Source organism: Anser anser (assembly GCF_964211835.1).
Source record: "Anser anser genome assembly, chromosome: 21".
Classification (NCBI taxonomy): Eukaryota; Metazoa; Chordata; class Aves; order Anseriformes; family Anatidae; genus Anser; species Anser anser.
The window spans coordinates 2,532,903-2,759,217 of NC_139742.1; the positions used below are offsets into that span (position 1 = coordinate 2,532,903).

The 226,315-nt window shown below is 45.7% G+C and overlaps 5 protein-coding genes and 1 long non-coding RNA gene across 11 annotated transcripts; 4 read left to right on the forward strand and 2 right to left on the reverse strand.

The window, feature by feature from the left end:
- The first annotated feature begins 1,049 nt into the window (after positions 1 to 1,049).
- Positions 1,050 to 10,052, forward strand: ZMYND19 (zinc finger MYND-type containing 19). Its single transcript, XM_083807299.1, has 6 exons — positions 1,050 to 1,219; positions 1,470 to 1,529; positions 2,473 to 2,579; positions 7,319 to 7,459; positions 8,425 to 8,605; positions 9,363 to 10,052. Exons 1-6 carry the CDS (start codon positions 1,169 to 1,171, stop codon positions 9,504 to 9,506), a joined length of 684 nt encoding a protein of 227 aa, XP_083663425.1. The 5' UTR covers positions 1,050 to 1,168; the 3' UTR covers positions 9,507 to 10,052.
- Positions 10,053 to 14,132: 4,080 nt separating this feature from the next.
- Positions 14,133 to 23,735, forward strand: DPH7 (diphthamide biosynthesis 7). The gene is made up of 9 exons (XM_083807292.1): positions 14,133 to 14,355; positions 14,613 to 14,749; positions 15,205 to 15,292; positions 16,062 to 16,156; positions 17,829 to 17,995; positions 18,523 to 18,595; positions 19,991 to 20,056; positions 20,257 to 20,429; positions 21,681 to 23,735. Exons 1-9 carry the CDS (start codon positions 14,218 to 14,220, stop codon positions 22,289 to 22,291), a joined length of 1,548 nt encoding a protein of 515 aa, XP_083663418.1. The 5' UTR covers positions 14,133 to 14,217; the 3' UTR covers positions 22,292 to 23,735.
- Positions 23,736 to 25,219: 1,484 nt separating this feature from the next.
- Positions 25,220 to 25,726, reverse strand: MRPL41 (mitochondrial ribosomal protein L41; the record flags this gene model as incomplete). The annotated part of the gene is made up of 1 exon (XM_083807302.1): positions 25,220 to 25,726. The coding sequence occupies one exon, from the start codon at positions 25,724 to 25,726 to the stop codon at positions 25,319 to 25,321; it is 408 nt and encodes a 135-aa protein (XP_083663428.1). The 3' UTR covers positions 25,220 to 25,318.
- Positions 25,727 to 26,023: 297 nt separating this feature from the next.
- PNPLA7 (patatin like domain 7, lysophospholipase) lies at positions 26,024 to 156,137 on the forward strand. Its single transcript, XM_083807288.1, has 35 exons — positions 26,024 to 26,417; positions 28,775 to 28,840; positions 29,271 to 29,358; positions 30,006 to 30,088; positions 33,245 to 33,333; positions 33,762 to 33,902; positions 35,299 to 35,458; positions 37,608 to 37,688; positions 45,847 to 45,975; positions 47,411 to 47,491; positions 48,551 to 48,695; positions 49,240 to 49,332; positions 53,409 to 53,509; positions 54,384 to 54,542; positions 59,211 to 59,288; positions 60,083 to 60,288; positions 65,165 to 65,296; positions 66,525 to 66,648; positions 79,384 to 79,497; positions 90,978 to 91,038; positions 93,126 to 93,275; positions 101,268 to 101,331; positions 101,901 to 102,069; positions 103,166 to 103,348; positions 103,770 to 103,888; positions 120,529 to 120,685; positions 128,543 to 128,659; positions 134,097 to 134,166; positions 136,448 to 136,564; positions 138,851 to 138,999; positions 140,467 to 140,619; positions 142,526 to 142,636; positions 148,149 to 148,233; positions 154,130 to 154,233; positions 155,298 to 156,137. The coding sequence occupies exons 1-35, from the start codon at positions 26,382 to 26,384 to the stop codon at positions 155,376 to 155,378; spliced, it is 3,996 nt and encodes a 1,331-aa protein (XP_083663414.1). The 5' UTR covers positions 26,024 to 26,381; the 3' UTR covers positions 155,379 to 156,137.
- A 153-nt stretch (positions 156,138 to 156,290) lies between these two features.
- On the reverse strand, positions 156,291 to 175,687 carry LOC310884859. Its single transcript, XR_014574434.1, has 4 exons — positions 175,535 to 175,687; positions 174,942 to 175,176; positions 171,096 to 171,206; positions 156,291 to 161,119 (listed from the first exon to the last, which is right to left on the reverse strand). It is a non-coding gene; the product is annotated as an uncharacterized lncRNA (long non-coding RNA).
- Positions 175,688 to 175,716: 29 nt separating this feature from the next.
- NSMF (NMDA receptor synaptonuclear signaling and neuronal migration factor) lies at positions 175,717 to 226,089 on the forward strand. Of its 6 annotated transcripts, none has more exons than XM_083807294.1 (15): positions 175,717 to 175,975; positions 183,751 to 183,812; positions 194,628 to 195,107; positions 199,574 to 199,649; positions 202,316 to 202,384; positions 206,449 to 206,501; positions 208,551 to 208,640; positions 210,315 to 210,436; positions 211,350 to 211,433; positions 212,449 to 212,482; positions 213,075 to 213,145; positions 214,285 to 214,364; positions 215,949 to 216,051; positions 216,460 to 216,535; positions 218,395 to 226,089. In XM_083807294.1, the coding sequence occupies exons 1-15, from the start codon at positions 175,881 to 175,883 to the stop codon at positions 218,490 to 218,492; spliced, it is 1,593 nt and encodes a 530-aa protein (XP_083663420.1). In that variant the 5' UTR covers positions 175,717 to 175,880; the 3' UTR covers positions 218,493 to 226,089. The 6 variants fall into 6 exon arrangements, with proteins under 6 accessions (XP_083663420.1, XP_083663422.1, XP_083663419.1 ...); XM_083807293.1 differs by having other exon boundaries at positions 175,745 to 175,975; positions 194,640 to 195,107; XM_083807296.1 differs by lacking the exon at positions 208,551 to 208,640.
- Positions 226,090 to 226,315: the final 226 nt, after the last annotated feature.

Consider the following 226,315-nt stretch of genomic DNA (forward strand, 5'->3'; position numbering starts at 1 on the left):
GTTCTCCCAGCATCTCGTGGGCCAAGCAGCTAGTGGCGGACTGCTCCACGCACCTTTGTCTGTCTGATTTCTTGGGTCCATCCTCACCGTCTCGAGGCATCTGTGGCAGCGCTCCACCACAGGAACGAAGGACTCATTTTTTTTTCCCCAAGACTTGCCTTTAGATGTAACGTTTGTCTCCCGGGGACGGTCGGGTCACCGGCCGCAGCCCAGCTCCCTTGCTCGTGTGCTCAGGGCACGGCCGTCCCGTCCTGCCCGAAGGCGACCGCATGGCAGACGGCCCGTCCCCGCCTGCTTCACGCGTTTCTTTGCGTTTTGACCCAGCATTTTGGGGGGCAGGCACCCTGCAGCGGCTTCCCTCAGCTTGTGAAACCGGGACCGGGCTTTCGGCCCTGGCCAGCGTCCCTGCGGCCGGGTGCGGGTGGCGGCGGGGGCAGCGCGGCCACGGCGGGCTGGGGCCGCGGCGGCGCCGAGGCCTGGGCGCTGCCGGGAGCCGGGCGGCCGAGGAGCCCCGAGGCGAGGGGAGGTGGCCCCGGGAGCCCCCGCGGTGAGGAGAAGTTCCCCCGGGAGCCCCCCGAAACGAGGGGAAATGGCCCTGGGAGATGCCCTGCGGGCGGTGAGCGCGCTCCAGCACGGGGCTGTGGTGGTTTGGGTTTATTTTGGGGGTGTTTCGGGGTTATTTATTTATTTTTAACATCAGGCAACGGCCCCGGGTGGCCGCCTGTCAGAGGCGGGCAGCAGCCGCCGCCCCCTCGGCGCGCGGCCCCTTTAAGGCCCCCCCCCCGCCCCGCGCTCTCGCCCCTGTTGGCGGCACAAAGCTTCCCGCGAACGTGACGTCAGCGCCCGCGTCCCCTTTCCCCCGCCCCCTCCCTCTCCCTCCTCTCCCGCGCGCTCCCCGCACCTCCCTCCCTCCCTTCCCCCTCCCTCCCCACGCGATCCCGCGCCGCGCCGCCCGCCCATTGGACGAGGCGGCGGCGTCGCGAGAGCGACGCGGAGGCGTCGCGGCCTCCTATTGGCCGGGCGGCCGCGGGGGGGCGGGGTCGCGGCGCCCCGCCCCCCGGGTGTGCGCGAGGCGGCGGCGCGTGGCAGCGGCGCGGCGGGGCCCGCTCCGGGCGGAGAGCGCGGGGGGGGGGGGCGCGGAGGCGGCGGCGGCGGCCCCGGCCCGGCCATGACCGACTTCAAGCTGGGCATCGTGCGGCTCGGCCGGGTGGCCGGCAAGGTGCGAGCCCGGCCGCGGCCTGCGGGCACCGGGAGGGGGCGGGGGGCGGGAGCGGGAGCGGGGACCGGGACCGGGACCGGGAGCGGGACCGGGAGCGGGGACCGGGACCGGGATCGGCCGCGGGGGGAGGGCACCGGGAGCGGGGCCGGGGAGGGACCGGGCGGGACCGGGCACGGCGGTGGCGGTGGCCGCGGGAGGGGCGGGGAGGCCGGGCCCGGCGGCCTGGCTGAGGGCGCGCTGTGTGTTGCAGACCAAGTACACGCTGATCGACGAGCAGGACATCCCGCTGGTGGAGAGCTACTCCTTCGAGGTGAGCACCGGGCGCGGGTGGCTCCCGGGGCCCCTCCGCTGTCCCCCCGACCCCCCGTATTCCCCCCCCCGGTGTCCCCCCGAGGCCCCCCGGCCGGTCCCTGCAGCAGCCCCGGTTGCAGCCTTTTGTCGCCCCCAGCCCGCTCCCCGCGCACCTTTCGCGAAGCCCTCGCTGCCCTGCCGGAGCCGGGAGGTTTCCCTCTCCCGTAGCTCTGGGCGGGGAGCGTCTCCTGGGGTAACGCGTGGTGGGGCCGGGGAACTTTTTCTGATGTCTGTAGACAGGGGGAAGCGTCCTCTGCGGAGACTTAGCAAGGGAAAGGGCTCACGACTGCGAAGCCCCCCGAAACCACGGCCCTGTCGGAGCAGGGCGCGCCCCATGCTCAGCGCCCGGTGCTCAGCAGCCCGAGTGCTGCGGCAGCGCTGCTGCCAGAAACCACCGAGCTCACCCGTTCCTCTATGGGGGTGATTCACTGCCAGCACGTATCACCGCAACGAGTGCGCTAACGGGGTCTGGTCCTTAGCACGGGTCAGTCCGTGAGCGTTAGCGCTAGCACGAGGAAGGAGGGCAGGACTGCTGCTTGCACCAGCAACCCCTAATGAGGTTGGTGTAGGGCAGCACCAGGCACGAAGCCGTGGCAGTTTGCTGGTGCGGAGGACTGATGATGGCCCCACGGGCTCACCACTAAGTTCCCGCTGGTCTTAGCCCAAGCGGGACTCCTGCTGTGCAGAGCCTCCGTCCTCCCCTTCCCTTTACGTCTTCCCAAACCGCAGTAGTAGAGGTTTGTTTCTGCTGGAGGTCCAAAACAGCTGGGATTCCATGGCGGTCAAGTGATCTGTAGGAGACGAGTGTGAAATGTTGGGTCCTTCCCTTATCCCTGTCCCAAAAGAGCCCGTGCTCCTCTGCTTAGCATTGGATGTTCTCACAGCCTTTCCCTTTTCTCTAGGCTCGCATGGAGGTAGATGCTGATGGAAATGGTGCTAAAATATTTGCTTATGCATTTGATAAAAACCGTGGAAGGGGATCCGGCCGCCTGCTGCATGAGCTGCTTTGGTGGGTATCGTGAGGAGAGCCAACCACGGGGTGCAGCTTGCTGCCCCCGTCGTGTATGTGGGGTCTTTCTCTGCTTTTGGTATTTCAAGTCTTCTCAGGAGGCTTGCAGCTGTTCTCTGTTAGAACCAAGCGCAGTGGGTGCTGTTAGATCTTGATACAGTCTTATTGAGGCTCTGTAAAAACAGTATTGCCAGGGAAAACGGTTACAGGTGAGTATTATTCAGAGGGACCCTTGCTCAGACCTGAGAAATGCTTCAGTTGGAGGTGGACAGGAGACTGGCTCCATTTAAATTAACAGGCAGAGACCTATCTTCTGGGCTTCTTTTGTCCTGTGAGAAGCAGGTAAGTCTGAGAAGTGACAGGCCACTGGAGAGAGGGAACCTCTGATAAGCTAAAACTTTAGGGATTTTTGTTAGTTTTTCTGTTTCCTGTCAGCTGCTGTGTCTTATTTCCCATGTTCCAAGAGTCATTGCTTGTAATCCTTTGTAGCTGCCGTTGAGATTGAGAGGCCGACTGTCATCCAGTGAGCTGTTACGGTGCACTAAGCGTGTTCTTCGTGGCTTTGTAGAAAAGACGGGATATGCTAAAGAGATCTGTTATTTGTCTTAAAAAGTCTTTTCTGAGAAAATAAGCATGCTTTCTATTAAGTTCTGTAAACTACAACTAGAAGTCACAGTGCCCAAGATTTAGCTGTGCTTTCCTCGTTGTTCCAGGTTTCTTCTTCCCCAACTTAGTCCCTGTACAAGAGGGAGGGAGTCGGGAAGACTGTCGGGGACTATTATTATTATTTTTAATCTGCTCATTAAATAAGGATTTTAACCTGCATCTGTTAATGTTTAATCTTGTTGTACACATAACTTTGGTGAAAATTACTAGGAGGTTGGCTACAGTATGCGGGATAAATCAGACTGTCAGCTTCTGCTAACTGTGAACCTCATACAGTAATAATTGCAGTCTGCAAGTAGCACTAACAGTACCTGAAAATTATTCCAGCTGACTGTTGCAGGCTGTGTAGGTGATGACAGTCCAGCAGTTTGCTTATTACACAGCCCAGTCATTGCCTCTTCTGGTTAGTTTTACTTACATTAGGAAATAAACCTAACGTGTTCAGTTAGGTAATTAAAATTATGTGCGTGCTTCAGCATATGCTGGTGTGTTAAAAAACAGAGATTTTGTGCAGTAGGGATTTCTTGTAAGTCAGAGAGGCAGGGTGTAACTGTCGTGCAAGCAGATCTGCAGGTCTGAAGCTGCAAAGTCAGACTAGTTCACTAGGAAATACTGAGTATTTCAACTGTTTCTGTAAGTCAGTTTGATCCCTTTGAGGATCTACGTTTTGCTGTGATCTTTAATTACAAGGTAACGCAAGGCAGCTTAGTATTCCTTGTATCTTTAGAAAGCCTTTTGGCTACGGGTGCTGTGTAGTTACCGGCCCTCCTAAACAGAACACACACGCTGTTCAGTTTTACTTACCTGTGCTGGGGGCTGTTCTGAAAACAAACCTGAAGTGTTTTAGTGGAAGGTCCTTCCCTTTGTGAGCTGGAGCAGTGATCAAGGTTTTGGAGGCCTCCAAAAGGCAGGAGAGATGGGCAGTAGTGGTGTGCTCTGCTGGTGCCAGCCTGGCTTTCTGGGTAAAGTAAAAGCAAAGAAATTGAGTTACTGCAGGTAGAAGAGTTTAACTGTGTAACTTAAGTGTTTCCCCCACCAATCCCATGTGTGTCCCATGTTCACTGCCTCCCTGCCCCCCCCCAAAAAAATGTGCTTGCTCTGAAAGCCTGATTCTGTCCTTTGGCTTGAGATACAATGAGTGTGCATGTGTTGGATACTTTTGCAAGTAAAGCTGTTTTCTTTATTTCAGTTTAGTTAAGCAGCTGTTATTGTTCATGTAGTAAGGCCTCCACATTTGGAAGCTTGTTGCTACCAAAGCTGCAGCGGTGATGGGGACTTTCACCCACTCTTCCCCCAGAGCTCTCCTGCCAACCCGTGCAGAGTGACCTGCAGTATGAGATGGGAGCCACTCTCTGAAATGCACCCATATTTGCTACAAATATTCTTTCAGGAAGAACTTTCTGCAGCCTCTCTTGTGCTTGTTTTGTTTTCAGGGTGCGCGTTCAGCCCCTCTGAAGCACGATGTGAATGTCTCTGGCTGGGTACCTGCAGAGTTGGCCTGTCGCCTTCCAGCCCTGCTCCCTGGTTAGCGATCCTAGCTTGCCATCTTTTGTCTGGGTGTAGTAATGTTCCCTGGGGAATGGAAGTGTTAGGAGATTAGTCAGACGTATCACTAGCTGTGTCCAAAAAAATCCAAGCCTTTTTATATATATATATATATGTGTGCTTACAGTTATAGCGCCTGAAACCTCCGCAGTTAGGGCTCCCGTTGACTCGAGTTGCTGTTGCCTGTGCTTGGCACTTCTGTTACAGGCCTCAGCTCTCCAGTTAGCAAGGGGAAAGAAGAACTGCAGTGTACGGTTAATTCTCTGAAAAGTTTTGCTTTAAGTGGCTTTGCTGATATGCTGTAGGCACTTGAGTGTGCCGGGGAGGCAGAAGCTGTGGCCCTGGCAGAGGTGGCTGCCTGATGAACCCATCTTCTGTGTTCCCATCCACAAGGGAGAAGGCAGGGTTCTTCCATCGGCCTGTCCTGCACTGCACATTTCTGCTTAACTTCGGAGGTAGTCCATGCTGCACGCTTGTGAAGCACAGTTTGAGGGAGAGGAGTGACACATACTTGTGCATCCAGAGGTTGCTCAATTGTGCACAGAGAAAAGGGACTGTCCTGAATTTGCTAGTGCTAATTGTGGCATCTCAGTCAAGTGCTATTGGGCTAACGCTTTTCCTGGTCATCGGCAAGGCCAATTTCTGCTTTCCCTTTGAGACTTTTGCCACTTGAGGTAGTAGAAGAACTGACAGCGATGTAGATGTGGATTTATACAAAGAGGAAGACAGGCTCTGCTTGTGGATCTTACTGGTATTTACTTTGGGGGTGGGGGGAGTCATGGGTGCAGATGCAGGCGTTGGAGGAGCAGGGGTAGGCACACGGTGTACTGGTGTCCCTGACAATCTCTTGTAACCCTCTCCTTCCCCAGCTTGGACCTTTCTTAAACTCTTATTATCCAATCCATTTCAAAAAAGTTTCTGAACTTGGTCTTGGTCTCCCCCCTTCCTTCTTCCAGTTTGCTCTTTCTCTGTGCTAGTCTCTTCCTCCGAGATTTCTCATTTGTATCTATCCCTCCTGTCTCTTGTTGGCACTCTGTCCTAGTCTTGGTCTAACGAACATTAACTCCTTCCCCGTCTCTGTATCCGATCAGTGGTTACCTTCATCTGTCTGAGCTGGTGTGCTTTCGTGCTTCTCACTTCGAGCTTTCGGGGCTTCTGATTTCCTTTGCCAGATCCTCCTGTAGCATTTGACAACTCAAAATCTCTCCCTCCTCTAGGGCCTTTCAGCGGACTCCTTTCCACAGTGTGCACTTTTCCCAAATGAAGGATTTTATTCCTTCTAACTTCAAGCAGGAGAGCTCCTCCTGGTTTATGGAGTCCTGAAAGGCTCCCTGTCAGGTAGCTGCATACTCTGCCCTCATGCAGGACTGCCAATACAAGAAAAATAGTTCTGCCTACAAGCTAGAGTGCTTTTTCCCTCTTCTGCTGCCTAATGCTAGAACTTTGTAAAGGAAATTATACAATTCACCCAGGTTGAATTCCTTATCTCTTAAAAATTGAACGAGCCCTTTGAACTGAAATGTTCAGTAAGCACTGAGCTGGAAGCAGCATCCGAATGAGGCTTGGGTAAAGTTGTCGGTGGCTGTTGGAGCGGTCTCCTCGAAGGAAATGCTTGGTAACCTTCAGAGAGTGCTGTCAGTTTGACGTTACCCTTCTTGATAGCCGCTGGTTATGTTCTCGTTGTGCTGTAAAGTTAGTTGTGGCGTAGCAGATGTACCAGGGCGCAATTTCTGTGCAGACCTTGTATTTGGATGGGGATCCCCAAAAGAAGCAGTATGGGGGCTGGCCTAAGCACGAGAGCATTTGACAGTGGGCTTGAAACTTAAATAGGGAGAGGAGAGCTGAGAAGTAGGTGGATTGGGAAATGAAATCTGTTACAAGGCAATAGGGAAAAATTGGTATGACTTAATGTGCAGCTGTCCTGCTTTGGTTTGGGTAAGTTTCAGTAGATGTCTCCTGGTCAATTGTGGATTCATTGCAGGCTTTCTGTGTGTTGTGCATAATTAGTCTGAAGAATGAACGTTTGCCTACCCACTGGTGAAACCTCTGTCCTGTTGCTTAAGAGACATCCATAGTAAATGAAAAACTGACTCACACCTGTGCCAAACTTGCATGTAAACGTCTGATAGAAAATCCTATTAAAATAATAAAACTATTAGCTCCTTTCAAGTCTGCGCTGTTGAAATAAGTACGTAGGTGCTGTTGCATAAACTTGAACGGTAGTTTCTGGAACTTCTGTTGCAATATTCTTACAATTAAAATTGATTGTCTTGACATGATTGTCTTGACAGAATCAACTCATTTATAATGGAAATAATCTCCTGGAACAAATCTCGTTCTTGTGGGAGCTGATACATGTGAAATAGCCACTGCAGTCTGTTGACAACCTGAGTTTTACTGTTCCTATTTCAGTGACAGCAGGCAGCAGCCTAGAAGGCAGCATGTCTTCTGGAATTGGTATCATTCTTTACTTTTGGTTGTGGAGTCTTCTTCGTCACTGAGCTTCAAGCTGGTTTTGTTTCCTCCAGGGAGAGACACCGGGGAGGCATTGCTCCAGGATTTCAGGTGGTACATCTGAACTCAGTGACCGTGGACAACCGCCTAGACAATCTGCGCCTAGTTCCTTGGGGGTGGAAACCCAAAGCTGAAGATATCTCTAGTAAACAAAGGTATGTCAATATTTGGCAGGGGGACACCATCGAAAAAATAATAATAAAAAATAAATTATTTTGTCTCTTTCATGTAGCGGTGTTCATCTTGGCAGAGCCTCTTTGTTTGACCTTGGGCTGCCTATGCATCACTGTCTCAGCGTTCTTACTGGGGACCAGAGTTAATGCTGACCATGCTAGCTATGAAGAGATAATCTAACCCCATGGTGTTATGTGGAGGTCCTGCTCTGCCAGATGTCACCGCAGTAAAATAGTAAACCTGCATTCCCTTCTGCTTGAGTGGTGGCATTTGGGCATGCTGAATTCAGTCTGCAGTTTTTACTGGCTCGTATGTCTCATCCTCAGGCACTGACATACTAACGCAGCCTGTAAAAACCAGCAGCTGCAAAATGCTTATACTTGGAATAGTTTAGTTAGGTTAAAACTAAAATGAGTTCCTTGGAACAGCTTCTGTCATCGTTCGCTGTAGATCGTGGGAACTTCCTACGTGTTGCACTGCACTGATGTTACAGTGCATCAAACTAATGGTAGGGTGGGTTTGTTTCACCTGTGGTGATATAACCCAGCTATGCTCTTTTTTGGTGAGAGGCCCAGACCATACTAGAAACTTCTGTGTTGTACTAGAAGCTTCTCTTGAAACACCTGCAGTGCCCGTAAGAGCTTGTTACAATGCTTTTAAGAATATGTAGTGAATGGTACTGAATAGCAGTGATGCTATGCTCACGTGGTTCTGGGGGTTCAAGAGCACAGAACAGACCTAGAGCCATTTACCCAGAAACAATGTTGCTTGATACAAATTTCTTGGTGTAAGTTTCATGAGATACTTTTAAATATTTTTTTTAGGTTAGAGTAACCCTCAAAGGATTTGTGTTAACCTTACCTACTCTGTTAACGAAATCGGAATTATTTTCCCCGTATGCTTATTATGAATGTATGGACTGAATGTGGACTTGTTTTTTTTAAAGGGAACAAAGTCTGTATTGGCTGGCAATCCAACAGCTTCCTACAGATCCTATAGAAGAGCAATTTCCTGTATTGAATGTAACACGATATTACAACGCTAATGGGGATGTTGTGGAGGAGGAAGAGAACTCATGCACATATTATGAATGTCACTACCCCCCATGCACAATGATTGAAAAACAGGTGTGTTCAAAAATGTTGGAAGTAAGCATGTAGTGGCTCAGGCTACCTTGTGCATCCAGGGGCTTATTCCTTAAAATATAACGCTTTGCGTAGTCCATTGAGTTGCTAAAGACAATAGTTCTCTTTAGGTCAGGTTTTCTTTGGCATGAATCTTTTCTGGTATGATTAAGGTTCTTACAAGTTCTTCATGAATATACAATAAAGAAGTACTTTATCAAGGCTTTGTGGAGGAAAGATGAGACTTTAATTGTCAGTTTGAGAGAACGTTGTTTGGAACTGGAACAAGAAATGACCTAGCGGTTTACTGGGAGGAGTATAATTGCTGCAATGTGTATGAAGAGACAGGTGGAAGCATTCCAGGTGTCTAGTGACCTGGAACTTGAAGGAGCTATATGAGGCTCCTTTCTCCTATGAGGAGAAAGCATTGTAAGGCTTTGGGCAGTAGTAGAATCAAAAAAAAAAAAACAAACCCACCACCCATGCTTGGCCCTTCATAAGAAGAGGATGAAGTTGCATGGCATTTATTCAGTGGGAGGAAAGCTGGTTCTGCTACTTTTCTGTAGCTAGATGAGATGAAGCATCATAAGGTCTTGTTCAAGGCTTGTACAGAATGAGATGTCTGAGGGCTGTACCTCTGTCAGACACGCATCCTTATCTATGTATAAGAAGGGCTTTGCTTTTGTGATAATGATTTTGGCCTGCTCAGCATTTGTTGAGTGCTCAGTTAGGCTCACTAACACTGTGTTGTTTTTCCTAGTTACGTGAATTCAACATTTGTGGCCGATGCCAGGTAGCAAGGTACTGCGGGTCACAATGCCAGCAGAAGGACTGGCCTGCTCACAAGAAACACTGTCGGGAGAAGAAGCGGACCTTCCAGCAAGAGCTCGGACCGGAGCGATGACCGGGTGGCACAGGCCTCTTAGCAGCAGGATTCCTTCTCAAAGGCATTGGACTCTTGCTTTTGCACAGTAATGACAGACTGCTTATTGAAGCCAGAGGCACTGAAGAAGAAAATCCCTGTGATGCTTGAGCAGAACAGCTGACTGGACTAAGCCGGCTCTGACTGGTGCTGTGGAAAGGGATTGGGTCTACCCTTCCAGTATTATATTCTCAAGCAAAAAGACTACTGTGGAGGCTCCAGGCAGGAAGCTTCTCATTATTTATATGTTAATACGTTTGTAAACTCATGTACAGTTTTTGTTAGAAATTCTTGATAGGACTCATTAACTGTAATGTGCAGATGAGAACACATTGTTGGCCTAAAAGTTTTAAAAAAAAAAAAAAAAGTCATGTAGCAAAAGCTTTTCCTCCCATGTGGCTAGAAGTATCTGTGGCTGTGCCAAGGCCAGGAGGCAGGCTCCAACATCAGCACTTGCTCTGGAGAACTCTGCATGGAAGCTATATTTAAAAAAAAAAAAAAGGCAAACAAAGTAAAGGTTGGAATGAATCACTGTCTACTCTCTAGTTTTCTCCTGTTCCCTTCCAGTTGCTTTCAGAGCGCAGTCACACTTGGATGTTGCAGATACCTACTCAGTAGGAACCAGCGCACCAGAAACTGGAACACGGTGTAGGGACCATCTGGGATCCCGGCGTGCAGGCAAGCTGTAGTGCCGCTCCCGTCGGAGAAGGGTGCTTCAGATCGTGCTGTAAGCGGCCGGTATTTTTAGAAAGCTGAATTGGCTTTCTTATTACAAAACCTTTGTATATAGAGTAGCTGTAGGGGAGCTCAGGTTGTCAGCCGTGTGTGGATGTGGTTGCCTTCGTGGCTTCCCTGTAAGCATAGCAAATAGTGATGTGCAGATACGCTTAAATGATCTAATATTTGGTGATTTGAGTTATTTATTTGTTTTTAAAGAGATACCATCAAACCAAGAATCACTTTGATTTTTTTATGAAGTAATAAGTAAAATAATACGGGAGGAGGATTTGAGTTGCAGAGTACATGCCTGTTTTTCTTTCCAGATGTTTTGTCGTGTATAATCTGATTTCTTTTCTCATTTTTCCTTAAGGAGTGTCAAGTGATTTTCCTGCAGAACTAAGTGGATAAGTTAGTACCAGGTGTTAGTCTTGCTTTGCAGTTGGAAGAATGTGAGCTGCTGAGTTCTTAATGCAGAGCATTTCTCCAAATGCTTATTGAAATAGGTGTTCAAAAGTTTGTTTGTTTTTTTTTTTGTGAAAGCTGATAAATTTGTTTTCCAATCAAGATTCACTTTGCCACTTTGTGTCGCAATGCTGGTCTTGCTTGTATGCCATCTGTTAGACAACCAGGCTGCTGTGGACTTGCATTATTCTGTTTCTAATATCTGCACAGGAAGCTCTTAATTATGAGTATTTGGGTGGGTTTTTGTACTTTGCCTTTAAGCATCTTAGTAAATAACCTCTGAAGTTCCTTGCTGGCAGTGCACTTGGTAGATACCTTGTAAGGTTGCAACTGTTGATTCCTGGTTATACCGTAACTTTTCTGTTTAGGCAGCCTAAAATGCCCCAAAGGATGAAGAAGTTGAGCAGGACCTAATCAAACTTTTCTATAGCAGAAGATTTTTTTAAGGAAACGTTCAATTAGTTAAATGAACTGTACAGTTTTTAAATATAAAAAGGGACAAAAGGAATAGGTTGTTTTTATTCAGGGTAATCCTCTGAAAAGGGCATTGACTCTTGCCTTTCTAACAAGCTGGTATTTAACACGCCAGTTTTTCGTTGTACTGGCAGTAATTATGATTAGCAAAATGAAGTGCGGTCTTGGAGCATTTAAACACTTCTGCAGCATGTAGCAGGGAAAATGGCCATGGTTAGTTGTAAGTGGAGAAACAAAAGGCAAACACTGGATGAAGTCTTGATGAGGCGAAGTGTAAATTTCTCTTGAGCAGCAGATGAAGGAAGGGTGGGACTCATGCTAAGGAGCGCAAAAATAGGGTGGTGGGTGGGTGCTTGGGGCAATCCTGATCCTGGTGAATGGGGGAGGGAGTGTGGTCACTGGGTTAGGTCTGTCAGACCATCAACCAGGTAACGAGTTGCCTGGATGAGACAGTACTGCCTGAGCACCTTGGAAGGCTGGATGAGATAACAGAGGTACTAAACTGAGTGCAGCCGTTGACTCCAAACCCGCCTTGTGTCAAAGGATGGAAGTGGCTACAGGGATTTTGACAGTCTTTAAACTGTGGTGCCTGGCAAGTTGTTTGAGGATCTGATGACTGGTGTGGTCTTCAGGAGGCAGAAGGCTGTGGTCCAGGTGCACACAGTCCTTCGCCACCAGCCGTGTTGCCTGCTACTCGCAGGCCCTTGCGAATGCATGTGGCATCTTGTGCAGCTCATCCATGGCTGGCAGGTCTCCTGCTGGTGGGTCGCCCTGGTCTGCCTCAAGTCCCAGGAAAGGGTGAGTGTCTCTGGTGGCCAGCTCCAGAAGCCATGGGCTCTGGGGCCCTTTAAGAGAGTCCAAAGAAAGATTTTTGTCACAGTTGTAAAGTGGCAAATCCAGCGCATGTCAGGAGCCTGCAGAGTTGCTGATAACAGCAACGCAACGGTGTACACACGTGTAAGCACACCAAATGTTGATACTTCCCACCCCAGGTATTCTTCGTATCTAGGTAGGGTGGTACTGCCTATCTGTCCCAAACACTCAAAAGTCACAATTCAGACTGATAGAAATGACACCTGGCTTAAGGAACACAGAGTCTGAAATAACGTATTGCAGGCAGTGTTCACCTTCTGATATTTGACCCTTTAATACACCCATGGGGTTATACTTTTAAGTTTTCCTCTGTGGTGATGACGTATTTTTAAATGAAACTGGTGAAGGAAAAAGGGCAGTTCAAAGAATTAACTACTCGCAGGTGGCCTGGAAATGGTGTAAGACATTGCCTTGGGGCTGGGAACCAATGTTTACCACCTATCAAAACAGGCTTGAGAGAGGACAAGAGGAGGCTGGTGTGATTAAACAGCAGAGCGTGGGATGCTCTCAGAGCAAGAAGAAATCCTTTATAAACTGAACTTGTGTCCAAGTGCAGAAGATGGGAAGAATAACATTTGGCAGGTTAAATGTGAAGGAAAAAAATAACACAAAGGAAAATGGAACTTGAAGAATGTTCAAATTATAAAACACAAGTAAGATTGAAACACCAAGAGCAGGGAGACTGCCCGAGTCAGACATGATGCACAGTAAAGGGAAGGTCTGGCCTGAAGATCCAGGAGGCAAAAACAAGTGAATTGTTTACAGGTGTGTTCACTGTGTAAGAGCTGAGGGAATTCACACAGGAATGCTTCCATATGGGGAGCTCATCAGAGAATCTGCTTAAAACTGAAGTGCTTTTCAGAGAGATTGAAGTTCGGATGAAATGAGCAGTAGCGAGTTGCCAGGACCAGACAATGCCACCTACGAGCTCTAAGGGAACTCAAGGATGGATAAGCTGAGTTACCATCTGCAATGTGCAACCTTGTCCGTGGTACCAGCCACAAGTGTGATAACAGCTTCTGAGATGACTTTTGGGGCAGGTGAGGCAAAATACAGCTGGAAAGTGCAGCACTTTCCCTTAGCAAATTCACGGATGCTACAACGCAGCATCAATGGCTAAATACTGGGGAGGAATCAGCACAGATTTGTACAGGCAAGTCCTGCTCCAAAAGCCTCTTTGGATTATTTTAAGGGCATCAACAAGCAGGGGATAAAGAGGATTTGGCTGCTGTGCTTGGGCTCCCCAACTGCGCTTGACCATCAACCTTGCTCAAGGCACTTAAAGGAAGAAAAGAAGGAAAGGGGGAGGGTCCTCACATGGGCAAACAGTGGGTTAAAAGACAGGAAAGAAAGAGTTAAAGGGACTTTTTTTCTTTCTGAAGCCAATAGTTGTATGCTCAATATATTAGAAAATAATTGTGAAAAAGTAATGAATCAGGAAGGTGATAACATCTGCTCACAAGGTTCTTCAGGGTAATAGCAATACTAGAGGCTGAGTGAAGAACTGGGAAAGACCGTATGAGGCCGACTGGTAGACAGACAAAACCTGGCATCAATAAAAGTATTACTTTTGGGGAAGCACCGCAGGATGAGCCGAGTGCTTTGGGAGCGAGCCCTTTGGCTGGTGGAATGGGCCCACAGGGACATCTGTTGGGCGAAGAACCCAGCGGGGTGGTGGGCAGGGTGGTGTGCGGCCGTGTGGGCCTCACGCGTGTCTCAGGACCGTAGGGGCAGGGGAGAGGCTCAGAGGACAACGGGATCCAGCCGGGGCCTGCAGCAGCTGAGGAACGTCCGAGCACAGATGGGCAAAGGGGAGAAGAGGGAGGTTTTCAGGGGCGCTGGAGCGGCCGAGAGGACGAAGCGGGGTAGCGCCGGCTTCCCCTCGGCGTTAGGGACGAGAGCCCTTCGCGCACGGCCCTCGGAGCCCTGCCAAGGGCCGCGCCGTGCTGGGAGCCCCGCGGGCGCAGAAGGAGCCCGGGGCCGCTCTCGGCGCCCCTCGGAGGGCTGCGGGGCCCGGGGCTCCCCTCCCGGGGCCGGTCCCGCCCCGCTGACCGGGAAGCAGACGGGCGGCGGATCCTCCCCGTCCCGCCCCGCCCCGCCCCGCCGCGGCGCGGAGGAGCGCGGCTGCCGGGGCCGGCCGGGCGCAGCATGCGGGCGGCCTGAGATGGCGGCGCCGTGCCGGACGAGGACGCTGCAGGTGGTGGACACGGAGTTCAGCGCCGACGCCGTGGAGTGGTGCCCGGTGGAGGGCTGGCACAGCATCCTGGCCTGCGGCACCTACCACCTCCGCCCGCCCGCCGCGGTGAGCCCGCCGGGGGGTCGGGGGGGGGGGGGCACCCGCCTCAGCCGGGCCCCGCTCGGGCTCGGGGGGCCGCGGGGAGCGGGCGCCGTGTGGGGAGCGGGGGCCCGGCGGCGCTGCGCGGTCCTCAGGAGGGGGCTTCAAAACGGGAGCCCTGTGCCGTGCTCTTCCTACCAGCGGTCCCGGTCCTGGTGCGGGGAGGTGTGGAGGAGGTAGAGGTGCCGCTAAGCACGGTTCTTTCTTCCTAACTCTTGGCGTAGAGTGATTCCAGAGGAAGCAACGAGGCCTGCGACCGGACAGGGCGCCTCTACCTGTACCACTACAACGAGGAGCAGCCTTACATCCCGCTGACCGAAATCCAAAGGATAGACACCGCCGCCATCCTAGATATCAAGTGGTAAGGCTGGCCCGGCAAGGCTTTGGAGCTCGCAGCAGCTGGCGACCACAGTGGGGTCTGCTGCTTTGGGGTCCCTTTTTGGCCATTGGCATGGCAGCAAAGTTCACGTTTATTAGTTGAACTGTCCCTGACTTCTCGGAGGGAAGCAGTTCACTTCAGTGAGCAAAGACTCTGCTCGTTTCTTTGTTAAATTATTTGGATTGCTTATGAGCAGCTTGTCAGAGACTTTGGACGTCGTTTGTCTATATAATGATATATCTTAGATTTCCCCCATATGTATAATATTTTCCCCCTGGTACAGGCTTGTGGGAACTTTGAGCCGCAGGTTTTCTTCATGAAATTTTTTGATCAAGTACCACTTTCTGCATCCTGGGATAAATATTATGACTCTGCTATCTTGCTTAAACTCAAGACAGATGTACACTCAAGACTTGTTGAACTGTTGCATCTTTTAGGTGCCATGTTCCAGTTGCAGAACATCCCATGGTTGGCATTGCAAACTCAACAGGGGCCGTGGAGTTCTGCCACCTGACTGGAAGCGAGGTAGGTGGCTGTAACGCCTGCTGATGCAGAACCTGTTTTTAACTCAGATTTAATACGGCTCTAGATTTATTAGCAATGCTCAGGGACTTTGCAGGGAAGGTATATGGTTTTCAGGGCTTTCTCAGTGGCCTTAGTTTTGTTGTTGTTGTTGTTTGTTTATTAATGCTTCTTTTGTCTTCTGCTAATGTTTCTCATAAATGCCACAAACTTGTTCATGGCACCAAGAAAGACTGACCGGGCTCTACCACATGCAGGGTGTGGGAGGTGAAGGCATGGGGAGAGCAACAGCAGGACTTGGAAACTGTTACCAGTTAGTCCATCTTTACTCTCCAGCAGGGAAAGCAGAAGGTGCAACGTTGTTAAAAGCTGGGAAGAGTTTTGGAGAAGGGTTTTTCTGAGTTGCTGGGAAAAGGGACTAATTGAGAGAGCCATTTCCACAGAGTGAAGAAAGGGAAAACCAGTCTGTAAGGGAATTCAGCAGCCGGATAATCAGTTCTGAACTTCATCGCTCACCAAGAGGAAGCAAAATTTAAGGGGGATTTGGTGGGATGTGGAAAGCAAAGGGGTGGGCGTGCTGTGTATGCATAATGTTTGTCTTTTAGCTAGTGATGAACAATTGTACATTGCTTCGGGACATTTCATCTCTTCCGTTGTGTGGGACCCTAATGTGCTTCTCTGTCTCTGGCAGACACCCACCGTATGTGCAGGCAGCACACGTTATGTACTTGCTGTCTTCTCAGTCTTAACCCCTTCCTTTTCTTTCCAGTAGAAGAACAGCTGCATGTTGGAGCCATGCTTCAGGGTCGATCTTGGTGCACAGCGTCTGGCCTTGTCTTTAGACTGGTCCACGGGACGAGAGCAATGGTGAGGATGGGAAATGGAGGCTGCTGTCAAGGTTTTTTTGTGCGTGACAGTTCACAGATATAAGCTGAGGCTTTAGTTGAATGAAACTGGTGTCTTTTTTTGGGGAAGGGGCTTAAGGCATTCTTGCAGCCAACTGCATTCCTTTACCTTCTCTAGAAGTTACTGTTTCCAGAGCAAGGGTAACAAGGAACAAGAAAGTATACTGTGGCAACTGTAACAAGAGCAGAGCCTAATCAAACCACAAATCTGGGGTTGTGCAATGGTGAAAGGCTGCAGGTGAGCCAGAGACATCTCTTACGAAAGACCACAGTGGGATGCAACTCGATCCACTGGATTCAACTTGGTTTCTCCATCTAATAAACAGTTGACATTTCAGTGTGAAGTTCTGCTTAAAAAGGGAGATTAAGGAAATAGTCCATGTAAAAAATTTAGCTGCGGTTTCATGAAAAACAGAAGAGATTTGGTTTGGAAGTGGCTCCTTCCTCTCATAGATTTGATTTCAGAAATGGCATCACTGCATTAAATAACATGAATTAGCTGTCCCCTGGAAGGGGTAGGGTGTGTGTTTTCTGTAAGTTATGTGCAAAGCAAAGGGCAGTGCTTTCAGTGTAAGGCTGGAAAGCAGGGGGGCCCAGGCAGTACTGTGCTTAATGTTGAAGGGCTGGCATTCGGTTGCTTTTGCTAATTAAAGCTGTTTATGTGCATGTGTTTTGTGTGTTGTTTAATGAATAAGTAGAATTTCCAGTTCTACTTTCTTCTTTACATCTCACCTTCCTCTTGCTTCTGCCCTTCAAGATGAATGATGTTTGCCATGATGAAAATCCCCTTTGAAGCCTGTCACTGTTGTCTGTTGAGAGACGAGTAACCCCCTCTGCAAGCTGAATGTGCAGCCTTTGCCTCTCTGTAGAACTAGTGGGAAAGCAGGGCTAGGGGATGACCCCACATCTCTTGTGTGGAAATTTGGGAAATTCAATATGATTCAGTAAGTAGTGTATGATGTAGAACTAGAAAGAAGCCCCGAGTCACCAAAATCAGTACTTGCAATTGCAGGTAACCAGTCAGAAGGTATCGAGTTCACATCAGGGAATGTCCTAAAATCTGTGCGCTGTGATCTGCAAAACTTTTGCTGGTGTTTTAAGTACGTTGTGTCTAGAAAATGCAGCAGTAGTGTCCCATGGGAAAAGAGCAGGAATGGTCAGGATCTGCTAGCGCTTTGGATGCCTCTGATAGCAGTGAAGTAAGCCACTTATTTGTACTCCAGAGGAGGGAAGAGACTCTCAGAGGTCCTTGTCAATCTGGTGTGGAGGGGAAAAATCCCTCTTCACATGGAATTAATTAATTTTAATATCAAGCACATGAGAAGTCAGGTTAAGCACGTAGGGGAAAGAAAGACCCAAGGTGTTTTTCTTGCACTCAAATGAACGTGAGTAGATTGCTCCCTCTGAGAGATCAGGGAATGGGCACCACCACCAACATAGATGATTTAAAGATGGAAAGCTGAAAATAACTGTGTAAATGCATGCATCCCTCCACTGCAGTACCAGTTTCTCCTAATGTTCAGTTGAATCAAATATGCTATCTGTCTGTACTCTGGCTGCTAATTTTTACTCTAGCAACCTCCTGGGACATCAGTTTCAGTAATTTCTAATGTTTGCTCTGTGTTCCACTGCAGTGGGTGTCCTCTGCGAGTGATCAGCAGTGATTCAGAGGGGAAGCTGAATCTGTTCTCCGTAGATGAATCTGCGCCTTCTGTGCATGTCCTGAACCAGTGGGAAGCTCACAAATTTGAGGCCTGGATTGCTGCTTTCAATTACTGGAACACTGATATTGTGTATTCAGGTTTGTAAGTACTGGGAATCTCAATTAAGGTGTGTTTTAAGGGGACGCCTTGTTTAGGGATGTGTGTTCCTTGGGATTTTACTTTCCAGGATTGGGTATGCTGCTTCCACCACACCTCCTTGAAAGAGCTGGGGCCTCTGCTAGGGTCAAAAATCTTCTTGCTTGTGGGAAGCAATTGGGGGTAATTAGGAGAAACCTTGCTTTTTAAAATGTGCTTTGGCTGGCTATTGGCAAAAAAGATGGTGATGTGCTGGAGTGTGCAAGAGAGCCAGAGAGATTCTAGAGTCCAGTCTTTTTTGCTTCTATTTTTTTTTTTTTGCTTAGCAAAGTGAGGGTATTGTTACTGCATGTCTCTTCTCTTCTCTGGTGAGGGTACTGTGAGCCTCAAAGGATAGTTGGTGTGTCTGTTAAATGCTCTGACATCCTAGGGCCGAAAAGCATTAGCTCTGTGTTAACTGTTTTGCTTCTGTGCCTTGCTCTGGTCATTTGGGTGGTGTTTAGGGTACCTGTATTTCGTCTTTGTGCAGGAGGAGATGACAACCTGCTAAAAGGCTGGGACACCAGGTGCAGCCCAGAGGCTCCCGTCTTCGCCAGCAGGAGGTAAACAAGCTATGCCTGCAGCTGGACCCCAAAGCTGTTGTGTCCCTTCCCAAGCCATGCATGCAGAGATGAACAAGGACCGTGGAGTCTTGTTTGTGCCTCCTATGGGACGTGGAGAGAGAAATCAGATTTTTCATCAGGATAGCTTCAGGTTGAAGCTTTCTTTCCATGTCTTTCAAAACAATCGATGAATCGCTTCCAAACAGGAAGATGGTGATGGCTTCTTTGTAAAAGAAGCGTCATGATTTATGCTCCTATTTTGGGGATTTTTGTGTGTGTCAAATTTGGATATATTATTGTGGAAGTTTTTCTTAAAAAAAAATTCTCCACTGTTCAATCATTTAAAGTATTTTTTTTTTCTGGTAATATATGTATTTTGTAGAATATGATTAAAACAGTATGCACAGCTTTCCAGTGAAATTTTATATGTAGCCTTAAAACACTCTGGATTATGGAAATATTAATGTTGAGAGTAAAGTCTTCTGGGAATTGAGTTGTTTTGCTGAATTTCTGAAGAATCTCAGCAAAACTGCTCTGAAGAGCAATTTATGTTACAAATATTACTAGAAAATATTCATGCCAAGGGACTGTATGGGTAGAAGTTTTGCTTTGGAAAAGCTGTTGGACTGTGTAGATGGAACTCTGCCTGGGCGCTTGTTGTGGTTTAACCCGGCTGGCAGCTAAACACCACACAGCCGTTCGCTCACCCTCCCCCCTCCCTCTCTGGGATGGGGGAGAGAAACGGGAAAGTGAAGCCGGTGAGTTGAGATAAAGACAGTTTATTAAGACAGAAATATAATAATAACAATAATAATAATAGTGATAATGATAATAGTATTAATAATAATAATGTGTAAGAAACAAGTGATGCACAATGCAATTGCTCACCACCTGCTGACCGATGCCCAGCCTATCCCCGAGCAGCCGGCCCCCCCACCCCGGCCAGCCACCCCTATATATTGTTTAGCATGACGCCAGATGGTATGGAATACCCCTTTGGCCAGTTTGGGTCAGCTGTCCTGGGTCTGTCCCCTCCCAGCTCCTGCTGCACCCCCAGCCTGCTCGCTGGCAGGACAGAGCGAGAAGCCGAAAAGTCCTTGGCCTGGTGTAAACACTGCTCTGCAACAATTAAAACATCAGCATGTTATCAGCGCTCTTCTCATCCTAATCCAAAACATAGCACCCTACCAGCTACTAGGAGGGAAAATTAACTCTGTCCTAACTGGAACCAGGACAGCGCTTCAGTGGGCTGAAATTTGAGTTCACCTTACTCTCCTTTCTTGAGACACCTTGATGCAGTAAATTGCACTCCAAATCCTTTAAATTCAAGGAAGAACCCCTTCTCAAATCATGTATCATTGTCTGTTCCCTCTGCTGTATGTTGCTCTTTTGCAGACATTCAATGGGTGTGTGCAGCATTCAGTGCAGTCCCCACCGGGAGAATCTTCTGGCTACTGGCAGGTAAATCCCTCCTAGCTGCTCTTCACTAGTGTGATTATCCCCCTCGGTTACCTTGAATGCGCTACTGCTTTCCGAGCTGTGGCTTCTTTAGAAATTCAGTGAGGTGAAGAGCATGTGATATTTCCTAATTTTCTTCTGAACTTGTTGCACTGAATCAGCTATGCTGCTCGTCCACATGTTAATTTGTGATGCATCTGCAGCTACGACGAGCACGTGCTGTTGTGGGACACCAGGAACATGAAGCAGCCGCTGGCAGACACCCATGTAGAAGGTGGAGTTTGGAGGCTAAAGTGGCACCCAACTTGTGATTTTGTGCTGTTAGCAGCCTGCATGCAGAGCGGATTCAAAATCCTGGACTGCCGTGGAAGCATGGGTGAGTGTTCAGTGGAAGAGAGATGCTCTTGCACTGCTCTGCTGCTCTCCTCTCCTGCCTCCAAGTTAATGGGGAAGCTCCAGCTCTGAGCCGGCTAGAAAGATCCAGATGTTGTTAATAGCTTGAAACATTTATTCCAACTTAAAGTAACTCTTCCAGCTTTCCCAGACCTACGCTCACTGTTGGCATGATAGGCTGCGCCAAGGCACTGTCATTATTCATGCGTAAATCTCTCATAACTTCTCATGGGAGCAAGGCCTGTTTGCCTTGGCGTAAAAGCACTACCTGTTGACGTGACCATTCCGGTTTGTGTTCATCTTGGTGGTTCAAAGAGGTTCTTGTGAGTATCAGGTGATGCTTTACTGTCAGCAGAAGTTACTGACCTGCTGGTGAATTGGTTATTGCCTCAGAAAGGAAGTGCTGTGCAGTCTGGTTCATCTAGAATAGCATGAATAAGCTCTCCGCATGAATCAGAAGGTATTTATGTGATTAAAAAGCTGTTTGCATTTACATTACAAATACAATCCGCATAAAATGGTTGCATTGCTGGGCTTCTTCAGGCCTTGGGCAGATCCACAGCTTCTGAAATGAGGATGACATTTCTTCTGTATAGGGAAGGGAGGAACTTGATGTCCACTTAATATCAGAGTCAAATGCTGAAAGCACCTGGGAAGAACACATCTGCAATCTATTAATAACCAGAACCTGGTCTACCAATCTTATCTGTTATATTTGTGGCTAATTGGAGATCGCTGTATGATCTGTCTTGTCTTTCTTGAGCCTGTTTAGGTATTTTGAATAATGAAGCTCTTAAACGTCACGCACATTAAACCCTCTTCTCCTGTCTGCTCACTGAACTGGGGAAAATCAAGGCTAGTGAGAGGTGGCTGAAGAACTGTCAGGAGAGCCAGTACCTTGTTCCTCCTAGGGTACTTAACTCTTGTCAAGAAGGCCTTAACCAGTTCTGTGGGGCAGGACAACAATTCTTGTATGACACTGGGACAGGCTCCCCAGGGCGGTCACAGCACCAAGCCTGTCGGAGCTCAACGCTCTCAGACATAAGGGTCGATTTTTGGGTGGTCCTGTGTGGGCCAGGAGTTGGCCCTGATGATCCTTGCGGGTCCCTTCCAACTCGGGATGTTCTGATTCTGTGCCAAAGTCAGTATTAGAATGGCTTGCAAGCAGTCTGCAACAAACTGTTTCACAACTTGACTTCTGCACATTTCATTATTATTATTATTTTTTTTAAAGCGGAGAACATGGAGGAATGTATCATCCTGTCATCCTACGTCTTGCACAATTCCTTGGCCTATGGGGCTGACTGGTCAAGACTCTGCCCCAGGGATTCCTTGTCTGCAGCCCAGGACTCTGCTGCTACATGCCAGTCTTCGGGGGAGCTTGTGGCAAGACCAGAGGATGGAGACGAGAGACTGAATTTGCAGGTTCGAAACCTGAAGATAATTTACGAGTCTCCTACAGCTACTTTTGATGTAATATTGGATGAGGAGAGCGAGGGCCCTGCCTTGCCGCTCAAAGACGAGGCGCGTCCTAAGCCGTCTGGGGATCCCGACCTGGGTAGGGAGCCTGGTTTAAGGGAGAGTTCGGGCACTGACCGAGGGGGAGACCCTGAGTCAGTCGGCAGCTCTGACCCGGGAGTTAAGAGACCCAACGGGATGAGCCTGGACAGAAGCGATGATTCAGCCAGCTCTTCAGACAGTCCAAAAGAAATGAGCATTGTAGCAACCTGTTCTTTCTATGATAATATCCTACACATCTGGAAGTGGGAAATGAGCCTGGCCACCCCTTCAGAGATGGCCAGTACTAGATCTCCACCTGAAAGAACGGTTGAAAGTTTGCATTGACAGTCCCAAGGGAAAAGGGTAGGAAAATTTCTGCACTGACAGTAACATCTAAGCTTATGCCCTAATTTCTTTTGGGTTTTCCAGTTCTTATGGTTGAGTTTGTGAGTCTTTAGAAGTCAATACTGATGGAGTTATTTCCTGATGGTTTTATTTTCAGCACTGAGGAAAATTTTTGTTTTGAGAAGTGTGGTCGAGCACAGACACGTTTATTCAGTTTTCCCTTAATGTATTAATTCAAAGTAGTACATTCACAGCCTTCCTCTCAGAGGCTACCCGTTTGTACGTTATGTTGGAATCCCTTCAAGGCTGGTTTGCATTTGTACGACTGGAGCCTGTTCTCCTCCTTCCAAAACAAACCGAACTCATCTGTGCTCCTCCATGTACACACATGCAATCAGAGGTTTCCATGCATTTCTCAAAAAAGTCCATGAGTAGAGGCTTAGACGTGCACGTAGCTTGTCGTGTGATCCGTAAACTAGCATGTTCTTTGAGAAGACACTCAAGGCAGTCCAGATACTGACAGCGCATTGTGCTTATGGTGATACTTAGTAAAAAGAAATTCCTTTTATGGAAGGAAATCCAAACTGACTAGTGTGACAGAGAGCAGCTCAGCAACAGGAAGCTTTGTTCCAATTAGGGCCTTTCTTGTAAGGATTCTGGTATATCTGCACACTCAAACTTTACATCACACCCATCACCTGGATGCAATCTCACTCTATCACTCTCCAAGCTAAGCAGGAGCTGGCTTAGCAGAACCTGTGTAGGGAGCACTGGTTGTGTTTTAGTGCCACACTTAACCAACCCCCTCCCCACCCTGTAGGCATCAAACTGTTGTGTTTTTTTTTTTCTCCATACTGAGACGTACCTTTAGGTCCAAAGTCAAGATCTTACAGGTTTTTTTTAAAGGTGAACAGCTTTAAAATCAAAACCTCCAAAAAGTATAGGCAATGTTTCCTGACATTTTTTAAGTTCAAAGTACAGAAACCAAAATCTTAACAGCATTGCCCTAACTACCTCCAGGAATGGCTGCAGAATTTCTCATGGTTACTCCATTAGCTTTCTTTTTTCACTGTGAAATATCAGCAAAACACCGTTTCTGGAACACTTTCTCTGTTTTTAATTTCCTTCTAGAAACAAAAAAAGCTTAGACTAGGTAGGTAATTTCTAGCTTGCATGGTTTCTCTTTGAGAGTCCTAAAGAATTAGTTGCCTGGAGGGAAAGAAACACCAGCAACAACTTTCTGTAACAGTGCTGCATCTAAAACGAGGTACAGTAGATAAGAATTTTACTGCTTTGAAACTCTTTTTTCAAAGGTGAATGTGTATTTTAAAAAACTCTTGAGCGCTGTTACATTAAGATTCATATTAGTATTGTGAACAAGAGCTTTTGTTAAAAAAACGCCCTATTTTTGGATGTTTCTAAAATAAAATCAATACAAGTGATTTATCTTTCTTGGTTGTTCTGACTTTTTAAAAAAGCCTTTCACACTTTGGTTGGATTGTTGCTACATTTATAATCGCTAAACAACATAAAGCCAGTGTTGCTACACTCCATACTGATCTAAGACAAAAGAATTTGTTACTAAGAAGAGTGATTCACTGTCTTCAGTTGTGTGTCTTATTCCAGGACAAACTCCTGCAGAACACTACCGCTGGCATCATTCCACCACAAAAATCAGCTAGTTTCTCTTCCTGTTTCCCATCTTTAGCCAGTTAGCCCACCTGAGGACCTCCATTCCTGTCATGTAACAGCTCGGTTTCTTTAAGGGTGATTGGTGGTGTGCTTGTTCTTCAGGAGACCAAGTAGACAAGTATTTGGGGTTTTCAGCCCTGAATGCAGTCCTGCCAAGTGGAAGCAAACACAGAATCCCTCCCCGTCATCACAGCTCTATCCAGACTTGATGGTTTTCTTTTTACAAAACACTTTCAGGACTTATCTGTCAGTCTTCATTACAGACTGGATGCTCACAGAGAACATAGGTAACATGCATCTTTTCTCCAAACGTGAAAAATTTCATTTTAATTAAATTAGCTGATACTCAAGCTTTGCAGTACTTTGTATTTGGAAAGCCTCATGAAAAAAAAAAAAAAGTACCTTTGGGCAGTGCTACAGCCTCCACACAGATCTGTTGCATAGAACCATTTTATCAAAAACTAAGTACTTAAGTGCCAGGGGAAAAACCATGTTATCTCCAGCAATTTACTTAGAATTTAGCTATTTTTACTTCATAAGCAGTTCCACACAACTCTTAAGTGCTGCTTGTATACGTTGCATTTTATGAGTTGTAGGGCATTGCTCTTTCAGGAATCTATGTCAAAGACAGTTCTTGAGATGTATTTCAAATTTAAGCATCTATCTTCAAAGGTCAAGCACCTGCACTGCTAAGGAACAGTCACTGTAACGATTAACTGTATCTTGATTTACTTCAAAAGTGTAGTTTTAAGGCTTGGGAAAGCCTGGAATAATTGTGCCATTCAATATAAGCTACGGCTCCTGCTCAGAGAGCTTAGGGTAAAGCTTTGTTGGAGGTCTTATCCCTGTTTTAGGGGAACATTTCCCTTTACCTAGGGAGAAATTTATTTGAGCATTCCGCTTTTGGCTGTGCTTGCAACTTGCAGCAGAGCTGTGGCAGTGCTGACCAGGGACACTTCAATTGGAAGTGGCTCATTCCACAGCTCCAGACACTCCCGGAGGCAGAGGAGCCCTCCCTCGTTCCTGGAGGTCAGGCACATTTGTTTCTAAAGCCCGGAGAGAAACTCCCTCCTGCTATTACCAGCGTGTGGTCAATCAGCTCTTGTCTGACAGCAGGACACCCACACGTGCTGCTACACACGTGGTGCAAGCCAGCTAACGCCTTCCCTGCTCGCTGATGGGGAACAAGCTGCCAGTTCCCCCACCGCGATTTAAATCACACATTGCAGAAAGACAAAGCGGAAGGATCGGCTTTTAATACCCACTGAAAGAAACAGTCCCGGATTTGCGGGTGCAGGCCAAGTCTCTCCCACCACTGCTCACGGCAGCAGCTCCCTAGCGCACGTAGTTCTTGGGGAAGAGCTGGAAGAGCTTGCCTTCCTGCGTGGGCTCGAAGCCGTACTTCTGCAGGTCGTTGGGGTCGAAGGCGCCTTCCTTCACGTCCTTTTCGATGCGGGGCGCCACCACCTCGCTGAAGAGCAGCTTGGCCGTCAGCGGCGGCTCGGAGCCCTCGGGGGCGCGGTACGAGACGTAGGGCTTGAGCTTGAAGCCCGCCAGGTCGGGGACGACGAACTGCGGCACCATCTCCTTGACGAGGAGGAACTTCTTGCTGGAGGTCAGCACGCCCAGCTTCTTGGCCCCGCGGCCCTTGTTGTGGCTCCGGGGGCCGCGCTTGCTGGTGAACGGCGACATGCGGTCGGCGCCCCGCACCAGCCCGCGGGCCAGCTGGGCCAGCAGCCCCATGCCGGGCTCCTGCGGCCCCTCAGGAAGCGGCGGGACGGGGGAAGGCGGCTCCGGGCTGAGGGCTCTGTCTCCCGGCGCCACCACCACCGCCTCCCCTCAGGGCTCGGCTCCCCTCACACAACCCGCACCCCGCAGCACCGCCCGCTCCCACTGGTCGGAAGGCACCGGCCAATCCGCGACGCCTATCTTAGCCTGCTCTCGGCGCGGGGCTGGAGGGGGCCAACCAGCAGCGAGGAGGCCGGCTGGGTGGGCGGGGCTTGCCGCTCCCCTCAGCGGCGGGGGCGGTGGCGACGGGCGAGGGGGCGGGGCCGGGCGAGGGGGCGGGGCCGGGCCTGGCTTCGGCCCCGTTCGGCCCCGTTCGGCCCCGTTCGGCGCCGTTCGCAGCGCGGGGGCTCCGGGCGGTGCCGGTACCGGTGCTGAGCCCCCCGGCTGCTGCCGCCTGCCTGCAGCGAGGCTTTCCGTTTGGGAGCGTAGCGGAGAAGCGGAGCTTTCACAAAAAGCAGCCCGGGCCTGGGGGAGGTGGGCGCTGCGCGGCCCCCGCCCGCGGTTTCGGGTTTTTTTTTGCCCCAAAACGAGTGCGGGGCCGGGGGCGGGGCGCGGTCCCTCTCGTCGCTGAGCTCGCCTTCGTCCCTCGGGGGCCCCGGCACCGGCAGGCATGGCCGAAGAGGAGGGCAACAGCAGCAGCCTGGAGGTACGGGGGGCTCCTGTGGGCTTTTGGCGTTTTTCTCTCTCAGCGTCGCCAGGACCCGGAGCGACGCCCCAGCACCGTCGCTCCGTGCGGTGCTGTTTGGGAAGAGCTTTCCCTCACGGGGGCTTTAACCCTCCGGACGTTTCGGGATCGGTCCCGCTCCCGGCGGATTGTACTTTATCGTTTTCCGATTTGTTTTGCCCACGAGCCGCTCGCTCTCGGCTCCCTCTTCCCAGCCGCCGGCAGCATGGCGCGGTTTCTACGTGCCCTGTGCCTGATCCTAAGCCGGCAGCTCGCGGCCCGGCGGGGCACTTGTCGCCCTTCCCGTAATGACACACAGGGCCCGCTGTAGGAAATGTTCATTGCTGGAACTCAAAGCTACGTACGGCGTGCTCGTAGGCAGTTAAAAGGTGTTTTCTTGTAAAAATCCAGTATCTGTAGGCAAACCGTAGGCGTGCGGCCAGGTGTGCCCGTGAGCCACAAGGAAGTCTGGTGTTCGGAGGAATTCGGATTTAAGGTCCTGCTTTCTGCGCCGGCGGAGGCTTTGCACCCCTCCCTGTGCGGGGCACGGCTCCCTCCCTGCTTACCTTTGATTGCAATGCAAAGTTCCTAAGTTCTCGCTGGAGCTGCTTGCTCTGTGCTCGGTACTCTGGATGGGCGTGAGTGTTACTTACGTAGCTCTGTATTTTTATCTACCATGAAGTTTTCATTACGAAAACGAGAATTAAACCTCGGGGAAAAAGCAGACAAATTATTTTCACGTCAACGCACACTCGTAGCCTATCGCCGCTTTATTTTCTAGTGAAGTGCCGGTCTTCTCAGGGATGTTCAAAACAAGTTTTGTGTCCGAGGGTTGTCTGAAGGCTTCTGAGGACTACGTGAGGTCCTTGAACACAGGTGCTGGTAGTGGAGGCTGCGTCCTGCAGCCGTGGGATGTTGTGGCTGTGCAGGGCTGGGGATTTAACAATTTCACAGCTGTCCCAGGGGCTGTCTTCTTATGAAGAACTGCTTACATGGCTCGGGTGCCTGTGAGGTCACATCCTGCTTGTTGGCTTTCCGTGCTGTTCCCAAAGGTTCACTAGTGCTTGAAAGTCTCCCCATGCTGTGGGGGGAATGTTGTTCACGCTGCTGTTGGTAATAAACCATATACGAGCCTCTCAGTTTCTCCTGGAGGTCTGGATTTTTTCTTTCCCGTGCTGACTTTCTGTACTGTGATGGGAGGGCTCTGCGTGTGCGTGTTTTGGTTTGTCGTGACTTTGTTTCTTCTCACGTAGCAGCAATGTGACTGTCAGTTGGCAACTCCTGTTTTCCGTGTTATTTGAGCTCGTACAGGCCTGGATAGTAGCAGAACAGTGCGTAACCCTGACGCTGTCAAGGAGAAACAAGCTAGGTGACCACAATGACTAATATTGCGAACTCACTGGGCTGTGCCACTCTGTATTGGTGGCTAACAGCTTTTCAACATTTTTTTTTTTATTGTGACCTTTCACTGCCATCCCACTGATAACAGCGGTAGTTCGAGGATGTTGGGAACGTTGTTGGTACGCTGCGTTAAAGCAGTCTCAGAAGATAAAATCTCATCTGCAAGCATCGGCTGGTCAGGCACTGCAAACCCGGAATGAACTTTGATGAGGGAGACTCTCGTGGTTTGGTGACTCTCAGCGTGCACTTGCAGTTTACTTTTGGTTGCAAAGCTAAATTAAGACATCATCCAAATCTGGAACTGAGGGCAAAAATTGGCACCAAAAAATAAGGTTCAAGTACTTGAAAGGTTTGAGTCAGACTTAAGACTTGCTGGCTGGTGTGTTCTTATACTCTTTTTAGTTTCCTACTTGTTCCTAATGTTTGGTTTGCTTTTTACCTCCGCTCAGGTAAGTTCTGAGCTGTAAAACTTACAGCTTTTATAACTTCCACATTTTTTCCCCAGAATAACAACAGTCAGGATAGGTTCCAGGACTGTATACCTGAGTTAGAGCTTTTACCCACGTGCATATCTTCCTGGTTTAAGCTGAATTTCATCTGCCACATGATTGCTTATTTTCTTAGTCTCATAAAAACGTAAAGTTCCACTCTTGTCCGTATTGCTCTGAGTAACATAGTCATCAAAAAAAAAAAAAAAAAGCTATCACCTCACTGTTTGACCCTGTTTTAGCATGGTTAGAACTGACACCAATATAGAACTCCAGTACTGGCCCCTCCCCACTGAATGTGTTGTGTTTCAAAGTGGATGATGGTTGAAAGAAAGACATTAGAAAATATAATCAAGTTGTACTGTGTATGGCAGAGCAGACACTGAGATGTTTTTATGGAGGCTTTTTGCCTGTTGTGGGAAACTAATTTCACTTTCCTTTTGGTGCTAGGCTGTGTTACCAGCAGGTGGAACGCGAATTCTTCAATTCGTAGAAGACAGAATACAGACTACTATGGTAATGTACAGCTTTAATCAACTGGATGAAAGATTGTGTGTGCATAAATAGTGTGCACTTGCTTGTAAGCTCCAATAACTCTGCTTTGTCGAAGTTGCAGTCTGAGTAGACTGAGAGGAGTTTTTGTTTCCTTATTGTTGCTGTGCATGAGGCAGGAATTAATTCCTCTTATTTCATCCCATGTATATTTAGCTCATCAGCTCATAGATCTTTGGGGGAAGAATGCTGAATACTTTGCATATAAGCTTATGAAGCACTGATATAACTTAAATTTAAACTTCTTGCACATGTGATGTTTTAGTTAAAACTGAAATATTTATGAATGTGCTTGATATTCAGGCCACTTACTAGCTAAGTGTTCTCCAAAACATAAAATAACTTTCAACTACAAAAGTCATTAATTTGTTTCCCCTGTAACTTCTTCCCACAGCTGACTGGAATTGCAATCGGAGCTGCAGTTGCTTTGCTCCTGATAGGGATTGTTGTGATCGTCATCTACAGAAGAGTGAAACAGTCTAGTAAGTACTCAACAACAATGTTGAAAAACAGTTTTCGCAGTATTTTTTCCTCAGTAACCTTCAGTATTTTTGTAGCATTATGTGGTAAATTCTGGGTCAATTTGCAATAACTGCTTGCTGTGAAGGTAGTGGCTTCTGCAGAAAAAAAGCTTTAACAGGATAAAGAACTTGTGTTGATACACTTACCCAGCTCTGAATGTCAAATTCATAACTGTCTTGTGCAAGACACTGGAGACTTCTGTTTCTCTAGTGTATGGTAGCCTTAATGTCACTTGGCTTACAAATAATTTCAAGCCTGCTGTGATTTCACTGTTAAAATAATGAGACAAGTGAACTAGAGGTTTCCTTTTGTGATATTAAAGTCCCCTGATCTCTCTACCTGTTTAGAGAGCCTTTTTATCTCCCCCAGTGATTAGGTGGAGCCTTAAGCTAGCTCATCCCTAGGCTGGCTTGGCTAACCGGAGCTGAATCGTGAGGTGTCTTGTGCTGGTTTGAATTCGAAGTGCTGGCCACAATAGTTTGCTTCTTAGCAGACAGGAACTGTGGCTATTATGGAAGTAACAAAGCTGACAACTCGTGCTTAGTCTTCTTTCTGCCTGTAACGTAAAGCTGCACATGGTTTCTGATGGGAAACTTCTCTGTTTTAGAACAACTTCAACCACACGTGCCTCAATACAGATTTCGCAAGCGAGACAAAGTGATGTTCTATGGGCGGAAGATCATGAGAAAGGTAAGAACGTTTGGCACGGTTGGAGGGACGTAAAGATTAAAATCCAGTTTAGGAGGTCTGGTAAATTTTGAAATATTTCACTTGCTTAGTCTGGCTCAGGATCTTTGACCTATTAAACTTCCCTGAAATTTTGGGGATGTGTCAGAATTCCTGGAATTTTGCCAGAATTGCGAACGGAACAGCACAGGCTTCTCTTTCTGATTAAACCTTACCTCCTTCAGGAATATTTTCAGACATCAAGGATAGTGGTGAATCAAAGAATACTCCTCTATGGAATTGATGGTTGATTATCTATAATAATCTACCTATCTTTTTCTATATTTAGAATTATATTCAAGATATTCAGTGTCTATATTCAGGATTGTCCTTTTCAGATAACAACTTCTAGTGCGGTCCTTATGTTCAAAGCTGACACTGTCTTTCCCATGTTAGGAGACGGCCAGTCTATTTGGGGAGCATGTACTTAGATTTATCTTTCTGCAGTCTACCTATGAAGAGCGCTAACCACTTCAATGTATGAGCCCTTGTTTTCTTGAATTGCAAATAAGACTTTCAAACTATAATTACAGACTACTCCAGAGGGCTTTATCCAGTGATTGAACTTTGCCTTAGATTGCAGCAAGGAATGTTACGTGTGCCCTAGGTTTCCTGTCCTGATGTTCTTTGTGCCCTATTATTCTAAAATGTCTCCTTGAATTTTCTATCAGTCAGAAGTCAGTTCCCGCGTGGGATCTGGTTTGACTCTGGCTGATCAATTGGTTAAATCCTTAAAGTCTATGGCTGCCTTTCTGATACTTAGTTCTCTCTTTTTTTTTTTTTTTTGTCTTTACAGTTTCACTTTGTCTTTTTCACTTGTAACAAGAAGGTTTGAACAGACATTTCCTGTGACTAACTAGGCTAGCCTTGGTAGGCATCCTAGGTTTTCACCACTGATGGTCTGGTTTTCAGTTAACTGAGGAGGTTAATGTTCCTGCCTTGCTTCCCTTGAAGCTGTTTAGTGTGTGCTGAACATGAGATTCTTTTTTCCCCCGATCGACAGTACCACCATGGCCAAAAGAACTAATCTTTCCAGAGGAGGAATGAATGGCTATGTCAGTGCAGAGATGTGCAAGCTTGTAAGAAAACCAAACGCGATAGGACCTGGGTGTCGAGGTGACTTCCTTGCTCAATGCTATCTGTGCCAAAGTCTATGTAGCAACTTCTTGGAGTTTTAGTACATACAATGTTATTGAGAGAGCCCGACTTTGGAAAGCTGCATCTTACTCAGATGGTGTTGTGGTTTAACCTGGCTGGCAGCTAAACACCACACAGCCGTTCGCTCACCCTCCCCCCTCCCTCTCTGGGATGGGGGAGAGAAACGGGAAAGTGAAGCCTGTGAGTTGAGATAAAGACAGTTTATTAAGACAGGAATATAATAATAACAATAATAATAATAGTGATAATGATAATAGTATTAATAATAATAATGTGTAAGAAACAAGTGATGCACAATGCAATCGCTCACCACCCGCTGACCGATGCCCAGCCTATCCCCGAGCAGCCGGCCCCCCACCCCGGCCAGCCACCCCTATATATTGTTTAGCATGACATCAGATGGTATGGAATACCCCTTTGGCCAGTTTGGGTCAGCTGTCCTGGGTCTGTCCCCTCCCAGCTCCTGCTGCACCCCCAGCCTGCCCGCTGGTAGGACAGAGCGAGAAGCCAAAAAGTCCTTGGCCTGGTGTAAACACTGCTCTGCAACAATTAAAACATCAGCATGTTATCAGCGCTCTTCTCATCCTAATCCAAAACATAGCACCCTACCAGCTACTATGAGGAAAATTAACTCTGTCCTAACTGGAACCAGGACAGATGGGGACTCTGAACTCTTCTCAGAGTAGCAAACGGTTATTGTCTGCTTGTAGTCAGATACAAATGGCTGGTGGAAGAAAAAGGCAACTTACTCCTGCCTGCGATGTGTGCTCCCTGCCCACCGTCCTGCAGAGTCAGATCCAGGGTGCGGGTCTGGGGGGGTCCCCGGCCCGTGGGACCTGCGTGGCAGGAGGGGGCTGGAGCGGCCCCTTCAGGACCACCGGCAGAGTGGGGCTACAGGCGTCCTCGCTGCCTGTGGGACAGCCTGCTCGAGTCCAGCTGTGTGCTCACACAGACACTGCTTAACAATGCGTAGAGAAATAAGGTGCGGATAAATAACCTTGCTTTGTCAGACACCGCTTGTGGGGGAACGCGTCCTCTTGTGGGCTGCCGCAGCCCTCCGCCTCATGCGCTTTGCTCAGATGAATTCAGATGTTTGGGCTTGATGACAGACACTGCTGTTTTTAAAACTGAGCATTGTTCTTGGACTGTGCTTCTGAAATTTGTAACTTCATAATCTTCATATTGTCTGACACGTTTATATAAAGCTGCCTAGAATTTCACATGGTAAAATCATTTTTGTTTTGGTGGGGGTTGGAGGGGTTTAGACCTTGCCTTTTGCTTTTGCTCCCGAATGAGATATATAGAATATTGCAAACTGCTGTTTGGAGTGAAATACTTCATGCATTTTTGGTAAAATGCCACGCTTTTACTCTTAAAAAAAAAAAAAGAAAGAAAAAGGAAAAAAGTCTCCAAACTAATTGAAGATTTTTTTATTACTTTTTTTTTTTTGGTGAGGAAAGTAGTAATACTTTGGTTATTCATGAGGTTATTTTCTTGGTCTTGCAGTTGTTGCAATTCTCCAGAAGGTGGCACTTAGTTACTGTGAAAAGGAACAAAAGACCGGCTGCATGTCTGTGGTGCTGTTTGTCACCAGTTGAAAAATGAGTCAGGCCCTGGTGTGTTAACATCAGACTGCCAGAGGAATACTGGAACTTCAAATGTTACTTCTCAGCCTGACGTTGGGTGTTCCTAAGTGAGAATTGTGTAGCTAAGGGTTTCTTTTTCTTCACTGCCATCCATTACCACTGTAGTGGTTGCTTTTCAAGATCAAAATATACTTTGCTTTATGTCTAGAAAGAAAGTGATCCTGAAGTAAGTGTTATTCCAGTCCTCAAAGCCTTATATTATTGCCTCACTCTACCCATGTTCTAATGACCTGGTAGGTAAGTCGGATCTTTTGCAGGGTTGGAGCTAAGGTTATGTTTTTTAGTAAATGTTTCTGGTTTTGTTACTTCCTCCTAGGTTACAACCCTTCCAAACTCTCTGGTTGGGAACACTGTGCCTCGCCAAAGGATGCGGAAACGGGCAAAAGTTTTAAATTTGGCAAAAAGGTACTTGGGCTCTTGGGAAGGGGAGAATTCATGCGATGGGTGCTGTTGTGTGTTTGTTGTGTTGCGTGTGGTGGCGGTGTTTTGTTTTGTTTGTGTGTGGGGGGTGTGGAACCAATCCCTAGCACAGTGTTTTTCCATTGCTGTTGTTTTTCACAATCCTTTGGTCTCCCAGCTGGGCATTGGCCTTGCATTCTGCTGGGAAGTTTGTTGAAATGGAGTGGGTGTGCCTGCAGCATTGTCTGCAGCTTTGCTGAAGAAGGCAGGAAGGGAGCAGTCGGAGAGTGGAACACTGCTGTTTTATCTGTTTGATAACGTGTCACTTGGTATAGTGTGCTTTTGGTATTGCACTCAGCCTATGGTGCCCGTGTACAGCTGGCTGCTAAGACAGATGAGATGCCACCCTGACCTTCTGGTGTTTTGATTTGTAGGATTCTGCGTATCAAGAAAGAGTGTCCAACTCTGCAGCCCAAGGAACCACCTCCCTCTCTGCTAGAGGCAGATCTGACAGAATTTGATGTAAAGAATTCCCATTTGCCATCGGAAGTCCTATACATGCTTAAAAACGTTAGGTAACGTTAAATGGAAAGATTATTTTGCTTTTAACAGATATTCAAGTGATATAAATATTCTTGCTGCCTCATTTAAAGCCTTAAAATTTATCTCTGTGTGGTCAGAGTATTTAAACAGTTGAAAGAAACTTCACCTGAGCATGATGAAAAAGTTAAGTAGTTTCCAAATTTCTAGAAACTAAGAAAATATTGGAGTGCATTAAAAAGAAAACAGAGTGGGATGGGGGAGACAGTTTAGTGCCTAAATTTGGAGATAGTAAGATTTTTCTAATATGAACAGATTTCTGTTTGCATTTTTAAAATTCCCTTTGGACCGTATCTGACCATTTTTTGTGCAAACTTTGTCATAATTAGTAAATACTAATTGGCTGCCATATTGACAACTTGCTAAACTGCGGGATTTTTTACTTGTCTAGCTAAAAAGGTTACAAATAAAATCAAAGCCAACTTAATCCCCCCAGCCCTCTGAAGGGGTGATAGGAAGGTCATTGTGCCAATTCAGTTAAGTGTTGATATTGCTGCCAAAGCAAAAAGGAAGAGTTTCAGATCTGGAACTTTGGTTTTGTTTGTATATGTTAATTTTTTCCCTATTACAATCTAATTTAGTCCCGAAGGTCATACATAATAGATGTTTTGGTACTCTAATAAAATTACTTTGATACTGTAGTAAAAGTACTATTTAAGTCATCTAAGCTTTCTCCTGTGGAATTCTGACGTCCTATGACTAATTGATGTTGCAGAAGAATTAGATTGATTGATCGTGTTAAGTGTGAGCTAATGGAGCTATATGGAAGGCCCTTCTGGTGCTGTGCACAGAATGCTTAGGTTTAAGGTGGAGATTTCCGTCTGCCTGGTGGTGACTAACTAGTTTCAGTGTCACAGGAGTCCAGTTGCACGTTGCCTGCAGGAGGTAGTACAAATTTACAAGGATACGATGATGGGATTTTTTTTTTCCTTCAGTATTTCTCATGTGTTCTGGTTACATTGGGGTAGCTGTACTACAAGGGAAAGTTACACATTGTATGACAAAAGCTACCCTTTGTAAATCTGTTGTGGGTTTTTATATTTCTTCCCCTTGAAAAGCCATGTTAGCATTTGCTTGACGAAGACTAGGTCTACTTCCTTTTGAGCCTGTTGGCATTGTTTGGTGTGATGTTCAAAAACGAACTCCAGTATTTACACTTTTCAGCATTTTACAGTACTCCTGCATTTCTGTCTTGGTGACTTCTGCACTAGGAAATGCCAGACCATTGTCCTGCTGTGCTACAACTTCCTCTAAGGTCTTTTGTGAGGGCTTTGGTGATTTAGGAAGGATTTTCCAAGGGTGGTGACAGCTTTAGGTTTCCCTTTGCATAGAAGGGGGGAAAAAGCTAATATTTCATTTTCTTTCCTGCAGGGTCCTTGGTCACTTTGAGAAGCCTCTTTTCCTGGAACTGTGCAAGCACATGTTTTTTGTGCAGTTGCACGAAGGTGAATACATCTTCCGTCCTGGGCAGCTTGATAACAGCATCTATGTTGTGCAAGATGGAAAGTTGGAAGTTTGCATTCAAGAAAACGTAAGAATAAACTAAGTCATGGTTCTTGAGATAAATCTCTTGGTATAGCGTGTGTGTTGGCATGAATTATTAAGCATTGATTAAACTTATGTTTGAATCATACTGATTTTAGTAAAGACTGCTTCCAACCCATCAGGGCCATGATATTTCAAGGTGAAGGTTTTGAGCTGTGGTCCACCACGTGTTAGAAGAGCGAGCTAAATGCAGCAGTTATGGGGCATTCTGAAATAACCTCACATACTCTGGTCACATAGTTACTGCGGGAGATTGGGGTGCAAGACTGGCTTTGCATACTGTTGGAAACATCCTCATTTTGGATGATGGTTATATAAATTAGGGGTACAGAATAGGACAGTGTCAGTAGAAGAGACCAAGTGATGCTGTGCTCCAGAATACTTTAGCCTGCTAGTTAAGGGGCTTGCCTGGAAGATGGCAGATCCAGATTCACTTTTGGGTAGACAAGGAAAAGAAATGATAGCTTGTATTGTGGGTGAGTCTTAAAACATTGTGCGATCCATTGCAATCCATTCTGCCAATCTGGATTACTTTTTTGTTTATTATTATTCTTGACTGAACTTTTCAAGTTTAATTCAGTTTTGGTGGCTGAAAATGCATTTGCTAGGGTTTCTAATGATCTAAAATTTTCTGATTTCTATATATACTTTTGTGGTGGTTTTACTCGGGTGGGCAGTCGAGCTCAACCACAGCTGCTCTCTCATTCCCCTCCTCAAAGGGGAGGGGGAGAAAATACGATGCAAAGGGCTCAAGGGTTGAGATAAGGATGGGGAGATCCCTCAACAATTATCGTGACGGGCAAAACAGACTCAGAGTAGGGAGACAGTAAGATTTATTGACTATTACTAACAAGCTAGAGAAGTGAGAAACAAAGGAAAGAAACCAAAAACGCTTTTTCCGTCTCCTGAGTGGCACAGGGGAGGGGGGAAAATGGTGTGTGGTCAGTCTATAGCGCTTCTTCTCTGCTGCTCCTTCTTGGTCACTCTCTGCCCCTGCTCTATGTGGGGTCCCTCCCACGGGATGCCGTCCTTGCTGACCTGATCCTGCGTGGGCTTCCCACAGGCAGCAGCTCTTCAAGAACTGCTCCCATATGGGTCCGTACCACAGGGTCCATCCATCCCCCAGGAGCAAACTGCTCCAACCTGGGTCCCCCACAGGCGGCAGCTCCCCCCAGACCCCTGCTCCTGCGTGGGCTCCTCTCCACGGGCTGCAGCTCCGGCCCGGGGCCTGCTCCTGCGGGGGCTCTCCATGGGCCACAGCCTCCTCCAGGCCACATCCACCTGCTCCACCAGGGGCTCCTCCACGGGCTGCAGCGTGGAGATCTGCTCCGTGTGGGACCCGTGGGCTGCAGGGGGACAGCCTGCTCCACCAGGGGCCTCTCCCCAGGCCGCAGGGGAACTGCTGCTGTGAGCCTGGAGCACCTCCTGCCTCCTGCTGCACTGAACCTGGGGGCTGCAGGGCTGGTGCTCACTCCTCTCTCTCCCAGCTGCTGTTCCCCAGCAGTTTTTTTCCCCCTTTCTAAAATCTGCCTCACAGAGGTGCATACAATGTTGCTTGTTGGCTGGGCTATGACCAGCAGTGGGGCCCTTACCTGACATGGGGCAGCGTCTGGATGCTTCTGGATTCTTCTCGCAGAATCCAGCCCTATGCCCTGCCTCCCGCTACCAAAACCTTGCCACATAAACCCACTACAGCTTTTCCCTTTTTTCTGTTTTACTGCTTATTGATATGTAATCCTTTAATAAAGGGAGCTAATTCGGTTCCAGAGTGAAGAAAGCTTTTTTGTTTTTCTTCGTTACATAGCAAAGACAAGTGGGTGACATCTACCCCTAGACAAAAGAGGCTTGTAGTTTCCTTTAATTTATCACTTCCTGAACTGCACTGGAGTGTCTTTAAATGTCTTGTGGTTTTCCTGCTGTCTGTTAGAATGGTGGTTTACAATCTGGGTGATGTGAATTAGCACACTTCCATCAGAGCAAAGACTAGCATCCAAGTTCTAATGGGGGACCATTTCTGTTAGGGCTGTTCAGACTATCTGGGAGAATGACAGCAAGTTAAGCTTTCTAAAACACTCTGTATATGCCATATATACACATCTGTGAGCCTATAGTAATCTTCTATCCTACACTTGCAGGATGGAACAGAAGTGGTTGTTAAGGAGGTGCTGGCAGGAGACAGTGTCCACAGCCTTCTCAGCATTCTAGATGTTATCACGGTAAGTTCTTGAATGTGCAGGTTTCCTGCAGTGCTGTCTTATGTCACTGAGCCTGGTGTGGGGGGAGAAGTAAACTTTCAACATTACTAGGAAAGAATTGCAGTGGCTAAAGTTTCTTTAACCAGTCCTTTTTCTCCTTTACAGCTGTAAACTGGTTGTGAAAAATGTATGCTTAACAGTGTAACACTGGCTATTTCTCAGCAACTTTTCTGCTAAACATCAGGGTTTGAATCTTTCATTTATGTCTGGAAAAACCGAGGTATAGTTTTTGATTTGCTCAAGGTCACAAAGAAGTCAGGAGAAGGACCAGGTTAGGGCCCAGAATTCCTGGATTTTATATGGTTTGACTTATTACTTAACAAATTTATTTTTATTTAGTCCAATGAAAATAATCTGACGGTTGTTATTATTGTAATTATACTGTGAAACCACTTGATGGATTTAATTTTTTCCTAATATGTTGGTGTTGCTAGTGGCCATCTGAAGGTTGTGCTCTGTAGCAAGCGATAGGATGAGCTAAGTGCTAGCTGGTTGCACAAATTAGCAGTGTGGATTTTGTTTCAGGTGGAATTACAGAGATGGGTTTTCTGAAACTGTCCCGGCATATCTTATTTAGGAATGCCTAAACTGAAGGTGGTGGATTCATCATCTTCAATAACATGCAAGCACTTGAGTGCTTACTTGGAGGGTGTTGATAGCTGAGATTAAGATGAAAATCTAATCAATAAGTTGTTCATAGTTGACATCGATTCTCTTATATTTGTCTGTTTCCTTTCATTAAATAGTATCCTTATCATACATGTGAGTTTTAATGATTCTGTAGTGTTCTTTGCCACTTCTAGATGAAAGCAGATACTCCATATTTATGTGTGTATGTATAAATAAAAATTTCCATTAAACCTATTGAAAGTAATAACAATTTTTAAGCTAGGACATGCTTTCTTCTGTAGGAAGCAATGACAAGTAAATAATTTGGACTGTGCACGTCTGCTTCTTGCTGTCAAATCCATACTAATAGCAGATTCAGAGGTATCTTTGCCATTGATGCTTCCAACAGTAAATTGTCTTAAGGACAGTATCCTAAAGAGCAGGACCACCATGGAGAACCTGAATACTAATCATACTCTTTTCCTGTATTCTTATACAAAAAGAATTTAATGTTCTCTTCAATGTTGATTTTCTGTTGCACTTTTTTATCAGGATGGTTGTCATTCATTTCTCTTTTTATTTTCATTCTATCGTTTTTTCTTCATTCTTATTAGTTACACCAGTAGTGAATCAGAATAGAAGAATTATTGAAAGTCTGATTAAAAGGCGCTGTTAGTGTGCAGAAGAGTATAAAACCAAGAACCTTGCACACTTCCTTTCTAAAGTAACTTGTTCTAATTTATTTTGTGCTACTCCCTCTTTTCTTTCTTGTTTCTCTGCTTTGTGAACTGATTTATTTTTGTTTTTCCTTCTCGTTATGCTTCTTATTCACTTGGGTATAGGAGTAGCATGAAAATGGGCAAGGAGCGGGAAAGTACTATTGATCAAAATAGAGGAGGTTTCTCTGTGGCGTTTGGAGGTATTGGATGAGTCTTAGAACTTCCTGCAGATACCATACCCTTAACGAAGTTTTACTGTACCACCAAACAGGTGGACCTGAATTGAAGAAAAAATGCTTTCAGAGAGACTTTGAATTGTTTGAGCTGGATTGGTGATTTCTTTGTCTGGTTTTGTGACATATGACATCAGGCTTGTCTCGTACTTGGTTGAGAGATGCGCAAAAAAGTTGAGGTGGTTGTTGGAAGTGCTGCCATTTGTTGTAGGACCCAAAGGTAGGGCATGTAAGAGGTAATTTTCCTATTTAATTGTCTAATTTTTAAAGTTTCCTTAGATCTACTAAATAGAAATACCATCTCTGAATTAAAAGACTTGTTCTACGTTTCAGTTATTCTGAGAACAGATACATGTTGCTTTCTCAAAACTCAGAGGTGAAACTGGAGAATTTGAATCCAGGTAGATGCCAGCATGAGATTTTGGAACAGTTCAGTGTTGTAGTTTAATCATCTGACTCTGAGTTGATATGGCCTTAAATATTAAAGAAGTCTCTGAACTGGACATTGACGTCCACGCAAGTGTTTTTGGAAGTTGTTGCTGAGTGCTCACCCTACACCTGTCCTTTTTTTCCCCATTTTCTATTTCCTGAATGATGAGTTTTTTCTGAGCTGAATGGGACAAACAAAGGCTGTGTTTGAGGATGGCTGCTGGCACTACGGGTTTTGCTATTCTTTTGTCTTCCATGTGAAGATGGCATTTGGTAAACTGTGAGCAGGTGGCATAGCTGGAAAAAAAGAAATAGTCTTGATCAATTGCCAGTGAGTGACTGAGGGGCAAAAAATGAAAGGCTGAGGAGTATCACACACAGTATCACAGATTTCTAGGTTGGAAGAGACCTCAAGATCATCTAGTCCAACCTTCGACCTAACACTAAGTACTCCACTAAACCATATCGCTAAGCTCTACATCTAAACATCTTTTAAAGACCTCCAGGGATGGTGACTCCACCACCTCCCTGGGCAGCCCGTTCCAATGCCTAATGACCCTCTCGGTAAAGAAGTACTTCCTAACATCCAACCTAAAACTCCCCTGGCACAACTTTCGCCCATTCCCCCTCGTCCTGTCACCAGGCACGTGGGAGAACAGACCAACCCCCACCTCTCTACAGCCTCCTTTAAGGTAACTGTAGAGAGCGATGAGGTCTCCCCTGAGCCTCCTCTTCTCCAGGCTGAACAAGCCCAGCTCCCTCAGCCGCTCCTCGTAAGACTTGTTCTCCAGACCCCTCACCAGCTTGGTCGCCCTTCTCTGGACTCGCTCGAGCACGTCCATGTCCTTCCTGTAGCGAGGGGCCCAAAACTGAACACAGTACTCAAGGTGCGGCCTCACCAGAGCCGAGTACAGGGGCACAATCACTTCCCTCGACCTGCTGGCCGCACTGCTTCTTATACAGAAGATCGCCTGCTTGCCCTGCAAGTGCCGTGTGATGACCCTCAAGATAATCTGCTCCATGAGCTTTCCTGGCACTGAGGTCAAACTGACAGGCCTATAGTTCCCGGGGTCTGCCCTGCGGCCCTTCTTGTAGATGGGCGTCACATTGGCTAGCCGCCAGTCAACTGGGACCTCCCCCGATAGCCAGGACTGCCGATAAATGATGGAAAGCGGCTCGGCCAGCTCTTCCGCCAGTTCTTTCAGTACCCTCGGGTGCATCCCATCCGGCTCCATCGACTTGCGCACATCCAAGCTCCGTAGCAGGTCGCCAACCATTTCCTCATGGATAGCGAAGGCCACATCCTGCTCCCCATCCCCTTCCACCAGCTCAAGGCACTGGGTATCCAGAGAACAACCGGTATTGCCGCTAAAGACTGAGGCAAAGGCGGCATTAAGCACCTCAGCCTTTTCCTCATCCTTAGTAACTAGGTTCCCCCTCGCATCCAGTAAAGGATGGAGATTCTCCTTAGTCCTCCGTTTCGCGTTGATATATTTGTAAAAGGATTTTTTGTTGTCTTTAACGGCAGTAGCCAGGTTGAGCTCCAGATGAGCTTTGGCCTTTCTAATTTTCTCCCTGCACAGCCTCGCTACATCCTTGTAGTCCTCCTCAGTGGCCCGCCCTTTTTTCCAAAGATTATAAACCCTCTTTTTTCTGGTAAGCACAAGCCGCAACTCTCTGTTGAGCCAGGCCGGTCTTCTTCCACGCCGGCTCGTCTTTGGGCACGTGGGGACGGACCGCTCCTGTGCCATCACGATTTCCTTCTTGAGGAGCGCCCAGCCTTCCTGGACTCCTCTGCCCTTCAGAACCGCCTCCCAAGGGACTCGGCCAACCAGCGTCCTGAGCAGCTCAAAGTCAGCCCTCCGGAAGTCCAATACAGCAGTTTTGCTGGTCCCCTTCCTGGCCTCGCCAAGAATAGAGAACTCTACCATTTCGTGGTCACTCTGCCCAAGACAGTTTCCGACCACCACATCTCCCACCAGTCCTTCTCTGTTTGTGAAGAGAAGGTCTAGCGGGGCACCACCCCTGGTAGGTTCACTGACCAGCTGCATCAGGAAGCTATCTCCCACGCTCTCCAGAAACCTCCTAGACTGCTTTCTCTGTGCCGTGTTGTGTTTCCAGGATATGTCCGGGAAGTTGAAGTCCCCCACGAGGACAAGCGCCGACGATTTTGCAACTTCTGTCAGTTGCCTATAAAACTCCTCATCCGTCTCCTCATCCTGGTTCGGCGGTCTATAACAGACCCCGACCAGGATGCTAGCCTTGCCAGCCTTCCCGCGGATCCTAACCCACAGGGATTCAACCTTATCATTCCCAGCCTGGAGTTCCACAACATCGAAAGATTCTCTAATGTAGAGAGCCACGCCACCACCCCCTCTGTGCTGCCTGTCCCTCCTGAAGAGCCGATAGCCAGGCATTACAGCACTCCAGTCGTGGGAGCGGTCCCACCACGTCTCCGTGATGGCAACCAAGTCGTAGCCTGCCTGCTGCATGATGCAGCTCCTCCAGCTCCTCCTGTTTGTTACCCATGCTGCGTGCATTAGTGTAGATGCACTTCAGCTGGGCCATCGCCTTCTTCCCCGGCCTAGCCATTGTTTCCCCCGGCACAGCTCCAACAAGCCTTGTTTGAGCCCCGTCCCCCTTCTTACCTCGTTTAAAGCGCTCTCTATGAGTCCCGCCAGCTCCTGGCCTAGGATCCGTGTTCCCTTTGGAGATAGGGACCCGTCTGGGGCCATCAGGCCGGGTGCCGAATAAAGCTCCCCATGGTGAAAAAACCCAAAATTTCTATGCTGGCACCAGCCTCTGAGCCACCTATTAACCACATGAGCTTTCCGTGTCCTCTCCGTGCCTCTCTCTTCCCCTGTAGGGATAGACGAAAACACCACCTGCACTCCCGCTCCCTCCACCAATCGTCCCAGCCCCCTATAGTCCTGTTTGATAGCCTTGAGGCTTCTCTTTTCAACATCGTCACTGCCAGCCTGGACTATCAAAAGCGGGTAATAGTCAGAGGGGCGAACCAGGTTTGGAAGCTTCCTGGTAATGTCTCTGACCCTGGCCCCAGGGAGGCAGCAGACTTCCCTACGTGTGGGGTCAGGCCGACAAATAGGGCCCTCCGTTCCCCTGAGGAGGGAGTCGCCCACAACAATCACCCTTCTTTCTTTCTTGGTGGAGGCAGTCCTGAGGCGTGGAGTCGACTTCCTCACCTCAGGCATCCTCCTGGGTAGGCTTCCTACCTCATCCTCACCCACCGGTACCTCATCCTCACCCACCGGAGTAGAAGAAGCTGGGGAAAAAAGTCACCTGGATAAAAAGGGGAGCCTGCAGAGCTCAAGTTCATTTAAGCGGCAGGAGATAAGATGGGCAAAAGTTGCGCCAGGGGAGGTTTAGGTTGGATATTAGGAAGAACTTCTTTACTGAAAGGGTTGTTAGGCATTGGAATGGGCTGCCCAGGGAAGTGGTTGGGTCGCCATCCCTGGAGGTCTTTAAAAGACGTTTAGATGTAGAGCTTAGTGATATGGTTTAGTGGAGGACTGATTAGTGTTAGATCAGAGGTTGGACTGGGTGATCTTGGAGGTCTCTTCCAGCCTAGACGATTCTGTGATTCTATGGGTCATAAGAAGCAATCGATTGTTGCAAGAACGTTGGGTAACATCTTCCTCTGGACTAAACTGGCTCTTCTGAAATCTAAGCAATGGGAATAGGGAGAACGTGCCATAGTTTTGGGTGCAAAAAGGAGCTATTGCTCCAAGTTGGAGAATGTAAGGCACCTGTGTCTCTACTAGGAGATTTATTTTGGCCCTTTGCTGTCATCTGGATTCAACTACTACTTTAGCTGTGACATTTGTCACCTACAATATTTAATTACTCTGCAGGTCTTAGAACAAGACAGACGTAAATAGTTATCTGCTTCAAGAACAAAAAGTTCTCTCAAAAAACCCCTAGTTTACTACTGATTATAACTTGTGTTCCTTGTGGCCTCAGTGTGTCATTGTAAAATTGCGTAACTTAAATGTGATATTCTCCGTGCAGCTGATTACATTACATTTGAAAGAACTGACAATTATAGGAACATTTCCTCTTTCCACTCCTCTGACAGCTTTTAGCATGTTCCAACCCTGTTAGACATGGTGGTTGACTCTTTCAAAGGCAGGCTGCTCTCACGCAGGGATTTCGAAAAGGAAAAATTATATGCTGAAAAACTGGAGGGGTGGGCTGTTCTTTGGAGAAAAAGGCTGCTGCATCATTATCCGTTATTATCCTTAAACTGGTTTTCTCAGAGACTGTCAGCACTGCTCTATCCTCCAACAAGCACTGTTCAGGGGGAAGCCTTTTCTAGGTAGAGTGTAGACTATATAAATGTGATATAACAGTGCTTATTTTGCCCTTTTGAGTAACTGTTACGGAACACTATTAAACTTAATGCTTATCCTTTGTCCAGCAACTAAAGACTTAATAGGCATCTTTAGTTTTTCTTTGTGTATTTCATGTAGAGCTTGGTAGAAAATGCAGTTGATGGAAAGCATAGTGATCTATATTTAAAAACAGAATGTGTATATATATACATATATATATATCTTTTGTCTATAATGAGAATACCGAAGGATGACTTTGTTTAAAGCTGAGCTTTAAACTGACCTGTAAAAGAGGGATGTTACATTTATTTTGGGTACAGTGAAAGCACAGAATTGTCATTTGTTGATTTCTTTACTTAATTAAAAGAAACTCAGGAAAACTTCGAGAAGGCTTTACACCATAGCTCAAAGATGTTTAAAACTTCAAATCCCTTTGGAACTTGAAAATCAAATCTATTAATATCATCCCCAGATTTTATAAAAAGGTCAGCTGAAGTTAGTGTAATTAAGAAATTGGTTCCAATTAATTAAATTTTATTTTAGAATCTGCTTCATCGTGACTTCCAGACCAGCAAGGCAGACAGAGCTGTAGCTTTATTTTCCAGAGTGGTTACAGTCGTACAAAATGCATGTTATTTGGCATTGCTATATGTTTAAGGCAGAAATTCTTTTGCAATGATTGTGTTTAGCTGTTTAATGTCCTTGAAGACTTGCAGATCTTTTCGTTTGTAATCAGCATTTGTATCTGTGTGCCTAGCGTCTGAAAATTTTGCCTCCTGCTGCTTAGGAGGAATGAAAGCTTCAGAAGCTGTAAGGTGACTGTGAAGTAGAAACTGTATTTCTTCCTTAGTTAATGCTCTATCCCACAAAAGGACTCCTTTTATCTTAAAAATATTGGATAGATAAATGTTTCTAGTATTGGTAAATGAATTCATGGGTGACAGATATTCTTTTCTGCCTTTACTGAGGAGATGCAAGGGATGTTGTATGGAGTTTTTTATGCAAGTGTTTGGCAGTAGATTTTTGTGGATATCTGTTCTGATTCAAGGGGAAAGTCCTGAAACATAGGTTTGTCTTATGGTATAAAAATCTGTATTCTACCACTTAGTTTTATCTTTTTTTGGCTTGTTAATTCTTCATCTATTCTTCTAGCAAGCCAGAATGGTATAGACCTGATTTGTATGAAGTAAAGTGAAGCTGTTTGGCTTTGTCATTTGGAATATTGTATGTACATGGTGTTCTGTTTTTTTTTTTTTTTTAAGAAAACAAGGAGTCTGCCTGTTTTTTGTCATACTGCGTTCTCTGCATAAGAACTACTCTTTAGTTTTTTTTTTCTGATTGTGCAAGTCTAGGATTGTTATTGTACTGACGACCAAGTGATTTGCTGCAGATAATAAAATCAGCAAAACCTCTTCTCTGTGCTGTTTTGAATAGCTGGGAGTTAAAATACTTTTAAAGCCTGGCTTTGCCTGTAACAAAACTGTAACGGAGTTGACAGACTAGCCAGTTCCCCTTAACCTGATACACCTTCTCATAGCTCTTATTTCCCCTACCTCTGTCTCTGTTTAACGCTACTGAAATTGCCTGTGTGAATTCACCTGACCATGCTGCCCTCATTACACCAGCCTTAGGTCCCGGAGCATAAGTTCAAGGCTATTTGTGGCCAGATGATGTCTTTCAAGTGTATACAATATCAAAGTAGAAATTTGGGAAGCAATTGGGAAGAACCGTGGCAGGTTAACAGTGGAATAAACTTGTGTCTGATGCTTTCTATTAGGGTCACCCTGCTCCGTATAAAACAGTCTCAGCCCGAGCAGCCGTTCCATCCACTATATTGCGACTTCCAGCGAGTGCCTTTCAAGACGTCTTCCAGAAATATCCTGAAACTCTTGTTAGAGTGGTACAGGTAAGCTTTATTGTTAAGTAGAATTAAAAACCAACAGCGACAACACAAACAAACAAAACACAGACAAAATCAAAACAGAAAATCCACTCATTTCAAAGTTATAAAGAAGGCATTTTAAGGTTTGGCAAGCTCATCCTTTTGCCTATATGGAACTGTTCATTGTAGCTTTTTCTCAAGATTTGAGTTAGTTTTGTTATTCCTCCCACTCTTAGAGCCCTAGACTTACTGGTATCGGCATTAATCATGTATAGTAAGAAATAATTCTTGTATGCTTACATAGAATCACTTTCTGCATGCGATAGCTCCTCACATCAGCCTGACCTGCTCTGTAAGCTCCAGGCGTGGTGAAATGTCCTGGCTTGGTCTCTGCATCATGGTAATGCCCCGATGGATTTCAGAGCATCACAGTAATGCTGCAGCAGGGTTTCAGAACGACTTAGAGCATGGAAAGGACAGCTGAATATTCCTAAAAAGGACTGACATACCCTCAGAAGCTGTTTGTTGAAGGGTGATGCTTTGCCAAACTAACGACATTCAGTCTGATGTGAATTTCTACTTCAGAAGCATATGTCAACACCTGAGGAAGAGCTATGCTTTGTATTACAGTTGAAGTTCAGCTTCCCTTGCTTTGCAGGAACTTGGTCTTCAAGTGAGTACTGCAGATCCTGCAAGTGGAAGCTAGTGCAGGGACAAGATGCTCTGTACTAATGGTTTCAGTTTGGCGTTTGTTGAGTGGCTCACTGTCCTGCGGGTGCAGTAGTCAAATGCATACACGTGACCTGATCCATCATTTTGATCTGTTCTTTTGATTTTCTTTCAATGCTGATTTTTTTTTGTAAACTCTTCTGGTATCCAGATGATTTATGCATGCATTATGATTTATGAATATACACATGAACCTCCTAATACTGGTGGTTGAGGAGAACAGATCGTTATAGCAATTAAACTTGCTCCATGAGAGCTGATACAAACGAGAAGATGGCGTAAGAGTAGGAATAAGCTGCCAGAGCAGAGGAAGGTGAGGCAGCAGTGATGTCGTATGCCAGTTTAGACTGTTTGTAGAGCAGTAGCACAGACTTTATGGGGAATGCTGATTTTTTTTTTTTATGAGAGAAATACAGCAGTGAATGCTTTTATTTCAAGGCATGCTTGTTATTAATGTTTACAGGAAAAACAAAAATTATTTGGTGTTTGGATGTACAATTTTTTTTTCCTCTTTCTGTTAAGTGACTGTAAAGTCTTTGGTAAACCACTTTAATCCATCTTTGCCTCAATTTGTCAACTGCTAAAAAGGAATTTCAGCTTGCATTGTTAAAAGGTGCAGTCTGTGTTCTTTAAAAAGTGCCTTCAAGTACTCTGGTTCATGGCTGTCTTTAAATGCAAGAATGAATGTGAGAGAATGCTGAATCCATTCCTATTGCCCCTTGATTTCTAGATCATCATGGTAAGGCTGCAGAGAGTGACATTCCTTGCTTTGCACAACTACCTTGGTCTGACTACTGAGCTCTTCAACTGTGTAAGTTTGGGGTACATTTTATTTGCTGTTATGCAGCCTGGCAGTGATCAGGCACTGAGAGGTTTTGCTCGTTTCAGAACATTGTAAAGTAAATGTTGCACTTTAGTTTAATCATGACAGTACTTGAGAGGTAAGGTACTTGTAACCAGCCCATAAAATTTCCCCTGTGCTTATGCCTGGGGAATTGAAGGGGTGAGGAGGATAAAATTTAAAGTTTGAAGTGTGTCACTTCTGGTTCTGCACAGGCTTCATTATATTTCAGTAAGTTCTGGCCTGTGTTAATGGCACTGAGACACTTCAATCTGTAGTAGTTCCAAGGATGCTTCTTGGACTGTATCTTGAGAATGAAGTTGCCTTTGAGACTGATGATCTACTATCACCGCATGTCTAGTGCAGAAACTATGTAACTTGCGTTATTTTCAGTGTATCTTGTGACAGCTAATTGTCAAGCAGCAGCTCTAAAGTATGTGAGTGGGTATTTTTGGGAGATTGGAACAAGATTGATCATATATCTGTGAAAGAAAACAAACAAACAAAAACTCCCTCAAATGATGCTTGAGCTTTTGACAATGGAATACCGAAATGATTTGGTGTAGTTTTTATCTTGTTTGCACCTTCAGCATATGGACTCAGCCCATAATGTTCACTTTACCTGAAATGGTCAAGGCCGTATTCCTTGTACTTCTTGCCTCATTAACAGTGTTAATATTGCAATGACTGGGAATCTAATAAATTCCTCTGCTCATCTGGTTTAGAGCTATGTTCTTACTAATCTGCCTTCAGAAGCTCTGTCTAGTTAATGGGAATATTGGTTTTGTTGTAAGGTCATGGGATGGTGATTTAAGTAAGAGGGAGCTATTTTTTTCTGTGTTGTATGACTAATGAAATCGTGAATGCAGCTTTAAGGCTACTATGAAATAGGTATCTGAAGTAGGAAAGGGTAAAGTATATCCTTAGTATACCTGTAGAACCATAGTAAAATGTTTGTTTCTCAGAAGATGTTGAAGCAAATGGCTGGGTGTTTGTTTCATGTTTGCATTTTCACCTTGCTTTTTGCAGCAAAGCCAAGCCATCCCACTGATCTCTGTGGCAAGTGTAACGTCTGGAGGAAGTTCAAGCAAAGCAATAAAAAGACAAGTGTCTAATGCACCAGAGGAAGAGCGTGGAGAAAAGTTTGAAAAAGCTGGGGAAGCAATGGAAATAGGTATTGTTTCTGGAAATGGGTAGAAACTATCCTTTGTGTCGGTCTTCTGTTGTGCTATTCATCAAAGGACTTTTTATTTTATCAAAACAGTTAGGGATTGTCAACTACCAGTTTCAGGTTTGAAGTCTTTGGACAGTCCTCAGTTTTAATAGATTACTGCTGTGTTGTTAAAGATATCGGGAGTGGGAGGGAGAAATAAAAAGTGGGTCCTAATGTTGACCCCATAGGAGAAGCTGCAAAAATTCTGCACTCTAGATAATAGCAGAGGAGTCTCTGGATGTGAGTAGGCTTTTGTGCTGAAGTGTCAGTGTGGAAGCTCAGCCTAGGAAAATAGTGTGAGCTGAATTTTTCCTCTGAATCTGGAGAGGGGAAAAAAATTAAAAGCAGGAGGCAAGTGTAAACATTGTTTAATATTGGTATTTTAGAATGCATTAAAGGCTGTATGCAAGGGTTTGAAAGGGGGTAGTGAGAGGTTCTTGCTCTCAGTGAAACTTTATTAGGGGAGTCCCTTGTGTTTGTGTAACTTTTTGTTTCTAAACTTCAGATACATTGAAGATTTCTGGTACAGAAAGCACTGAGCATGTTTTCAGAAGAAGCTTTTCTTCACCTCCCTATGCGGGGTCTGCAGAGACTCCTGGTAAGTAGTGCTTGGGAAAACTGTGGGACATATGTAACGTATCTAATCTTATAGGGTAAGATATCTAGTTATGTTAAATAATCATCATATAGTAGTACTGCTTCCTAACTCATTTGAAACATAAGTTTTAAAAAAATCTGTTTTCTGAAATAACAAATGAGCTTCTATCCAAGAGAGCATTTTCTTGATGTCTTTATTAGCAACTGGGAACGTGCAGTCATTTGGCTACTGAGAGACCTGCAAATGAAGGACTTTTATTTGTTCTTGTAACTGAAACCAAGTAAGCTACATATGCTGTCATCTTTCATGCAAAAGATTACATACGGTTCTTGCTTGGCTGATTGTCCCAAAGAGCACATAACATGACTCTGTTGCTTTTAGGAGAGTGTTGTTGGAGTGGATAATAAAGGTGATTTATCACTGAATGCTCTGAGACATTTATGAGGCTGAGCTGTTTTGATGCTGCAGTGTTATTACAGTGAACTTCAGTCATCTGCGCTGTAGCCATCTTTCTCTGAGCAAGTGATTTGGATTGTCTTCATATTCAGGGTAGAGAAACTGGAACTTCTGGGATGAGTCCTAGAAGGAAGGCATCTGTCTTTAGTTAGCTGAATAATAGACTAACCATCTTGAGAGAGTTGTAAGGTCAGGCTCAGATACTGTAGTGATTATGGAGGTACTGTTAATGTAGAGGTAATAAAGCTTAATCATCAGAATAAAGGTATTTTGGATACATTACAGGGTATGTGTTGCTTATGTTGGCTATTAAATGGTTTTAGGAGATAAAAAAGTGCATGAGGGGTTAGAGAATAGGGAGGCGGGCTGAGGGGAGCCCTCGGTGTTGAGCCTTTCCCCATTGTAAGGTTTCTTATGCTTCTCGCTAGCTAGTTAATGGTATGTATAGTAGAGAAGAAAGGGTAGTAGGTTTTCTACCATCTTGCTTAATTTTTAACAATAGTGAGTCAATTCACTTCCTCTTCATTTCTGCTATGCACATGTACAATGTCCCAGTTACTATTTTGGATAACTTCTGTGTTACCGTCCAGAGGGATGGAGAAGCAGGATATTGGCTAGTGGCTATTGGCTACTAGACCATCTCTGGACTAGGGAAACAAAGGGAAAATATTGAAGCGGTTTGTGCAAGATTGGCCTTTATTTTCATGTGTTAGGTTGCTTTGCACTATGCATTTGCAAATGTACCAGCAGACATGATTCGTTGGTAAATTAAGTAATGCTTACTTGAGCCTTGGAACGTAGCCATTTTTCCCCTAAGCAAATACAGTAAAGTGAAATCTGCCCATGCAGCCCAGTAACATTTTTAAGGTGGGGTCCTAGAAGCTTTCACGTGGAAGGATTCCTGCATACTTAACAGTAGTGCTGTCCATTTGTCCTTCCTCTCCCCTTTTGTGTGTCATAAGAGTTATGTCAGGGTACACAGAGCTTAGCAGGGAGACAAAATTAATTTTTACTGACTGAAGAGAATATCTAATTGGGTAATTATGATTCGCTTCAGTTAACGGAGCTGATTTCCGTTCCCTGCATTGAGGTTATGGTCACCGCTTAGTTTGCACTGAAAATATCTTGATGGCTGTAATAAAAAGATTGAGATTCTGTTTCAGATTTTATTCCACTGCCATGCTGTGTATTCAGGCTCCATGGGAATATTGATTATGTTGACTACTGATTCAGAAAAGAGAGAACTGTCTTTTATTAGTCATACAGGTGCTATTATCTCAGTATCTCTTTGATTTGCTTGGCTGATTAGAATTAACAAAAATGCTAAAAATGATTTTGGAGAAAAACATTTTTTGCATCATTTTGCTCCTGGGGCTGGGGTGTGATTTTTCTTTCAATCTTTGGATAGCTATCTAACTTGAAACGTAGCAGTTAATGTAGGTGAGGGTGGTAAGTGGTGAAATACAATCCTGCCAGCTTGTGCTAGTCTTTTTTTTTAAGTACACAGATGCTTTATGTGGACAAAGGTGCAATTAGGCCATGTGGAGTATCTAGGCTGGTGGACAGAACAATTAGACGAACTAAAAGCAGTGCGATGTTTTGTAACTGATAGCCTCATCAGTGTTATCACTCCTGGAAATAAGTGTTCCTGACTTAGCTTTTTAAGGCTAAATAGCAGTTATCTTGTTTTTATTACGCTTTATTTTATCAAGAAGAGAAGCCGATTTTTCTTTCTTCAAAACTGAAACCCTGACCTACAGCATGAGTGCAGGAGCACAGGACCACCTGTGTTAGGAGAAGCAGGTAGTTGTGAGCTGTTTCCTCAGAAGGAAAGAGGCAGCTGAATTGCTGCCAAGGAACATGTCAGTTGCGATTGTTTTTGCAGTGACTTCCATACCAGCAGTGTGTGGGATACCAGTGAGCATGTGTTCATCAAACAGGATCGCATTCCACTCTTGAGTTTCCCACTGCCTTCTGCTCTTTTGAGTCAACAGTTCTAGTTAAAGCTTGTTCTGCTGTATCCTTTCTAACTCCCTTTTGAGCAACAAGACGGTTTAATTAATCACTGTGTGGGAAGCTTGTATCTGTGACTGAGATAAAGGCTTCTGCTTTGAATAGAAGTCTAGTAGACATCCTTTCACTCTTAAAATGCCTCCTCTTTCTCCTCTCTGACTTTTAATATACAGAGCTAAGCAGAGGATGCCCTTCATGCCTACGTGACCGTTATCTGCTTATTTAGGTTTAAAGTGGGAAGTGTGTGTTTAGATTTAAAATGCACTTGATGTATCGGGTCTTAGTAATTATGCTGACGCTGTGCTTTGTTGGGCAGTGTAACTGACGGGCAGTCAAATTAGCCCATATAGACTTCCACGCTGCTATTTCTAATATCCCAGCACATTTTGTTTATAACTAAATTAGGGGCTTAAAAGTTGCACTACAGATCTCTGGTGTGTATGAAACTCAGTAGCATGAAGAGCATGTTTTCTCGTTGTATGATTTGTAAGTTTTGCTGTTGGTAATCTTTGGGCCAACTTACTGTTTTTTTTGTGGTTTTTTTTTTTGGAGGTTGACTGTTACTTAATGTTATAACCTCAGTGACCATGTGCATTTCCTACATGCAAAGAGTTGTTCATGTTTGTAGGCAACATGGAAAGGAGTATTCTCAGAGAGGTCTGAATCCCTGGTACTGTTGGAATCTCCTTGTCTGAGCTAGGGCAGAGAGAGGTTGCTTTTCTGAAAACAGTATATCTTTGAGATATTTTTGGACATTGAAATATGACAGAAACAGTTATAGGTTTATTTGTTAGAGGAAACTGCCTTCTCTGCATCTTTCTTAACTATTTCACTGAGCTGAACTTTTGTGTAAATCATGAGGCTGATATGTGGGTAATTAGTTTCCCAGTTACATTTGTTATTGATTATCTGAGATAAGTTCCCAAAAGGTATTTGAGACAGCCAAGGAGCTAATATAATATGTATTAAAAATTAGGAAGTAAGGAATAGAAGTTGTTAGTGACTTCAAATTTATGAATGAAGTAAGTGAAACCCACAAGAGAAGTCCTTATGCATCCCTGAGAATGCAAAGACCACTGAAAGTTTGGACAAGCTGAAGAAAAGATCTGAAGTAGCTTTTAGGCATGATGGGAAACAGGGGAAATGCTTTTCATTGAGAAACTATGGGGATGTTCATAATGTTCTCTCTATGAAAGCTCTTAGAACATTTTTGTACCCATTATCTTTTTTGGTTTAGAGAAGAGTTTGAAAGCATCGCTTCCTGGAAACCATGAGACAAATTTGTCAATTAAGTGGCGTTTCCTGACAGTCTTCAAATCTGAAATGACTCTCTTTTGTTTAGCCCAAATTAATTACCACACTGCACAAGAATGGATGTGGGAATGTTGGGACATATTGTACATGTGAGCTCAGATGGGAAGCTCTAAATTTCCTACCAGACCTTCCAGGTCAAACAGGAGTAGGAAATAAATTAGAGCATGACGATGCCACTTCCTACTTAGTCCTCAACTTCAGAAACAACAACAAAACGGTTGCTAGAGTTCGTATGCTACTTGGCATTTCTAAGAATAATAGATGTACTTAAAAGAATTTTGTGTTGCTTGTAGGTACCTCCAGCAGTGCTAAGTCAGACATGGACATGGCGTACGAAAGAGCCAGAGTGCACTTTGGCTCGGAGGAGGCTGCTAGCAGTCCTGCTGTGGGCAAGGTAGGTTGTTTCTTTTGGAGATTCCAGCGTGTTTCATGCATTGTGCTTCCTTTGAGCAATTTCATTGTATTCATCTCTGTATGAATTGTGATGCTTGGTCATCTTGTATTGGTTTCTTTTAAGCTTGCAGTTGTTTCAGCAGATTTTTGGTGACTGTTCAGTTTTTTTAGTGAAGATTTTTAGTTAATCTCCTTGACCCTGTGGAGATTCCCTTGGCAAGTAATGCGAAAGGCATTGCTGCAACATCTTGATTTTTAGATTATTACCATCCTTTGACTCATGGAAAGGAAGCCATCGGACCATGTTGTATTTGTGAGACCTACTTAATAGGAAGGAATTAAAAACTTGTATCAACCTGTGAACTTCCTGTCAGGCTTTCAATTGTGATTTATAAACCCATTTTCCTTTTTGTGGTGTACTTTTTTTTTTTTATGAAGGCTGACCTGGAAATTAAGAGCACAGAAATGCTCTTGTATTAAAGAACTCAAACCAAAATCAGAAAAGAAAAAGAACCTGTGACTCAGCTTTACCTCAGTGGATATTTTGTCTTCTCCATCTTTGTATGCTGTGTTGATGGAGTTTTAAGTCTATCAATTTGGCAGCTGCCCAGGTTGTGTAAAGTCTTATCCTTCTTTCTCACAAGCTGTGTTGAGTAACTTTATTTCACTCGAGTGTCAAGCTTTGCAGGAAAAAATACAAAGACTATACAAAAAAAAAAAAAAAAGTTATTTGCAAACAGTTGCTTTTTTGGAAACCTTTTTTAGGCCACCAGTTGTGGTGGATGGGGGAGCGTAGGTGATGGTCAAAGTATTTGCCGGTTAGGTGCCAATTATAACATTTAAAATGCTACGACTTGTGTATCTGTTCTTTGCAGTCGATATTGAAGAAGACTGTGACAGTGACAGAAACTCCTTCAGCAGTTTTCCATTATACTGATCGTGAGCTTGCTGCGCAAGAATCCTGTAGTAGCAAGCCTATTGATGCCATCTTCGAAGCAGCAAAGAAAGACCTTTCAACCTTGATGAAACTTGATGTAAGTTATTGCATGAAAAAATGGCCTTGTTCTTGCTTTTCATCTCATTCTGCCAGGCATTGAAGAGTAAATTGCCTCCCAAATATGCTTAGAGACTAGCTGAATGTTTTATTCTCCAGTCTGTTGAAGTTATTAGCAGGACTGAAATAAATCAAAATTATTCTGCCATTTGAAAAGCACATACTGAAATGCACTGCATGAATCTTTTCTCACTGTGTACACATTTATGCATGTGAGAAGTAAGCATGCAATTTCTGCTGCACTGTAATTTCATGCTCTTGTATACTGTGTGAAGAAGTTACGTAAAGGCATTCAGGCGATAGTTAAATCTGTTAATCCTGTTGGCATTGCATCTAAGTGCCTCATTTGATTTCAGAATTGAATCTCTGTATTTGGCTAGTGGCTGAGTGCATTTCGCAACAGAGTGACTGTGCAATGCCCATTGCACGTTTTAGGTGTCTGATGCCCTCGCAGTTGTCATTACGGAGTTCAGCCCTTGCTTCTTACCTCTGTGCTGTAAGAATGAACAAAACTGTCTGTTTTCATTGTTCCTGTGATTCCAGCTGCATTTCATTGCATCACTTCAGAGTTGTATCTGTTCATGCAGCTAATCATGCAGTTTGGGAAAATTGTACAGCTGTCTACATCACTCATAGATACCCTAGTTTTATTGCAGTGTATGTTTCAATAACTCAAGTCTATTGATGCTGCCAGAGGCTTTGGCACAGCTGCTGCAACCTCTGCTTCTGGCTTAAGAACTCTCACCAAACAACACCTGCTTTGGTGTTAGCTAGAACTTAAAAGACTTTACTTCTGGATCCTCACATTCCCTGCAGATTTCTAAACTATTTCTTTCACGAGTTCAAAGTCTTGATCATGATCTTCCAGCTACAGGTAGTAAGGCTTGAAAAACATGCTCTATGTTGTTGCTGATTTAACTAAGGCATGGGGCACTGTCTGTTAGTCTGCAAGCAGATGTGACTGTCGTGTTATGTTCATGTTCAGCTTTTCAAGCATTTATGTCAGCGTGAAAGGCTACAGCCTGTTCCAGAGGAAATTCTTGTTACAGATGGAGTGAAATAGGAATATATACTCTTTCATCTGTTCTATTCATAAAATTATAGAATCCTTTAAGGGTTTGGGTTGGAAGGGACCTTAAAGCCCATCTGGTTCCAACCCCTGCCATGGGCAGGGACCCCTCCCACCAGCCCAGGCTGCCTCCAGCCCCATCCAGCCTGGCCTTGGGCACTGCCAGGGATGGGGCACCCACAGCTCCTCTGGGCAGCCTGGGCCAGGGCCTCACCGCCCTCATGGTAAAGAATTTCTTCCTCGTGTCTAACCTAATCCTATCCTCTTTTAGTTTAAAGCCATTACCCCTTGTCCTGCCACTCTACTCCCTGACACAGAGTCCCTCCCGAGCTTTCTGCAGCCCCCTTTAGGCACTGGCAGGCCGCTGTAAGGTCTCCCCAGAGCCTTCTTTTCTCCAGGCTGAACAACCCCAACTCCCTCAGCCTGTCCCCATAGCAGAGGTGCTCCAGCCCCTTGATCATCCTCATGGCCTCCTCTGGACTCGCTCTAATAATTCCGTGTCCTTCTTGTGCTGGGGGCCCCAGAGGTGAACACAGGGCTCCAGGTGGGGTCCTAGAAGAGTGGAGCAGAGGGGGAGAATCCCCTCCCTCACCCTGCTGGCCACGCTGCTTTTGGTGAAGCCCATGGTACGGGAGGCTTTCTGTTCATGGTAAGGCTGACCTCAGACTCCGCTTATGAAAAAAGTTTGTGTCCTGTGTACAGGTGATGGCTTCCTGTTTAGCACTATCAGATCACAAGCAAAAATTCCAAAATCACCGAAGCTCCCAAGTGCAACAAATTTGTCTTTGAATCTATATTAAATTTCTCAATAACTGACAAGTAAACAGATTAGAGTTGAAGTTAATTGGAGTAGTATCCTTGAAATGCATCATCTAGCAGGCAATGTTTTAGCATGAAGATGTAAGCAATAATGAAATAAGGTAGGCTTTTCCAACCCTGATACTGTAGCAACAGTTTTTTACATAAGATGGTAAGAATCTGGTGGAATGTAGCTAAATGCTAGAAGCTTCATTTAAAGGTCAGTGTTGATTTTTTTCGTATGCAGTATAGCAAAAGTTGGTTCTACAGGCAATGGAAGAAAAATCTTATTCTGTGTAAAATTTATATTTAATATACTTACGTCAACGAAGACAACTAATTCTGTAAGCTTTTCTTAATTCTCTTAAATTAGCTCAGATCTCTTATTTCTTAGTGGACTAGAGGCATTTTAAGATGTCGTTTTTGAGAGCAGCCAATCACAGTGAATAAAATCAAGATGCTTTGATGGCAGATGGTGCTGTTTTGGTGTGTGTGTGTGTGTGTGAGAGAGAGAGAGAGAGAGAGGGAGGAAGGGGTGGGGGTTATTTAATCTAGCAGAGTGGCAGTATTACTTCAAGTGACTCTTAGGTCATCATTCAAATGTTTTTCTTCTGTTTCAGATAGCTTGAATTCCTTGGGACTCTGTCATGAACTGTTTTCAATATGATATAACTCTCATATCAAAACTGTAGATAAAGCTGGAAACATGTGAGAGTTGAGCAATGTTGAAGGGCATATCTTCCGCATGAGTTATATGGGAGTTAATCCATTTCCTTTGACAAAAAAAAAAAAAATCTGTCCCACTTAATTACTGCTTTTGTTTATAAGTGGTTTGTGCTTTCATTTCTGCATCATAAACCACATCATAAACCTCTGCTAATTTATTATCTACTACAGTAACAGAGAGATAGACCCTTGCTGTGAAATGGATTCTGTTGTGTTAGCAACTTTCTTTATTAAAAGCTCCTGGCTGGGGGAGGGTGGTGGGGACCAGTGGAAGAAATGGTGTTTAGCTCAACCTCTGAAACCATGCGATGCTCAGCTTGGATTTGCTGGTCTCGCCTGCTTGAGAGAGAAAATGGATCTTGTCTGTGATCCTTGTTTGTCAACTCCTTTGTTGCTTAATTAATCAGAGTAGTAATGTCACAGAAAAGTAGGATTTCAAGGGCTGCTTGGAGTTCAGTTAGTCTCATCCCATGCCCCAGGCAGAACCAAATATTGCTAAGTCATTCCTGGCAGGTTGTGTCTAAGCTGTTCTTAATGATCTCCAATGACGAGGACTTCACAGCTTTGTATGCGATCTATTTCAATACTTTGTTACAAAGATTTTCTTCATGTCTAAGACTAGCAATTTTTAGAGGTAATGCAGCCAAAAAAAGCCACTGGTGGTTTATAAGGAGAGCTGATTTGGGAGCTCGTGAGTCCTTTCTGTGGGATACTTTCATAATTAAAAACTTTAGGTAATACTACACAGACATAAATGTGTAAATATAGGGGAAAAAAATCAGAAATTAGTTGAGTTGATGTTGCTGAACTGAAATATTTTGACAGGTGCTTGTCAGGTTCTTATATTGGATATGTTCCCATGAAACAGATTGGTTTCAATAAAACTATTTTTTGGTGAAAATCTGTTCTTTTTATCAGCTGTAGGTGTAACAGAAAATTCTGATTTATTTGCTCTATTTTTCCAACTGAAGATTAAAGAAAAACCTGGCGTAGCAATTACAATGGTAAAATGCTTGCACCTCTGCTGCAATAAGGTTAACGACTGGGGGCAAATTCTGCTGTATGCACGCACCGAACTGCATCTTCCTGGGCTTGTAGCTCTGCTTCTGCTGTGAGGTGCTGCGAAATGTGACTCAAGGGTCGGGATTTGACGCTGTCTATTCTGTTGGTGATACCAAAATGTTGAACTTTTGAAGATTTGCTGGTTTGGGGAGGTTTGAGCACCTTGCTGAAGCAAAGACGGGCTGAAGCATTAAGATTTGGCACTGACTTGGGCATGGGATACCAAACTGGATGGGCAGCTCCTTGAGGTGAAAGAACCCGGAGCCTGGCTGCTGTCTGTGTTGGGCATTTAGGATCCTGCTGGTGTCCGCCTTTGGAGCTCGGAAGGAAGTTTCTGCTCATCAGGCATGCTCAGCCCCTTGCCATTGCAAGGGTTTGGGGTTGAGGTCCAAACCAAGGGCAGGGTTTTGGTGACCCTCCTTCCCATGCACTCTTCAGAGTCAGAAGGAAAATTCCTGCTCTCCGGTCAGATTCACGTGAGAATTTCGTAGCTCACGGGAAGCCTTTGGTCCACAATGCACATGGAAATCTGTTGCATGTGCACAGCACAACTGAGCTGTGTGACAAGGGAAGGGCTGGGACGAAGGCAGTGTTGGCTCATCATGGCCAGCTCCTCCGTGATGTAGACAGTCTCTTCTGGTTTCACCTTCCTTCAAAAATAACATCATATTTTACAATTTTCATGGCAGCTGGTGCAGGTCTCTTTTCATAAAATACTCTTCAAGAGTCTGGGGGGAGAAATGAAAAATATAAAGTCATTTAAGATACAAGTTAGGTCAATTGAAAAGAATTAAACATTTATTTTTCCTCAAAGAAATAATTGGTTAGAGAAATAAAGAAACTTTGTACCATATTTTGAAGAGATATATGTACTTTAAGACAACACCTTTCACTAATTGTTTTTTATTTGCTTTATTTGAATGCTTCCTCACCATGGATTATTACTGGTGCACCAACAATTAAATTGTATCCCTCCCCCCCTTTCTTCTCCAGGATCCTTCGCTGTTGAATGGCAAAGTGACGCTGCATCAGGTTACTGCTGGGACTGTGCTATCAAGGCAAGGAGATCAGGTGAGCAAGTATTCTCTGGGAGCAGAGAGGGGGACAAAAGAGTCTGGCTTGATCTCCAGCCCTGTCGCACGAGGGGAAAGGACACACACGTTGATTAAAAACACTCCACTGCCCCGTCTGCTCCCAAGCCTTCTCTTTTTGTGCTGAACAATCCCAGCCTCCGCCTCTTCTCAGATGCGGAGTAGCAGCATAGCCAGAGCTGCAGAGGAAATCTGGTAGTTCATTTTCAACTTTTTAGGTACCTTCCTGAGAAGGTATGGAGACTAAGCAGCTTTTTTGTATTGTTTTTTTTTTTTTCCCTTTTTTTCCAGGCCCTGCACTGCCAGCCTTCAAGATGTCATTCCATGTTATTTGTTTATAGCAAAGTGTATTCAGGATATAATAAGACTTATAATAATATTATGTAAATAGACAAGCTTATGCAAAGCAAGAGGCAGTTCCAAATACAATGCTTCCGTATTCTCCTTTGCTGAACTGTGATATCCCTCCTCATGCTGCAGTGATTACTCCATTATCTGTTTGCAATTTTGTTTTTATTTCTTGATCTTACAGACACAGCCTTTATTTTTCATAACCATGCAAAGAGAAACACATTTTTCAATATTGTGGCTACTTAGTTTTAAATATTCATAACCTTTTAATAATTCACTGTTGTGTCTTATTTTATCGCCTAATTGTTTAAAAGCTGTAGAGAGCTTTCTGGAAAACAGATTGGTCATGATAGTACTGTCATTGCGATAATTGCTTTTAAAATCTGTGGGGATTTTATTGGGCTCTGTCTCTGTTTTCTCCAGGATGTTAATGTTTGCTTCGTGGTCTCGGGGATGCTTCATGTGTACCAACGGAAGATAGACTCCGAGGAGGACACCTGCCTGTTCATCACCCATCCAGGAGAACTTGTGGGACAGCTTGCTGTCCTGACTGGGGAGCCCCTGATTTTCACTATCAAGGCTAATCGGGACTGCAGCTTCCTATCTATTTCGAAGTCCCATTTCTATGAGTGAGTTCTGCCAAGGAAACGTTTATTTTTATTTTTTAAATCTATTTTATGGCCCTTTTGATTAAATGTGAGTGGTGGATATATGTGCGGTGCAGCACTGCTACCATACATCGTGTTGTAAACCAGATAATGTATGTGAGGATTTTAAGTACTGAGGTGAGCTCTGACCAATCTGTCAGATGGGTTTTTATCTTCAGTATGAGGTAATGCAGGGAACATACTAATATTAAATGGCGATTATATCTTCTTTGTTCCAGGTTTATAGAACACTTAACCCAATGGGGTGTGATTTATGACCTGAGATTCATAGATTTCATAATGCAAATAAGAGAATCTGGCCAGAGTCCGTCTTTTCTGGGTTAAGCATTTCTTTGTCAGGCCATTTCTCTCAAACGCAATATTCTTTTTTGCTGGAGAACCACATTAGTTCTGTTTCTGACCACAGTAATCAGCCCAGGCTGCTGGATATGTTGTGAGTGATAGGTCTTGGTGTAACCGGAGGTTACAATGCTCACTGATGGAGCAGGTCAAAGAATAATGCCCCTGTGCGAGATGGGTGGTACCTTTTTGGAAGTAATGCGTGAGTTGACTTACAGCTTACAGGGTGATATAGGCGTTTATTAATTAAGAAAACACCCAGACACGCTCACCACTGCTAAAATGACTGTGGCTAGTCTCATTGTCCAATATTAATGATTAATACTCTTGATTCTGAGCCTATTGTTAAGATTTAGTGCTAGTTCACACGTAATTTGTATCAAATACCTCTATTTCCTTTACTAAACTCCTTTTTCAACTCCTTCTTGAATGTGCTATCGCATAGTCTTGTGTTATACGTAGACTTGTTGACGTGTTTTCTAGGCAACTATTATGTGGTATATTTCTGTGTACTTTTTACTTTCTAAGTAATTTGAATTGTTTGTGTTCCTGATCAGTTCTTGCCCTGCAACTTTGTTTTTCCACCTCAGGCAAAAGGCTGTGTTCTGTAAAACTGAACTTGCTGTTCTCAGCAATGTGCTTGGTTGATTAGGTGTGTTTTTCCAAGCCTGTGCAGTGGATGTCAACTCTTTGACCTAATTTCTGATAGATACTCCCCTCTTGTGCCATTCTGTGCAGCACCAGATAAATTTCATCTAAACTTTTCTTCTTTCTTTCTATTGTTTTCCCACTTGTTCCCAACTTTAAATTTCATTTTGAGTTCTCAGCCAGCCAGCCGGTTTCTACCTTTTTTCCTCCCTCACTCCTTCTGTTCTAATATCTAGTCCTGGACTGGCTCTGTCGTGTTCTTGAGCTCGTTTTCATGAGATTTCTCTTTTTAGAGTTGTCTCTTGTTTATTCCAGCTTAAGCTTTTTGCTTCCATTAACTGATCAGTGATCTCTAACGCAACTTGTCACCTTTTCTTCATTTGGGGGATGTTTCCTAGTCCATCTTTTTCTCATTTAAGCCGTCCTTTGCCTATTCAGTGCATTTGTCTGTCTCTGTGATCTTTCAGCATTAAATCATCAAAACTTTTCCAGAAACCAAAGTTTTATATCGTTTCCAGCTCCTGTTCCCATATTTTAAAATGTTGTTACAGAAAATCTTTCAAATGCATGACTTCTTCATCTGTATGTTCTCTTAGTTTTGCTTCAAACTCCGAGAAAGGAAAAGCTTATTGAAAAAATCAGAAGTTTTATTTTTCACTTATCATGCAGAATTCTTTGTGCATAGTCCTACAATCTTAGGCTTTCTCTTTTTTCTCAGAATCTCTCTCTCTGATTTGTTTTTTTTTTTTTTTGATCTTAGTGACCAGAAGAAACTTGACCAGAACCTCCATTATTCTCATTATTTTCCAACAATTCTCTTTTCCTTTCTTGTCACATATATTAGTTTTTTCTTTGAGGTGTCCCAGAACATTGTATGTGTTTTTTCTCATTAGTTAATGAGAAGGTGAAGCAGAAAGAATGTGGTCAACAGTTGCCATCAGGCGAAGAGCACAGAAATGGAAGTAGCCCAGGGTTTAGAATTGCAGGTTGGATGTTGGGCAACAGATTAAATCCTTTTAACTGAAATTTTGGGACAGGAGCCTTTATGTGGTGCTAATATGCCTAAATAACTCTCTGCAAATGTAGAGTTTAAGTATAGGGGTGACACAAGCTAATTATATAGTATATACCTTAAATGCTTTTCTATTTTGCTGAAGTGATGTACTAAGTGTGCAGTGCCTACGCTGCAACTGTTGGTGTCTCCTGACGAAAAATGTAATCAAGTTGTCACCAGGCTCTCTTGAGGGAATATGCTCAGGTTCTGCAGTACGAGGCAGTAGGACTCTCACATTTTCTGCTTAAGTAAATTTCACAGTTCAGAGTCTAATCATGTGTGCTTGCCAGAGAAGCAGAAATGCTTTGATTTTGATTTTGTATTGCCAGCCAAGCTGAGTATCAAATTGCATCCACATCCGCAAGAATATCTCTGTAGTTCTCAGTCTTTCACAGGCACCAGGTTAGCCCTTTCACAGCTGTTAGCTTGCTAGTGAGGAATCCTGAGGATCCCTTCAGAAACAGGTTTCTGTGGTAGGGAGCTTTGGCTTTTCATTTTTTGTCATGCCAGTCATGTGCCAAATGGATGAGAAATGAAAATTCCCCAGTGAAAGGAAGGAAACCTAGCTGATAATGTAGGAAAAAAAAATCTTTTCTTGTGCGTGAGGGTGGGCTTTTACCTTCCATGCTAATAGTCTTGAAGCTACATAGCAGTCAGTGAAATAATAGAGAGCTCCAGACTGAAATTAAAAGCAGCCTCTTACTAGTTTACATTTAGAGTGCATTAAGTATTAAGATACATATCTTGAGAGAGGAAAAGGTGTAAATGGCTTATTGATTTCAGCAGACAGCCTACGTGGGTGGAGACTTTGGGAGCTAAACAAGCAAGTAGAGTAAAAATAATGAGCTAAAGCATTCAGGAGATTTCGGGGGGCTTATTTCTCCTTTAGAGCAGCTTAGAAGGGGAATAGGACTGGGGGTTTTGTGTGTATGTTGAGGGATTAGGGTTTTTTGTTTCCCAGAGTTTATTTTGGGGTGTCGTTTCCAGCTCCTTTGTCCTTTGCCCTGAGTCACATTAGTGTGGTAAAGTTCCCATAAGATAACATGTTGCTTACAAGTGCAATAATAATAGTTCGTCAAAACCAAGGTAGTCTGAGACACCCTGTGTCGGAGATAGCAGGGGGTGTGGAAACCTCAGGGTGAGATAAAAGGGGCAGGAGAGGAAAGCTGCCCTGCGGTTTTGTAATCCTGTTTTGATGGCTGGACTTGAACTGGTGCTGAATGTCAGAGCTGATGCTCAGTTTAACTTGACTAGTAGCACGTATGAATGTGAATGTGGTGAGCTCAGCATGGACTCAGCATGTAGGGATGTACTCCTACAAATCTCTTCTGTTTCAAATTCAGGGATTTCAGTTGAAGAAATCACAAGCTTCATTACCGCAAAAAGAAGTTGAGGCATTGGGTGAGGAAGAATAGAATCGTCACGTGTGATGGACGTGAAAGCTCCCCACAGTACCCTGTGTGATGCACTTGACCCATTGCTGTCAGCTCAGGGTCTCTTGCTGCAGCTGTAGGACTGACTAACGGCAGAACCGACACTTTCAAAACTTCAGGGCAGTATTTCATCCAGGCTGTGAGGAGCTCCTGGAAAGTCTGCTTTTAATATCACATTCTGGGATGATGTATGACTTTCTCTGAATTCTGCCAAGTTACAGTGAGCCACAGCCTTATTGCCGGAGAGGACTGTCAGTGAAGACTGACAGTGCTCCTTCCACATGCTTTTCTCCCCACCTTTCTATTTTTTAGGCTAGGGAGGTTAGATGTGATGCTCGCGTGATTTGTGCTTAGCTGAGAATTCCTACACATGCAGGGGGTCTCATAAGCAGATTGCCTTATGGCAGTTCTTATCTTCATTGTAAAGGGAACATTGATGAAGGATAAGATGTGTATTTCAAATTCTTTTTTGTTTCTGCCCATGTGTGGCTTTAACATAGCTCTGTCATCTCCCTCAGTGGGTGCTTCACCTACTGGGTCTGCATGCACTTCTTGCTTCTTTCTGAATTGTGCTGCCTCTTGTGAAATGCCCGCCTTAAGGTGGTATACCATGGCCCAGCAAGAATTCGGTTGCTATCGATGCTTCACGGGAACAGAAGAGGTACTGTACCAGGTGTACCATCTAGGGAAATGTGCCATCAGCTCACTCCTGTGGAGTAGTACTTCAGTAAGAGCTGGAGTGCTTACTCACAAGATGCTGGGATGCAGTGATTCCTAGTCTAAAAAGAATGAGAAATAAGACATTCGCTGACAGTGATCGGGTGTCTGAGAGAGAGATTTCCCTCAGGCCTAGTGGTGCAGAGTTTGCAGTTATCACTGGCAGAATGTTCCTAAAGTTCTTTGGTTTGGGAAAAGTGCTAGATATCTGATTTCTTTAATACTAGAGACCTTTAAGCATCACTCAAAAGATATGGTATGAAGATCAGAAGCTTTGTTAGAAGACTTTTCTGTTCTTTGTGGTCTTTGCAACAGAGAAAAGGAATTATTTGAAATATTTGAACTTCTGAGCACTTTTTTTTTTTTAGGAGTATCAGGCGTTAGATACAATACGGTTCTGATCTGAAATAAAATCTGTGAGCATGTGTGAGAGCAAGAGGTGTAGAATGGCAGGGAGGGACAGTCTTCGGGGCAGTACAAATGTTTTTCTGAGTCATGGGAGACCTGGGTGAATGGTGATTTTGGAGAGTGGTTCATAAACAAGAGCTAGCATGGCTCTCATCCATCCCACTGCATGGGCTTGTTTACCAGTCTGTACCTGTTCCTGCCTTGGGGAACTACCTAAATAACGCTTCTTGTTTTCTAGGATAATGCGGGAGCAGCCGAGTGTTGTGCTTGGTGTGGCTCACACTGTTGTAAAGAGAATGTCCTCATTCGTGAGGCAAATTGACTTTGCCCTGGATTGGATGGAAGTTGAGGCCGGGCGCGCTGTTTACAGGTAAGATGTAGACAAAGTTCTGTGTTGTTGGTTCAATATTCAAGTTTTCAGTGTTAAGGAGCTGTGCTCCCTTGGTAACATATGGAATAAAAACTCTTTGGAATAAATTTATCAATTCCATCAGGTTTATGTTTGCCTATTTTGAGATTTTTTTTTCTTCTGCAGTACTCTTCAACACTGCTTTAGTGAGTTGTCTCCAGTGGTTATTAAAATCCTTTCATACTATTCTTTGTACTTTGTGTTGTCTTAGCAAGCTTTTAAAGTGACATAATAGATTAAGACGTAGACAGTTGTATGTTTGGTGGTAGTTTCTGCATTTTTAAGGGCACGAATATCTTTTGTTCATGAAGTATTTTGGCCTTTCTAAAACAAAGAATGGAACTGAAAAGTAATTTGGATAGGATTATTCAATAGTAGATTGAAAATAGGAATTACACTTTATGTTTAAGGGGTAGAAGTTATCCTTGGGAAAGCTTAATTGTATGGATTTTGTACTAGAATGTAATTGAGGCATTATATGGTTGCATTGGTGGAAGAATAAAAGTCTAATTTAGTGTGTGTACCGTGATTGTAATTTATATGACTATTTCTGCAGCACTAATGCTAATGGAAACTTTTGATTACTGTGTGTATCAAAACAAATGTAGTTGCCAACGTCTTGTTAAAAGCTTTTGGAAGTTTAGTTTTAACTCCACTACCAGAAGTATTGTACTTGGCCTGGCTGCTATGTTACGCTGGAAATCTGCTTACCAAATAGCATTCTTAATCATGCAAACATGATCTGGCAAAAACTTCCCAAGCAACTAGCATGAGTGCACTAAAATCAATCTAAACCCCGAGTCACTCAGGGCTTTTTTCCCCTCTTTGACCTGCAGAATCTCTCTGTGCAGCCACATCAGCCTTGCAGTGACAGCAAGCCCCTGCTGTAAGCAGTAACGAGCCTGTCATCTCCTCCAGAGATCACTTGTGTCCTGGGCATCTGTGTCCAGACCCAACGCTTACCAGCTGTTCAAAGCCTGTACATTTAAACATTAAAACATATTTCCTAGTCACCTTTTAACAGGTGTTTGTTCAGTTTCTTGTTTTCTTATGTTTAACTGTTAATAAAACATTTTCCTATGGCCTCTAAGGCTGTTAAAGAAAATCGATCAACTTATTAAAAGACTTCAGATGCATCTGCTGAGCGAAGAAATTCATGAATGCTTGTCACTGGCTGTTCTTTCTGTAGGCAGGGTGACAAGTCAGACTGCACGTACATTGTGTTGAATGGTCGGCTCCGCTCTGTCATACGGATGGATGATGGAAAAAAGCACCTGACTGGTGAATACGGCCGAGGAGACTTAATTGGAGTGGTAAGGATCAGTTTCAAAAATGAATGGTTCAGATGAGAATTTGGTATTGGTATTGGCCCTACATAAAACAAACATTCTCACTCTGGTCAGGTGTTAGTCTTAGTTAAGACTTTTGACACATTATAAAGACGGAAAATCACTTCTACCTGGAATCTCATATGATAATACATGAATGGGATTATTAGACTTGATTTAAAGACAAAAAAAATAAACAACCTCCCTCAGAGATGAGCCAAAAAGCCCATCACGCCACTTTTTTTTTAACGTGGGTTACATTTGTTTCTGTGTTGAGGTAAGTGCAACTGCTAAAATAGTTCAGGAAGAATTGAAGGAATGTGCACTGAATAGTCATATGAAATGCTGTATTGTAGAAAGACTGAGTCTGGGGCCCCTACTGGTGTCAAGTCTAACCTTCACGTTAGCAGAGCTAACTTCAGGTCTGCATCAGGCTGGTCAGAGACTGTGCAGTTATTTAAAAGGTATTAGTGCAACTTTTGACTTCAAAACTGTACTATTTATCCATGTTTAACTTCTCTCCGATGTTTGGTTTATTGTTTGTTTCTCAGATCTGGTTGAACAATTGAAACAGGGATCCTGCATCATAAGTGCGCATGACTTGCTTGATTTTTGTGTTAGAAGGCTTCTGAAATGCCGAGATTTGTTCAGGCCCTCTTCTGCTTTCTGAGTTGAAAAGTAAACATTTACTGGTATCTGTTTATAGCCAGAATCAGTGTACCTCTGAAGAAAGAAAACGTGTGAGTTGGTAGTAGTAATAGAGGAAGAAATTGTTGTTTATAGAGACCAAGAGGGAGAGAATGGACTGCAGAGCTCTTTTTCCTCTAGAGAACCGATTCAAGATTACGTTGATTGCAAAAGGTGGTATTTCTGATCCAGAATTCAAGTGTGCCTAGCGTAGAAGTTCCTGTCTTCTGCTTCCTTACTTCTTCCCCTTGATCGCTGTAACGTCTAATGGAGAACTCTGTCTTCTGTGGCTGCGGCAGGAGTACATCAGCATGTGAGACTGGGTAGTTCCTGATGGCAGGTGGGTTGCAGGCTGTACCTGCATTGTAAAATATTTGCAGCATAGGTCTCTGGTACTTGGAGACCAGCAGCTGACCTAATATCCCAGCTATTTTGTTTGGGAGAAGTAAGAAATTTTCATCTAACAAGGGCAAAGTCTTTGGGCCTTTTTAATATGTGCCCACAGCTGACTGTGACTTGCCTGGTAACTTTAAGTTGTACACAGTGCTGATGTGACTGCAACAGTTACAAGAGACGAGTCTGGTGATGCTCCCTGCAGAACACAGAGGTGTTCTGGACTAGTGACTGTACGACGTCTGTTTTAGCTGCACGTGGACAGCAGTTCAGGATGTCTTCCCAAGGTCAGTGCTACTTCTGGTTTGGGACTGCGTTTGGAGAAACCAGTCTATTTTTGCTGCTAGGCATGCCTGCAAATTTTTTTTTTCTTTTGGGGGCATCTCTTTAGGATACCTCATTAGAGGTAAAAATGATATAGTTTGACAGGAATAAAGGATGTGTGACTTTTGTGACTAACTGTGCTGGTGTGAGGTCTCTTAGTGTGTGAATAAGGCGCTGGCGGTTTTGACACGTACAGGTATTTTCGTGCTCTTGTTCACCAGTTGCAATCAGCAGCCACACTGTCAAGCTTCTGGAGTTTTGCAGAGCTCCCAGGTTAAGATAACCGAGGTGTTCTACTTTCTGAAAGCAGTTTTGGGTGACAGTGGAGCATGTGGTTGAAATTCTCCCTATCTGTATAAGCAGTGGTGCCTTCTTTGGCAGAACATTTCATGCTGGCTCAACTGTTTATCTGGTGAGGAGAGAGGTTGATGCGGTGGATGGACTGGTATGTGCTTGCTGTAACAGTGCCCTGCTCGTGGGTGAGTTCCTGGGCATGGATACAGAAATACCCGTTTAGTTTGTATCTGAACTAAAGTCACTTTTCTGGATCCATGCTATGACATGAATCATCTGAAGACTTTTGTGACTCTGTGGACGTCATCTACTCCTTCCTACCCACGGCTCCCAGGCCCACTGACTCATGCTGCCATTTGTTGAACGAATCTCGATGCTCTGTCTGTCTTTTGAAAAACATGGGGGAGGATTTGTAAAGATTGCCAAGATTAATGTAGTCGTTCTTTGCAGAGGGCATTAGTAAAATGACATTTTTCCTTTTAAAAAGATTTGTTTATCCCGTTCTGCAAGATCTGTTGTAAACCTTTAAAAGCCTGCTATATGTTTATTTTTTTCTTTGTTCTTCCAGAAGATGAAGGGACTTGGAGGGTTCTAGGTGCTTGCAGGAATTAAATTACTGGCTGGTATTAGTAATTGGTAGTGTGGTCAACCTGTGGTGTATTCTTCCCTGAAGTTTCTTCAATACCACTGTGTCATTCTGAACTGTGGACACTAACATGATACAAAAGTCTTGTAATTGATGTATTTTTGTTTATTCCCTTTATCTTAGAACTTTAAAAATGCTGTGTGTCATATGCGTAAGAGATGAGTATCTGTCATTTCTGCTTTCAGAGGAGAAGTCCTGAAAAATGAAGGATTTCAGACAAGATGTTAATTTTTCAAGCGTGTGCAGGCGCTCCCGAGGCTTAACTTGTGGCTCGAACTGTTTTGTTCCGTATACTGACTCAGTGGCATCTGTTCCCGAGGTCTGTCAGTTCAGGGGGAGAAGAACAGATAAGATATTGCAAAGTTTGCTTTCTTCGTGTTGTTACTTGGAGTTGACCAGAGTAGTTATGTGTGGGAAACGTTCGCTGTTCCTCGAGCGCCTTGTAAGAGGGACGATGCCAGCTGCTTGCTGCTGATGATCCGTTCGATGGGCAGTTCCAGCTGTATCAGGTGATGTCAAAACTCGTTGGAAGGCCTTCCATGTAATTGTCAGAGGACAATGATGGATCTATGCAGTAATTCCCTCATGTATGAAATACAGTTGATGACAGTGCTGTTGTCTAGAGACTCTGGTTTGACCCATTTAGGGGAGAATCTTTTAATTTGTTGGTGCCATTTCCCACAGATTCACATGTGGAAAAACGTTGAAGCTTTATCACTCTGTTACGTAATTGTGACTTCATTAAATTGCTGTTTGAGCTAAAGGGTAAAATGAAAGGCACCTCCTCTAGCTTTTTTTTTTCCATCATGTCCAGGTGTTCTCCAGAAGAAATTAAGGGGGAAAAAAAAAAGTAGAACTCTTGCAGAATAATCTCCTGCCAAAGAAAAGTTATTTGTATACTGCCTTCTCCCCTCAGATACCTGGATGGAGACAGAACCTTCAATGTAATTAGCTTTTTATGAGTTAACACTGTGGCTTCAGTGGAAAGGCTGCGGTGTTTCTAAGACAGAACACCAGACAGTTCTTAGGGAAGTTGATGACAGCTGTTGAGCTTATAATATTTTTAAAAGCTGGTCTGTTGCGTACGTCATAGCTAGACTTATCCGTGGCCACCTGCCTCAGAAAACTGCTGTCTTCAGTATCTTACTAGAAAACCAGCTGGCTTTCAAAAGATGTCCTGCTGGGGAAGTAGCAGCGATGTTTTGGTTACTTCAAGATTCTTTCTGCCTCTCTCTTACAACCAGGGCGCCCTTCCTTAGTAGTAGGATGGTACCCATTCATTCGTGGGTAGCAAAACCAGTGCAAGAGGATATTTGTGCCCTACCATTTTCAGTGCAAGGCAGCACAAGTAATAAATTGCAGAGTGCTCATCTGCTCATCAGCAGCATACCAGTTCTGCTCTGCAGGAAATCACACTTGGTTTCAGAAATAATGGCTATTTTAAGTTTTTTTTTTTAGATGTTAAGCTCTTTGTCTCATTAATGTTAATATAGTTAAACGTGCATGGCTTTTTTCTGTAAAAAGTTGAAAACCAAGAATAATCTGTAAATGGCTTATGATTTCCTCAGGGGTTTGGAGCATTGTCCGTTTGAAATGTAACACTGCTAGAAATCTTTAATTGCATACTAATCCTCAAAGGAAACACCGGTATCAGGATTACACTTGTCGGGCTTTTGTTCTTTATCAGTATTAATGTTATCATACACTGCCTGCTTTTGACAGTGGCAAAGCTAGCTGAATATCCTTGTGCCCTCAACAGCAGCACTAACACTGGGCAAGTTCTGCTCTGTTTAGGCCATTTTGTTTTGTAATTTTGAAGAGCGTGGATTCTTTTTTATTTTGCCCATTAGTTGCATGTAACTTTTTTCAAGCCATGAGTTCATTTCTAAAGCTTTAAGTTAGTAGATAGTCTTAGGTAATCTTAGGTGAATTCAGGTTAGTGCACCTCAGGTGCTCTGCACAGGCTGTATCTATGGAAATTGGAGGCAGATGAGGTCCAAGAAGTCACCTTAGTATTGAGCTGGAACATGTGGTTCTGGAAGGAGGTGTTCTCCTTCCATCTCTTCTGCCGCCTGTCTTGGTAATATGTTACTAAAAATTATTACTTGCCTAGCATCTTAGGTGTGAAATTGTAAAGAAAAAAAATAATGGTATTTACCAGCAGAGAAGTGAGATACGGGAAGACTTGAGAAATGAGTTCATATTTGCACAGCTGAATTAGTGTCAGACTGAAATTAGAAGCTCAGTGTCCTGATTTCCAAACCTGTTTTGGGGGCGTTCTTGCTGGAATGAAGTCACTGCTTTGATTTTTCTGAACCTTGGCTTCCTAGGGGCTTCCTTACTTAGTGTGAGCTGTTGAGTAGTGTATGTGGTTCAGATTCTCTTATCTACCACAATTTGTTCTCTTATCTACAACAATTTATCTTATATCTTGATTTGTCTCAAGTTCTAACAGCTGATGAAGGTAGGAGACTGTTCATAACTGAAATAACATATAACTGGTGTTAATTTATCTGACATTAATACTATGTGGGTAGGTAATCTGGTTTAGTAGGTGCCACAGATAAAACTGCAGAGAGCTTTATCTCCTTAGCCAAATGCTCTTTAGAGAATATAAGGATCTTTGACAGACAGTGATAGATGTGGCGACCTGCTGGATTTCAAGCAGGTGACTTCATTCATCAGACTGTCACTCAATAAGCTAATTTGTGTCCCTTCTGCTTCCAGCTAAGCTTCCTTTTGATAACATCATTGCTATTGTCCATGTATCAGTTAACTTCTGCTACAGCTTCTGATCCCCACTTCAGGACCATCCCACATTTCACTTTTCTTCTGCTCTTTTCTCCTTCCCATTTTGAGAAATGTTGCATCAAACTAGACTGGCTTGGGAATGGTGAGAGTTAATACCTTGTCCCCTTTAACCTTTGCAAAATGTACGAGTAAGTTATTAGCAAAAATTGTTTTTTTCTTGATTATAAACTTTCTTTTTGGCAAGCAACATTAAGTAGGAGAGAATTGTGATCTCTTTTATCATGAAAATGCTTGGAGGCCTGTGAATAGTGGGACGCAGAGTCCAGCAGAGGTGAAAAAAAGTATTCGTGGAGGAAGAGTCAGCAGTGAAGAATGGGGAAGGATGTTGCTAAAGTTCCAGCCGGGGTTGGTATGCCTGTGATGTCAAGCTGAGTCAAAGGCAATCAGATCTCTCCCTTGTAGGAAAGCATTTGAGCAGGTCACCATGTTCTGTTATCTCTTCTTCCATCGTTGAAATTCAAGCACCATTTCATCATAACAGGAGTGTGCCCGTCAGTGGTATTGCTCTTCAAACAGCTTCAATAAATTTCATGGATTTTTCTTTTTTGGTGGGTGCTCCAGGTAGCATTTGGTATACTTGTGAGGTTTTCTGCTTGTTTGTTTTTCTTTTGTTTCCACTGTCATGTTATATTAGGGGAGTGAAATGTGCATGCAACTTCCCATCTTTTCTACAGTCACATGTAAATAGGAGTGAAATTTAAATACACTAGGGAAGTCTGTTAGCAATTTCCTCTCCCTTTTCTGTCCCTTCATTACATTCACTGCTGCTACAGGACTGTCATTGCACTGGTACAAAATGCAGGCTCAGTCCTCTCAGGAGAACCTGACTTCCACTGCCTTAATTACAAAAGGTAGGAAGCTCAGTCTTAATTTTTGCATATATTCCATGTACGTGTGTCTGTAAGTGTGTATATGTCTTGTATATCTATGTGTATATATGTGCATGTGTATATAAATCTTATTTATATGCATATAAATAGGAGAGAGGGGTTTGGATTCTTTTTTCTGCACAGCAAAAGTGCTGGATGTCCTCAGTCATGGGGTTAACTTGGCACACAAAGGATTGCAGAAGGTGGTTGTTAGAACAACTTTCAAGAGTACATGGTGTACTGCATTCATCCGCTGGCACTGCTCCCACAAATAGCATCGATTTGCAGCTTGTCTGGTTGCTTTTCCCACTCATTCATTGCTTCCAGCAGTGTCTCCTCCTTTGTCCTTTTCAGATACAAGTGAGTTAACGTTTTAGATCCTTCCTAACTGATGGCTAGAGGAAACATGTTTGAGATGAACACCATGTGTTTGCTGCTTCACGTGCAAATCAGCTCAGGAAGGGCCTTGAGAGCAGCTTGTTTAAACCAGAAAAAAAAACTAAGATCCACGTAGCGTTTGGTTGCCCTTCATGTAACATTTATTATGTTGCATCACTGTCTTCGGTCGCAGCAGCCTCGTCTCCTGTCCTAGCCCGGCGAAAGTACCACTGTGACAATCCACGTGTGCGTGGCTTTTGTCTGCCTGCACTGCTCCGCTGCGTTGGGCTGGCTTTGGAGATGGGAGCGTGCTGCTGGTACCTGTGCATCTGGTTTGGTTTTTCCCCGTTCCTTGAGCATCCGAAACTATCAGCAGGTGTCAGTGTTGATATTTCTTCTTAGGCCTCCGCCAGTGCATCTACACTTCCTTGGGTAGTCTGTTAGTCCCTGTACCTTGTCTCCTGGTGTCTTGCGGCAGCCCTCCCCTTTCTTCAGGTGCTGCTGTTCCTTTTGCCAGGCGCGGTCAGGGCACGGGGTGGGCGCTGTGTGAGCAGTGAGAGGTGCAGGTTTGGCACATGGGAGCTGTCTGCCTTTCCAGCCGGGAGTCCCTGGGGGCTGTGCCGGGAAGCATCTGGCTGCAGTGCTGCACCACTGCCCACAACAGCCCGTTTCCTCCGCTGGTGATGAGGTTACGTGCATCGTGAAGAGAAGAAAACGCCTCATAACTATTTTGGCTGTTACCAGAGTTCTTGCCCTTGTTTTGTTAGGTGCAGTGCTGCTTTCTTCAAAACACGGGTGGATTTGTCCTGTCCCTTCTCCCCAGCTTCTGTTCTGTAAGAGTGTGCTTGTTTGTGGGCTGCTAACCCTTGCCAAAGTGTCTTGAGCGGGCATGAAAACTGTAAAGCTTACAAATACCAGGCTCACGGGCAGGCAGTGATTGGGGAGTTCACGAATGGGGGTTTGGACAATGAAGATTTTAAGTTGCTTAACTTAATCTTTGGGCTCCTAACCTTGCCAGGGTGTTGTTAGACCTGAGCCTCACGTTTCTGCGGCTGCTGCTGGCTCCTGCTGTGTTGGGCCCGGAGGGTGGCAGTGCAGGGGTGGTGCTCCTCCTGTGCTGGGATGACTGCTGCTTTTTATGAGCTCATAGCAAGGAAAAGATTGCTATGAGAGGAAGAAGTATGATATGTAAGAGAATAAAATATTCTTGGGGTAGGATAGTAGCAATGAAGGAGGAGAAACTGCAACCAGTGTATTATAAACACGGAGGGGAGGGAATGCACAGAAGAGCCACAAGTGTGTAAATTTGCTGCAGGTGGAAGGTCTGGGAGAATGGGCTGGTGAATATAAACACTATCCTGTGGACTTGCGTCACTAATTCAGGCTGGACCCGTGTACTAGCATGCTGGACAGATTTAGAAACTCACGTGGAAAAATAATATAGGCAAGAAATTGTATTTTGAAACTATTTGCATTTTACTGTTTGATTATTGGAGAAGTTGCCCAATAACTTGTTAGAATGAGGCTGAATTTGTTTGGAGAAGTGATATCTTCTATTGGGCCAGCAGATGGATTAACATAAAACAGCCCCAGTGTTGGTGAAGTCCGTCTTGGCATCTCTGAGATGCTCAAGGCTAAGCGTGGGGAATAGCTGTGCGTCTTCCGTTGGCACTATTCACACACTTAGGCAAATATTCAAAGTGGTTTGTTGGATGTAGCACAAAAAGGAATTTGGAGTAATTAGACCAACCTGCAGAAGACGATGCTGCTTGCTGGTTTTTACTTTCCAGCTGTAATTTGGAGAGCTGTAAGAAGAGCTGTCAGGAGTGAGTGTTGAAAATAAAGTCAAAAGAGGTCATAAGAATATAAATTGCTTTCTCCCCTTGTTTTAAAGAATTTTTAACGCTTTTTCTTTGTAAGGAACTTGTAAACTTGGGTTGTGAATCATGGGCATTGTACGTGATGTTTTTGTCGCTTTTTAATACTGAATTAGGAGAAGATGAGAAAAACCTGTCAGAATTAACTGAACGAAATGGTAAAAAGAGCATAGGTCTATTTATAGGTTTTGTTTTCTTTCCTTTTTTTTTTTTAATGATAGAAACAACAGAACTGCATTAGTGAAGGGGGGACAACCACCTATGGTAAAACTTGTGATCAGTTACAAGAACCACAGAGTATATAACACTCAATTTACATCTGCTCCTTGATGCAAATTGTTAATAGCACTTGAAGCACTGCTTCAAGCAGCTCTTGAAGGAAATGGAAGTAAAGACAATGATGTACGGACAGATTTGTGAGGATGTGATGGAGGTAGAAGAGAGAAGAGATGTTGATATTTGCTGTAAACGAGGAGGCAAAGGGTAGACCTTGGAGACAGGTGAGCAATGAACAGAACATTTAACGTTTTTGCATAACTGCTAAAATCAGGCAAACTGGTTTCAAAGAGACTGATTTCAAAGCAGAAATAGCACTACCGTGGGTTTGCTGAGTTTACAACATTAAATAATAAGCAGAGGAAAGAATAGCTGGTCCTGATAGCGCAGAAGAGATGGCAGGCTGCAGCCTTCAGTGAACTCCAGAAAAACTAGAGGATTGTTTGAGGGAGAGAGGAAGTACGTGGGTGAATTAAAAATTAAAAGGCAAAGTAAACCCAACACCAGTGAAGGGAAGAACTTGTTCAGAGACTTGTCACTCAGGAGGAAGAATGCATGTTAGGAGAGAAGAACCAGAGGACTGACAGATGTACTATTTGTTTCAAGCAAAATATATCGTGTTGACTTGAATTTGAAAAGAGGTGGGAAAGAGATTTCTGATTCTTTCTTACAGTGGAACAAATGTAGCTGTGTTCACGTTGGAAAGGGGAAATGATGATTTTGGTAGTTTAGGAAGAAGCTGAAAGGGAGCCTTGGGTGGTAGATATACCTACTCACAAGTATAAAAATTACAATATTTCCTCCTCCTCTTTAGGGTCAGACTGAAAAAGATTTGGAAAATAATTAATACTGCTATTTATTTATTTGAAATGTTCATCAGTGTTATGTTGGTGTTGGTTGATTCCTGCAGCTGTGTTGGGTGATCTTGGTATTAAACTTGTTTTTTCTAACTAAAGAAATACTCTTATGAGGTTGCTCTGCTGATCTCAGGTGATTTTATTCATATTAAAGTTTAAGCTAAATCTCTAATTCTTTTATTACTTACAAACCTGAAAAAATAAGTAAGCTTGTTTAAAATGTTCATTGAACAGATGAGCCAGAAGAGTTTGAATGTGCTCTGAGGTTGAAAGGATTTTAAGTAAGTACATGTTGCTCGGAGCTTGTTTTTCTAAAGAAAAAAAACCCACAAAACTACACCTCTTGAATAAATAACATCTCAAACAATTTCTTAATAAAGAAGAAAAGTATTATTGACTAGGGACAGCCTATGACTGTATGGTTAGAACGTGTCTGTCTCCAAAAAAGGGGGAATAGCCAAATGCTGATTTGATGAGGCATGTGCAGAGATTCCCATGTGCAGAGAACTTTGAACTGGTGCAACAAAGGCTTTTTAACCACAGGATGTGAAGAGAGGAGACAGAGAATGTAGTGAAGGTTCAGAATAATCCTACAGATGGTCTGAATGTTGAATGAGAGCTCTTTATCTTCCGGTGAAGAAGAGTTATTATATAAATAGTCTGGGAAAACTAATAAAAATAGATGCTGGTAATGCAGATGATGATATCCAAGGGGAAAGCAAAATTTGAATTTCTTGCTGTAGTGCCTGGGACCCAGATGTTTCCATGCTGCAATACAGGCATGTATTTGCATGAGAATATTAAAGCTGATGGCAAGATTTATATTGTATGTGTGGGCAAGAGTAGTACAAGATCCATTTTCTGTAGTCAGGTGGGAATTGCATTCAACAAATCTGCTGCATTTGCAGGGGTGCATAGCACTGGTGTTGCAAATACCACTTGCTCTGGAGATTTAAATGGCTCCTTGAAAAGGAGGCTTGAAAAATGTCTCCATCTCCCTTTTGTTCTGCCTGTGGACAAGTTACAATTGAAACAGACAAAGTCACGGTTTGGAGAAAAAAATCCCCGAGGCTTTGTTTTAAAATTTAATTCCCTTTCGGAAAAGATTAGATTTGTAAAAAGACTTGTGACCTGTTTGGAGCATGGTTAATTTTATGCACTTTTATATAACGAAAATAATGGAAAAGGATATTAGACAGTTCGAGTGTTTTTCTTTATATAAATTGAACTTGGGTGATGACTGCTCGAGAAGACAGGGTTTTATTTTAACAATTACAGTTCTTAATCTACTTTCAGGATAAGGAAGCTAAATGGCAGAGCCAAAAAGTGTGATCAAAAGCTTGTAGTAGGGGGCAGAGATAAACAGAAGACATTACCCAACCATCTGGGGAAGCTGAAGGGGACCTGTAAATGTGTGTACAACGATGGCTTGACATTCCCTCCCACCTTGTGATCTGTGTAACTGGTTTAAAATGTCATTACGTGATAAAGCATCCCTGGCGTCGGAACAAGAACCAAAGGCTAGGTCATGCAAAAATGGAGCTACTTCAAATTTACTTGTGCATTTTTTCATGCACGACACAACTTTTGTTGATATAAGCTCTTCTTTACGAGCTATTTTAGGGAGTTAATATTAGCAGGCTGTGATCTCAGCTTTCTAGACTAATTGCAAGTTTCTGAGATCTGAATGTTCTGGCTGTCTGAACTGTCCATTTTGTGCACATGTAGTCTTCCAAGACAGCACTCTCGTTGTAAGGGGGGTCATGGAGTCGTGTGTTTTAAATCAATCTTCTTGTAGTGCAGGCAGAAGTGCATGCCTGGCAGAGCTTAGCCAATGTGCAGCGTATTATATACATTATAGTAACTTCGTGTGTCTGAGCCCGTACTTCAGTAATGAAGGCATTATTTCTGTTGGAATTTGCTGTTAACATAAGCTTTCAAACGAAATCTGTAAAAAATAATTGCAAACTGATGCATTATTTGTTTCCTTTTCTGCTGGACAACTTAAAGTGACACTTAAAAAGTGCCCATGAACTGCAGCCAGAGCGAGGATTTTTTTGTTGTTTGTGTATTAACCTCAGTAATTACGGCTGCTACAGCGGCCACCATTTTTCTCTGAATGCATGATGTATGGATATTAAACCCGGTAAACATTGCCTAGTGCTAAAACTTGCAAAACTGTGCACCAGGCTGTTACTAAGCAATTAAATGTTGGAGCTCACGCCTGAGCTCCGAATGACGCCATCTCGCCTAGCAGGCTATCTCATTAAGCATGTGAAAATATTTCACCAGGGAATTTGATTTCTGCATTTCAAAACAAAATAGGAGCTGGTGATGGGCTCAGGGTTCTGCGGATGGTACAGCAGGGGATTCAGCACACAGCTGCATTTCGCGGAGCAGGGCTTTACAGCCCTTTTTTATTTATGTTGTGTCAGTTCTCCCTGTAAAGGAAAATATCTCTGTATTAATTTTCATCGCATGATCATTTTCTTCTTTAAACTTCTATTTTCAATAAATTAAATGTTTCTAAATTAAATAATTGGGCACTATATTCAGGCTGTTGCATACTCATTTTTGTTTACGTAGCACAGATACTCATGCCTGTGTATAAAAACTTGGGGAAAAACGAAGCTCCGGTCTGGCTAAAATGTGCTGATTTGCTCCTCTTCCCTTTTAATGTTTAGAAAGCCTTGGTTTTTGCAATTTTTTTCTGGTATTCAGCTTCTGAGAGTAAAAACTAAAGTATTTCAGGGTTGCATGGGGTGGGGGGAGGAAGGAAAGGAAAAGCAATAGAGAAGTGAGTTTTCTTCTTTCTCTTAGATGGCTTTTTTTTTTTCACTTAAAAATGAAGGATTGAAAGATACAGCAAAAGCATATAACTTCTGTTGTGATAATTGAGTTCGTTGTGTCCCCCTGGTTGTTCTTCTAGCAAGCCTTAAAAATAGTTCTGCTTGCTGCGGAGATTCACTGTGTGTAAGAACTTGCAGAAGCTCAAACAAAACTACTTTAATACTGTCTGTCTTTTGGTGCTATGGATTCCGGTCTGTGGAAAAACTGAAGCTGTCAGATAGCAGAACGTGCATCTGCGAGATTTGGATTGAATAGATACTGATACTTGCTGCAGACAAATGTGCCTTCAGTAAGCTGGCTCTAAGGGCTCTTGGGGGCAAAAATAACGTTCTGTTTTGAATGTATGTCAGCAAAAAGTATGATTGTCCAATCCTTGGGAATTGTTCAGTTTCTTCACCCTGACGTGCTATTTTTACGACATGTTGATTATCTTTAATGTTTTGGCTGTGTTATTTCAGGTAGAGGCATTAACCCATCAACCTAGAGCCACAACAGTTCATGCAGTCAGAGATTCAGAACTTGCCAAACTCCCAGAGGGAGCACTGACATCTATCAAACGCAAATTCCCCCAGGTAAGAAAATTAAAACTCTTTTCTATCCGCATTAAATGATATCTTAGAAGCTAAAACTCTCCATTAAGCACCAAGTCCTTTGGGTTTTTTTGTATGATTGATGCATACAGAGAAAACATTTTGTTCTCTGTGCCTATCTGATCTGATCTATACCAGGCTTTTAGCAGCTTCTCTTTATCTTCTAATCAATGTTGGCATGTTTTGTGTTAGGGCTGTTCTGTATATCTGGAAAAAGTTCACACTAAATGCAGGACATGCGTATTTAGTAAAGTGGAAATCTCTTAGTGGTATTGATAATAAATGGCAGTCTGATTTCTAAAATCACTTTAAAATGTTGTTATTCACTTGTCCTGCTCACTAGGACTCAAAGTCAAGGCTTGATTGTATGTACCTTTATTTCCAGACTTGGGAGTTGGTTTTCTTCTTCTTTGCATTCCGTGCTGTCCATCTTGATTCTGCAACTGCCATATTTTTATGTGTCCTGAAGATTATGATTGCTCCCTTGAATCCATCAAATCATCCATCTTCTTTAATTCACTTGACATTATACCTCTCTCCTGCAAATCTAGGAGTTACGGACTTGAAATTTAATTCTTTTTGTCCCTAAGTGCATCAGAGACATTATACTAAGCACTAAATCGTGTTGCTAGCATTAAAGATGATTCTTTAATGCTGTTGCTTCAAATTATTTCTGATTTTTTTTGCTCTGTTTAAAACATGTACTTATTTTACCAGATTTCTTAAAAAGCTGCTAAAGTGACAAACCTGATTAAAATATTCAATTTTTGCTTTTCGAAGACCATAATAACATTTTTGAGATTTTGGTAACTGTAAAATAGAAATGTGTTCATGATTTCTCACATTACAAAAACTGTGGCGGTTTTGTCTGTGTTACTGCAATGATGAAATTCTCCTAGCAGTAAGTGTGCAGAAGGGACGCACGTCAAGGGAAAATAATCTTCCTGGCTTCCCTGTAAGCATAATTTTTTGCTAAAATGTTTTTGAACTTCTGCTATGGGTTATTAAGGCATTTCTGTTCTCTGAATCTCTCCTGAATACTCCTCTGATTCTATTCTTCTCTATTTAACATAAGAGATTTCTTGCCCAGGTTTATGTACTGTTAGCAATATAGAACTTCTTGTACAAAACTAGCCATAAACTGGGCGACGATGGCGTGCTGTCTTGAGTTGCCCTTCTCGTTATCGCTCCTTGCTGACTGAACGGGAAGCGAGGCAATGAGCCAGGTGGAATTCTCAAACCACCTTTCTCCTCACACAGTGGATGATTTTAAGTGTTACCAGTAGACATTTAAACCATAAATTACTAGTAAGCACTAAACATTTAACACTTAATAGTGTCTTGAATGCTAATCTGCATGAAGGCTGTGTTCCAATTCTGCATTTTTGTCTCCGGCAATAATTAATGTGTCTTTTTCACTCTTCCCTATTTTATCAATGGGCAGAATCGTTTTTCCCTGGAGGGCACTCTATGTAGAGGTGTGAATCTTTGTGATGGAAGTTGAACTTAAGTGCTACGTCTATAGTATAATTTAAGCACTTATTTATAATAGAATTCAAATAATCTTCCCACATCTAAAGAACACGTTCGGTCAGCCGCGAGCTGCTGACCTTTCTGAGGATGGAGTTAGTTTTCTTTAGACTTGCATATAATTTGGCTAATCGTTCGTAATGAAATATAATGCTAAAGTAGGTCTTAATGAAAAGTTCTCTCAAAAAGGCCGTTAGAGAAACATATTCTTAATTGCTGCTATTTGAGATCTCCAAATTTGAAGATAAATATTTAACTAGTATCAAAACTGAGAATTTGTTTTCATTATAGGGTGATTTTAAGAACAAACATTAAAAGTAGAAAGGAGTGTAAGAGACTTTAAATAGGGGATTTGTGCAGTTAGTGCCTTTAGACTGTCTTAGGAATGTAAGATAAAATATTTATTTATATGAACTCAGAGTTCTTGTCGTCTTTTTTTGTCTGTTAAATCCACTAGACAAAAGAGAGGAAGGAGAGAAGTGAGAGAACTCAAGTGATAGAGGAAAACAATTGGGTAGAAAGTTTGAAATCAAATAAAGTACAAAGTCAAGTGTGAAGTTCAGGGTGTTAAAGTGGAGAGAAATCTTCAAGCTGTTGACTAATAAATTGCATGCAGAGAAGGGACTGGACAGCAGTTTCCTAGAAAAGGAATGATGGAGATCGAAAGCTGAACACGCCTTAACAATGTCATGCAGTTGTGGAAAATAAAAGTGTTATTAAAATGCTTTTGAGTGAAGAAATCTTTGCATTCCTGATGGTTGAAAAGCTTCAGTATCAGCCTGCAGCAGCATGCTTGAAGGAAGAGGCAGGTCACCTGAAGAGAAGCAAGAGGACAAAAAGATGGCTGACTGGTGTTTAGAAATATTAACCTATAAAAGCAAAACGATTGAATGGTTAAGGGAAGAAAAAATAGCTATTTTCAAGTGTATAAAGCTATCTTCTGAAAGAAAGGGCGTGAATTACTCACCATATTGAGACAGAGCAAATGGTAGTGTACTGAAATTGCAGGAGTTGACTATTAAGGAAAGGGTGATTGTGCTCCCTGGAAAGGCTAAAAGATTTGTATAATATCCTAACAAATCCTTTTGTTTGAGGTGGTGTTCAGTGCTGAGCAGAGGGACAGGCTAACAAACTCTGTCCTATTTTCTCTCCTGCCGTTCTAGTAGAGTTATTTATACACAGGATTTATGATGTTTTCCCTATCCAACCAGAAGTAATAAAGTAATGACCAGATAGCAGGTGCAATAGTTTTGAAATAATTGACTAGGTAGCAAGAGCTAGCTTGTGATTGAGCAGTGGGATATGAAGGATTTCCCTCTTAGTCCTCTGCAAATCAGGAAACTGTACTGCAGAGGAGGAAAAAGCAAACAAACTGTCTCTGTCCAACATAGGCACAGCTGACTGACTGATGAGATTAAGTTCACCTGGGTCGTGCTTGGGGGGATAGAGATGAAACAGTGGTGCTTGTCCCCTGAGCCATGGGAAATGCTCCCTTAGTTCAGAGGAGAGCTGCTTTTGTTTTGGTGCTCTTGGCAGCCTCCAAAGAGCCTACATATCCTGCCTAACAGCTGAGAACTGAGCAGTTAGTGGCGTAGGATTACCACTTCAGTTAGTTACCCTCGAGCTTTGCTATTACGTGTGCAGGATGAAAACCCCTATAGTTCTGGAAGTTAGAAGAGAGACTTCATCCTGTGTACCTTTCACCAGCCCTGATGGTTGTCAGTGAGCCAGAAAGGGATCTGACTCTTGAATACGTTATTAGAAAATATTACGGATGGTTAAGAAAATTGTAAACATGGGTTGTGCTTGCAGATGAGAGTGGTGAGAAATGAGTGAAATAGCACTCTGTTCATCCTTACAGTAATTTGGGTTCCTTGAGCTGTGATGCTCACTGGAAAATTGCACAGCTGATGCTCGGGGAAGCACCATATGCTTGCCTTCTTTTTTGTGTTCTTTCCTGCACATCTGCTTTGGTCCTGTTACAGACAGGATACTGCTTTGCCGGGATCTTTGATGTGACCTGCTATAGCTGCTGTTATTCTGGGGGATGAAACAGATGGGTGAGCCTGGGGGATCTCATCTGATTTATAAGTAATGGCCGAATTTTCAGAGCACATGCCCAGAAATGACAGATGTTGATTTCTGGATCCTCCTCAGTCAAATCTACATCTTCTAGATTCTCAGGGAAGCATCCCAACCTTGAATCATTCTGGATATGGCAGCCTGGATGTTCCCGTCTGAAAGTGGTAAAGTGGTCCACAGTGCCAAACTTCTCCTTTGGCTTGTCAGGGCTCACACCTGAGGACCACAGCTCTCCAGCATAGCCACTGGGGCACTCAGCCAGGGAGAGCATTTGCTCCTCTGACAGCCTCCGTGCTTGCTTCTGGTGCTACTTGAAGCTTTTCAGAGTTGCAGGAGTGAAATGGAATTGATTCTTTCTATTTTCATCACTGCTTTCAGTTCTGAAAAGTAGGACAGAGAATAAGCTCATGGTTTTTGGCATCATGAAGCAGTTTTGAAGCAGTAGCAAGAGCGCAGAATTTGTTAACAGATTACAGAGATATTCTAACATCAGTGTATAACTTGGATCGCATTTTGGTTTCTTTGCCTCTACTGAGCAAAACTTTTTTTTTTTTAACTTGAAATTCAGACCTGTTGTAGTTGATGGAAATTGCACTGAGAACGTGCTTTGGTGCTGTGGGGAAGTGAACTGTAAGGCAACCTTTTCCATGCTAGAAATGCACACTAGAAGTTACAGAGTTTTTCTGCATCTTTCTTTTAATTCTCTAAGTCTGCCCTTGGGTTTTAAATATATTCAGAACGCATCATCTTTACCAGCAAGTTCTGCTAGTTTTCTATGCCTATTTTAACCAGAGCTTTTCTGAGGTGGACTGAGCTTTCCCTAGGGTTATCTGCCTTACAAAGTGATTCCGTAATGCATGCTCCTCTCAAAGTGCTCCCCTCCAGCATTGTGTACGTTGTGCATCGCATTAGCTAAGCTTGATGTGGCACTATGGAAGAGGTCAGGAGAGGCCATTCTTGTGGATTTTTCTGTTTTGTTCTCATGGCCCATTTAAAATAAGTTTTCCTTGACAGTAGGAGAAGTGGATGTGAAAAGGAGAAAAGAGAAACGTTCAGCGGAAGCGTGGTCACCGACTGTAGCTACCTGTCATGAGGAGGGCAGGAGCGAGTGCTTAGTCATCGCGGTGATGCGAGACTGACATTTTTCTTCAAGACACAAATGATCACAGGCATCAGAAGCTCAAATGACCCCAGGATAAAGCTTCAGCTCTTCTGTATGCTTTAGTGGCATTTGTAAAGGTGCCAGGAATCGTTGCGAGTGAGCATTTAAGATTTGCTTTGTCACCACGGTTCTCAAACCATTGAGGTTTTAATCTGAGACCCCATGCTAAGCTCCCTGTTCCTGTGGTGAGTGGTGTGTTTTGTTGGTTAACTGATCTGGGATGATAGAAAGTTTCAATAATGCCATGGTTTTATCAAAGCTGATGAGCTGATTTACGTCTCCTCCTCTCTTGTCCCCTGCCACCCCCAAAAAACCTTCAGAAAGCTGGTAGAGAATGATCTCAAGTCCTGGAATGAACTCTACAGAAATGAAACTGCTATTATGTGAATTTGTATAGATAAAATGGCTATTATTACTATTTTACCCCTATTACGTTTACTGTATAGAATAGAAAGCCCTTGGCAGCCCTGTTTTCCACACTGGCTTATTCACATTGGGTCGCTGTGTGGTACAAAGCCCATTTGTTTGTCCTTTATCTCAGATATATGTGAAGGTCTATAGTACCCTGCTATGAAGGCACCAATAAATTGTCGTTTAACATATTTAAACTAAAGGTGGTCTATTAGTTCACTGTTTTGAAATTTTAAAGGCTTAACTGTTAAATATGCTATTTCTAAATTTCTTAGTTGGATGACAATGCTCAGCTCAGCTGCAGCCGTTTTATTCCCTGCAAAAACACCGTGCTTTTGGGTGCGGATGATGCTAGAGGATTCACTAGAGAAAATCAGAGTTAACTTGGAAGGAAAACCGTGTTCAGATTTGTAGGGCTATATGTCAGTTGCTTGTACAGGATCCAAACTAGTGTGTCTGGCTTGCTCCCTGGTTACTTTAGCCAAGGCTCGTTTCCTAAACTAGGAACCTGCAAGAAGATGCCGTTGACAGGAGGTTATGCTGTCCTGAAGCACTGTGCCTTTGCTTTCTAGCAAAGGTGCTGTGTACCTTAAGTGTAAAATAACATACAGTTAAACCTGATCCTTAATCCAGATTTTTTTTCTTTAAAAAAAAAAGCCTTTTAACAATTGCAACAAAATATTAGGAAGCGATGGAAGAGTTTGATTCAATCTATGGTGTTATGGTTGGTTTTGCTTTGCTGCTACAAGGAGAAGCAAATTTCATGATGCTCTAACACACCCCACCTCCTTCCCCACCAAAATACCATCAGCTTCCGAAATTGCTGCTCTAGCAAAAAGCTCTGAAGGCAAGGATCAGCCCATATGGGGGTAGGAGAGGCAGGAGATGAGGATGTGACAGTGAAGGGATGCGTGTCTGATCATAGGAAGCCATAACTGGACTAATTCCACAAACGCCTTTTCTTCAATACCCAGGTTAATTATTATTTGCATGCCTTGAAAATGGTGGGTTTGTTGCTTCTTGAGGTGCTGAAACACCTGCTCTGTGGATGCAAAAATGCAGGCTGGAGCGACCCAATGGTCTTATCTCTGGCGTGTGACTTCTTGGCCTCCTTTGCAGCATGGAGCAGAGTTGATGAGTATCTTGTTTCATTTTGGTTTTTATTTTTATACATTTCTTCTCTTCTAACCAAGATAGATTTGTACTACACAGTGCCTTTTAAATCAATTAGTTGTTACTGGTTATAATAGCCTGTGAATTCAGAAACAGGATATTGGTGCAGATTTTATGCAGTCTTCCCGTGATTTCTCTGGATTGGTATAGTATGAAGTAGGCTGAGACCAGACAAAGAACTTTATTTGGTCCCTTTGTTTCTATTAACAGGTGGTTTGTCAAGCAATCTATACTATTCACAGGAAGAAAATACTTTCCTGTGGACACTTATTTACAACTGAATTCTCGTTGAAGTCACTTTCAGAAGGGCCTATTGTAAAGCCCTAAGCTAGAGTTTCACAGTTGAATAGAAGAAAAAGCTTTAACTAAAATCTACGCTTGGAAAATTAGCTAGGTGTGGACAGCAGGTTGAAATGTTTCAGAGAATTATAGGAAATAGCTGTTACTCCGCAAAGAAGTGTTCAAGGGTGGGAATTACAGTAGCTGCGAACAGGTAGTGCTCAGGATAATGCCTATACTTGAGGTGGATGGAGTAATCAGCTGCGCGTGTGTACCGTTGCTAGCAGGTGATGCGGTGGTGTAATCCTGCCTGGCCCCATCGCCGAGGGAGGTTTGTTTTGAAACTGAAATTAGTCATCCCAAGGTCGGCAAATACGGTCCCCTCGGGAACGTGGAGTTAGTCCCTGCCCTGCAATGCAGAGGCTGCAGGTCTTCTGAGCAATTTAGCATTAGTTAAGCAGAGGGAAAATTAATGGCTTGCCAGAAGTTTGTAGCAGATGCAGAAACAGACTTCTCTGCTCGGTGTGAGAGAGCCGGGGGGACTGGAGGCTGCTGTGACAACCTCAGTGGGTCTGACTTGGGATGGAGTTGTTTCAGAAACAGCCAGGAAGACAACATGTTTCTGCGTAGATGAGGTGGTAAGTGGCAAGATAAAAGCTAGGTTGGAGATGGTGAAATTGTACTGAAAAAAGTGCTCTCTAACGCCATTTGAGAAAGAGAAATACTCTTTATTCCATTTTGCCCTGCACAAAAGTGTTCTGATGAGTTAATCTGAAACGGTGAATAGGTGGGAGAAGGAAGAACACTGTCTCCTCTGCAAAATGTGCCTCAACTGAATGCCCTGCTCTGGGACAGGTTTTATGATTTTACAGTTGCAGAGGAGGAGAGGATTCAGGGCTTTTGCAGAATGGTACGGATAAACCTTGTGTCCTGAGTGGCTATCAAGATAGAAAATTGAGTATTTCTCTAGCCCTGTAAAGTAAACTTTCCTCCTTCTGGCCTTTTGCATAAGCTCTGGAGAGTGAATCTGTTTGCTTCTGAGGCTTGTTTTGACAGTTGGCCTAGGCCTCTTTGTGCCCTGGTACCCAGGCCTACACTGCGAGACCCTACAGGTCCATACCTGGGTTGCTGGCAAAGCCTTGCCAATGTGAACTTTTGAAATCATTTTGCAGCTTGACGTGGTTGCGTTGGGTAGGGTAATGCTCTCCTTGTCACAGGGATGAGTTCATCCTGCAGCATGGCAATTTCATCCGTGTACCTCTCTTCATACCTGGACTTTCAACAGAAGTGCATAATTGACATCTGCTCGTTATTGGTTGAAGTGGTTAACTGTGGTGATCTGAGCAGGAGCATGATGATGTGAGCAGGAGCAACTGAGCATGGTTTATAATCATAAGGAATGATAAATTCAACTTCCTCACAAACTAAAACACATTTGGTTCTCTCCATAGTACAAGGGGTCAAAAAGTAGTGTTTACTTTGCAGGCAGTTAATGATTCTGGCATAATTCAGAAGCCTCCCGATGTTCTCTGGTAAGTCTGTGCTCCAGCTAGCTGCCTTCTTTTTTTTTTTTTTTTTTGTTTGGCACAGATTTTGCTTCAAACTCAGTTCAAACCTTAAATCTAAACTGAGCACTTCTGTGCCAGTGGATGTGGAGTATAGGGCAAGTCTTTGAAGGTCTGGGTGGATTGGTGCTAGAAGAGACAAAAATCCCAGATTCACTACAGGGATGAGAACCTCACACAAACTGTGCTGGAAAGGCCGTCTGGCCCTACGTGATGGGGCCACAGTGGAAATGAGACAATTTTGCATGCCCAGATGTCTGGGAAGTGCTCAGCGCTCTTCTGGCACTGTGTTTGGGAGAGACTGGCATTGAGATTTGCCTGAGAGTGAGGGTAGGAGTCCTGTCTGCTTCTGAAAAGCGATACCTGAGTCTCTCCCTGGTTCTGCTCTGGGGGCACTGCTGGGGCTGTACGGCACGCTGCACTGCCCGAGTACTGCAAACACAGCGTTTCTTCCAGGTCAGTCCAGTCTTCCCAGCAGCACTGCCAGAGTTCCTGCCTTCCCTTCTACCTGTTCACACTGCCAATTTTTAGTTTTTCCTACAAAGTGCACCAAAATAGGCAGCACAGGAATAACTGCCTGCTGAGTGACTGCCCAGATGTCTGCACCAAGGTATCTACCGGCCAGTGCCCATGTTATCTGGGTTTCTCCTGCCTGGGTCTCTCCCAGGAGGGTGTTCTCTGGCATGTTTGCAATAACTTGTTTCCCTGATATCTCCTCCTAACCTGGGGACTAATTTCTGTTTTCTTCTCCCCCACTTCCCTCCCAAAGCCAAACCAGCCCCGCTCCATGCTGCCCAGGTCCTCCCTGGCCCCAGGGCTTCCTTGTCTCTTGGCCAGGGCTGCTTTTGTGTGTGCCTGCACCTTGTTACTGACTGGGGGGGTTAAATAAAGGTGGTTGGAAACCTGATGGGTGGCATTTATTTATTTATTATTTTTTCCTGTTCATTTTGAATTCCCCCTGCTTCTCCTGAACTTGGTGAGAGCTGCTCTGCAGAGTAATGGCTTCAGGTAAATCACTGAAGCTTGGGTCTGTTGTTGATGAAGAGATGCAATTTATATTGACTTCTCCCTCAGACTGATGGAGAAACCTCTTTTAAGGAAAAATATTTGCCTTTTTGTGAAATAAAATTCAGTGTATGTAATATAAAACTCCAAGGAAATTTGAGGGCAGTTCTCAGCTACGATCCCAAATTGATGTTCCTTCGACGTTGCCATGACTGCGGCAGAGTGACTCATCCTGTTATGGTTAGCAATTTGCTTGTCTTACAAAGTCACTGGGGAAATAATTTTTCCATATCTATATGTACCAAGGCTGTAAGGTTTGCTCTAGCAAACAAGACAAATAATATTTTGTGGTAATACGAGCAGCCAACTGGAAAACGAGACCAATAGGTTCTATTCTTAGTTCTGTCATTAACCTTGGACATTTTCCTCAATTTAACTCAAGCTCTCCTTAGCTGTCTGTAAAGCAGAAAAAGTTATAAATACAGGAGTTGGTTTTAGAAAGTAATTAAAATTCTGATGTTTAAAGTGGTCCGGAAGTGTAAAATGTTCATAAATAATACTTCCAAAACTGCTGGAGTAGAGTCACACTACGTGGGTGTGGGTTATCAGGTGAATGCGTGAGGGACGGGTGTGGCAAATGCTCCTGAGGAGCAGGCTGCCTCCCTGAGGGAGGGAAATCCGTCTCACCCACGCTAGTAGGAATTCTGTCTTTCCCTCTTTGGGGCAATTTTCCCTGGCTAAGCCCAGCTCTGCTCATTAAATCCCAGAGCTGCCTGTACTTGTGACACACTCAAGGGTTTCGGGCCTGGTCTGAGGTTCCAGCGCAACGAGCGGCCAAGGCCGGCGGCTCGCCTCAGCACCAGGCTGCTGTGTGCTGGTGGCGGCAACTGCGTCTGTTGCCAGGGCAAATAGAGGAACTGCTCTGAACTTGAGCTTGATGTGGCATCTTTAGGAAGTTGCAGTTATGGCTATGGGAAAGAAATTACTGAAATAACTTTGTTTAGCTTGTCCTCCTTGCTCTGCCATGATTTCTGCATCGGAAGGTACCTGTTTGATCTCCCTTCCTCCTACAGGCACTGCAGAAATCGGTGCTAATATATTAAAGCTGTGAGGTTTCGTAGTCTGTGGCAATTTTTTTTCTTTTTGCAGTAAGATACATAAAATAATTCTGCTGGGCAGATTGACCCGTCGTGATGGTCTTTTATTTGAAAGATGCATCCTGAAGCCCTTGTTCCTAGGGGAACGGTGTGTCTTTTTGTCCAAAGGCAAGGTAGCCGCTTGCTGCTGCTTGTTTAGCCTGGTACTTTGAAGATGCTTTGTCATTTCAGTTTTGTTTTTTGTTTTTGTCTTACGAAAGATTAGATCTATTATGACTTTGAATTGTCTGTCTGGGGGGAATATCTAATGATTACTGTGATAATTCTGAATGCATTTAAGTATCTCATTTTCTTATTTGGTAAAACATTTTTGCATAGCTGTTTAGAATAAATAATGCATTTTGCAACCTTGATATTCCTTGATATTACAATTATTAGTCTTCTGCTACACCACTTGTTGGGAAATATTGATTATTGATGTTGGAGGTAGGCTGATCAGTTTTCAGGCTTGCTTGGCTATGGGAGCATTGGTTTATATCAAAGTCCAGTTCAAAATGGCTGAGAGAGGAAAAAAAAATCTGTCCTGTCAAGGGTACCATGAAAGATGGTTTGCGGGGGGAACATTTTAATAAGCATTCTGTTCTGATTCTGTGTATTTGTCCCGTTATTCGAGATATTTTAAATTGATTCCTGTGAGCTGACTGGTTCACAAGGGAGGGGGGTGGAAGCAGGGCTGGTGGGGAATCTGAGCGCAGCCCTGAGCCTTTGTTACCTACAGAAGGTGGGGGGGGTGCAACAGCCTCTCAACAGCGACGGTGACTTTCTGTGCTAGAGGTGCAAGCGCACTGCAGAGAAGAGAATGGAAAATGGGATTCGACGTGTTTCCCCAAATAATTGGATTTTTTTCTTCTGTTCCCAGAGCAAGTTAAATATTGTTTACTTCTAGTAAGACTAAAATAAGGTAAAATAAATCAAGACAAATGATCAGTCACCATACGTTACAGCCAGGAAAGAAGTTATGGTTACAAAACTGTATCTCCTTATTATTCAATTTGAGATAACATCTTACAGAAGTTTGAAAGTATCCATTTAGATGCATTATTTTTAGTGCACTCTGCCTGAATGTTTCCTTTCTTACCCTTTCTCTCTCATTGCTAGGTTGTGACTAGACTTATTCACTTGCTGGGCGAGAAGATTCTTGGCAGTCTTCAGCAGGGAGGTAAGACTCATTCCTGGACTATTCCCATCCATTCTGGTGCTTCCTTGGAACTAGATTTACATCATTAAATTCGGAAACAGAAAGTGCATACTTGACAAGAGATTTTGTCTCTAAATATTTTAGCTGTTGTCACAGCTAATTCATTATATATAAACACTTTTTTTTTGTGGGGAATGGCTGAAGAAGTATGGGAGTGGAATGATTTGCAAATGAGAGAAAAATACTGCATATATGCAGTGAAACTTTCTTGAAATTTCTTGCAAAAGAGGAGCTCAGAGGGAGCACTGGAAATAACTGCTATAACAGACTTGAATCAGATAGTCACGCTGAGTGGCATCTGCACATTGACTGACTTAGTATGTCTGTGTTTGCATTATTTCAATGAATTGTCTGAGAGCAAATGATTTGTTATGCATTGTTTTGTAGGCTTTGTGTATGTGGCAGAGGCAAAGCAAAGTGTATTTACTAATTGAAGGGAGTAGGAGGAAATTTTCCATGCAGGTTGTTGTTCTTGAGCAGCTTTTAAAAGAAAACAGATGTGTGTTAACTACCAATAGTTTTGTGGGGTTCTCTGCTGCTCTGTTTTTTGTTTGTTTTAATACAAAATTCTATGCTATTACTTATATTGCTGTTTTTACAGTATTCCAGAGAGATTGAAATTAAGTAGTCAGCTCGCATGTTTTGGAGAGTGAATTGTGAAGTCCAGACTTTTATTGAAGTCTGCTCTTTACTGTTCGGGTACACAGTCAGTTTTGTAGGAATCTCTAGTGATAATTGTACTTAAACTTTCGTGCGTGCTGAAATGCTTTTGTGGCCTAGGGCAGAATCTGCACTGCTTAGGAATTAGGACGACATGTGATAGGGAGAAGACAGGAGGAAAACTAGTCAATCAGAGCATAGCTATTGAAGTTCTGAGGAAAGAAGGACTGATGGAGATGAAAGAGTGGAACTGTGACATGTAACTTGTTTGAACCTGTAAATATCTTCTTGAAGATCACCTAAAAGAGAGGAAAAACTATTTAATGATCTGTGGAGAGCTATTTTAGAAGACTTGAAATGAATAACTCCACTGTTGAATATATCTGAAAAAGATTTATCTGGTGTTTCTTTTAGTCCAACAGTATACTATTGATCTTGCATATATACTTTGAATGAGTTCTTGCATCAATTACAGTATATCAAATACTTCTATGTGTCCATATCAAGAATTTATCTTCATGGTACATGTTGCACCTTTGCTGGATGAAATAAGATGAGCAGGATGTTAAGCTTCATACCATCTAAGTTAATATTATACACTTGCAGCTGAGTTGGTAGGTGCTAACAGCAAAGTGAGGTTGTCTGAGAAGGCTTAAGGAGGAAAAGAAATAGTATAAAAATAAAAAGAACAGTTTGTAGAACACACTCAACATTATTCTTTTTTCTGAGCTAAATGATCTAGGAAGATCTCCATCTTACATGTTACATGCATCACATGCTTCTGTCAAAAATGCTTTTCTCTGCCCATAGTCTTTTTCTTTACTCAGTTTACTGTAATATATTGCAGATACTTCCACAGTTGCTTTGTAGCTATTTTAGAGGTTCCATATTTTATTTTAATACTCCTAGATACCTATCTGTAAAGATCCACATTTTCCCATCTTGGAGAATAGTAAAAATAGGTGTAGATACATGTTTCCTGTAGGAACTTTGTTGAAAACAGGTATTTATTTCCTTGATCAGGAATACCATAAAAAGTGGAGGTTTATTTTGGGAATATTTCAATACTGACAACAGGTTTTGGGGTTTTGTTATTTCATCTAATTCCTCTTGAGAGGTAAATCAATGCCTATCTCAAAGTTGTGGCTGTTCACAGTCATTATGAGTGTCTTTTTGTCTTTTTCCTAATGGGTCAAGTAAATGCACATTGTATTTTTACCTATTCTCGTCATCCGGATATTTTTAGCTTTGCCTAACTTTACCCACATGCTATGTCACCAGCAAAAAATGATGGAAATCAATCTTTCTCCTGTTGTAAGTGAAATATGTGGGATCTTTCCTTCTTTGTGAAATGGAGAATTTTTATTATTTTTTTTTCTTTCAAACAGGTCATCCTCTTGGGTTACACAGCTCGAGTAGCAAGTGGGATGCTGGAAATCCTGCCAGCAATCTTTCTACAGTAGCAATTATGCCAGTGTCTGAAGAGGTGCCACTTACTGCTTTTACTCTGGAGCTCAAGCATGCTCTCAGTGCTGTGGGTAAGAAGTGTTTACATGTTACTGCATCATGGAAAATAAATGCCTCTTAACTTTTTAGAGGTATAGCCAGGTACCTGTCAATTAGTTAAAGGGGGATTCGTGCTGCATTCAGAGGGGTAGCAGCATAGCCGTGCTCAAGATCAGACCTTTTGTAATCTCTTGCTGCATTTGATTCACTCTTTTCCTGTCCCTAACATTTAATATTAGTGGATGACTTATGACTCAGAAATATTAGCTAATTTGTCTGGCCTGTTGACTTGGCTGTCATCAGCCCTCCTAAGACTGCAGGTGCTTTTGCGGACAAATCCACCACCCATATACTGTTCCCACAGTCCCTTTTGAGAGCCCAATTCTATCTCTCAAGTGTGAGACTCCTTCAGACTTTCTAAATTGTATGTCTTGATCCGGCAAAGGATTTCTGATGCAGTTTTCTTTTGCAGAGGTAGGTTGTGGGCAGCAAGTCTAACACTTGATAGAGGAGCCTTGTGTAGGAGACCCATCTAGGTTGGTACTGGAATTCCAAACAGTTCTGAATTATGCCTTCCCATACTGGCTTGTGTTACCTTGTTTGTTGCCAGCTTGTCTGTCTTGTACTCACAAAGCCATATATTCAATTCACAATTGATTCATTAATTGCTACATCCATTGGTGAAGTTGTATGTGCAAATTTCAGGTGCTTACAAAACCAAGTATTCAATTCACAAGTCAGTTCCGACTCTGTAGTAGTTTGACGTTTTTCTGAACATCCTCTTTTTATCCTTATACACTACACAGATCTTGAGTAAATCTCCTATAGTTCTTTAAATTGTTAATTTTCTGTCTCACAGCTTAGTATTGTGAAAAGTACAGGTTACGTGATGCTTGAGGTATAACCAGTTACATTTATTCGTTATTTACTTTCTTGACCTTAAATGTATCTAAAGCTGGCACTTAATATTCTGTTTAAAAATCTAGGTGAGCAGGCAAAGGAAAATGTTGTTGATGCTTGAACTCTTTCACCTTTTGAGATATAAATTTGTATGCAGATGATGGTGTAAATGTGTTACTGTGAATACTAATTTGTGGGTGTTTAAAGATTCCTCTTATTTTGAGGTGGCAAAAAAAAATAAATTTGTAACAGAACACAGATTTCAGCCATAGCTATATTGCTAATGGGTACTTATAATGGATTGTTGCCAGCCTGTTTTGATGGGTGACAGCACTAGGAGCCTGTAAATAAAACAAACAAAACTTAAGTATGTAAGAGGACTATTCAGAATAAAAATAACCATTCTAGTTGAAAGCAACTAGAATGTAACAAACTAGGGGTTTTGTTTTGATCGCTTGGCCTTTTCTTGCGCACCCTTTTTCTTTTCTGCTTCTAAACTGACGTCTGTGTAGTACTTGGCAGCTATAGATGGTACTATACAACCTTGGCATCTGAAGTTCTTGCCAAAATGGAGCAGACGGCTGCAGTGGGAAGAGGAAAGTGTTGTGTGAAAACACAGCTAGCCATATGGTTCCAAACACAGCTGGTAGACCAAGCTCTCTAGCCTTGATAGCCTCGGTTCAGCGGGTCAGCCTATTGTTTATTCAGCCCCACAACTCTTTGAAACAGTGGTTAACCTCCTGCCAATGGTTTACTGTGTGTGTTTGTATGCTGCATAGTTTTGAGGGGTTCCTTGTGCAGGCTGCATTGTTTTGTGTGTGTGTGTGTTCGTTTTTTTTTTTTAGCAGAAGTAGCATTTTTTTAAGCTTTTCTGTTTTCTCCTTTATGATAAGACTATAAATTGTTTGGATTTATGACATGGCTCATGACAAAGTGGTCTGGGCGAGGTGCTAGGCTTTTGGAATGAGTTTTCTTCTGACTTCTTGAATTAAAAAAAAAAAAGGCTCTAAGAGTCAGTGTTGTGAAAAAAATTTGAGTTAACTTTTGGATTGTCTTGATGTGCACCTGACCAGTTAGAACTGTGTATATTTTACATGTAGGGAAATTGAAACACTGTGAAAGATTTGGATTAGGACCTTGGTGAACAGCTATTGTCTTGAAACCCCACGCCTCTGTCTGAGTGCTTACCTGCTTCTAACTTTCAAATTGTCAGATTAAGTCTTGGTTTTAGTTGTGAGCCCTGATTAGGCCTTACATTTGATTATGGAAATCATTGGTGGTGTTTAATATGCTTGAGAAGGCTACCTAAATTGTTACAAGATGTCATTTAATACTTAAATTTGATCCGTGTTGCTTCATTGCTCTGGCCTTGAAATATATTCCAGAGCAGCATAGGGTAGCCTTAGTATGTGTGAACTTTTATGGGGCAAAAGCAGTTGGTTTTTAGCTTTCTACTACAACTTTAGAGAATTCTTTACTCTCCCTGTTAATAGTATTTTAGATGAATGTTGCAGTGATGCTTAGAATCCCCTTGCTGCAGGGTGGAGACAAGGACAGAAGAAATTAGAACGGTAATACTGAGATCATTGCAAGAGCCCTAATGAGCTGTAATCACAGGAGATGGTCAGGTATTGGTAATTTTTGGGAGGAGTCTGCCATCGTTGCAGGCTGACCTTCATCCTGGAGAGAGTGGTCTGGATGCAGACTGGGTTGAACAAAACCTGCAAAATGAGATTAGCGGATGCTTCTCTTTGCCTGGGACTGGCACCAGAAGGCTATTACCAGTGCTATGAGTTGGAGCTGGTTTCAGCTAAATCTGTTTAACTGATTTGGGATTTTTGTTTGTTTGTTTAATTTTAACTGCTTCCATCTTATTGAAGGAGTTTACTAATAATATCAAATGGAGTATCCAAATCCAATAGCAGAGGCTTTGTGACAGCATTATATATATACCATCTTCAAGAAGGGAAAAATAATTCAGAAATAATAAGGCGGGGTCTAATAGTTTGGTTATTGATTCTGTTGTGTGGGTAGAATTTCTTAATTTTAAGCTTGCAGTGGGGACGGTCGCACCCGGACTGCACTCCAGCCTGGGCTTTCGGGGCCCCAGAGCCTGCTCCTCGCAGGCTGGCCAGGCTGGGCTCGCATCCTGTACGCAGGGAGCGCTGAGCACGCAGGACTGCCCACAACCCTTTTCACACTGTTTTATCAACCATTTTGTGGTTTCTTTGAGATCTGGTGTTTCTGTGGCTTATGATAATTCAGATGTTGTTTCCAGACTGTGTCATTGTGTCCTAATTAAGTACTGAAAGATGTTCATGTTTCCATGGCGTTTGTTCTGTTAAAAGCTGGGCTGGGAAGCAGTTACTTGGTATCTGATGGCAGTAACTCAACGTGAATCTGTCTTCATCTCGAGAAAGGTCTGATTGTGAAATATGATCTGAGCACTGAGGAGAGAGCAGGGAAGTCCTGCGGAGCAAGGTGAACCAGCAGCTACTTCATTGCTTCCTCACTTGGTTTGTTTTAATGCTTCATTGTCAAAGCCCTTTCTTTGAACCTTGGTCTCTGGGTCTCCAGAGAAAGAGGATGTAGAATATAAAACCTCCAAAACAAGCAGGGACAGAATTTTCTACTTCAGAACTAGAGTGAAATGGAAGTGGGCAAGTGGTGTACGGGTTTTGGTTTGGTTTGATTTGGGTTTGGGTTTTGCTGTGCAGTTCCGGGTTAGGTTAACCATGTCGATGAATTCTGGTCAATGTTCTTTGGATTTATCATATTTATTTCCAGTAATCCTTGTAGAGCTGAGAGCAGCCCATGTCAAAAAGCTCTTCTGAAACATTCAGGTTTGGAAAAACATATTTGCCTAACTGGTTTTTTATTCTTCTAGTGAGATCTTCTACTGAGAGCAGCTAAATAGTATCATGTGGCTGTGCAAATTCTGATTTTATGTGAGAGCCCTCTGATCATACGAAACTTTAGACCGAAGAAGAGAAGGATTCAAAACCAGCATATATTTCTCTCTTCTTGTTTCTGGCCCTTTTAAGAGCTATGCTCTCTTGTGGTTCCTAAAAAATGTATACTGTAGTGGAAATCTCACTGAAACATCTTAACTAAAATATATTGGAGGTTTAGTGTGCAACCTCACCTGAATTTCCCTTCTTTACACACAAATTAAATTTAAACATTAAGTATTTTCTGTGTTGAAATGAATGTGGTGCCTGGAACCCAGCAGAGGCTGGTACTTTCTGCTGGGCAAAATCTTCTAACGCTGAGACATCAAAACCCTTTATCGGTTCTGTGTCTTTGACAGATAACTTTGTAGACTTTTTGTTAGGTGCGATAAAAATTCTGATTTGATGAAGTCCAGGAAAGTAAGTTAGCTGTAATGAAACTTTTTCCAAAGTGCATTTTGTACTGGGCAGTACCTTTTATGTCAGTATTTTACCCAGGTTGAAGTGGGTTTGCAACTGTGTCTAAGCATCAGTTACCATTCCTTCCTTCCTTCGTGTGTTTCCCAAGTCATATTTGATCCAACTTCATTTGATTCAAGTGAGGTGTATGATTTCTCTATTATTAGAGAGAGAACTAGGACATCTAAATTGCCACTCCTTCACATCTTGTGAAAGTGCTGTTATATGGAAAAAAAAAAAAAAAGTCAGTACCATGCTTATCTTTAGAAAGAAGGGAAGAGGTTTATGTCTCTCATGTGATGCTTACGGCTTTTTACTGGGTCAGGATTTGAGACTGGAAGCCCTGCTGCAGTGCTGCCTCAACTCCAACCCTGTCCTTTTCTTAAAAGATGATATGAACTAGACCAGTGTTTTGTCAGTGTGTGGTTTTTTTTCTTCTTCTTCTCACTTGTCTTTCATGGGCTTGTAGTTTTGTCCAGAAAACAGATGACTTTGGAGCACCAATTTAGATGCTCCATGAGGTTTCTCAATGAATCACGATCATCTGTGCCTGGGGATTAGGCTGCTGCCAGGAGTCAGACTCCCAATGAGTTGCTGACAGAAAAGTCTCTCAGGGGCTTTTAAAAGTCACTACCCCTGGCTTGGAAATTCATGAACTGCAAATTGCCGGAGGCTTGGAGAATGTCATTAAGTTTTCCTCACTCGAATACTCATGCCCAGCAATCTGTTGCTGGTTGCAGTCAGAGGGACAACAGTGGGCTAGATAAATATTTAACGTTACCTCCTGTCACCTTTCCTAAGCTCTTAACTTTGAAGTGTTAACCCTATGTCTAATCCTATGGAAAGAACAGCCCCTGAAGGGTGCAGGCGGTGGTGGGAGGACGGAGGGATGCTGCCACGAAGCCAGGGGCAGTTGTAAACCACCTGCGAGGCTGATGTCAGGTGTGGAGAGAGCATCGTGTTATCTCCTGATAACGTGTTGAAGATCCAGGAGCACATCATCTCACACGTTCCTCCCACCGGCGTGGCTGTGTGAAGGGGATATACCTGAGTGGTTTTTATTACTTCATCGTTCTCAGCAGTTTAGTCTAAATAACACTATTGGTCATTCAATTTTATGCACTTGAGAACACACATGTTGATGTTATGATCACATTAATGGAGGGTTATTTAATGGTTGATTAATTGGGAGCTTGCTAGAAATTGGACGTGCAGAGCAGATGGTTGTTGCTGCCGAAGCAAAGCAGTCGGTTCGGCTGGAGGCGTCCCCACGTCCTGTGCTGGCTGCGAGTGATGGGCCACGCGTCGGCGTCCCGCACCGCCGCTGCAGGGTGCTGGGCAGGCCCCCCGAGCTCACAGCTGTGTCTGTACGCACCGGGCGGGTAAGAGGCAGCCCCTTCCCAACCACACAAGCGAGGTGAGTGGATGTGATTTCTTGGCGCCTCTTCAGGGCTCCTTAGAGGCCCCATTCAAGAGTGGTGTCTGTGGGCGAGGTAGCCATCACCCTGGCTGATGTCAAGGTGCATCCCAGCTCTACGGAGTCTGCTTTTGGCTGTGTAGGAGAGGCGTTTGGTTGGCTGGGTCACAGTGCTAAATGGTTTTCTCCTGGGGCAGGTGCCCCCAGGGCCTCAGACCAGTGTGGTGGAGTCTGAGCTCCTTTGACCTTCTTAGATTCGTGACCAGGTGCGGGGAGGTTAATGGCAAATGCGAAGGTGGAGCACTCTGTTCTCTCCTTATCGTTAGTCTCTCTTATTGGACACTTTTATGGCATTCCTCAGCTCATTTTACATTCCTGGCTGTTAGTCCTTGCCTGCTAAACTTCCACCACAGTCATAAAACTTAGTAAGCCGCATATCCTGGACGAATATTTGGTCCACATATCATTTCTGTTTTGCTGAGAACTTTGACATGTTAATGAACACAAATGACAACTCTGATGTTGAATGCTTTTTCAAAATTTACCTGCCCTTTATCCCTTAGTGTCTCCATAGCATGCAATGTCACAAGTATTTCTTCTGGGAAACCTCTCTTAATTCCATTACCCCATCGAGAGTTGTGCTAGCACAACTAGCTGAACGGTGAGCCAGATCAAAGGATCAGCCAATGTTAAAATGCCGTGGTAAAAAAGCCCACGAGCAGTGGGGGCAGATCCCTGCAGACTGTTCAACCAGCGCAAACGGAGGGGACGCACGGGTGTAAGGACCGAAGCGCAGGTTAAACCACTTCTGCTGCTGAAATACTTATGACTTAATTCCCTCTATTGTAGACCTTTTACTTTCAGAGGAATCAGTTGCCATTTCCTCGTCCTACCCTGTTCGAGGATGAAGAAATGAATTTCAATTCTCAAGTCATCTTCCTTTCTGTGATTTCTTACCAGCTTTTACTTTTTATATTTTTTTAATCTCTACCTATGGAATATTTTTGTCTATTTTTATTTCCTCTTATCACTAGTGTAAAAAAAAAAAAAAGGCAAACATTATTTGGATGTTTGAAAATACAAGATGAAAGGTTTGAGCTTTTTGCCATCTCTAACACTAAACTGTGTTAAAACAGCACGAACCCTAGGCAGGAGGAATTGAGCATTATAGGGGAAATAGATTACCACTGAAGGTCGGGGTGGCTAGCTGCAGGTACTGTACTTACGGGGGGGTTTTGAGCATCTAAGTGTGGAATTACAATACTGTACCATGTTGTTTATTCATGGGTTCTTGATTTTTACTAAATACATAAAGCCATGCTGCTTTATTACTGCCTTGAGAAACTACACATGATTAAATGTTTTGATATTTAGTACTTGGATTTCAGTTTTTATTAATTGAAGAAATGAAAGATTACATTAGGAGAACACTAATACAAAGAGACTGCTATTTTATATTTGGTAAATGTGAATTTCTTAATATGAGACAGATAATCTCTTTAGGTTTGAGGTTAAATCTTTACATTTTCTTTGGTTTGCTTTTTTGTATTTACCTGCAACTATTCTGCAACTTCCACCATGCATGGCATGTATTACTGCCGAAAAATAGAATTTCTAATAAAAAAAAATGACTTAAGTGCCTGCAAGAAGCAACTTTTCTGGGTACTGAAATTAACTCAGACACTGCTATCGTCAGATGTGTGTGTCTTTATCTCTAGTGGAAGCAGTGTGAATCAGACTGCCCTATGGATTTTGGAGTCTTTCTCCATGGAGGTTGGCAGGGGTATAGATTCCTGTTGGTGTAGTAAATGAGAAGTACTGCTAGAGCGCTTTAGGGTTTAACTGGGGAGTTGTTTCACTGCAGCATAAACAAATCATGTATTTCTATAGGTCAGTGAATTAATAGCTTTTTTTATTTGAAATCAGATTCCTGGGTTTTCTGAGATACGAATATTGTGTTCGTGGCATGAAAATGCAGCTGCAATAGAAACCGTTATTCTGTGTGACAGAGTGGAAAGCGATAAAAGAGCTTTTAGGTTGGGACTAATGCATTCACAGCTCTGGGAATGTGGAGAATGGGAAGATGTTATTGTAGATAAGCGTGAAAATTTTTGTGAAGACTTTGTGCTAACTTTCTTCATTGACAACTCTAATCAGTGCACTCAGCCATCATGATCTTCAAAGAAAATACACAAATGCATTTATTATAGTGGTATAACTATACCACTGTACACTTAATACAGTTTGTCAGGAGGTGAATGGCAGATGTTCACATACAGAAAACTCTGTTCTTTTAGGTCCTGCTTTGCTGCTCACAAGTGATAACATCAAACAGCGACTTGGTTCTGCTGCCCTGGATAGGTACGTGCCTTCTTCATTGTTTGTGGAAGAAATGTATTAAGATGATCTTACACCTTAAAGATGGTCTGTGCTGGTCTTACAAATATATGGTGTTTAAGAATAAGATGCTGTGTTTTAACATATAATATGCTACATATATGTAATCAAGCATATTTGATGATCAAGGTGTTTGAGACAATAATGTTTCAAGAGTAGTTGGTTCAAATGTGTGTGTTTTGTTTTTTTCCCCATAGTTACTTTCTCACTTGTGTAATTGGAAAAGCTGAATTAGTCCAAGTGGGTATCATGTACTCCCTAGGGAAGTCATGGAAGCCCTACTGAAGCTAGGCAGCACCACACCATCTTTTCTCTGTGCGCATATCTAATAATATAAATAATGGAGAAATAAAAATGCACGAGGCTGGAAATGAGGGTTGATGAGAGAAGTGTTTTGAACTTAGATTGGACAAGCAAGAGATGAAAGTTTCTGTTGCCCTTCAAATTTTGTGCTTGACATATAAGGTTTCTCTCCACTCTGGCAGGAGCTATGCCATAAAACAATTTTTTTTTGTTTTGTTTTCTGTCCCCAGTATCCATGAATATCGACTAACTAGCTGGCTGGGACAACAGGAGGATATTCACCGTATTGTACTCTACCAGTCAGACAGCACTCTTACTCCATGGACTCAACGCTGCATCAGGCAGGCTGACTGCATCTTAATAGTAGGACTGGGAGATCAGGAGCCTACTGTTGGAGAGGTGTGGAAATAGCTTCTTCCCATATTAACAGTGTTAACAGGGCAGATCAAAGAAGGTTGTTTCACACAAGTGAATTTTGGGGGATTTGATACCCACTGAAGCATAGATAATGAAATGTTCATGAGAAATGTGTTAGAATTACAAGAAGAATTAAACGAGGATTCTCAGAGATGGCAAGCTTTATGTAAAAGTATTTCCAGCTAAGTTCCAAAGAATCATTTAGGTCAGTGGTAAATCAAAAGCTAAATCTCTTTAAAGCAATATGTCAGTCCTGTTTCTTTGCAGGATCTCCAGATAAGCAGATAAAATCTCTTCTTCTTGGTTGGATTTCATGGTGTGTGTATGTATGTAGAAAAAACTAGATATAAAATATGTTGTACAAATAATTTAATGTATTTTGTTACAGACTGTAAGCCTTTTTTTTCCCCTACTACCTATTTTTAGCTTTGGTATTTTACTACCAAAGTTTGTTGACCAGGCGTATAAATTCTACAATAATTGGAAAAGTGGGTTTATTAAGATTGTGAAGTGCTGAGTATGACCTCCAAAGAGCCAGGGACCGTTAACCATCTGCAGCATTCTTGTGCATCGTTTCGTGTTGGTTCTTTATGACTGCATGTGGGAGGCAGGAAGCACGGTAATGTCAAGTCACCATCAGTTGCCTAAAACAAGAAAATAAGGAAGGCAAGTAGGAAAAAGTGATCTGATTGGAAGGGGGGTGGGGTGGGGGGGAGCAAAATATGCTGAACATTTGTAGGCTTAAGTATGGCATGAGAAGCAACCTCATTCAGCATGAACAGCATGCATCTGTGCTGTGCATTTAATGGTTTATGTTTTAGGTAAAAAGCGTTCATTTTTAAGCATTCAAATTTGAAACCTTGTCTAGTTTTAGAGTTCTCTTTGCTGTGTAAACCCACAGCTATCAGTATAATTGACTAAATCAATCTTGTTTGAGTTAGTGTGCATAGCGGTCTGCAGATTCAGTTATGGGGTCGGGAATATATTTGCATGTGTATTACCCAATACAATATTGTATTAAATCGATAATGGAGCAACCTGACACCCCAATTCCTTTGATGTGTATAATTTGCTGTAGCTGGAGAGGATGCTGGAGAACACAGCGGTCCGAGCCCAGAAGCAACTCATCTTGCTCCATAAAGAAGATGGACCTCTGCCTTCCCGAACTGTGGAATGGCTCAATATGAGGAGCTGGTGTTCTGCTCACCTTCATCTCCACTGTCCCCGCAGGGTCTTTTCCAAAAGAAGCCTGCCAAAGCTGGTAAGAGATAGAGCAATTTACTATAGGAAACAGAAATAAGGGGCTCATACCATCCTTACGGATTCATGCTTGACTATTTGATATACTAAACGTTGAGTCAAGGTCACATCAATCAGTAGAAGTATCCTCATTGGCAGGATCCCTGTGCTTGAGAACATAATGCTAAAGCAGAAATGGTGTTTACTGGTAACTAAATCCTTGGTTAAGAAAGAGAAATATATCCACAGAAAATACAGTACTACTCTGAAATTCTCCCAGCTAATATAAAAGTATGGGAGATGTAGCTGATCGCTAGAACTGTTTACATACTTCATTAACCCTATTTTTGTGTGAAGTACAGCTATCCACTTTTTAATAGTAGGTTGTTAATGTAGGCTCTAACCTGCCTTTGGAATGATCGTCATCTTATTCTCTTCTACAGATAGAGATGTATGAACGTGTATTCCAGAAACCACCAGACCGCCACTCTGACTTCTCTCGCCTGGCTCGTGTTCTGACTGGAAATGCAATCGCTGTGGTCCTTGGGGGCGGAGGAGCCAGGTAGGTCCAAGGACCTTCTCTGGTGTCTACTGCCAGAGGTCCCAACCTACTGGTATGTACCCTGTGGCTTGTCGTGGACATGTGGATGAGTTACTGCAAGGTCCTAGAGCACCACTGTGACTGGGTTGTATCTGCACAGATTCTTCAGAATAGCAGGCATACTGTAAAATCAACACTGTTCTGTAAATAACATTTTGGAGAGACACCGAAGAGATGCTTTTGTTATGCAAACATAACTGTGTGGATTTCTGTTTGGATTTCTGCAGAAGGAACGCGAGTGTTTATAATGACTTGAGCCCTCTCGTAAGTTGGGCTTAATATCAGGAGATGACCAGGGCGATAAATGTGACTCTTCTTTCTTTTGTTTGCCTGCGCTGTGGATTTTTCCCACTGGATTCTTACACTAGAAAATGTCTCTCAATATTTCAAAGGCCCTCAAAGTATAGACAGCAAGAGGAATTATGGCCTATATCATAGAATCATAGAATTGCTTGGGTTGAAAGGGACCTTAAAGATCATCTAACTCCAATCCCCCTGCCATAGACAGGGATGCCACCCATTAGATCAGGTTGGCCAAGGCCCCATCCAGCCTGGCCTTGAACACCTACAGGGATTGGGCATCCACAGCTTCTCTGGGCAACTTGTTCCAGTGCCTCACCAAGCCTACAGTGAAGAATTTCTTCCTAATGTCTAATCTAAATTTATCCTCTTTTAGTTTAAGACCGTTCTCCCTTGTCCTATCATTATCTACCTGAGTAAAGAGTCCTTCTCCATCCTTTTTATATGACACCTGTAAGTATTGAAAGGCCGCAATGAGGTTTCCCTGGAGCCTTCTCTTCTCCAGGCTGAACATCCCCAGCTCTCTCCTCCTTTCTTCATAGAAGAGGTGCTCCTCTAATCATCTTTGTAGTCCTCCTCTGGACTCATTCTAACAGGTCCACATCTTTCTTGTGCTGGGGGCCCCAAACCTGGACACAGTGCCTGGACACAGGTGGGGCCTCATGAAGGCAGAGTAGGGGGGAGGCAATCACCTCCCTTGACCTGCTGGTCACGCCTCTTTTGATGCAGCCCAGGACACACAGATAATGGGAGAATGTACTCTTCTTTGTGATCACCTGAAACCCCAAGTACCGTTACACTTCTGACAGCCTTACTTTTCAAAAAAACTATGTTTTTGCAGGTGCAATGGCAAGATGTGTGCTGAATACTCCTATTAGAATTCCAACTGAATTCTAAGTGAGCTTTGGAAATAGATTATTACCGATGGTTTTCTTTGTAGTTCCTTTTTTACTTTGAGAGTTTTCTGTTGAGACAAACACAGAATTCAGTAGCCCTTTTTCTCAAGAGAACACCATCTTTGTTATCTTCATCACCATGTTCTTGAAGCCCTTCTATGAAACAGTGCTTTGAAATACCTCTCATTTATATTTATCTATTTATATATATAAATAAGCATGTAGATCATCTATTTAAATCCATGGAAATATTACATTTTTGTCTTTCACAGTATCACAGATTTCTAGGTTGGAAGAGACCTCAAGATCATCGAGTCCAACCTCCGACCTAACACTAAGTACTCCACTAAACCATATCGCTAAGCTCTACATCTAAACGTCTTTTAAAGACCTCCAGGGATGGTGACTCCACCACCTCCCTGGGCAGCCCATTCCAATGCTTAATAACCCTTTTGGTAAAGAAGTACTTCCTAACATCCAACCTAAAACTCCCCTGTCGCAACTTTCGCCCATTCCCCCTCGTCCTGTCACCAGGCACGTAGGAGAACAGACCAACCCCCACCTCTTTACAGCCTCCATTAAGGTAACTGTAGAGAGCGATAAGGTCGCCCCTGAGCCTCCTCTTCTCCAGGCTGAACAAGCCCAGCTCCCTCAGCCGCTCCTCGTAAGACTTGTTCTCCAGACCCCTCACCAGCTTGGTCGCCCTTCTCTGGACTCGCTCGAGCACGTCCATGTCCTTCCTGTAGCGAGGGGCCCAAAACTGAACACAGTACTCGAGGTGCGGCCTCACCAGAGCCGAGTACAGGGGCACAATCACTTCCCTAGACCTGCTGGCCACACTGCTTCTTATGCAGGCCAGGATGCTGTTGGCCATCTTGGCCACCTGAGCACACTGCTGGCTCATATTCAGCCGACTATCAACCAATACTCCCAGGTCCTTCTCGGCCAGGCAGCTTTCCAGCCACTCATCTCCCAGCCTGTAGCGCTGCTTGGGGTTGTTACGCCCCAGATGCAGGACCCGGCACTTGGCCTTGTTGAACTTCATACAGTTGACCTCAGCCCATCGCTCCAGCCTATCCAGATTGGGCCAGTGCATCCTTTGAGGGGAGTATTCACTACAGCAAAGGTTAGAACTCATTTGTGACAGCTTGTTCTGATTAGTCACTTGATGCTGAGAGAGCCCGCGCTTTGGCTGCTTCTCTGAGTGTCTGTAAAGATGCCTTTATCGTGCTTGCTTTCTGGTTCCTCACCTAAGATGATTGCAGTGTTTCATTTCTGAGATAAGTATTATCCTGTGGAGACACAAAGTAAAGCAGAGGAAGGGAGCTTGTACTTAATCTGGGTATCTCAGGAGATTTCTGATCAACTGATGTAAAGCACTCGGTTCCTTGGTTTTGTGTTTTGTTTTGTTACAAGCTATCTGATATCTCTCTTTACTGAAGCCTGTGTCATGCTAAAATATGTACACTTCTGTATTTCTGGCAGCACATTTTGCTCATTCCCTTCCTTTCTTCCTTCTGTAAACACTGCTGTAATTTTCACCAAACTATTTATTTATTTTTGTTCTACTACTTAATTGCAAGCTACCACCTGCTGGTTTTCAAGAGCAGAGGTAAGAAAGGGCAGGATTATTAGAGCCTGTTTGTTGGTCCTGTGCATCCTCCTCCACAAATCTGAACCACTGCACAGCTACTGTGTTGTGTATAGGTTTTCTGGATGCTCACCACCCATTTGGCAATGTGACCGTGTCTCATTAGCCATTAATTTGCCCACCTCTGCATTTGTGCAATATGGAAGACTTTAAGAGGATTAAATGGCAGAACAGTGTGTAAATATGATACTTCCTTCTTTCTCTGAAACTCTGTTTGTATCATGGTCCCAAATGCTTTTTCCAGAACGTGGATGGTGGGAGCATTGTGTTTTCAACAGAAAGGTACCTGTGTGCTATTTCTGTAGCTGAATTGTTGTCCAAATTGTGGTTGGATGAAAGATGAGGATTTTTAAAAATTGTTTCCAAAGTGAGAGTATAGTTAATATCCTGGGGAAAGGACAAGGCTATTCTGAGCTCTGTAAAAATCTGTAGCTTTGCAGGTCGAAGTAGGTTCTTAGGTCCCTATCTCTAGTAACAAGGAGACTTTGAGAGACTGTATACTATGATCATCCTGCAATTAAAGCCTATTCTGGATTAAAAACGTCATGATGAGTGGTCACACAGGCTATTGATAGTCTAGCCTTTGGATAATACCCTATGTGAAGTAACCTCTTATCTTGTTCTAGAAGCATGAATCATACTGGTCTCAAAAAAGAGGGAACTGAGAGTTACAGGGTGCTGGCTGATGGTTATTTCTGTTAAAGGTATTGTGTTCTGTGACTAGTAATATCAATTATTTAGTTGTTATTTCTGGCATGTTTGTCTGGCTTCACTGTGATAGTTCAGGAGGTTTTACTGGAGCAGCTTCCTAGTAATTATCTTTGTGGTTTGTCATGACAGAAGGCGCATAGGAACTAAGGGTTTTCTTTCTCCTGTAAGTTTAAAAATACAACAAATCAAAGTGATACAGTTCTGAAATTATAGTATTTTTGCTTTAGTCAAGTGCTAACTTAATTTGAGTTAGAAACATCGAGGAGTTTGAAGGAAGGAATGGGGATTTGACTTTAGAAAAATAATACCTTTGAAACGTAGTTGCAAGAATAGTGACACATCAAACCCTGCAATAGAGGCACGAACCACCCATAAATCATTCTCATGAGCTTTAGCCATCCCACGTACAGCCCACCCTTTCTTGGGTTTTCTATAGTTGTCTCAGCAAAGCCCTTTCAAAACTAAAATTTACGGGGAGTAAATAATTAATAAAGAAGTATCTGGGAATCCCTAGGGCTTTGGAAAAAAAAACTTGGTCGTGATGTTTCAGAAGACTGACTGAAACAAAATTGTGATGACAAGCTTTGTTGTTGATTATAATGGTATTATTCTAGGAGAGAATTTGCTCCAATTCCACATGGGCATATTAGGAAAATACAAGGCATTAGATGTATTTGTTTGGGGATTTTGATAAGAAGCTGTATTTCTAGTAACACACATGATATATCTTATGCACATCGTGTATTTATGTTTATTGAGAGGGAAAGAGCTAAAAGAAGTTAGCTGCCTTTTTTGGATGTGCTGTCTGAAGTAAGGCATAGTAATCAGCTGTGTGTTCGTGCCAGGCAGGCACATGGTACTGGTGACCTTTACCAACCGTGACTCGTGGAGTCTGCACGTCCTGCTGCTGGCTGCGGCTCTGCAGCACTCTGCGCCTCTCCGCTGTGCCTCTCCATTCTCTCCTCTGCCCTTTCAGGCAGAGCATTTCAGCCTCCCCTGAGGAACTGCTGCTGAAGCATATTTGTAGGTATTTCATCAGGACATCTTTTCTTTTCTCCTCTTCCCATTTAGTTTTCTTCTCAGACCTATCATTTTGCTTCAGCTCTTGGTATGTCAAGTATTTTTTTCCCCACTGCTTGTTCTTGCTGCCTCTAAGGCTTTGACTCATTCATGTCTTTTCATTTGAGGTACTTGGCCTGTTTAATCAACTTTTTCTTTCTTTCTGCCTTGTCTTCTTTATTTTCAGGGCTGGCCTTCTGGAAGGGTAGGATAAAAGTAGCAGTTTAGGAGAAACACATTATGCCTTTCTTGTCATGGACTTGTTTGTGTCTGATGAACCTACTTGTTGCCTTGTCTGTCTGGGTCCCTGAAGTCTGCACTGGGAGCAGGGTGCTCAGACCCCAAGGTTTCAGAGAAGTCCAGATGTGCTGGTACATCTACCACCTGGTAATTTATTGGCTGCTGCTTTGAGTCTGGGAACCCTGAGCTGTGCTGAGCCTGGCTTTAAGCCTGGCTTTGTCTTCTGATTCAGTGGCTTTACTCAGTGATAAAAGACTGGAAGAGCACCTGAGAGGCAGATCCCATAATCATTCTGCTCTTGAGAGATCATGGTTGCCTTTCACTCCCTCGCTGCTTGACTCCAAGATCCCTGACTCTAAAAAGAATAAAATAAGGAGGCTTTGCTGTCTGTGCATTCACTACCTTTGGCAGCAACTCCAGTTCAGTCAGAACTGCAAGTTCTTTAGCAACTGAGATCTGTTCTGGACTGTCATGTTTTGCTCCAATAACCCACAAAAGTAGACAGAAGCATTTCCATTCCCTGAAAATAAGGAAGGCCAAACAGAAAATGTCTAAGCTTAGTGGGTCTTGTTGGGCGTAATAAAAGTGAAGGCTCCCAGGTGAGGACCCAGGTTTGCACCCCGTGGGGCAGAGCGGGCTGGCCAGTAGTGCAGTGGTGGAGCTGCCAGGCTATCCCCCAGCCATCGGGGTGAGATGATGTGTCTGTGTATGTGGTGGAGCTGGAATTTGAGTCGGAAGTGATGTTCCAGGAGCAAAGTCCAGCCCTCAGGGTGGACGGTTTGCTCACAAGACACAGACAACCCCCTTTCCATCCAATAACTTCATTTCCTGTGGTGCAGGTGATGGCAGCATTGTGGTTATGAAACCCTGATGTTCAATTTCAGACAATAAGGGAGTCTTCAGGGGAGACCGCTTGAAATTTTATGGTGCAGGTGCTTTGGATTCAGTTCCAGCGGTTAAGGAAGATTAATAATTCTTATTCCTCAGCTAACACAGTTAACTAATGATAGGAGGCTCTTTACTCGTATCAGTGGAAGGAGCGCGTGTGTGTGGAAATTGTCTTAAAACCACCACTGCAGAGGTGCAGTACTTGAAATGGAGATGTGAGCTCAAGAGATAGATTACTGTGCCTCAAATACAAGATAGGAACTGGAAGCCTGAAGAGAGTTGCCTTTTTAAAACTGTTAAGCTTGACCACAAGCACCCAGATGATGTGCTGTTAAAAGAATGTGTGTCTGGGGAGTGATGGGGGGCAGAGGGAAGGAATTTGCTGCCTGAATTCAGTAGCTGCTGCCAGAGGCAGCACTGAAAATACAGTTTTAAAGAGCGTAGAGCAGTGTTTTTTTTTCCCCATGGGCTCCTAAACATAGTCAATATAATGGTTACAGAAGGGATGAAAGAAAATCACATGAGCATTTCCTGGATTCTTGATGTTCCTCGTGTACATCAGAACACAGTAAATGCTTTTCTATTCGTTTTCTGGGTTCAAAACTTTACACAGACTGAGCCTAATGTGGGGCACCACATTAGGTATAAGGGATGGTGATCTGAGAAACCCAAACGTGCTGATATTCCTGCTTCCTTCTGCTGCAGAGTACAAGTCCTGTTCATCTTAATTTGCTTAAGAATGTCTTCTCTATGCTTCTATTCCTACCTAGGTCCACTCACCCTCTTTTTTTTTTTTTCCTGACTGTGTCTCTGTTAGTCTGTAAGTCTCTGTTTTCCCTTTCTGACATGTCCAAGCCCTGAGATTAACCAGTTTCTTTGCGTCCTTTCATCCAATGTCATTTTGTGCTTGTTTGCTCTACATCTGCCCTTTTTTCCTTTCCCGGTCTTTGATTTCAAATCCTGTCTCAGAAGAGCTATTGCACACAAAAAAAAGAAAAGAGGTTTGCCAACTGTTCCTGCCATGCTAGCACATATCCTTATTTTTCAACTTAACAGAAATGAGCTCAGCTTTGGAATAATTCTCCTTGGTTCATGCAGTGTGCTTCAGGACCGCACTGCATTTTGCAAATAGACTATAGGTAACACTGCTTAAAGTTGCTCTCAGTGGTTTGTAATGGGGCACAGATATCCCCTTCATCTGTTATCTGTCTCCCAATGCTTAAAATTTACGGTAAGCAGAGGGCTGACAGCTTGAAAAATGTGTAAAAATTATATCACGATTCTTGAAAATATTCAAAAATATATCCTAATAAAAAACAATAGATTTGATGTAAATTCCTGATAAAATCATTTGTTCTTTATTTTGACCTTGTTGAGAATGGTTCCAGAAAGCACCGACAGCCTCTCTGTTTCTCATGGCATCATGAATTACTGCAGCTACTGAGGGCTCAGTCACTGAAGCAAGGGAGGGGCAGTCAGGATTTCACTTTGTGCTTTGTTTCAGCTCCTTTAGCTCCATTGGGCAAATGACTTAAACACTTGTGGTGTTCTGTAAAATGAGGCTGTTACCAGCTCAGCTTTGGCATCTGTGCGGGTCAACCTTTATAAAATGCTCTGAAGCACTTACATACTAAAGAAGCATAAGCCATTACCACTATGAAATTTGGGGGGTTTTAGGAGGGTTTTGTTCCCATTAAATGGACTTGGATTTATGCTCCTATCTCAGCGAGCTGAATGTGACTGGGGAATTTGCTTGGAACTTGATATCTAGCCCCATTACTGTGATTAAGTTAACTCTTTATTCCAGTGGGCAGTGGTTTAGGAGTAACCAGGCTGTTGGTAATCCTCTCTGTCTTGTCTGGCTACAACACCAAGATACACTCAACGTGTCTGCGAGGGCTGCTGAGATTTGGGAGCACCCTCACCTGTCTTGGGCAGTAAAGAGACCTGCAGTCCCGAGGTAATTCTGGGCAGAGCCCGCTCAGGTGCCCATCCCTGCAGGGTGCTTGCAGAGGTGCTGTAGCAGGGATGCTCTGAAGTAAGGAGAGAGGTTCCTTGAACCACCGCCTCTGAAACTGCGTTTGTAGGATGTGCCAGGTCCAAATCAGCTTGTGTGTGTTTGTTTTGGTTTCCTGGTGTCCTGGAAAGGTTAATTGCTGGGCATGGTGTGATGGTGCAGAGCTAGTGTGGATCCAGCACTGCTCTCAAGTCAGTCAGCCAGCCTGGTGGCACGACAGCCGTGCTGGGCTCTGGGCAAGTTTGGCTGAGATCTGTCTCCAGCGTGGTCTCAGCAGTCCTGTACAGAGCCCCACTGGCACGGGCTGGGTGCTTCCACGCTCAATTCTCACAGTGTTTCCTAATTCCTATGTAGGCAAGATAAAAGTGAGGGGCTTTTTTGCAATTAATGTTTTTACTTTTCCTTTCCCCTTGAGGCAGTCAGGCAGTATCTGTGAAATCCATGTTTCATTTCAGATTGCTTGCTGGAGATACTGAGATAGCGTGCAGGGAATCAGCTTTTTTTTTTTTTTTTATCGCAAGCCTTGAAGAATATACACCACTAGAAGGATCCCATTCCTCATCCTGGTGCTGCTGCTAATCGAAATTGGATTTTTCAAGTTTCTTTCATATTTCTTCTTTCCCTTTTTTTAAAGCAAAGAATAAAACTTATGGTCCAGCATTAGCAGTCTGTTAGTGGCCAGTAACTGTTTATGAAGCAAGATTTTTACAGTATAGAAGTGTCAAAATGTTATGAAAAAGGCTGACTCTGCTTCGTGTCATGAAAAGAGCTGAATGCCTGAAATATCCTTCCACCAGTTCCCTTTCTTCCAAGTAATCCCTTTGTATACCAAGCCAAATCTCAGCCTTCTGACATTTACAAGGGCAGGAAGTTAGCAGCTCCGAGGTTAATCCTTGTGCCCTTTGCATTTGTCAGCCTGCAGCTCTTGCCCTCCTTCAGACACACTTAGCTTACTGCTGTGGTGGATGTGTTTCTGTGGAAGGGAAGCTATCTGATGACCTGTAATATGCTTGCGTGTCTAGGTATATATCTGTATCTCAGCACGCAGTGGAGTTGTAATTTTTCTTTACCATATCCCTCTTTTTAAGCTCAGATAAATGTATGAGGGCTTCAGAGCTTGCGATTACTCATAAAGGTTTTTGGAGAAATGGCCTGGTGCCCTGTATGTTTGTGCATTTGTAACATGTAGGGCATCCATTGCCATGGACAAATAAACTGGACCCCAAAATGAAAACTGAATTCCAGTGTCAGCCATGCAATTAGGCTCCTGGAGTCCCAGCATCTTTCAAACAGTGGGTTTGATTTCAGGGGGATAGCCAGGAGCCAAAATAGCAGTGAAGAATCTAAACTCTTTATCCTTAAAGATAAAATTTTATCTTGGTCTAGGTTTTACTTCTGGTGCTATTTCATAAGTCTGAAGGAGAATGATATGGAGTAGAGGATCTTTCTCGGAAGCGAAGATGATAACTTACGTTTGGACACCTAATTTGAGTCTGACCCAGATCAGCCCATACTTTTTGAACAAACAAAACCCAAGTCCTAAAAATAAAGTGGTGGGATCTGAGTATTTGCCTTTGCTAAGGAAAACCTCTTGAGACGTGGTTGTGAACTTGTACTGAAGGCTTCAGACTTTGTGTGCAGATGGTCGGTAACACGCCGCAGCATAACTGCTCCTAAGAGGCTTTGCTTTGATTTCTTTGGGGATGTGGCACCTTGTGTATTGCCGAGTGCTCGGCCATGTGGTTTGTGCATCAGTTACAAATTCTGTCTTAAAGTGCAGTTGGGGCACTTACACACGGGCAGAGCCGCGTGGCTGTGATCAGACTTGAATGCTAATTGCTCGGTGAGTTGTGCAATGTTTGGGTCATCACGTGCACATGAAAGCTGTGTTCATGTGGCTTGGCACCCACGTAATGCTCTTCCCATCTGAAGCACCTATGTAATTGCTCGTTTGCTCCCACTTGCCATGAAGGTTAAAGATTGTAGTGGCTTCTATTAAATCCTCCAAGCTGCAGAAACTGGGGAGCCATCTACTTCAAGGTTATGACTGGGGGGAAAAAAAAAAAAAGGGTAAATAATTGCCGGTGGTTTATTTGGACCGTCCTGTCCTGACCTCCAGTCTTCAACCCACCAAGCTCATTAATTCCTAGCAGTACTTTGATATACAGACGAAATTAAACAAGCAGACGGAGGTGTGGTTTTTTCTCTCGTTACTGGTTTTGTATTTGTGTCATCTGAAACAACCATGTGCCGTGTCACAAAGCTGCAAGTGGAAGAAATCCCCTTTAAGAGAGCTGTTCCCATGTAGCAGCCTTAGCAGTCTGTTGCCAGTCGATGGGCTTTCAGGAGAATAAAGCCCTTGGATTGCTGTGATTTTAGGAATCTGTGTCTAACCTTATCTGGGCAACAAGCTTTTCCCATTAAGAAAGGACACTGGAGTTGTGAGTAAAACCACTCTTAAAAGCACAGCAGTTTAAAGAATTTGTCTGTGTCTGGTGCTGTGCTTCCAAATGCTCAGTACAAGGGGTCGGGCAGCTCTTGTGGCTGGTTTGTCCCGGCCTCTCCCCTCCCTCCCCTGCGGTGCTCTGCCGCTGCCTCTCGGGTCCGTGGATCTTTCCCTGCCGTGCTGCAGCACCCAGACACGTGCTCACAGAAGTTGCTTTGAAATATAAATAACTGTAAGTGGTGGGGGCCAGAGCAAGGAGATGTTTGTTTCCCAAAGGAATGATTTTTCTTTGTATGTAATTGTATTGTTTCTTGGCTCAGAATAAGAGATGGAATTTCATTTCCCGAAGCAGGGAGTCATTTGGGACGTGCGGTTTTTTCCACGCAGCATCGCCTCGCCTCTCCCTCTCCTCTCGCCTCCTGCACCCACCTACCAGAACGTGTGACCAGCAGGTGTGATCAGAAAATGCTAACACACTTATATGATTTAATTCTGTTCTGGCTTTCTTTTTTTCCCTCTCCTCCAGTCCTGTGGCTTAGTCACACTTTCACATCCCAGGGCTAAGTAACCTGACAGCCCCTCTGGAAGGTCTGAGCAACTTCTGCTCGTTTCCTTGTGTGTCGGACACAAATCTGTTTAAAGTTTGCTCTGAAGTTGTTATACAGAGTACAAACAAGGTCGGGAGTAAAAGGAAACATTGTTTGAGTTTTCTCACGAGAAGGTCGTTTCACTGGGGTGCTGATAAACAGGAGGTGCTTTTCCTGACAACCATGCGTGCTTAGTGCTGAGTGTGCAGGAGCATTAAGATTAATTTGCAATCCTTATAATATGGCAAAGGGAAAATGGTTCCTTATCTCAGAATTAAGTAGACAGTGGGAATCTGAGAGCAAAGCTAAATGGGAGGATGAAACAAGGCTGTTGCTAATGGCAGGGAAGATGGGAGGAATTGAGGTCTCTGGATCAATACACATGTAACTGGGGATGGTTTTAAAATCATGAAAGCTTCCTTCAAGGCAGCTGCTGGGAAGGATCGTGGTGGTAGGCGGATGTTGGGATGAGAACCAGATAATGACGGATTATTCTCTCTCTTTAGCTTAGAAATGGGGCTTAATTCTTAAACATTGTCCTGAACAGAAACTTCCTCATAAATGTGCAAGTAGTACTGCAGGAAGAGAAATGCAGCACTCTGGTTTCTGTCACCTCTTTAAGCTGAAAGCTCCATCACTGTAATTCTGGCAAATTTATGATGCTGGGAAGCCCTATGGTCAGGAAACCTAGGAAATAACATTATTGGAAAGGTACAAGTATGATTAGATTTCAAAGCCTTCTTCGTATGTGGTTTTGCAGCTGCAGAAGACTGGAGGTGCCAAATTAGGGATAATTCTGCTCCCGTGCAGCATGTGGAAGACATGCTTGATTTCTCAGTCTGCGACTGTGCCATTTAACACAGTGATCAACAAAAAAACATTTGTTTCATGCAAAGAGCAAGCTTCTCTATCTTAAACATTCATCTGTGCTCTAACAACTGCTCATAAAACAGTTTGAGTTAAGGCTGTTACAGTAAGAACAAACTGTTCTTATATTTATATCTTTGCTTCTTCAGGAGTTTTAAGGTTATGAGAGAGACTTAATTCAGGTTTGTTAGGTTATAGCGCAGCTTAGTATAGTCCCTTTGGCAATTTCCCTGGTTTTCTACCTACTTTGCTACTTAATTACACCAGGAAGTTGATGCAGCAAGCTGTGTATCCCACGTCAGAGGATCTGTGGTTAGAGACTTGGTACAGCTCTGCAGCAGCAGTGACCTTAATTCTGCTTTTTCACCAGAAGAAATAGCATCTCTTCAGTGCACTCAGAGATGTCTCCTTCATCCCAATGAGTCTATTAGGAGAAGAGAGAGGTGCTGTGGAGGCTGGGGACCTGAGCTGTGCTTTCCTCTTTCTTTAACTGCAGTGGGCAGCAGTAGGGGCAGCATGATCAGTCTGCAGCCTTGCAACTCTAGTAGTCATGGTCAGAAAACAGCGTCCCTGCTGTGTGCTCACAGGATCGTGTTTATTCTTCCTGACACTGATGGGCAACAGCCTTTTGATACATTAAATGTGGTTTGTGGGGAAAATATTGGTGTACCGTCTCTGGTTTGTATTAATTGCATTTTCTTCAGCCCCCTGACCTGAGCATGGAGGACAGCATGTATTCCTACTGACAGCTTAATCTGAAATGTCCTGCTACATTTGCTCGCTTTTTCCAGTGGGTCGTATCTAATCTGAGCTCTGGCAGGCACGTGTGGAGCAGACAGATGCACTTCTCTCAGAAGAATTTTTCTTCTATCAGCTGAGCTCTGGCCTCCGTATATTAGAGTTGCATGCCAGTAACATTTCCCCAGGGGATGAAAGCATGGGCTTGTTTCAGGAGCAGGAATTTTCCTGCCAGACCTGCCAGAAAGACTCTGCTGTCTGACTGCTGAGCTATCTTGTTTGAGGAAGCACGTCTTCAACCCCACAACTCTTCTCCCTGCTTTGTGGTCATTTATTTGTAATTATTGGTAGAAAAGAAGAAATGGTGCTTGGAATTTAGGAAGTATGTCACTGTTTTTGAAGGCTTTGCAAGCATGAGTTTGGTAAGTCGTACAGTAAGCAGCACTGGAGGAGAGCTGCTGCAGAAAGTAGTCCATAACTTGCACTGCTCAGATCAGGTTGTGAGGCAGTACCAGGGGGTGAAAGCAGAACGTAGGTCTTATTTCCAGGGTCTTATTTCCAGTTCCTCCTTGAACTGGTTGGTGCCATTGCCACTCTCTACAAAGGGCACTGATTAACCAGGCCTGTCCTAAGGGGTGATATATGATGGAAGAGTTTTTGTTAATATATAGACTCTGTACTTCTCCAGAGCACTGGGCAGATCTTTGGGTTCTGGTATAAATTATTTGAAAGTAATCGTCTATGTCGCTTGTCCTTGGTGCCAGGAGTCCTTGGCACCAAGGACTTGGGGACGGGCATTAATCCTGGCAGGGGAAATGCTCCATGGAGCTGCACTGGCAGGCAGCTTCAGGCAAAGAACAGCTGCGTTTGCAGCTCCAGCAGCGTAACGTGCATCCCCTACCCGGGACGGTCCTTTCCCCTTTCTAGATGGACTCCGCTGTTCCTCCTTACCTTTGGAGTAAGTGACGTTCAGCTCCGGTGGCAGAGATTTCCCAGTCCCTTCCTCCGTTCCACATGAGCGCTCTGGCATTGCTGCACACGTGCAGTACTGCCACAAGCAATCTTGCTTTGTCCTGTGCATGCCAAACACTTGTATTATCACGTTGCCCTAAACTGGGGCAGATCCCATGTGAAATTATTCCTGGTGTTTCAAGAAGCACGCGATCCCTGTTTTTCCTGCCCAAGTGCCCAGACTGTTAGCGGGGACCTACCCCCTGGCTTGAATTTATTTTTATTTTTTCTCCAGCTGTAGTATGAGGGCTGCCCCCGCTGGCTGTGCGTGAGGCACCGGTGAGCTGTCAGCGGGATGCACGCTGCCTGGCAAAGTGCCGGCCCCGGCACACAGCTTCCTTTGGCAGCACGCCCGTGTTTGCACATGCTGTGAGCCGAGAAGAAGTGGCCAAGAACGAACCAACGGCGACAAGTTGTTGAAAAGTTTTGTGTAGCATTGTTGCTGTGGGGTAGTGGTGGCCTAAAGGCGTTAAGAGGGGTAAAAACATTTAGGAAGTCGTCTTTCAGGAGGCCATTGGCACGTGGAGAAATGGAGGGGGTTTGGGCATCCTTACTTTTCCAGGGGATTTTGGTTTGCACAAATAGGTTTGGTCGTGAAGCTGTTGAGGATGCTGGAATTGGAGGAATTGACTTTGTAGTCTTGTGTAAATGAAGCATGACTTAGTCTGGCAGTCGATAGGAGATCTCTTTCAGAGCAAGAGAAGTACCTTCATTCCTGTCTTACAGGTCAGCACCTTGAAATCAGTGTGTCTTTTGGAGATACGTAACTGTTACGCGTTTAGCTGGGAGATGCACGTATTGCCAAGGCACAGAGGTGATGCTTTGCCGTTAGAAGCAGTAAGATTTTGTTATTCATTCAAGGACATCATACAGTGAAGTAAAACAAATCCAGAGTGATCACATCAAACCCCTCCTACTTTATGGATGCACGAACCTGTGAATGAAGAAATCCCATTGTGGAAAAGATTAAAGGGAGAGAATCCCGTCTGAAGCTAGTCCTGGCCAGTTTAGACTTGCCCTCCAAGAAGGAAATACTTTATAGTAATTAACGTTAATTACTTGATGTTGTAATGATCCACATGATGTAGGCTTTCTCTGGAAAGCAGGTCCAATAGCGTAAGGTCTGTTCCTTAGCGAAGTATCAGCTAGTTATAACACAGGGACAAGGCAGCAGTAAGTACCAGGCACGAGAAGCAGATTGCAAAAATAGCGGCAATCTACAAACCTATTAACAATGGGCTTCTCTGGCACAGATGGGAAAAATACAGTTCTTTTAACTTAGGGCGTCTTATGGGAAGAAGCGGTAGGAAAGTGGCGGAAGGAGAATTCAGAGACAAAAACTAAATGAGCCACTTTCTGCTCTTGGATTACACCAGTGCAGATCTGTCACTGAAGTCATTTACACCAGGATAATTGAGAACCTGTCTCAAAGCTTTTCAGCAGCTGGAGGGGATTTATTTGGATGGAAAGAATGCGTTTGGCATAGCTTGGCCAAATGACACCTACAGTGGACTTGGCAGCTGTTAACAAGTATTTATAGGATGTAAACAGCAAGGGGAAAAAGGATGGAAATAGAGCAAACCACGGGGGAGCGGAAAAATGGGATGAAAATGGGGAAAGGAAGTTATTACAGCTGTATGGCTTAAACTGCAGAAACATCCATCTGGGTGGGATGAACTAATTTGACATGCCTGATATTAATCGAACAAGGCGTTTGAAACTGGAGGCTATAACTCTGCACTGATAAGGTAGATCAGCCTCCACTGCTAATTTCTCTGCTTCTGTGCTGCCTTTACCGAGGGGACGGGGATTCCTCTCCCATTAGGGCGTCATCGCTTGTAAGGCCCACCGTGCCAGTTCAGATCAAATGTTCCACCTCTGCGCTCTTCTGTCTGATGGTCATAGCATGGGCTTGAGAAATGAGCGTAGGCAGCAATTAGCAGCTTCAGAGCTTCCTGAATGCGAGGTTGCACCTAGGTCCTTCGTGCTTAGTAGCCCCTGGCAGCCCGGGATCTCAGACTTGCCCAGCCACCCTTAAATCCATTTGTGATTTGACCTCTTTAGTATGCGCTTACAGGGGGTTCCCCAATTTGTCTTACGTACGTCTGCCTGCGCGTAGATTCTTTTTCTTTCATCAGACTTTCTGTGGAATGACCTGGGTGGCCCCGTGTCTCCTGGCAGTCGCAATCTTCCCCACTCAGAGATTCGAGCCTAGCTTCTTCTCGTGTGCAGTCCTTGCCGTACCCTGGGCACTTCCTCGTTCTGCAGCGTTCTCTTAGCGAGACGTTGGAGCTTGTTTGCCTTTTTCAGAATGCCGACCTATTCTGGATTGATGTCCTTATGTTTTCTGTTTTACTCTGGTTTCTTCTGTTTGCTTTTTGACTTTCCCCTGAAAACTGAGTTAATATTTTTCAGTGACCATCAGAGCAGTTCCGAATGTGGTGTGAACTCAGCTAGTTAGGAGCTCGTTGCTGTATGGGCATTGCTACTTTTGTATTTTTTCCTTGTCCCGTCAGCCCTGAGGTTCATGTGTTTTATCACTCAACTCCGTCATTGCTCTGAGATTCTTCTGCACCTCTTGAAGTTGAGGAAGTTTTTAGTTTTACTGTCCTGAAGGAATTTATATTATCCTCAAATGTTGCCTCCTCATCTGCCCCTTTCTGGGTCTGTGTGCTGAACAAAATTCCTTCTTTCTGATGACTGCTTGTCTTCTCTTGCTCTGTTTTCCATCTTGAAGTTAATAATTAATCTGTGCAGTGCCCCATCCCATGATCCCAGGCTGGCTGTTTCTTGAAGAATCACTGGAAAAGAATCTTACTGAAAGGTCTCTGAAATCCAGTCATCCTTGGCTGCTTGAGAGCAGCTCTGGTAGATTTTTGCATTGCTGTCTTAAAGCCACGTTGACCCTTGCACGTCCACTGGTTTCATTCATGGCTGTTCTTGTATTGCTGAATTTCACACTGAAGTCAGACTGGGCGATCTGCGTTTCCTATGATCATCAGGGAGACTTTTTTGGGAAAATTTCTGCATTCATGACTCCACTTTTTCTGGCATTGAATCTTGTTTAGCAATAGATTGGCAGTTCAGCTGATGCACGTTCAGGTTCCTTTAGAAGGCAGCATTCATGTGTTTATGCCTTTTCAATGGCTGTTTGTCTGATAATGTCATTTTTCTTCTCTTCTTGTCACAGGGGATGCTCCCAAGTGGGAGTTATCAGAGCGCTGATTGAAGCTGGCATCCCTGTAGATATGATTGGAGGAACATCTATCGGTGCTTTTATGAGTGCCTTGTACGCCGAAGAACGCAGCTACAATCAGATGAGGATCAAAGCTAGGCAGTGGGCAATGGTAAGAATTTGAAATCTTGTATTTCTCCTCTCAGATAGAGTGCAAGAGCTTAAACAGCAGCCTTACTAGGCAGCAATGCACAAGCAGCCATCCAAGGAAAGTGCAGCCATCTGCACTTCTGTATCTGTATGAAAAAAGGGCCCCTGCCTGGCAGAGAAGGAGTGAATTTTGAAAGCTGCTTGCTATGGTGCTGGCAGGCTGCAGGGATGTGAGCTCCTGAGGAGTGCAAAATTTTGCTCTGTACAAACTCCTAGTCACAGTATGAATGCAGAATGATATTGTTTAAGTGTGTTAGCCTGTGTTTATCTCTGCTTTATCTTCTTTTTTATGTGCTGGAATCTGTTTCCTTTCCAACTCTCAACAAATATGTTTCTCTTTTGTGTAACTTTCTCTCTTTCATTCTCACATGCTGTCATTTTTCAGTGGAACTGATTGACAGAGGTAATCCTTCTCTAAACTAAATGCAAAATGTGTAACTCACGTTGTAGCCTGAGAGTTCCAAAGTGGTGGTACTCTGCTGCTGGATAAATTTTTAACTGTAATATTTAACAATTACAAAACCATATACTCGTAGTTAAATCAAGGTTTGGAAGGTTGTTTGAAACAGTGACGTGTGTGTATGAATGTGTAGGATGTTGGGGGAAAATTGTACTAGCAGCAGGTTCCACTGGTTAAATTGACTAATGGTTAACATCAGCATCATTTCTGAAGTTTGCTAGTAATAAGTATGATTCCAATTTTGTATTGTTTATGTGAAAATCACATTTTCATGTTGGTTTCCTTATTGGAAGGCAAGCAATGTGGGGATTTCTCTAAACTGGATTGAGCTTTGGGTCTGCTTAGATCTTGAGTTTTAGGGGGCAATAAGAAAGAGGCCGTAGTTGGTACGTACACACTGCTTATCTTTCCCAGGTGTCTTCTAACCTGCCATGGCATCAAGGTGAAATCTGCTCTGTGGTTGTAAGACACCCCTTACCCTGCAAGCTAGACAATCCATGGCATTAAAATGCATACTGAGGCCCGTGCATGCTTGTGCTGTCGGGATGGGAAGACAGCTGTGGGAGCCAGGCTGTTTCACCTCTCTGTCACTAGGAAAATGGAGATTTCGTGCTTTTTATTTAAGAACTGCCTGTGCCTGGCTGGGTTGAGAAGCACCTGAAATATAAACTGTTTATGATACAGAGCAGTTCACTGAAATCAGAAAGGTGTAGGAGGCTTGAGATTAAGGATATAAAAATAACTTGACTGAATTGTATCTGAGATACATTTAACCTTTCACTCTTTATTTCTCTCGTTGGTCACTATCAAATGCTTACAGGAGAGCATCTGAGGAGGGCAAGCATGTGGCAAGACCTCCCTGCAATAATTTTCCTAGCCTCCAGCAGTTTGTGGCTCACTGCCTTCTATCAGTTGCACTTGTATTTAATGGTTAGATTGGAGCGATGGAATTTTCCTCTGTGCATTTGTCCAGAGGATTATCTCCTCTTGTTTAACGTGTGAGGTCTGTTCTGAAGATATGGTGATGTACAGGTTGAAAATGCTGTTTTCTGGGCTTCTCAGGGATGGGCTGCTATTGAAGCCAGTTTCATTGTATTTCCATTATTGCAGCTCTTCAACTCACCAGCCTCCTCTGGAATCACAGTTGCTTTCACCAGAAATAGTTAAAGGTGAAAGTAAGAAATTTAATCTATTGATTAACTTCTGAACACAAATCGCAAAGCTTAAAGAAGGTTTCACAAAGGAAAGGGCAGGCTTTTGCCCAGCCTCATCTGCTCAGGCTGTTCAGGTATTTGTACCTTGAAATCTGCAAATAAGCAGCTGGAGGAGAGGTTAATTACCTCTGTTAGAGCAAACATTTCTTGTTGTTAATGAAGAATGGATTTACTTGATGTTTTTGTGATTGTTCTGACAAGCTTGCCAAGTCCACATTCAAACCAGAAATTGTTCAAGGGTTCGAGGACAAAAACAGAAAAGACTGCTCTGTTTGAAGCCCTTTTCCCTGTTAACAGCACACTCTGAAGCCCAGCCCAGCAAAGCGTTTGCATTTTGAACTGAACAAAGCAATGCAAACCCTCTCTCCAAGTTCAGATCACAGCCGATGTACAAAACAGTTCATACAAAATAGATTATAAATCTTTTTAACAGTGGCTATTCTGAGTTATTTTTTGTTGTGTTGCAGCAGCTGCAGGCTGAGCAAGGAGAGGGGCTCCTTTCACTAGGCACTAGCTCTGTCTGTAACAACAGGGCAGATTTGCTGGCGATTCGTAGAAAATCCACCCAAAGGGCCAGGTATGAGCGAGGCTGCTTCTCTAGCTGACGAGCTGAGCAAATCAGCCCCAAATTCCCGGTGTCCTGAAGTTACAAGACTGCTCCTCCAGAGCAGCATCCCTGGCAGCGAGGGCTGCTGCAGGAGGCGGCTGCTGTGCAAGAGACACAGAGGAGCTTGGAGGATGCTTTTGTTAAGCCAACGTTATGCAAAAAGGCTCCAGCAGCGCTCCATGCCACAGAAGATGCTGATTGTGCTGCTCTAAAGCCTGCGAGCTTTTGCTGGTGAAGGTTATTGCTGAGTGCTCTTTGTGCAAAACCTTGTAGCCTAGCTTTTTTAGCCTACGGGGGTTTTTGAAATATCTCTGTTGTGATGGATTAGATAACACAGATTTTTCCTTTTTTTTTTTTTTTTCTTTGGAGCGGTCAAAGTAAATGCTGTTTTTTGTCCTGCAGTCATTTTTCTTCTTGGTATTTTTAGAAATTGGCATCTCTCTAGTAGTACTCTTGGGGCTGAGAGAAGGGAAATTTCTAATGGGATGTGTTTTTTGGATCTAATGAAGCAGCAAAGAAATAAATGACTTTTCTTTTTGTTGCTCAAAATACAGAGGTGTATGAAAATCATCAGTCAGGTTAGTTGCTATATAGTGCCTCTTTATTTCTTCCATACCCGTGTTTAACCAGCAGAACAAAAATTAAACAATCAAAAAAAAAAAACAAACTTTCATGTTTTCAGATTGTTGTTTTTAATTGGAGAATGAATATTTCAAAGTATAAATATTTGACAAAGAAATATTCCGTTGTTGGAGGGAATATGACTATAAGAATGCGTAATTTAAAGCTTCCAATAACAAGCACTGCGTTACGAATCGCTGGGTAGGGTGCTGCAGCCATTTGCTGTCTCTGATTTGAGTGTGGTTGCACGGCAGCTCGACTGGGTCTAAGCTGGGGTTTCTGAGCCTGCAGTCACAAGGTTCTGCCTCCCTAATGCTGCTCTGGTTCTTGAGCTCTGGGAGATGCTATGAACTGCCTTGGCCAAGAACTCATGGCTTTGTTCTCCTTCTGCCATACTAGTTTTTGGCCAGAGCAGTGCTGGGAGCTGCCTGTTGCAAGGGTAAGCCCCGCTTTGGGTCGGATCAAGCTGCGTCAGTCTGGATCCTGATACTCCTCCTGAACTGTTGCATCTGTTGCTTCAAAGAAGAAAGCTGTTCTCTGCTATCCTGGGGTTATGTCCAAGTCCATAGCCCTTGTAGGACTCAGTGCATGCTGAGGATGCCTTGGGGATGCTGTAGGAGTGACAAACGGCTGCGGAGGAGCCCGGGTGATGGCGTGCAACCACCCTGTGTGGCTAAGTGGGGGCGAGCGCAATGCCAATGCATTGGGGACCGCACGCAGGACTCTGTGAAAGTCAGAGGGAGAGCATAATTAGTAGGTGCAGTGTTTTCTAAGTTACACTGCATCCTACACTGTTTTATTTTGTTCATATGCCAAATCTTCCTGTATATAACAACAGCTACAAGGAAAGATCCGTGCAAACAAACTCAAAATTTGAGATGAGTGGGCAAACATTGCCATGCTCAATTGGCACGAGGAGCAGGAAAGATATTAGGGGAAAAATAACTCCTGACCAAAGGAGATCAGAAGAATAAACTGGTCCCAGTTCCCCAGGTGAACGGAGTTGTGGTTATTGTGGCTTAGCACAGGTTCAGGCACAACAAAATGTAATACAAGCTAAAGCAGCTTTAAAGAGCACAGTGCATCCTGAAGAAATAAGAAGTTAGTTACGTATTTCGCCCAAATGAAGGAGTGCACTTTGCCTTCCAAATGGGGTTGGTAAGCTACAGCAGAGAGCTTGCTTCGGGCATCTTCCAGGCTGCTGGTGCTGGCGTTCAGCATGGGCCTGCATGGTACTGCGCGGCGGTTCGCTGCTCTGAAACGGCCTCTTAAAAAACTTTATCAGCTGGTTTAGAAGGCTTTGTTCTGTAGGGTTCTGTGCTTGTAAAAACTAAATCAGATCACTTTTTCCTTTGTAAGCTAACCAAAGTGTTCCCAGTGACACCTAATGATAGGGTAAGGGGCAATGAGTACAAGCTGGAACACAGGAGGTGCCACTTCAATATGAGATGAAACTTTTTCACGGTGAGGGTGACAGAGCACTGGGACAAGCTGCCCGGGGGGGTTGTGGAGTCTCCTCTTCTGAAGACATTCAAAACCCTCTTGGATGTGATCCTGTGTGACCTGATCTAGGTGCTCCTCCTCCGGCAGGGGGATTGGACTAGATGATCTTTCAAGGTCCTTCCAATCCCTAACATTCGGTTGCCTTTCAGATGCAATTCTGAATTTGAGGCTATTGACAAAAGACAAAAATGTAGGTTGCTTTTTTGTTAAATCTTTAAAAAAAGAGAAAAAAAAGTTGTAGCAAGAGGTACATAAAGAATCTATTTTCATGTAGTGCAATAGTCATGACAGTTTGTATCTACCATTTTGATCATAACATTTGAGGTGTTGAAGTTAACCCCAAATCAAGCATTATTGTCTGTGAAGGTCAGATAAAAGGGTGCACGCAAAATCCAGAAATGGCTATTGCTTGGAAACACGCAGTTAAGGCACCAAACCGTCCTATTGCTGCCCTGTAGCAGCAGTGTCAGCTAATGCTTATGCAGATGGCATGTTAGTGGTTACCAGATCAGAACATCTCAAAACACGTATTTTTTTCTTTCTCTCTCCTTTAATGGACTCTGAGCTGGCCATGGTTTCTTAAATGTTCCAATTAATATATATATATTTTTTTCTTCGTCTCTTAAATTTCTTAATAGGTCACCTCTAAATCTGAACTTCCACTAGCTGTATTTTCTGTCTTTGGGATAAATCTCTGTTGGTGTGAGTTACATATTTATTTTGTCTTTTTAACTTATTTTTCTTTTTGTGTTCTTTTGCTTGTTTCACTGAAACTTTATAGATGAACACTGTAAAGGCAGTAAACAAAATTCTGGATTCCAGCTCTACTAGTTAAAAAAAAAAAAAATAAATCATTTAATCATTTAATCTGTTCTGCTGCTTTTAGTTTTTGTCCTTGCAACAAATTCTCCCATACCCTTGCTGCTTTTTTATACTTGGGGACATTGAAAAGCCTTGGGATTATCCTGTTTTTTTTGCAGTGATTTGCAACCGTTCTGCAACAAAGAACAAGATAGCCAGAGATAACAGCTCAGTTTTCTTTTTGCCCATCATGTATGTTAGCTCTTGTTCTTCTGCTTGTAGGCTTTTACCTTGTCCCTCCCTTGCTGAAGTTGCCTTATTCCATGGGGTAACCTTAAAAAGTACTTTTACGGTTGAAACTCTTATTAGCTGGTTTGAAGCAGAGCTGTAGAAATGAACGTGCGTGAGAAGTTTCCCAAGAACTGCAGAATGCCTGCTCTGAAGAGAGGTGGTAGCGATGCCCCAAGGCTGCGCTTCCCATCGCTGTGCTGTAGGGAGCTGAAGCTGGGTCGGTGTCGGAGATGCCAGCGTTGGCCTTTTCCTGTTGGACAGGAGAGAAGTACAGAGTGGAGCAGAACTGTAGAGGCTCTGGCAGCCTTTCCAAAAGGCACTCCATAAGTTCATTTCTCTTGGGAATGGTAGGTGGTAGCAGCTATTCTTGGAAGGCTGAGGGAGATGGTTAGCCATCAGCGTCTGCTATAAGGGTGTCTTTCGGTTATGAGAAAGGAGAATATTAGGAAATAACCGTTAATTAGAAGGCTTTTGTTCATGTACAAGATGACTGCAAGCATTAATTGCAGGGAAAATGTAGAGGCTCAGCATTATAAAGATCATTTGCAGCAAGGATAGCCTGATGTTATGGCGGTGAGTTTCAAGAGACCTTTCTTCAGTATTAAATAATGGAATTTTGGCAGATTCGTCTTTCCCTGAATTATTTGCTCTAAGTACTGTCAGAGACTAAATCCCTGTTTTAAGTACACAATTAATTCTATTTAACTCCGAAGCTGTAGGTAGCGTGTGCATAGTTAGGCTGGCACACTGTCCTCTCCCCATCAAAACCTAAAATGAGGATCTGAATGAAGGTAACAGCTTCATAGCTGCCTTTGTGTTGAGGCTTTTAGCTTCTCCTGATTTTTTTTTTTTGCTTATGTACTAGTTTTTAAGTCTGCTTTCTCTTTTGTTCTTGGCCATGTTTTCTCTGGGCAGATGCATAATGTATGTTTAAAAGCAGCTGGACATGACAATGTAGGCTAATCCTTCTTTAAATCATTGCTGGAGTAAAGCAAAGGCCAGCTGTTGATCACAGAGCCTTTAATAGATTGCAGTTTTAGAGGCTGTCTCGTGCTGTTGGTCTCTAGCTGTGCACAATGCCATGTGGTCTGTTAAGCTGTTTGTTAAACTCTAGAGAAATGTGGAGGGATAAAATATTTCATATAAATGTTGCATCCAGTGAATCCTTATTCATTTGCAAAAGAGTTAATAGTCTTTTTTCTTTGTCTTCTATTGCATTTTAACTGAGTATGGTGTAACATATTGAGGCACCTGATTTTATTAGGATTTATCAAGCTTTGAGACCAATAGCATAGGTACAGGACTAATAATACAGAGGCCGTAGTGCTGCTTGAATTGTCAACTTAGTTTAGGTATTTTCATCATTTTAGCTTGTAGGTTAGTGTACACATGTAACATCGGAAATGGAGAGGAAAAAAATCCATGAAAGCTTAATTACAGTTATGTGTGTGTTTAGAAAGGAGATGCTTGACAGTGCCTGCCCACTGCTGTGTAATATAATAGTATCTGTGGTGCTTTAGGAAACCCAATGGGATCTGTTTTACCTGGCTGGCACAGAGTGCCTGGAGCGGTACCTCCGTGCTGGCTACCAAGCAGCAGGTGAAGAGCACAACAACTCACTTGGGGAATGAAAAATAATTGACACTAATACATAGAAAGCGTGTTTAAAGCTCTTTCAAACGTGACTTAATTAAACTTGCTGCAATCCCAGAAAGTCACTTACGTGTTTTATAAGTGCTTACGGAGGTAGATTAAAGATGGTAAGAAAAGCTGTGTGATCCATAAATGAAAAGAATTGTGCAAGTGTTTACATCAATTCCTGCATTACAGAGTTATGATTTCCTTTCCAGGCAGGTGAATTGCAGGTACATTATGGGAAACTTTAAACGTGCTGTGGTTTCAAATCAAAAAGGTGATGAAGAGGGAGATAACTACTAATATACTTGTTTATTTAAAATAAGTAATTAAGTTGTGCCGTCCATGTGCATTTGTTAAGACCTGGGCCTATGTACACTGCTTTGGAACAAAGTTTGGGTTTATGGCTAGAAGGAAAGGGAAATAAATGTGCAGTCCTACATAGCCTTACTTCAAACTGGCTATGCAATTTGATGCTTTTTATTTGATATTTATGACACCACACAGGGAGTCACTGCTTGTAGTTCTTGTAGCTGTATTCCTGTCCCATCGACAGCAAATGTACTGGCAATAGCAATGCTTCCAACATTTGCTGTGGGATCTGGAACACAACCTCTCTCAGATACGCATGTGAATAACATTAATATGGGGTCTTAAAAATATTTACCTTTGACTTTTTTTTTTTAGGTTATGAATTCAGTGTTTAAGACTATTCTGGACTTGACGTATCCAATAACCTCTATGTTTTCTGGAGCAGCTTTTAACAGTAGCATCAACAACATCTTCAAAGATAAGCAGATAGAGGTAGGTTGTTTACCCACTTTATGTACAGTGGATGACTTCACTGTGTTCTGTTGTAACAAATTTCTTTCTGCCTTTCTTCCACTCTAGTATTATGATAGGGCTGTGGGATGCTTGAAAATGTTTCAACTGAATATACTGTTACATGAATATGGAAGGGAGGATATTCTTTCATTTTGGTGGATATAGAAAAATACAGGTGGAGTAGATTATCTTTAGCTACTTTTGCTCCGTTTGACAAAGGGATCCAGTTGTCTGAGAGCAGAAGTTAGAATTGTGTCACTGAAGTAAAATTGCCGAGATTGTTATATCATTTTTATGCAAGTTGGGTCTAAGAGACACAACCAAAAGAAGGTCTTTAAGAGGGTCTCAACATTATTTTTTTTTAAGATTGAGTGTTTGTGAACAGCCTATTGAAAACTGAAATAACATCAAAGTTTTCTGTTTTGCATATGGTGACTGTGATCGCTAGATGTTGTATGATATACCTGATCTGATAGCCACTATCCTCTGTTCCCCAGCAATAGCAATTTATGAAGTAAATTATCAGTGGTTGTCTTTCACCAAGCTTAGAGAAGGTTTGGGTAGTCTCGCAGCCTTACATCATTTGCAGTTTTAGCCACATTATTCCTGTGTTTGGAATCCTTGTGATAAAAGATTCATAAATATATTTAAAATACAGTGATAACTTGCTGCATAATCCAAAACATTCCCTACTTAAATGCAAGGATGAAAGTAAGTGATTAATCATCACATGGGGCTTAAAATAGCATTTTCCTCTGTGGATGGTGCTGGGAACAAGCAGGTTTTAAAGCGATAAGGCCTTCTGAGACTGGAATTATTTTGGTTTGTTAGCTGGACAGCACCAACCACACTTACTCCTTCAGTTGTGCGTATCCCTTCCTGAAGCATTCCAGCTTCTATATTTGGCTTCAGCAGTGCCTGATAAGAAAACACGACTGTTGAATGGCTAACACAGCTCCTTTCTCCTTGATTTGGTGTAGCTGGGGAGCTGCCTTTGTGCAAAGCACTGAGACCCGGGCAGTCTGGGTAGATTACCCAAGCAGACCCTGGTACCCAGGTAGACCCTGGCTTCTCCCAGTTAACTTGGTGTGACTTGTGGAATGGTGTGACTCGTGGAATGTTGCAGTGTGAGCTTGCAGGAAAATGCCGAGGAAAGCTTTGAGAAGTGACAGAAGGACGAAGGTCTCCTCTGACCTTGGGTAGCCCTTTCTTCCCATGGCTTACTGGTTTATGATCTCTGCTGTTGATTTCAGCAGTGCCTTGTACTTGCCTTTAAGATGCAGCAGACTTCTTTCCTACACTACGATTTTTATGTAGCGCAGCTGTAATTGTATGATCTGTTCTGACCTTCTGGTCACAGGAAGGAAACTTTGTCCATGAGAAATCCCGTTCTGAGGCATACAACAGCAGCAGCTGTGGGAGTGCGGGGTATCACAGGCTAAAACCCTTCAGTCTGTGACTGAGGATGTCTTTGAGCTGGAAGACTTCCATCAGATAAATAAGGAGAAATGTTGTGTGGCCCTGGAAGGAAGGAGGCATTTACTCTTAATTGCAATTTGTACTGTCAGTATGGGTTAGCCAGGCATGTCAGCAGACAGACGGAAACTGAAAGCTGCCCAAGTGTAAAAAGTAACTTATAAAGTGACAAAAGCATTAAGCCATGAAGAAATCTTTTCTAAAAGCATTATTTCAGGACATCCCAACTTCAAATTTTTGATTTTTTTTCTCAGCAGTTGGGGTGTTTTTGGAGTAGGGTGGGTAGCAATGATTTCCAGCTGCGAATGCACATAGCAAGGGTTGGTTCCAGCCTTACAAACACAGGTGCTGTTTGGATGCCTGGCAGCTACCGCTCCATCCTGGCAGTATTCCTGTTAAACTTAGCAGAACCTGAGCACTTCTGCCCGTGGGGCTAGGCTGGGGACTGGCCAACTGTTATAAAAGCTTAAAATTAAGAGGAACTGGAACAGGTTATCCTTTTTACTTGCCCTGGCTGTGAGGTGTCACTGCTGCACTTCTCATGTGTGCCCTCGTCCCTCTTTTGCATCGCAGCTAGGGAGTGTAGCCGCTTACGTTGAACTGTTATTTCTGTCATCGAAAGGGAGGTTTCCATTTTCTCCAAAACTTGCTCTCGAGCAGCTCTTGTCACGTAGGTGTCTCCAGAATCCCAGCAGTGTTGTTTGTGGGGTAGCCCTGGTTACCAGCAACCCCCGTGATTGCTGCTACAGATTTCAGCCAAAGGCGCTCCAAGAGAAGAAATCAGCCTACGTGAGTCCTTTAAGGAAAGCACACAAAAAACCAGGGCAGGGCGCTTGGAAGATATTTCCTGAAAAATACAGTTACTGTTCCTCTGAAACTACCCATCCTACTGGATGAAGGACGCTCTACGTCTGATAAGAGCATTTCCTGACCTCTGCAGAGAAATGCCGTTTGCTCCTTGCCTGCCAGTTACAGAAGCATCATGTCCACCCAGACAACAAGAACCATCCTTCCGTATAGACACAGAAGCTTCAGTTTGTACTTGGAGAACCACAAGCTTTCTTGCCTCAGTTCAGAGCCTTAGCTTTTCAGCTCTTAGCAGATGACACTGCAGTGCTCCTCTGGAAGGAGCTGGGGGTGCCAGATCAGAGTACGTATCAGAACTGGCACAGGTTGCTCAGAGAGGTTGTGGAGTCTCCTCCTTGGAGATCTTCTAAAGCTACCTGAACGTGGTCCTGGGCACCCTGCTGGAGCAGGGGTTGGACCAGAGGGACGCAGAGGTGCCTTCCAACCTCAGCCATGCTGTGATCCTGTGATATCCCAGGAGAGCACCAGGAATTTTATCCCTCATGCCAGAAACACAAAGTGCTCTTGCAGGTCATCTCAGCTGGAGTTTCTGGTGTGAGGAATCTGAAAAGAAAGCTTTCGTAAATCTTATTTTGGGCTTGAATAACATTCTCTCTTGAAAACAAATGAAACTATGTATGAAATGCCATCTTTATGAGTGTATAATAGGTTGTGGCTTGGTTTCCTTCATGCATGAATATGCAAGGAAGCGTAGCTTAGGCTTCTTTCCCTGTTCCTGTATTTTTGCTTAAAATGTGGTTGATGCACCGAGATCTGTGATCATCAGAATATCTTTAGTGCAGAGAGGCACCCCTAATACTCCTGTAGTCACACTTTATTCGTCCGCCCCTCCTGTGGCATTTATACCAGATGGATTGTAATACTTGTGCAGCATCTGTTAGTCCTCCTCAATTCCACCATCTTTGCAGAGCTGCTTAAGAGATTAAACTCACTAGGAGGAGGAGGAGAAGAAGAAAAAAAAAAAAAGGAAAAAAAACACTTTGGCAGTTCACAATTTCCTGTTGAACAGCACAAAAAAACTTGCACCAGAAGTGCTAAAGGGGGAGTACTTCTCAGCTTGTGCTGACAGCTGTAGTCCAAAGCCTTGCTTGGCTCATCTGAGCTGTGCCAGGGAAGGTTCGGATGCCTTACCCTGTGAAAAGCATATGGGGCTGGATGGATGGGAAGGTAAGTTTACCTCTTCAGCCTAGATTCAGCTTTGTATGATTGACGGAGAACTATCAGCTGTTGTTCTCTCGGCCTAAGTGATGTTTGTTCAAACAAGTCCTCCTCCTTTACCTTTGCAGGCTGCCCTTTTACTAGGCACCACAGAGACTTTCCAAAACTGTCCTCTCTCCAACAAGCTTCTGTGCAGTTGGGAAGCCGCCTCCCATTCCATTTTTCCAGCTAGTGGGGTGTGAGTACAGGCACTGAGACACAAGGGAGAACTCCCCCACCCAGGAACAGGGCTGCTTGGTTTTGTCTAGCTTCTGTTGAACAAGCTAGCCAAGTCCTTTAAAAGTCTGTTCTTTTTGTGTATTATCCTGCTTATTAGGTAGGTTATGTACCACATTCCTCACTGCTATTTTACCCTGCAGTATCTCAAGCAACTTTTGGGGTCTTCTTGGAAATCAGCCTTGCAGGATGTTCCTGTAAATAATCACAGAATCACAGAATCGTCTAGGTTGGAAGAGACCTCCAAGATCATCTAGTCCAACCTCTGTCCTAACACTAACAAGACCTCCACTAAGCCATATCACTAAGGGCTACATCTAAACGTCTTTTAAAGACCTCCAGGGATGGTGACTCCACCACCTCCCTGGGCAGCCCGTTCCAATGCCTAACAACCCTTTCGGTAAAGAAGTTCTTCCTAACATCCAACCTAAGCCTCCCCTGGCACAACTTTAGCCCATTCCCCCTCGTCCTGTCACCAGGCACGTGGGAGAACAGACCAACCCCCACCTCTCTACGCCTCCTTTAAGGTACCTATAGAGAGCGATGAGGTCTCCCCTGAGCCTCCTCTTCTCCAGGCTGAACAAGCCCAGCTCCCTCAGCCGCTCCTCATAAGACTTGTTCTCCAGACCCCTCACCAGCTTCGTTGCCCTTCTCCGGACTCTCTCGAGCACGTCCATGTCCTTCTTGTAGTGAGGGGCCCAAAACTGAACACAGTACTCGAGGTGCGGCCTCACCAGAGCCGAGTACAGGGGGACAATCACCTCCCTAGACCTGCTGGCCACACTGCTTCTTATACAAGCCAGGATGCTGTTGGCCTTCTTGGCTACCTGAGCACACTGCTGGCTCATATTCAGCTGCCTATCAACCAGTACTCCCAGGTCCCTCTCGGCCAGGCAGCTTTCCAGCCACTCTTCTCCCAGCCTGTAGCGCTGCTTGGGGTTGTTATGCCCCAGATGCAGGACCCGGCACTTGGCCTTGTTGAACTTCATACAGTTGGCCTCAGCCCATTGGTCCAGCCTGTCCAGATCCTCCTGCAGAGCCTTCCTTCCCTCGAGCAGATAATGCTGCAAAGCTTTGTGTTGTTGTCTTTGACTCTTGGCAGCTTTGGGTCCCAGCAGCATTGCTCTGTATCTCCTGCTGAAACGATTTCATCACCATACGGTACAATGTGAAAGTCATTTACCGTGGAAGAACATTGCTCAAAGAGGGTCAAAACTCATGTTCTTCCCTCGTTTTGTCTTGGGCTCTGGCATTTCAGGAAGTGAAGCAAGGGTGGAAGAAAAAAAAAAAAAAACAACAAACAAACCAAACCCAAAAAACTTCATCTTAAAGAACAGCAGATATCAGAAAAGATAAACTCCTAGTATGAGGTTTCTGTTATGTGCTGTATGATGTACAGTCTTCTGGAACAAGTGTTTTTTGCTATTAAAGTAATTATTTTTCTGCCTTGGTTCTGCCTGAGGTATTTGCATAAGAAACAAATTTATAAACTTAAACCCAAAGCTGATGGATTTTTCTCCACTTGTGTCTACAGCTCTGTCGAGATGCAGAGGTTGTCACTGGCTTCTGTATTAGGCACAGGTTTTAGTTTAAGTGCAAGGTTACAGATTTGGTAAAATGAGGCCCTCCTCTGTTGCAGGATCTGTGGATTCCTTACTTCACCATTACGACCGACATCACTGCCTCAACAATGAGGGTCCACACCGACGGTAAGTGTGCAGGCAGCCTCCTGCAGCACGTCTTAAACAGGGACGTGAGACTGAAGTGCCACCCCTTGTTCCTGCGGTTTTCATCCTCTTTCAGTTTGTCTTTTCTTTTGTTTCCCCCTCCTCTGTTATTTGCTGAGCACCGAACTGTGGCTGTACACATAACAAGGAGCAGAGCTGTGGGGAAGAAATTAACTGAGACGCTGGATTCACTGTTTAGAGAGCAAATGGCTCCGTTGGCACCGTTCTGTTCCCTTAAAGCATTCTGTGAAGTGCAGGTGTCTTAACCATAAATCAGAATTAATGCAATAAACGCATTTTAAGTTTCAAATTCCCTATAAATGAAGATGTATTCCCAATAAAGAGACTCCTGTGGCTGAAGCAGAAGCTCGGTTAGGTTGTCATTTGTGTCCAGGCCTCTGTGTTTCTCTGGTGGAAAACTGTAATTCGCCTTACAGTGACTGAACAGAGGAGAAAGATCTGAGCTGTCTGCTCTGCTTTCTTGATGTGGTGGCAGCCCTGTGGGATACTTGCTTTAGCTTTTGTCTGGCTATTTGGGGTAATGGTGCAGTGACTCAGGCTTCAGTGAAAATGGCACAAGCCTTTGGGGTGCCGCAGATATTTCTGTGGGCAGGTGAAACCTTTGCTGCCATGCCTCTGTTACCTTCTGAGTTGGCTGTCCACCAGGTAGGACTATCCATTCCTGCAGCCAGGGTGGGGCTCGCAGAACCCTTAAACTGCTGCTGCTGACCCTGGGGTATTGTTGTCTTAGGACAACCAAGGGAGCTAAAACAAGCAGAAAAACATTAACCTTTCTTAGAGGTTGTTTTCTAGTTCTACAGCAGGTTAAGGCAAGATGTAGATGAAGAAACTCACTCCACCCATTTGCTTGTCCCTGCTTCCTGCGAACACTTGCAGTAGAACCTGTGAGCAGGAATTGCTCCGACCAAAATGGGTTCAGGCAAAAAACCTCTCCTGAAATCTTAAGTTCCAGGAATGCAGCACGAATGTGAGGGAGTGGGCAGGTGATGCAAAGGGTGGCTGGAGTCAGAGAGGGACAAGAGCAGCCCTGACTTGGATCAAGCTGCCCTAGAAGCCCCCCTTAATGCAATTAAAATCCTAACCACTGCAGCTGCTAAACAGGTTGCTAACTCAGGTGTGTGCCAAAGTGCACAGGGTGCTGGGTAACAGTGTGAATAACGCAACAAGTCAGCATTTTTCTCCTGTAGAAGTTCCAACTCGACTAAAACTATTAATAATAAAAAACAAGCTTGCCAGTATTGACCTATGCTAAGCAGAAGGAGTGTTTAGGTTACAGTTATAAAAAGAACCATTACATGTTTTTAAAAAGAACAGAAAAAAAGTCAATTCCCAGTTTGCTGGAAAGAGGGGCTTGTTTGAAACATCAAGTAGGTAACTAATGAGAACTGAGCCAACACTACAGTTCTTATGTATTTTGGATATTTTAAAGATTGACTTCTTAAACAAGATTGCTAACTTCTTAAACAAGATTACTAGCATCTTTGGAACTACGGTGTCATCCAAATTCAGCTGTTGCAAATGTTACAAGGAGAAAAATCAGTAAATAAGACCCTTGAAGCAGAATGGTTTCAAAGAAACAGATCCAATCAATTTCTACTTGATTAAACTTTGTTTCTAACAGCTTAAAAGATTTTAACTTCCTTCATTACAGTACCGTTAACAGAAATGTCCTCAGAAGAGATAAGATCGCCATCGTGTACTTGCACTAGTTCTATAAGTGAAAATGTTTGCTTATTGCAGAGCAGGGAAAGCAGAATTTCTGGGCTTCTGCAATCAGTATTTTTCATGTTCAGCTCCTGCTAAACTCCTGCTAAAAGTCTGTTTTCTGTGGATCTTTGTAGAGCATAATGGCTTTAGCTGCACTTCAATCTGCTTATTTCTTCTATTCCTTTGTCCCCAGGAGAAGCCTTTTCCTTGCCGTATCAGTGTAAGCTCAACAACACACTAAAGATGATCCCTGCAGTCAGGCATATGCTGAAATCTCCTTAAAGGCAATGAATATGAGGCATGTGCTTAAAACTGTTTCCTAAGGCCTTTGCCTGACTGTAGGTCTGAATGGCCTTTTTTTTTTTCCCCTAGCCAGGATTATGGTATAGAAAATAATAAACTGCTTTAATAACTTTCTAATAGTATTCTCAGGAGAACCTCTATCTCCCGGTTACTGTAACGAGTGTGAAAGCCTACCCCATCGCTGTGGCAGTGCGTTAATGCTGTTGCCATTCGCCCCTCCTTGTTCCTGCAGGCTCTCTGTGGAGGTACATCCGTGCCAGCATGTCTCTCTCCGGGTACATGCCTCCGCTCTGTGACCCGAAGGATGGGCATCTCCTGATGGATGGAGGTTATATCAACAACCTTCCCGGTAGGTGTATGGATCGGGTGGGAAGAAGTTACTGAGAATACATCCTGTCATACAGTCTGCAGAACTTTGCCCTCATGATTATTTTCCAAAAAAAGAAACAAGGAGAAACATCGCAGACACCTTTAATCTCATGATGGCTACCAGGAGTCATTGTTCTCAGTTTCCTAGGTGTTTGCTTTACCAAGGCTTTATTAAGACTGTTCTTTGTTATGAACTGTTTCCTAATATTCCTATTCCAAAAATATAATTCCAATTTAGTGCTCACTGAAAGGAGAACAGAAATTAAACTGCAGGTATATAGTCGATCTTTGTGCTTCTTTTCAAAAGTATCACTTGAATAGGAACTAATTCAGAGAAAGCAAGAGTATTAATTCTTCATTATTCAGCCTGGTGCCTGTGTTAGTAGAACATGCTGCATCAGAGCACTCGCTGGAGGACTGTTGAAAGTAAATGACTGTTGATATTGAAAACAGCGTAGTAGAATTCTCTTTACTTTATTGTCCAGTTGTGAGTTTTAACTGTAACGTAGGCGCAGAATTGAAGCAGTGAGTATTTTGAGTAGCTTTGTTAAATCAGATGTCTATTCTTGAGAGCAAGTCTGCCAGTGTGCTTCCCCGAAGAGCTGGCAGGATGCACAAACTGTGCTTGGGAGGAAAGAGTGGGCAGCCTCGTGCCAGTGGGGGCTCCTGTGACAGATGCCAGCTTTGTCCTCCCAGCCCGGAGAGGACAGGGCTAGGGGCTGAGCTCAGTGCCCAGAGCCTGAAGGGTGCAGCTGGGGTCTTGGTTAGCTGCGAGCATGTGGCAGGGGTGGAATCGTGTGGTATATGAAGGCTGATGCAAGGGCTGATCTGAGGGCTGAACCCAAAAGGGATCAAGGTGCTTGAATTCATTTGTGCTTATCTGGGATGTGTTTTGTGTTAGGGCTGTCACTGCGGTCAGAAAGCATTGGAAGGTAGGTGGGTCAGGGGGATGGCCAAGACGGGAAAGAGATGTATGGTGCCATTTCAGTTTGTGTACAAATAGAAAGAAATCCAAGTCAAAGACTACATCTGAGCATCCTAAAGCTTTTGCATGTTCAAGACAAACCCAGACTGTATTTTCTCCTCAGGGCTGTATTTGCCTGAAAAACAGAAATAGAAAGAACACAAAATAGACCCCCAAAATCTGCATTTGACATTTGCTGTGTGTGTCTGTAAGCAAAACCATGAATTGCAAACCAAGACACTGTTTTCACCTGTATATGTTGGAAGAGTGCACAGAGCACATACAGGTGACACTGGGTGGAAGAGATGAATAGGCTGAACCAGCCCAGTAATAGAAGTACAAGTTACAGAACAGATCTGATTTAAATAAGTGTCTAAATTAAGCATCTAAATTGGCTCTTCAGAGCTGTGGTTTTCCTACGCATAACTATTCTGGAAACTGCAACTATCTTGGACTCTGGGGGTGTGGAAGGAGTATAAATTCATTCTGTAAGGTGTGTGTCCTTCTTTTCCCTCCTTTGGCACTTCCCTAAATTCTCACCCATATCCAAAGGCTGTAGCTAGTTCTCTTTCTACTGACCTTGAAGTAGGAAGTGTTGCCTCATTTCTCTCCAACTTCAAATGCAAATCTTTCTCTTGGATCCCAAGGCTTTTTGTAGACTGAAATCCTCCCAGCCTCTCCTTGCTGTTGGGTTCCTTTGCTGCTCCTTTTCTTTGTCTTCTCTCTGCAGGGTTGCACCTTTGCACTGCTGACTCTACTCTTTAAGGCCATTGCCAATTGTTCTCTCTCCAGGTTCCCCAGAGCTTTGTTCATACGGGACTTGCCATGCTATAACTAGTCTGGTGTAACTGTGGACTTGTGCTGTGTGTGTGTCCTGGCTTCTCTCCTCTGTTCCCTGCCACACAGGTTCGCTGCTTCCTTCACGTTGGTTTTGGTGGCAGTGTGGTGTCAGTGAGTCAGGTCAGCCTGCCCATCTGGGGGAAAGCTTCCCCCATAAGTGATGTTTACCAGCGGTTCAGCAACGTGAACTCACCCTGCTGCTATGTAGGGGCTCACTTTGGTGCACAGTGGGATCTCGTAGTTCAAATAGGGCACGTGGGGTAGGAGCTTCCCCAGGGAAATAGTCTCTCAGCAGAGTTGCTGCAAACATTTATATCTGAAGCTGTTCAAAGAGATGCTTGTGGTAGGTATGATGTCAAGTTACATACATACAGCTAGAGAGTATATATAAGTTTAGCTGTGCAGCACCAGAGTTGACATCACTATTGGAAAGTGTACTGATATCACCTTCTTTCCCACTAGCTGATGTTGCAAAGTCCATGGGGGCAAAGGTGGTGATAGCGATCGATGTGGGGAGCCAAGATGAGACCGACCTCACCAACTACGGCGACTGCTTGTCTGGCTGGTGGCTGCTCTGGAAGAGGTGGAATCCTCTGGCTGAGAAAGTCAAGGTATTGCAGACTGCATTGCAATCACAGCTATTTTTACGTGCAGAGCAGGAAGCGTTCCTTTGGTTATTCAGAGAGCAAGCCTGGTAACAGGCCATGTTGTTTCGTGGATTTGAGCTCATACTGATGGGTGAAGAAAGCTGGGCAGTGCCCTGACACCAAAGGAAATAGAGCATCAGGGGAGAGGGTAGAGCCCCGCTCTGCAGTGTGGCCTGCAGAAGGTCATACAATTGTTAGAGCACAGAAACCTGTTCTTGTAGGTGCAGTTAGTTTTGATAAAGTCAGAATTTACAGATTTCACCAATAAAAGTAATAACTTAGTCCAGTTCAGTGTTTCTATCCTAATGTCTCTGGATGGCTGACTAGGGAGGTTTTAGTGCTAGCCAGTAATTAACAATACAACTGCTACTCATAAACACTGGGCTGCAGAGTATGATTTTTTTTTTCTTGTTGAACGTAGTCAGCCAACTCTATTAAGTATTCTTCTGCGTTTCCTAAGCTATCTGGCTCTGCAGCGCTCCCCAAAGTGAATGCTGTTTTTTCCTTTACCCACTGTGATTAATGTGTTCCCATTTTGCAATTGGAAATAAAAACCTTGCTTCCCAAAGTTAGGGGAAATATTACAACCTGTGGGTACTGCTCTGTAATCCCAAGTTATTCCTCTGTAATAAATCCCTTCCCTGAAAAGCTCTCGTCTCCCTGAGAAGTGGCCTGGCATCCTTTCTGGAGCTGGTGCAGCTGAGTGCCCTGCTCGGTCTTGGCAGAGTTGATGGTGCTGCTCCCAGCACGTAGTGGGAATGCCTGGCTGGGGAAATGAAAGACTCTGACTCTCCTCAGTAGTGCCCAGTGAAATACTGCGACTGCCCAGATGGCAGCAGTCACAACTGAAAACACATGGGATTCCATTTTTTTTCGAAATTTATTTTTAGATTTGTGAGGGTGGTGAAACACCAGAAAAGGTTGCCCAGAGAGGTTGTAGGGTCTCTGTGGAGGTGTTCTCACCCAGGTGGACATGGTCCTGGACAGCCTGCTGTAGCTGACCCTGCTTGAGTATAAGGGCCTTGGACCAGAGGGTATCAAAAGGTCCCTGCTAATCTCAATGATTCTGTGGTTCTGCGAAATCTCTGCCCTGGTACAGTAGTGATCATCACCGATTTCTGCCTTGAAGGATCTCTTAGCCCTCTCAGCTAAGCACAGACCTCTTTCTGAAGTTACCACTACATCCTGAAATGGAAGACTCAATTCAACCTTGCGCTGCAGCAATGTGTCTGACTTTGGAGACTTGTTGGCTGTCCACACTGCCTGGGAAACAGATGGAGGTGCTGATGTGTGAAGGCTTCAGCAGGCTTCTGTGTGCTTTTGGAATAAGCTTGATGGATAACTTGCTTTCTCTCCACTGTGAATACAGACCATATTCTGAAATGAAATTTCTGAATTAATCATGATGGGTACGTCTGTCCTGGTTGGCAGGTGCTGAATATGGCAGAGATCCAGACACGGCTTGCATACGTGTGCTGCGTGCGGCAGCTGGAGATGGTGAAGAACAGCGAGTACTGCGAGTATATACGGCCACCCATTGACCGATACGGCACCCTGGAATTTGGGAAATTTGATGAAATCTGTGTAAGTGCATCCTGAGGAAGGCAGTTCCCCCATACTGACATTCTGCAGAAGTCTACTGCTTTGTGGTGCTAATTAATACCTAAGCAGTGTAAGAGTAAGAGAAGTCAGTTGGCACAGAGTGAATAATTGACATTAAATAATACCACGGAATGATATCATGACTGTGAGATTGGATTAACAGTAGAAATTGAGTTAATAATTGTGATTATATAATAACCTCTGAACGGATCAGTTGCCTCACTATCTTATGTCAGTCCTTACTCAGCTGCTTGGTAAAAACTCTTTGGTGTCTGAGCTGCTTTGGGCAGTTGTGGTTTGTCAAATGGTGTCATTTCTCTTCCTTGATTGTGTAGCTTGTTGTCACATGAAAGATTTGAAGAAATCTGTGGGGAGGCTGTGAATCGTTGAAATGGAGGGTAACATGCTAAAATACCTGACTCGGCTGACATTTCAACACTTCTATTAATAAAACATATCGTCCACAATTCCTCCACACCTGATAGCATATCAGGAAAATGGCACCAATGTCAGTGGAAGGACGTAGTAAAAAGGGTAGTACCAGGTTACAAAAACTAAATCCCAAAGATGTGTATCCGAAATCAGCATGGGAAGAACTGACTCCAGATGTGCAGTTGAATTATCTTGGTGACATAATCCAGCATTCAAAACCAAAACATTTCTGCCTGATTTGAGGGAATGATAGCAATTTTGGCTCATTGTCTCTTGTCAAGGAAGTTATTTTACTGTCTTTTTCCGTTCTTTGCTTCAGCTGTGCAAATATCTTCTGTGTTCAGGTGTTTCTGCACGGGTTTGCTCTTCTCCTAGTCTAGGAAAGAGGAGGAGGGAGAAGTGCCAATTTTCCTTTAAGCAGTTCTCCTTTACAGATGTGTTGAGAACCAACAACACTCATTAGGCTGCAGATTGCTTTCTCAACATTGTTCCCTAATGCTGTCGTATAAATACTGAGCAAAAACAGTAATGCAATTAAGCCCTGCAGATTTACATTTGAGAGAGTACTTAGGAACAAAGAGCAGCTATTCAAAGCCACCAGCTGATTTCCCCAGTATAAATATTTTCCCAAGGATATTTGATGTCATAGCTCCTGGGTAAACAGCTCTGTCCCCTCAGCAGGGGACCTGAGGCTTCCCTGTTTAAATAGTGCTCTTCACTGGGAGCAGTATCCAGGCCCTTTTTAAAACCTTGACAGACAGGTCTGATAGATCATCACAGTAACAGTAAGCTGTCAAATCATTGTTCTGTCTAATTTGCTGTCATTAAAGAGATTTGAAGACACCAGGCAATTTTTTCTCAGTGGAATTAAAAACTTGAGGAAAGTGCAATTTCTCAAAGATGTCACTTTCTTTGAGCAAGTTCTTGGCACAAGATGTTACAGGTACAGAGGGCAGCACCCTCCTGGGTTTTCATTTCCTACAGTGTAGCTAAATAAGCTTTGTCCCGAGGGGAGTTTTACACTGTGCTGACCTTAAAGGGCATTCTAGGCATTCCTTTATCATTACAGGCTATGGAATAGCGTGTGTTTGTTGTTGTTTTTTTAATTTTGGCTATGTACCTGGATGGAAGGGTGTATGCATACACGTACTGAGCTTCATATGGTATTATTCTGTGAACCTGCTTGAAGCTGCTGCTGTAAAAGTAGTTGTCAGGTGGCGCTTTTCTGTACATACTGTGGGGTCAAGGACCCAGTTAGCATTTAGACTTAGAATAGCGCCTTGTTTGCTTAACCATTCCCCCCTAATCATTAGGCTGAGTGGCTTTTCCAGGTAAGGATGGAAGGTACCAAAACATGCATCCTGCTTTTGGGATAGACATCTGGATTTCCTGGATAATGTTTTTTTGTTACTAATTTACTTTTTTGTTTTCTTTTCTCCTGGTTCTCTTTTTCCAGGAAGTGGGATATCAGCACGGGAAAACTGTATTTGGTGTCTGGTGCAGGAGTGGAGTCCTTGACAAAATGCTAAAAGACAGACAAGAGATTTGCAAATCCAAAACTTCTGATGTAAGTGCTCAGTTTAAATGCACTCTTCTGCAAGAGCTACTTGATGCACAACAGGTTGTATATTGCCCAGAAACACTGGGGGTAAGAAGGAGAAAGTTGCCTCAAGTCCTTTCTTGTGAGCCTGCATCTATTAGTTAAAATCTTTTGAGGCCAGAAGAGGTATAATCAGTTTTTCAGCAACTCCTTTCTTTGAGCCTGGATGAATGAGGAGGTCCTGCACTTCTTGGATCATCAGGTACACGTGTGGCCAAGGTGTACTCTACCAGCATCCCGGTGGTTTTGATAGCCACATTTAAAAAGAAACAACCTCCACCCCCAATGTGTAATGTATGTACCCCTGCAGAGATCCACCCATATCCTCACCAAGTAGGATGCTCTCTGAAACCTCAAGGAACAACGTAGCCCTGTAGGGCAGCTCTCCTTGTTGCTGTTTTGTTCTGCCAGATTGATACCACATTTGTAACCCAAAACCATGCACAGCACAAGTACTTGAGGGAAGGCAGGGTGCTCACCCATAACCAGCGCTTTCTGCGAGACATAGCTGATGCGGAGGTGTTTACATGCCCACCGTTCTCTTCTTCCCTGTGTGGGTCAGCAGTTAGAGGGCACTGAGTGCTGCTGCCTGTTTTCTCCACCAAGCGTGAGGGTGGAAGGTGTGGCTGTGCCCCCGCAGGTCCCATGGGTGGATGATCTGCGAGAAGGTGATGAGAGAAGGATGATCTGTGGTTTCAGGCAATGGGCCACATTTGTACCCATTGCATGAATGCGTGCGTAGATTGCCTCTCAGAGTAGAGCTGGGTAGGCACAAGTAACTTTAAAACTGCTATTCATTTATTCTTGTGCCACAAAGTCCAGGTGGTGCCTGGGTATTGTTCTTGCTACCAGAAACTGTTCTACCAGGGCAATGGCTCTCTCCCACGCCATCTTTCTGATCTCTCCCAAGCTGCCCAGTGCTTGTCACCAAGGATGTGAGCCGGGATCTCTGGCACTGATCTCCACCATTGCTGGCTTTCCTGATATGACTCAAATAGTTCTCAGATGCTTCCAGAAACCTTGAAATAAATCCTTGCCATGGATGCGTTTTTAGCTAAGAGTTAAAATCTTGCAAGGCCTCAGACTTCTTGTTTTGTTGTTTTTCTTCCTTGCTCCTCTACTAGGAAAGGCATTTCGTAAGGCTCTTATTACAGCTCCATGCAAGCTTGCAGTGTTGTTGAAGTACTTAGAAGTAGGATGAAAATCTCTTGGGTTTACAATTTCAGGATTTAAGTCAGCCTCTAGAGCTGGTCCAGTAACTCTGTGGGCTGCCTGAATTTCTGGGGAAGTTTTAGTTGTTTTTAAGAAAGTTATCACCTTTTTGAGGTCTCGGGTACTATATTATAATATATTGGCTTATTATCCTTAGTTCCTTCAAATTCCTCTGATTTAAAACCCAAGTGCTAAAAAGACTTCATGTTTTACTCGGTAATTCTTCTTTATTGTCTTTTAGAGATAGGGAAATTAGTAGCAATATTTTAAGTGATTGCCAAAATGTATCATAGCTGTAGTAAGCTTCAGTAAGGAAAGTCAGTGGAGGTGAAAAATGACATTGAGAGTTTGCAGCTCTTCCAGAGATTGGCTCTCCAGCACTTCTCTTAGGAGAGAAATGGTGTGAGCAAGGGGAGAGCAAAGGCAGTCCTTGAAGGGATGGATGCAGCAACAAGAGGTAGTTTTTTTTTTCCTTTTTTCAAACGCCCACATCTGAGCTCTTTGCCTTTAGACCCCCTTTTGTCACAGGAGAGAGATGAGCACTTGTAGGGTGTGAGTCACTTGCAGAAATGGAAATGGCTCTACTGGGATAAGAGAGATGACACCCTCAGCGCCCTCCCTGTGAAGGGAGACAAAGGGGAGCAGTGCTGATGCCTTTGTACCATCAGAAGATGAATCCCACCCAAGCTGACGGGCAGGGTGAGTGGCTGTGGGAGGAGCACAGAGGAACTGAGCTTTGTGGGGAAAAAAAGCTCAGAGTAGCTTGAGGAGCACCAAAACTCATCAGCTTATTATTTTTTACTGGCAAGATGACCTGCAGTAGGAGATGCATGAGCTGCAGAAGAGGGGGTCCCCCATTCTGCCTCTGACACATGATGTTCAGGCTGGTTACGTGCTGGTATGTGTTTGTGTGTGCGTGTTGATAGTCGTAAGGAGAAGTCAAGGGGGAGAAGAGTGTGTGTGTGTGTGTGTGTCAAATGGTCGTGTGTCCAATTTTGTCCTCTAACTTTTATCACCCAGCGGTAACAAGCTTGAACATCTTCACTGCTGTAACAAATGTACCTTTCAAACCAGGCTTCTTTAAGAATTGCCCATTATATGGGATACAATAAGTCAGGCTAATTTCAGTCAGATCACAGTATTACAGCTGTGCATGATGCAGGATTTTGAACATTTATTGTAATCTGCCCTGTTTTTTTATGTCACTTCAACTGCCATGGAGATCAAATAGGTCATGTAGTGGTTGTAGACAGAGCTTGTCATTGCGTTTCTGTGTAAGCTCTTCATAACAAGGCAGAAAGTGCTGACTGCTGAGACACCAAGATTATGAAAATAATGGCTGCATGAGAATGTTGTGATAAACCGCCTGGTCAGCTTTGTGTGGTCCCCAAGCCTGAAGCTAAGTTCCAGGCTACATTCCAAGGACCCAGAAAGTCACCTGCTTTTTCCTCCAGCTACTCTGGAGCCTAGTAAAAAGCAAGATATTTTTTCCATATGACTTGTTTTTGTAAGTTTATTTCTACAAAATAACAAGTATTGCAGGCTCTCTCTGAGGTGTTTAGCTTTTTTTCCTTAGTCCATTCAAGTCATTTAAGTCCTTTAGCTGTGCTATCTTCCAGGGATAACAGCTGATATTTTTAACTTGCCTTTCATTAGCAAAGGTTTTGATGATCTGTGTTTTAGTTCTTCAGCTATTTCTGGAGTGTTCAACATCTTGGAGTGTTGGGCTCGGTTTCTTTTCATCTTGTTTCCATGTCGTAAGCGTTGAATTTTTATTTAATCTCCAGATATTTAAGCATTTAGATGTTTCTTCTTTCCTTTCATCATTCAGTTGCTACTTATCTTTTCTTAAAATGCAAATACTGAAGCCATGAACAACAGCAACCTTACATAAAGTTCATTTGAACAACCCTTATTCTTCCCCAATGCAGAGTAATGCAGTACCGTAAATTGGATCTCCTCAGGGAAGTTTTGTCTATTGAAGTGTTATTCATAGTCAAAGCTAAATATAATCTAGCAGACTACAATAGTATCTGTCTTTCTCCTCTCATTTATTTAATAAAGATTATGCTAAAGAGAATACTTTCTTCCTTCTTGGAAAAAATATCAGCAGGAAGGTTTGAGAGTGGGTTTCAAATGAATCTTCTTTTCCTTGTGTTAACTGATGGGAGTGTGGTTTCGTCCTCAAAAGTAGTCAGAGCAAACGCTGAAACATATTAAATGCCTTTTCTGCAAAGCATCAAATGAGCGTGGGAAGACACCTGGTTTCCCACAAGTGGTGTTCCAGTCGGAGTGCTAAGACTTTGGGGTGCAGCTGCCTCTCCAAGCTTCCTCTCGCAGGCTTACCCATGGGATCATGTGTATGTCATATTCCCTAGCATGGGATCATGTGTATGGCAGTGACTGCAACAGATGCTCCTGTGGGCAGGGTCACACTTAGGATTGCCTTTATGCTCATCTGTCCTCCCAGCTTTTCTCTGGGGGCATGTGAGCTGATGCTAGTTTTCCAAGAGCATCTTTTGGCGATGTTCCCTGCAGGCTTTGTTCAGCACTTCATACAGTGCCCTGCTCTTTCCCCTCCAAAGCCAGTCCCTGCTCTGCTGCATCCTCCCCAGGACAGTCTGGCACGTGTCTGTGCGAGCGCTGAATGCACCCAGTCTGTTTGCTTTATGACAGTCCTCGTTTGTACAGTGCAGGTGATTGCCTCAAACATTGCTGTGTCTGCTTTGTGGCCAGAGTTCGCACATGTCCCTTGCTTAGTCATGTGGCACAAAATGAAGATGTAGCTGCTCTTTTTTTTTCCCCCTCCTGTCCTGGGAAATGGCCGCCTGCAGATGCTTCACTGGGACCATTCAGGTTGCGTGTTCACGATGAAGCAGGACTGACTCACTCTTCTGGCTGGTTCCTTAATGGTCAGACCTTATTCTGAGCTTCTCTGCTTCTTTTTATTTTAAAATGTGTGTCCTAAGCTACTGCTGTTTCCTTTCATACAGGTATTTTTTTAATTCCCTTTGGGTCTTTTCTGTCCACTGCTCCCCAGCAGCTGTTTGTCCTGAATCCTTACCCTGCTTAGGCTGTGCTAAATTACATCAAAAGTTAGTTATGGATTAAAGGTCAACTGAGAGCAATCTGCTGCAGCTGTAATGGGCTTCTGCTGTGACCCCTGCAGGGGCTGTATGATTCACAGTATCAGTGCTCCTGCCAGAAGAGCAAAGAATTGCTCGCAAAAACACTGTATGAGGAACCTGCCCTGCCTGGAGGTGTGTGGGCAGGTCTGTCCCAGCAATTCCTGACAGCCCAGTGCCAATAACATGGCCTCTGCAAGCTCTTCCCCTTCACTCTCCTCTGGGGCAGGTTGCTACTGTACTAATTAAAGTGACTGGTTTGAAAATAGGCAAAGAGTGTTGGAGTTGCTGTCCAGTGACCCTACGTCTGGCCCCAAGGAGGGAGGGAGGCCCACACACCTCACTCGTGGCCAAGCACACAGGAAGGCCAAACCAAATCTTAAATGCCAAAGTTGGGTTTTATTAAAAAGAAAAACTAAAGCAGGCAACTCTTCAAATCCCAGAATGATCAACCTGCTGCTTGGGTGAGACAGAATAAAAATAGAAAGGGTTTGAAAAGAGGAATTACAGTGGGAAATACTTCTCCTTGCAGGCAGACCTCTTGCCTTGGGTTCCTGCTCGCTGCAGCACCTCCAGCCCCTGACCTGCCGAGAGGGCTGGGGTCCCCTGGCAGGTCCTGGTCACCCCTGGCTGCTGCCCGCTTGGCTGCATGGCCTCCCAGGGCCTCTGCTGGCTCATGTACGGCACCACGGCCCCTTCTCCCTCCCACCAGGCTACCGAGGGAAGGAGAAATCTCCCTGGGGGCTGCACCTGGCCCAGCTGCTCCCTTTTATAAAGCAACACAGTGCAGTGATAGAGAGCAAGGAAGCAAAAGGAACGCTGTCTGTCAGAGAGTCCAGGCCTGCCAGTTCTTGTCTTTGTCGCCTTTTCTATAGTTTCCTAAATTTTTAATAAGGTCTCGTATTGCATGGATGGAGAAGGGCCTGTTAGAGATTGCCTGGTGTCTGCTTGCTCTTCGGAATCCCATCTTTGCAGCCAGGCCATGCATCAGGGTCATTGTTTTGTGAATTGCTCACCGATGAGTAATGAGGGTGAAATCTGTGTCTGGAGCTTTCTCTGTTCAGTATAATTTTTACACAGTCTTGAATTGGATGTTTTGTGTATATTTGGTAACATACCTAAACCTTATTGCTGTGTTTCAGAATGTGACCTGTGCCACCACCTCTTTTACGGACCTGGCAGAAATCGTGTCCAGGATCGAGCCAGTGAAAGCCCCCGTGGCAGACGGTGAGTCGAGGGACCCCGCCGGTGCTGCGATGCAGCAGGAAGGGCAGTGCAACGGGGTCGGCAGCTTCATTGCTTTCTTTTACTGGCCTGTGTTGTGAGCTGTGATGTGTTTGAGGGCTGGCTGCTGCTGGCTCTGGCGTCACTTGTGGGCTGCCTCCCCTCTGCTTGGGTGAGGGTGGGACTCGGTGCTCTTGCCGTGGTGAGATATCACTGCCAAGCGTTACTGGCATGGTCTGGTGTGCTTTCCTGGTGGGAGCAATCCTTTTTCCAGTTAGCCTAATTCTGAGTGAAATAGCACACGTGTGTCAGCTCTCACAAAGCTGAGCGCTCATTCCTCCTCGTGCTGTCCGTGTCCCTGTGCTGGCTTCGGTCTTTGGTCCGTGTCCTTTTGAAATGGGAGGAGGGCGATTTAAAGGTTTGACTGAAGGATCTTTTTGTGCTACTTTGAATCAAATCTGGAATGACTCACTGGCTTGATTGCTTTATGTACACTGCTATTACAGGGAGCACTAATGAACTAATGTGGAACAGGAACGGCTCCTGCACTTTTACGTGGCGGCACTTGAGAGCTTTGTGCCTCAGACATGTCCTACGGAGCAGCTCCCTGTAAATACCACAACCGAAGATTCACTTAACAGGATCAAACAGAGCTTTGGAGGCCTGAAATCTCCAAGCATTTTACCAGTGCCGGAGCTTTTTATAAACAGTCTCTCCCCCTCCTCCCGATTCTTGTTCTTGCAGAGGAAAATCTAAAGTTAGCAGTCCTTCCATCTGTGACTGTTTGTAGAGATGTCCCTGTGGTAATTTGAAATGCTAATTGCAATCATATGCCTTATGAAGAAAATATTAATCAAATGTCTGAAACAGCCATTGTGAATAAGATTGAAAAATTCATGTAACGTGGTTATTTAAGGCATCGGCGCCGAGTCCTGCTGAGACTCAACCCGTGTGGTGTGACAGGTCTTCCTCCGTTATAGCTTCTGATTACTCACCCTGTTAGGAAGATTTTCTTTTTGCTAGGTGAGGCCATTAAACATGAATAAGTAACTTTCAAGAAGTGGATATGGCAAATTTTGGCCTAAGGAGGGGCATATGCATGGGGTATTTGGGATGCAAGGGACAGGTGCCCCGTGGTCCCAGGAGACACTGAAATGTTTGTTGTAGGCTCCGGAGGAGGGGGAAGAATGGCAGGAGAGAGCTGTGCATACGGACAGCGGGTCTTGGAGGAGTCTGGTGTTCATGCTGGGGGTGACTTCATGTGGTACCTGCAGGATCTGTGCCTGGTTTTGATGGGCAGTGGCCGTAAAGGCGTTCCCTGAACGTGCCTCTTGCTGAAGAGGTGACCAGAGCTCGGCAGGAGGGTGACTGCTGCCCTGTGGCTGTCGGGTGGCTCCTCACGCGTGCTGGTGAGCCTTGGGATTTGTCTGCTGGTGAAGATGGTCTGACTGCATTTGTCCTGTGCAAGTTATAAGACAGGGTGCTTCCTTGTAGCATGTATATGAACTGGCAGTGTCAAAAAAGGTGAAACTTTTTTTTTTTTTCTCCATGGAAATCCCTCCCTGAGTGAGATCTCAGACCTCAGGGACTGTAGAAGGGCTCTGCCTGTCCTGATTGTGTACTGCAGGTCTCAGGCTGGATGAAGAAATTCTGTCGATCATTTTGTTCTAAAAACGAAATGAAGAAAAAACTTCCCTGCCTTTTCTCCTAAAGAAGAGATGGCTTTAGATCAGGAGGCTCTGCCAGCCTGTGCCAGTCCAGGGCCTTTCACCCTTTGTACTGACATTTCCCCCCTTCTCCTGGGCTTTGTAGTCAACCAGAATGTAACAGACGTTCTTTCACTCTTGAACAAACTGAGGAAAATGATTAAAATAGTTTAAAAGGTAGGGGGAGAGGGACGGGGGGACTGTCCATCAGGAAGAGGTGAGGAGAAGGAAGTCACTTAATGCTCTGTGCTGGGCCCAGGGTACCCGTGCCCTCTGAGTGAGCATGTGGGGAAACATATGTAGGAGAACAGAAGCTTGTTTTCACAGTTGAGATGCTGCAGTACTTGTGGCTGTGTTTCAGTTCTGCATCACAACACTTCTGCAAATCACTTACTCGACTGGGATTTTTGTCTTTGTTCAGCTGTAATTGCGTTTTGCACAGCTGCGGCCTCGGCCAGCACAGCGTGGATGCCGTCCTCCGAGGGAGGCTCAGCCGCAGCTCTGGTCGGGTCCCCAGCCAGGAGGGTTTGCTGAGGACTGAAGTCACGCACACTCAGGGCGATTTCCACAGCAGGTTTCGGTTGCCATTTTCTGAAGCAGTAATCACAAAATCATTTAGGTTGGAAAAGACCTTGAAGATCAAGTCCAACCCTTAACCTAGCACCACCATGTCTGCCACCAAGCCGTGTCCCCAAGCACCACATCTACATGTCTTTTGAAGACTTCCAGTTATGGTGACACAACCACTTCCCTGGGCAGCCTGTTCTGATGCCGCACAATCCTTTCAGTGAAGAACTTCTTCCTAATATCCAACCTAAACCTCCCCTGGCACAACCTGAGGCCATAATGCTTCAGGCCGCCCTCGTGGCCCTGTTCCTTGGTGTGAGGTAGGGTAGCACATTCAGTGCATGCGATGGCCGAAAGATACCAAGTGGTGTAACAGAGCAGTTTAACAACAGTCACTTGGAAAAAGTACTTGGGGAAAAAGAAATGTTAATCTTGGTTTGAAACACCTGGTTTTGCGATACAGATGAAACAGGAGACATCCCAAAACCTCTCAGGGGATACAGTTATTGGGCTCTAGGTTACCCTCTGTGTATTTACTGCTTAAAAAGTCCTATCAAAAAGCACTCATGCGCATCAGATTGCGATGAGCTACCAGATTCCTTGAGTTACATCAAAGCCCATGTGCGTTAGTGAAACAGAAACCCTCCAGACATTCAGCACTGATTTTCTTCAAACGTGGTGCGTTGCCTGCAGAAATCAGGCTAGTAAGAAATGCCCAAAGCTACAGAATCACAGAGCGATTCGTTGGCATGAGAAGTGGTTGTGTGACCTTCCAGCCGTAAGCACGCTGTCTACCAGTGGCTTGGGGTACCTCTCCATGGTGTCATCTCTTCGCTGGCTCTTTAAGGTCAGGATTGTCACCTTTTGGTGGTGGCAGCAGCTAGCATGCTACTGAGTGCTTTAAATATAAGGAATGTCAACAGGTGTTGGCTGTTGTGACAGCCTTGCCCATGTGTCTCTCTTTGTGTTTGGTTAGGTTAGCTCCTCTATGGGCTGAAGTGTTCGGGTGATGGCGTGCTGAAAGGGGCAATCAGGCCTCCGTCCTGCCTGATGCTCCTGGGGGGCTTGGCAGTAAATGGGCAAGGCTGCTCGGGGCTGGAGCTGTTGCCCCTTGAGCCCCAGTCTCAAGGGGGACAAAGGAAGATGATGCTCAGGGAGCGTGGGTGAGACCACCACCCGCTGTCCTCGAGTACCTGGACTTACTGTGAGAGGGACATGAGAAGGGACAACCCTCCCCTGGTCTTAGTATCTGTGTAAAGACCGGTTAGATGCTGAACAGTGCTTGTAAAATCAAGGGATTTGGGTTTAATTGCAGTCAGTTTTATTGGAGCTGTAAACTGCAAACTGTTGTTTGTGCTATCTCTTGCTGTTCAGGTGAGCGTCTGGTTTCTCCAGTGTGTTTTTATCAAAGATTGTCAGCGATGCTTTTAGTATAAGCTAATGATGATTCTCTGAACCAAAGGAAAAAAATTGACCAAATGTCTTGAATCCTAATGTTCTAGCAGTTGGGTGTAGTTATCGTGTTTGAAGAAAATGCTGTGGAACAGACTGTGCTGTTGTCTTCAGCATGGAGCAGATGCTATTGACTGTTCCCAAAAGAAATACTTAATCAAGAAGCCAGTTTAAACAGAAACCACTTTTTTCACTACCGAGCCGAAAAACAGGTATTTCTTCAGCAACTGAAAGTGTATGTGAATTAACTCATGAATATGTCAGAAAACAGTCTAAATGCAAAAAAAATCTGCCATTTTTAATGCATTTAACTGCATTCTGAAGTTGCCAGAACCTGTGCAAATGACAGGTGGCCCTGTGCAGCTTGCTTCGCTTTGCTGTGTGCGCACACTGGCTTCACGCTTGTTTGGGAGGGGGCTCAGCAGCGGCTCCTGGTGCACTGAGAGGTCCATCGGGACTCGTGATGGGCAGCTGCCCCGGTGCCATTCGTTGCTGTCGAGTGTTGAATTGATGTGGGAGAGTCGATCCTGTCAGTGAGTGGCTCTCGGTGTCTGCTGTACAGCCCTGGAGTGATCTCCAGGTGACTCTGCGGTGATGTGTCGGGGCTTTGGTGCTCAGGCCTGGGCGCTCGGTGTCGTGTCCTGCTGCTGGCTGCTCTGCCCGTCGGCACGGCGGTGTCCTGCCCGACAGCGGGGGCAAGGGGTGAGAGCTTTGCTGCGGCACGGACGCTGCTCAGGCAACTGCAGCAGAATCCAGGGAGGTGAACGTGTTGGGAGGGGGAAAGCAGGCAGCAAAAGTCAATGAGGACGTTGAAAGTGACAAAGTTCAAAAGTTTATTCCAAGTGAACAGGAATTTGTCTTAAAACTGATATCCTAGTGAGGCTGACAGGAAGGCAAGGAGAGGTGAAGACAGAAATCTGAAGATTCAGCCAGCCGGAGTGAGGGACATAGGTGGCAGGGGCGCTGGTAGCATCGCCGAGCACCTGGCTTTGCCAGAGGTCTCTGCAGGAGGTACGGTTGCATTTAATTTATAGCTGGCACTAGCAGTTCTTGGCGTGACGATGTCTGGCCTCTGAGAGACCAGAAAAGTGATTATCGTGTACTTGGTAAAATTGTGACTGAATGATCGAATCTGCTGTCACCTGTCACCTCACGTCTGAGATCTCCGTGCATCTCTGTGATGCATCATGGAAAAACGCCTGTTGCTGGGTTTCTCCTTTAACCTGACCTTATCCTACTGGCTGTGTGCAGCTCTTCAAACCATGGCAGCCAGGCTGGGGAAAGGATGAAGAGGACCCCACACGTTCAGTCTGCTAGAAACTGCTTGATGTCACTGCAGGCGGTTCGGCCCCCCCTTGCAGCACCCCTTGCTTTTAGGAGTGGTGATGCCATTGCCGAGGTGGTGTTTGGAAGAAAGGTGATGGCTTTTGTTTTTTAACTTGAGCACAGAAGCTGCTGATCAGGACTGAAGTAGAAGCAATGCTGCTCAGAGTTAGATGAAGGCACAGGTCAGGTTTTTGAGCTTCCCTTGATTATGGTAATCCGCGAGATTGCCAGAGAAAGCAGGCGATTGTTCCCTGTGGGGAGGAGGGGAATGTAAATGTCACCGTTCCCTGTGGACCAGAGATTGTGAGACACGTAATTATCACTCTGCGGTGGCGAGCGTTTGGCACCAGAAGAGCTTGTCGTATGTCTGCAAGTCCGTGTTTCCAGCGGGTCTGCCACAGCCGTGTCCAGGAGTTAGGGTGTGTAGCTCCTAGGCATGTCTTCTGAAGGTATTTCACAGGTCTGGGTTGGGCTGACCAGCCCAACTCTGTAGGCGGTGACTCTGTAAGCAGCATTCCCCAGGGAGCGGGAGCGTCTCCCCCCCGACAGCGCCCACCAGGCTCATGTGGGCAGTTTGGCTCTCGCTGCTTTTGCTGCAGGCTCTTTAGATCGCAGAGGGCTGCAGGACACAGCTCGCACGCAGGCCATGGCTTGAAGCTTGTTCTGTGATCTGGCTGGAGATGTGATGGATGCTTGGGCAGTCCCAGCTCACCGAGCTGCTCAGGGCTGGCCAGCCGTCACCCTGCCCTGCGCCGGTGCTCAGCAGACACAGGTGTCATTCCTCTTCCAGCTTGCTCTGCCTCTCCGAATGCCTATTAACCAGTGTTTTTTCTCTCTCCTGTCTTCAGATGAATCAGACTACCAGACTGAGTATGAGGAAGAAGTTCTGGACAGCCAGAAGGATGATTATGTGAATTTCATAAGCAGCCAGGTTGAAGAAGACTCTGACTCGGTACGCGCTGCCCCGGCAATAGGCTGTGCGGTGGGTACGAGGTCGAGGTGTCAGGAAGGATTGCTCAGAGGAGCACGTAGAGGGGTGTGCCGAGAAGACTGTGCAGAAGTTTTTCTGTGCAGTTCAGGCACTAAAGGACACGTGCTGTTCAGGTGGGCAGTCTGCAGTGGTGCCGTGTGGGGCAAACATGACCACGTCGTGTGAAGAGCCCAGGGCTTCGTGGGTTTGGTCTCAGGGTGGGTCAGGGCTGGGGCGCATTGGGCACGAGGAGGCTGAGGGAGCTGCTTCCTTCAGCTTGGAGGAGAAGAGGCCGAGAGGGGACCTGCCTGCTGTCTTCAGCTGTCTGGAACTGGGTGCTTATAGAGAAGACGGTGTCAGAGATGCACTGCAAAAAGACAAGAGGTGGCAGGTGCAGCTTGCAGTAAGGGAAATCCTGACTGCATGCAAGGAAAGATGTCACAAAAAGCACACCTGGGTGTTGCAGTGGGGTGTGCAGAGATGGTGGAAACTTCAGCCTTGTCGATACCCAAAAACCAAATAGAAAAGGCTCTGAATGACCTGATCTGGCATTCGTTAGCCCTGAGTAGAGCAGGAAATTGTATTATATTTCCCGAAAGTCCCTTACAACCAAAGTTATTTGATTGTGTGGGAGCTCAGGTCCACCCTGAGGAAAATCTGCACTGTGAGGCCAGGCAGTTGATGTTGCCTACAGCCTGAAGGGTCGTACTCCTGCCCTTCTTACTCCAGCTAGAGTAGCCAGCAGGTTTAAAACCTGAAGCTGCCTGTCCTGTTGGAGATGAACTGTTTTTTCAGGGGAAACATGTGAGTAGTTTGGGAAGGCTCCTAGCCTGGGCAGCTGCCAGTGTGAAGATGTGAGGTGGCTTTGGTGTTTTGAGTGGGGAGCTGGAGCGATGGTGTACAGATTTTTGGTTGCTGGGCTGATCTCTAATGGGTAATGCCTGATGGACAAAAGAAGAGATGAGGCAAGAGGACAGGTCTTATCCAGCTCAGGGAGGACACTGAAGAATGAGTTTGTGCTTTTTTTTTTTTTTTTTCTCCTTCAGGATGAAGATATGCAGATAAGAAAGCGCAAGAATCTCCCAGACCTGGAGTGCCAGGCAAGAAGCACGGGAGAGCTGGGCTAGCGCTCAGAAGACTGACAGCTACATCCCGTCCATACTGCCACTTTTATTTATATGTATTTAAAAAAAGAAAGCAACTTCTAGTTGACATTAAGTAAGCTTTCGTCCTTCTCCAGGCAGGGTATGAGGCATTCAGCTGCCAGCACTAAGCACAAATATCCGCATCATGCCCAAGTCCCTGTGCCACTTGGACCCCCGTGAAGGGTGGCCGCCTTGTGCCGTGCTCCTTTGTACGGGTGCCAGAATGAGCGGCTGTTTGTTAATCACTCTGAGACTGACAAAGTAGAAACGTGGTGGGAACGTGCAGTCAAACGCTGCCTTGATTTTTGCTGCGGTATGTTCCAGTTACTGTTTTTACTGTGAAGGCCCAAAGAATAACTGGACGTCATCCAGCAATGTACTGAAGTCTGTTGCTGAGAAGGCTCCGTGCAGCAGCACTAGAGAGAGGAAGGGATTTTGTGGATCGCAGCATCATTGCTTTCTTTTCATATGAATCAGGTAACTGTGTAATCAACTCCTCAGTGACTTTTGATCAGGTACTTGTGAGCAGTGCTCTGACAGGAGCCAGTCTGAATGTGTTTAACTTGAAATCTGAAGCCAAGAAATCAATTGACAAGAACGCTAGCTATCTAGCCTGTATCCTCAAACCATCAGCAGAACATTTACTGACAAATCATAGTGCTGACATTTGCCAGTGAACTCTGGAGCCACTACTTGGCTGTATTTGCCCTGAAAAAATAAAGGTATTCTACTGGATTGAAATGTCTGCGTGGTGGTTGCCAAGTTTCTCTTTGTGGGACCCAATGCTGGTAAATTTATGCTGTTTATTTACAACTGGTTTTGAGCACAGAAACCTGCTTGAACTTGAAGGAACTGTAGCCACCAACACTGAGACTTCCCCATCCTGTCCTCGGTGTGGGATGTTCTCTCAACTTGTGAGTGAATGCAGAAGTCCTGGGGAATGTAGCAACAGCCTAAAGAACCCAACTTGCCTCTGCTCATGTCTGACTTACAAAGAAATGTGTGTTGTTTTTCTTAAATTTCTAACTCCAGTGGGAATCACTCGCTATATTAAGTACTGGGAAGAAATCTCCAGTGCTCTCCCCACACCCTCCCCCTGAGGCCTGCAGCAATCAGTGTGAGTTGGGCCGTGTTCAGATGTCCCCTGGTGCTTGCTCTTCTTGTCCCACATCTGTCGTTGCTGATAGCTCCACTTGGCTGGATAAATTAAGCTAATTCTTGCTTTATGTGAACTCTTCGGCTCAGTGCTAGCTGTAGGTGCTGTTGCCTCGAGGGGATTTGTCATCCAGCCAGAGCACTAAAGACAGTCCTGAAAGCTGCCTCCTGTGCTGAGCTGTCCCGGCCCTCTGATGTGCATCAGCAGCTGGTGATGCCTCCAGGCATGACCAGAGCTGGACAGCGCAAGCCTGGGGCCAGAAAAGTTTGGTGGCACCACCGAGGACAGCCGTGGTTGTGAGTGCTGTGAGTGTGACCTGTTCTCTGTGCACCCATTCTGCCTCCTGTTCTCCTCCATCACAGCCGTGAGCGTGCAGTGTTTGCCCAGGGAAGCTGTTCCTCTAACACAAACTGGTATTTTCGAGTGTCGGATCCCCAGGTCAGCATTTTGGGCAGAGGGACGTGTCCCCTCTCTTGAAGCCACCCAAAGCGAGCCTGGTTCCACCTCCAGAACCTCTCAGAAGTGGAAGTGAGAGAGACCTTCCCTGCAACGATCGTCTGGGCCTTTCATGCACATTTTGGTTAATGCAATTTTACAGAAAATGTTGCAGTTGACAGAGCTTCTTTCCTGCTATTGAAAGAAATTAATTATTTCAAATAAAACTCTAAAATGGCTTTTGAAGTAGAGGTAACGCTGCCGGCAGCCAGGTTGCCTGTTGAGCTGGAGATACTTAATTTTGGTTGAGATTAGTGGGATGTATCACAGGGAAGGCTTGTGGCAAGCCTTGGGAAGAATGGGAGTGAGTGCCCGTGAGAGCACTTGGAGCTCTTTTAGAAGATGGCGTGTGCTTTATAACCGCAGAGCTGCTCAGAGCAGTGGAAGAGGAGCACGTCTTGCTCAGCAGCAGTAGCAGCACAACTGAGTTCTGTTTTTCTGATGAGGGGATGCAAAACAGATGTAAGAGTCCCTCCAACATCGGTATCTATGGGTGGTTACAGCAGAGGAACCTCTCCCTGGGGAAGAGTGACCAGGGCTGGAGTACAGACTAACCCTCGAGGTGACCGAGGTCCTCTGGTTGCCCCTAACTGAGCCCATCCTGGTCTGCAGCCATCAAAGGACTCCTTTAAAAACCAAAGTGCCTTCAGCAGAGGTTAGGTCTCTGCGTGGGGCCTTCCCACCCCCTGCCAAGGGACGGGTGCACTTTGTCGGACACCCGCGTTGTGCTCCCCGTAGCAGCGATCGGTTCTGCTTGCCTGGCAGCTGGGGCAAGAGGACCGATCTGGGGCGGGATGCTGTTTTCCAGACAGGTGACTGCTCTGCCAGCCTGAGCGCATCGCTTCTTGCATTGCCCTGTGCTGTACCAGGAGAGCTGTTTCCCTTTGTTCGAACACGCAATTAATTTCCAAGTTCTGAATTCTAACTCCAAACTTCCTGGCAGCCGGTCCTGCTCCTGGAGCCTCGGTGTGAGCCGATGGGCTCGCGTTTGCATGGGCTGAAGGAGTCGTGGAAAACAGAAAAGCACCAGGCTTCCTGGGTATGCTAATTAGAGCCACTGGATTCGCTTTGTGACCTGTTCCATGGGGAGATGGCACTTAGTTCAGATGTACGAAGACAGAAAAAAAACCTTTGATGCGAGACTGAAAGTCTGTTCTAAATAATTTATCACAGCTTTCTTTCCTTGCTGCATTTTCTGTAGCTGAGTCCTGGACACTAAAACAATCTTTCCTTCTGTGCAGAAGAATGTAAAGCAATTATTGTACAATTTTAAAAGCAGAATTTTTTTTTTTTCGGCTTGCTTTCCTGCTGGCTGTGGTCTGCCCAGCTCCCCGGTTGGGCAGTGCAGGGTTCTGGCAGTGTTTCAGCTTCGTGTCTCTTTGTCCCATCCCGTTCTTACACTCACAAATCTTTTTTCACTGCAGAAGAGGGTCACACCCAGGGGCATCCTAATGCTCCTGTACTTGCATGTGCGTTTCCACAAGGGTTCATCTGGCTGTCTTAACCAGCCCCTGCCCCCTCCAACCCCCAGCCTTGTCCTAAGGAGTTAGCGCTGATCAGCCCCTAATACCCCAGGCTCTGTGCCTACAGTCCCACTGCTGTTTTGCTGGAAATGCAGCAGGAGAGGGGTGGCTTAGAAGAACCCAAGGTTTCACCAAGGTTTCACCTTGGGTGCTGAGAACACAGAGCTTGTTCCCTCAGCCCAGCACCAAGCGGGGAGGGGCAGGATCAGAGCAAGGTCCTGAGGAGTCGGGGCTGCGAGCTGCAGCTGCTGGGTGAACTCCAGGGGTGGTGCGAGAGGTTCCCCTGAAAGCCTTTGGCTTGGACGCCGGTGGTTGTGATTGCTGGGGTTTAGGCCCTTGAGTGAACATCCAGAAACACCTCCCAGTGACGAAGGAGCAGCGGGTCGAGCACCAAGCCTGCTTGGTGGCCCAGGCTGAGCCCTTGCAGGCTGCCAGGGTGACAAACAGGTGAGGACAGGTCACGGCTGCAGCCAGTGCTGCCGCGGGGCTCTGCCGGTGCCCCGGCTGCTGCGCTAAGGGGACAGATGTGTCCCGGCTCGGTCACTTGTGAACCAGGCGCACACTGAAGACAGGAAGCCATGGAGGAGGGAAGGTGTTCTGGGGACATGCGTTTGCAGGGCTCTGACTGCGGGCACGGTCCCTGCAGGGGAAGGGCCAGGGGCGCAGCCACCCCTGTGCCGGGTGAGGGGACGCTGCAGCGGGGCGCCCTTGAGCTGGGCAGTGGTGCCCTTGGGGCTGACCGACTGCACGGCTTGCTGCAAGCACAGAGCTCGTCCGGTTGCTCTGTTTCGCTGTTTGACTATCGGAGAAAGCTCCAGCAGGGTTTAGGGAAGAGGAGCGAGCCGCTGTTGCCCGGTGGCAGCTGGAAGCACCTTTTCAAATTTGCTGGGAGGCATCGCCCAGGCAGGAGCAGAGCGCTGATCTCGTGCTGTGCCGCGCTGGCTCGTGCGTGGCTGTTTGTGGTGGCTCCTGCTGCGGCTCCCTGGGTGCGAGCTGTAAGCCTGGAACGAGCTGGTCGTGCTTTGCTCTGTGGACTGGGGGCGGATGGGGGCTGCAGCAGCGCCCTGCGATGCTCCTTCCCTGGCAGACGTCATTTTCTCTGCGTGTTATTCCAAAATTAATCTAATCTTATTTATTCGTGCTCCCCTGACCTCCTCCAATGTGTGATTTTCCTTGCATGCCGCCCGAGTGCTGTGTTTAAGCTGTCAGGATGCGGGGGCTCTGCTGTGCCTCAGGGTTTAATTTACTGTTGCTGTGAGTAAGAGCCAGTAATAAAATCAGCAAACGAGAAATACAGCAAATATTTTCCTCTCCTGCAGGCGCTCCACGAGGCTGGACCAGCACCCGCTGTGCTGAACCTGGCCGAAGCATGGTGCCATGTGCGAGGTCTCACAATGGGACTGCGGCTTCCTGGAGGAGACTGAGCACGAGGCATTGGGGTTTTTAAGATGTTCAGTAAAAGTGACATTATGATGTGGCTTCTGATGGCACCAGGGCACAGACTTCCATTAGCGGTCCCTTCCTGACCCATGGCTGCTTCCTCTCCTGCTGGGTCTGGTGGGGTTTGTCCCTGTGCTCCTTGTCCCCAGCCTCTCCTTGGGTCACGGAGGGTCTGACCCTGTTTTGGCTTTTATTTGTGCTTTGTTATAAATAGTGCTGTGAGCCCTCAGGGCAGCTGTGCCCATGTCCCCTTCCCGTGCCTGGGAGCCACTTTGGGAAGTGAGGATGGGGCGCAGCTGCCTGCAGGCGCTGGCTGCAGAAGCTCAATGCAAGGAACCATTTCCTCCTGCACCCGGGGTGCTCCCTGAGAGCAGGGAAATGCTGGCACAGCCTGCCCGCCTCAGCCTGGGGCAAGGGGCGCTGCCGCACCCCCTTTCCTGACTCAAGTCAAGATATTTAGGGGAAAATGTGGGACTAGCAATTGCAATAAAATTATTTGCCTGTTGCTATAATATATATATATATATGTAAAAACCAAAAGTGTTATTAGTATGTAGCCTGGTTTTAGAAGTAACTATATACTATAAATCTATTTAATTTTGTATCAGGATTTTTCCTGGAGACACTTTACACCCTGCAGGAGCAGCCCTGGGCAGTGTTTCAAGTGCCGGGAACGCACGGGGGCCTGAGTGTTTCTGAGAGCAAGCGCGGCGTTTTCACAGGTAATTGGCAGAGCCACCGTCACCGTCCTCCACAACGGCCGGAGCCAGCAGGGACAGCTCTTAATTAAATCTCACGCCGTTGGGGGGTGAAGGACAGGAATACACTCTCTGTCACGACGCAGACAGGGTTACCAGCGGGGAGTGATGGCTTTGTCCGATGTGGCCTCGATACAGAAGCGCCCGTGCTGAGCCTTGCTCCCCTGCACAGCGCTGAGCAGGAGTCAGCACCCGTGAGCTGCAAGCACTAACGATGCTCCTGGAAGTACGTGGCTCTGGAAATCTCGTCTTTAGCTGTGGCGTCTGTCAGGGAGGGCAGGCGTAGCAGCACCAGCGGTTGACGCTGTCCTTTCAGGGATGAGCACAGCTCTGCATTAGAGCACTCGAGCGCTGTATAATTTGGGATCAAAAAGCACACAAAGTGGGCATTAATTATAAATGTACCATAAATGACACATTTTTTTTCCTCGAAGAAAACACACTGGCTGTGATGCATGGCCCCAGAGGAGCGTGTCAAATAAGGCTGGCGCGTGGTTCGAGCAGCCCTGACCTGCCTGCGTGTCCTCATGCTGCACGGGGCGAGCTCCGAGCAGTGCCCGTGCCCTGTGTATGAGCACAAAGCCACCACGGGGACTGCTGGGGGTGAGCGTGGGTGGCCCCAAAAGCTCTGCTTGCCCCTGGTGTCAGTGCCGGGGTGCCCTGCATCCTGCTGTGTCTGGGCAGGCAGAGCAGGGTGCTTTTTGTATCAGCTGGCGCGAGTGGGGTGCTGACTGTGCCCATGGCTGTATTTGCAACCTAAATAAACTTTTACTCTATCTTGGGCATGTGTGCACCCACCTCCACGCAGCTGGCATCTGGTGACCCACCTGGTGTGGGTCTGTTCCTCTGGTGTGATTGGGCTGGCCCAAATTAAGCACTGAATTAGTTGGAGGAGGCTGGACGGTGACTGCTCGTCATGCTGCGGAGCTGGGGGATACTCAGGCATCCCCCACACCACTGCCCCATGGCTTAGCCATGGCACCAAGTCTCCTGGTGGCTGTAAAACCCCTCCCTTCTGCTTATTTCCTTGCTGGAAATAGAAAGCTTTTAACAAAGCAAAGATCAGAAAAGCTTTTAGAGCAGCTCTGGTGAAGCGGTGCGCCTGTGGGATTTGGGGGTAATGAGGCGTGAGAGCCATTGCGGCGGCGGTGGTGCAGCCTCGCGGGTCGGTGCCCGGGCTGTGGCTGAGGGCGCTGGCGCGGGGCCACCCAGCCTGGGCAGCTGCAGCCGCTGGTTGAGGCTCCTGCTGCGGGACGTGCTGGGCGGTGAAGATTTTGGTTCCCAAAAGCAGAGGGGAGAGCTGAGCCTTGCAGGAGTGTTAGGGAAGCGTGCCCCTTTTTGGGGCTCTTTTTCCCAGGAGCAGTGCACCTTTCAGTATGCTCCATGGGTCAGAAAGCTTTTCTAGGTGCCTGAGAGCTGCCAAAATTAAATGGAGCTGGTGTCAGCTCTGCAGCCGTTCCCCAGTGCAAAACGGGTGGCAGGAGAGCGCCTCAGCTCCTCTCCCTCGCAGCAAAACAGGAACGGTGAGTGGGGTTCTTTGAGCTGGCAGGTAAAGGACGACTTAAAACATCACCTGGCTCGCGTGGCTGTCAGTGCCCTCAAGCACTGGGATCATGTGGATTTGGGGAGCCGAGCCTGCCACCGAGCTCTCAGCACAGTGCCTGCCGGGGCTCTGGAGAAGGCCGGAGCGTGGGCACGGGCAGGGCCTGGAGCAGCTCTGCTCCCCAGTGCCAGAGTCGGGCTGGATGGGGCGCTGCGGGGAACCAGATGGGCTGGCTGCAGGGTTTGGCCAGCTGTGAAGCTGAGCTGGGGGTTGAAGGCAACTCCTCTTGGGGCCCTGAGCCCGGGCTGTGGCCGTGCTGCTCTGGGAGCTGCTGATGTTGCACAGAAGGCAGGGGTAAAGGTGGGAACGCGGAGCCCCAGCAAGAAGCCTGCCAAATCCCCCCAGAGCAGCTCCCACCCGGGGACCCTGCACGTGTCCCTGCTGCAGGCAGCCCATGCTCCTGTGGGACCCTCTCCCTCCTCCCAAAATCTGGCCCTGGGCTGCGTGTGCTGATGCGCAGGGAGGGAGAGCACCGTGCGGGGGCTGCGGTGCCCCGGGGGAGCCCTTCTCGGGGCCACCCATGTTCTCCCCAACACGCGGCCGAGCTGGGACCCAGTGGGGTGGGCGCCGTGTGAGTGCTCTGCGTTGCCAAACTAGGTCATGCCGTGAACTCGAGCGATGTGGCAGGCAGAGCTAAAAATACAGGCAGAGCCGAGCGTTTCCCCAGCAGCTGTGAAGGGCTGTGGCCCCGCTGGGTCGGACCTTGGCCGCGATCCCGGCCCCATCCAGGAGGGTCACCGGGGCCCTTGGGCTGCTGTAGCAGGGGCTGATTTAGGAGCAGGTAATGGAAAAGTCCCTCTGGGGCTGCAGGTCCAGAATCTGTCCCCCAAAAATGCGTCTCTGCTGGTGGCGTCTTTGCCAGGCAACTCGCAGCCTGGCTGTTTGGAGAGACCCTCCTGTGAGCCCTGGGTGTCTCATCCCCAGCGCCTCATCTGCCCCAGAAAGCAGCCTCAGCTTCCCTCTGTTATAAATGTGTAAACCATTAGTTATTAGAAAATAATGCGGAGGAGCAGGAGGAACAACAATGTAACCCAAGCCTGACGCAAAATCTCAGCCAGCCAAATTTTGTTCCCTTAGGAGAGTGCCTTTGTTGTAGTGTCACGCTTAGGGAGGGCACCAAGTGGACGGGGACAAGTGGCCTGCGGCGTGCTGCTGGGACGAGCCCGGCTGGGTCCTGCACTGCGCAAGGAAGAGCTGCTGGAAGGTGGCGGGCTCGAGCCCAGCCCCAGGGCTTGCAGTGAGCCCACGTGGCTGCTGCCTGCAGCTCAAGGGTTTTGTCTGTCCCCTCTTGGGGACTTCGGTTGTTCCCTTTGGGACTTCAGCTGTCCCCTCTCTGGCCACCTCTCGTGCTGCAGAAAAGCACGGGCAGCACAGTCCTCCACCTCTGGTTTCTGTACCTGGGGCCAGAGCCGTGTTGCTGGCGTACTGCAAAAGCAATTCCCTCCCCTAATGATGTCTAGATTTTTTTGCATCATAGCTTTTTTGGATGAAACGTCTCCCTCGTTGCTGTTTGAAAGCTGGCCTATTTTAATACTGCCAAGTGAAAATGGGTTCGTGCACAGAGAAGATCCCAGTTGCTCTATACAACTTCGCTGTTGTAATTATTCACTGCCAGTCCTTCTGCTTCCAGCAGCTGTATAATTCATCAGCTGTGTTTTGTGCTCATTTCTCAATCAATGATGAAAACATTGATTAGTGTCAGGCTGGGACCAAATCCTGCAGAATCCCTCTACATCGTCTCTGTTCACTGATGACTCCTTGTTTGGAGATGGGTTTGCAGCTCTCCATCCATTTAATGAGGGTTTTATCAAGATTGTATAGAGCTAAATTTGTAATTAGGATGTCATATGATATTAAGTCAAACACATTGCCAAAAGCTAAGCAAATAATGGCTACATGGTAACCTTTATCTACAAACTCACAATTTTCTCAAAGGATGAGACGAGGCTCATTTGACAAGACATTTTCCATTAGACCACACGGAGTGTATTTTTAATCCGTGAGTTCGATATTAATTGGATCCTGCATGTCCTCTCCATTTTTCAATCTGAACGTCACGCTGGACCAACCGATTTTTAACCAGGGCGCCCGTCTCACCCGCCGAGCACCACGTTGGTTCCTGCCAAACTCGGCGCGTCCCCAGGCTTTGGGCTTTTCAGAAGCGAGTGAACGGAGGGAGCTCGGCTCAGCACACTGCCCTCAGGTGCAAACCGTGTGGGTCTGCTGATTCAGAAACCCCACGGGTGCCATCTGCGATGCTCTCCGGTGTTGGTAGACCAGAGAGTAGTTCATCATCTTCGTGCCTCACGTTCCCATCCTTACTAAAGGCAGCAGAGAGGCAGTGTGTGCCTTGTCACTGGCAATGCACCTCTTCATCTAGAAATGCCACGGCTCCTCCGTGCTCGGGGGCTTTCAAAGTTCGACTGGGTGAGCCCTGAGCGAGGCGGTGTCATGCCAACACCTGCCCTGAGCAGGAAATCAGACTGCAGACACCCAGAGGCTGTTCCTGGCCAAAATCTTCTTATGCTTCTCTAGGTCTATGAAACAGACCTGCAACCTCATTAACGCTTCTCTTGTTTCTACAGAGAACAACTTGTTACTGCTCATGGCTTTGCCAGCCATGGGTTCTGCTCTGTCTACCTTCCTCTACCAATATCTCTGCTTCATAACTCACTCTGGTGACCACTATATATTGATCGGTATCTATTACTTTCTTCCTCTTCATATATATTGTCATTTTGCCTCCAGTGGCTGCTTTCAGGTTACCAACTTTGAGGATTGGCTTTCAGCCAAAGTTACATTTTCTCGACTGTGCAGTACCAGCTTTTTTGCCCTATTGTAAGTTCTTCTGAAACTGCTGATTTTCCACTCAGAAGTTGTTGGTTTTTCCCCTTCAATTTCCCTCATAACTTTCACCGTCATTGTGAAGTTTGCGAAGCTGCTGGTTTCACGGGTACCGACAAGCCGTACCAGTCCATGGCAGAGTTACGTGACTCCGGAGCACCCTGGAGTCAGCAAAGTGGGACGGAGCAGCCGTGCTGAGACATCCAGCCTGCCTGGAGCCCAGGAGAGGCTCTGCTCCCTCCATCGCACCCGACACAGTGCCTGAGCTGCCCTGTCCATGCTGGGATGTCTCTGCCCACCCTGGCAGCCTGGTCCGCTGCTTCACCATCCATAGTGTTAAGCGCTTTTTCTTTTTGTCTAACCTGAATTTCCCTGTGGCAGTTTAATCCCGTTGTTTCTTATCCTGTCCTGCCTTTTATCTAACTGGAGCATGTTGCTGTGGCTCTCCCCAAGTCTTTACTTCTCTGGGGTGAGTCGTTCCCTCTTTCAGCCTTTGCTCATAGGCTGTGCTTCTGCACCATCTCATCCCTCCTTGTGCTCCCTCTGCGCCATCTCCAACTGGCCCACGTCCCCTCCACTGCCAGAACTAGGCCAGATCCTCCACCTGGTGCCACACCAGCCCTGCGCAGGCTGCACACGATGGCACATTTCTGTGCCAGTTCTCATACTGCCACATTCACCTCTTCCGCACGGGCACACCGCTGTCGGCTCCAGTTCAGCTGAAATTTTGCAGTAGCATCCAGCTCCTTTCCTGCAGAACGGTGACAGATTCAGCTGCTGCCCATGACAAGCCCCTGGCCAATCTCTCAGCCCCTCTCTGGTTTCACTGTGAACCACTGGGGCTGCTCTTCTCCCTCCCTGCAAGGCAGCTTGGAAGTGGGGCACGGGCAGAGAGAGCAGAACACGTAACCCCCTCCTACTGCGCGCACACACTGCATCCATTCCTTTCCCATGCCCTGGGTTATTTTATTTGCAAATGTGGAATTTGTTATCCTTGCTACCAGGATCTAACCTACTGGCTCTTTGCTGCCTGCATCTTCGTGTGATGCCCCAGCTGAAGCAGATGGCTCCTATCTTGGTACATCCTTGCCGTGGTCAGGAGCTGCTGAGAGCCCTGAATGTGTGCGCAGCTGCTGGGTGAATCTCCCCGTGCTGCCCAGAGCCACTTCTTGTCGTCAGTAAAGATGCAGGTACACACTTTAGGCCAGTAGAGAGCTATGGAAAGCACTGCAAACAAAAACACACACCATAGCACAACATAGCAAAGCCCAGCTCTCCTCTTTTCCTCACCTCCCTTTCAGTTTCTCACTCCTTCTGCCATAACCGTCGCAAGTAGTTCCCTTCCGCCCACCCGGAGGGAAAGGCTAAATGCATCCCTTATCATCCTCCAGCTGAGCTTTCTGAGTCATCTTCCCTGTACGTTTCTGCATGCTTCTCTCTGTGCTCTTTGGCCTCGCTCTGTGCAGGATCAGTCCCCACGTTCTCTGCTGCTCCCTTGCACGGCCTCGTGACAGGCAGAAGTGCCCGTGTCGGAGCAAGGTGGGCTCTGCCGTGCCCTGGGCTGTGCACAATATGGATGCCGCATTTCCAGCTCTGCCTGAATCCTTTTGCCAACAGCAATTGCAAATGTGCAAAACAGCTGGAAATGGTTTCATGTCTGTATGCAGCACCTTTAGATATAGCGAGGGTTGTACGCGGCGCAGGGTGGGATTGGAGCAGAGCTTCTGTATTTAGATGTTTACAGAGACACATGCACACAAACTCTCCTTTAACAGCAACATTTCTTCTTCCATCTTAAACATAACGCAGCCACCTCAGACTTCAGTGTTTCTTCTGCTGTGCTGCACCAAAGTCAGGACAAAGTCAGACTGTTATTTTGCCAAACAGTGAAGTATTGAGATGTGGATGGAGCAAAAACTGAGTAATCACTGAATCATTGAGCAATCAATTACCATCTGGTCTGTTCCTGGAGCTGTTTCGGGAATCCCGACCTTGAGGAACCTCCTTCGTTTGGGCCAAGTCCTGCACCTCCACGGCTGCTGAATGGCCCCTGCCGGTGCTGGAGGCCCCTGGGAGCAAGGCCTGTCTCTGGTAGGTGCAAAATTGGCTTCCTTTCACCAGGACGGGTGGTACAACAAGGGAACACATCACCTTGGGAGGGGGTTTCCCATCCAGGACAAGTGTCACAACTTGTCTAAGCAAAGCTGCTCTGGTATAGGTGAGAGTCATGTCTCAAGGAGGCAGCAAGACCAAAGTCCTCCAGAGGGCCTTTGCTTCCACACTTGAGGGGCTGCATAGGGGAGAGGTTAAGGAATATTTTCCCTGCATGAAACATCCCCGTTGTTGTTTCCTTTGTTATGTTGATTGGCTTTATTTATCGCAGTTTATTCTGAAGGAGTGGTTTATGTCAATGTGAAGGCACTAACTTAACCAACAGGAATGAAATGATGTTACCATCCTGCTCGGATCTTCCCTCATGCTATAGCTGATGCTCTTCTGTTGGGTTTCTTTTATTTATCCCTACCTGCTGTATTACTGTAAGAAAAGAAGATGAAATTATTATTATGCTGCTCTTGAAATGCCCACTGTCTTGCTGGCAGCTCTCCTGGTTCAGAAGTAAGGGGTCTCATCCAAATTGTTTGTCTCCTGGGCAGTGACTTCCCTTGCAGAGCTGTAGGAGCACACCTTTGAAACGATCCCAACCAAGCGACTAATGCAGACTGTAACAATCTCCTGTGCTGTCACTGTAGCCTTTGTTTTGGGTCCTTGGCAGCTCCTCTTACCTGTATTGATTGCATGGTTGCCCGAAAGTGTTCAATGCCAATGCTGGCATGAACTCCTCTGGTGGTAGCATTAGCATTAACTGTAGAAACTCACAGACAATGATGCAGTGGGGCACGACGGGGCTCTCATGTTCCTTTGGGCTCCTGACGGGTTAGGCAGTGCGGGGACCTACTGCGTGCTCCCAGCCTGACCCCCGCACAGGCCTGGGAGCTGCTGCGAGGTCAGGCTGCCTCTGAGCACCGCTGCCAGCCCAGCTCGCCCCTCGTGTCCTCGTGCTCTTGGGCTCAGTAAACAGCCAGAAAACTAACTTGGCAGAGAGGAACAAGGGTTTTCTGCTGGCACGAATGGAAAGTGGGAAGGTACGGCCAGGGAGGCAGGGGGTAGGACGGAGCAATGGGAAGCACTCTGACTATGTTCAAGATGGAGTTTGGGAAAGGACAGAGGGAACTGAGAAAAGACGGAAGGGTTTATGTGATGGGATTGGATGTAGTTTTGTCCTCTCTTAAATGCCTGAAGTGCATTATTATTAACATTATTATTACTATTATTATTACTATTATTTTATGAATGGGTCTGCACGTATATCAACAAGGCTACACATGGGACTGAGTCTGCCCGACTCCAGCCTACCTGGCGCCAGGCATGGCTTGTATTTATAACATTATTTTAGCATTCCTGGGCCATGTTTTAAGGCAGGTTTGTTCAGTGCTTCACATTGCAAGCCCTTAGTCCAGACTGGGCGTCTCAGTCTATTGCAATAAAAATGGAGTAAATAAGAGGTATGGCTGAGTGACGAGATTTCTGTGTGGTTCGCATGTGAGCTTTTGTCACCTGGCTGTTGTAATGCCAGTGAGACCTGGATGGAGGCAGCTCAAGATTTCAGCCAGCAGAGTAATAGCTAATTGAGTGTATTTCAATCATGAGATCCACAGAAGGAAAGCAAACTCCACAGAGTAGAAGGAAATTGCATCTTAGAGTAATCTGAATGTGGATAGATAATTAGGCCTATATTTCATGGGAACATTTGCTGGGCAAGATAATGAAAAGGCGGGCAACATAATTTTCTTTAAGTAGTGTGATGCCTCCCGCTAGGGCCAGGGTGTGCCAGCGCTGGTGCTGCAGTGCAGTGGGAGCCTGGGAAGACATCACCTGGCCAGAGGAGCTGTTCCATGGCACTGCCAAGCTGAAGCCATCCTCCCCACCTCTAATGTCTGCTCAGAGAAAGCTGGTAAGGCTCCTGCACTGCTCTCGAATAAGAAGGCAAACTAAATCCCACAGCCTCGTCATCTTCCTCTCACTCAGAATGGCAGCCACAGCAAAATCTGCTCAGGTTGTGTTTGTCTAGACAGACGCAGGTCAATTCAGTGCTAACATGGGAGACCCCAGTGGGAGGCCAGGCTTGGAAGAACTTCTGCTCTGAGTCACTCCGATCCGGGCTGGAGGACCGGCAGGGGCTGACGAAGCGGCTCTGCAGCTGAGGTTCAAATGAGATGCAGCCTGGTTGTCCATGCTCAGGAAATCCCTCGTGTGAGAAGATGATGCTGGTGCTGAGCATTGCCCTGAGCGCTGGCTCCACATGCTGCTAGTGGGTTGCTGCACCCACCCCAAAAGGGTGCACCAGCCCTCAAATCCCCACCTCCAGCTATGGCAAAAACTATGGAAGCAAAGCTCTAAGGCCTTTTTCAGTGTTGCTTTTTCCAAATTTGGGATGGGAAGGTTCTGCTTGTCCACATCCTCCACACCAAGATAAGCATGTATTCTCCCTTCCAAATCTCCACTTAGGAGTAGGGGGGCTCCTGTCTTGGCCTTGCTACAGACCTTGCTGCCTCATGCAGGAGCAGGGAGATAATGTAAAATAATATTTGGCTTCTTCCTAATGCTGTCAAAATGAGAAGGTTTGGGCAAGTGCAGTGACTTAGGAGGGTGGAGGAGAGGGTTTCCTCTCTGTAACATGTAATCAGGGTGAGTGATCAAGGTCTAAGAGGGTCTGACTTCCCCTCCTGCCAACACTGCACTCATTAGCGCATCAGGGCTGGTACATGTCACATAACAGAAAGAAAGGCTGAGAGGTTGTATCCAGCCCTGATAATTACTGGGTAGGTCTTTTACTATAAATAGCCAGGAGTAAGTTGGCCTTAAGATGGGTCTGAGTGTTCTGTATCTGAGCTGGTTCAGAGGAGCTGCTCATCCAAAGATCAGAGCTATCTTTGGGACTGTATTTGAACAAGCTCTTATTTTCTAACGCCAAGTGCTTTGCCGTTTAGGAACAGCTCTGTCCAAGTGAATCTGCACAAGGCAAACCCATTCTTGGGTAACTGCAACTTGCTAGCTATTGATACTGCTTCTGTGATGTATTGCCTAATTTTAATTATGCCAGTTTTGGGAAAGTTATTTTCTTATAGTGCCTCATTAGAGTGAGGTTTCTAATCAATGAATTCAAAAGGAACATCTTGAAGTGACTAAATTAGCCAAGTGGGAAGTTAGCTAGGTGATATTTCAGTGACCTCCTGGTACCTGGGAGACTTTGAGCTTCTCATTGCAGTTGGACACAATAAGCATTGTCCTCAAACTCTTTTCATGCACTGCTATACAGATAAACACGGACAGCTCCTCCGGCTCCCCCACCACCATGGATTTATTGCTGTCTCTCAGGACTGTTGTGACTTGTCAGAAGAGCTGAACTGGGACACTATGTTTATGGACAGTTTGTCTCTTTTCAGGACAGCGCTTTGCCCCTCCATTAACACCATGCTTGGGACAGTTTTGCGCAAAAAAGCAAAAACAGGGGGCTAAAAATGTCCCTGCCTGAGCCAGTCCTCTCTGCACTTCTCTGATCTCAGCACTTCCCCTGCTTGGGAGGCGCCTCCACCTCAGGCTTGCACTGTGGCATTGTGCAACCCTGGGAAATGTCCCTGGGGGTGGGGGTCCCACACCTCCACGACACTGCTGCCATGTTATTGTGCCCTTTCTGTTAACTAAATAACTGTGTTATCTGCAGGGACCACCAATGTTCATGGTCTTAGGACCAAAGAAATTACAGTCATCTCACACGAGAACAGCGTTAAATATCACGCTTTGTCCTGTTTTTATGCTTACCATACTGCTGAGTCGCTTCCCGTCAGCCTCCTGGGTTTGTACTGCATCCAAAGCAGCAAACAGACTGTGATGCACAAGTGCAGCTTGGGTGGGGACGGTATTCAGCTGAACCTGGGAGAAAAAGAGGCCATTTCTCACGATAAGGCTTCAGAGCCCAGTGCAGTGCTCTGAAGTTCGGATTGTTTTTCTCCTGTGTGCATATCTTTGTAATTATCTGGACTGGATGTCCTGAGCCATTTTATTACCTAGTTTTTCACTATCATGAGGTCTTTGTATATTCTTCAGTATCTCATGTATTTATGACCCTGAATATCGTAGCATCATCAGCAAGTTTTGTCATTCCTTTTTTTTCAACTCCTTTTCAAGATTATTTACAAATACGCCGAAGAGTGCAGACCCCAACACAGGTCTTGTGGGGCTCCATTCAAGAGCTCCCTCTGTTCAGGAGCCTGACTATTGATAGCTATTTTCTGAGAAATCCTTTAACCAGTTATTTATCCATTTTAAGCCCTTTCTGTTAATCCCATGATAGCTGTGTTTCTGTAAGAAACTCCTGTGACAGACCTTTTGGGAATCTAGGCAGACTATATCTCATGATCATTGACTCCTTTAAGGAACTGTAATAGCTTTATGAGGCATTCCTGTATTCAAGAAAAACCACCTTTTTTTTTCTTTTTTCCCCCCCTCCAATTTCAGATGCATCCAAGTACACACTAATCATATTCTTTACTATAGTTTCTATCAGTTTGTCCAAGTGCAACCTCAGACTTCATGGTCTGTAATAACCCCAAACCCTTCCCATTTGTCACCTGAGAGCTCTCGGACATGGAGGCTGTTATGCACAGTGATTACATGCTACAATTAAGTAATTAACACTGTTTCATCCCCGAGTTCCTCATCCTGAGCACTTAGGTGAATGCCACCTCAGCCTTGTGAATTTTGCACTCTTTGGTTTGGCTATTTACTCCTCAACTTCTGCCGACAACTTGAATGTGAGCTAAATCCTGTGCCACGTCCTTACAAAGATTTCGGGTACAGAAGTTTCTCTGAGCTTGTCCTCACCGGCTACAGCTGCAAAACATTCACTTTGTTCTTTTGTTCTGACCTTATCTCCTTCGAGTGCTCCTGTTGCACCATGGCCAACTTCTGACTCCCCAGCAAGCTTCTTGTGCTTCGTGAGTTTGAAGAATAGTTATTGTTATTTGCCTTTGCCTTTTGCAGCTTGTTCTTATAACTTTTTTTTTTTAATTATTATTTTTTGCTCACCTTAATTCTCTTTTTGAATTTAACTTGACAGGGTACACATTCTTTTGTTTGTTCAGACAAAAATGACTTTTCTAAACATGAAAAGATTGTATCCTTCCAAGTCTGAGAGTCATCAGACCATCTCAGACCACCTCATCTCAGCTTGATCAAAGGACCTAACAAGGTCCAGGACATCGGGGTTTCCTACTAGACAAGTGTGTGGTTTTGTTGTTGTTTTGTTTGAAAGGATTCTGTAACACCAGATTTTTGAAGTGTGACGCATTTATATAGATAAAAATCATCAGTGGCCAGGATGAATTTTGTCTGTCTTGGGCTTGGGGTATTTCACCTTCGCTGGTACAAAGAGGCGAGCATTTCTCTGGCCAGCTACAATTATTTTTGAAGCTGTTTTGGGGTGTGCTCCCTTAGGGTGAAGTGAGCTCAGCAGGGAGCCCCAGAAGTAGATGTCTGGGGTCTGGGCAGAGGGACCGTGATGCTCCCTGCCTCCTCGGCCTGCTTGCCTACGTGTGTGCGTCTGGAAGGCCTGTTGCCATGGAGAAGCGATGGGGAGCCGTCTGCCTGGCTCGCCTGACTTTTTTCCTAGCACGAAGCAAAGGCATTTCGCCAGCCTTAATGAGCCGAAGGCGTTTGGCACACTGGCTGCATCCTCATCTTTGTCACACTGGGGTACGCAGACCCCCAAATACTGGGAGAAACTCAAAGGCAGGGAGGAAAACTCAAATGTGGGTGAGGAAGGGAGCAGAGAGCAAGAGAGAAACCGCAGAGATGGGCCGCTGCTTGGGTGGGCTATGGAGTGATGGGGCTGGGCCCTTCTCAGGGGTGCACAGGCTGAGAGGCAGGGGGCGTGAATTGCAACAAGGGAAATTACAATTAGAGACATGGAAAAAAAATCTTTCCCTGTGAAAATGGTATATTTCTGAGACAGGGACAGGAGTGGTGGTGGCATCTCCATCATTGGAGATCTCTAAAATCCATCTGCCCAAGCCCTGAGCCACCAATGTGCCTTTGAAGTGAGCCCTGTGTTGGACTGGACCTTCAGAGAGATGGAAGAAGGAGAGTTTCAAAGAGCTCCAGGAGGCACAGATGTGGGAGACAGTGGTCTGAAAATGGGGTGAAGGTGGAGACATCCCTGCTTTTTAATTTGGGGAATTGACACTACTGAACGCTGCTTCCCTCACTGCAACTGATTGTATGGCTCACATTCTCTACAGTTTTGTTTTTATAAGGTGCTCCCTAAAAAACAGGTGTATTCTGTCTTACTTTCTGTTGTAGAAACACTTTGGTGGCATGACTATACAAGAAAGAAGGGGACTGGGGCTTGAGATTGTTAGGAGCAGAAATTTAATGGGAGTCCTCTTCTGTGGGAAGAAATTCAATATATTGATGCTGGGTTCTGTTTTGTACCTGAACAATGTCACCAATAGCAACTTTGGGGTATTTCCAGGTAGATTTGATGGGGATTATGTCAGGGGTAGGGTAGAAAATCTGATGATTTATTGTTTGTTTGCATTTAAAAAAAAAAAGCCGTTGCAAAAGCTGGCAAAATATTTAAACATATAAAAATATTATGAAATAAAGAACATTTTTCCTATATTTCTGAAAAAGAAAAGGGGCGGAAAGCACAGTTCAAAGGCTTAGGCTGAGTTTATTTATAAAGCATTCCCACGTATTTCTCTTTTCTCCCTTGCTGTGACAGCGTGTGCACCTCTAGATCTGTGTCTCTGTTTTCAGTGGTGTGAAGCAAGGCTGGTCATCAAATTAGATGAGCAGCTCTACCACACTTACTTCCGACACAAAGGACTGAGGCGTACCTGCCCTAAAACCTGTTCTCCAGTATTAGCACATTGGATTGAGACTGCAATGTTTAAAGCTGTCTCATCATTCAGTTCAATGCTGGGTAACAGCTGTGCCCCGTTCATCCTGCTCGGGTTGCAAACCCCCAGGAGGAGCCTGACCCTTGTCTGCAAGGGCAGCTCTACTGAGCGAACAGGACACGGCGCCCAGCGCTTTTGGTGGCACTGACGGGGAGGCTGATGTCACTTAGTACCTCTCCTTCAGTCAGCTGGTCTAAGCTAAAAAGCATGGTGATGTCTTCATTCTGCACCCAGGGAACTTTTTCTGCTCACCGCTGGTATATAAGCAAAGATACATTTCTGCAGATTTGTTATTCACATATCGTCTGTACAGGTCCTTGTGTCTGTACACGCCAGAGGAGCTGGGTTTTCTGCTCTCTGTATGAATTGCTTTGTTTTTCAAGTGGTAGGTTAATAGAACCAAATAGTTGCATGAAGACTTGAACAAATTAAGTCTGCTTTCTTGCAGATTTTACTTTGGAGTCTATGGAGAGAGAGAGGGCTGAAGTTGTGTTTTTTTTTTTTTTCCCAAACTTTCAGTCTCTTCCATACAAGGAAGGCTTGCAGAGTCAGTGGGACAGCCCAAGTGCTTTTTCTGCATATACTGTGAATAATAATTAAAAATGAACCGTCCCCACTGACTCAGGTGCCCTGAAAGCAGATTTTTATCTACTCTCTGCAGGAAAAGCACTTTTCCAGACCCTCCTTGGGCTCAAGGCATACATACGTGAATTGACAATGTGTCGGGGCTTTGCTGGGGGAGCAGCAGGTCAGAAGGGAAGCTCCTCGCCCTGGGTTTGTTCTCTAGCAGCCGGTGACCCCGAGGAAGGCGTTTGCTGTGGCGGGTGGCAGTGGGGACGAGGAGGACTCCGCCGAGGCCCCTCGTGGCTCTGCTGCCTCTGGTCACCTCTTGTGCCCCCGCGGGCGCTGTTCTGGGCTGGTGGCAAACGTTCCCCGCGAGGCTGAAATTAACAGAGGAGAACGCCTGTTTGCATCGACCCTTCCGAGGTGCAGCCTGACGGCAGGACTCCCGTGGCCAGGCCTGACCCGCGGTCCCCATCTGCTCAGCCCGTGGGGGGCCCAACTCGGGGTCCCCTCACGGCCCCGGCTCGGGGTGCGAGGGCGGTCTGTGGAAACCAAAACCCCCATAAAACCTCCTGCTTTGGCCCAGCGTCCACCTGCGGCCAGGGCGGCTCCGCTCCCCTCAGAGCAGGGCGGCGGCCCGAGGTCGAGCCGGCTGCAGGTGACGGAGCCGTTCCCTGCCGGGAGCGCGGGGAAGCGCCCCCCGGCCCCGGCCGCCCTCGGGGGCTGCAAATTCACCTCAGGTCCGAGCAGAAGCCGGCGGGGGCTCGGCTCAGGGCCCCTTCCCGGAGGGCTGCCCAGCCCGAGGCGTCCGCTGCCAGCCGCCGGGAGGAGGCGGGGGCGGAGGAGGGAGCCGGCGGCCAAATATAGCGGCGCTTCCTGGGCGGCGGGCAGCGCCCGGGCCCTCCCTCCTGCCGCAGTCAATGAGGAGGCAGCGGCCGCGGCGGAGCTCCGCACTCGCCGGGGGCAGCGCGGCGGGGCGGGGAGGGTCGGGGGGCGCCGCCGCCGCGCCATGGCGGGGCGCTGAGGGAGCGCCGCCCGGCAGCCGGCCCCGCCGCGGCATGGGCAGCCGCGGGGTCGTGCGATGAGCGCTGCCCCCCGCGCGAATATGGGCACAGCCGTGTCCAAAAGGAAGACGCTGAGGAACGAGGCCATGTCGTCGGTGGCGGCTAAAGTGAGGTGGGTGGCGGCGGGGCGGCGACGACCCCGGGCTCGGTGCGCCGACCCCCGGGCCCCGTCCTTCCCCCGGAGCCCTCGGGGGGCCCCTGCGGCCCCGCTGCGGCTGCCGGGCGCTCCCCGGCCGTGGGCGAGGTGAGCCGGAGCCGGGCTTCGGAGGAGCCGGGGGAGGATTCGGCAGGGCTGGGTGTCGGTGCTCTCAGGGAACCGGGAGCACGGTCAGGTTGCTCGGTGGGTTTCCTCGCCTCGCGTGCCACCCGCGTGTCCGAGGGCAGAGTCGGAGGCTTTCTTCAAGGGGGCTCCTGCCTCTGAGTGGGGGCCCACCCGCGTGGAAACCCGGACCCACCGCGTCTGCCCCATCCCGCAGTGTCCTCAGCCGCCACCCCGGCCGGCCAGGAGACCTGGGCTCCTCACTGCGCCTGTCCTGGTTCCGTGCCGTTTGTCCTACAGCGCTGAATTCCGCTTATTGTCTGGTCCCGGTGCTCTAGCATCGAGCGTAGGAGATCCTGGAAGATGTATCTGGGGCTTGATCATGCTTAAGTTTACAAAGCTACCGCAGACGAGCTTTGTGTCCGTGCCCTTTGCCTGGAAGGACGGCAGCGACCCTTCTGCCACGCTGCGGCGAGCGTCACGGTACCTGGGGCACGGGCTCGGCGGCCAGCCGCTCCCCCAGCACGGCCCTGTAACCGGTAGGTCTGTCAGAGCCTGCTACACCCAGGCAGGCTGAGAAAAATGGGAAGAAATAAACTTTTCAGCTGCGTTACATAACGCCTCCTTTGTGTTAGACAAAATTGCGTTAGAATAACCCGGAGTCGTGTGTAGGACTTGGTGCGTGCTGCTGAGAGATCTCAGTCACCTCGCTGAGGCTTTAACTCAGCATTATGGCATCTCTGCTGCGCCAAAAGGAAGGATATCGTCTCATGGCATGAGGGGAGCACATCCAAAGATGTCTATATGTTGCTGTCTGTTTGCGTTGTAAAGAAATCCGTCGTTCAGAGTCTGGAGTGCATCTGGAGAAAGCTGTCCAGGCAGAACCTGGAACTTTTCCCCACGTAATGCCGCACTGTGTTCGTAACTGCAAACGTGAGTGCTTTCAACGGTGTTCAAAGACTTGGCAGTGAAATTCCCTTTGGCAGATGTCAGCCAAGTGGATGTAAAGAAATGACACAAAATGCACCATAAATGTTGTAATGGGGCTCTGGGAGTAGGATTAGACAGGCAGTCACACAAACAACGTATTCTGTAATAGGCGAGAAGATTTCAAATGGTAGTGTGGGTGTTCGAGAGCAGCGAACGCGTTTTGAATACAAATGCCCGCATCAGGATGGGCAGATACTACTCGTGTAGTGTCTACTCTGCAGAGTCCAGGAGGTGTCTCGGGGGTTCTGGTCTGCCACGTACCTGCTGCGACTACCGGCGTGCTGCTGCTACGTGGGAGCTCGGAGGTGCCTGGTGGTGGTTTGACCAGGAAGGTTGGGTGAGTGGGCTTGGGCTAGGGAATGTAAGGTGTCTGAGGGGTGTCTGGTCACGTAGATTATAGCACAGGACAGGTGCTCCTCTGTCTCCACATTCGTGACCTGCCTTAGAAATGCCTCATGGCAAAAGCCTTCGGGGAGGGCAGAAAACGGGTTGAGAGCTCCCTGGGTTGTAGCTTTGTGTGAAGAGGGTGTTGGTGGGGAGCAGGCGCTGCTCGTTTGCCTCCATCCTGCCGCGCCAGGCATCTCAGCCCCTGGCTTGTGCAGTCCCAGCCACCCTCGGCATTTCTACAGCAGTGACGATCTGCCCGCTGAAGGGTTTCCTCTGGGCTTCCTGGGGCAGGCACATCCTCTCTGCCCTGCCCTGGGTCCTCCTCCATGCATCCTACGTGTCCTTCTTTATCTACGGAGAGGACTCTGCAGGACGGTAGGTAAGGCTACAGGGAGAGGCTACTCCGTCCTTCCCAGGAGGGCTGGGGACTTGGGTTACCTGCGCTGGTAACAGCGCTGCAATGATCGGGTCCCCTGCGCTTTTGTGTAGGCAGCTGTGGGATCCTGCTTTTATGCTGCAGGACACGCTCAGGGATTGTTTCTCTGCACCTTCCGAGCTCTGCCCTGTTAATATTTCACCTGGGGCAGGTGACTTTTTGAAAGGAGAAATCAGATCCTGAAATTTACTCTAAGTCCGAGCGGCCACTGATATATTTTTATTATGCATGGCTGGAGTATGTGTGCACATTTGCCCGTCCTACTGAGCAGGGAGCATCATTTGTTTGCTGTTGTGAGTAATGCGATTTAAGCAGAAGGTGCAAGCTCCCTAGATTCTTTAATTAAAATCTCTGCAGAGCATCTCAGGGGAGCCTCCTGTCCCAGGAGAATTAATTAAGCTCCATGCAGTTTGTTGTGTGTTAGGTCTTTTAAGTAGCTCTCAGAAATAACGGCGTAGTTGCTCGGTGTTAGCCCTGTTGAGGGCATCCGTGGTGTTGTCATCTTTGGTCTCTGTAGCCTTCTCCTCTCCTGAGAGAGCTGCACCACAGTGCACTCATCCTGCGGCCGGCGGCGCTGGCCTGGCGGTGGGGCTTTGCTCGGGTTTGAAGTGCGGGGACGTGAGATCTCGCTGTTGCGCTGCTTCCTTCCTTTGGGCTTTCTGGCCTTGCAGCTTCTGGGGCACAACACGGGTGGCAGGGATGGCGTGGTTGTCCTCGAGTCCCGACCTTGGTGCTGCCCATCCACTGGCAGCTCCCCGGCTGCTGCTGTTCTCGTCAGGGTCCTGGCCGAGAAGCATCTGACACGCTCTCCTTGGCTTCCTCAGCACGCTTTCAAGGGCACAGATGAGCCAAAGCCTTTAGAAACAGGCTGCCTCCATCCTTGTAGCCTCGGCCCTTACAGAACAGCACTGGCAGCCCAAATGTGGCAATAAACCAAGTCTTTCCCTTCAGGTCCACTTTGCATGGCTCTGTCCTGCAGCTTTCCTTGGGGAGGGTGTGATAATGTGGGCAAGTAAGACAGGAGACTTTTGCTGGGTGTTCCAGAAGCACCTCTCCTTGTTACAGTTGGCACGAGAAATACATGAATTGTGTGTACTTCATCTTACCCAGGACCTTGGCGTCTGGTCCAAGGTACCCCTTGGAGAGAGGAGGATTTGATCACACTTCCCCTCTGCTGACTAGAGGCGTCCAGAGGATGCCTTTAAACAAGGCTGTGAAGATCTAGTTGCTGAGAAAGGGCATACCTTATACCGACAAATGCTGAATGTGTGCCTTGCCTCAGGTTTCTTACCGCGTGAGTAATTTCTTGGCTTAGATCAGGGTTCTCCATGCAGTCTAGATTCCTTTTTTTCTGACTGTGAATTTTCCTGTGAATGGTACGAACTCTTTCATGTTTCGGTTACCTTCTTCTTCATCTTCTTCCCGCTTTGTCCTCGTTCCTCCTGCCAGAGCTTTGTGAACATAAATTCCCCCAAGACTGTGGGGACTTTAAGTTCCATCATTGACTTCTGATTTCCCTTTTTTGGATGAGAATTTTAAATTTTCCAGGTATGCAGATATGGCAGAAGACTAGTTTTTGTCGGGGTATTGTTACTATCAGGTTTAAACAACGTAGGCATCAACAGTCTGCAATGACTGAGCTGTTCGCAGTGGGCGTGCTGCCGGTGTTCCCCTCCCTGCCTGGTGGTGAGCAGGGCTGCTGCTGTAGGACGTGGGTCCTGCTGGGGCAGGAGGTCTCGCTCCCACGTTCCTGAGGTGCAGCACTGTCAGACACTGCCACAACAGATTCCTGCTCTGGGCAGTAAGTACTTCTGAGGATGCATAAGACGGTGGTGGATGTTCTTTATTTTCCCATGTAATCCTCCCAAATACTCTAAGTTTTGCTTATCCTGCAGCAGTGCTTGAAATGGAGTTATCACGGGGCTTTCATGTATCGCCGAGTGTTTCCAATACACATTTTTTCCTCTCAGTTCAGTGTCAGTTTAGCGGAGTGCATAAATTCGTGTGCATCAATTTCTCATAGCTGCCAGTAGGCATCAAGGCCCCCTCTATCCTGCTGATGTGATTATTTCAGAGACATAAAGGCTATTCCATGCTCATCACGTTGTAATTGATATCTCTGTTATTTGGCTGCTTTCCTCCTTCTAACAAATGTATGTCTAAATTTCTGTGCTTCGTTACAAGCTCTCAGTCTGTTTCTCTTCCAGACCTGAGTCCAGCTTTGGCACCTAGTGCACCGTGAGTACTGAGAAACGCCCACAGAGGGGCAGCTGCTTTTGCTGCCAGTGTCGCACTACCCCATCCCACCCTCCGCAGCCTGGAAGTCATTCTGATGGAGAAGCAGCCCGAGAAGATGGTAGTGTTCCCTCTGAGGCAGTGGCAGTCTTCTTTTTGCTGGTTATGGTCAATAGCGCAGCGTACGAAGGCAGCGGTCCCTGGTTGATGTCCTTCTGCTAAATGACACTGTACTGGCTGTGTTACGTGCAGGTCTGATCTGCCACCAAAATGAAAACCTCCCTCTAGATGAGTCAGGGCTGAACTTGTCATGCCATCAGCTGACTACATCTCAGTATTACCTGCTCGTTTGGATGCTGCTTTCGCAGGGTTATAGTTCCTCTGCTGTGTATCTGTAAGGCACCTTGCGCTTCATGTCACTTGGGTGAAGCAGGTTCCCTTCTTTTCTCTCTTACAAGTTAACTTGACCCAAGGTGTCTCGGCTCTGAGCCCAGCTGGATGGTTTCTGTCCAATCCCACGAGCAGGCTTGATGGGCTTTGGCGGTGGTGGCTGTGATAGCGGTGGCAGAATTGAGCTTAGGGAAAACCGCGATCATGCAGCCTGTGTTAATACTGCGTTAATACTGCGTGTTGATAAAAGAATGGGGTGAATAGAGCAGTTACCGTCTGTCTGGATTTTGCTCTGACTTTATTTCGATCGTGTCAGCAGAGAGATGAGGAGATGGTGTAAGTGGCACACTGATAATACTGGCAAACTGGGGTGACCGAGCGCGGTGAGGCAGGGAAGGAGCACAAAAGGCTTGGCAAAGCAAGGCCAGGCATAAGGAGCACGTGTGGCCATCAGAGTCCCCCTGGCAAAGGGCACATGCAGACATCTGCGGGAGATCTGCTGAGGCGCAGCCAAGGAGAAGCCGGTGGCACATGGGAGGCAGGAAAGTAGAAGGGAACCACTGAGATAATAGGCAAAAAATTAGTCTGAAGTTTGGAGTGTAATTGGCTGGAAAGCCCCCGATGCACACTGTTCTGTGCGGGCTTCTCTGGCTCATTGGCTGTCACTGGAGAACTGTGATCGAGTGTCCCTGGTCGTTTGCTCGTGGGTTGGCCAGCGGCGTGCGAGAGCAGTGGAGCAGCAGGGCCACAGCTGCAGGCTCAGCCTGGCATCAGCAGCAGCGTTTTGAGTAGCTCTCTACTCCTCGACTGGGCTTCTGCTCTGCGAGGAGAAGTCTGGGCAGTCGCCTGTTGTCAGGGGGGCTCTGGCATGCAGGATTCAACCCTCCTGCCTCTTCTGCCTGGGGAAATGGGAGGCTCTGGAGCACCTTTAAACTCGGGCTCTGGTTCTGAGCGATGCTGTTCTTGCCGTGGAACGAGTGGGAAGGAGGGCAGCAGCGCTTCCCTGGCTCCATGTTAGCCACCGGCAGGTTGGGACCCCACAGTCTGCAAGCTAAGGGTGAAGCCTTGGTTCAGATTTTAGGGCAGATGGGTTGGTAGAGATGAATGGAGGATAGCAATAGATGCTCTTGGAGCTTTTGAACTAGCTATAAACTAAGTTTTATCTTCATAGTTCAGAGTATATTTATGCATAGATCCCTGTGCTCTCTCACTGATAATTTGCTCATTATTATTGTTCTCCATGGAGTGATTGCTGATGCACGAGAGAAACTTCAAAGTCTTTTCCAAGGATAGAAGTGTCCCGTTGTCCTCACTGGAGAGATGTTGGAAGTCCCTAGCCCAGCCTTCCGCTGGAAGCAGAGCTGTTTGCAGTGCTAAGTGAGACCAGCCGTGGCTTTTGGCTGAGCCTTAGCCCCTTTTGAGCTGGAGTGTGGGAGCAGCTCAGGAGGAGAGCCTTGGCCTGGTGGTGCCACGCTCCAGCTCCCAAATTTGCATTTGTCTGTTGTCCCAAGACCAAGTCCTGCGTTTTGCCCTGATGGAAAGGTAACGGGGACAAGGAACAGCCATGAGGCACTTGTCCTCCCAAATGGGTGAACCATGACAGTCATCCCTTCGTGCTTTGTAGATGGCTGCACTAATTGTACAGCTCCTCCGTGTGACACAGCCTGTGCGTGACCGTCTTGGGGGGCGTGTAGGCACTGGGCAAGACAGTTTGGGCAACTGCCACCTCAGGCTGGTGTCTAAAGGTACAGCCTGGTACTAGACGGGCAGGAGTCTGGAAACAGAAGAGCCTCAGCTCCGTATGTTAGCCTATAATGACGCAGAGGTTAAACCTCGCTTCTTGCACAGCTCCAGCTGCACCGCTCCAAAGCGTTTTGCACTTGGCTGTGCTGAAATTCAGTCCCAGAGAGATTAAATTGCTCTCTTTCTTCATCGTTCATATCGATCCCCTTTGCTGGCTGTGGATGACAAATGGACTTCCCACTCCTTCCAGCCCTAGTCGCTATGGGAGATGCCTTTTAGCTTTTTTCATCTTTGCCCCTTTGGGAGGGGACGTATAAAAGCAGCAGGAGAAAATCCTGGCTATCCAGACTGGGGTATAGTGCGGCGTTGGGTAGCAGAGCAGAAGGTTGTTTTGGAGGTCAAAGCCCTTCTGCACTTAGGCATTGAGTGGCCTTTCTGAGCATGGCCTTTTGGTGCACCGTGAGCCGGAGGGGGGTTTTCTGTGGCTGAGCACCCCTGAAGGAGGAGGCTGGTGGACGTGATGCTGTGGCACAAAGAGTCTTCCCTATTGCCACGTCTTCATCGCCTCCCCCTGCAAGAGATGCCAGCGTGCTCACAGGCTGAGAGTACTCATCTTAGCTTCCCAAGGAGGGGGGTGCCTGTTTGATCCCGGTGTTATATTGGGGAATGCATGCCTTGACCTTCCCTTTCATGTGTGGGCTGAATGCAGAAAGCTTTTCCCAGGTTGAAATATTCATAGGTTTGCTGCCTTACGTAGGCCTTGATGTGTAATAAGGGTTAAGCTCACCCTGCCTGGTTGAGTATGAATATATTTCAGTAAAATCTGTCATCCGTGGGACCTAAATCCGTCGGAGAACAGGGAACTGCTTTTGTGGAGTCTCTCAAATAAGGTTGTCCAGTAATCCTGATGTAGTTAGCGCTTGAGAATTTAGGGTCAAGGCAGGTGAAATGGGTGTTAAGATGAATATCTGAGCTGTGATTGCTCACAGATGAGAGCATCCAGAACCAGAGTAGAAAGGCAGATGGGGGTGATGGTTGGGACGGAGATACCTTCTCCCCTGGGCTGCAGGGAGGAGTTTCACTTGGACAGGGTGGCTAGAGGCAGTGGTCCAGTTCCTAGCTGGGAGATAAAGGCACCACAGAAATCAGACCAAGTTTAGCACAGGTGCATTTCATCACTTTCAGTCTTAGCAGAGAAATTGAAGGCTAAACCAGTCCTGTCTTTGTAATCCAACTCTGTTTAAGGAAATGCTTTGGCCAGGGGAAAACTGAAGCGCGTTAATGGGGTAGCCTGCACCATTACTGCAGCTTGTTTAAGTTGGTGTCACCTGAAGCTGAGGGAAAGCAGCAGTGTGTATTGAACTGTTCCTTCTTTCTTTGGCATTTAACCATTACTCATCTCTTTTTTTTCTCTTCTCATTGCCTTCTGTGGTGCTTGGATGTGCAGAGCGGCAAGGGCTTTTGGAGAATATCTTTCACAAAACCACCCCGAAGGCAGAAATGGCTCAGGTAAGAGTTTGCAGACATGCCTTGTTTGTATCTGTATGTGCATGCACCTATTTATTAATAGGCCTTAGAATTAAAGTACATTGATTTATCATAAAGGGTTAGCGTGAGATCTCGGCTGCAGAGAGACAGGAGTCACCCTCTGGATCTGTGTGACGCCCTGGAGGAGGAAAGGCAGCTTGGTGACCCAAGTGTTGGGTGGGCTGTGGGGACAAGTTCAGTCTTAGTGGAGCTGTCCCTGTCCCCTGTCATAAACTCGCCCCTAGAGCTGACGTCCTTGGAAGAAACTTAAGCTGAAGAACGAAAGACCACACTGCACAAGACTTCTGCACTGGTTTGACACTCTTAGGTCTTAATTTCAGTGGGGAATAAAAAAAAAAAGTGATTTCTGGTGTGTTAGCTGACTTGCGTAGTATGTGTTCTGCAATCTGCCTTTGCTGGCAAAGGTAACCTTTGGATTTGTTCCCAGGGTTTGCTTCAGCAGGGGTTAAAAAGCGATTTGTCTCCTCTAGTTGAGGACACCAGCATATGCTAGCTAATGTGTTAATTTCTTAGATACAGAAATTGTCCCTGTCAGCCTATGATGAGTTCTACTTGATGGACGGGGGTCATGAGGGAAACTCACTTGGCTTGTAACGGGGCTGTGCCTTCTCAGCGAGGAAAGAAAATGCTTTGCAGACATTAAATTCACTACAAAAAATCCATTAGAAAATCCTGTGGAATCCATGGAAAATCCTGTGTGAACGGATAATAGCTTGTTCTATAACATTAACAACTTTATCCCCTGTAAGAGTTTCAGATAGAATGCAATGTAGAGTGACGTTATCATTTTATGTAAACTGTAAATGTGTGTTTATTTAGACCTCTACAGGCAGGAAAAGCTTCTTACTCGGAGAGCAAGAGTAAGGTCACTCTAGTGTGTGACAGCCTGGTGAAGGAGTCCCTGCCTTTTTTCTTGGGTCTGTGCTGATGACCTTCAAGTTGTCCTTGGCTGAGTTGTGCTAGCTTTGTGAATGGAAGGGCTTTTAAACAATGTACTGCTGTTTTCTCTGATATTATTTTCAGGCTTGGAAAACTCCAGCGACACATTGCTTGTTAACAGCATTTGATTTAAGAACAACCTGTGGTGATGGGAGAGGAGAAAGGGTAGGAAAAGGTTGGGGTTTAATGTAGCTGAGATGTGGAGTCTGAGGCAGGGGGAAGGAGAGGGTTGGAGAGGAGAAGGAGAGGAAGGACAGCCTGCAGAGACAGGCCAGGCAGATCTGAGGAGACTTCCCAGAATGGCAAAGCAGACTTTATGGTGGCCATTTTTGCAGCTGCTTTTGTCAGCTGGAGCCTTTGCTGGTCCTTTCCTGCAGGCAAAACAAGAATTCCTTTTTGAATGCAAGTGAATTTAGTTGCCGTAGTTAAGAATTGAGCAGAGACAGGTACATGTGGATATACCAAAATTCTTACGGGATCTGTCAGTATTAAATTGGAAATAAATCAGTAAAATTCCCTAGAAATGACTCTGAGTGTTTATAGAAGAAGAAAAAAAATTTTATCACTTCTAAAGGCATCTTTTGAAATTCTGCAGCATATAATTTAACACAGTCTGTAGCATTTCTTTATAAATAACTGTGGTAGGAAGGCTGCTATTCTATAAAAACGTTGAATGTAGAAAATCTGTCTCCCTTTTGTTCATCCCAGTTGTGCAATAAGAGAGAACTCAACTCTTTCCTTCCTGCAGAAATTCCATGCATCTCAGTGTTGCTTTGCAACTTTCTGAACACTTCACCTTTGGCTCAGCTGTACGATTAGCTTCGATCCGGTGACTCCCACGGAACAAATGAAGGATGTCTTTGACACTAGTTGAAGATGTAGCACATATCTAGGAGTACCTGAATCTGCTCCAACTCTCCAGCTGGGCTGAAGGGAGCAGGGAAGAAGCACTGTCGTGGCTGCACCCGCCCACTGGTATCCTGTAGTTAATCCCACTTGCATGTGTTGGTGGCTTAGGTCCAGGAAGCTCAGCACACTGAAGAACAGAGCCCTCAGTGCCTGCGTGTCTCTGCTGGTAGTGCTCTGGGCTTCTACCATGAGCGTCTTTACCTGGTGGCACAGGCCTGCGTTCTGCTGCAATAACCCCAGCTGTGTGTGTGGCTGCTCCCTGCACTGTCAGCAGACTGCAGCAGGGATTAAGGCTCTAGCCTAAATGTGAATGGGAGGAGACAGGCTTTGACTTCAGTAGTTTATTGTCCGGAAAGAAAAAAAAAAACAACAACTTTTAAGCAGCTACTGAGTGGCGTTTAAAGTCATTGTTGAATGCAGTGAGGGAGAGGGATGGTGGTTTTTGAGGAGGAAGGGCAAGGTGACAGAGCCATCAGTGGGACAGCAGAAAAGGAGGGAAGGGCAGGATCCTCCTCTTCTGCAGATCCAGGAGGTAGAACCCTCTCCCCTCCCTGCAGAGGGGCTGGCAGAGGGACAAGTCCTCATGCAGAAAATGAGGTGGGTGTGAGTCCGGGATGCCACTTCTTTTGCTGCTTTACCTGTTGATTCAGCTCCTAGGCAGAAGGGAGGAGCTCTAACTCCCAGGGCAGATGCAGGAGACCCACCATCTGCGTGGAGATGCCAAGTGTGCAGAGGCTGCCTCAAACTACTCCATTTCTGCTGCACTTTGTTCTCCGAGGATCATCCGTTCTGGTTTGACTTTTGTATCTTCAGAGTCCCTTGAGGAAAAGGGGATAATATAACAGCTTTTGTAGTCTCACCTCTTACTTCACATTGCCCTACAGATCAAAGAGCTTTTTTCTTTGGTGATAAGTTTTATGCCCCAGAGTCTATCTCTAGTGGCTCCTTTGGAGTGCTTGTGTGTGTGCATGTGGCAGAACGGCTTTGAGAAGTTAGAAACAGAGAACTACAGAGGGATTGTATAGCAGCAGGATGGGCCAGCTGCCATGTCCGAGCATTTTAATAAGGGGTGATTTACTTGCAGGGCTGTTTGACTTCTGTTCTCAATAAAATTGCAGTCTGTCCGTGCTTTACTTCTGTCACTAGGGCAGTGGGTACAGAATTGAACGTCAGTACAAGACAAAGAGGACTGCGGGGTGTACCTGTAGCAAGAAAAGGGTGAGGGAGAGTATTGTTGGTTACGGCTTCTGATTTTTCCTGATGTGAGGCCTGAGAACTTCATGGTTCAGAAATACTGTGTAACTAGCCCTAGGAACTCATTGTCTTATTCTGGAGGACGTTTTTCCAGGTCACTGGGGAGGAACACTTACCTCTTCTCCTCTGTTGCTTGGCTTGGGGTACTCTGACTGTGTTCTGTCTGGTTATAGCACGGGTGGCAATATACTGTTTTCTTCTCTTCGCTTCCCTTTTGCAGCAGGCCTGGCAGTGGGATATGTGTTGCTGTCAGAGGACTTGGCCCCTGGGGATTGCTCTGTTTTTTTCTTTTTTCCCATTGATCCTTAGGTTATTTTGTGGAACTGGGGGCAGGGGGGGGGGGGGGAAAGGAAGGTTGGGCTCTGCCGCAGCTGAAAGGACACGGATCTGTTAAGGGGCTGGTGCAGAGGTGTTAATGCATCTCCTGCCTCTCTTCTTTGCTGCCTTATTCATGCAGACTGAAGGTCTGGAAGGGCTCCCAAGAAGAGTGCTCTCTCACGTTCAGCATTCATTCTGACTACAGGGCTGTTGTCAGAGTCCTCGCTGACTCTTGTAGCTTTCTGGCACCTTCCAAAGACTTTCCATCTTGTCTGTGGAATGACTTTAGTGTAGGAGTGGGTGTCCCTAGGGGCAGACCTAGAAGACAGACAGGGAGAAGGATTAAAATGTTGTAAAAGGTGAATGTAAAAAGGCTGGAGATAGTAAAATGTGTAAGAAATAATCACTCAGAGGCTCACCAGTGCTCATGGGGTAAGAAGTTTTTGGAGATACCCAGAGTCTCCTTCTCCCATTGTAAGCATCAGAGACCCCCACACTGAGGTACCAGTTTAAATTCCTTTATACCCATGGACTGGAACTGTGAGGGGAAGCAGATGCCCAGGACGTGGAGCAGTAAAGTTAAAAACGATGGCAAGTGGAGCACTTGAGATACCTCTTCCTGCCTGGGGGGAGCAGTGATGCATCCCAGTGAGGTGGGATTCAGACACAAGGATCCTTTGCAGAGGGAAGGAAGGAGCTGTGCTGGTGCTTCTTAACCAGGCAGCTTCTGTTTTGCTGAGCTGGGTTGTTTGGAGGGCAGCTGCTGCTGGCGGAGCACTGGGGCTGTCTCTGGAGGATACAGCGCTGGGCTGCCCCACTGTAAGCTGCCTGCTATGGGCAAGCCGTATGTGAAAGGCTCTGGGAGCAAGGGAGAGAAAGATCCCAGCAAGTAAAAGGTGTCCTTAGTGCTGCAGAGGTGATGGGCCTTGGGCCAGAGCTGCCTAGCAGATCTTGACTCAAATTCACTGTGGTTATTAGCAAAACCAGTGTGACTACTCCACGTGCTTTGCATCAGCGCGGACCAAAATGGGTCGTTACCTGAAACTGGAAGAAGCTTCTTTTTAAGTTCAAAGAAGCCATCCTCGCTTCTTACCTTTATTTGTGCACTACGCTTCAGCCAGCAGTGAAAACACTGAAAACATAAGGAGAAATGGGCAGCTCACAGCCTTCCTCGAGCCAGGTTAGCAATGGGTAATGATGGCAAGAGAAGTCTATGTTTGCTGAGGCTACTGTGCCACGTGCATGCACTTCATTGAAGCAAACGCCTGTGTTCGCACCTTGATCTTCAGAGGAACGGGTGTGAGCGTGTGCGGAGAGCAGCAGCCGTGTGGCAGAGAGGTTTCATGCTGTCAGGGAAGTGCAGTAGGTTTCTCACACTGCCAGGAATTTACGGTGAGCTTGAGAAGCTCCGGTGTGAGGCTTTGCAGGCGCTTCAGGTCCAGTGAGCACCCTGTGAGCTGTGCTTTCGATGAAGCTGGGGCTGTGGTCTAAGAGCCCCTTCAATGAGCCGATGTTCGGGCCGTGGGGCTGCCAGTGGGGCCTGATTGAGGGTAAGTCTGCCTTTTCCTCCATGGCTTCCCCTGTTCCCCGGATGGGTCCCAGCCGTGGGCCTGGCCCTGCAGCCTGACCTGCTGCAGGGGTGGAGTGGGGATGCGAAATCTCATCCCTGCAGGTTTCGGGCTGCTTCTGGCATCAGCCTGCACGGCTGTGGTGTGGATGTGTCCTAAACCTGGCGCAGAATGTGTTGGTGCCCGTACGGTGACTGGGAACGAAGCTCGGGGAGTTTCCATGGAAATGCAGAGGCGCTGGCGGTAGCTACCTCTTGCTCCCTGGGGTCATGCCTCACACGAACCACTTTCGTCTGCTTGTGCTGACGTTACAGGCCGGGCTAGGAAGCTACTGAGAGTGTAACTGTGAGGCAATGTCAGCAGCGTCGGTTTGTTTTCTAGACCCGTTTCAGCTCAGAAGTCTGATTGGAACCATCTTGTCATATTTAAGTGACCGCCAGTTGTCTCAGCTGTTCCCTCGCAGAAGCAGGCCTTGCCTTTTCCTGTGGTTTTGCTGAGAAGTGCGTACAGTCGGGGTCAGAGCGCCCGGTAATGTCGTGGTGGGGCTGGCTTGGTCAGGCTCCGTAACCCCGTGCTGGGCATTGCCCTTGTCACAGCCGTGCTGCTCTTGTCATACCTAACCAGCAGCTCACCAGCTACCGAGCAGCTAAAATGCTTCTCTGACTTGTTAATAATTGTTGTCTCCATGTTAACCTCCCTGCCTCATGTTTCAATATTTGGAATAAGTTTCCTGCTGTTTTTTCTCTTTCATTTACCATGACTGTTCAGGCCTGCAGTGGGGTGCAGTCGGCTGCCCGTCCGTCCCTGTGCTGGTTGGGCCGCGATGCGGTACGTTAGCAGTTTTGGGAAGGACAGAGCTGACACGGTGGGGAGCTTTGTGTTGCAGCTACAATGCCGCCTCTGTGCCCTGTGAGGAGAAGACCTGACAGTGTCAGAGCAGGCCTGAGGGCAGTGGCAGGCATATGGGATGCATCAGAACTGAAACTGCAGGACAACCTGCTCGGCCTTGCTGGTTGAAAAGCTGTTACCCTATTTGCAGTGCCGTAGGCTCTAGCCAGCTCACCCATCTGCCCTCTCTTTGAAGGTGTCACCTGGACTCCTTCTGGTGTAAAATAAAAATAATAAAAATAAGTGTGTTAATCTCATTTCTCCTGCTGGAAACAATACTGCAAGTCCATATTGTGTACATGTGAAATCTTTCTATTCATCTTCAGTGGCTGCGTATCAGGTGTGGAGGGGTCTAGCTGAGGTGGAGCAGGGAAGAGGGAACTGGCTCTCTGAACTGTATTTTTCTGAGATGACAGATGTATTTTTAATGGAGTTTATCTAGATTCCCCTTTGCCACTCCGCTTCCAGTGTTGGAGCTGAGGTTTTAAATCTAAGGTGCTTTAATCATCAGATTGGCTGCTAAAAACAGTAATAAATTTGGGGCTATTTTTTTAAGCTTCTGTCTATGCCTTGTGGATATATTCTGCCTTGATTTATAAACTTCTCATCCCATGAGGTTACAAGGCAGCCTGCGTCAGATACGAGCTTGGCTCAGTGAGCATCTCCACTGTTGTGAATAGGCATCAGTCAGCTGAGGCTTACCCCAGCGTGTTACCTCTTCTCTAGAAATGCCCTGATAGGGAAAGAAAATGCAAAAGCCTTTTGTTGGTTACCTGGGTCAGGGCACGTGCTCGAAATACTCACAGTACATTCTTTAGCATTCAGTAACTATCTAATAGTAATTAAGTGCCTACTCATCAGGAACTGCATGCACCAAAAATATGGATTCTTTTTTTCCCCAAGGTATTGCTGACTGCTGTCAGCGGCCGTGTGTTTGGCCATACATATTCTCTAATGACTGCGTTGGGCAGCGCTGTGCGCAAGACGGAGAAAGAAAGACTATAAAGGAGCAAGTGAAGCCTGTGAGAAGTGTGTTCAAGTAAACTGCAAGAGGAATGAGAGGTGGGTTGGCTCCCAGGACTGGACTGTTGAGCCCCCAGCCCTGGACAGCCTGTTAGACTTAGCTCAGGTGGGCGTGGAAGCAATGAAAATATGATGCAGATGTTTGTTACCAATAGACACGTGATCAGTAGTGGAAAACGTGTTGGTCTGCTTACCTCCCTGCATCTCGCTGTTAAATATCTCAGGCACAATAAATCCTCGCAGAGCACAAATATGGATGAAAAGAAATCCGCTTAAGAGCCCTGATTTGTCTGCTCCAAGGTAGTGTTGCAGCTGTGCGAGGCAAACGTGCTGTTGCTGAAAGCAGTCGGGAGAGCAGCGTTGTTCCTGGGGAGGGCACGGTGCCCTGGGCTGGCGTGGCAGTGTGGGGGAGCAGCTGGCAGTGGGAGAGGTGGCAAGAGCAACGTGCGAGTGAAGTGGAACGGAGCAGCAGTAAGCAGGCAGTGTGTTAACAGCAGTCTGCTTCAGCTGGCTCTTGGAAGGCAATTCCAGTTATTGCTGAAGTCCCCTGTTACAGTTTCTCAGTTCTCTTCACTAACCGTCTCTGTGCCTCTGATTTAATTCAGCATTGATTTCTGGACCAGCTGGGCTTCTTCTCTAGCAGAAGCAAACTATTAACCTTAAATGCCATGGTGGAAGCAGTTGCAGTGCTCTGGCACCTGGATCCAGTTCGTTGCAAGGATAGATAAGGGAATCGGTCGCTTTTACCTGGTAACATCTCATGTGCTGGTGCACATGAACACGTGTGAACTCCCTGGAGCAAGCGCATGTTCATTTTGGGAGGCCAAGAGTTGGTTGCGATGCGTGCTTGAAGATCTTTGTTTTTTCCTTTATACATATTTTTGTAGATAAATTCTTTATTAATAAAGGTCTTGAATAAAGCTTCACGTTCCCTTTACACATGAAGTTGTTTCTCCAGCGTATAGGTATTGAAGGTGCTAAATTCACTGAAAAGAAATAAGTATCCAGTTGTTTGACCCAGAGAAAACATAGGAGTGGTAGTAGACCTTTGTGGTGTTTCACCACGAAAACTCCTAGATAAGAACAAGTGAAAACACCTTGAGAAGGGGACAGGTAGGGTAGGAAGAAAAGATTATCCTCACGTTCTGCAGACTAGATCAGACAGGCAGCTTCTCAAATATATCCAGTGAAGAACTGTAAAACTGCCATGATTTCAGTAAAAAGTTGTCTCTTACTTGAAACCTGTCATGTCCCATTTACATCTGTAAATTTTGTGGAGCCCAAACAGCGCTTAGGAAGCTGAGATTGCAGTTGGTCTCTCTGCACTTGCAGTCATCAGCATTTTCAGACCTGCTATACTCTGGGCACTTTGTTTTCCCCGTGATGGCTGTGGTGTAAGAACCTGAACAAAAGGCCTCACGTTTCAGACTCTTTGCAGTACCATTTGCTGTCAGATACCAGAGCTCAGAAGTGGCTGGTTCTCAAAGTCAAACACCTGACATGTTTTTAGCACGGGAGGTGTGATGCTGTCAGTGCATGGATAGAGCGCATAACCCCGTGTCTTTCCTCTTGTGGTGCTGTGCGTCCTCCATAGAAATATTCATTTTAGGAGGAACAGGGCCAGCTGTCAGCCAGTGTTTTGTGGTGTCTTAAGAAATATGTAGCGTCATTATGCCTGCACAGATGGGTAAGTTCGACAAGATGAGATAAGTACCTAGAACTGGCCTTTGTTTTTAATTTAAAAAATGGTGTTCTTGGCACTATTAGTCAGCACAGATATTGGCAGACCCTGAAGAGTTGTATGCCGGTGTTTTCCCAAGACGTGCCCTCTCTAGAGCACAGTTAGATGTGGGACTGGAGAGGGTCTGAGTCACTGGAGGACAAATGTGGTGTCCTGCTGCCTCTTAAGGGGTGAAAAGTAATTGGAGCTACTTTGGAGCCCGTGGCTGCTTACTGCACTGGTTGGTCTGCGACACCATATCACGCAGCTGCCAGCACTCAGTGGCCAAGCTGTTGAGCAACAGCTGATGGAGCAACTTCTTCCACTTGAATGGTAGGGCTTGAAAATGTTCTGGTGGTGGCCCTTGCAGTCCCTGCGGCTCTCCTCCTGGGGGAGGTACAGATGTCCGTGCTGCCTCTGGGCAGGGGACTAAGGGTGAAGTAGACCACTGCCCACCTTTCATATTTTACCTGGACAGTATCAGTGAGGTGCATGACTCCTCGCTACACTCAGGCATGTGTTTTGGACTTCATGTGAAGTCTGGAAAGACAGCATCAGCTGTAGGTTCAAGGGCACAGATCTCCCTGTAGGACTCCTACGGGCTCCTTCTCCTGGCCCGCTCAAGTAGAGTCACAGAGCTGCCAGTCGTGTCAGCCTAAACGGTCCTGACAGTCCCTTCTGGAGCAGAGAGGCCAGGGACATATTTATCTCTTTGTGGTGCTGGGGGAAGTTGTATCTCGAACAGAAAAACGAGAGAAGGGTGGCACGCTGTACCAGTACCAGCTACATTCAGTTCGGTCTCAGCTGCAGGTGGAACACCAGGAGAGGCTCTTGGCGATGTGAGCACCACCCAGGCTGGGCTTCAAATTCAAGAGCTGGTTGTGTACGTCCTCAGCTTGGGAGGGCTCTTTTCAGAGCAGCACGGGAGCGCTTTATAGGAAGCATAATGTGGCAGCAGTGCAAGCTCCATGTTGCACGTGTGAGAGCAGGCTTGTTCCGAGGTAGCTTGTCTCTTCCTCCCTCATCTCTCCATGGCCAGCCAAAAGGTAGCCAAACCTCAGGTTGTTGTCACGTCCTTCCAGATCATGGCTCAGGAGCTAATGGAAGGATATTCGTTAAATAGCTGGTGAAGTAGAGGCTCGGGTTTGCTTTCTGCTTCTGTTTGCAATGCTGCTGTCTGTGCTGGACGCTAATGATTTTATTTTTTCTGGGGGTAGTAGTCACATGAATAATGCATTCCCTGCTGAGCCTTTTTAACAGTCCCCTAGCTGCTTCCCATCTGAAGGGAAGTGTAAGAGGTAATTAGCAGCCACTTGAAAAAAGGATTAGCAGGTGGGTGGGAGCTACTGTTGGGTTCATGCATGGAATTGCCATGGAAATGCTGAGATTTCCTGGCACTTCATCCACTGTGTGGGCTCCAAAGATAGTTGCACTCATGGGCCTCTCTCCTTTCGATCTCACTACCCTACAAAGGGAGCGGCTGCATTTTCCTTCCGGACAGCTTCTGCAGGCGGTGCTATCGCCATCTGCACGCACGATGAAGCCTGCTATAACCATGGGTGCTGTGGAGAGTGGGGCGCTGTGTTGCAGCTGTCAGCTGAAGTCTTTTTGCATTTCTTTCATGTCAAACCAATAGGCAGAAAAATAGGAAAAAAAAAACCAAAAAACAGTGGTTTGCCCCTTTTAGTTTAAAAAATAATAATAAATTGGTGCACAAAGAACATTCAGCATGTGTGACTTCTTACAGAAAATGATGCTGGCCCTTGTCCTGCAACCCTTCCCCCGCTCAGCAGCCCATCTGTGGCTAAACCCATGAAGTAGACTGGACTGCACAGCTGAACAAGGGCTGTTTTGCACATAAGTCATTTCAGGCTGTGCACCAAGAGCTGCATTTGCTTCTAGCCCCATCTTGTATGGTGGCCACGTACAAGCTTGAAATATGGGGCATATCTGTGAGGAATATCTCTCATTTCAGTGAGAGTTCTGGAGTACGAGTTCTGGAGGTCTTCAAGGCTATGGGCACACATTTGTCATAAAAGGTTCCTCGGGGGGAGCCTACCATCTCTCTCTCCTTTCCCCTTTCTGTAACAGCCTCCTGAATGTGTCAGTGTCTGGGGTGCTTTGGTGTGAAGCAGTAAAGTGTGCAATTTGTTTCAGATCACCTGTTAGCAGACTCCTATATCGGCCAGGAGGACTCCCCCGAGATGCAGCAGGCAGCACAGAACAAGCGCAGGCTCTCCGTCATCTCCGATGGCAAGTTTGAGAGGAGCTTCTCTGAGGAGCAGACAGAGAAGATGCCAAGCGAGGGACCGAAGCCACGGGTCTACACGATCTCCGGCGAGAGGCCGATGCTGTCAGACCACGAGAACGAAAGCATGGAACTGGTGGTGATGAAGGGGGCTGCCCAAGAGGAATGCCACCACGGCCACCATGCGCACAGCGCTGGCGGCTCTCACGGCGTCAGCAGGCACTGCAAGGGCTGGCCGGGCAGCCGGCAGGGCTCCAAGGAGTGCCCAAACTGCTCGCGGCTTGCTGCCCCTTCCCATCATTCCTTTGACCTGGAGCAGCATCAATCCAGTGAGACTGGGTGGCACAGAAAAAGGCTGGAGAGGATGTACAGTGTCGATCGAGTGTCTGGTAAGTAAAGGCAAGTGCTGGATGCTGGAAGGACACAAAGGGACGCGTCAGCACGTGTGAAGGGTGACACCTGTCTCTTTCCAGCGTGGCGGTGTCATTGCCACGTGCCTTGAGCTGGGCCCCGTAGTGTTTCCCCTTCAGCTCCTTGCTGGTACCTTGTACCAGCGTCCACTAAGAGGGATTGTCAGAGTGGGAGTCTACAATGAGCTGAGCTCCGTTTGAGGCCAGCTCGTCCAAGCCCCATCGTCTCTGCTCATCAGCAGCACACGAGCTGGGTGCTTTTCCCAGTGGCTTGGTGCACCTTAGTGAGGGCGATCTCTGTGGGCTCCCTTTCTGTTGAAGGAAGAGCAGGAGAGGAGGGGCTGTGTCAAAGCACCTGCAGTTTTTTTGCTCGTCCAGCAGGCCGTTCAGGGCAGGACTCTATCCTTTGCCTCGTTTGGGGGTTGAGGCAAGTGAGACCCTTCTGAATGTGCCAGGGTGCTCAGAGGGAGCCTCAAGCTCAGGTAGATCATTCTGTACCATGTTGCATCCCCAAAATGCTCATCCGTGTGGCTGGAAGCAGTTTAGCAAGGTCCCTCACGTAGTGCCACCTCAGTCTTTCCATAAATAATAGCAAATAATACTGGACTTTTTCCCACACTTACTATCCATTTGCTGAATGTTTTCAGGGACTTTGGATTGTAATTGTTTAATTACATTAAAAAATTCCTGATCATGTTTAAAAACTTAACCATTAATCAAATATTTGTCACAATCTATGCACTTTGAATTATAAGCTAGAACACAGTCCATCTTTGTCAGCTCTATATGTGGCTGGCCAAGTCTGACCAAATTTGTCTGATTTTTTTAATGCCTATATATATTTTTTAGGTAAACACACATCAAGGCTTTTAGAGATGAGCGTCCAGCCAGGGAATGTCATTGTTTTCCCCTTGAAAAGATTTAGGTAGAGTATAAGGACTGTGGAAATCCCACTGTACACCTTTCCTGGGTTCACAGTGATACTTACTGCCGGTAAAATTACAGCAAGCTTGGGTTCTGGACTGTAATTTCGCAGTTGGATGCTTAGAATTACATAACTAAATTCATATATGGGTTAATCCTAAAGAAATAAAATTAAAAAAAAAATTAAAAAAATTAAAAAAAAAAAGAATTAAAAAATAACTGATAATCAAATGTACAGAACACCTCGAGTCCAACTAACTTCTGTGTGTAATTTCAACCACTGTTTCTCTGTTTGTACCCTATGATTTTGAGGCTTCACCTCAGACACTACATGTACAGTTTAGAATTTCTTATTTTTATTGCTGAAGTACAGGAAAAATCTTTCTCCTTTTCTTGCATGTTTTACAATCATATGTGTTTTACCAGTTGAAAGATGGCTCTGCAGATGATGACACAGACAGAATCTTGTTTGAATGTAGAAGAAGAAAGCCCTATCAGTCATAGCCTTTCAGGAAAGAGATCACAATCCCAGGGGCTTGGTCTTGTGGAGGTGAGGGTGCTAAGTTGAATAATTTGCAGCCTCATAACACGTTCTGAATTAAGAACGTGAGTATTTCTGGTTCTGGTGTTGAAAGACTTCTGTTGAAAGCTTTCCTGAACAAATCAAAATTGTACTCTGTGCTGTGGGACCGAAGCAGGTCGCTTGATACAGAGCCAAAGGAAGGCTCCGGATTGCTAATGGAGAAGTTTAATTCCTTGTAGCTGAAGCCGAACTTTGCTGGAAAAAACATGATCTAGCAAATGCTACAGAGAGATGCCATGCTGCAGTTCTGAGACTTGGGGTCTGTAATATGCATTTTCAACTAGGCAGCAGTTTTCATTAGGGCTGTAGATTGTGTTCTGAAAATACAGCAGAGTAGTTGCTTAAATGGGAACAAAGTAGATAGTGCTGAACCTGCAGATGCCTCCATGAATATTTCACATTTTGTACGGGCAGGCAATGGCCACCCGCTGTGCTTGTCCCCAGCATCTGAGCGCTTGCACGTGTGGCTGCACTGGCAGCACTGTGCCTCTGAGACCAAATCCTGTCCTAGCACTGGCATCGCGGGCTGAAAGTTTTCTCGACTTGGTCTCATTTGCTCAGTCTGTCCAAGCAATGTTGCTCAGGGAGCAAAAAGATTGAGAGACTTGAGTTGCACATTTACAGCAGGTCGCGAGAAATGTTTCTTGGAATGTCCTTCATGCATGGCTAGCAAAGAAATCAGAGCAGAGATGAATGGAGCTGAGAGAGAGACTGATTTCCCCCGAGATTTGTTTTCCAATGCTGCTTTCTCCATTTGGATTGACATGACATGTTATTGCTGCAAACCAACACTCATGGCAGTTAGGCCAGATTGGCATAATTTAATATGGATTTTTATGCTGAGTTTATGACGCCTAACACCATTCAAGAAGCACAAGCTGTTGTCTCCTGTGCTGCACCCAGCCTCTGATACAAACACATCCACTCACGGACAGAGGTGCTGAGATTTCCATGCAGCCTGGCAGGTGCTAGAAATGCTGATATGGTGTCATCATTCCTTCAGTCTTACCCGTGGTTCCTTGGCTATTTCATCCCAGCTGATGATAACAAGAAAGGAGAATGAGATGTTCTACTTAGCCAAAAAGGAGCCTCCTACCTGCACCTGGAAGCAGAACAGGTATAATCTTGCAGATGAGCTCTGGAGTTGTGCTCTGCGCCCTAGTCCCCAGCTGGGTGCTTCTCTGCTCCTGCTCCACCTCTGGCTGGTAGAGAGGCACCTCCGAAGGGTCACAAATCCTTTTACTCTCCATTAAATACTGTGGGTAGGGGAGAGACATTTTTATTAGGTTGACTTCCCTCTGTCAGAAGAGGAGAGGAGGCTTCCAGCCATAGTCCAGAGAGCACCTCACGAAGATATTAGCTGCTGCTCATAAGCTCTGCTTTGAATCAAAACTAGTGACTTAAAAGATGTAAAACGTATTAAGAGGTTGTAGTCTTTTGAGATGTGTAGTCCCTGAGAATTCTGTACAGAACTGTTGGCTAAACGAGAATTTGTACTATTTCTCCTCCTTTGCTGCTTTTGTGGGTTTGAGGCTTTAAACAAATAATTCATTTGCATTCTGAGCTGTTTTGCATTTCTTCTCTAGCTGGTTTTTGGAGGAGAGCAAGCAGAGGAATTTCATAATAAGTATTTAACATACTAGAATTCAGACTTCATTTAGAATATTTATTTCCTTAGGGTGCCTTTATACAAGGCTTGACATAAACTGTTAGCTGAGAAGGAGTGTCTGTTACAGCTTCCTGTGTAATTTCTAAGAAGCTCCACTTCAAAGGCAGTCTCCCCACTTACATCTAGGCTTTTTGTGTGTGTGTGTCTGTAATTGCAGCTATTTTGTGGGATTGATTGGGTTTTGGCCATCAAAAGTTAGTTTAAAAACAAAATACTCTAGATAATGCCAGAATATCAGTGACTAAGATACTGTAGTTGCAACTGATCTTAAAACTTGGGTGAGTGAATCTAGACACATGATCAGCGATATGAGGCAAGGCATTAAGCAAGGAAACCACAAATTGGGAGTGAAGCAAGATGAAGAATCAGCTAGCTCCAAATCCTGGGGATCCAGCGCAGCAAGATCTCACACAGCTGGTGTCAGTGGATTTTAATGTTACCTCTGGTTCCCTGACTGACCGACCCCAGCCTGAGATTTCTCAACAGGAGCTGCTTCTTGATCGAGTTCCTCCTCCTGTGTCACCACCATTCCACAAGCATAATTAGCGACTTATTTTGCTGCCTGCGTTTTGTCTTAGTGGTCATTGTGTGAAGATGATGTGGTGTCCTAACGTAATTAGGAAATAATCCTCAGTTGGTTCAGGCAGGTCAGGGTGTAAACATAGAGGACAAATCAGCGCAGTTATCTCCAGATTACACAGCTGATGTTCTGTTTGACTTCTACAACCAGAAAAAATCCCAAAGTCCAGGTCATCAGAAACGACTGTATGAGATGTATATTGGAAAACCTCAGTGGGAGAAATAGAAAGTATATTTCTGGCTTACACTTCTGAATAGAAGAAGCTGAATGCTTTTCATCTTCCACAGGAGGCTGTATCAGAAAGAACTGGATGAATGGGAGGTTTCAAACTAATGGTACTAAGGAAAAAGCAGAGGCAGGAAAATGCTTTTAATGAAAAATGTTCCCCCCCCCCCGCCTTTTTTTTTTCCTCTTGTTCAAATGTCTCTTCTGTAGTTCCTAGATTATCCTAGTCTTCTGTGCTTAGGAGAGAGCTTTCATTCTTCATTAGTAGTGTGATAGACAGGCTTAGCATAAATTTACAAAACATTTGGTGGTAGCATACATACCAAATGAGGGGATGAGACTCTCTTGTTTAACACAGGGCAGGATGCTGAAGAAATGTACTAAGAGAAAGAGCCTGGGAAGTCTTGCTGCCTGAACCGTGGCTCTGCCTGCTGGATTCTCAAGTTTTGCTCTCTCTCTTCCAGATGATGTCCCCATACGAACCTGGTTCCCAAAAGAGAACCTCTTCAGTTTTCAAACTGCTACTACAACTATGCAAGCGTAAGTGAAACTACTTCCTTAACTTTGATCCTATATCTCAAAGTTTGTGGCCCGCTCAAAACAGTATCTGAGAGCATGGAGCAAACTAAGTTGTATGTTTGGCACTGCAGTCAGGGGACTCATTTGTGTCTCATTTCTTCTTTTCTGCACTCATAATTTCTCTTTCCTATTATTCCCACTTGTTTGTTATTCCCTTCTCTAAGTCCTTGGGCTACCCAGTTCTCTGCTTCCTTTATTTTCTCTGTGACACTGTACCCTGTCCCTGACTGCCTCTGCAGAGCAAGGGTCTGGTGGGAACACCAGCTGAGACCCTCCACCAGGTACTTCTGCTGCAGCCGCTGCTCTGAGGGAATGTTAATCCAGGCGCCATCCATCGCTCCAGACAAAAATGTCTCTGTATTATGAGATGTAACCCTGTGGCTTAATGTGGTTTTCTGGTCATTTGAAGAAGGTGTCAGTAAATAGCTGAGAAGTGTGAGTGGATCTGAGTTAGGAGTAGCCACTCCCTTCACAATCCATGCAGGATTTGGTGCCACTGTGCACTGGGGGAATGCTGTTCTCAAAGTACAGGAGGGTGTAAAGGAAGCGTCATTTCAAGGTTGTATGCAGTTACCAGGAAATTACATCTTTCTGGTTTCAAGTATTTCATACCTGGATAAAAATTGAAGGCAGGTGATGAGGGAAATGAGATAATGTCGTGTCTTCTAAGGCTTTTCTCCAGCCTTGTCACCTTCTTCCTGTGTCCTTCCTTCCTACATCCATGTCACCCACAGCTCTACTATACTCTTTATTTCTCTTTGTCTAATCTGCTCTCTCCATTTTGTAGTCTGTTTCTCCGCCACTTTTTTCCCTCATATGTTGCCCTCCCCAGATCCACCAAAGAAACTCGTGGTTGATCTTGGGATAACCCGGGCTGAATCAACCTGAAAAACCTGTAAGCACTAAGGTCGGGGGGGCTGTATTCAGTGCTGGGGAGAGGGGGCTGCCGAGATATGGAAGGGATCTCTGTCCCCAGAAGAAAACTCTGTTTTCATGCCCTTTCACTCCTCACCATACCACCTCAGCTGGAGGTGCAGCCCACTTCCCAGCCTGGGGAACATTACTGGGGGGCATTTGCTTGGTGCCGGCCTGCAGGCCCTTGTGCTGCTTCTGTTACTTAGCCCCTGTGTCCTCCTGCCTCCTCTTCAAGGACTGTAGGTCTGGTGGCACCCCTGCCTGGTTAATGCTCGTTGGCACCAGACTGACAGGGCCTGTGAGCAGTCTGAGGACAACGTGACGGATTCTTGCTTTGCCCTACAAATATTGGTTGGTAACAGTGACTGGTATTTTACAAGTCTGATCTGGCAAACCAGACCATGTGCAAAAACAGCACTTTTCCTTTGCCTATGGGCACATCCTTTGCTCTCTGAAGTCATCTTTGCTGCATATGGGGTTTGTTGCAGGATGGCGACCCCTGTCAGGGCTTGGAGTTCTTGGAGGCCAAAGTCAGGTTGGTTTGGAGAACAGTGCCCTAAGGAAACCCATGAGGAGCAGAGCTCTTGGTTAACGTAGCTCCTCAGTTAACATTTCTACAGAGTGTGCTGCCTCTGGAAGTCATACAGAAACATCTCCAAAAGTTCAGGGTACCTCCCTGAGCTGGTTGGGAGGTTTCCCCAGGTGCCCTTGTCCTCCTGGCCTCTGCTCTAGTGTTTTCAGCCCAGGGCTTGCTTCCTTCATAGACTGGACAGTGTGAGCTGATTTCACGAGTCTTGGTTGCGCCAGGGAGAAGGCCTCCTTGCTCCAGAACCCCCTGGTACTGAGCTGCTGTTGTACCCTGATGGGCCACATTCAGCTCTCAGTTGTACATCTGCATACTCTTTGGGTCTACGTGGAGCTTAATTTGTGTCCAAGCCACATGCCAACACTGCCCCAGAGAGGTTTTAGCTTGGTCAAGCATGAGTTTCACCACCGAGAACTAACTTAAAAAGCAATTTCCTTCCACCTAACAAGAAACGTTTCTCCCTTCTGGAGTGAGGATTCCCTCAGGATGCTGGCCAGGGCTGAGCACTAATGAATTCCTCTTCTTTCTCTTTTTCCCTGCGTCTCCTGGAATCTCTAGCATCTCGTAAGTATAATCTTCATTTTTTATTTCCTTGTCTGTTGGTGTCTGGGATAAACTGTCCTCTCCTCTCCTGTCTATCATATTCATTCGTGCTTTCCCTATCCTAAGGCTACTTGTCAGCTGGCAAAAGGTTGGATAGATGGCTACACCTGATAAGCCTACATCACACCACACCCATCCTCATCTTCAAAATGGAGATTATAGAGGCTAGCAAGCTTTTGTCCCTTTTGAAGCTGGTGTTCAGAGGTTTAATGTCTGCAGTCTGGTAGGTCCATTCGTCTGTAGCAGGGATGATGGCTCTTCGCCCCTATTCTTTGGGCTGTATTCTGGCCACTCTTACGCTTTCTTTAGGAGCTTGTCCAGCCACCTAGTCTAGAAAGTTGAGGGCCTTTGGTTTGGTGACTATTGCCCAGCCCCTGACTCGCACCCAGTCCTGCAAGGCCTGGCTGTCTTCTTCAGTCAGCCTAAACTCTTTTTGTTGTCTGGTGAGAGCTTTGCTGTCTGTTTCATGTCCTTTCCAGTTCAAAGCTGCGTAGTTGGTTAATGGCTTAAAATGGTTTCCCAGGGCGTTCAGGGGCTACGCAGAAAGGAAGAGACGGAAACGAGAGAATGATTCTGCAGCTGTTATACAGAGGTAGGGCCCGCTTTCTCCCATAGCCGTAACCTTGCCTGGTGTTGCATGGGCCCTTTGGGTGTCATTAGTGACGCTTGATGACGTTGAGTATGGTTGTCCCTGTCTGTGTTGCTGTTCATAGGGACCCTAGCAGTGGCTGCATTGGAAATGTGGAGGTGAATGATGTACTCGAGATAGCTTATCTCTGTCTTCTTAAAGGAACACTGTCAAGTCTCTTTTAAGCTTCCGAATATACAGAATCTATGTCTCAGGCTGAAGAACATATATATATTAATATATGCAGTTCCCCCAGCCCATTCACAGACAATTTGATTGACGTTATCCGAATACCTAAACAGTGACTTTTATGTGCTGTTGTTGCACCTACATATGTACCTCAAGAAAACGCAAAGGAAGGAAAAGGGGAATTGGATTGATTTCTTGTCCAGTTATTTCAAAAGGGCCCTGATTACCCTCTGCTGGTTTCACAAGGCACATCACTTGATCACTGTGGTAATCAGAACTGTTCTGTTTTTTTCAGATGTGCCAAGGCTTGTGTATTTTGGCAGCCTACTAGGAAAGATAACATAGCATTTGTGTCATTGGCTAAAAACTGCCATGATCACTTCAGCACTGTTCAAAACAAAGTGGGAGAAAAACATCATTTTTTTCAATGGGGGAATTGCCAGGAAGATTTTTTTTTAGTAACTTAGGGGCTGTGTGTTTTTTTTCCATCGATAATGAAGACAAATAAGAATCAAAACTGAAGACGTGGTAAATAAATAGACAGTGTACCTTTAAAAAGAAAGAGATTTCTCAGACTTTGCTAGACAGAGATGAGACTGTTAGAAAATGACTTGTTCCTGCAGCTTGCAAGTCAGGAATAGGAGTTGCATACATCGGTGATACTGCATAATCAGGACTAAGGTTGTCATGCCATCCTCATGTTATGTGGACAGCTCAGCCTCCTGTGGACACTTAATGTCTAGACAGGATTGTACCGTGGGAGCCAGTCTGCATTTATTGGTGGTAAAGAGGAGGTAGGATTGCAATAATGCTGAAGTCAGTGTGGGTTTTTGGCCGTGCCATGCAAGCAGACCCTGTCGAGCTGTAAGGATTGCCTGGCAGTCAGCACTGAGGCGTGAGATCCCAGCCCCATCTCAGTTCGGATGCTAGTTGTGTAGCCCTTCATGGCCTCAGATATTTTGGAAGTTCGGTGGTTATCACACAACCCTGTCCGTGCACGGTCCTGTGCCTGGTGCACAGGGAGGCTGGTTTGTGTGGCATGGCACGTGTACCGATGTGATAGATGTTGTCTGGAGAGAGCGATGCCCAGTGATTCGCTGAACTAGTGACCACTGCAGGTAGAATTTGGGGAGGAGAAAGTGAGAGGTGTTGTCGGGAGCTCTGCAGAGCACTGATGTACTTCAGCCATTCCATCGCTGTCTCTGACCTCTGTTCAGATAACGAAGGTGCTTCTCTTCAGAGTGGAGATGAGTCACTGCAGCTGGCACTGCAGGACAGGGAGTAATAACGGGATTTTATTACTGTAACTTCAGGGGTGCTTGTTGGATTTCGGTGGGTGAAGAGATCTTGCTAGTGATCAAATAACACTGGGCTTTTGGGGTGCAAGTGCAGGAGCCAGGCGGGATGGCTGGGCAGGTTTCTGTAGCCTGACTGCTCACGGAGCAGATTGCTGCTCCCCACGTGCTGCTGACTGGGCAGTGTTGTGCCAGTCCTGCCATGCTGACATGCAGGCACAGAGGGGCCTGAGGACCAAAACAGCTGCAAAAAGCTCTCAGAAGGCTGCACGATAGCTGTAAGATGCCCACACTGAAGTAGTCTCAGGCTTGGATCTCTTTTCCTAAGTGCTTTTTTCTAGAAGAGCTGAGCAGACAAAAAGCACTTTTGTCCCATTCTCCAGGTTTTTAGTGCGTTGGTTAGCCCCGAATTCTGCCTGGAGCTGCTTGCAGCAGTTTTTAGAAGATGTGTCTAGAGAGGTGCTCTCAGCCCTCGCTAATGGGAGAGACAAAGCTGTCTAGGTAGCTGGGAGCAGCACTACTTTATGGCAAAGTCTGCTCTCCCCACCTCCAGGGCCTGAAGAAGCTCCTCTGTGGAGAGGACGACTGAGCATATAACGGAGAAATTAATTCTATTCTGAAATGCCAAAAGCCCTGAAGGATGTAATTAATAGTAGCCTTGGCATTTAACATTGGTGCTCAGTGTCTGATGTGAGCTTAGTTTCACAATGGACCACAAAGACTTTCACTCCAGTGGCTTACAACATATTTAAGACCTATCTGATAAAGAACATGCCTGGTTCCCTTAGAACATCGTATTTATTTGATTTGAATCTAACATGCTATAAAATAACCCAGGTTATCAGTCATCATGCACCCCAGAAGGCTTTGCATATAGTTCTGGTCCAGCATATGGCTGAGAAACATCTTGTTTTGGTTGCTTGTTCGGAGAGGCCTGTTGTCTGATCCACAGCAGTGAATCTTCATGTATTCAAGTAGAGCTGAAATAAACCTTTGAAAAGTGTCATAAATAGCCAAAGCGCAGGTGGAAATTCATCACGGAATAGTGCTGCCCCTGGCTTCTCTGTGCACTGCTGGTTTTCCTTCCTGAGTTGCTGAATTTGGATTCTGTTGACTTGATGGGATCCAAGGCCAAAGAGGGCACAGTGCAGACCACGGTGTGGGCTAAATGCTCTTCCTCTCGCGAGGGCTGTGTTGGTCTCTCTGAATTGGAGTAGGTGCCTCTGACTTGCTCTGAATGCCTCAGTGTCGGTGCTGGAAGTGTCTTCCAGTCCAGTCAGTTTGTTGAAGTGTCTGCATGGTTGTAACACGTCATTACTCATCCCACTAACTCACGTGTGAGCCAGATGACTTGTCATTTCACCTCTTTCACCAGCAGTAGGCTCTGTTGCTTGATGTCTGTGGTGTGTGTTGGTGGGACAGGAGGGAATCTAGGAACGCCCCCCTGCTCCGTGCAGGCCGCTGGTACGTGGGCTCGCTGACATCCCCCGGGGGCCACGGGGGCTGCGGTGCAGGGTGAAGTCACCCTGGCTGAGCAGAGCTCATGGAGGAGTGAGCCTTTCCTTGCTAGTCCACCTGCTGCTCATTCCCAGTGTCTCTTCTGCTGTCCTGTGTGGTTCCTGTCTCAGTGAGCGATGAGAAACCAAGGGAGAAGAGTCCCTGACTCTCGGAGGGGCTGGACAAAGAGTCCCTCTGCCTCACGCTCTCAGCAGTGGCCAGGATGGTCTGTTTTCCGCAGACCTGAGCACAGGCATGGCTGCATACCGGAGGCTTACCCTCTGGTGGGCTTTCCCCTGGAGCTGTGCACTCTGCAGCCCCCCTGAAATCTGCTTGCAGTCCTGGGCAGGAAAGCACATGGTTAGACAGGCAGCAGCAGCAGCCAGCTGGCCCACGAGGACAGTCAGCCCTGCTGAGCAGTGCTTCCAAGAAGGAAGAAGGCACTTTGGTATTTCCCAGCATTTTGCCCCAGAGAGCAATATGGGCTGTGTGGTTGCTAACAGCACTGGTGAGATTTTAGCAGCTGCTACGAACGTGTTTGGGAATGAGCACAGCCCTGAGCTGTGTGAGCACGCTGCCTAGCAGGGCAGAGCCTGGGGCACCCCACTTTCCTGCTGGAGCATGTGTGGAAGAGAGAGGAGAGGGGAGCAGCTCCTGCTGCTTGCCAGGAGAAGAGGGAGTGTTGCCAGCAAGGGCAGCAGCAGTCCCTTCAGCAAAGTTGCAGCACAGGTACCTTAGTCCTAGGAGAGTGGGTGAAGAGCCCAGAGCAGGCCGTGGGAATGGGACTGCCAGGTAGAGCCTCCTTGCCCTGTACCACTGGCCCAGAGAGTTCAGGAACAACAACTGCACGCTTGACAGATGTAATGCTCCCCAGCTCCCCAGCTCTGGATAGATGCAGGTTGGGTACCTGGTCTCCAGTGTTCAAATGCCCAGAGGGAAATACGCTGTCTTCCTTTTTTTTTTTTTTTTCCTCCCCAGCTTTTTCAGTTCCGCTGGGCCCAGCTTTATAGCACTTTTCTCAGAGATTTTGTTTGGCCTTTCTTTCAGGAATTTTCGGAAGCACCTCCGCATGGTGGGGAGCCGAAGGGTTAAAGCACAAAGTAAGTGACAACCTGTAAGATGTGGCTGTGAGGAGTTGAGCTTTGTGCTGGTGGGACACAGGGAGCCCTATGTTGTGCACACGTGTGGGTAGAAAGGACCTAGCATTGGCTGGAGAAAGGATTTGACTTGCTGATGCTGTTTTACCTTACGAGGAGGAGGCCAGATTGTTGCAAGTCTCCAAGACACACGGATATCTGCAAGCAGCCTTTAAGCTATTCCCACGGACCCTCTGCCTTGGCTGCAGGAGATCTGTGTCCTCAGCACAAGGTGTGGAAGGAGAGCTGCAGCATTCTTGTCCCGTGTTTGCCTGGTATTCAGCAATCACCGATGCAGACACCTGAGAGGAGAATCAGAGCTGAGCAGAGCAAGCGAGGGCTGCCTGGCCTCTTACCGAAGCTGTGTGCCTGCTGTGGCTCCTTGGGGACAGTCAGTGCTTCATGTGCCACGTGGACCGGTGGCTTTCCCTTTTCTCCTCCCCTGTCCCACCACAGTGTCTTCTCTGCAGCAGGACCTGGGGAAAAGCTGCCCAGTGGGGGCTGAGAGGAAGGTGAAGGAGAGAAAGAAGAACATCAAAGAGATTGGAGCAAGGGGTAAATAAGGGGAGCATTATTCCTCGCTGGGGAAGAAATCACCTCTTAGGCTGGGGAAACAGCAGTTCCTTTCCTGAACAAGGCAATGCTTCGCCAGAACTTGGCTGGGATGGCTCCCTTATTGCTGTGGAATGGGCTGAGAGTGGTGTAACCAGCTCCTGAGAGCTGAGGATTGATCCAGAAGAGGAAACAGCTTGTTCTTCCCACCCCCTGGCCAGGCATCGTGTACAGACTGCCCACAGCAGTGTTGCTGGGTTGAATTTGCATTCTTTCGTCTCCATTCTCTTACACTGTGGGAAGTAGACAGCAAACAGCTTTGCCCTTTAAAGTGTCTTTATTGGCATCTGAGTTAGCACTGCCTGAAATGAACAGGGCTCACCTTCCCCTAGAGCTGTCTGGAAGTTCAGGCATGCCTCTCTGCCTTGGTAACTCTCGGGTCATGTTTTCAAAGCTTTCTTCACGTGCACCATAGCTACGTGTGTGGTTTCAAATGAAAGCTGAGGATGGAGATCACCTGAACAACTTACTGTGTGACTTGTCTCCCTGGACACCCACACTTGGACACACTGCAGCGGAGAACAGGTTGCTTCTCAGCTCTTGTAACGCAAATCTGCAGTGAATTCCTGTGCCCCTGACACAAGATGCTGTTACTAGATATATACTGCAGCAAGCTTGATCTGTCCGCTACCAGAAATAGGTATTAGTGGCTATAAGTGGCCATTAATCTAGGTGTAATGACTCTCACAGGGACTTGCCAAATCAGACATTGTGGTTAGCAATTCCCAGGGATTTTCCTGTGGGGCAGCCAGCCTGGGCCAAGCTGCGTGGATTCTGCTTGGGAAATGCCAGTACAAATGCCCCTGGGGGGAGAGAGGGAGAAACAAAAAAAAAAAAAGGTTGTGGGGAAGAAAAATGTTTATGATACTGTAGGCAAGCAAAAACTGAAGGATTTCTTCTTTGGCAACAAAACTCAGAAAGCATGAGCTTTCCAGAGACCCCTTCTGTTTGGTCCAGCTCTGATGGAAACAGAGCAAGAACATGCCCTAAAACAGGGAGAAATGACTGGACAATTGCCTTCTTCTGGTCACAAGTGTTGTTGGCTGTTGAGTGCACCTTCCTGTGAATGCCTTTGAGTCAGAGCATTTACTCTGGGACATTGGAATAGCCCTGATTAATGTGAGGTGTGAGCAGTGTGCATTTAAGGAGAGACCATGAAGTGTCCTCCTTTTTCTGTGTTACGTATCCTGCAGTGGCTATGGTCAGGAAGTGGGCACTTTGCTGCTGTCAGAAGACCCTTGTTTGCTGTGTGGAAAGGACACCCATTTGGCAGGTGGAAGAACAAGCACAGGGGAGATCATGATGTGTAGCTTTGGTGGAATCTACTGGATGTTTTGTTTTGCTGGCAGCAACAGAGGTGGCTGTGGAGTCTGTTAATGTCGTGCTTTGGTTTTATCCTAGCATTTGCCGAACGGCGTGAGAGGAGCTTCAGCAGGTCCTGGAGTGACCCGACTCCCATCAAAGCTGATTCCTTCCATGACTCTCGAGAAAGTGAGTTCTGAGTCCTTTGAGCTTCCTCCTGTGGCCAAACTCTCCAGCTGAGGTGTTGACTGGAGTCCCACTGGAGTAATTTCTCTGTGCCCTTTTGTCCCATCTGTGATCCTTTTAGTTTTGTGAGATCTGAGCAAATAACACTGCAGGTATATGCACATGTTTATCTGTGTGTATCTATATGTAGAGTGCAAGCACATCTAACCTCATGCTATTGTGCAGCGGCCAAAGGATGCCCAGTGGTACAGCTCTCTTATGGTCCTTTATTCCCATCATCCCTTATTTGCTTGGGACCAAACACCCTACCTGGAAGCACACCCGTCCAAGGCTACATTCACCATAGTGGGGCTAACCTGCCCAGCTGCCTGTGCAAGAGCCTCTTCTGAGCTCTTTCCTAGGCTGGAATGACTCAGAGCACAGCTCTAGTGCTCTGAGAGGTGTAATTTTGATTTCCTGGCTGTGCTGGCTGCACAGGTGATAGCTTGGGGCAATCTGATCTTCATTTGGGCTGCCAGGAATTCCTCTGGGAATCCCCAGTAATGCTGCAGTGTTTTGCTTGTGGGGACAGAGATGCTGTTGTGCTAATTTGCAGGAGGAAATGCCAGCATCTTCCCACTGTCTTTTTTTTTTTTTTCTAAAGGGAATGGCTATTTTACACAGTTTTCATTTGAAATCCAGGCAAGGGACTTTGTGGTAATGAGTTTGTCCATGCTGAAATGGGTTGTATTCATTACATAAATTTCACTAATGAAATCAACTAACGAATTCAATTTCAGGTAAGCATGAGGTCCAGCCCTCCTAGCTATAGAAGGCACCGTACCAGGTTGCAGGGGGAGATATATGAAAGGCCAGGTTCAAAACATGACCCGATTGTTCCTGTGCAGTCTGATTCCTCCCCGCTCCCTCAGCTAACTCAGAGGCGAATGGAAAAGACATGGTTCAGACAGAAATGTTCGGTGCTCCAGGCACTGCCACTGGTACTTGGACATCCCAAAAGGCACAAGTAGAAGCATCGTGGTTCTCTCTCCTCAGGCTTCAGGGACCACCTCTATTATTAACCTTTAATGGTCAATTATATTCCTTCCAGATGTTTTTTTCCCCAGGAGGCATTGAAGGCCAACAGGTAAGGTGAATTTGGAGAGTGAATTCAAGTATATTGTTGAAATACTACTGTGTTTGCTACGGCTGTCCTCACACTCCGGGATTCTCTGCCAGGATCCATTTGACTAAAAAGGCGGAGTTTCTGTATAAGCACTCAGCAGATGTAGTCCAGTAATTAATACAAGAGACCAGCTTTGAAGTCTCTGGACTTTTGCTCATCAGCTTGGCAATGTTAAAGTGTAGAGAGTCTGTCTGCATTCCATCTCTTCCTCCATTTCTGAAATGACAGGGAATGTTGTGAATTAGCATTTGAAAGCTAAACTTGGTGACTGTGAGAGTGGTGAAATGTTACGTGGTATGTGGTATCAGGCTTTGTGTGTGCACTCTTCGTTTCTTAAGAGTGTTTGTCTGTTTAGAGACGCCAGCCCCAAAGTGTGGTGTCTGTCGCTCTGTTGGAGGAAAGGAGGGCACAAGTCTCATGGCTTGTGCTACTTCTTGCGAGGTAGCTGCTACGTAAGATCGAGTGGGGAAGTCAAGCTGATCTGCCCTCGTAATGCACCTGTGTTCTGACAGGCCATGACCTTCAGGATTCCTGCGGCACTTTGGATGGCGACTTCGACTTGAACTGGGAAGCAGAAAAGGAGCTTGAAGCCATGGCATGCGATGGAGAAGACTTTATTCCACCAAAAATAATGGTGAGGGTTTCCAAGCCAGTTATCTTTATCTGCTCATGCCCTGTCTGTCTTGTAACAGCTGCTAAATTCAGTATCTTCATGTGAATGTGAGGAGTGTCCATCCCTGGACTCTGCACATTGTGCCTCTTCAGGAGTTTTACATTATCTCCCATGTGGCTGAAGCAGCAGTGTGCTGCCTGCCAGGAGGGAGAGCTTTGAAGGCAGCCAAAGCTGGAGCCCAGGCTGTGCTTCCAGGCCCACCTGCTTCACTCTCCCAGTGGTGAACAGAGGTACCTGAAATCACAGCACAGCCGGATCAGCTGTGTTTCAATAGCCCTCTGGCTTGTGCTGAGACAGGCCTATCTGCTTAGACTCTTACAGAGCTGGCTGAATGCTTCAGCCAGAGTTGCCAGGCAACTTGCATCTGCCTGACATCCTACGGCTGTGCACATACCTGTGTCTGATGCCATTTTATCCCTTGGCAACTGCTGAGCTCAGCCCTGGCTCATGTCAGCTCAGGCACGCAGTCGTCCCACCACTGGCCAGCTGTGTGTGCAAATTCAAAGGCACAGACCCTCACACAGGGTGATCTTTACTGGGATACAGCCATCTGTGGTGATGTACCAGCTGCTGCATCCTCTGTGCACACCTGTCTCCTCTTTACAAACTGTTACCTCAGACTCGGTCCTGCTCATTGGGCAGAGCTGTGTGCTCAGTTGCTGGCCGCTGGGGAGACTGTGATGCCTTAGGTGCTCCGTAGGGGACCACAGGCTGGGAGGACCTTCCCCAGCAATGCAGGTGGGCTGGATGAGCTGCTGGTTTGGGTAACACCTGGGAGCAACTGAGCAGGACACTGTTAGCAAGGCCTTTGTGCTTCTGAACGGACTTTATTGGCTTCTCCTTATCCTCTTGCACTTCTTTTTTCCCCTTACAGCTCATTTCTTCCAAGGTGCCCAAAGCTGAGTATGTCCCAACAATTATCCGCAGGGACGATCCCTCTATCATCCCCATTCTCTATGTAAGTATATCGCTTCTGCTGTGTCCAGCAGTGCAGAAGCTGGCTCCACACAAATTTTTTTTTCTTTTGTTATTGTTTTTGTCCTTATCCCTAATTCCTGTTACAGTGATTTGGAAACACTGCTGGACCCAGATTTGGGGTCTTGCACAGTTCTTTGAGGGCTGAGGTCTAGGTGGAAGAGCAAAGTGGAGTGAAAATTGCACGTGTGGGTTGTCAGACTATGTAGGCACAGCCAGGCAGTGTGGGAAGGCTAACAAGGGAAGGCAAGGCAGGCCTGAGCGTATCAGCAAAGCTGTGTATTGCAAGGTTCGGGGCTCCTCCTTATGCTCATACTTAGGCAGTGCAGGACCTCAGAGCTCTGCAGTGGACCATCCCACTATGTGCAGTGGTTAATACCCAGCAGTCATTAATTTAACCTTGATTTTCGCTAGGAGTCTTGCCTGAGCAGGTGTCTGAAACACCACCAGGGAAGCATGGGTCTCTTTTTCCTAATCACTTCGTATTCACTTAAACTGAAAGGGAAGGGTTGGACTGGCAGCCCAGAGAATTCAGTTTCCACGTGCAGCAGACAGTGCTGCTGGAGCTTTGTTACTTTCTCTCTCTGAGAGCTGTACAGTTGTCCTGCTGTCCCTGCCAGAGGCAGGTGTGTTCGGAGTGTGGCTATTTGTTAGCCAGCTTGGACATGTGTAAAGCCATCATTTGGCTACAAAACATGGGCCAAGAGGAAAATACACAATAACATTGACTGCATCTGATGGCACGTGCTTTGCACTTGTCTGTGGGTTTCATCTCCCAGTCTTTAGATGGACTTGGTCTTCATGGACCACTCAGAATTCAGTTTCTTTGAGATGTGTTTTAGGGTGGTAATTCCTGTGATGTTGACTAGAAGCCATCAGCTGTTTTGATCATGCTTTACAGTATGTTTGTCTGGGCATATGACTGTATGCAATATTAGAGATATGTTAGGGGAGCTGGTGTAGTGACCTTGATATGTCTTCTCTCTCTTGGTTTCCAGGACCATGAACACGCCACCTTTGATGACATCTTAGGTATGTTGAGTGTTATTTCTTTTTCTTTACTCCTGCCTGCTGCAAATATAATTATCAGTGTGTTAAAGTCACTGCCCCGTGCCTTACCTGCCACATGCCATGGTGTTTTTATCACTACAGTGATACCTGACGCTCAGTCAACTACTATTGGATGTGCTGCAGCAATAAAACTTCACTTCTGTAGGTGATTTTTTATGCCACGGTCACAGATTATGAAAGGGAAGTTTGAAGCACAGGTCAGCAAAGATACTGGTTTGTGGTATTTAGGTGAGTGGAAGTATTGATGGGATCAGGACAGTTAGGTCTGGTACAGTGCTGTGGTCACAGCAGAGCAGCGTCTGGTGCTGCACAATACCTTGCCTGTCCTGTGATGTGCCACGTTCTCCTGCTTTCCATGGCATGAAAGCAAAGGGTTTGCTTTGACGTCAGTGTGAATGTAGGTGCTGAGCACCTCTCACAGCTTGGCCTCCTGCCTGCAAGATTAAACTCTGGTGAGAAGAAAAAAGATTCTGAGAGATTAATTTTTAACTTCCTCCATGGTTTATCTTTTCCAACATGTTTGTTTGTTTGTTTGTTTTTGTTTTGTTTTCAGAGGAAATAGAGAAGAAGCTTAACATCTATCGGAAAGGCTGCAAGATCTGGAAGATGCTGATATTTTGCCAGGTACATGAAAGTTCTTAAATGCTTGGGTAGTTTGTTACAAATTCCTCTTTTTCTTTGGGGGAAATTACATGGAGGAACCAATATTCCAAAGTCAGGTTCTGTTAGAGTAAGCGCATGTATACATGTATACAGCTTTCACATCTCATTTCCCCAGACAGTGAGCAGTCACAAGATGCTGCGACAGCAGCAAATAAAATCTGACTTAGTGTAGCCAGCTCCAGAGCTGGGCAGCTTCTCAGCTACTTTCAAGGAAACCCAGGCAAACCTGTATTAGCACAGACCTCAAAAGAAGGCCTTTGGAGAAAGAAAGAAAGAAGCATTTCTGATGTGATGGTTCTAAGTTTTCATAACAGCTTCAGTGTGACACTGACAATGGAGGGTGTTGTTGATCTGACCAGCAGATGGCACAGCTTGGAGCCTCAGTGGAGGGAGAGGAGTCAGGGTACAGACATACCGAGCTGTGGCTGGGACAGATTTAGGCCCTGCTCTGTCTGGGCCTCGCTGGGGATTTCCTTCCCAAAGCTCTTGTTCCTGGGGTGGTCATCTCTGGACTCCCCCGGCAGCTGTGCAGGGAACCTTGAAATGGGAAGTGAGGAGACAAACCGACTTGAACTTCCTCGTGCATGCCTAACGCTGCAGAGCAGTAATGTTTCCACCCCACTGAACTGGAGATTGCAGTTCTTAATTTTCCTGGTGTTGTGCTCAAACTTTTTATGTCTGCTACTGCCAAATAGCAGTTCTTCTACAGTGGTATCTTGTCTGCTTATCCCTTCTTGTCTGCCCACCATGGCAAGTCCCCTAACGTCCCCAAATGAAAGGGACTTTCTTGTCTTCCCTATTGCTCTCCAGTCACCCACAGTGAAGTTTTTTTTTTTTCTTTTACTGCCTCTTTCTAGAGTGAGGTGGGCACGTAACATTAAAAAAAAACAGAGAATCCAACCCCCACCATACTCCCTGTATGTGAATATTTTCTGAGTTAGTGCCTATGGTTTCTCCTCTGGAGGTTGTAGCCGCTGTGCCAGCCTGGCGTGTCCGCACTGCTCCCTTGTGGCACTTCTGGGTATGGCTGTACGGAATAAGAAACGTGTCCAGCGTCTGCTTCTTTAGGTGGTTGGCATCTCTCTGTCTCTCTCTTGCAGGGAGGTCCCGGCCACTTATACTTATTAAAGAACAAAGTTGCCACCTTCGCCAAAGTGGAGAAGGAGGAAGATATGATCCTGTGAGTGATTCTGTTATGTTCTAGACTCGCATAGCGTTTTTCTGATCTCTGCTCTGTTTGTAGTACGTGGCTTAGAAGTAGAGGCACAGGGAGCTAGGATGGTTTAGCCTGGGGAAGAGGAGGACGAGGGGGAATTTAATAGCAGCTTACCCTAACAGTTCTCCCCTTGAGGGAGAGCTGCAAAGATGACAGAGCCAAGCTAGACCCTGGGCTGGTGTTAGCCCTGGGATGAGTCAACAGAAGATTTATGCTCTTATCTGCTGTTTAGTGTGTCTCTGGACTAGTGATTAGCAAAAGAGAAAAAAAGAAGTTCCCTGTCTTAACAAAGGCTTTGCTGACCAGAAAGCAGAACATGCACCTCGTGCCTCTGGTGCTTGGAAGTGGCTGAGGTAGCTTTTCTAAGCAGGCAAGTAGTGGCAGAAATCCAAGTCATTCCCCCACAGCTGTCTCTGATAACTGCCCTTCTAATTGCAGGGGGGAAATGGAATTTGTCTCTGCAAAGCCTGCTCAAAGTCCAGCACGTTGCTGAGGCAATTCTACTTCTCCTTGCAGAGAGTTAAGCTTTGCCTGTTTTGCTGCCTGCTTCCTTGTGCTGGCTCAAACTTACTTGGCTAACAGCGCTTCATTGTGGGGGAGAGCATGTATACCAACCTGTTCCTACACAGCATACTGTTGGCATGAGAGTTGAATATTAAAATCCACATCTGTTCAGCACTCTCATGCTCTGGCACAAACACTGTCAATAAAATTCTTAGGCACGTGTGCACATACATGCTTCTGAATGCACTAGAAGAATAGCTGGTCTGAAGTTGCTAATTCAGGCACCTTCAGAAAGCTGTGAATGTGCAGCTGAAAACTTGGATGCTTGGAAGCGAACGTCTCCATCCAACCTGTACATGCCTGGGAGGCAGTCCTGAGAAGAGCTTATACCACAGACAAACATCTGCTCACAGGCCCAAAGAGTAACTGCTGGGCTTCAGAGCCCACCAAACAGCCGTAACCATTGCCCAAGGAAGGTGGTTGTATTTCATGGCCCTGAGACACAGCACGTCAGTACTGTCACTACTGACATACGGTGTCTGTGACACTACTGACACAGTATGTCAGCAGTGACAAAATGTAAAGCAGGTCTGATTCTGCTGAGCAGCAGCAAGCACTCGCTAACATTGAACAGCCAGAAAAATAATCTCTCTGGCTGCTTTCTCTTGATTTCATGTGCTGGGAATGAACACTGATAACTCTCATGCTTAGAAAGGGCAATTCTTGATAGAAATGGGAGAGGGGAGATGGGAAATGGGAGGGAACTGCCACAGAAAGAATGCCTAGTAAAACTGCCAGTTTAAAAACACTCCTGGTGGACTTTGCTCCCTTGTCTTTACCTTGGAGCTCTTTTGACTCAATGGGCAGCTCTTCCTTCTCTACTGTGTGACTTGAACCTGTTCTGCCTGTGCTCTTTGTTTTCTAAGAGCCAATGGCTCTTCCTGGGCAGCTTGCCTCAGGCCCTTGTTTGTGCTCACACATCCATGTGATTATTCATGCATATGAGGAGATACATTTCTAAATGATTTATTTTGTTTCTTCCAGCTTCTGGAAGAGGTTGAGCCGTCTGATGAGTAAAGTCAATCCTGAACCAAATATCATTCACATCATGGGCTGCTATGTTCTTGGAAACCCCAATGGGGAGAAGGTAAGAGCTTCCTGGGTCACCTCTCTGGGAATGTCTGCTGAGTAGCACCAAGTCCAGGGAGGGAGCAGTCACACTATGCAGTCGAAACCTTCCTTCCTCTTCTGCTATGTGGAACATGCTGCGTCCTATCGCATGAGTGGCTGTTAATGGATGAACCGCCTGTGGATTGTGCCGTCCCCAGAGGGCAGGGGAGGACTGGTTGGTGACATGCAGGAAGGGACGGGAGCCAAAGCCTCAAGGGGGGAACAGTCAGTCAAAGCATTTAGTTTATTTACTGCTGAACTAGATGTTTTAAAAGACATGTAATGGAACGTTTTCTAGAGGTAGGGAAGAAGGATGAGCAATTCTGGATGCCCTAGAGTTCATCCTTGTTTTCAGCTTCTAACTCTTGATACGTTTTCCTTTCAGCTATTTCAGAATCTGAAAAACTTAATGAATCCTTATAGGGTTGCCTTTGAGTCTCCACTTGAACTATCAGCTCAAGGTAATTTCTTTTCTGTACAGAGAAATGCATCTTCCTGATCAGCCTACCTCTTTTAGTGGGCATCTTCATGAAAAAGCAATTTTGAGCTCTGTTAAGCCCTGTTGTGATCTTCCTTTTGCTTGCAGTTTCCTTTAGTGTAGTTCATTTGCTGAGCCTGGTTTTCCCCTTGCAGTTCTGCCACCAGTTTGTTCCTTGCAGTTCTGTTCACAGTTTAGCTATCCTATTGTGCCTGAAGCTGCAGAGCCCAGGCTACTGGAAGTGGCAAAGTATCCTGAATTGTAGGCTGCTTTCCAGTCTGAATTTAGGAGATTCATCATTTCACTAGGGTATGTGAAGTTCTTGGGAGAGATGCACATACGAGCAGAACCTTTTCTGTGACCAAGCATGTGCAGGGGTTTCTTCTCCAGAGAACTCACACCACTGGTACCAAGCAGGTTGTCTCATCAACAGGTGTCTTGGATGGAGCCCATTATAGCCATTCCACCTCTCAGTCCACTTCGTTGTTTCTTTGTGTTTTTTTTTTTTCTTTCCTGTAGTTTAAGATATTTCAAGGGCTATAGAGGTTTTTCCTGTTTTGGTTAATGCAAGTATGGGTGCAGTTTCACAAATGACGTGTAGTTGACGTATTCTGAAGTTGCCTGTGTTAATTTATCTTTGCCATAGTCCTTGGTACTGTCTTCTCTCGGATGAAAACATGCAGCACTAGGCTGCTGCACGTGGATCCTTCCCGTGCTGCTCACAGCTGGCATCAGCACTGACAGGTTATTCATAACTCCCACTTACCACCCCTAGGAATGTACAGTAGCTGAGCACGTTAGTACTGTGCAGTGTTCTCTGCGTGTCCTGCTGAGGTTTGGTTGCACAGATCCCACAGCAAACACGATTGTACATGTATACCAAGAAGCAACTTGCAGGGAAATTCCTGGTTTTATATACAACCCAGCAGGCAAGGCCGTGGAGTCAGTGCGCATGCATTTAAGCAGTTGATCTTCCAGGAGGTTGGGCTGAAGACTACGTCTGAATTTATCCTGTTGATCAATCTGGGACGCGCTAATAGTGTAACCTCTCTAATCCTTCTCAAAGTCATCTGAAACTAATCTTAATCAGGCCTCACAAGCGAAAATCTCTTCCCTGAGCCCTGAGTCCAGGGTTGTCTGTCCCTTGTGTTTTCAAATGTAGTCATTGCCTCCAGTGCCAGCCCTGTGCATGCTGTTCAGCCTGCAAGTGCCTTGTGAGACCCCCTCAGTCAGTGGTGCCAGTGGTGCAGAAGTTGCATTAGAGTGTGCTATTGAGCTTATTGCTGGGAGAAGAGACAAATCTGCAGGACAGAGATAGCTTGTTAATGCTAATTCTCGCCTTCCCCATCTCCCTGCAAAAAAAAAAAAAAAAACCAACAAATTTTTGAATTTTCAATGTGAATTGTTTTAGTGTTTCCCACACGTTTGTACAATGAGTTTACTCATGGTTTGTAATATTCTAAATTCTCTGTGCAATGTTGCCTCGTGCAGGCTGTTGGAGCTGTTGTCTGATACTCTACAGGTCCCCCCTTCTGCAGTCACTGCAGAGGTCAAAGTCTGGAGCCAGACTCTATGTTCAGCTCCCACCTCCATGGACAGACCTTGCCAGGGGATTATGAGGAGCCTTTCAGGGTTTGAGGATTTCTAAAAAGACATTTGCTTCTCGTGAGCACCTTCACATGCCCTGGGTACATGCTGCATGTCAGTATTCTCCAAATGAGGCATGTAGACAGGTTCTCTTGTGCCCCTACCTGTAGGTGTTTTGGTTTATGGTGCTGTGGCCTGTCTTGTCTCTCCTGTGCTGCAGGGTGTAACTCCTCTGCTTCATCTCTTTTCTCCTAGGTAAGCAAATGATTGAGACTTACTTTGACTTCCGCCTTTACCGCCTCTGGAAGACCCGCCAGCACTCTAAACTTTTGGATTACGATGACATTTTATGAGCTGGAGAAGACTTTGCAAGAAGTTGTTGATCACCAGTGTCCAAGAAGTCATGCTTATTGCAGAGAGACTTTTTTATTGGCACAGGGAGCCCTTCAAAGCCCTACAGGAGGCAGCAGAGCTAAAGGGAGGGAAGAAGGAGCCCTCAGAAGTGTATCGGGAGGAAAGTCTCCTGGGTCAAGAGAGACTGGAGGGAAAGGGTTTGACACCTCACTCGCCTCAGGTCAGAGCCGTGGTGTCTCAGGAGGAGCTGTGTGAAATGAGGACAGGATGGAGTTCCTTGCAGAACTGAGCTGTTTTGGGTCAGAATGGGCCAGATTTGATTCCAGGTCCTTTTAAAGACTTTTAAAGCTCAGGTTTTCTTACAAAAAAAAATAAATAAATTACCCATGCACTACAATGAGGAAGTGACCAGAGCACAGAGGAGGGAGGGTTTGGTACTGATGGGACCTTCTGTGCTTGGGGGATCTCGGAGAGCAAGGACTGCTACACCTACTCCTGCAAGCTTAGATCAAGATGATCCAGTTTCAATGTGAATATATACTGGAATATAGAATTGAAGTCTAACTCTTTTTGTTTTGTTTAATAGAAAATAAGTGCAATTTTTATAGAGAGGGGGGTAAAATCTCTCCCAATATTTAATTAGTTAAAAATAACACACCAGTAACCAATAGATGAGGTATTTTTGGTCTGCTTGAAAATATATTCAAAATGGTAATATATCTTCTGTAGACATATTTAATCACCAGCAAACATGGTTTTAACATAACTTAGCAGACCCTGCATGTCTGCTGCATTGATTAATCTGGTTTGGTTCGTTACTTTCAGAGTAGCTGTGTTGCACTAATTGTATGTGCTCTCACGAATGTATATTTCTCCTCCAGTTAGCCACAACTTTGTTACTTTCTATTTTGCTGCTTGCAAAACTATGTGACTTTAGTTTTGCTGAAATATTTTAGGTTAGGAATACAGTGTCTGACTGGCAAACCTCGGTCAGGTTCTCTATGGTATAAAAATGAATTAGAAATTAATAGCCATGGTAATTACTTGTTCATGCCGGTGTTTTGCTATGTGTTGAGAGATGAGTTCTCTTTCTAGTCTGCTGTGTTGAACAGCGAGGTTACATGACCACCGGAAATCCTCCAAGGAGACTGAGGCATTTGGAAGAAATGCTTCTTGAAGAATACAGCCCGGGTTTGTAGCATGAGTTTGAATCTTCCCTATGTTCACTTGATTGCAAGTTGTTTGTGCATAGATCACCTCTTTTTCCAATGCTATAAAGACCTGTTTGTTGGTCTGAGCTGCTCACATCCCTTCCTGTGTAGGACAAAGTAAACACAGAGCTTTGTCAAAGCAGGTGTGGTTTGAGAACCCAGATTTGTACTTGATATTTGAGGATATATTTTGGAATATATTTACTTCTTGTTTGTTTAGGGTGGGGGTTGATTTCTGTTTTGGGATGGGTTTTGTTTCGTTTTGTTTTTTTCATCTGCAACTCTCCTGTTCAGAGGATAAATACTACTTAGTCTGTGTTGGTCACTAGCTGTTCTGGGAGGTTATACAATTTATTTCTTATATAAGTGAAATGTACTGGGGAATAACAGGGAAGGATTACCTTGTTTTCCTCATTTCCTGCTATCTAAATTATTTCATTGTGAAGTGATGGCAAATACATGTACAAATCTTGTTTTAAATACTTAGAAAAAGAACTAGCTGTTCTGACCTGTAGAGTACTCCTTCCCTCTGTGACATGTCTGTGGTTGTAATTTTGGGGAGCAGGTCCCTGGCTAGAACTGCTGAACCCTGTACATTTATAGCAGTTTTATAGCAAAGCTTTTGAAGAAACATTGTACATATGGTAAGTAAGGAGAGGAATAGGTGGAGAGAGAGGCTGGAGCCATTGGAAGTAACACATTGAACCAAATAGCTGTGAGCTGTTTCCTCCCCCTCTGGTTAGGAGCTGTTAGGAGGCTGCCCCGCGCCTGCTGAGCTGGCGTGACGATGGGGAGGGCTGGTACCTGCACCCCGTCCCTGGCCAGACTCATGTTTTCCAGATCTGTAGTGAAGGGAATAGTCAGCAGAGACCGATGATTTGGGGAAAAAAATGACAGATATTAAAAAAAAAATAAAAAATTCTGTTATTTAGCATGGTAGCTTCCACCAGCTGTGCTTGTGAGAGGTGGGAGCCGTAGGTACCAGAAAGAAAAGTCATGTGTTGTTTAGAGGAGATGGTAGTGGCAGGATGAAAATGCTGAAGCAAAACTCTCTCCCTTTCTAAAACTCTCTCCCTTTCTGACCCTTTTACCTCCTATGGTTATGCTCCTAACTGGAGACAAACAAATTGTTCTTCCTCTTTCTTTTCTAAAGTAAAATCCCAATTCAGTGAACTTGGTAGCATGAATGTAGCATTGTGGAACTATTGAAAATCTTCTATAACTCTGAAAGGGCCCGTTTATATATCCACTTCAGTGATTTATCTGTAGAACTAGTGTATATCTATTATCACTGACCACTTGTAGAACTTGGGTTGCAAAGTAGAAGGGTAGATTGTACAGTTGCATAACTTCTGTAGGAAGATGTATGTTTGAATGAACACTACGACTGTTTTACTGGTGCAGTTGACTGTAGTACAAGTATAATGACAATTAATGCATTTCTCTCTTTTCCAAAGATCTATATTCCACATAGTTTGTGATGTTTATGACATGAGCGTATTATTTCCTTTGTAGCATTCATTTAACTAAAGAGATGAAATACTCTAAAAGCTGTGATGGGAAAGACAATAGAATTTTGGTGTTTAAAGTCTTCTGTGCAAATAGTGTCATTGAAGTGTTAACCGTTTTTGAAAGAGGAAAAGAAGACTTCTTCCTCTTTAACTTGTTGAATTTTTCAAGTGTCTGTTGGGGAAGGAAGGGATCAGCAGAGGATAGGCTGAAAAAAAAAAATTGTAAGTATTTAAACTGTAGTATTATAAATAGAGCCTGTAACTTCCTCAGTTGGACCAGCCTGTAAAAGATGACCTCTGTGCCATCAGTGCACGGCACGGCACAGCCAGCACGTCCCCTCCGCAGAGGTCAGGCACCCGTTCTTGCACGCCGCGCGCCTGTGCAGCGGCTTCTGTTCAGGGCAGCCCCCGGCAGAGCCTGGAAGGCACAGCTTGCCTGCAGGGCGCTCTGCCTGGGGGAACTGTGGCTGCTGAGCACACAGGACAATTTGTCCTTCCACCGCTTCATGCTTTTCCAGCTTTGAGCTATCTGCTGTTCAGATGTGACTGTCGGAAGCCCTAAAACAGGTTTGCTCACACACAGTAATTGCTGTCTAAATTGGAGCTTACCTCTAATAAGGATAATTCTAGTGAGCAGTTTGCGGTTGAGCAGGTGAGCTCATGCTAACCATCCCTGTTAGAGGATCAGCAGCCCTTTTGCTTTGGGCTCTGCACCGTTATGTGCTGCCCCACCACGGCGGGCTGCCTGGTGTTACTGCAGCTCCTGGGCAGTCTGGATTTGCTCTTAGCAAGGGCAGGAGAAACAGGGACACCAGTTTAACCCCGAGAAAAGTAGATTAAATTGGGATGGCTAAATCGTTTCACCCCAACCATGTGTGAGAGCTTCTGCTCTTCTTTCTGTGAGGCAGTGCAGGATGTCACCTCTAACCCTTCTCCTTGCCCGATGAACATCAGCAGAGGGCTCTTCTAGTTGCAGTGCCCTGGGCTGGGATCATCGCTTCCAGGAAAGGAGAAAGGGAAGCCCCAGGTGCGTCAGCTGCCCAGTCTGGTGCTCCTCGGCCAGGCTCAGGCACTGGAAGCAGCTGCTGACGGTGTGGTGCCTGCAGAGAACATTCACTCTGCTGTAGAGGCCTGGGGGGGGAGGCATCTTTTTGGATGTGGCACTTGTTTTACACAAGGTTTCCTCTTGGAAAAGGCTTTTCTCTTTTCACCTCCATTGTCTGGGAAGGAAAGGAAAGAAGAAAATTCAGTTACCTGGGGGACAGAGGAAAACTAATACAGCTTTTGGCACCCCTCCTCATGCTGCAGCCACCAGCTTCCCTTTGCAGCTGACCTCCAGGCCTGGGATGGGAAACAGGAACTGGCAGATCAGCCTTTTACTGTGTTAAGTAAACAGAAAAATCCTTATAGCTCTAGTGAAACATCTGACTGCAAAAGGCAGCCAGCCAACTCTCCCTGTCCCTGTGTGAGGACTCTGCTGTCCATAACTGGGGACCTACCCACTTCTGCCTCCGAGTGCCCCAGGAGCAGCTTGAGCCACGTCTCATGGCCTTGGGGAGCTCTGCTCTGCCTCCAAGGAGCACTGCTTTGCTGAGGGGACTCTGGAAACGAATTTGTTCCTTATTCCCCAGCCTGGACTTGTCTGAAGCTCGGCACCGGTTTCCTGCTCCAGTGGCTTCTGGACAGCATGCATGTACATGCTTTCACACCATCTCTTCACACGCAGTCACGTTCCCCATGCTCTGGGGGAGACTTTCCTCCTCAATTGCCCTCGCTTGTTCTGCCACATGCAGTAAAGCATAAGGCAATGTCACCGTTGTCGTCCATGCGGTGTTAGCGTCTCTCCAGCTCTTGGCACGCATCCATTTTGCAAATAGCTGCTGTTGTTTCAGGACCCGACTGTGTTAGTGACCTGCGGCTGGGAGTTCCTGTTTCCAGGGCTCTGCTGGCAAAGTGACTGCAAATGCTGCTTTGTCACCTTCAGGCAACACAATCGGGGCTAGCTGAAAGAGGGAAGAGCTGATTAAATAGCTTGGTGGGACCTGAAAGGGGGAGTCTGTCCTTAACCCCAGCCCCGCCAGGAGGTGGAACAACAGGCTCGTTCTGCTTTCTTTGTGTCCATGTAAACATTCAACCCATCAAAACCCAGTTTAAGAGTGACACATACATTACTAATGGTCCAGGATGTGGTATGTTACTGTGATTTAAAAAAATCCTTCCGAGGCTGTTGGCAATTGGCATGAGTTGCCAGAACATCAGAGGATGTGCTGGACTGTGTCATCCTTCCCCGAGCAACCCAACCCCACTGCCAGGAGCAGGAAGCAGATTTGCAGGTACACGTTCAGCTGAATCACTCCATACTCGTGGTTTTGCCATAACGTTCCCTGGAACTGGTGATACAGACAGACCTTCCTCAAGGATGCCAAACAGATATCCTCCCCGGGGATTTCCAAGCCATCTGTAAAAAAAAAAAAAATAATAAAGTTGTGATCCTGTATCTTGTCCCACCGGTCACAGAATATCCGTGTCTTTCGTAAAACTGTTTTTTTTTATTTCTCCATTGTGGAAATACAAGCCAAAGTCAACTGGAAACTGTTATAGCCTTGATGAGAAGTCAGCTTGTAAAAATAATTGTTTACTGGAGCTGTGAGTAAATGGGTGGTTTAATGACTATGAACCTGGCTGTAATTGTCATTACTCCCAGGTAATCAGTAAGATATCAGAGTTTGCTGTCTATCTACAATCCCAGTGATAGCTGCTTTGATTCAAAAACAAATTCTGCCCAACATACTGCCAATCAGTGTGGAAAACATGGAAGACTGGAAGTAACAAAATTATGCACATTAAATGTAAATAATCCACCTGAAGGGAATCTAAATTGCATTTTTCCACAAATGTTTAGTAAACTTTAAAGAACATGACCTAGTAAATTTTCACATTACTGTATTGCTTTTAGAGTATCCTTAAAATTAGTCACTCTGGTCTTTCTTATCAGCATCCAGATGAGCTGATGGTTGATCACAGCAGTAGTGGCCCTAGACATTTTCCCAGGGACCCTCAGGCAGCCAACAAAGCCCAGCTTTTATCCTTCCTAGCGGTGTAGCCCTTCGTTTGAGTCACCGAGTACGTACAGCAATAACCTGCTAGCACCGCACCTCCCCTGCTCCCCGGGTGTCAGTGGGGTTTTTGTGTGTCTGAATGTCCTCTTCCTCTCGTGGCTGTGCGTGGATGTGGCGCCTTGTACACGTGGAGTGTTTCTTACCCGGGGAAGCGGAATTGCAGCAGTGCTAAGAAGGCTGCGGCAACTGGCCAGGGACCGCTCGCCGCTGCGGTCACGCTGGCCCTGGCTCAGGACCAGCACACCTGCGTGCAGGTGGCATTCAAAAAGCTTCAACAGAAAGTGGGAGGTTATTTTATTGGAGTTCCTTTTCTTTCTTTTTTTTTTTTTTAAAGTGCTAAAACTCAGTTGTACTGGTATAGTCTCCACTAGAAGGTCCTGCTGGTGCAGAGCTGGGAATTCAAGGGCAGTGGCAGGTATCTTTGCCCTGACATTCGAAATGCCCTAAAAATATCTCAGATATGTACAGCAAAGCAAGGTGCTTTGAGTATGGATCCTGCTCCCCTTGCAGCACTTGCTGAATGAGACGTTACTTTATTAGGTGTTGAGGTGGGGGTACTGAAGAAACTGAGTGAGCTTTGTGTGCCACATCCCAGGGCAACGGGTTGGAGTTGTACCCAAATAAGCAAGAAGGGGCTGTAGTTTTTCCGCTGTGTGTTTCCTGTTGTTTCTGACCAACACTATTCCTGGAACTGGGTGACTTCAGTTGTGATGTCAGGCGACAGCCGCAGCAAAAACTGCGCTCGCAGGGCTGGGAGGTCAGCATGCTTTTAATATCTTCACTATTTCCACTGAGTTCAGACACCAGTTTTCATTTCCAGTTCTTCCCCCCAGCTGCGAGCCCTCACTTTGCTATTGCAGAGCTGCTAGTGAAGGCCGCTCGTCGGTTTTCTGAAAAGAAACCCAAATATGTGAGCAATGAGTGGGAAAGGTAAGCGTGCAGGCTTTGAAAACGTGGAGAAGGATACTTTATGTCCTGCAGTGCTTTTAAGCTCTGAGATACTTGGGCAAATTATGTTCATCCAAATGAGAAAATGAAAGAAATAAGTGTGGTTGTCAAAATAAGGGGGGAAAAAACAACCCCGAGTGTGAATAGTAGTTGACCATTTGACAAATCCTGTGCAGATGAAACATTCTGTGGGCTAGCCGCCTTTGCTCTCACCCGTGTTCAGAGGGAGCTGACAGCACCCTACTGCTTTCAAAACCAAGGTGTGTAGGAGCAGTGAAACACCGATGCGTTCATCTGTGCTCCTCTGCACCGCCCCAGGCGAAGCTCCGCGAGAAACCGGCCCCCGGCGTGTCCGAGCAGCTCGCGTGTCCCAGCTCAGCTGGGAGCCAAACAGGACAGGTGCACGAGGGGCTGGAAACATCGGCCCCTAGAGAGCCTCGAGGCTGGAGAGCTGAGCTTCAGATGTGCTGGTTTGAGGCAAAAACTGTCTGAATGGAGAGGTTTGTACACGAGGATTGTAACCATTGAGCTCTCAGTGGGCCCTGCACCAGCACTCTGGCTCCTTGGGGAGGGCAGAAGAAAGTTACTCCGAGGCACTGCCCCGTTCTAGATGCAGTTTCTGGCTGGCTCTGTGGTGTCTGGGCACGAGGCAGCCCTGGCTGCGATGCAGGAGACCTCTGCCATCTCTGCTGCCACTGTTAACACGTTTCTCTATCTGCTGCTTTGTGTATGATAACCAGGTTTCAAATACATGAATGTTTCTAGGCTTTAAGATGTGATTTAATAAAAAGAGACATGTCTGGGAAAGCAGGTCTTATCTCTCTCTCTTTTTTTTTTTTTTATTTTTGTTGTTGTTCTCTGGCTGAGTTCATAAAACCAGGAAATGCTATTTGGCAAGTGCATTTGCTGTGCCAGCAAATGAGGGAGAAACAGGCGCCAGGCATTTCTGAGTGGCAGCAGCGAGGGAAATGCTGAAAACTAAAGAGCAGAGCTCCGGAGGTGCAAGAGGCCAGGATGAGTGCTGTGCCCTAGG

Coding starts and splice junctions, on each gene's coding strand:
- ZMYND19 (XM_083807299.1), top strand. CDS start 1,169: ATGACCGACTTCAAGCTGGGCATCGTGCGGCTCGGCCGGGTGGCCGGC. Junction 1,220..1,469: donor TCGGCCGGGTGGCCGGCAAG/GTGCGAGCCCGG, acceptor TGTGTGTTGCAG/ACCAAGTACACGCTGATCGA. Junction 8,606..9,362: donor GCACAATGATTGAAAAACAG/GTGTGTTCAAAA, acceptor TGTTTTTCCTAG/TTACGTGAATTCAACATTTG.
- DPH7 (XM_083807292.1), top strand. CDS start 14,218: ATGGCGGCGCCGTGCCGGACGAGGACGCTGCAGGTGGTGGACACGGAG. Junction 17,996..18,522: donor CACTGATATTGTGTATTCAG/GTTTGTAAGTAC, acceptor GTCTTTGTGCAG/GAGGAGATGACAACCTGCTA. Junction 18,596..19,990: donor CCCGTCTTCGCCAGCAGGAG/GTAAACAAGCTA, acceptor GCTCTTTTGCAG/ACATTCAATGGGTGTGTGCA.
- PNPLA7 (XM_083807288.1), top strand. CDS start 26,382: ATGGCCGAAGAGGAGGGCAACAGCAGCAGCCTGGAG. Junction 59,289..60,082: donor TATCAAGGCAAGGAGATCAG/GTGAGCAAGTAT, acceptor TGTTTTCTCCAG/GATGTTAATGTTTGCTTCGT. Junction 136,565..138,850: donor TTATATCAACAACCTTCCCG/GTAGGTGTATGG, acceptor CTTTCCCACTAG/CTGATGTTGCAAAGTCCATG.
- NSMF (XM_083807294.1), top strand. CDS start 175,881: ATGAGCGCTGCCCCCCGCGCGAATATGGGCACAGCCGTGTCCAAAAGG. Junction 206,502..208,550: donor CCGAAGGGTTAAAGCACAAA/GTAAGTGACAAC, acceptor GTTTTATCCTAG/CATTTGCCGAACGGCGTGAG. Junction 210,437..211,349: donor TTATTCCACCAAAAATAATG/GTGAGGGTTTCC, acceptor TTCCCCTTACAG/CTCATTTCTTCCAAGGTGCC.